Source organism: Pelodiscus sinensis, chromosome 3 (genome assembly GCF_052426305.1).
Source record: "Pelodiscus sinensis isolate ZL-2025 chromosome 3, ASM5242630v1, whole genome shotgun sequence".
Lineage (NCBI taxonomy): Eukaryota > Metazoa > Chordata > Testudines > Trionychidae > Pelodiscus > Pelodiscus sinensis.
In genome coordinates, this window is record NC_143054.1 from 91,130,511 (window position 1) to 91,418,868 (window position 288,358).

General features: G+C 42.3%; 3 protein-coding genes, 2 long non-coding RNA genes and 1 pseudogene across 16 annotated transcripts; 2 read left to right on the forward strand and 4 right to left on the reverse strand.

Moving 5' to 3' along the window:
• The first annotated feature begins 1,391 nt into the window (after nucleotides 1–1,391).
• LOC102454699 (uncharacterized) lies at nucleotides 1,392–43,099 on the forward strand. Of its 5 annotated transcripts, none has more exons than XM_014581731.4 (11): nucleotides 1,392–1,832; nucleotides 4,405–4,442; nucleotides 7,117–7,207; nucleotides 7,407–7,485; nucleotides 18,865–18,979; nucleotides 26,661–26,845; nucleotides 30,552–30,706; nucleotides 32,823–32,985; nucleotides 37,262–37,420; nucleotides 38,626–38,793; nucleotides 38,978–43,099. In XM_014581731.4, exons 2-11 carry the CDS (start codon nucleotides 4,433–4,435, stop codon nucleotides 39,179–39,181), a joined length of 1,329 nt encoding a protein of 442 aa, XP_014437217.3. In that variant the 5' UTR covers nucleotides 1,392–1,832; nucleotides 4,405–4,432; the 3' UTR covers nucleotides 39,182–43,099. The 5 variants fall into 5 exon arrangements, with proteins under 5 accessions (XP_014437217.3, XP_006139507.3, XP_089633373.1 ...); XM_089777247.1 differs by lacking the exon at nucleotides 1,392–1,832 and adding an exon at nucleotides 1,855–2,478; XM_006139445.5 differs by lacking the exon at nucleotides 4,405–4,442 and having other exon boundaries at nucleotides 1,393–1,832.
• An 8,024-nt stretch (nucleotides 43,100–51,123) lies between these two features.
• On the forward strand, nucleotides 51,124–133,415 carry TPD52L1 (TPD52 like 1). 4 transcript variants are annotated; one of them, XM_075924104.2, is made up of 7 exons: nucleotides 51,124–51,296; nucleotides 90,573–90,688; nucleotides 97,614–97,762; nucleotides 117,053–117,154; nucleotides 126,257–126,317; nucleotides 129,551–129,717; nucleotides 132,859–133,415. In XM_075924104.2, the coding sequence occupies exons 1-6, from the start codon at nucleotides 51,275–51,277 to the stop codon at nucleotides 129,680–129,682; spliced, it is 582 nt and encodes a 193-aa protein (XP_075780219.1). In that variant the 5' UTR covers nucleotides 51,124–51,274; the 3' UTR covers nucleotides 129,683–129,717; nucleotides 132,859–133,415. The 4 variants fall into 4 exon arrangements, with proteins under 4 accessions (XP_075780219.1, XP_075780218.1, XP_006139505.1 ...); XM_075924103.2 differs by lacking the exon at nucleotides 132,859–133,415 and adding an exon at nucleotides 132,325–132,754; XM_006139443.5 differs by lacking the exon at nucleotides 132,859–133,415 and having other exon boundaries at nucleotides 129,551–131,609.
• A 192-nt stretch (nucleotides 133,416–133,607) lies between these two features.
• Nucleotides 133,608–150,941, reverse strand: HDDC2 (HD domain containing 2). 3 transcript variants are annotated; one of them, XR_016349161.1, is made up of 7 exons: nucleotides 150,458–150,941; nucleotides 148,174–148,295; nucleotides 144,395–144,497; nucleotides 141,023–141,091; nucleotides 136,849–136,987; nucleotides 134,474–136,396; nucleotides 133,773–134,045 (listed from the first exon to the last, which is right to left on the reverse strand). XR_016349161.1 is itself a non-coding variant. In XM_075924107.2 (6 exons), exons 1-6 carry the CDS (start codon nucleotides 150,878–150,880, stop codon nucleotides 133,655–133,657), a joined length of 954 nt encoding a protein of 317 aa, XP_075780222.2. In that variant the 5' UTR covers nucleotides 150,881–150,924; the 3' UTR covers nucleotides 133,608–133,654. The 3 variants fall into 3 exon arrangements, 2 of the variants coding, with proteins under 2 accessions (XP_075780222.2, XP_075780221.2); XM_075924107.2 differs by lacking the exons at nucleotides 133,773–134,045; nucleotides 134,474–136,396 and adding an exon at nucleotides 133,608–133,752 and having other exon boundaries at nucleotides 150,458–150,924; XM_075924106.2 differs by having other exon boundaries at nucleotides 133,773–136,396.
• A 2,098-nt stretch (nucleotides 150,942–153,039) lies between these two features.
• Nucleotides 153,040–177,498, reverse strand: LOC142827875 (uncharacterized). The gene is made up of 3 exons (XR_012902662.2): nucleotides 177,070–177,498; nucleotides 155,692–155,752; nucleotides 153,040–153,152 (listed from the first exon to the last, which is right to left on the reverse strand). It is a non-coding gene; the product is annotated as an uncharacterized LOC142827875 (long non-coding RNA).
• Nucleotides 177,499–198,855: 21,357 nt separating this feature from the next.
• Nucleotides 198,856–199,613, reverse strand: LOC149524675 (protein CFDP2-like; annotated as a pseudogene).
• A 70,531-nt stretch (nucleotides 199,614–270,144) lies between these two features.
• Nucleotides 270,145–281,133, reverse strand: LOC142827874 (uncharacterized). Of its 3 annotated transcripts, none has more exons than XR_016349163.1 (4): nucleotides 280,892–281,133; nucleotides 280,600–280,717; nucleotides 272,257–272,360; nucleotides 270,145–270,478 (listed from the first exon to the last, which is right to left on the reverse strand). It is a non-coding gene; the product is annotated as an uncharacterized LOC142827874 (long non-coding RNA). The 3 variants fall into 3 exon arrangements; XR_016349162.1 differs by lacking the exon at nucleotides 270,145–270,478 and adding an exon at nucleotides 270,487–271,811 and having other exon boundaries at nucleotides 280,892–281,127; XR_012902659.2 differs by lacking the exon at nucleotides 272,257–272,360 and having other exon boundaries at nucleotides 270,147–270,478; nucleotides 280,892–281,109.
• Nucleotides 281,134–288,358: the final 7,225 nt, after the last annotated feature.

Below are 288,358 nucleotides of genomic sequence, written 5' to 3' on the forward strand. Positions count from 1 at the left end.
CATTAGAACGTCAGTGTTCTTGTGCAAGAACTCGCGGCCAGTGTAGACAGGCAGCAAATTTCTGTGTAAAAGTGGCCGCTTTTGCACAAAATCTTGCCAATGTAGACACCGCCAGAGAGTATATCTAGTAGCTGTCTCCTTATTTCTGGCCAGGTAATGAATCCTGCATTCTGCACATCAGTTGAGACACAATCATGCTGTTTTCAGCTAATTTTAAACTTCTGTCATGGCCTATCAGACTGTCTTCACACCATTGATGATAACAGCAATCATGGACTCCCTGTCATCGCAACAGGTTCCTTACACAGAGTAGTATTAAGTTAAAATTTCCTAGGAGCATCTAGTAAAGATAAGGTTTGGATTACATGTACTAATGAGCAAGTAGCGGCTAAAAGAAAAATCTCATCAGTTGTATTCTGCAGAGGGCAACTCCATGGGCCTAGGGGATCACAAGAGGACCTTTACTTGACTAGATCAGCTGTTTTGTCCAGCTCTCTTTCTCTCTCTGGCTCTGTGCTTCTCTGAACCTTGAGTGCATAACTCTATATTTTCTTAATTCTTGTGGCTGTCAGTCTTGTATATCTGAGTAAACATTACACGATGAAATCCTTCTCAAAGGCAAATTTCTACAACATAAAAAAGTGTTATTTCAGTCACTAGTAAGAATTTGGAAGCAGCTGGATGTTTTCAACCTTAAAAAAATCTGGCCTGTACTGAACGTTTGGGACACAAGTTCTACCCAAGTGGTGAAATGCACTGGAATGCTGGGTACAGATACAAAATAGCAGTTGCCAAGGGCCACTGGTAGATGAAAAAAAATCAGAGACTGGGGCACCAATCCAAGAAATGTCAGCCTTGAAATCATATGAGCCTAAGAATAGACTTTTGTTTAAAAAAGTGGGACAGGACTGGATGAATACTAGGAATAAAAATTAGTAGGATGACCAAAAAAAATCACAAGAAGAACACAGGGACTGTTACTAGGGAAACTGGTGTGCTGAAGCTACTGTCAATATTTTCGCTCGTTATTAACGTGTCAGCTAACCTGTTCATTTTTTAAAAATTGTCTCCTTTGGTATATATGGTTGTGACAATTTTCTTCCACTATTTGATCTGAGGAAGTGGGTCTGGCCCACGAAAGCTCATCACCTAATAAACCATCTTGTTAGTCTTTAAAGTGCTACATCGTCCTGTATTTTGCTTGAGATACACCGGACTAACAGGGCTACATTTCTATCACTCAGCTAATAGAGACATTCACCCTTCACAGGGGAGCCTCACTTAAAGGAGTGACAAGTCCAGGGCCGATGACACAAGCAGCAGCTCAGGCACGTGGGTGCAGCTTGGCAGTTGCTGCAGCCATTTACTGGTAAGAGGCTCCTAGCAGTAAAAAAAACCAAACAACTGTGGCAAGTGGGGTCCCGGGGCTAAGTCTGTAAAATCCTTCCCTAAATCCAATCTCCTCGGGCAACGCCCTAGCGCCTTGCAGGGACAGCGCCCAGCGTGGGGGCGCCGCGGACACCGCACCCGCTTCGTGCCCCGCGCCGCCCTTCTCCGCCCGCCAGCAGGCCCCGCCCCCAGGCGCGCGCCGGGCACCTCACGGCGGCGGGCTCGGGGCGGGGCCTCCCAGGCAGGCGGCAGCGCGCGCCCTCCCCGCCCACAGAGGGCGGCTCCGTAGGCCGGGCTGGTTGCCCTGGCAACCGACGCGCAGCGGAGGCGTCTCCATCTTGCCCAGTAGCGCCCGGGGCTGCCCAGCCGACGTCTTCCATTCCCCTCCCCCACCAACTCCGCGAGCGCGTGACCCGGCTGCGGGCGTTGCGCGGCGGAGTTAGGTGGGTGCTTCCGCTGTGACGTCAATGGGAGGAAGGGTTCCTAGCAGCGCGCGTGATCCAGGCCCGGCCGGAGCTGCTGCTGCTGGGCGGGGGGGCGCTGGGTCTGGGTGGCCATTGGCCCCGCGGGGCCCTCGCGCGCAAGCGGAATCCGAGGCGGGACCCTTCAGCGCCGCGCGCCATCGACCGGCTCCGGGGGCAGCGCTGGTTTTACGGAACTGCCGTGTCCCCGGCATGCACAGGCAGCCTCCTACAACAGCCTCTTGCTTCACTGCGGGAGGTGGTTGGTTGGTTGGTTGGTTGGTTTTTTTTTTTCCAAGCAGAAAAGGAATCTTACACTTTCCGCTGCATAATGGCTTCGTTTCTGTGCATTAAACCTAGTTTTTTAAAAAGCTGCCTTCATCATTGCATCTGGTTTTTATGAGGTGAGGCACCAGCCTGAGCTAGCAATAAATTGCTCAGGTGGCACCTCTTGGCCAAAGTAAACAAGCTTTAAATTCAGTACAGCTTTCCAATAAGGCCTTCAATTGTTTTGGATTTTCAAATAAATCTGCTGTTGCCTTTCCTTCAGATTCCTTACTAACCTTTATAAGTACATAGCATTGGCTATTGTGCTTCTAAAAATCACACATCAATCATAGAAGTTTAGGTAAGCTGTGCCTTTTTTAAACTCTTGCGTATTCTGAATTGACTCATAAAATTCAGCAGTTTCATGAGGAGTTTTATAAGTCCAGAATGTATGAATTAGATTAACATTTTTGTATAATTTGTTGGTGCCATCTTTAGATGTAAAAGGTATAAAGTGCTAAAGAAAAAAAATTTCCTTTTTCACACAATGGTCACGTCACCAAATGTATCCTTAAATTGAATTTTAGAAACACTTCTTCATACTATCACCCACTGATCTCTTGAAACCAGAGTGCTAAAGTTGTAATTCTATGCATAGCCAATTAGCTAATTGAGTAGGATTGGCAAAATGTTACTCCAAAAGTTTCTTTACTAAAAATAATGTTGCTATTTTCTTGTAGATAAAGCAATTTCATGTTATCATGCTATGAAACAACTATATTGAAATAATTTGGCAAAGGTTTTCTTATATCATGATACAACACTATGGTTGCTTTTTCTTTAATTGAAAATTTTAATGTCTAACCAGGCAGTGTTTCATCCTAAGGATGTTAAATATCTATTAATTTACTAGTTGAGTATTTGATGGAAATTCCATCAGCTACTCAACTAGATGATAGGCACGTCCTTATTCCTCCTTTGAAATGTACAAGAGCCTCAGCAGAGGCTCTTGTGCATTTCAAAGTTGGAACTCCATGTGCAGCCCTGGGCCAGCAGGAAGTCCCTCTCACTCCAGGCTTCATGCAGTGTTTCAAAGCAGCAGTGCCACATGGAGCCTGTACCATGACTCGACTATCCAATAAGCAAATGCGTATTGGATAGTCAACTAGTCCTTAACATTACTGGGAGTCATGGCAGATGTGCATTACAATCTGTGGAATCATTAAAAACAGTAGGAACATAAGAATTGCCAGATCAGCTCCATCTCTTCTGGTATGATGTTTCTAAGGCAGGGGTTCTTAATCAGGGAGGTGTGAAGGGGGTACAGGGGAGGTGTGAGGTACCGCCCAGAAAATTTATCACAATTGCCTTCTTACTGGATAAAATTCTAAAGTTTAGATTTCTTCATAATTAATATTAGGAATTAAAATTATAAACATTAGTTTAACTTCTAGATATCAGCACACTACAATAGCAGTGCAACTCCCAGACCAGGGAGACGGGGAGCAAAGCCTTGGAGCATGCCCGCAGCGGGACAGCCCAAGCGCGCCCGGGCTGTCCCGCTGCGGGCGTGCTCCAAGGCTTTGCTCCCGGACTCCCTGCAGACCAAGGAGACGGGGAGCGGCTTTTCTTGCCCCAGAGGCATCTGGGCATCCCGCCGCTCCCGTCCTCCCGGGGCGAGAAAAGCCCCGTTCGTAACTGCGGATCCGACATAAGTTGGATCCTCATAACTCGGGGACTGCCTGTAACTTTATGATTCTTGCTAAGTTATTGGTCTCTGTTTGATAGTATGACAGTCTAATTACACATAGTTGGGGAAAGTATTTATTTTTATAAGTATTGAATTTTCTATTGCCATTAAAGGTAAGGTTCTGTTGCATGGTTCCTGAATCTGTTTATACTGATGATCATCATTGCACTATAGGAAGGGTTAAAAATGGGAAAAATAAACTGACCACAAGTGGCTAAATATGCATCCAACAAAAGGCATCTGAGTTTTTTTAGTATAATTGCATATTCAGTTTTACACGCTGATTATTTGATCTAAATGCTAGAAGTTGAATATTGTATTAAATTTGACTAAACATGTGCCTATTTTGTCTGACCTTGTCTGAAAGTATGTTTGTACTTTCAAGAACATGCATAAGAACACCTCTATTTTCTTCTTGTTTTGGAATTAGATACTATGTGAGCATTTATTATTCATAAAATAATGTATATAATACGGTATGGTGCTTTTACAAACAGATTAAGGTATGGTCCAAGACTCAAGGTTCTTTGTCTTTAGGTAGGCAAGATGGACAGACAAATGTGGCATGATTTCAGGTAAGGGAGGCTATAAGGAGGAAGCATTCCTTTGGGTTTTATGAAGGAATATGGCAGAGAGTGAGTTATGGAATTTGAGAGGGAGAGAAAAGCATGGGAGAGCTGCCCCCAGGCCTGGAGATTTAGAGTGCCCTGGCCTGCCCTCCTCCCCCGCTGCTACTACTGCTGCAGTGGCTGAAGCCCTGAGCCCTTGAAATCCCTGTTGGAGCCCTGGGCAGTACTGAAGGGTTAGCTCAGGAAGGCTAACCCCACCCCTGACCATTCTGCCCAAGGCCCCACCTCTCCTAGAGGTGCAGGGCTGGGTCCTGCCCTTCACCTTGCCCACAAACCTGGCAATTCTGCTGGCAGCCCTGAATATGTATGAACGAAGAGGGAGGAAGAACTGGAAGGAACAATGATTTGGGGTAGGATAAATAAGGACAAAACGATAGGTATGGTTTGTAATGTATATAGTGCCTTTAAGTAAGGACAAGGAATTTTGAGAGGGTGTATGTGGTCGGTTGTTGGTTTGGGGTTTTTTCCAGGATGAAACAAGAAATAATGAGAGGACTGAAATGGGTTGCAAGTACTTTGGAGAACAGCATTAAAATTCAACATGATCTGGAAGAGCTGGAGAAATGGTCTGAAGGAAATAACATGAAATTAAATTAGAACAAATGAGAGAATCTCAGTTTAGGAAGGAACAATCAATTGCACACACATGATACTGACTACCTAGGAATAATTAGTGCAGAAAAGAATCTGTGGCTCAAACTAAATAAGAGTCAACAGTGTAACCACTTGTTTTAAAAAAGCCAGCAAACATCATTCTGGGATGTATTACCAGGAGATTGTAAACAAGACACAAGAAGTAATTTATCCATCTATTCTGTGCTGTTAAGAGATGGACCATGGAGCTGTCCAGTTCTGCATGTCACATTTCAGGAAAGATGTGGGCAAATTGGAAAAAGTCCAGAGGAGAGCAACAGAAATGATTAAAAGTCTAGAAAATATTACCTATGAGGAAAGATTGGAAAAAATGGGGTTATTTTATCTGGAGAAGAGAAGATTGGGAATGGGGAGGAGGAAAGCTATCCGGTTTCAAGTACATAAGGGCTGTGTCTACACTGGCATGAATTTCCGGAAATGCTTAAAACGGAATACTATTCCGTTTTCAGTTTTTCCGGAAAAGGAGCATCTACATTGGCAGGCTGCTTTTCCGGAAAAGCCCTTTTTCCGGAAAAGCCCCTGTGGCCAATGTAGACGCGCTTTTCCGGAAAAGAGCCCCAATCGCCATTTTCGCGATCGGGGCTTTTTTCCGGAAAAGACTACTGGGCTGTCTACACTGGCCCTTTTCCGGAACAGTGTTCCGGAATAAGGACTTATGCCCGAGCGGGAGCAGAATAGTTTTTCCGGAATAGCGGCTGATTTTGTACAATAGAGCATCTTTGCTTTTCCGGAAATTCAAGGGCCAGTGTAGACAGCTCGCAGCTTATTCCGGAAAAGTGGCTGATTTTCCGGAATAAGTGGCCCAGTGTAGACACAGCCAAGAAGTTAAAAGGAGGAAGGAGAAAAAAAATTTAACTTCTGAGGACAGAACAAGAAACAATCATAGTCTTAACTTACAGCAACAGAAGTTTAGGTTGGATGTTAGGAAAAAATTCAAATTGTCAGGGTAGTTAAACTGGAATAAATTGTCAAGGGAGATTTTGGAGTTACTGTCATTGGGGGATTTTAACAGCAGGTTAAACACACATCTCTCAGGATTGTGTAGATAATAAGTCCTGCCCTGAGTGTAAGGGACTTCTCTAAATGACCTTTTGTGAGCCCTATTATTTCTATGATCCCATGGCAAAAGAGAGCTGAAAATGTCAGTTCATTGGGAAAATACTTTAACTAATAGAAGGTTTGAGAAGGATGGAAAGAAGAGCCCATTGTCACTGGTACCCCTTGTAGGGAGCATGCACCTGTGTGTATGTTAAATATTGACCATATTAGGGGATGTGTTCATCTTTAAACCCTAGTTAATTGTTGAGAAGCAGAATCTTGTAATTCTGTGTGCATTAGAGATGTGAATGGATAACCAGTTAACTGGTAAGTCTCACCCTTAACAGGAGAGGCTTACTGTTCCAATTAACTAGTGGCGGTCAGAGCAGCTCCCCACCTGCTGTGGGTAGAGTGTTGCTCCAGCCCCTGCAGGCCCAGCCTGAGTGCACTGCAGGCAGGGGCACTCTAGTCAGCCAGAGCACACCCTATCCACGGTGAGCCTGGCCTGGGCTTGCTGCAGGCAGCCTGCTCCACCCAGTCGGAACAGCCCCTGTCTGGGGGGGAGGGGCTGGGCGCGGCGCACTGCAGCCCTTCTATGGCCAAACCAGGCTGGAGCATCCACTCCGCCTGCCCCTCTTTAATTGGTTAACCAATTACACAGGATTTTATATCCCTAGTTTGCATTGCTTATAAGTTCTACATAATAGGCATAAATTCTTCAGAAAAAAAGCAGGGCTTGGTCCTTGGATGTTTTCCTTATATAAGGTTTTTCCTGGTATTTGAATTGGAAGTCATCTTATTTTTAGAACTGTTACTACTACACAAAAATAGGAACTGAACCTCCTTTATAAAATGTGCATTACAGTGTGCTGTGCACTATTATCAGTAAATTAAAATGTACATATAGTTCTGAATTAATCTTTTCTAGCAATGGAGAATACAACTTCAAGTATAGAATCTGAATACATCAAGAATCTGCAGCAACAAATCTACTTCCTTGAACTAGAAGCCAATTTTCTATATCCTTTAATATACCTTGCTAAAAAAATGTGATAAATATCCCCAAGAAAAACTTCTCTTGGAAATACGTTAAGATCACACACTTTAAGTAAAACCATTTTAGCTGTTTAGTATTATGATTTTCATTGAAGAAAAAGTTTTCTGCGCTTTATGTAATTCATTTAAAATCATTTTTTGACCTTAATTTTCCATCATCACTCGTGGGCAGACTAAAAAAGCCACTTATATCCAGCCCCGCATTACTTCTGAAACCGAACACTTGCTTCAAAAGCTAAAGGTAATTTTTTCTAGTTATACTACTTCATTTTCATATGAATAACTCTACAGTCTATTATGTTTCTATTAAATATTTAGTTTTTTTGCATTTGGGATTTTTTAATGTATTTTGAAAATAAAGTGAAATATTGTCAACATGAAACATAGTTTCAAGGAATGAATTAAAATAGTTTCATCTACTGTACCTGTTCTAAGTTCTCCTGCCCAGTCTTATGATTTTACCATCACTTAAAAAATCCTTACTCCTGTTATCAAATGAAAAACTCAACAGAATGGCTAATTGAATGATTCAGACTCTCAGGCCAGGTCTACGTTAGACCTGGAAGGTCGGCTTAACGTATGCAACTCCAGCTATGTAAAAAACATAGTGGGAGTTGGTTTATCTTAAGCCGAGCTTGGCGCCATCTTTACAGGGGAAGGCCAATGGGAGCAAACACTCTCATCAGATTCCCTTACTCCTTGCAACTGTGAGAAATACAGGTGCTGGCTGAAGTTGCCCTCAGCATTTGATTTACGGGTCTTATCTAGACCCACAAAATTGAATGCCAGATGATTGATCTCCAGAGCGGAGAGTGAAGTTGTGCCCTCCTTCTACAAAGACATGTGCACATACTTTACTCAGACTACTAATAAGCTTAAAATTAAGCATGTGTATAAAGGCTTGCAGGATTGAGTCCTGACTACAGAAATGCTGTCAATATATATACACACACAAAATACAACACTTTCTTAAATGTTTTAATTATAATAAATGTGTTATTTGCAACAATAACTGAAGAATTTTCATTTTTTTTTTAAGTTGACAATGTTCCTTTTAAAAGCGTGTTGCCTAAACTGGTCATATCTGCTTTATATACAGTCCTGATGGTACAAAGAGAATAAAGCAGAAGTTAGTAACCAAGGGTATGTCTACACTACAAAGTTAATTCGAACTAACAGACGTTAGTTCGAATAAACTTTAATAGGCACTACACTAGCGCTCCGCTAGTTCGAATTTAAATCGAATTAGCGGAGCGCGTAGTTCGAACTAGGAAAACCTCATTTTACGAGGATTAAGCCTAGTTCGAACTAGCTAGTTCGAATTAAGGGGTGTGTAGCCCCTTAATTCGAACTAGTGGGAGGCTACCCCTCCCCAGGTTTCCCTGGTGGCCACTCTGGCCAACACCAGGGAAACTCGTCTGCCCCCCTCCCAGCCCCGGACTCCTTAAAGGGGCACGGGCTGGCTACAGTGCCCGTGCCAGGTGCAAGCCTGCCAGCACCCAGCCAGCAGACCCTGCACCTGGCACGGATCGAGCCACCCATCCGATGCCCCCCAGCTCTCCCCCTCTTCCTGGGACCAGGCTGGCGGCTCCCGGGAGCTTGCCCGGGACCGCAAGAGGCGGGAACCCGCCTGGGCTAGTGCAGACATCGTGGACCTCGTCCACGATCTGCGCACTAGGCACAGAAAAGTGGCCGGCTAGGGCAGGAGAGCTGCCAGCCTGGCCACCCAGGAGCAGGTGTGCAAGAGAATCAAGAGGGTCCACTGAGACCCCCGACCCTGAGCCCTGAGCTTACAATGGCCGTCCTGGGTCAGACCAAAGGTCCATCTAGCCCAGTAGCCTGTCTGCTGACAGTGGCCAACCCTAGGGACCCTGGAGGGGATGGACTGAAGACAGTGACCAAGCCATTTGTCTCGTGCCATCCCTCTCCAGCCTTCCACAAACCTTGGGCAGGGACACCACTCCTACCCCCTGGCTAATACCACTCCATGGACCCAACCTCCATGACTTGATCTCACTTCCCTTTAAACTCTGTTCTAGTTGTAGCCTTCACAGCCTCCTGCAGCAAGGAGTTCCACAGGTTGACTCTTTGCTTTGTGAAGAACAACTTTCTGTTACTAGTTTGAAGCCTGTTACCCATTCCTTTCCTTTGGTGTCCTCTAGTCCTTCTTTATGGGAACTAATGAAGAACTTTTCTGTATGCACCCTCTCCACCCAACTCCTGCTTTTAGAGACCTCTATCCTGTCCCCCCTCTGTCTCCTCTTTTCTAAGCTGAAAAGTCCCAGTCTCTTTAGCCTCTCTTCATATGGGACCTGTTCCCGGGACCTGTTCCCAACCCCTGATCATTGTAGTTGCCCTCCCCTCTCCCAGCCTCTCTCTTCCCCTCTCCCACCTCCTTTTCCCAGTCTCCCCCAGTTTTGTTCAATAAAGACAGATTCCATTTTGGAAGACACGTTATCTTTATTTTGTACATCAAGAAGAGGGGCTAGGGAAGGGTAAGTGGAAGGAGGTGAGGGAGGAATGGGGCACGAGCCCCCGATGGGGAGGACTGGGCTGGCTCTGCGGGCTTCTGGGGGTGGAAGCTCTCCTGCAGCCCCCCAATTGCCCTCTCTCCCCAGATGGCAGCCTGTGGCAAGTGCGCCAGTCTGATGGCCGAGTGGTGTGATGTGCCCAGTGTGGGTAGTCCGGGCAATGCAAGCCAGGACTGCTTTGCAAGCGGGGCACCCCTGAGAACTGTCTGTCCGGGGTGGGGGTCGGGACCCTTTAAGCACAGCCCTCGGCTAGCCTGAGACAGCATCTTCACGCTCTAAGTCCTCCTCTGATGTCCTGCCTGCACTGCTTCCGGCCATCCTTAACCCTAGTTCAGGGTCCACTTAATGTGGACATGCTAGTTCGAATTAGCAAAACGCTAATTCGAACTAGTTTTTTAGTCTGGATCTGTTAGTTCGAATTAGCTTAGTTCGAATTAACTAATTCAAACTAAGTTCGAATTAACGTTGTAGTGTAGACATACCCCAAGAGCTTATCTCTATGGGCAAATTGACTGGCATAGCTATAATGGAGCAATTATTCTGCTATAGTTATGCAAATATAATTTCTTTGTGAGTACACTGTGTTTAGGAGAAAATGTGACTGACTTCTAGAATAATTACTCCACAATAGATTTGTTTTTCAGAATAAAGTGTCCAAATAGGGAGCTGTATAAACATAGCAGAATAAAGAAGGTTTTGGTACAGAAAGGAGTTGTGCAGCCCACCTAAACCCAATAACTAATCTAGGTGAGGGAATATAGTGAGGAAAATGGAACATTTTTCAAAAGCTTCTATGTAAATAAATATGGAGAAAGTAGTTTTCACTTTGGTTATGCCAGGAAAAAGAGGCATTTTGTCTTCTGGGGCTTCACATCTCTGCTAAATCTTTTATGTCCATACATACATTTTTTATGGATAGCCCACCATGACAGAAAAAGGAAATGATCAAGTGGATTAAAGGAGTTGACATTTGATTTATTAGGTGTTGTTGGTTTACATAATGTTTAAGTAATTTTGTATGGCATGCTGGTTTGCTACCATGTTCTTAGTGAATTTGTGGAGGAGTTAACTAAAGTTAATAACAAATTAGTAAAGGAACAGCATATCAGATAGGTTGTTATAAATCAAACGGATTAATTCTTATGAAACAAATTCTGTGTACAATAAAGGGGAAAATGCAGCCATTTTACTGCACCAGGGATATTATGCTTTTTGCTTATGATTTGGAAAATAAAATCACTAGTAGACATAAGCTGCAGAGTTCAGTTTGGAAATACATTGAAGTGGAATATTGCCTCCATGGATCTGCAGTGGGAGCTACTAAGCATTTGCAGATCCATGAGTACTAAGCATGCAGTAATGAGTACTAAGCATTTCTGAAAACTTGACCACCTTTTTAGGAGCCTGATTTTTAGTCTCTCTCTCTCTCTCTCTTTAATGTTAGCCTAAAACCATATTTAAAAAAAGGTAAAATCTTCTGCTGACCACAAATTTACAACCTTATTAAGATTTTTCCACAAATGAGAACCATAAAGATTCGGGAATAGTATCTTTGAAGTTAGCTATACTATGCTTTGCTGTACATCAGCTGTGAGATTTTGGGGGCTGGGAATATCTCTGTTTTTGTATGTTGTGCAGCACCAAGCACATTGGTAATAAATAATAACACAATTATACATGCTGCAAGATATGTCAGTTTTTTTAAAATAGATCATACTAACTCAGAAGTCTTTTACATATGTTTTCCATCACTTTGAGGGTCTTTCCACTTGTGCTTTAGAGCCTAACGTAACTTGAAGCTCCATGTCATAGCCATAAGCAAAAAAGAAAATCTCCCTAAATTCTCCTGTCATATTTCATCTCAGAGTTGACATTTTCTGGTAAATTTGGGAGAAAAATTGGAAAAGGAGGTTGAGTGCGCTTGACATTTTTCTCTGCTGTAGACTATTTGAAAATGTTTCTTACTTTTTTTTTTCATCATAATGCTAAAATGTTCTGGAACTGCTGAGGAAAAGTGCCTTCTTGTATATTTGGGATGCAGGTTTGTGGTGGAGTTATAAAGACATAATAATGGAGGCATCAGTAATACTTCATAGTTAAAGATGCATTGAGACCTCACAAAGCAAGTCAAAACCAGGCAAACATATGATATGATCTGTCACATTTTCCACATCATGATTTTAATTAAATATTTGATAATATTGGCAGAGGAAATATTGTTTTTAAAAATATTTCCTCTTTTAAAGTTTGCTTTGTTATTCTTGCATTTTTTAGGGTTCCTAATTGTTCAACTAGTTCAATAATTGCCATATGCTCCAAACTTCACACCCACATATATTTTGGTAAAACCCTAGACACAGGCCATTTTTAAAACAAATTGCTATTCCTGTAATTCAAAATTAAAACTTTGGACTATGCCAAGATTAGCCAAAGAGACTGATCAGAGCTATGAGTTACTTCCATTTTCTGATTCCGCCAGCCATCTATGCATGCTCCTGGTGAGTAGGGAACCATTTCCACAGTCTTGGAGGCAGACATGGTGGGAAGGAAGACACAGTGAATGGGCCTTCAGTGAGAAGGGGTTTTTGCCAGTTAGTGGGGTGTTGTGATCATGTACACTGCTGGGGGCCTAGAGTGGCTGAATCCCATGTTTCTGTCACTAGATGTTAGCATGTCAAAGGCTCTCCATGACATTGAGCCAAGGTGACACTGCCATCCACAGTCCTTGATGTGCTGATGCCTCATCACAGAGGCACTGGACTTCTTCCTAACTCAAGCCATCCCAAACTCTGGCTCTGATATAGATCATGTCCCTTATGGCCTCCCATTTGAATCCGTTCCTTAGCAGGAGAGTTACAGTCCAAAATTTTCACTTTGAGAAGCTGTAAAAGGCGGAGCCTCCAGCCAAGTTCATGCTCATCTTTTACTGATTTGTCAGTGCTACACCCGCGCTCTGAGCCTTCGTCCCGCGCTTAGACGAGAGTCCTACATCAGCCGCTCGTGATTCAAGGCAGGTAGGGGGGCTCGGGCCCTCCCTCTCTCCGAGCCCTGATCCAGGGCCCAAGACCCTAAAGACTGGGGTCATGGACTCCATCCGGTTGGTGGGGATGCTTCCCACAACACACCAACCCACAGGCTACTCGCTAGCCGTGCCCTGGGTCGCTTCCTACCGTCTCATGTCCTTGCTGGTTGGCTCCTTCCCTCTGCTCGCTGTCCTGGGCAGGGAGGGGATCTGTCCCCTGGCTCCGGGCTGCCTCCGCTTCCAGCTCCTCATCCCCCTTTCTGGGTGTGGCAGTGGCCTTTAAATGCCCTGCTGCGTCTGTGCCGTAGCCGCCAGGGTCCACGTGCCCTCCGGGGCTGAACCTGACCCTGATGTCCAGCCACGCGCCCTGCTGTAGCTCTGCTGTGGCTGCCTCGCATGCCTCACAACAGCGCTGCTGCTGGAGGCTGTCCTGCCCAGCATGCCGGGGATGGCGCCGGATGAGTGCAGGGACCACTGGCACCCCGTCACACTCGCCCCCTCCTAAAGATCCTTTCTCTTCCCCTCAGTCTTCCTCTCCAATCTGCGAAAAAAAAAAATCGACATTACCATGTACTCTGCCAGGCCGATGGAACACCTCAAACTGGTATGGCTGTAACGAGAGGTACGATCTCATCACCCTCGAATTGACACTCTTCATTGAGTTTATCCACTTCAGTGGTGCATGGTCAGTTATGAGTTGGATAGGGTTGCCTAGGAGAGAATATCTTAGTGAGTCAATGGCCCACTTGGCCGCAAGCTCTTCCTTCTCAATTGTCGCATAGTTCTGTTCCCGAGGGCACAATTTCCTACTTACATAAAGGATGGGGTGCTCCCCTCCCCTTACCTCTTGGGACAGGACAGCACCCAATCCTACTTCTGACGCATATGTTTGTAAGATGAATGGGCGAGAGAAATCTGGCTGGATAAGCACTGGCAGTTGGGTTAAGTGCTCTTTTGATTTCTGTAACGCTGCCTCTCACTGCAGGTAGCACTGAACCTTGTTCGATTCACTATTTCTGGTCAAATCCATTAGGGGAGAGGCAATTTCCGGGACCCCGGCTACAAACCTTCAGTAATAACCAGCCAGGCTGAGGCATTATCTAACCTGTTTCTTTGTTACGGGGCGGGGGTAATCCCTGAGGGCCTTTCCCTTGTCTACCATGAGTCTCAGGGTCCCTTCTCCCACAGTATAGCCTAAGTACAAGACTTCCTTTTGCCCAAATTTATATTTCCCGGGATTGGCGACTAGCTCAGCCCCTAGCAAGGCTCGCAGGACGGCCTCCAGGTGTTTGAGGTGATCCTCCCATGACTGACTATATATTATTATATCGTCTATGTATGTGGCCGTGTAGTCGTAATGACCTTTTAGGATCTTATCCATGAGCCTTTGGAATGTGACCGCCACCCCATGGAGCCCAAAGAGCATGGTAACAAACTGGAACAACCCCCATGGTGTGGAAAAGGCCGTGTTTTTTTTTGAGGCTGGTGTCAAGGAGATTTGCCAGTACCCCTTCGATAAGTCCAGGGTAGACATGAATTGGGCTCGCCCTAAGCGATCGAGGAGTTCATCTATTTGGGGCATCGGGTAGGCATCGAAACGAGAGATTGCATTTACTCTCCGAAAGTCTATGCAAAATCTCACCGTCCCATCGCACTTGGGTACAAGCACAATTGGGCTCTGCCACTCACTATGGGACTCCTCAATCACCCCTAGTTGTAATATGGCCTGCACCTTCGCCCTTACCGTGTCCCACATCTTTCTAGGGAGGGGCTGCGTGGGGTCCTGTATTTTCTTACCCGATGGCGTCATGATGTGATGACTCGCTTGGGACGTTTGGCCTGGGCAGGTCGAGAATACTGAGGCATACCTCCGTTGCAGTGCTTGCAGGCCCGAGCATTGGTCGGCGCTTAGCTCGGTTCCCACTAGGGCCATTGTTGCTTGTTCCAGGTTTCCTGCCCAGGGCCCAGTTCTGGCTTCGGGGGGGCTTGTCACTATTAATAGTTGTTCCCAGGCGTTCCACCTTTTAATAGATTCACATGGTAAATATGTGTTGCTTTCCGTTTCCCTGTCAGTTGGACCTCATAATCTACCTCCCCTACCTGTACCTCATAATCTACCTCCCCTACCTGTACCTTGTACAGCCCTTGCCACTTGACAAGCAGTTTAGACTCTTTAAATGGAAGCAAGAATAAGCCTTGTTGCCTGGCTTAGAAGGGCGAAGCTCGGTGTCCCGATTATAGTACCGAGCCTGTCTTTCTCATGTCCTCATAAGATTCTCCTTGGTGTATTTGCCCACCGCCCAGAGCCCCTCTCTCAGAGTATATATTGTAGTGATCCAACCTGGCAAGGCCTCTGCTCTTCCTATGTCTCTTTCACCAGTTCTAATACTCCCCGGGGTTGATGCCCATACAACAGTTCAAATGGGGAGAATCCCGTAGATGACTGGGGTACCTCTCTTACGGCAAACAACAGCGCGGGAAGTAGCCTGTCCCATTCCCGGAGGTCATCCTCTGCCAGGCGACGGAGCATTGATTTCAGGGTCCTATTGAATCACTCCACTAAGCCATCTGTCTGGAGGTGGTACACGGACATTTTCAGAGTTTTAATCTGTAATAGCTGGCACAGTTCGGCCATCAATCAAGATGTCACATTCATGCCCTGGTTGGTTAAGATCTCTTTCAGAAGACCTACCCACAAAAATATTTTTATCATTTCTGTCGCAAGGCTCAGGGCAGTTGTGTTCTGAGGAGGCACAGCCTCCGGGTACCAGTCACATAGTCCATGACGACAATGAGTACATACTGGTTCCCCCCCTTTGACCGCTCCAAAGGCCCTATCAAGTCGAGGGCTATTCGCTCAAAGGGGGTGCCCACCACAGGGAGGGGGACCAAGGAGGCTTTAGGTACTGCCCCGACCCAGTACGCTGGCAGGTAGGGCAGGATTTACAGAAGTTCTTAATGTCCTGGTGCACCCCCGGCCAGTAGAACCTCTGTCATACTCATTGTAGCGTTTTCTCATGACCCAAATAGCCAGCCCAGGGGTTGTTATAGGCGAGTTTGAGTAGAGTCCGGTGGTACTGAGCGGGCACGAACAGCTGCCGTAACTCCCCTCCCTCGGGTTTCTCTATAACACGATAAAGTCAGCCAGCATGTACCTCAAATCGTGATCCTCTCGTTTGAAAGGTCTGGTCTGGCTCTCCGTCTGTCACATAGTCCCACGCTCGGTGGAGTGATGGGTCCGCTCTTTGTTCTTCCACGAAATTTTCTCATTATCCCCAGTCCATGCTGGTAGTATCCGGGTCAGGACCACCCTCTTGGTTGAGGAGTGTGGGGGCCGTCCTCGCATCTGTATTCACCGTTTCTGGGGTCTCTCCCTGGCTCTCTGTGGGCTGGTCCTGGTGGACAAGGGTATGGCTCCAGTCACGCCTGAGGATCATGGGGTAGGCCAACTGAGGGGCGACGGCCACTCAACACCGGGTCTCCTCGCCCCCTTCAGCTAGATGCCCCAGACCATAGGATAAAGTGCGAATCTCGCCGTGCACGCACTGCATGCGCACAGGGGGTCCTGCCTCTGGAAAGCCTTTTACTAGGTCCCTGTGTCTATGGGTACGTCTTCCAGCACCACCCTGGCCATAATCTTTAATAGCCCGCTATCCTGTTCCTTGGGGGTCAGCATGAACACCTGCCCGAAAGAACAGTCCAGGAAGGGGCAGTCCCTCTTGAAGTGCCCTTCTTGCCCGCACTCGAAATAAACATTTTTGGTGTCCCCTTTCCCACCACCTTCAGGGGCTCTGTCAGGTCACCAGTGGGGGTGTTGGGTTCTCCCTTTTGAGGGCTCCCGGCCAGATGGGGGCTAGCTGCCACCCGTTACCTCTCATCATGTGGCTCCGTGTTGGCTTCCCGGGCCCCTTCCCCTGGCTCTGGGGCAGGCTCGTCCCTCTGGCAGCAGACAATGCCTCCCTCGCCGTAGATTTTCGATCTTCCGCCCCTTCAGCAGCCATATATTCCTCCATGAGGGTTACAGCCTCAGTTAAGGTGGCTGGCTGGTGGTGGCAGACCCATCGTTGCCCCTCACCTGGCAGAATCTTCACGAATTGCTCTAGGATAATTACTCTGCGACCTGGGCCCCTGTCTTCTGGTTGGGCTCTAGCCACTGCCAACCCGCCTCTCAAAACTTCTAGGCCATGGCCCTCGGGCGGGCCCCCAGCAGATACTTCTCCCTCTGGAACCGCTGTCTGTCTGTCTCTGGCGTAACTCCCAGCTGGTCCAAAATTGCTTCTTTAACTTTAAAGTAATGCTTCGCGTCCCACGCGGAGAGGCTGAGGTATGCTAACTGGGCAGGGCCTGTGAGGTAGGGAGCCAGCAGCGTTGCCCAGTGGTCCTCTGGCCACTTTGCCACCAGCGCCACTCATTCGAATGTCACCAGGTATGTCTCGGGATCATCATTCACCCCCATCTTGGTCAGCCGTATTGGCAGCTGTGCTCCTCCCTCAGTGCCCATCTCGGGTCCTCTACGTAGGGTGGTCGTTGGGCGGCTCTGACTCGTCTGTTGCTGCACCCAGCATTCCTGCTGGGCTTGCTGGTGCTCTATTAGTTCACGCATCAGCAGCCTTTGCTGCTCCTGGTTTTGGGCCATCAGTTGTTGCAGCAGCTGGGCTTGCTGCTGCTGCTGCTGTCTATGGCTCTCAGCCATCCATTCAGGAAGTCTCCATCCTGGTCCCCTTCTCCCGCCCAGCGGGGGTCCCTTAAACACAATAACTACAGTTGCCTGGCTCCTCGCTCGCCTCACTATCCTTCCCTCTCTCTCCTCCTTCCCTCTCCCTTCCCCGCGTGGGCCCACTATGCCCACATTCTCCACCAAGTGTAAATGGCAGAGCCTCCAGCCAAGTTCGTGCTCACTTTTCATTGATTGGTCAGCGCTACACCTGTGCTCTGAGCCCTCGTCCTGCGCTTAGACGAGAGTCCTACATTGGCCGCTTGCGATTCGAGGCAAGTAGGGGGGCTCGGGCCCTCCCTCTCTCCGAGCTCTGACCCAGGGCTCTAGGACTCGGGTCACAGACCCCGTCCGGTTGGTGGGGATGCTTCCCACAACACACCAACCCACAGGCTACTCGCTAGCCGTGCCCTGGGTCGCTTCCTACTGCCTTGTGTTCTCGCTGGTTGGCTCCTTCCCGCTGCTTGATGTCCCTGGGAGGGAAGGGGTTCGTCCTCTGGCTCCGGCCTGCCTCCACTCCCAGCTCCTTGCCCTCCCTTACGGGTATGGTGTTGGCCTTTACATGCCCCACTGCACCTGCGCCATAGCCGCCGGGGTCAACGTGTCCTCCCGGGCTGACTCTGCTCCCGACATCTGGCTGCGTGCCTTGCCATGACTTTGCTGCAGCCACCGAGCACGCCTTGTAATGGCGCCGCTGCGCTGCCACCGGCGGCTGTCCTGCCCAGCACGCCGGGAATGGCGCCAGGTGAGTGTGGGGCCCGCGGGATGCTCTGTCACAGAAGCTTTCATTGCTTTGCTCCTGCTTGATACAGTGCATCAAAATTTTTTCTTTTAAAATACATTTTAATTTTAAGCCATGGTCAGTCACTTTTTTTAAAATAGAAGGAAAACACGTAGTGTTTGGTTGTTTACACTGTAAGCAATCAGTTGTTTCTCTAATACTAAAATTAAAAATGGTGGGTTTTTTATAACCTGATAAAACTGGTGAATGGACATGTATGTTTAACGTCAAAGCTTATTAATTTAAAAAGTTAAAGCTCCTTAAATTGAAACATTATTACAAGTACTATCGCAAATGAAATCATCATTTTACATTCATAATTCATAATTTTAACGTGTCTAAACTTAACTGCATTCAGTATGACAGACATTTGAAGTAGAAGGTGTGGAATGTTGATGCTGTGAATACGCAATTTGCGTCTGAATACATTTCTGTGTGTTTAGTTTCTTTTTGAAAGTTTATTGGTTTGAACTGAGATGCAGTAGGCCAGAACAGATGAGTATTTGGCACTTGTGAAAATATTTAGTAATAATTAAATATACTTTCACCACAAAAATATTTATTTTTTACAGGAATTACAGTCCCAAGCTGATGGTCTCCATTTGGAACTCAAGCGAAAGGAAGCAAGTTTAAAAATGATGAAAACAGACAGAGAAAGAATGAATAACCAGATCAATGCTGCAGATGGTAATTGTTTTTCGGGAATCAAATGTCGGCATCTGAATGTGTGTAGTCCTTTCTCTCCCTTCTCCCCTGCCCTCTGCTACTTTGAGTGGCACAAACTACAGAGTTTCAGAGAAAAGATGGGTGAGGATCTAGGAAAGCAGGGGGAGTACCGTGGCTCCAGTTTGTACAATGGCTGGGTCTTTGGTGTCAGGCAGAGCTGGGCCACTTGAGAGCAGGCGAGTTGGGGCGACTCTCTTGCTCTTTAGAAGTACTCTGTGTCCTGGTTGTCCGGTTCCTTTCTGCCTCTTAATGAATAATTAGGGAGAAAAGATGGATGAGGTAATATCTTTTATTGGACCAACTTCTGTTGGTGAGAGAGATTAGCCTTTGAGCTACACAGACTCTTTCTTCACTCCTGGAAAAGGTATTCAGTGTCACAGCTAAATATAGGATTGAACAGATACTATGTAGCAAATAATCTAAGGAGGAAGCTGAAGTGGCCTGTTAACACAAAGGGGGGAGGAATTAATAGGTTACAGATTTTTGTAATAAGCCATAAATCCAGTCTCTTTATTAAGACCATGATTTTCCCAGGCTCCGTTATTCAGTTCTTTGGGAGAAAGCTACTCTCTCCAACAATGGAAACTACAGGCTTTATGGCTTTCCTGACCAGAAGATACTGCTGACAACTTCTCCTTGGAGCTTACTGGGCCACTGCTATCCACTCCTCAGTCCACTCAGCCCAGGCAATGGATCTAAAGAAGAGCTCTATATAGCTTGAAAGCTTGTCTCTAAAACCAAACCAAGTGGCCCATTACCTCACCTGCCTTGTCTCTCATCTCCTAGAATCAACACAGCTACAGCAAAATTCTCACTGAATAATCTAGCAAATGCTTCATAATAAGAAATGATCTTTAGATTACAGTCTTAAGGAATCATAGCAGACAGCACAGACAGAACAAAATGCAAATAACCTCTCTGACTTGGGCAGGCCTGTCTGTTTCTCTGTCAGAGGCCTGATATGCCTGCAGTGTCCTGCCAAGCAGTGGCTCAGTGGGTTCCCTGTCCAGACAGCCACCAGTGACAGTGGACCAGAACTGGGTGACAGTGTTGCACTTCAAAGCTCAATTCAGATATGGGCAGGAGAATCAGGGCAGTGAACTGGTAGAAATAGTAGTTGGTTCGCTCTGATCTTTAATACAAGCTACTCCTCCCTCCTGCCCCTGAGGAAGAAGCAGAAACTCAGTTCACAGGGCAACATGTACATTGACAAAACCTTTCAGACATACATCTTTGACCTTATCCTAGTTCATCTAGGGTTAGACATTTTTGTAAAGATATATGGGGTGTATATACCCCATTACAATCTCCATTTATATTTTAGAGGGTGTCTGTGACTCCATCTGTCTGCCTACAATTCCGTTTGTTCAAGAACTGCTCCTGAACAGTAAGAGTTGGGATCACCAAAGTCGGTATGCAGCTTCTTATTCTAACTTAATGCAATTTCAGGGTTTGGTTGTGCCAGGAAAACAGGAGTGGCATGGAATCTGATTGTTTCCCATAACATGGAAAGGGAGGGGGCTGATCAGAGGACAGTAATACTACCAAGTGACCACTGAGAGCAGTGAGCTCAGGGGACAGCTATACTGCAGAGTGACCACTGGGGGGCAGCCACAACAGCAAGAAAGTGACCAAGAACCACCAGGAATGAGCAGCCCAGCCTCCACCCAGGAGATGCCAGGGCCAGGAACCAGACCAGCTGTGGGGGGGGGGGGGGGGGGGGGGGGGGGAGAGAAGCAGCTGGAGGCCAAGACTGGCCCCCAGATCCCCTCTCTGCCATGGAGAAGCTGCAGGCAGAGAGGGCATCTGGAGTCCAGGGCCAGCCTCTGGATCTCCTCCCCCAGACAACCTGCAGGCTGGAGAGGCAGCTGGCTGGGCGTTACAGTCTGGTGGGAGGGAAGGAAGGGACAAGCTGGAGGTTTGCATCCTTGGACCCCCAGGAGGAGTTGCCACCAGGCCTAGCTGGCCATGTTACACTTCAAAATGCCTTCACTAAATCCAGATATTGGCAGGAGGCTCAGGGAAGAGCTGCTGGCTGAGGACCATGGCCCTGCCCCCCAGAGCAGCACCACTGTCACCACCAGAGGTTGCCCCGGTAAACTCCCTCACTGTCTCCCCCTCCCTTACCCTGCACCCCAGCTAATTTTTTTTTCTTCTTTTGTCTGTAAAGATCCCTGGGTTTCCCCTGCCTACAGCCAGACTGCTAACCCCGTCCCTCTCTCCCGTACACTGGAAGGAGAGCCCCTGTCGGTTTTGGTACTCCAGGTGGGACCTCCTTGGTCTGGCACCCTTGGGACCTCAGTGGTCCCAAGCCACATAGTTTGCTGGACCAGGGGAGATCAGTGCTCCCCTCCCAGCTGTCAGCCCTGCCCACTGGTCTCTGCTTCTAGTCCTGTCTAGGCCTGTGCTCCCCACTGCCTTCACCGCTGCCAGGGCTGTGCTTCTTGACCTGGTCCAGGCTGTGCTCTTTGCCATGCCCGCCCTGCTGCATCTGGCTCTGGCCAGCGCGGTGCTCCCAGCCCTGATGTCTCCGGCCCCAGTTGGGGCTGCGACCCTGGCCACTGCACTGTACTCCCCACCACTCTGGCCCCACTGCACCTCCTGAACCTGGCCACTCAGGGCTCTCTTGTCTGGCAATGCCAGACCAGAGAGTGCCATACTGTAGGGATTCAACCTATGCTAGTCATCCCCATCATGAACATTGGGGACCTAAACCACAGCACAAGCATTTTTACCTAATAATTGGCATCAATGTAGATATCTATGTAGGAAGTCCCTCAGGCTAAAGCAAATGTTCTGGTTTGAAAGGGATGGTATCAGAATAATTACATAAGAGAGTATTTCTTGTATGATGTGGATGTGTATTTTTCCTATAAGATAGAATATACATCTACATCTATCTTGGTTAAATGTTTTATATTCCATTGGGGAAAATGCACGATACCTGCTATATACTAAATAATTAGAGGCACGATTGCTTAACTTACTCCATGGAATATTTATTTTCTTACTGAATCCTGTTAATTCTTGAACTATTTTGAGCTGTGTTTATCTGATTACACTAGGTTGACATTGAATTACACTTATTCTTAAGAATAAGTCAAGTTTTGAGCAATGCTGACAGTTACTGCATTCTACTTTGTATGTAATTATGATGGGCATACATACTCCAAATATATCAACAAAAAAGGCCATCCTTGGCAGACCCAGGAAGTGGTCAAATCCATTGAGCTGAGCAGGAAAACCTGAACCATAGAAACTTCTGGAGGTGCAGGCCAGGACAGAGGAGCTGACAGTTGTGTCCCTTTAAGATGCTAGAAGACTAGGCAGATGAACTGTCAACTTGCCAGGAAAGTTATAAAATCTCATGGTTTCCAGTGTAGAAAGTTGCTTTCTCCCAAACAGAAGATTAAATAGTGGAGCTTGGAAATAGGGTTGCCAGGTGTCCAGTATTGACCCGGACAGTCCGGTATTTTCGCCTCTTGTCCAGTAAAAAAAATTCAGAAAATACTGGGCACCTAAAATGTCCGGTATTTTCTGTTTTTTCCCTGCCAGGATTAAAAAATACCGGACACCTGGCAACCCTATGACACATTCAGCAACTGGGCCCAACTCCTGACCCCTCTGGGCCCCTACCTCCGGACCCCCTGCTTACCTGGTTCCGCAGGGAAGCTGCTTTCTGGCTTGACCAAGAAAACAAGATGGCCTCTGGCAAAAAACCTAAAGATCCTAAGCAAGGGGAAGCAATGCCTTCCCTGAGTCTTAGTGCTCACCCCCTCCCTCTCCCTAATTTGACTCTGCACACACTTAAAGGGGACATGCTGTTTTAATGCTGTTTTATTTTTTATGTATATATTTATTTATTTTTTTGCCTAATAACTCTCAGTTGTTTTTTTTTTGGCTCAATAACTTTGGTCTCCCCACCTTTTTTACCCCCCCTCAACAGAATTTTTTCCCCGGTGTTTGTTTGGGCTTTTTTTTGGGGGGGGAAGGCGGGGGTCAGTATTTTTGGTTAAACCATCTGGCAACCCTACCTGGAAAAGGAATTTTTTCTCAATTTTCAGCCCAAAGATTTGAAAGACTAGAGTTGATTAAGTACCTTGCTGATAGGGGAACTTCTCCAGACTATTCTCTGTCTTTTAGATAAGTCTCTGAGCCACCTGCTACTTAGGGAATATTGTTATTGCCACTTGCAACAGACCCAAATACAGGGAGTAAGAATGAAGCAGGGTGGTGGTTTGTTTTTTGTTTATGTTTTCAACACTTAAAGGAATGATGATTTCAAATGTAAAGAGATGAGCAGAGACCCTTGTCCAGTAGTGTTCTTAATGGCAAGTGAAGAATTTTAGACATGAAAAGGTAGTATATAATTGTGCAGGTTTCTAGGTTTGCACATGAACATTTGTAAGAATTGCAAAAGCTGTACAGGTTATTGTCACACTTCTGTTCGTGATCACTGGAATATAATTTTAATTTTCTATGCTATATGAAATATATACATTGGTTCTGTATCTCAAGTAGGGATGTGAAAGGTTAACCAGTAACCCATAGCCAGGGCCGGCCCACACATTTTGGCACTTGAAGTGGGGAGCTCAAATGACGCCCCCATGCCACCTTTTCTTCTGCCTGCCTGTTATGTCTCTTGTGCCCTCCTTCCTCCAGCACAGCACTTCACCATCTCTGTGCATCTAGAGCAGAGAGAATACATATGCACCAGCAGCAGACACAATTTTCTACACTCTGGGTCCTAGTGGTGCCCCCCAATAGTCTGGCACCTGAGGTGGCCGCCTCAGTTCGCCTCATGGTAAGGCCAGCCCTACCCATAGGGTTAGAGCAGCTTCCCACCTGCCACAGGCAGGGAGCTGCTTCAGGCCCACAGGGGTCCTGCTGTGGACGGGGGCTGCTCTCATCTGGAGTAGCCCCTGTCCATACCGGACCCGGGCGTCCTGCAGGCAGGGACTGCTACAACGTCTGCAGCAGCCTCTGTCCATGGGGAACCTGGGCCCACCACAGACAGAAGCTGTTCTGGCGGGGGCTAGGAGCTGGGAGTCAGCAGCAGGAAATGGCAGAGCCAGCCCCAGCGCAGGGACTGGGAGCTAGGAGCTGGCAGCAGCTACAGCCGCAGCCACAGCATGAGGGTGGGATCTGGCAGCCCACGGGGGGCTAGGAGCAGGAGCTCTATGGGCTGGGGGTTGCTTCAGCTGGGCTGGAGTGGTCCCCAGCTTGGATTCCACTTAGTCAGTTAACCAGTTTAGCCTAATGTTTAACCGATTAACTGAGTAATTGGGATTTTACATCCCTAATCTCAGGTGTTCCAAGAATATTGTTATTTAACATTTTAAAATTTAATAATTGAGAGGGTAATCAAATAACATATACACAGATACAGTATGTAATTTTTTGCTTGCTAAGATGATGTTGAAAAGATTTGCCTTTTCGTTTTTCTTTTAGTGAATATGGATGTTTTGCATAACAGCTTGGAATACTGTAGTTTTGACACATTCAGAGTTCCATCCAACTCTAGTCACATGAATAAGGAAAAAATGATCATAGAAATGTAAAGAAAAAGGGGGGTTGGTGAATTTCAAGCAAGTCTATTACCGTAAACTATAACCACAGAGGTTCACACTGGAGCTTAAGCAGCATGGCAAAATGTGATTTTTTTTTTAAAGTCTTTTAAAATATATTTGGCACCATCAAGTGGTAAAATTGTGTATTGCTATTGCAGATCAACAGTTCATTGTGGTAAGGAGGGAATAGTCAGATCAAATCTCATAGTCAAGGCCCTACCAAATTCACCACCGTGGAAAACACATCATGGATTGTGAAATCTGGTTTCCCCCTTTGAAATTAGGTCTTTTTGCATTTCTCAAACTGGGGGGTCCTCACCCAAAAGGAAGCTGCATAGAGGTCACAGTATTCCCACCCTTACTTCTACATTGCCTTCAGAGCTGGCTGGCTGCAGCGTGGCAGCTGTTGACCAGGTGCTTAGCTCTGCATGTAGCAATGCACAAATAAGGATGGTCATACCATACCATACTCTCCCTATATCTGCACTGCTGCTGGCAACTGATTTGTTTTCAGAGCTGGGATTCTGACCAGCAGCCACTTCTCTCCAGCTGCCCAGTTCTCAAGGCAAGGCTGTCCCCAGCATCAGCACAGAAGTAAGGGTGGCAGTACCCAAACCCCCACAATGACCTTGACCACCCCAGAACTCCTATTTGAGTCAGGATCGTTACAAGTTTGACACCATTGCATTTTGGATTTAAATAGCTGAAATTAACAACTTTATTATTATTTTTTAAATCCTATGACTATGAAATTGATGAAAATGGACCATGAATTTTGTAGGGCTCTACTCATAGTAACATGCAATATAAGTATACATACATGGAAGGCTTTTTGTTTTATTTTATTCATCTGTATTTTCTGGAGTTTCTTATTAAATCAAACAGAAGAAATGCCTGATGTAAAATGTATGTTTTAATCTTCTGACATTAAGGGTATGCCTATACTGCAATTTTAAATAAAACACCATAGCACCTAGTCTTAGTGCCCATGTCAGCTGACTTAAGGTCATGGGGCTATAAAATTTCAGTGTAGATCTCAAAAACTCAGTCCCCCAGACTACGCCCCCACAAAGATACTATTCCAGGTACATCTTATTTTTCTGGCTCATCTTGAGTCAGTCTTCAGCAGTTATGTCAATTTTGAGGACTGAACTTGATTTGCTGATTCTTTCTCTTTTCTGTTTTGTTTTATGAGAAGCAATTCCATTCCAGGCACATTACATTTTCCTGGCACAACTAAACCTTACGTTGCTTTAAGTTATGATAAGAGGAAGCTGTATACCAAATTTGGTAGTCCTAGCTTCTACAGTTGAGTAGGAGTTCTTAATCAAAAGACAAACTCTCTAAACTAGATAGTAGATGTGTTTGAATGGCTATAGTGCCCTGAATGCAGTAGGCACCATAGACAGACTTATGAAGATGCATTTTTCCCGTCTCAAAGAGCTTATGCACTAAACAGATAAAATAAATATACTGGGAGAAAGGGAAACATTACACATTTTTTCTCTGGTATCTCTCCTTTCCTCCCCAAGTTTTCTATGGTAATCCTAAAGTCAGATCTCATTTAGTCTCCTTGTAGCTTGTAACAATTCTTTGTTGTTGTTGTTCACAATAAAATTTAATGGCGGTAAGAATAATAAAATTTGCCTTTTGTTCATGACTGTTGGCACAGCAAAGAGGGAAGTTTCAGAGCCTTAAGATCTTTTGGCAGCCATTTTAACAAAAAATCGTATCGAATTTTGACATTTTGGCTTTCTTGGAAAACCCACAGATTTTATATTCTTGCAGAGCCCGCCAGAGTTTGTAGGGATGCAGATCCCACAGGGTTGCCGCAAAGTGCCAGGGGCAGTGGTGCCAGGTCTCTGGGAAGAGGAGCCCAGTGGGGAGGATGGTGCCCATCACTCCCAGATCTCCCATGGTCCGGCAAACTCCTTTGTCTGGGACTGGTCAAATCCCTAGAGTGTTGGAACAGGGAGGTCCAACCTCTACAATGTTTGCTTATCAGTAAAAATGTCAACCGGTTTATGCTGAAAAAACTCAAAACCATTAAAATTTCTCTTTCCTTCTTTTAGAACTTCATTCTAGAGAGAAGCAGGCCTTAGCAGAAGAGATCATACATTTGAAGCGCAGGAAGGAACAGACAGACAGACAGGCATCTAAAAAAGAAATGGAGCTATTGCATGCCAAGCAGGAATTAGAACAGCAACAAACCAATCTGAGAAATTGTGAACAGAAAATCCTTATGATACAATCAAAGGTATACAGCCTGCATTTATGGTATTTGATTTCTTGTGTGTTGTGACAGGGAAGAGATTTTAATAGGAACCTGTTATATATTTATTGCAGTTAATATATTAGATGGACTTCAGTTGGTCATGAAAAAAATAATCATTTTGCAATTTATAGTCTCATTTTTAAATATACAGCTATTATAATAAAATCCTTTTATAATACACTGAAAATTCATGCAGTGAGCTTTGTGTGGAATCATTATTAATCAGAATTAGTGATCTGATCCTGCATAGTGCTTCAAACTCCACTCATTAAACTGACTTTTTTTTGAAAATCGTACAGAGTCAATGAACAAGGGAATCTAGCTGAACCCCAGGGGAACAGATTTCTACCACCTTGCACATCACCTCTAAATTCAGCTCTCTCTTGCTCTTTTCTTCCCTTGTCTATCTCCTAGAACTGTAAGGGACTGGGTCATTGAGTCCAGTCCCCTGCCTTCATAGCAGGACCAAGTACCATTCCTGACAAATTTTTGCCCCAAATCCCTAAATGGCCTCCGCAAGGATTGAACTCACAACCCCGGGTTTAGCAGGCCAATGCTCAAACCACTGAGCTATTCTACTCCTTTGTCTTTATAGAGACAAAGTCACACCCAGGATGTACTTTTCATTTCATTAGCACTCATCCTACAATCAGTACAGAATCCAGCATCCCACACTTTTCCCCATCAACGTTTCCAGTACAATGTGGCTACGTCTACATTGGCACCCCTTTCTGGAAAAGGGATGCTAATGAGACCAGTCGGAATTGCAAATCCGCAGGGGATTTAAATATCCCCCGCGGCATTTGCATTTACATGGCTGCCGCTTTTTTCCGGATTGGGGATAAGCCGGAGAAAAGCACCAGTCTAGACGCGATTCTCCGGAAAATAAGCCCTTTTCCGGAGGATTTCTTATTCCTACTTTCAAGAGTCCTACTTTCAAGTAGGAATAAGAAATCCTCCAGAAAAGGGCTTATTTTCCGGAGAATCGCGTCTAGACTGGCGCTTTTCTCCGGCTTATCCCCAAGCCGGAAAAAAGCGGCATCCATGTAAATGCAAATGCCGCAGGGGATATTTAAATCCCCCGTGGATTTGCAATTCCGACTCGTCTCATTAGCATCCCTTTTCCGGAAAGGGGTGCCAATGTAGATGTAGCCTGTGTGTTTAGAGGCTTTTACAAGTAGATTTATACCACAATGTTCATAGTACAGTATTCCCTTTGAATACTAAGTACAGGGATACTGTGGCTATCACAGTAGCATGAATTACCAGCAGAAGTAACAGTTACTTGTGTATGGTTCAAATGAGTGGACTGAGTTTTAGTTCTTGATCCTGCAGTGCATCTGCCCAAGGCCTCAAAGGCCTAATCCTGCACTGCTGAAAATAGTTGTGCATTGACTTCAGCTGGCACAGGACTGAGCCTGTAACGTGTAAGGTTTTGACTATGCTTCTGAGTTTCAAGTGCTGCCTCAACAGAGATTTAACGGGACAAGGTAGTCACAGCACCTGTGCTGGGAAAAAGCTCTCCCAGCATTCTATGTAAACTACCTCCATGACGGGCATATCTCCCTGTGCTAGGAGCCTATTTAACTGGGGCTTTACAGCACTGTAACTTGCTGTGCTTGAGGGGTGGTTTTTTTCACACTCCTGAGCAAGAAGCTTGCTAATGTAGACAAGCCCTACATTGTTTGAAGTAGGATCTCTGACTTGTTTGTACATTTCTTAGCACAAAGTGGGACTAGTCTTGGTGTAGCTTCTGGGTGCTGCCACATTCTAAACATTATAAATGACAATATTTGGCCAGGTCTACATTTCATTAATTCAATCTGTGCATTTAAGGCTATACAAACAATTTAAATAGTTTAGGAGACGTTTGTGATGTTACATGAACAAGAACAAAGCACCAAAAATGCAAAGTAGTATTCGCAGAGTTTAAAATGTACTAATGCATTGTCGGAATTTTATTTCTCCAGCTAGATCAATAGGACTAATTGTGCATAAAATTGCTGGCATGTATAAGTATTTGCAGGATCCCAGTAACTCTACCTCATCTTCATTTCTCTTTTCTGTTTTTTCACTATTTTGGTAAATGGTTACATTAAATAAACACAAATTCATTGCTCAAATATTTGTATCTGTGGTGCAATTTAATGGAGACACTTATTTGAATTGAAAATGCTTGTTGATCAGGAAATGTTAAAATAATAGATATATAAAAATACATATTACAAGCTCTCATTATACATATATTTTCTCAAGAATCCATATAACAAACCCTAACACATATATGTAGATACCACATTCGGGAACTGGGACTGAAGTTAGTCCTTTCACTTCCAAAAGCACAAACCCCTGCCATTTGAGCTTATGTACCTGGTCAAAAGTCATCATCTAATTATGATAAGACAATAAAGGAATTAGACCAGGGGTTCCCAAACTTTTTGACACGGGGACCAGTAAATCCATGCATGAACTTTTGGAGGACTGGTACAATTCATTTGCATATTCATTAATCAAATGATGAATATTCAAATAAGTTGTTTCTGGTCCTCCCAAAAACCCCAGTGCCAGCTTTAGCAAAGTCACCTGCAATATTCTTGCCAGCAAGTTCAGGAATATGGATTGGATAAATGGACTGTAAGACAGACAGAAAGCTTGTTAGCCCAGGGTTTCCCAAACTTTTTACTTTAGTTGGAACCCTTTTTTTCAGTACTGTTTTTTGCAGCCCAAAAATTTAAACACATAGAAAACAAACTGAGAAAATACCAGACATATAACATGTCTAGTATTTTCTCACTAGGTAAGTGTTGTTATTACTAGATGTATCAGTTTGTAGTTTCTAACTGCCTGGCTGGCAAATGTGCTCAGGCTGCATGAGTGTGTTTACCAGCCAGCCAGTTCGCAACTGCTCAAGGGTGTGTGTGTGTGGGGGGAACAACAGAATCCCCAAGCCGGACTAACTCATGCTTTGCGGGGAGGGCGGGCAGCACCCTGAGATCTACATATGCCCAGGTCAGTCCCGCTCCCCGCCGGCCGATTAACTCCCCCCCTCCCTCCGCTGTGCCTCTGGCCAGCCCCACTTCCCTCAACTCCCTCCCAGACAGCCAGTTCTCCCCCACTTCTCCTCCCAATCTCCCTTGGCCAGCCCCGCTGCCCGCGTCCAGCCCTGCTTCCGGCGGCCACTTCTCCCCCCATCCCATCTTCCCTGGCCAGCTCCTATCCACGACCTCGTGCCACTGCCCCCCCCCATCTCCCCAGCCTGCCCCGCCCCGATTTCCCTCATCCAGTGCTGCTCTCCCCTCCTCTTCCTCCTCCCTCCACCCTCCCCTAGCTAGGACTCTTCCGGGAGTCAGAACATCCAGCTGCAGATTCCACCCAGGCCAGACGAGGGCTTGGGGGACCCGGCGCCACACGGGCACACCGGGAGTGCAGAACACCCTGGCAACCACGCTGAGGCCCGGTAGTTTTTTCCTGTGGCCCAGTAGCAGGCCACGGCCCATAGTTTGGGAAACGCTGAATTAGACTACTGGACAGTTTTGTAGTAGTCAAACCAGTTTTAACCTATTTATGGGAACTACTCAATGAATGACGTATGTTTTATAGTTATTTTAGAAAGAAATATTCAATAAGCCTGAATCTCAGTCTTCATTAACCTGTAACTTTATCTCCTTTCATATATGTGGACACCAAGCTGAAACAGCGGTCAGAGCAGCAGAAGGCAGTAGAGATGCAGCTTTCTGAAAAGAGAAGGGAACTTATGAAAGTGCAGTTTGCTATGCATGAAATGGAAGACAAAATATTTAAAAAAACAGCAATGATGCAAGACAAGATCACACATGACATCAGGTATTGGGCAGGTTTTGAAGGATGGTCCTGGTATTGATGACTTGGGATTTACTGACCCATTCAGTGTTAGGTTACTGGTTTTTGTCTTTATTGTGGATGGGGTCGCTTTCAGCTTGCACCCATTTTCTGACATATTACAGGGAATCATGATGTACTGCTTTCAGTTCATCCCCATTTACTAAAAAAATGATACACTATTTTAATAGAGTGAAAAATGAAGACACAAACAAATGGATAAGAGAGCTTGCAAAGTAGCTCCACTTGTAGTGTTGTAAGGAATAAATGGTTAGATTTAGTCCATGTAGTCAACAATTTAGCACCTTTCAGGAATTTGCTTAATTTAAAAATTACAGGGTTCCTTTTGGGAAAGAGCAGCCATTTGGAACTACTGTAGGAAGTTAGTGGAGTTTTCTTCCTCTCCCCTTAGGAGTGAACATGATTTTCACAGGAAGGGAGAAGGGAACAAGAAGAGCCCAGCAGCCTAGGGCAGCTGCAATCCATCCCCCCTCCACTTCTGTGAACAAACAGAAAGCTCTTCTCTGCATGTGCCTTCCTTCTAACACCAGGCTAGGGAGGGCAGAGGGGCTGAAGAACTCCTGTGCCTGCCTGTTCACCCAGTCTGGAAGGGGAAGAAGAGAACATTGCATCAGCCCTTTGCCTCTGGCTTAGGAGAGTGGGATGAAGAACTCCAGAAACAGGAGCAGAGATGAGGCTATAGCAGTTCTTGAATTTCTCTAAAAGACAGTATTTTTGATTCTCAGCTATGAAAAATAATGAAAAAAATGAACATTAATCATAAATAATCTTCTAAAAATAATCATTGCAGCTGATTGGCTCAGTAGAAACATAGTAAACTAAGGGGCTACGTCTACACTGGCCCCTTTTCCGGAAGGGGCATGTAAATTTCACCAGTCGTCGTAGGGAAATCCGCGGGGGATTTAAATATCTACACTGGCCCCAATCCTCCGGAAAAAGTGCCCTTTTCCGGAGGGTCTTATTCCTACTTTGAAGTGTAGGAAGACTCTGTGTAGACGCTCTTTTCCGGCTTTTTTAAAAGCCGGAAAAAAGTGGCGGACATTTTTATTTAAATGCCGCGGGGGATATTTAAATCCCCCGCGGATTTCCCTACGACGACTGGTGAAATTTACATGCCCCTTCCGGAAAAGGGGCCAGTGTAGACGTAGCCAGGGTGTGTATGTGAGGTGCAGAATATAAGGAACTGGATCATGTGAGAGATGTGGAAGGTGAGAATCACGAGAGAGAGGAATACTTATGTGTGAGTGGTAAAACAGGTACAGAAGGGAGACTGCCCCTCTGAGTGCATGTGAGAGGGAAACAAGGATATGTGTATTTGGGCAGGGGAAAGAGGAGCATATGTGGAAGGGGAAAATGAGAGTGTGTCCTCCAGCTATTTTGTGTTGTTCAGGCAATGCAAAACAGCTAGAAACCCAGCTGAACTGACCAGTCTGCTTTTGCTCCTATGGGTTGTTTGAGATGCTCCAAATCAGCCAGACCAAATCTGGCCTCAAAATAAAAATGATTTGTCATAGTACATACCTTCAGAGCTTTAGAAACGTCAAACAGTAGTATTTGTGTGGGAAGGGAATATCTTGTGAGTGTTCAATTATGACATTTAAATAATTTAACTGATTTTTTAAATTTTCACTTGAGTGTCTTGAGGGCTTTTAAACTGTGTAATATATTTTACTAGAATATTGCTAATGTCCTTGTTTTGAGAGAAAAAAAGACAGTACGTGAGTCTTGATTGTTACAACACTATGTCCTCCTACAAGTAAGATGTGCTTTACCGGTGATTCATCCTTATTTTTGGAAATAATTTTTAACAAACAGACCTAAGTAGATTGTATAATATAACTAACAATGTTCATGGAAAGAGCTTGTTTTAATGAGATAATTTAGAGTATTCAGAAAGCTGTATAAAATGTCCTAACACTAAGAACCTATTACACAATCCTTATAACTGGATCTTAATGTTAGGACATTTTATACAACTCTCTCAATGTCATATGTGTCTTTAAAAATATGGCTTGCTTGTCATTTTCAGGTGGAACATTTTTTAACAAATATCATTTTTCTCTGTGTTTTTTCTGATCAGAAGTAAGATGAGTTTTCTTCATCAGCAATTAAGAGAGAAAGATCTACTGGCAGAGCAAGATCGTTTCTTAAGAAGTAAAATGATGGATGATTATGCATCTCTGACCACAGAGAATGCTGTGCTGCGTTCCCAGCTCTTGGAACTTAACAAGCAACTGAACATAGTAAGAATGAGATAAAGATGACCAATTGGTCTTACGTATAAAAAGAAAGTTAATGCAATGAAGATGGCATAGATTAAAATGCTGTTCTTTTTCCACTGCCTTACATTAAAACATCTATGATTTTATATTTTTACACTTTAGTAATGTTCGGACTTAGTAATGTTCAATTTAGTAATGTTCAGACTATACTCATTTCACTTTTCTTAGTAAACTTCTAGCAGCTGTACCTAGCATGGCTCAGTTCTTGATCTTTAGTAATAGTGTGGCGGGAGGGTTGTTTTTTGGAAATTAAAAGGAAAATGTATGTGCTTTATTTAAATGATGGGGCTCAGAGCAAGGAGTGAGGGAGGGTGCAACAGGCAGAGTAGGAGTTTGAGTGTGGGGGGACTCAGAGCAAGGAGTCAGGCTGGGGGGATCAGGGCAGGGAGTGGAGGCTGCAGAAGTCAGGGTATGGGGTTGGAAAGTGTGGGAATGCTGAGGGCAGGGGGTGCAGGTGAAGGAGTCAGGACAGGGGTTGGCAGGTGGTGGGACTTGGAAGAGTCGGGGGGGGGGGGGGGGGCTCAGGGCAGGGGCCTGGGAGGCCAGGGAGGGGGGGAAGAGAGAGCTTACTGAGGCCGCCCACGATGGCTGCTCTGGAGGCAGCTCCTTCCAGTCCTGTGTCTGGCAACATGAAAAGCCCCATCCCCAACTGGCCACTCTACTGTTAGTGTGGCTGCCCCAAGTAGTCACTCTGAAGTATAGCTATCCCTCTGATCAGCTCCCTCTCTTTCCATGTGGTGGAAAACAATCCCATTCCAGGCACTTCCCATTTTCTTGGCACAACCAAATCCTGACCTTGCTTTAAGTTTGGATAAGAAGGATCTGCATGCCAAATTTGGTGGCCCTAGCTTTTACCATTTAGGAGGAGTTTTTGAATAAACAGACTTGCAGACGGATGAATGGACTCACAGACAGATGCACAAACTCTCTAAAATATATAGATAGATACAGTTGAGACTACAAAGAAAGCCTGATCCAAATTAGAGAACATTTTTAAATTTTTGAAGAAACATGATAAAAGTAGGCCAATTAAATTCTCTGCCTCCCTTTTTAGAGTGGTAAGCTATTCATGGTTCTTAACTATGAACACATCAGCATGTAATTCAAACTGAGAAATAAAAATACTAATTTAAACATGCATGTTCTTATTAAATAAGCAGTTTCCTTAAGCTTGCATTTGCTATTTCTTTCGGTAGTGCTTTGGCCTAATTTTCACCTGAGATATTGCTTAAGGACTTCTTGCTTCCTTTAAATTCCATTTGATAGTAGTGACTTCTGAACCCTAAGCAAAAAATGCTACAGCAGTCCTCCATGTGTGGAAAAGGTGTGAAAAAAAGATAGTTAAGAAGTGCTGGGTTCACCTGCCCTCAAATATAGAATGATTTTCAAGTCACTGAATAGAGATTGTAGAACATGACGGAAAGATTAAACCAGTTTGACAAATGCTGCATTGCATTCTTTTTTTAACTCATGAGATGTTTGAGCAGGATTCATCAACATTCCATGGATGCTTCTTTGAGCCTACTTTTCATTTCTTCTGCCTTTGCTCCATAGGTAAGTACCCCATACCTAGCAGCTTCTGGGCTTTTGTGGCTCTACCAGTATTGGCTAAGTATATTTGATCCTGCTGTAGGTGCACCTGTGCCCCATTCATTAGAGTTCAGAACCTACGAATAGCAGCACCTCAGCACTGCCATTAGAGGAAATCTATTCTTTCTTCCTTTCTCATGACTACATTTTCTTACTACACCCTATCCCATTCCGGTGGAAATCTTCACCTCCTTACTCAACAAAATCAGAAGCTTATTCATCCCTTTAGATCAAAACTACTCATTTCAGAGCCTTCACCCTACCCATTGTATGAATGGGAATGGCCCAGCGAACCATATCTTAACCAGCCTGGTCAATCTTATCCATAACAGCTTTTCACGATGGCCATTCTGGACTAACTGGGGCTGATGATACCCCAGAGCCTCCAGAAGTGAGTCTCTTTTCTAGTATCTCCCAAACAGAGAAGGTCTCATTCTCCTTGAAAAGCTTGTACGGATGGAAATGAAGAACTGAATAGTGAGAGAAAATCAGATTCCAAACTAGTGGACAACTGCCCTTCAGCTTCTCCCAAAAATTCATCATCATCATTATTTCCCAAGGGCCGTGTCCAGACTCAGGGTTTTTTTCGGGAAAAGTAGCCTTTTCCCGAAAAAACTTCCCCTGCGTCCAGACTCAAGCCGCGTTCTTTCGAAATTATTTCGAAAGAACGCGGCTTTTCTTTCGATGGCGGTAAACCTCAATTTACGAGGAAGAACGCCTTCTTTCGAAAGTTCCTCTTTCGAAAGAAGGCGTTCTTCAATGTAAAGAGGCCGTCTTCGAAAGAGAGCATCCAGACTCGCTGGGTGCTCTCTTTCGAAAAAGTGGATTTCTCTTTCGAAAGATCCGCCTGCAGTCTAGATGCGATCTTTCGAAAGAGGCTCTTTCGAAAGATGCTTTCGAAAGAGCCTCTTTCGAAAGAAGCCTGCAGTCTAGACATAGCCAAGGAGACAGTATCTTTGGCTCTGGTACCAGCTCCAGAGGATTTCAAGGTTTTTAAGAGCTGCTGCCTCAAATTACTATTGTTGAGGATTGAGACTCTGGTGATCAAGAAAAAGCTCCATAAATTACTGGTTATCATCCACAGGTTATCAGTTCCTATATATGTGGCTATGTATGAAAGCGTTTTAGAGCCAGCTAAATATCTCTGGCACACCCCTGCTATATTTGCCAAACTACAAAAGAAAAAAAATCCACAGAGGATCTTTGAACAATTCTATACACATCCAGTCCCTCAATCTCTGTTGAGCTGTGTGGTCTGCAAGAAAGCTTCTCAACCTAATAAAGGCTACTAGACCCCATATAACTATCTCTCTTTGGAAGGAAAGCTTCTTCCTCCATTTCATTCCAATGACATATAGAAAACTACCAGGCATTATTTGATAGGTACTTTTTGACCTGAAATGAATTACCTCCCTTTGTGAACTGGATTCCATTTGAAGGGTAAATAGAAACAAAAACTTCTTACAGCTCAGTCTATGACCATGGCACTTATAACAAGGAACAACTTGTAAGTTTTAAAAGTCATGCAAAAAGAGACAGAACACCACAGATGTCTTTCCCTTTGTTTAGCAGTTCAACGTAAGGGCTATGTCTACATTCACAGCTTCTTGTGCAAGAAATATGCAAATGAGGTTAAGCGTGGAATAACGGTGAGCCTCATTTGCATACCTAATGAACCGCCATTTTTACAGAAGGTGCTCTTATGCCAGAAGGAGCTGTCTACACTGCCCCTTCCTGTGCAAGAAAAACTCTTGCGCAATGCCGCTACACTGATTATTTTCAGGAATTACGGCATTGCACAAGACGGTTTTTCTTGCACATATCAGCAAGCCTCATTGGCATACCTAATGAGCCACCATTTTTACAGATTATTCTCTGAAGAAGAAACCCTGGTTCTCTCAAAGTCCACTAGTCTGCTTTAGATTTGATTTTGATAAATAGGGAAGGAGTGGTTGAGAATATTGAAAGTGGAAGGCAGCTTCATACTCACGAAATGGTAGAGTTCATGATTCTAAGGAATGGTAAGAGGAAGAACAGAAAAATAAAGACAATGGGTTTCAAAAAGGCAGATGTTAGAAAACTCAGAGTTGGTAGGAAAGCAAATCTAAGAGGAAAAAATAATTGAAAACCGTTGGCAGTTTTTCAGACACACATTATTAAGGGCACCTCCCTGGTTCAGCAAACTCCCTGGTTCGGGACAGGTCAGGTCCCAAGAGTGCTGGACCAGGGAGGTCCAACCTGTACTTATATTGAAGTGCTGTGTGTTAAGAGATGTTGTGATCTAAGGTATAACTTGTAAGCTGGCAGTACTGTTCCTTTTTAGAATAACAAATCTGTGAATTCTCTGAGTGTCTCTTGGATGAGAGGCTGGACAATCCAGGGAGATGCTCAGTGAGCTCAGGCTTTGGAGTGTGCCTGTCACTAACATGCAGAGATTACAAGGGAGCCTGCCTACACTGGAGAACAAGGGAGTGCTCATGTGTTACCCATGTCTAGTGGAGTCAGGGGACTGTCACATGGCAGGTACACACAAACTTCCTCATGCTAAAAACAGGTGATAGCAAATTCCCTCACAACCTGGGGGGCTCACAATCTTATTTCATTTTAATAAATTTTGATCCAGCTGTGCTTTTATAATGTATTTCAGGAGAGAGCCCTCAGGGAAGAGAATTGTACAGCTGAGTCCTCCAGCTTTACGCAGCTTCTCACAGTGAAAGACCACAAAGAGCAACTGAAACATGAGATCAAGATGCACCAAGAGCTCTTGCAGCAGGAAAAGAAAAACTTGCAAGACTTTATGGAAAAGGTTGTCTGTGACTACACTGACTTCCTAAAAGCACCTTATTTGTTCACCTAAAGAGAAGGAATCATTTTCCTTTCTATTAGATTCCTTTGTTAAGAAGAGTAGACTCCACTTTGTGCTTATAGGACCTGATCCAGCTTCCGCTGAAGTCAACAGGAGCTTTCTTTCATTTTTTTTCCAACAGGAGCTTTTTTCATGCATATCCATAGTGTTCTGCCCTGCTTATTGAATAAATGCTTATTGGTAAAATTTATTTTTTCCATTTTATTATATTGCTTATTCAGGCCCATGGGATCAAAAGCATACTGGTTCTTTCTGTTTGGAGCCATTTTATTTATTATTCAGAGGTCACAGCCTCCAGATCTCATGACACCAGAGTCTCTCATGATCTGCAGTTAGAATAATCTCTTCGTGACTAACTTTGCTATTCTGGAGTCACTGTGTTTTATCCCAGTTTTTCTGTGACTCCTACTGTAGGCAGCTACAATCACAACACCTTCCCGCTTGTCAGAAAGACAGAATATGCAGACATCTCCAAAGATGCTGTCAATGGCTTTTGTTCAGCCAGTTGGGAGTTTTGAATTAATAGCACCACTCCTCCCTTCCTTCAGAAATTGGCATGGGTGGTGGGTGAACCGCAGATTTGAGAAAGCTAGCCCCTGGTCAGCTCCCCCAACCCTCTCCCTTTCTTCTGCCAGCCCACCCCTCCATTCTCATGCCCCAGGTCAGCAGAATGCAGACTTGTCACAAAGATAATGGCTTTGTTTGGTAAGGAGGTTGTGAGCTGTAGTTAAACATTCTATTTAAGTTGTAGTTTACTATTCACAGTGCTCCTAGATGGAGGTCACAGACGGAAAGTAACATTTGCTGATCCTGGTTGCATGTGGTAGGTCATAATGAAAACATATCTTTAGGTCTCAGAACTAAGAAAACAAAACTGATTGCAGATGCCTGATCCTAGAGAGCGGTCCCAAGCTCAGAAATCAATCAGTATTGCTTTTTACTTACATTGGAAATTGGCTTTTTTTTAAAAATAAAACAGGGGAGTGATATAATCCCAGATGTTTTCTAAAGATTACATAACAGGAAATTTACTGTGTAAGTAGTCAATTGTATTTGACATTGAACAATACTACAGCTTGTGTGTGCTTGTGCATGTACATAGTTAGCATATAGATCTTGACCCTGGTTTGTTTTACTCCTCTCAGATTCATATTTTGGAACAAGGAAGCATATCTCTTGACTTAAATGTTGCAACATTAAACAGTCGAATAGCTGAAATGAAGGGTATGCTGGACAAAGAGGAACAGGAAAATATTGAACTGCAAAGAGATAAAGCTTTGTTGGTAGATCTTGTATCTAGTTCACAAAACCAGGTAAATTACTTAAAGGTCTCCAAAACTGAATCTTTGTCTTTGATTACTCTGGGTTTTAAAACCAGTGCAATATCATGTGTGTACATATCTGTCCAATAATTCACAAGATTTTAAAAATCTTAAATCACTTTGCTTTTGTTACACCTGACCTCCTTTTTAACTGACTACATTTTTCCCATTCCAGCTTGTTGGCAGGGACAATGAACTCTCGCAAACATCTACTAAGGTGCTGCAGCTTGATCAGGATATTTCAGTGCTAAAAACAAAGCATGTTTTACATCAGTCTCTTCAGTCGGAAAAATGGCAGGAAATCTCCAAAATGGAAAGCTCAATGAGGAAGCTTACCAAATCAATGACAGATGTAGCAGATCACATGGGCAAACATTAGGTTGGGTGGAACAATAAGAGGTGGTATGCTATAGATAGAAAATTAATCCTTTAAATACAACTTGACTTTAATTTCAGTGAGCCATTTGTCTTTATGATCACTTTTGTTTTTAATAAAATTGATTTAAGAGATTTAAATGCTATAAAATACTGCTAATGGAGCAGTTTCTTTTTCACTCTACCACGTAGACATGAGAATGTCTTCATGAAGCCAGTTAACAATATAGATTTGGTTCCCTGAAAGTACCTGAAATCCAATAAATGTAATTGCCAAATATTGTCATTTTGGTGAGTAAATGTCACAGTTTCTCTTTACATGGTAATGAATAAGATTCTATGCATGAAAAAATGAGTGCTAAGTGAGTGAAAAAGATTTCATCCACAATAGGACTTCATAAAATTGTGACTAAAATAACGTATTATTCAGCAGACTGAGTGGCAGCAAACTTGGATCTGTAATACATATCTAGCTAGGATTTTTAATTATGCTTCTTTACAAAAAGAATGACGAAGATTTTCCAAGATGCGTAATGGATTTAGATGCATAGTTCCCATTAAATTTAATCCAGATTTTTTAAACAGTTTTGAAAATCTCATCCTGTATTTTTAAAAAGGCAAATGTACTAATCATGTGTTCTGTTGAGTGAAACATTATATATATGAGAGAGAGAGAGAGATTACTCTGTTGTTTCATGATTTTTTGCCTATATCCTGCCATTAGTGTGTGTTAGAATTTTTAGTCCAAAATATCTGTTCACATAAATTAGAGAGATAAGGTAGGTGAGGTAATATCTTAGTTCCAAGATTTAAAAGCAGAATACTCTCAAGAGCTAAAAGACATGCTGCCACACAACCAAAGTTGACCATCCACCATTCTTACCAGCACAGCATTTTAGACCTCAAGAAGTCAAATTCTCATTCAGCTCCTGCAAGATACATCTCGCAGTGAAAACATCTTTCCACCACCAGGTAGACAGATCGTTGGTGTTTCCTCACTTGCTCACATGTAGATTCCTTAAAGACATTGTGGATCTCTTCATGCATGTGACAACACCCTCTCCATCCTGAAATCTTAACCTAGTTCTCAGGGCTTTGACTAGCCCTCCCTTTGAGTCCATGGCAACTTGCTCTCTCTTACACATGTCCATGAAGACAGCATTTCTTATTGCCATCACTTCAGCTAGGTACAGGAGAAATAGCAAGCCCCGATGACATACCCACCATTCATGGTCTTTTTTAAAGATCAAGTACTGTAAATTAGCAAATATAACACGTGTATAATACGCACTCATGTATCACCCGCAGTTCTTCTATCGTGTGTAAAAAATATATTAGAAAACTCGCGGACGTACATAACCCACATAGACTTCTGCCGCCTTCATAAAAGAATCTGGTGGTCTTGTAGGGATAACATATTAATGTATTAAAAATGTGATTCCCCCAAATGGAAGTGACTCCCCATAATTTGTTCCCCACAACTTAAAGTGTTTAGATTTATTAGGATTCTTCTTCTTATTATTATTATTTGTTAAGATTGTTAAATGTTTAGATTTATGATTATTATTGCCCCTTTAGAATATAATGTATTAGGTCATGTAACTTAGAACTGTTAAAAATATAATCCTATGTAACCAGAAACAGCCCCCCCCCCCTCTGTGCTCCAGGGCAAGCTCAAGTTTGTGCAAGGGGCTGCTTGAAATTGACATTGCAGAGATACATTGTAACAATGCATTGTCAAGCCACTAACTCTGCTATGGGAGCCAAGCCCTGTAATTGACTAAGGCCATTGTTACTTAATTGAGGCCTGTTCTCTTTAAAACATTGTAACTTTATTCAGCACTCAGAGAATGTTTTAAGCAATACCACCCAGAAACTTTCTGTAACTACAACTTTTATTATTATACAAAATACTGTATGAATGTATGTAAGAGAGAGAGAGTGCTTGGATGATGAGTGAATGGTTCTGAGAGGTGCCAGCCTGAGAATACAGCAACAAAGGGCTGAAGAAGGCGTCAGGTGCCAGTGCAACCAAAAGGTGTCAAGTGGAGAAACTGGAGGTCCACCCGATGAGATCACTGATGAGCACCTGGCAGCCACCCTGGAGACATCAGCATGATACAGCAATTTCCATAGACTGGCATAGGAAGAAATTCCTATAAGAACTGGACTAAAAAACTATGGAATCAGAGTCCAAGGTTCTGCTGCCAGCCTACCAGGAGCTTCAGATGCGCATCTGATCAGGACTTCGCTCCCCACTACCATCACTTGTGTACAGAGTACCTGGCCAGTATCCTGTCACAAGCAACTTCCAGGCTGGTAACTATACACAGAACTTGAATGAATGGATGTATGAATGAATGGTTTATATATATATATAAGTGTATAAGGGTTAAGTAGTGTTAGGAATAAGTAGTTAAACAACGTTGTTTGCTTCTATCTTTTCTTTATTTTTATTATTATCTTTACAATAAATGTGGCTTTTTGCCTTATCCCCCTCATAAGATCCTGCTTGCTTTTATTTGGTACAACATTTTGGTGGAGAATGCGAAAGGGGGAATATTGGTAAAAAAGCCTCAGGTATTGTGAACATTAGTGTGCACACAGCTGACTCTACAAAGAGCAGTTCTATTTTTTTTTCTTTTTCTTTCTTTTTATTTTGGTTAACCAAAGCCTGCTGACCTCCAGAGGGTAGAGGCTTCACAAAAGAGCTCATAGTAAAAAGAAGCTACAATTATTGAAATAATTTAGGCTGTAAATAGAAGCTATGGTTATTCATTGAAATAATCTAGGCTGTGTAAGAAGCTACGATTATTCATTGGAATAATCTAGGCTGTGTAACTAGAAGCTACAATTGTTGATATAATTTAGGCTGTAAATAGAAGCTACGACTATTGTTGGAATAATCTAGGCTGTGTAAGAAGCTACGATTATTCATTGGAATAATCTAGGCTGTGTAACTAGAAGCTACAATTATTAAAATAATTTAGGCTGTAAAAAGAAGCTACGATTATTAATTAATAGTCTAGGCTGTGTCACTCGCTGCAAGGGTTCAGGGGTGATAAAGGAAACTACACAAGTATTAAAGATGTTTAAGAAAAGTCCAGGGAAAGCGGTCTCAGAGGGAGGAATAAAGTTTGAAGGAGCTCTAACCTCACCTTTCATAAAGAAATAACACCCTTTAAACAAATCCTTCAGAGATATGGGTACAAGTCCTTGGACAAGCCCTTGAAGATGTTTGTAATATTTTGGACCTAGAGGATAGATTGGCACAGTATATCCTCATGTACAAACCTTCTAATGCTGCCAAAGAAGATGCAGCAGCAATTTGGCTATTATGGGAGGCATGTAATAACAGTTACCTCCACTTAGCTACCTGCAAAGAAGAAAAAAATATCTCTCTGCAGAAAAAGCTAAACCCAAAAGAAAAAGGAAAAAAAAAAACACAAATTCAGTTTAGCTCCTATGAAACCTGTAATGAGGTGTTCCTCAAATTAACTAATTATAAAAATTCAAATAGGAAACTGCAAAATGTAAAAGCCTCTGCTGCAAAAGCAAAAAGTTGGAAATGTCTGTCCCTCAGTACCCAGACACAGTTAGAGTCCCTTAAGGATGAGTACTGAGAGTTAAAGTAGCACTCTCAAAGTTTTCAGGGATATGCTTAAGGAAAAGGACCAGGAGGTGTGGGGTTTAGTGAACAAGGCCACCCTCCTTGCTAACCTGGTAATGGGACAAAGCCTGTGTCCATGGAAAAGGGCCATTCAGCAAGAAAAACAGGATCAGGCCCAAACAAGCAGGCAGGCAAAAGATAGATTAAAGGCCTTGTGGTAAAACTGGGAAAAAGCAGTAAGTACAGGCACTGAAAATCTAAATTCTTAAAACAATACTTACAAAAAGTAATATCTAAAGCAAGGCCAGTTTTCATTTTAAGAAATAAGAAAGTGTTTTTAAAAAAAAAAAAACACAAAAAAGTTAACTCTATAGAGTATGGAAGAAATTGAGCAGTTGTGAAAATGCTAAAATGTTATAGGAAAAGAATTCTTGGCTTCTTTGCAGCCATTCTAAAGGAAAAAGGGGCCCTTTTCCAAAAGAGTGTCTGTAAATAATCCAGGCAAATTTAACTAAAAAACTTCAAGAGGGTACTATTGGGAACTTAACTACCCCCAAATAAATAAAACTGAATGTAATCTTTGTACAGGTATGTAAAAATAGTGTTAAAAATATTCAGAGAATATATGCATGTATCTGTGTGTAAATAGTAGGTGAAGTTTTTAAAATCCAGAACTCCTGTTTTGTAGGTTAGTAAACGGTTTTGTATGCTTAAAACAAATTGGTTTGTTTTGTTTTTAGTAAAGCCATTTCATACCAAGTTGTTTAATAAAAGTATAGGAAAACTCAGTGAGCATAAAAGAAATAGTTACACCCGATGCAAAAATTAATATGGCTAAATAACATTATAAACAAAGAATGCACATTTTCCTGTGACATGCAATGTATATTGTAGAAGGAGGTAAAAACTGGAAACAAATCAAAATCCTGTGAAGGCTCCAGGAGCCACAACAGGTTGTAATTTCCTTTTCAGGTTGCTGTGTGAGAAAGCAGAACTTAAAGTAAAAACTCAAAACTGTAAATCTCTGGCAAAAGTTATTGTGTCCCTTTTTAAGACAAAGCTACAAACAGCTTTTAATCTAAAAGCAAGCCAGAAAGTGTCTGTGGTGCAAATGCCCTAGCTGGCAGCACACAAAAAAATGTTTGCAGGTAAATAAATAGTTTGATTAGCAAACTACCTGAGACCAGAACAAAAAGGGGTCTGCATATGGAAAAATTTCAAGATGGTTTTAAACACACTGGTCTCAAAGCTAAGTTGTCTAAATAAAAGGCATGCTATCACAGGATACTTAAACACCTATTGGTAAGATCCACAGGGCTACTTGTTATTTGAAACTAATGTTCATAAGTAACCCTGTAATAAGTACATGATTTTCTTTAAAAAAAGAAAAAAGAAAAACCTTTAAAACGTTAAAATAATCATTGGAAACACATCTCACACTTAAAACCCTCCCAGCATTATAGTAATAATGCTTCCTGGCTACTCTCTATTCATAACCCTAACACAGCAGAAACTTACTAACTTAGTCTGCTGTATAAGAGAAAAACTAAAGTACACCTCCTAAATTTAATAATTACACAGTGGGGTAATTCACCCACAAGAAGGGGTAAAAACTATTAAAACCTGTTTTGCCTACAAAACAAAAATATTTAACTATAGGAGTAATTGTAAGCAAAGAGACATGAAAGCATATTTGTAAAATAAAAAGAGAAAGTATGTAAATAATAATGCCACCCCCAAAGGGGTAGAAGTATGTTCTTGTTTTGTCTTTCAGAAAATCAGGACAAGCTGGTACCAGCTAAATACCCTACAACACCATGGATGTATTGTTGCAACAAAGATTGTTTTATGTTTTGTGTTTGTCTCATGTCTGTCTGTCTGTCTAACTAACTAGTATACTGTGTTAAAAATAATCTGCCCTAGGCAGGAAAGGTTCAATAAGCATTAAACATTTTAACTGCATTTAGAGAAACCCAGTGTGGATGACTGTGGAGAAATCTCAGAGGAACTGAGGGTTGTTTCAGATGAGGCAAAATCAGCCAGGGAATTTGAGCAGTCTGGCAACCAAGTGACTGGGTATGACCAGCTTGCTGGGAAGTCAGTGTGTTTGGGACAGGAGTGTTCCCAGGGGAGGCACACCCAGTCAGGCCTTTTGTGTTTGAAAGAGGGAGCTTTGCATTTAAAACAACAGGGCAATGGGGCAAGACCTATGTGGCCAAGGAAGGCTGCAGATTTTTCAACCTAAAAACCCAAAATTGTCAGCGTACACTTGGGATGAATTTGTTCCTGCTACTTATGCTAACTTTCATAACCACTGTACTGCAGTTACTAAGAATGTAACAATGTTCAATGTGCAGGATTTTGTACCAAAACCCTGGAAATGGTTAAAAAAATGTACCCAAGAGCACATTGTATGTTCAAAAGCCTTGTAACACTGGTATTTTACTGTTAGTACTTGTAATTAGTGTTGAAGCTTCTCACCTGAGAAAGGGGAATTCCAAAATTGGTGTGTGATGTGAAAAGGGAAACTGAGGCACACCACCAATTTTGTTTTCAGGGCTAAATGCAAGGATGCCTACACTATATGGGATGAGAGCACATAAATTCATGCACTGTTAATTGGGTTTCAAACTGTTGCCCAAGCTGCCCTGGATAAAATCACTATTTTTTCTCTCGCTCTGGGCAAAGTCACCTAACCTGGATAAAGAGAATATTTGTTACATTACAATCACAAACACATGTTGCCTCACAATACCTTCTCTTAAACAGATTAAATACAAAGTGACACTACGAGTATACCAGATATCGTAGTGTCAAAAGGGGGAGTATGTAGGGATAACATATTAATGTATTAAAAATGTGATTCCCCCAAATGGAAGTGACTCCCCATAATTTGTTCCCCACAACTTAAAGTGTTTAGATTTATTAGGATTCTTCTTCTTATTATTATTATTTGTTAAGATTGTTAAATGTTTAGATTTATGATTATTATTGCCCCTTTAGAATATAATGTATTAGGTCATGTAACTTAGAACTGTTAAAAATATAATCCTATGTAACCAGAAACAGCCCCCCCCCCTCTGTGCTCCAGGGCAAGCTCAAGTTTGTGCAAGGGGCTGCTTGAAATTGACATTGCAGAGATACATTGTAACAATGCATTGTCAAGCCACTAACTCTGCTATGGGAGCCAAGCCCTGTAATTGACTAAGGCCATTGTTACTTAATTGAGGCCTGTTCTCTTTAAAACATTGTAACTTTATTCAGCACTCAGAGAATGTTTTAAGCAATACCACCCAGAAACTTTCTGTAACTACAACTTTTATTATTATACAAAATACTGTATGAATGTATGTAAGAGAGAGAGAGTGCTTGGATGATGAGTGAATGGTTCTGAGAGGTGCCAGCCTGAGAATACAGCAACAAAGGGCTGAAGAAGGCGTCAGGTGCCAGTGCAACCAAAAGGTGTCAAGTGGAGAAACTGGAGGTCCACCCGATGAGATCACTGATGAGCACCTGGCAGCCACCCTGGAGACATCAGCATGATACAGCAATTTCCATAGACTGGCATAGGAAGAAATTCCTATAAGAACTGGACTAAAAAACTATGGAATCAGAGTCCAAGGTTCTGCTGCCAGCCTACCAGGAGCTTCAGATGCGCATCTGATCAGGACTTCGCTCCCCACTACCATCACTTGTGTACAGAGTACCTGGCCAGTATCCTGTCACAAGCAACTTCCAGGCTGGTAACTATACACAGAACTTGAATGAATGGATGTATGAATGAATGGTTTATATATATATATAAGTGTATAAGGGTTAAGTAGTGTTAGGAATAAGTAGTTAAACAACGTTGTTTGCTTCTATCTTTTCTTTATTTTTATTATTATCTTTACAATAAATGTGGCTTTTTGCCTTATCCCCCTCATAAGATCCTGCTTGCTTTTATTTGGTACAACAGTCTTTGATGTGGTTGCCACTTGCCAGCTATAAAGATTGAAGATTATGACGTCATGCAGCCCGATAATACTGGGTCTTGTTATTTTATTTTAGTAAACACAACAACATTGCCACTCTTTAAATTATTATTAAATCGAAGATGCTGGTTTTATTATGTTGATCTTGTCTTCCTGTAATATGAGTAAAATAAGAGTAAAAATCAAATTGCATAAGACGCGGACATATATACCCCGCAAGGAGGGGGGAGGGTGGTAGGTAAAAACACGGACAACCCGTGGGCTATATTTGCTAAATACGGTAACTCTAAGGCCATATCTCAAGTTTCTCCTTACTTTCTCTGCATTTTCCATATGGAACACATGTATCTCCCTATTTTCCCCCCCCCCAAAACCACTTTGTGACAACAGGGAGATGATTCTGCATATGCTAGATATATAGTATCTATAGTACTCTATGTAGTAATAGACTCCACTCTGAAATTCCAACCTCCAGTGGTAGGTACTACTTGGATTCACCTACAGTAAACCCATAGGGACATTACTTGAAGAAGAAGAGGAAGTTATCTTGTACAGTAACAATGTTTTTTTGAGATTTGTGTCCCCTTGGATGCTCCACAACTCTCCCTTCTCCCCTCTACTTCAGACTTCTCTATAAGGGCTCTGCAGTCTAGAAGGAAATGAGGTGGTTTTGCCCATGCAGTGCTAGATAGTTTGAGGCAGACCACTAGAGAAGGAGAGCCTATGCGTGGGCTCAACAGACACTGCTACCAAAAAGCTCCGATTAGAGACTCAAAAGTTCACGTATACCTACAGTGAGGTACCCATAGAGGGAACGCATCTCAAAGAACCACTGTGACTATACAAGGTGAGTAACTTCCTTTCTTTTGATATGCATAATGTATAATCATCTAAAGGTAGGATGAAGAGAATAGTGTTTCCAAACACTAGTTTACTAAACATCAAACAGAAATTGAAGACCTGGATAATCTAGGCCATCTCTTGCCACTAGAGGATTTTACCAACACTATCTTTGAATGCATTGTTCTGTCTTACTATTGAAGTGCACAAGTGATGGGACTTACATAATTTTCTATGAGGAATAAATTACATTACAAAACGATGTTTAAAATAGCTCACAAACATCTAGCATATGCAGAATCAAGTGGGGTGGGTGGGTGGAGGGAGCTGATCTAGATGGAGCCTAACAGTGTTCTCATCCTTGTGACTAATACATGACTCCTAATCTTAGTTTATTTTCTCTGAAAATTGTTTTGAACACAATTTGATCCTGTACACAAAAGCCACAAAGAATGTTCAAGATCATTATAGTGTGAATTATGTGTAACCCCATTTTATTAAAAAATTTTAAGCAGAACGCCTTCTGTTGTGCAAAAACACCTACATTGTTTCACTTCTACGAAATGTTTTCCTGGTATTCAGTCTAATTTTTCTTTTGCTTAATGTTATTGTAGATCTATTTTAAAAATTCATACAGTACATATATTCTTCCATGTTGGTGAACAGTACTAAAAATGAGGAGCTTTCCAGAGTCCCACTCCTGCAAAAACTTAAAACTTACTTTTATGTATAGGTTATATGGGACACCTTATGTGCATAAATATTTTCAGGAGTAGGGCCTAAATCTGTCATTGATGACTAACTTCTGTGTTCCAGCCTGGCTGACTATAGGTATATCATTTTATATGTTTAATTTGAATTCATTTGGTCTTATGCAGACACCAGCCATGTGAAAACAAACCAACTTTTTTTCTTACTATTTTTACTTGTAGTACGTAAAATGACTATAGCTAAAAGAAATTAGAAATAAATGTTCTTTTTTCATTTTAATATGTGCATTTAACAGTACTGCATATAACCACTTCCATTATTTTTATCACACTCATTTCCTAATGTGGTTTGTGTGAGTCTTTCACACAGCAACAAGGAAGAAAACATTTTTTAAAACTGTGACCGTAAAACCACCCAAGATGGCAGCAACCCTCAGTAAAATGTCATACATAAAATTACTTTTTAAGGAACTATATCACATTGAGATTTTGAAAATTTTGCCATCCACCACCTAAGACTTTGTCTATGCTACTAAAAGTTTAAAGCACAACCACAGTCACAGGGCACCAAAGCTGTGAGAGAACTCTTTAAGCACTCTTGGTAAATCCCGGACCGGCCCAACCATGTAAGTGAACTAGGCAGTTATCTAGAGTGTCAGGCTTTGAGGAGCACCAAATTAGACAGAAGTAATGTTTTCTCTATTTAAAAAAAATATATATATTAATATGTTATCTACAGGTAAGGGTGTGTGTGTGTGAGAGAGAGAGAGAGACAATCTGTTGGTTCAAGAATTCCTCCCAAATGGTAAGAGATAGGACTGCCAAATTTAGAATGCAGCTTCCTCTTATCATAACTTAAAGCAAGGTTGGTGGTGGTGATGGGGGGGGGGGAGGAGTTGCTGAAGCTCCCCCCCCCCCCAATTAATATGGGGACACATAAAAGCATACAGAAAAGAGAGCCAATCATTAGGCAGGTGAAAGGGGCTGGCTTGGGGCACCCCCTTCCACCATCCAGGATTGCCCCAGTCCCGACTTCCTACCTCTCAGATGCCCTTTAAAGGGGGGGGGGGGCTACAGCTCTCCTTCCCCGATTCATACAGGAACATTTCTGGCTGTTCCCCTTCCTCGTGGCAGGGAAAGTGCACAGTTTGCTTCATGCCTCACTCTGGCTGGGGAGAATGGGGCAGATGTCCCTTGATCAGCCCCACCTGGGGGAAATGCACCCTTCCCCCAGCTGTGCCCACAGGAACCGTAAAGCCATGGAGAGGTACTTCTCACCTTGCCCGAAGGTACTGCTGTGAGAGAGGGCTGGGGTTGTCCTCTCTCCTCAGGGCAGCCTGCATACTGAACCCCTCATCCCAGAGCAATGATTTAAATGAAGAAAACAAAAATTAATTGAGTTAAGGACCTGAGCAACACCACTTAAATCTTCTAGTCTCTTATAAACAAAAGTATCAAGTATTGTACTTGTAAAAGAGTACATCACACCCATGTCAGAAGATGAGTTATATTATTTATTTCATGTTTTGGAGCATGTCTGTTGCCTGTGCAATTTGTGAGGGTTGGGTCTGCCAGTTCAGTCTGTCTCCATAGCCTAGTTATGGCCAGTCATACAACTGAGTCACTGTTGCTTGCTGCTTAATGAAAGCCAGTCAGCAACCCACAACAGCTGTTCTGCCATGTTACAAGCTGTGATCCTGAAGTTGCTGTGCCCACAAAGAATTTGTATTGTGTTGGACTTGATTAAAATTGCATATTTATTGTAGACTATTATTGTTAAAATAGTAAAGACCTGATTTTCAAACACCTGACTGCTAATGTAAACACATACCACTTAAAATATACACTCATTTCCATTCTAATTGCAATAATTTTCAATAATAATAAACATTCTTGCCTTCTGATAAATTTTTAGTTTTACATGAACACCAAAATGATAAATTACCAGATTTATGTTATTATGATGTCATCACATGCACAATAATTCACCAGGAAAGGTTTCAGTAGGTATAGAGCTACATGCTCTATTGCCCCATGGCTTTGCAAATGAATAATTTTTCTTTTTCCATGTGTTATTTTCTTCATATTTAATCACTCTCACTGATCATTTTGATTCGCTTATCTTTTAGTTTAACCTAAATAATATTCTACATTATTATTGTTCTCTATTTTGGTAACTTAGTTTAAACAGTCACAACATTTTTCAGAAGATTAACACCATGGCAAATAAAAAGAAACCATATGTGGTATCCTAAAAGAAAAAAAAAATTCACTGTTGCTTAGTGTATGACTGGGAGATGAGGATGGGGGTCAGGGGGAGAAATAACAATGTACTTCTCTGCTATTTTTGGTGTTACTTGTAACAATAATACATTACAAATCCTACAGGAGTGTGATTTGTAAATGGATAGTATCTCTTTAACACATTCATTGCAAATTGTAGAATTCATGTTCAGCATGTCCCTAAACAAAGATAGATCCTTTACCTGGCTTGAAACAGATTGAGAGAGCAGGTGCAATGCCAACTCTCACACCCAGCACAGGTCCCTTCTCTGCAGGTTTGCTCTATTTCTGTCCAGTAACAGTCTTTTCATCACAAAAAAAAAAAAAATCCCCGCCTGGGGATCCTATGGCTTCGCAGCTGTTTCTACTCAAGGCCGGAGTGGAAGCCCTCGGGAGAGGGGGAAAGGGCCGCCCGCGCCTGGCCCAGGTGAGCAGCAATAGTGCAGTGCGCTGCTCGCCGTGTTCTGCGTGCGGGTCTGGCCGCTAGAGGGCGTGGGGTTGCGCTCCTGGACTCCAGGGGAGGAGGCGGGGGCAGCTGGAAAAGAGGTAACTAGAGGCCGGACCACTGGCGGCGGCTCCTGCAGCAGCTCTGAGCCCTTTCCCTGCACACCGCGCGGTGCGCTGGGCGCCAGGCAGCGGCTCCGTCTCACCCTCGGCTCGTCCTTCCAGTCCCCTGGAGAATGGAGGCGCAGCAGGCACAAGGTCAGTCCCTGGGAGGGCAGCAGAGACCGCAGGAGGCTGGAGCTTTGGGGTGGTACTTGGGAGTCACTTTGTTGTTGGCTCTCTTCACATTTCCCTTGTGGGGCGGCGTGTCCGGGCTCCCGAGGGAGGAATCTCACCCCCCTGGATCCAGGGACGTGCAGCTTTTGCTTTCTTCAGCCTTGGGAGCTCTGCCTGAGCAAGGGATGCTCCTCAGACCCACCCCTGCAAACAAACAGCCCCCTTCTCGCAAGTCAAACAGCGGGCACCTGGGGGTTAAGGGAGGCTACTGCTGCTGTGTTTATGCTTCTCCCGTATGGGAGAGGAGAGCACCTTCCTACCCCTTAGCAAAACAGCTACAGGTTGGATGTAGCATTAGGTTTGGGCTGGTTTACAACAAAGTTGAGGAGATCTGAGTTGCTTTATATGTGAGTAGGAACGAGACTGTTCTTAAACACTGGCAAATGCTTTTCGTTTTATTTTCTTTTTCCTTATAATTTGCTATGGTCCTCTGCATTATCCTATACTCTATATCAGGATAAACTTAAAAAAACAACAGTCTGGTAGCATTTATAGACTAACAAAACATGTAGATGGTATCATGAGCTTTTGTGGGCATAGCCCACTTCTTCAGATGACCAGTAACTGAACATGCTACCTGCCTGGCCCTGCGGCTTCCAAACCATTGTGAGGCTTTCTTTATTCCTTACGCCCAATCCATTTCACAGATAAATCATTTGTGCTTTAGTCCATCTTTTATTAACCTGTTCACTGGAACTTTAATGGTAAATCCAAGCCTGTTGGCCACAGCAGAAAGGTTTGGAGGATGGTGAAGGAAGCCCATTCTGCTGAATAACGGAAGACTTTATTTACCTCTTAGGGATTAAATAGTGCTCAAAATACATTCTGGGTTCTTATGTCACTAATGACATGCATGTCTGTCTTGTTTAAAAGCGGGAGGAGGGAGTGATTGCATTATCTCTCCAAGGCTTTGGAGGGATTGCTGTATAACTGGACCCAGAACGTAGTGTCCTGAGAGCTCCTTTGAAAAAAACCCTCTCCCTATCTTCATGTGTCCTGGTTCCAGATCTATTTCTTCTGGGATCACCATTGTACTGTCTCGCAACTCTGAATTCTGCTTCTCTTCATTATTTCTAGACACAGTAAATGTAGTACAGCAACATATTAAGTGACTTTTTAAAAAGCAAAGCACTATGTTTATTTAAAGCATTAGTTATACAAATAATCCTCTGTTTATACCAGAGCCTTCATATTCACAGGTCACTTCTTTCTGAGCTTTCTCGACATAGAGAAATTATAATCCTGGTCTTGTGACACTCCCAATGCCTGTATGAGTTGCACACAATAGGCCAGATCATGCCATCAGTTTTTAAACAGAGAGCTCAGCTGAAGTCAGTGGGGAGTTCTGTTTTAAAACTGATAGCTTAATCTGTCCCGAGATATTTGTGTTAAGTTTCTCTGTATACAGTTTTAGTTAAAAAAAAAAATAATTAAATACAGTATTACCAGTAGTGTTATCACAGGGTCAAGTTATATAAAGTATAACTTACACTGGGTAAAATTCATCACTGTGAGGAAAAGCCAGTTTATTTTGAAGGTTTATGCAGGATTTAAGAGGGGGGGGGGGCAAGATAAAGCCTCCTGCACAAAGATGAATTTCACTTTCTTTCTAACTCCCATTGGCTTTTTTGAGAGTTGAGGAATCTCAGCATGGGGACTTCTTAACCACAAGGGCAAGTACAATCATTTCACTGAGACTGGCATGTTTAGACAACATGATTTAATAGGTAAAGACAGAGAAACAGGAGGGTGAAATTTAATGCAGTAAATATAGGCTGCTTTGAAATTTAACGTAATTATATTAAACAGGTGTCCTGAAGGAAAGCAAATATTGATTGTGAACAGGATTGTATCTATGTCCTTGGAGTAAAACAAAGGGGAATTTGGCCTTTGTTTAGTTTTTAAGGAAAATGGTTACATGTCATTGTAGTTAGTGTTTGGTGTCTCCTGAAGAGCGGGAATTCTCAGGCAAAATCATGTTCTGTTTGCTATTATTACAGAAGCTGATCAACAAAGTTATTGGAGTGAAATAGCACAGCTCCTGGACTTTTGTAATGCTCTACATTGAGGTTGCAATGTAATATAGTTTATTTTGTATCTTTATTTCCTGAATATATCTTAACCAAACATGGTATTTGTAATCCCGTTTGTTGAAGAGCTTGATATGACAGCACACTTTATTCTTTTCCTGCTTTGTAGGGTCTGTGTAAATGGCCCGGTTTCAATTTGTCACTTTATGCTGTAAAATATTTACTTTCTACTATGGTAATGTTCATGGGACAATTTAAAAAGTGCAATAATGTATATTACTAAAATGTTTCAGCCAACAGCTTTTCATAATAAGGATGTAATAGTGTAATCGATTAACCAATAAGCAAATGCTTATAGGTTGTTAATGCTAATTGGTTAATGCTATGGAATACATACATTCTCTCCCCTCCCCCCACAAGTAAATTTTTTAGAAGGCTGGTTAGCAGCCCTGCTCAGTCCTGGCTTGTGTCGTACCTAAGACCTGCCCGTGCTACAGCTCTGCATTTAAAGTGTATTATGTGCCAGGCAGGCAGCTCGACTCAGTTCCAGCTCGCATCAGGTCTAGGAGCTCTCATACCCCTTTGAAGAGGGGCTGCTGCCACTTTGTGCTGCTGTTTCTGTATCAGAAGCAACAGTGCAGGGCAACAGGCAACCAGTCTGTGAGGAGAGCTGGTTTTTAAACTGGTTCCCCTTGCAGACCAGCTCCTGCCTGGCACCCCATGCCTCTGATGCAAAGGCAGCAGCATGGAGTGGCAGGGGGCTCCTCGACTGTGGGACCAGAGTGCACTGGCTGTTGGCCCTGCCCTTGGGGACTATAGAATACTCGAGTAACCGATAAGAATTCATGAGGTTAATCAACTATTCATTTAACCCATATTTAACATCCTTATTTCATAATAGTCCCCTTGCTGCTTGCTGCCATGAAAGAGATTGTCCTTGTCACGCTGGTCTTTTACTATGCCTGTTAGTGTTGAATGCATGTTGGGTAGAGAGATTAAATTAAGCCATTTCATGTTGCTTAGTTTTGTTCTGTTTGTGATTTATTTTTAGCCCTGAGTGTGGCTGGGTCTTAGTGCACAGATGCATTTTATGAAATGTACATGGTTATGAAAAAAAATTGCAATTTGTTAATAAGAAAACATACAGGTGTGAGATGCCCCAAGGTTTCAGTAACTTTTTTTTTAAGGTTATGCTTTTTTCCCCACTGTTGTGTGTCATTTTTGTCTCATTCTCCCCCAGGATAGAATCCAGGGTGTGTGTGGTTTTTACTTACACACACACACACACACACACACACACACACACACACACGAAAATATATAATATTTAATATGCAAATAGAGACCATGCTAAAGCTTCATAGCACTTGTATTCCTGGAAATCCTTTTATTCTGATATCTCCCTTCTCTTTTCAGACCTAACTTAACCCTCATTATTGCAGTTACAGACTTCAGCCTAATCATCAGCAGAGAACTGAACTTCCATGCTTTTAGCACAATGAGATTCAATTAGAGACACTTAAATACAGGCCAGAAAATTGAATATTTTGAGTCATGAAGATTCACAGAGCAATTTTTCAGGACGTTGCTACTATTTTGTTAGTTACTTGCTAAAGCTGTATACTGTGGAAAAACCCTAATGTATCTGATTAAGCATCAGGAAAAAATATGGACATGTTTTAATGAGTATGAAAGGACCTTTAGATGACCAAAGAAGTGAATTCTGACTAGTTGGTTTCAACATGCACTTCTGGGAGACTCTATTCTGACTTAAAAAAAAATATTCACAAATGCCCCATTATTTAACAGCTTTCAGGAAATTAAATGACGTTTCAAGTATTTCTTTCTACACAGTCTAGTTCTTTGTTCCATGTTATGTTGTCACTGTGTAGGGGTGACATAATTCAGTAAAATGTGCAATAAGTCAAATACAGGTATATGACCATAAAATGTAATAGGGCCAAGGGAGTTAGCCACCATCTTCTGCAAATCTGCATGTACTATATGCTGCATGTACTATAGGCAGACTATCTGAATTCAAGCTTTTAATGGGCTCTGTGAATCTTCATGAAACTGCAAAAGCTATAATAATAGTTATTATTATTATTATTATTATTATTGTATTATCAAAGTTTCTGGTGGTCTTGGCTAAGCTCAGCACTCCATTTTTAGGCACTATACAAACACATAAATCAATAAGAGACTACTTGTTCCCCAAAGATCTTACAAACCGAATTCCTAATCACATGCTTAACACTAAGCATTAGTGTAGTACCACTGACTTAACCTTAAGCACATCCTTAATCTCATTTAAGTGCACAGAAAAGCATTTGTAGGTTTGGGGCCAAGACAAGACCATAGGAGAGAGACTGAGAGAAATTATTAGGATCCTTCTTTTTAGTTTAAGCAAGTATTTATTAATAAAAGCCCACAAAGCTAGAAAGTAATGCAGATGTTCTAAATAATAAATATCATAAAATACGAATCTTTCTTCACCCAATCTTTAAACCCCTCTCTGCTTTTATTTTTCTTGACTTTCTCTCTATATAAGCACAGGTTTGATGCTGGGAACATCCCATTAAGTAATGGCATTAAGTGCTGAAAATACCTGGAGTTCTTAATACCTATTTTCCAAATAGTCTGGATTCAGAAATTGGGATATTTTCAGAGATTGAAGAGTCTGAGTAGACTAAGGACTTGTGTCTGGAGAGTCAGGCCTGCTTTTCCACCTCCAATTCCCTTCATGTAATAACAATCTTATTGTTTCTATCTAGTTCACTTTCCCATCCTAAATCTCCTGAAATTAGTGTCCCATGAATCCCTTCTGTCCCTCTCCCTAAACTGAGCAGTTTACTTTTCCTTCTCTTGTACCTTCTAACACAGCAGGTGTTTAACCTTTTACTCTCTGCAGTCCTCTTTTGATTTCTTCTCTGATTAAACTTTGTTTGTTGTTCAGCTGTGTGCACTTCGGCGCCATCTGGCGTTGCATATGCACGGAATACTTTTCAGGGGCCTTTGAGGCATCTTAGCAACTGACGCAAAAGATTTGAGGTACATGAAGGTACTAGATGGTAAACAAGAAAGTCCCTTCATAACAAACAATGGATGAGAGTGCCATTTTCCTTGCTCATTACAGTAAAGTGCTGCCAGAATTGTAAAGACTTCCTTTAATATTTGTCACTCAGCTGGTGATGTGTGACATCCACTGGGCAGAAGATTCCTCTATCTCAGTCCCTTGAAATACACAAATCAATGCCATTTTTTCCCCACCTGCATCCTGTCTTTTGGGCTATGTCTAGACTACATCCCTCTTTCGAAAGAGGGATGTAAATTAGACAGATCGAAATTGCAAATGAAGCTGGGATTTGAATTTCCCGCTGATGGAGAATTTTAATCCGAGGGTTCGGATGGGGGTCCAAGCCCCTGTCCCAATCTATTCCAGACACCCTTCTTAAACAACCAGCTTTGTTTAGGAGTGCATTCCAGGGAAAAATCTCCAGGATACACTCAGGAAAGTTTTGCAATTTCCCAAACAAAAGGCAATGTCTTTTGTACTATCTGAGATGGTAATCACTCCTTTCCCACTGACCACTTACAGTTGCACGCATAGACAGGTCATGCCTTTGGCACCAAATCACCTCCAATCATTACCTACCCTCTCACATTCCCTTCTCAGGCCTTACAACAGGCTCATACCAGTAAAACAGGTTTATACCAGTTTCACCTATCCCTCTCGTTGCAACCTGTGACCAAGCACATACCTCTTTGCAAAGACCAGGCTTTACATCCAGGTCATACTGACAACAAATTAATTTTATCCTTCACTGCGCTTCAGTTGCACAATGGCAGCAGCGCGTTCTTTCGAAAATTGGTATTTCGAAAGTGAAACCACCGTCTAGACATAGTTCTTTAAAAAAAACAACACTTTTTTTTTTTTTTGGAAAGATTCTGTAAACCTCTTTTTTGAGGAGTTCAGGCTCTTTTGAAAGGTTTTTTTTTTTTCAACTGTGTCTAGATGGCGGTTTCATTTTCGAAATACCCATTTTCGAATGAACGCGTGGCTGCCATTATGCAACTGAAGCACGGGAAATTCAAATCCCAGCTTCATTTGCAAGTTCGATCTGTCTAATTTACATCCCTTTTTTGAAAGAGGAATGTAGTTTAGACATGCCTTGGTTTCCTATTTTTTAATCAGTTATCAGTTCATGAGGATCCTCCCTCCTATCCCATTACTGCTTACTTTCTTAAGAGCCTTTAGTGAGGGACCTTATCAAAGTCTTCCTGAAAGTCTAAGTACACTGTATCCACTCGATCCTCATTGACCACATTTGTTGACCCTTTCAGAAGATTCTAATTGGTGAGGCACGATTTCACTTTATAAAAGCCATGTTGACACTCTCCCAACAAATTATCTTCATCTGTGTGTCTAATAATTCTATTGCCTATTATAATTTCAACCAACTTCCCTAGTTCTCCAGTTATGCTTTCCAATTTATAATTGCCAGAATTGCTTCTGAAGTCTTTGTTTGGTTTTTTTTAATTGGCATGACTGTAGCTATTCATTTATCTAGTACAGAAGCTGGTTTAAGTGAGGGGTCACATCCCACAGTTAATATTTTTGCAATTTTATATTTGAGTTCCTTCCTTCATAACACTTGGGTGAATACCAACTTGTCTTCCTGACTTATTTCTGTTAAATGTATCAGTTTGTTCCAAAACCTTTACTTTAGTCTGGGACAGTGCCTCAGATTTGTCATCTAAAAAGAATGACTCAGATGTGCAAATCTCCCTCATCCTCTGCAGTGAAGGCCAATGTAAAGAATTCATTTAGTTTTTCCACATTGGGCCTTATGTTTCTTGAAAGCTCCTTTAGCACCTCTATTGCCCAGTGGCCCACTGATTGTTGGGCAGGTTTCCTGTTCTGATGTGCTTACAAAAATAGCTGTTTAGCTTTTAGCTTTTGAGTCCTTGGCAACTTACTCTTCAAATTATTTTTTTTTCATCTTCTTAATTATTCCTTTACATTTGACTTACCAGAGTTTAGGCACCTTTTTGTTTTCATCAGTAGGATTTAACTCTTGCTTTTTACATGATGCCTTTTTGCCATTAATCACTTCATTTACTTTGTTTAGACCATGGCGGCATTTTTTTTTATTTTGGTCCCCTATGCTTTTTAATTTGGAGTATACAGTACTTGGCTCTCTCATTACAATAAGTAATTTCTTCTTCAGGTATTCTCACCTTCTCATTACTGTTAGAGGTGAGCCACATCCACCCTGATTTAGTTAGCGCTGATGTTGCACTCCCATTTTTGTATCCCTGCCTTCCTTTTGCTTCAGATATCTGAGGAAGTTGTATCTCATGAAAGTTTATTTCCTAATAATTTTGTTAGTCTTTAAGGTACCACTAGACTCCTTTCCTTTTCTTCTTTTTTTAAATTCCCAGACTGGCCCACAGGGATTGTTCTGTAACTATCACAGAGAAGTTATATAATTGTGAAATGAAAGGACAATGGTCTATGTGAATGGAAGAGGTCCACAAAACTGTTTATAAAGATATGGTCCATGCTATGAGAGTTTGATTTCCTCTATCCTGGAGCAGGTGTTTTCTCCACAAGGCAGGCCATAGTTTCAACCCACTATTGAAGAGAAGCAGTTTTCAAGGCCTTACAACATATCTTCCTGTCAGAAAAATCAGTACCAGAGGCTGGCCATGCATTTTCTCAGTGTAATTTATTGTATTTGCACATGTATGTTAATCTGTACACTTACATTTTCATGGTAGCACAAAATTATAGGTTTTAAGCATTTCTTTTGTTTTTATCAATTTAAATTTCTACAGTTGCAGGGAAGAGGTCAGACAGTAATTATTTAATGACAGTAGACTCAAGGCTCACAGTTAAAGCTTTTTAACGGTAAAAAGACACATTGTCAAAACATACAAATTATTCTTAAACTTGGATTTAACATTTGCAAACAGCATTTTTCTAACTTCCCCACCTTGTAATTTTCTGTTATTGCTGGAAACATAGTTTTGTTGGTTTGATTACATGAAATTGATGTTTATCAACATTTACCAATAACAGTATAGTCCTCCCAAGTCTACCTACACACTAGTCCTTGAACAGATTTGGCTTGCAAGTAAACCACTCTTTGAGCAATCTTATCAAGAACCTCAGTACTTGGCTCTTGAGAAGCAACTGTCCCCCAATAATTGACTCTAGGTAAAGACTGAAAGCAAAATATCCTGCTGCTTACAGTTTCCCTCTGGGATAGCAACACAAAACTAACAGCAATGCACCAGGTCTTCAAAGGCTGGATCATTCTTGCACAATAAGAAAAATAATTTGTAAAACCAACAGAGCCAGCTGGTGACATCTGCTATAAAACATGCCCTGTACAAGACAGCCTGCAATGACTTCAGAAGTTCAAAGTGACTATGGTGGTGATTCCCTACATCTACTGTAGTTGCTAGATACTGCTGCAGCTTGATTGCTACATATCTCCTTCAAGAGCTATCATTAATGTAGTTTGGATTAGGTTAGCTTGTGCTTTGATTTTAAATGTGGGACTTCTAATCATAAACTCACCTTTGTCCTCAAAACTTTTAGCTCCTGCACTGTCTGTGGGCCTTGCCTCAATCATTTGGCCCACTGAGATGAAGGAAGGCTACTCATGCAGCCCATTCATTAGTCTTGACTGTAAGCCATTTATGAGGGATTACTTTCTTAGGGACAGAGATAAATAGCTCATAGATAACTTACCAATTAATCTTTAAGTTCAGGTGTGGAGGTCACTCTGTTTCAATTTTGGAAGAAAAGCCAGCCTTAGGAATTTTATTAAAAATTCCTAAGACAAATTTAATATTAATCAGAATTCATCTGAAACTATTGTAAATCTTACTAAACAAATTAAAATTGGGATTGAGTTAACCAATAAAATGGCAACAGGGCATGAAACTGACAGATTAAATTATTGGATGAATGTAGTCAAGACATTAACAAACACATAATCAATTCTTATATGTTACTATCCCAGATTACTTTAAGGTTGCCATTTATTGAATGCATTCTATAGTTTACTCTCTTCATTAATCTAGTCTGATGGGTAGCCATTTTAGTCTGTATCTGTAAAAACAAACAGGAGTCCCATGTCACCTTAAAAGACTAACAGATTTATTTGGGCATAATATTATTAGTTAATCCTTAAAATGCCACAGGACTCCTTGTTGTTTTTGCTGATTAATCTAATCACTGTAATGAGTGCCTGGAAAAGTACAACAAACTCTGAGAATTTTAAGGAATAAGGATCATTAACTTTCTGTGGTCTTGATTCACATTTAGGATGTAATAGTATAGTGGATTAACTGATAAGCAAAAGCTTATCAGTTAATGCTATAGACTACACACATTTCCCTCCCTCCTACTCCACCCCACAAGTAAATGTTTTAGCAGACTGGACAGCAGCCTGGCTCAGTCCCAGCTTATGCTGGGTCCAAGACTTACCCCCTGCTGAGGCTCTTCATTCAAAGTACATTAGGAGCCAGGTGGGCAGGCAGCCTGGCTCAGTTCTGACTCATGACAGGTCCAGGAACTCAGACCCGTCCCTCTCCCAGACAGGGGTTGCTGCCACTCCATGCTGCTGCCTCTGTATCAACAGCAGCAACACAGGGCAACAGGCTTTTAAACTGGCTCCCCTCACAGACCAGCTCTCACCTGGCACCCTGCGCTGCTGCCTTTGATACAGAGGCTAGAGCGTGGAGTGGCAGGGGACTCCTTGGGAGGTGGGGGTAGAGTGCACTGGCTGCTGGCCCCACCCCCAGAGACTATAGAATAATCCAGTAACTGATAAGAATTCATGAGGTTAGACCATTCAGTTAACTGATATTTAACATTCCTAGCTCACATGCTTATTTTTCACATGCATCAATTTGAATCAGCTGAGAGTGTGGCCCAAAGTAACTGTCAATTTTGAGATAAGTTCCTCCCTCCCCCGATGTTTCCCTATTTTAGCTTCCCCTACATTAATATAATTCTAGTCTAATTTGATTCTTTTCTTCGTGTGTTTTATACAAATCATGCTGATCTGTTTCTTTTTTTAAAAACTTTTTTTAGATTTGAAATCTGTCTTGTAGAACAATGGCACTTACTTTTTTTCATCTCCGATCATTAAGCTACGATGCCAACTTTTCTCTGTTCCTGGTTATAGAAAAGGACAATAACCTTCTATCTGTGATATGATTTTTCTTTTTTCTTGATCCCAAAAGAAATTATGAAAAATAATCAATAAATAGCAGTGAATGATAAAATACTGTTATTACGTTCACTATTGATATTATGGAAAGAAGCCTATGCCATCTTTACTTTATTTCAACATTTTACAGTAATTGCTTTATAATATCATGCCTACAATTTAAAAAGCAAAGTCATCCTTATTCCTTCAGGCAGACAAGAGTACTATACCATGCAGAAAGCATTAGACATGATTGCATGAGATGTTGAAGTCCATGCATGATTAATACATACACTGGATATTTAAGAAAATGGCTTTGGTTGGAGGGTTAGATCTTGAGTTGCAGTCTGGTAATTGTTTTTCATAGGTATTGTATGCTCTTTACTACAGCTAGTTTTGGGTTGCTTTTATCCACTGAACTCCCAGTTGATTTATCTGTGGCAAGATGGGCAAACTCTTTCAGAATGTATACTGGGCATTCCCACTATAAGTCACCCTGGTATACTCCACACTAAAGTTGTTGATGCTTGTAGGAACGGATGTGCTATAAGTCCTCCCATTCCACACTCAAGTTGCATAAAACAAAAAACAATTTGCGCAAATGGAAATCAGCCATATGAAAAATTTTTTCCTGCTTTAAGTTGTTGTGCTATAAGTCCAAGTTTTTTGGAATGTATCTTGAACTTATGGTAAGGATGGCCTATATCAGATCTTATCACAGAGGCCACAGAGCATATCCTCTGTTTTATTGCACCTCCCATTAAGGATGGAATAACAGCCCGCTGGTAACTGCCGTGATTCCAGCTATAGGAAAACAAAATGTTAGAAAAGTATCAGAGTGGTAGCCATGTTTGTCTGAATAATCTGCATAAACACAGCTACCCCTCTGATACTTGTCACCATGCAAGGCACTGTAGTTATCCGTATGGAGTGGAAATCCATCAACCTCATGAAAAAACTTGCACAAGTACAGACAGATATCATCTTCCTTTCCAAATGCAAATGGATGGACATCATACCAAATGGACTGAAGGTAAAAAATCCATTGCAATCGACATACTGCAGAGACTATGATGAGAGATTGTGCCATAAACTGAGGAACCACCTGATCAGCATCCTGTACAGCAAACAGGAAAATATCAAAAAGAGCTCTCAAGTCTGGGGAGACTCATAAAAAACCAACCTTCCACACAACTTCTACATGACTGGACTTTACTAAAACAAGACAGGAGATTTACACTGCACACTTCACTTCTCTACCAAGGGGAAAAAAACTGTAAGCTGTCTAAACTCCTACTTGCCACATGAGGCCACAATAGTGGTACCCTTAACTTACCCAGCAATATTGTCAATCTATCCAACTACACACTCAGCCTGGCAGAAGAGTCTGTTGTATCTTGGGGACACTCCTTTTGCCCCATCACCCCCAACAAACATGATACAGTTCTGCAGTGATCTGGAAACCTACTTTTACCATCTCCGACTCAAGGAATACTTTCAACTGAACAGCGCACTGACATACAGATACCCTCCCACCAACAGTACAAGAAGAAGAATTCTGAATGGACTCCTCCTGACGGTCGAAACGACAGACTGGACCTATACATAGAATGCTTCCGCCGATGTGCACAGACAGAAATTGTGGAAAAGCAGCATTGCTTGCCCCATAACCTCAGCCGTGTGGAACGTAATGCCATCCACGGCCTCAAACAATTCTGACGTTATAATCAAAGATGCTGATAAAGTAGGTGCTGTTGTCATCATGAATAGGTCAGACTACCAAAAGGAGGCTTCTAGACAACTCTCCAATACCACATTCTACAGGTCACTTTCCTCAAATCCCGCTGAGGAGTACACAAAGAAACTGCACCATCTGCTCAAGACACTCCCTACACAAGCACAGGAACAAATCTACACAGACACACCTAGACCCCCAACCAATGTTATTCTATCTACTACTCATAAACCTGGAAATTCTGGACACACCATCTTGGGCATTGAACTCTCATTGCAGGACTTTCTGGATATGTGGACTCTACTCAGACCCTATGCCACCAGCACTCCCAGATCTCAAAGATAGACACCACTGACTTGCTGAGAAAACTACAATGCATTGGTGATCTTCCAGAAAACACCATCCAAGCCACCATGGATATAGAGGCTCTCAACACCAACATCCCACACGTAGATGGAATACAAGCTGTCAGGAACGGTATCCCTGATGATTCCATGGCAAAACTGGTGGCCGAGCTCTGTGATTTTATCTTCTCACACACAACTATTTCAGATTTGGGGATAGTCTATACCTTCAAACCAGTGGCACTGCTATGGGCACCCACATGGCCCCACAATATGCCAACATTTTTTTATGGCTGACCTAGAACAACGCTTCCTCACCTCTCATCCTCTAGCAGCCCTCCTGTATTTATGCTACATTGATGACATCTTCACCCATGGGAAGAACGCTCTGGAAGAATTCCACCGAGATTTCAACAGTTGCCAGCCCACCATCAATCTTAGCCTGGACCAGTCTACACGAGATCAGCTTCCTGGACACTACAGTGCAACTAAGTGGTCACCCTATACCAAAAAGCTACAGACAGCTATGCTTACCTACATGCTTCCATCCCGGACACCCCACATGATCTATTGTCTATATTTGCTCTAACCCCTCAGACAGAGACGAACGCCTACAAGATCTTCACCAAGAATTCTTGAAACTACAATACCTGCCCAAGGAAGTGAGGAAACAGATTGACAAAGCCAAATATATACCTAGAAGCTTCCTGCTACAAGACCAACCCAACAAAAAAAATAACAGAACACCACTGGTCATCACTTACAGTTCCCAGTTAAAACCTCTCCAATGCATCATCAGTGATCTACAACCCACCCTAGACAATGATCCCTCACTCTCACAGACCTTGGTAGGCAGGCCATTCCATGCCCACAGACAACCTGCCAACCTGAAGCAAATTCTCACCAGCAACTATACACTGCACCACAGTAACTAACTCAGGAATCAATCCCTGCAACAAACCTCGGTGCCAACTCTGCCTGCATATTTACACCAGCAACACCATCACAAGACCGTACCACATCAGCCACCCCATCACGGGCTCATTCACCTGCGCATCTACCAATGTAATATACGTCATCGTGTGCCAGCAATGCCCCTCTGCCATATACATCGGCCAAACTGGACAGTCCCTATGTAAGAATAAACGGACACAAATCAGATATCAGGAATGGTAACATACAAAAGACTGTAGGAGAACACTTCAATCTCCCTGGACACACGCTAGCAGATTTAAAAGCCATCCTGCAACCAAAAAAACCTTCAAAAACAGACTTCAAAGAGAAACTACAGAGCTACAATTCATTTGCAAATTTGACACTCTCATTTTAGGATTAAACAAAGACTGTGAATGGCTAGCCAACTACAAAAGCAGATTCTCCTCTCTTGGTGTTCACACCTCCACATCAGCTGCTAGAAGTGGGCCTCATGCTCCCTGACTGGATTGACCTCATTATCTCTAGCCTTACTCTTGATTGATACTCTTTTCATATGCCTGTATATTTATACCTGCCTCTGGAATTTCCACTACATGCATCTGACGAAGTGGGTCTTTGCCCATGAAAACTTATGCTCCAATAAATTTGTTAGTCTATAAGATGACACAGGACTTCTCAATATTAGAAAAGTATTGTATTTTTAGCTTCTTTTAATGTGATGTAGTATCTGAAAACAAAGGCCAGCACCTGCACACTGTGATCAGCAAGTTGGCCAGCGACTGCAACAAGTGTTCCCCAAACCATAATTTGAGAACCGCAAAGCTGTGATCTTTCTAAAGTGATTTCCAAATTAGATCCAGATAAGGAGCTGGAAGGAGTACTAGGAGGTATGATTTGCCTTGAAAACAGCATTGCGTACACAGAGGCTATACTCCAATACTAGGGAAGAATTTAAAGCATTGGTCCCACAACAGCCTCCCTCTTCTTTAAGGTAGGAAGCATCCCCAATGAAAAGGGGCAGACCAGTCCCTACTTACCTCAGAAGGCTGAGGCCACAGTTCTTCTTGGTCCTTCACGGAATGAAGGAAAGGCTTCTTGTCTACTTTCTCCAGTGTGCACCTATGTGCAGGAATTTAAAATGTTTGCAGAACAAATGTTTACAGTTCCCCCAGGAGTATTATAGGCAATGGAAGTGCGTATAAATGGAGACGCAGCTGAGAGTGAAAGAGTTCTTATTCAGACTTTTTTTGCTGGTAGAGCCTGTTCCAGGGGTGAATTAGGCTATACTGACAAAAGGACTTTTTTTGCTGGTGTATAACTATATCCACACTGGGACTTTTGCTGGCACAGCGATGTCTTAGAAGGGGCTGATTTTTTTTTTAATGTCTAGCCATAGCTTTTCTAGCAATACTTAATAAATGACACATGGCTTATCTGTACTTTTCATCCCCCCACACTTGCTTCCATCTCCGCTTTCTTTCTCACTTCTGTTCTATAGGTAGGTCTGGCCAAGCCACAAAGAAGCCTTGGCTTCATCCTGGAAGGAGGTGTGAGAAATAAAGCATTACCATCCCCAGGAGAAAGTAAAAGCTTTAGGATGCTTGCCAGATTCAAGCGTCCTAGGTCCATATGGTTAGGAACAAGCAAAGAAGGGAAATCTCTCCCTCAAAGTGTTGTCCGCATTGACTAGAATGGAAAAATTACACTTTTCCTGCTTGCTCTTAGTGTAATTTAAGGAAGGAGAAAATAAGAACAGTTGTAATTTGTGCAATTTGAACTGGATTTTCTGGTCACTTTAATTTCTACTGCAAGTATTTCAGCTGTCTTCTGGATTTGTGTGTTAATGAAGAAGAGATCAATGACACTAATGCAGTATTACAATCTGGACAGGTCCACTGTTTTAATTTAGCTTCTAAAATCTGAACACTTATATATTTCAACTGTAATTATGCTTTTTCTCTGCTTAGTTTCCTAACAAACAAAATATAAATGTTTGTCCTTTAGGCACTAATGGAAGATGTACATTAAACCCCACAGCCTACAATGTTCAGGGAAGCAGAAGATCTAACTAATCAATATTTAATGTTGTTGCCTCTTATCTTCAAAATGTGACTGAGGCTTAATAATTTGAAGGAAAAACTAGACTTGAAACATGTATTTTGGCTGATAATTCCAGCAAATATACTTACTGTTAGAACATTTAACCTGACAGTTTCCCATTAAGAGGAACAGATGGGTTTCAAAGGCCATCTACAGGGGAAAGAGTCAGTAAGTACTTACTCAGCTTTATCCCATGACTGCAGGAATGAGCTATCAATATTTTAGATGCAGCAGAAGTTGAAACTTTTCATAAAAACTGGGACACCTGCTAGGTAACACAATTGAATTCCAAGAGTAAGAGTGTAACGGAAAAGCCTTGTCTGCATTAGAAAGAGTTAACTGGGATAACCATACTACTCAGTCGGAATTCTGCACCACTGTGCATGTGCAGTACAGGCAGTCCCCGGGTTATGTACAAGATAGGGACTGTAGGTTTGTTCTTAAGTTGAATTTGTATGTAAGTCGGAACTGGTACATATTGTACCCCAGGTGTCCCGATTCAGCCGCTGCTGAAACTGACCAGCGGCGAGAAAAGCCTGGTCTGCTTGGGGGGGGGGGGGAGAAGCGCACTAGCTGCGTCCTCTTCCCCCAGCAGACCAAGCTTTTCTCGCCACGGAGGATGGGGGCGGCGGGACCCTGGCGCGTCTCAGCGGTCCCGCCGCCGGCGTCCTCCGTGGCGAGAAAAGCCTGGTCTGCTTGGAGGGGGGGGGCGCACTAGCTGCGCTCCCCCCAGCAGACCAGGGAGACACGGAGCGGCTTTTCTTGCTGCGGAGGACACGGGTGGCGGGACCGCCCAGCTATGCCGTAGTCCCGCCGCCCGCATCCTCCGCGGCGAGAAAAGCCGCTCCGCGTCTCCCTGGTCTGCTGGGGCGGGGGGGGGGGGCAGCAGACCAGGGAAACACAGAGCAAAGCCACAGAGAACGCAAGCGGCGGGACTGCGGCGCATCTGGGCGGTCTGCTGGGGGGGGGCGCAGCTAGTTCGGGGTTTCCTCACCCTGTTCTTAAGTAGGGATCCGACGTAAGTCGGATCCATGTAACCCGGGGACTGCCTGTATTCATGTCCCTGTGGATATCTTTGCTTCTTTGCATATAAATCATTTCTGATGAGGAAACAAAGTGAAGCCTCCACAGCAGTCATACACCCCTGTCATGGGGAGACGTCAGTCACTCCTGGCAGGGTGGGCAGAGGCTTGGCATGTGAGTAAATGAGACTTTGTTCCTATCACTTGCTATTGCGACATGCCTGGCGTAGATGGTCAGGACTTCAGGATGTTTCTGAGGAGGTAGTCATGGGGCAGGCTCTGTTTCCTCCGGCAGAGCAGAATGTAGCAGCGTGCTTTGTAAATAGTTCTTCTAGTTCTGAATGAATTTGCACAAGAGTATTAAACAGGTGCAATGGAGCTTTAAACCTTTTACATTGCCAGAATGATGTGAAGGCGATATATTACAAATGACAGTATGGCCTTATAAATGCTTTGGTTTTTTTTAATGATTAGAACTGGTTTAAATTTTTTTGGATGGGCAAATGTTCTTATCAAAATGTGCTCCATGAACTGTTGATTGCTGACCTTTCTGGAGATGGTCAGTATCCAGTATAAATTGTTTCATTCCCCAGTCCTCACTTATAATCAACTGAAGAGTAAGACCAAGCATATGGCTGCATATATTTGTTGAGAAATAATTAGAAATAAAAGGTCAAACCTAGCTACATTACTGTTAGCCAAAGAGAGTTTGGGGATTTCCTCTAGTGCTCCCCACTGCCATTTCCTAGCCATTGTACTGTAGTTTAAATTACTGTAGTATCATTGAAACTGGCATTGTATTGCATTATTTTGACAAATATGGAGATTTTTAAAATACTGCGTGTGGAACTTCTAATTTTATTTAGCATACAGTTCCCTCACATACTGGCACTTCCATTGCTTAATGCAGATGCAGCGGATAGTGGAAGAGTTCTTATTTGGACTTTTCTGCCAGGAGATATAGCTCCCAGAGTGAATTTGGCTATACTGACAAAAGGACTCTCTTGCTGGTATAACTACATCCACAGTTGGACTTTTGCTGGCACAGCTATGTCTGGGAGGGGGTGATTTTTTTTTAAATGCTTAGCCATAGCTCTGTCAGCAACACTTATTTATAGACCAGGCCTATGTTTCAAAATGAAAGTAGAAACTAAGGGATTTTAAAATATCTGTTTGTAGTGGATTGCATCATATCTCACACTCTGTGCTACACAATTCCCAAAGGCTGGTTCCATGACCCTGTTCGGTGGGGGTTGGCTGCCATGGAAGCCAAAAGATAACAAACACACAAGGGAAGTCACAAGTATAAATTGCATACAGGATTGCATTCTTACTCCATTTCCTGCTCCATTATAAAAATCCTACATAGAAGCTCCACTAATTTAAAGTCCAGATTAAGCGCTTTTCACACCAGTGGCCAATTCCTCATGTTCAGCTGAGAGATGTTGGTATAAGATCAGAGAAGGAAAGGTAGCAGAGTTATCTGTCCGCTGTTCCAGGCCAAGGGCTAGATGTGGTTCATTAGTGTTAGCCAATGGGAGCTGCAGAAGTGGTGTCCTGTATGCGACGCTTCCTGCAGCTCCTGTTGGCCAGGAATAGTGATGTGCAGCCAGTAGAAGCCAGAAGCACCCATGCTAGTGGTGGTGCAGGTAAATGCAGCAGCAGCGGCCTGCGAGGGGCTAACTCTCTGGAGAATCATCCCCATCTTAATGCCCACCCCTGATTTAGATGATTTCCTACAGACAGTTTCAGCGGCTGAGAAGAGCCAGAATGCAAAGCACCTACTTCCTCTTGCTGGTGGTTTGCTTCCAGTGTCCTCTAAAGCAGGAAGTTGGGGGGAGGGAAGTGTATAAAACAAGGCTAGAATGAATGCAGAGCTTTGCAAAACAGAGGCAGTGACTCCGGTGGAACTTCTTCTATCAGGCTGGAGCCTGCAGAGTCCTGACAAGCTTCTATTGTAAGCATGTGTTTGTGGAGTTAGGGCAGCTAAAAAAGGGATTGGCATCTATTTCTCTATTGCAAGCCATGAATACATAGCTTATCTTATCTTGCCATCCAAGTCAAAATCATATACACTGTGAATAGAAACATTCTTGCTTACCATCACCCAATATGCTTTAAATTCACACACATTCTTAAAAACAGTGAATAGTCTTGTTGCACCTTAGAGACTAACAAAAATACATAGAATCATGAGCTTTCATAGGTAAAAATCATTTCTTCAGATGAATTGGAGTGGAAATAATAGAAAACAAGATATATAAATAGCAGGAAAGTACCTGTCAGTACCGTGTTAATGAGGTTAATTAAGCCATTCATAGCTTTTAATGTAAAAATGTGCAAGTCAGAGGCAGGCGAAACTGGCTTTGTAATGAGCCAACCAGTTAATGTCTTTATTCAAGCCCAGGATTAGTGTCAAATATGAAGATGAATTCTTAGTCTGCAGCTCACTTGAACTGAGTAGTCGCATTGAAGTGATCATAACTATTCTCAGCTCCTGATCTGAATGCTGTAGTAGTAAAGTAATCTTTCAATTGACTTCTTTGGGATTTGGTTCAAGCCCACTGTGTTTTTAAAAAAAAAAAAAAAAAAAAAATCAAGCACATGCACAGATATTTGCAGATTTGGGGCTGAAATTTGTATAAATATTTGCTTTTAAGAGGAAATACTCTGTCAGGATTAAGTGTAGAGATTTTGTTTTTTGCTGGTGAAGTCACAGCACATTACAAATAAATAAATAAATCCACCCATCATAACTTGTACATCAGTAACTATTGTATAATGCAGCAGGTCCCAACCACTAATCATGGTGGCGGGCTGCGAACCTCTTCCTGCTGGGCCATGCCCCTAGCTGTTAATGAGCCCCACCCACTGGGGAATTCTGTTCCCTATAAAATGCATGCCTGCACATGCACTAAAAATTCTCCTTCTGCCTTCCCACAGTGAGTGGTGCTGCGGGCTGCCCCATGTGCCGCAGATGGAGCTGGGCCGCAGTGATGCTGCCCTGCTGGGGCAGCCTCATCACAGCCCTAGTTCCAGCTTTGGTGGCAACCACATGACCCGGCCAGTGGGGCTGCCCGGCCGGTGGCTGCCCGTGTCTTTTCCATTGCTGGCGGTGTTTCGGGACCAGGGAGCAGAGCCTTTATTGCCATGAGCGTCCCAGACTTTATCAATATTACCGAGGACGATCAGGTTAGAAGCCCCAGGAAGCCATGCTGGGTGTCCACGATTTCTACCCCTTCTCTGGCGGGGCCTGGCTTCCCCTGAGGGGTCTCCTCTGCCGTCTCTGGCCTGCACTGCATGTATGGCCACTTCCCAACGTCCCGGGGGCACCACAGCCAGCAGCATCGGTCGGAGTTATTCGAGGGGGTGCCAGGCTCCCTGACTCAAACCAGCGGGTTTCGGGGGGGGGGGGGCTAGTACTGCCCAGCTGTCAGGTGGGTGCCAGGACTATGAGAGATACATGAGCTGAGTGACCCTATGCCTCTACGCCCCAACTGTTAACGGCCTGAGGAGGAACTCTTGAGCCACCAGAAACGTGCGCCTGCCCCTGTCACTTGTGCCACAGACACCTCCAATCCCGAGCATGTGTCAGGGGCTGGGCTGTTGCCCGGCCTGTCCCGAGAGGAGGGTGGAATTTAAAAATGTTAATTAATCTTCATGTTAGTGTCTCCCTATGATCAGTTCCAGAGAGAGGAGGGCAGGAGAGTAAGGAGAGAATCTCTTTTTATGCTAGTTTTCTACTGGAAAAAGAAACAAAACCCGAAGAAGAACATGCCTCTTGCCAGATGCAGTTGGTCCAATAACATATATTCTCACCCATGCTGTCTCTAATATCCTGGACCAATAGGGCTATAACAACACAGCAAATGTGATCATTTTCAGGCCATCTCAGAATGGCCCTAACTCAGTGTACTCACTGAAAGACTTTGTAAGAGAAGAGTATCAGAGGGGTGGCCGTGTTAGTCTGGATCTGCAAAAGCGACAAGGAGTCCTGTGGCACCTTATAGGTTAACAGATGTATAGGAGCATAAGCTTTCGTGGGCAAAGACCCACTTCGTCAGATGCATGTAGTGGAAATTTCCAGAGGCAGGTATAAATATGCAGGCTGTGTCTGACTCAAAGAATACTTTCAACACAACACTGAACTTATACAGATACCCTCCCACCAACAGCACAAGAACAACTACTCCACGTGGACTCTTCCTGAGGGTTGACATGACAGTCTGGACCTATACATAGAATGCTTCCGCCGACGTGCACAGGCAGGAATTGTGGAAAAACAGCATCCGCTTGCCTCATAACCTCAGTCGTGCAGAACGCAATGCTATCTACTACCAACACACACGTAGAGCCCCGACCAGGGTTATTCTATCTACTACCAAAGATCCACTAACCTGGAAATCCTGGATGCCCCATCATCTCGGGCGTTGGCACTCTCACTGAAGGACTGTCTGGATATGTGGACTCTCTACTCAGACCCTACACCACCAGCACTCCCAGCTATCTCCGAGACACTACTGATTTCCTGAAAAAACTGCAATGCATTGGTGATCTTCCAGAAAACACCATCGAAGCCACCATGGATGTAGAGGCTCTCTACACAAACATCCCACACATCTACCAATATAATATACGCGATCATGTGTCAGCAATGCCCTTCTGCTATATACATCTGCCAAACTGGACAGTCCCTATGTAAGAGAATAAATGGACACAAATCAGATATTAGGAATGTCAATATACAAAAACCTGTAGGAGAACACTTCAATCTCCCTGGGGACACAGTAGCAGATTTAAAGGTAGCCATCCTGCAGCAAAAAACCTTCAAGACCAGACTTCAAAGAGAAACTGCTGAGCTACAGTTCATCTGCAAATTTGACACCATCAGTTTAGGATTAAACAAAGACTGTGAATGGCTAGCCAAATACAAAAGCAGTTTCTCCTCTCTTGGTGTTAACATCTCCACATCAGCTACTAGAAGTGGGCCTCATCCTCCCTGACTGAATTAACCTCGTTATCTCTAGCCTGCATATTTATACCTGCCTCTGGCAATTTCCACTACATGCATCTGACGAAGTGGGTCTTTGCCCATGAAAGCTTATGCTCCAATACATCTGTTAGTCTATAAGGTTCCACAGGACTCCTTGTTGCTTTTGTAGGAGAAATCCACTACACCTCAAAGTCAGAATTAATAATATACGAGAGTCATATAATTCTATCACCAATGATTCCAGAACACTTTATTGTATGTATCCGTCACCTGTTACCACCATTTTGTTTAAGCTAAGGGAAACCAGTTGATTAACAGTGTTCAGCAATATGAAACTCTTGAGGGCATGAAGCATAGAGATAATATTGAATGTGGAAAGTTCCATTTGATATTTCATTGACATTTAATCATTCTAAGACTAAATATTTGCAAAGCAAACATAAAATATTTCCTGAGAATAGAAAACAAATAACTGAAGCACTGGTGAACGAAAATGTTTAGGGAGTTCAAACACATGACCCATAAGGAGAGGCTGAGGGATTTGGGCTTGTTTAGTCTGCAGAATAGAAAAGTGAGGGGGGATTTGATAGAAGCCTTTAACTACCTGAATGGAGGTTCCAAAGAGAGGCTGTTCTCAGTGGTGACAGATGACAGAATGAGAAGCATTGGTCTCAAGTTGCAGTGGGGGAGGTCTAGCTTAGATATTAGGAAAAACTATTTCACTAGGAGGGTGGTGAAGTACTGGAATGGGTTACGTAGGGAGGTGGTAGAATCTCCATCCCAAGAAGTCTTTAAGTCCCAGCTTAACAAAGCCCTGTCTGGGTTGATTTAGTTGGGGTTGGTCCTGCTTTGGGCAGGGAGTTGGGCTTGATGACCTCCTGAGGTTTCCTCCAGCCTTACAAGTAGATGAGGCTGTCTTTGCTGGGTAGCCTCACCACAGCCCCAGTTCCTGCTCCACGGCCGAGCCGGCAGGCCCGCGTGGCAGGTGGCTGCTCTGGGGGGTGGGGCTGCTCCAGGGGTGGCCAACCTTCATGGTGGAGCAGGGCTGCTCTGGGGCAGGTAGGCTGCATAGCGGAGCAGGGTCGCCTGGCCACACTGAGCACTGGGGGCTGGCTCGGGAACCCCCTGGTGGAGCAGCTGGGGCTGAGCAGGGCCACCAGCTAGCCAGATGGCTGGGGTGTGGTGAGGGGAAAAGCCCTCCAAGTCAGTCAGCGCTCCACTGCTTTCAGCCCAGCCTCTCCCTAGCTTGATTCCCCTTTTCTTATCTTTCCCTCCCTTCTTGTTCTGGGCCACGGTGCCCCTTCTACCCTGCCTACTGTACTCCATTGCCTCTAAAAATTAGTGAAAACCAGAACTATTCTGCAAAGCATGCCATCTGTTTCACAATGTATGGTTTTGATCCACACATTGACATGTTGTGTGCATACAGCTCTCAATGTAAAATAACACACAACCGCTTAACAATATTCACCACAATGTATATGCAAATTAATTACCATAATGAATATGTAGATGTTTCAGTGCTGGTCCGCCAAAAAATTTTGAATGAGTTTGCCAGTCTGTGGTATAAAAAAGGCTTATTTCTCTGATGCATCTAATGTACAGAGAAAATAGTTTTGAACTATTAGGAATATAGGAAACTTGTCACTTTAACACTCTATTTGATTTTTAAAAAGTGTTTTAGACTAATACTCACTGAATCAGTACAGTAGGCAAGTCTCTGCGCAGGTTTGTATGCATGTATGATATTATTCTTGCTTTTTCTGACACCAGTGTCATCCTATTCTTTCTATATACCATGGCTGGGTGGTGGTAGATGTTTGGGGACAGTGTCTTGGGATAGTCTAAATGTAACCTAGTTTATTTACACACGTACTAATCTAAGCAGAAGTGATCAAACAGCATGCAGAGCAATACCTTCTTTCTAGATGCTCAGCCCAGTACCAATGCCTGGTTTCCAGAGAGCAATTAACCTTCAAGTATTGATGCTAATCGTAGAATAAGGCAGAGCAGAGAAAAGACTTGCTAGTCACTTACCACTATGCTACCGTTACATTAAACTTTGCAATAACCCAACACCAACAAAATCATGTTTCCAAGAGTCAAAACTAACTTACTTAAAGGCAAAAATACTTGGAAGACGTGTGTGGCGATGCCCCCCATAGCAGTATTACCAGCTGCATAGAACACAGAACACTCAATTCATGATTTAGCAGTCTGCTTTTCCAGGACATTTTCAGAAATGGATAGTTATCCTACCATTGTAGGGTTGGACTGATTTTCAGAAATTGAAGTCACTCAAATGTTTAGATGCCAGAACATTAATATGGTCGATTGTTTAATGGTTTTAATTTTGAGCACATGGCTGAAAGTTAGTTCCATTTTTCTACATGCAGAAACAATCAGTAATTTGGCAATGAGGTAAAATATGAATGTTCATTTAATATGTAAAACTAATTCAGTAATTCTGAAATGTCTAATTTGTAAACTTTGTCTGGGAAGTATTGGCAAACTTAATGAAATCATAAATATGTCCACAATCTATTACTTAAAAGGCATAATTTCAGTTTACAGTCTCTCATTCTTTCATTAAAATCTAGGGGAAATGCAGCTTATTGATTCATTCTAAAATGTCATCTGGTCTTAATAGAATTTTTCCTAAATAAAACACATTTTCACACTGAGTAGTTACATACTCTGCATGTACCTCAGCTGAAATCAAGGGAGGTACAGGTTGAATCTCTCTAGTCTCAGGCTCTGACCAGTTCCGAATCAGAGCATTTTCCAGACCACAGGAGGCTCATATAGTCTAGTGGCATTACCGACACTTTCACTGCTTACTGAGTTGTTAGAGAACATCTGGGGTAAATTAGAGCTAAGTAACAGTACAGAACACTGCGAGCCAGGACTGGTGGCCATAAACAAACTGCAGGAAACTTGGCTACACCCATGAAAAGTAGACCAGCGGTTCTAGACCAGCGGTTCCCAAACTTTTCGGCATCATGCCCCACATAGCAGCAGCAAAACTTCTTGAGCAAAAAAGAAATAATAATAAAAAAGGAACTGACTGGGGCCGAAAAACTAAAATAGCAGCAAAATTTACAGGGGGCTGGGTTGAGGTCCTAATAGTTTGTCTTGAGAGTATACTTTTTATAACAATTATATAAATTGTATAGACAGCCCACTGTGTAAAACAATATGGGTTGCCCTCAAAGGATATTTTAATAGCCAAGTAAGTTTTAAAGTAAACAAAAAAATTGAATCAATCAATAACTAAGCAAAAATATGTGTTGCCCTAGAAAATAAGATCTGGTAATAGCAAAGACCATCTACTTGAAAAGCTTAGTCTCAGGAAACAAAAGCAGTACCATCTTATTTTGTACGTATTCTGATGAGGTGTAACACAAGAAGTAGTTTCTCAGGGTTTCAAATACAAGGGCTGTATTTGTTTTTAAGGATGTTGGGAAACTAACACAGCAAGACACAGATTATCCAACAAGTTCTTGGACTGCATTGGAGGCAGTTTTTTATTTCAGAAGGTTGAGAGAGCTACTGGGAAGAAGCAGTTCTAGATTCGATTTTAATAAATGAGGAGGAACTGGCTGAAAATTTTGATGTGGAAGGCAGCTTGGGTGAAAGTGATCATGAAATCATAGAGTTCATGATTCTAAGGAATGGTAGAAAGGAGAACAGCAAAAGAGACAGATTTCAGGAAAGCAGATCTTAGTAAACTTGGAGAGCTGGTAAGTAAGGTCCTTAGGGGAAGCAAGACTAAGAGGAAAAATAACTGAAGAAAATTGACAGTGTTTCAAAGGGACATTATTAAGAGCCCAAAAGCAAACTATTCCACTGCATAGGAAAGATAGAAAGTATGGCAAGAGACCACTTTGGTTCAACCAGGAGATCTTACATGATCCAAAAACCAAAAAGAGTTGTATAAAAAGTGTAAACTAGGTAAAATTACAAAGGATGAATATAGGCAAATAACACAAGTATACAGAGGCAAGATTAGAAAAGCAAAAGGCACAGAACGAGCTCAGGCTAGCTAGAGACATAAAGCGTAACAAGACAATATTCTACAAATATTAAAAGCAAGAATATGACCAAGGACAAGGTAGGCACATTGCTCAGTGAAGATGGAGAAACAATGACAGGAAACTTGGAAGTGGAGGAGGTGCTTAATGATTTATTTTTGGTTTTCACCAAGAAGATTGATAGATGACTAGATGCCTAACATAGTGAATGCTAGTGGAAATGGTGTAGGTTTAAAAGTTAAAATAGAAACAAAAGTTAAAAATTTCTTAGAAAAGTTAGATATATCTTCAAATAACCAGGGCTTGATGAATGCATCCTAAAATACTTAAGGAGCTGATGAAGTTAGGATCTGAGCCTTTAGCTGTCATGTTTGAAAAGTCATGAAAGTAGGGAAAGATTCTAGAAGACTAGAACAACACAAATATAGTGCCTATCTATAAAAAGGGAAATAAGAACAACCCAGGAAACTACAGAGCAGTCAGTTTAACTTCTGTGCCAGGGAAGATAATGGCGCAAGTAACTGAGGAATTAATTTGCAAACATCTGGAAGATAAGGCAAGAGGTAACAGCCAGCATGGATTTGTAAAAACATATTATGTCAAATCAATCTGTTAACTTTCTTTGATCAGATAACAAGTCTTGTGGATAAAGGAGAAGTGGTGAATGTGGTATGCCTAGACTCCAGTAAAGCATTTGATATGGTCTCGCATAACATTCTTATCACTAATATAGGGAAAAATAACCTAGAGGGGGACACTGTAAGGTAGGTGCATAACTGGCTGAATAACCGTTCTCTGAGGATATGTCTACACTGAATTCCTCTTTCGAGAGAGGAATGCAAATGCAGCCAAGAGAAATTGCAAATGAAGCATGGATTTGAATTTCCCGTGCTTCATTTGCATAATCGTGTCCGGCCGCTATTTCGAAATACCCTATTTCAAGATAAAAATGCCATGTAGATGTGGTTATTTTGGAAAAAAAAAAAACCTTCTTTTAAAATAACCATTAAACCTCATTTTTTAAGGAGTAAGGATTATTTCGGAAGAAGGGGTTTCTTTCAAAATAAAAAATGCCATGTAGACAGTTACTTTGATGCAATTATGCAACTGAAGCACGGGAAATTCAAATCCGCGCTTCATTTGTAATTTCACTTGGCTGCATTTGCATTCCTCTCTCGAAAGAAGAATGCAGTGTAGACCTACTCGGAGAGTAGTTATTTAATGGCTCAGAGTCATGCTGTAAGGGCATAACAAGTGGGGTTATGCAGAGATCTATTTTGGGATTGGTTCTGTTCAATATCTTCAATTTAGATATTGGCATAGAGAGTACGCTTATTAAGTTTGCAGATGACACCAAGCTGGGAAGGATTGCAAGTGCATTGAAGGGTAGGGTCATAATTCAAAATGATCTGGACAAACTGGAGAAATGGTGTCAGGGAAATAGGATGAAGTTTAATAAGGACAAATGAAGTACTCCACTTAAAAAGGAACAGTCAGTTTCACAGATACAGAATGGGAAAGACTGCGCAGAAAGGAATACTGCAGAAAGGTAATATCCTGCAGAGTGGACCACAAGCTAAATATTAGTCAACAGTGTGATACTTGCAAAAAAGCAAACTTGATTATCAAATGCATTAACAGGTATTGTGAGCAAGACATAAGTCATTCTTTCACTCTACTCTGCTGATTAGGCCTCAGTTGTGCTGTATTGTGTCTAGTTCTGGGCACTACATTTCAAGAAAGATGTGGAGAAATTGGCGAAGGTCCAGAGAAGAGCAACAAGAATGATTAAAGGTCTAGAAAACATGACCTATGAGGGAAGACTGAAATAATTGGGCTTATATAGTTTAGTTTAAAAAACAGCAGACTGAGTGGGGATTTGACAGCTGTTTTCAAATATATAAAAGGGTGTTACAAGGAAGGAGAAAAAGTGTTCTCCTTAACCTCTGTGGACAGGACAAGAAGCAATGGGCTTGATTTGCAGCAAGGAAGGTTAAGGTTGGACATTGTGGAAAAAAACTTCCTGTCAGGGTAGTTAAACACTGGAATAAATTGCCTAGAGAGGTTGTGGAATCTTCACTACTGGTGTAGAGATCTATCAAGGATGATCTACATCATGGTTCCAACCTTTTTTATGTCAGGGACTGGCAAACCCATTTTTTGTGGACTGGTAACTTATTTGCATGTTTCCAGACAGCCAAAAGCTCCAGCCCCCAAAATCCCCTGCACCCAAGACCCCCAGTGCCAGTCCCCATCCCAAATGCTTCAGTACCAGCCCCCACCCCTTAAAGCATCGCACCACCAGACCCCACCCTATGCCAGCCTCCTGTTTCTAGAGCTCTATTGCCCCAACACTCTTAGTTCTCCCCAGTGCCATTCCCCAATATTAGTCCTGTCCCCAGAGCCTTCAAGTGCCAGCTCCCCACCCTGTGCACCCCATTCTCTTAGGGTATGTCTACACTACAACTTTAATTCGAACTAACTTAGTTCGAATTAGTTAATTCGAACTAAGCTAATTCGAACGAACGGATCCAGACTAAAAAACTAATTCGAATTAGCAAAAGGCTAATTCGAACTAGCATGTCCACATTAAGTGGACCCTGAACCAGGCTTAAGGATGGCCGAAAGCAGTGCCGGCAGGGCATCAGAGGAGGACTTAGAGCGTGGAGATGCTGTGTCAGGCTAGCCGAGGGCTGTGCTTAAAGGGTCCCGACCCCCACCCTGGACAGACAGTTCTCAGGGGTGCCCCGCTTGCAAAGCAGTCCTGGCTTGGATTGCCCGGAGTACCCACACTGGGCACATCACAGCACTCGGCCTCAGACCGGCTCCACTTGCCGCAGGCTGCCATCTGGGGAGAGGGGACAATTGGGGGGCTGCAGGAGAGCTTCCACCCCGAAAGCCCACAGAGCCAGCCCAGTCCTCTCCATCAGGGGTGTGTACCCCATTCCTCCCTCACCTCCTTCCACTTATCCTTCCCTAGCCCCTCTTCTTGATGTACAAAATAAAGGACAACTGTGTTCCAAAAAGGAATCTGTCTTTATTGAACAAAACTGGGGGAGATTGGGAAAAGGAGGTGGGAAAGGGGAAGAGAGAGGCTGGGAGAGGGGAGGGCAACTAAAATGATCAGAGGTTGGGAACAGGTCCCATATGAAGAGAGGCTAAAGAGACTGGGACTTTTCAGCTTAGAAAAGAGGAGACAGAGGGGGGACAGGATAGAGGTCTCTAAAAGAAGGAGTTGGGTGGAGAGGGTGCATACAGAAAAGTTCTTCATTAGTTCCCATAAAGAAGGACTAGAGGACACCAAAGGAAAGGAATGGGTAGCAGGCTTCAAACTAGTAACAGAAAGTTGTTCTTCACAAAGCAAAGAGTCAACCTGTGGAACTCCTTGCTGCAGGAGGCTGTGAAGGCTAGAACTAGAACAGAGTTTAAAGGGACGTGAGATCAATTCATGGAGGTTGGGTCCATGGAGTGCTATTAGCCAGGGAGTAGGAGTGGTGTCCTGCCCAAGGTTTGTGGAAGGCTGGAGAGGGATGGCACGAGACAAATGTCACTGTCTTCGGTCCATCCCCTCCAGGGTTCTAGGGTTGGCCGCTGTCGGCAGACAGGCTACTGGGCTAGATGGACCTTTGGTCTGACCCAGGACGGCCATTGTAAGCTCAGGGGTCAGGGTTGGGGGTCTCAGTGGACCACCTTGATTTTCATGCACACCTGCTCCTGGGTGGCCAGGCTGGCAGCTCTCCTGCCCTAGCCGGCCACTTTCCTGTGCTTAGTGTGGAGGTCATGGACGAGGTCCACAACGTCCACACTAGCCCAGGCGGATGCCCGCCTCTTGCGGTCCCGGGCAAGCTCCTGGGAGCAGCCAGCCTGGTCCTGGGAAGAGGGGGAGGGCTGGGGGGCATCGGGTGGGTGGCTCGAGCCGTGCCAGGTGCAGGGTCTGCTGGCTGGGTGCTGGCAGGCTTGCACCTGGCATGGGCACTGTAGCCAGCCCGTGCCCCTTTAAGGGGTCCAGGGCCGGGAGGGGGGCAGTAGAGTTTCCCTGGTGTTGGCCAGAGTGGCCACCAGGGAAACCTGGGGAGGGCTAGCCTCCCACTAGTTCGAATTAAGGGTCTACACAGCCCTTAATTCGGACTAGTAAATTCGAACTAGGCTTAATCCTCGTGGAATGAGGATTACCTAGTTCGAACTAAGTGCTCCGTTAGTTCGAATTAAATTCGAACTAACGGAGTGCTAGTGTAGCGCCTATGAAAGTTAGTTCGAACTAACTTTGTAGTGTAGACATACCCTTAGAGTCTTCCACCCCTAGAGTTCCCCAGCACCAATCCCAGTAGCCCTCAATGCCTGTCCCGCCTCCCTCACTTAGCCCTGCGCTGCCTGCTAGCCACCAGCTGAGCGTTGCTGCCTGGGTTGTGGCTGTTCTAAGGCTGCTGTACTGGGCTCTGCACAGATCATCTACTGCACAATGAACTGCTATTACACATCTGGGAAGAGACCCTGCCGCTGGCTGGCTGAGAGGCAGGGCCAGGTACATCTCTCCCAACCGCTGCGGTGGGAGGGGAGGCGAGGCACTGGGCAGTGTATCCCAGCCCCGACCCCCAGAGTTGCTGCTGCCTGGCAGGCAGAGGTCTGAGGCCTGGCAGTTGGAAACTACCAATCTAGATCGGGGTGGGGAACTGCTGACTCTCAGAAAAATCAGTTGGGGGTCTCACACAGGTGAGAAGAAAAACAACAAAAACCACCAAACAAACCCTAAAATCCTATTGACATGGCCCGCAACTGAGGAGAAAGACACTCCCCACATTTCGCTTTCACACCAGAGCTTAGGGGGAGCCATCTGAGTAGTTTGTGTGTCCTAGCCCTGCAGGACGACCAGGGCCAGATCCAGGCAGGCCCCTAAGCCTGATGTTCCTCACCCCTGATATAGATGGTGCTTGGTCCTGCTGAGAGAGGAGGGGACTGGCCTTGATGACCTCTCAAGTTCCCTTCGAGTTCTAGTATTCTATCATGAGGCTTAAATTCTACAGGGAAAAACTGTACATTTGGACACCTTCATTTGCCTGCTCCATTACAACGAGATGCATGCACAAACTCAGTCTTTGTGCTTGGATGTGGGTAAATGTCTGTCTACATATTTAATTTTGCAATTGGGGTACATGGTTTCAGTAATGCACACTTTAAAGTGCAAACACACACAACCATATTTTGTGCATTAAAGTTCTGGCTCTCAGCTCTCTAGATCCACTGATTTGGGCACAGTAGAACCTTCAACTTTTCATTCAACTTTCTTTGATTTTGGGGGCACTAAATTTATGCTACTTTTGTATCATGGAAGCAAGGTATTAACAAACTTCAATAGAACTTTATTTACCAAAAGTGAAACCTCTTTACAAAGCTGCTGCACCCCTCTGTAGCTCTTACTCAGCTCCTGCTAATCTTCCCCCCCCCTCCTTCCTGTTTCCTGTGCTTCCAGACTCCCAACAACCAATGCTCCCAGTTCTAATAATTACAAGCAGCATCTAAAACACCACATTTCCTCCTCTCTTAAGGCCTCTCAATTATAAAATAAACATAGTTGTTCTAACCACAGCAACAAATATGGAACAAGGCACTATACTATTGGCAGAAATATTACACTGTAAATACTACATACATAGTCTCGAGTCCAGACAGGTGGTCATCTGGGTCTGACAGACGGTCTCTCAGACCCTGTTTCTAGTGCAATGTCTTTGGTACTACAGTGAAGTCATCCAACACAAGCTGGGTGTTGGTATCATCTCCTCTTGGTGCATAAGCAGGTGCAAGATAAGAAGCATTCCATACACGCCCATCAGAAAGTCAATAGGTGCAAGGTTCTCTCTTCTCAATGATTTTGAGATGTAAATTTATGGTCCGCTTTGCGTAGAATTCCAGGTTTTCTTATTCTAATGAAGGAACCACACTCAAACTTTGGTTCCTTAGCACCCCACCGTTTCTCTGTGAAAGCCTTATACTTTTCTTGGTTCTGTTCAACTGTTTTTCTCACATCATCCTCTTTTGGTGCATCAGGTCTTGACTTTAACAATCCAGAGATTTTCAGTTTAGTAGTCCTCTGTTTTCCATGGAGTAACTCTGCAGGTGATCTTTGTGTTGTGGCACGTTCTGTAGCCTTGTATGATTGCAAGAAATCAGTAGTGAAGGTTATCCATGATCGCCCTTCCAGTTTAGCCATTTGCAAATTCTTTCAAGCTTCTGTTAAACGTTTGATTGGCTTGAGGGTAATAATACAGGGATGATCTTCTATGTAAAATGTTCCTCTCTGCTAGAAAAGTTTCAAATTCCAGGGAAGTAAATTGACTACCATTATCTGAAACCAGTTCTTTGGGTTTACCTTTCCTGCTAAAAACTGTAGAGAGGAACTTAATTACTGTAGCAGAAGAGATTTGTAATGTAAACACCACTTCAGGTCATTTACTGAGCCCCAAGTCCATAATAAGAAGCATCAGCAGTCACAATTGTGGGAAATACAGGACTGAATAGTGCAAGTACTGGACTATGTACAATCGAGTCTTTCACTGTTTCCAAACTAGCTTGTACTTCTGTTGTCCACACTAAGGTTGAACTTCTCTGTAGTAATTCTTGTAATGGTTTAATGACAGAAGCATAATTGGGAATAAATTTTGCATGTCAGGAGGTAAGGTTATTCTCATGCTCCTCGAAGTATTTCCTAACACAATAATATCATCCAGATAGCACAGAACTCCATGTTGATTCTTCAGAATCTATGACATTTTTTGAAAGGCACTTGGAGCAGATGCAAGACCATATGGAACATGTTTAAAATAAAATAGTCCCTCATATATAATAAATGCTGTGAGGTCTCTGCTGTCTCCATGCAACATAACCTGGTGGTATGCGCTCTGCCAATCAAGAGTAGAAAATGGCTTTGCTCCATGGAGTTCTGCAAATACTTCTTCTGTGTGAGGCAGTGGGTGGCTATCAATCACAATAGCTTTATTTGGCTTCCTTAAGTCCACACAAAGGCGAATGCCTCTATCCACCCATTCCAATGAGTCAGTCTCTTCAATAATGTCCTTTTGCACAAGTTTAAATTTCTCTGAAACAGCTTCCCTGACTGAAAATGGTAAGCGCTGTAACTTCTGTCATACAGGCATCACATTGTCTCATTTTAACTTTGTGCACAAACCCATAAGCATAGCCAAGTTTCTCCTCCACCTGGTCTTGGATCCCAGCTGAAACTGGTGTGTGTACTGCATGACTGCTTTGCTGAGGAAGCTCAATACGTCCATTAACTACCTTAAGGTTTAAAGCAGCCAATAAATCTCTACCAAGGATAGGAGTGCCTTTGTGGACAACGTAGAACTCAGCAGTTACACAGCAGTCACCAAAAGTCATGATTGCTGGCAGGGAGCCACGTACTGGAATTTGATTTTTCAAATAGCACACCAAGGCTATGTCTACACTCGTGGCTTCTTGTGCCAGAGAGATGCAAATGAGGCTAAGCGTGGAATATCACCAAGCCTCATTTACATACCTAATGAGCCACCATCTTTTTCAGAAGAGGCTCTTGCACAAGAAGGAGCATCTACACTACCCCTTCTTGCGCAAGAAAAATCCTCTTGCGCAATGCCGTTCTTCCTGAAAAGTAATAGGTGTAACGGCATTGCGCAAGAGTTTTTCTTGCGTAAGAAGGGGCAGTGTAGACACTCCTTCTTGCGCAAGAGCCTCTTCTGAAAAAAATGGTGGCTCATTAGGTATGCAAATAAGGCTCGGCGATATTCCACGCTTAGCCTCATTTGCATATCTCTGGTGCAAGATGCCGTGAGTGTAGACAGAGCCCAAGTGAAGTTTGGGTTCTGTAAGAGGCATATCCTTAAAGTAATGCAAATAGATGGAATCAGGTGGACTAGATACTGCTGAGCCAGTGTCCAACATTAGCTAAATAGGATGTGATTTGCCAGAAGATGTGGCAGAAACACTTACAATGCACCTTATCTGTCCTGGAATATGTGCAGTAGTGATTTTTGTCCACACTCAGCACAGTAACATCTGGTGTTGTAACTGCATGCACCTGTTGATTGGACTGTTTGGCATACTGTAGAACAGTGGTCCTCAACCTTTTGGGGCTGCCGGGCACCCGGGGACGGGGTCGCACATGCCCGGGGGCGGGGTCACCCATATGTTGCCTGCCCGGAGCTGGTGCCACCCATGCGCCACACTCCCGGGGCTGGCATCACAACTGTGCTGCATACCCCGGGGTGGGGCCGCCCATACTCCGCGTTCCCGGGGCCGGAACAGCCCATGTCCCATGCTCCTGGGGGCAGGGCTGCCACGGCCCATGCCAGGCACCGGCAGCGCCCGTGCACCTGGTGGCGGGGCCACCTGTACGCTGCGCGCCCGGGGCCAGCACAGCCGTCATGCCGCGCACCCGGAGGTAGGGCCGCCTAACCGCTGCGTGCCCGGGGCCGGCACTGACCATGTGCTGCACACCTGGGGCCGGCGCCGCTCATGCGCCAAGGGGTTGGCACCGCCCATGTGCCACGCACCCGGGCCCGGCAGGTGCCATGGCCCGGTGGGCGCCATGTTGGGGGCCACTGCTGTAGAAACATGCTCAATCTTTTCGCAGTGATTGCACTGAGCTACTTTTGCAAGACATTTTGTGTAGCTTGCGAGGTGTTGTGGGGATCCACAGCGGAAGCATGCTTTTGCTGTTCTTTGAATTTGTTGATTCTGTAGTTTTTCATTAGCTTTCTCCTTCTAATTGTTTGTCTGCAGTGATAGTGGACTTTTCTGCAAAGGAGTCATAGCCTGGATTGGGCCTCCTGTATCCATGCTCATTAGGCTTCTGCTATAGCTGACTCAATCTGGGTAGCAATGGTTATTGCTTTTTCCAGTGTGAGCTGTGGTCCTAGAAGCATGTGTTCTTCTTACACAAAGCATGGTTGTTTTCTCAATCAGCTGGTCTCTAATAATCTCGTCTGCCATATTCCCAAAGTCACAAATTACACTTAGACTCCTCAGAGAAGCAATATACTGCATTGTAGTCTCCCCTGGTTTCTGCTCATGCTGGCTAAATCTGTAGCAATTAGCTATTACATTCACTTTTGGCACAAAAAAGTTATTTAATGCAGTGAGTGCAGTCTCATATTTATCATCTGTAAGGGGGAAAGTGTAAAATATACGCTGCCCTTCTGCTCCAAGGCAGTGGATTAGCAGAGCACGCTTTCTTACTTCAGAAATCTCTGTAGCACTGATTGCAAGCAGATAAGTCTCAAACATATGAATCCAGGCAGTAAAAGCAATTGGAGGCTCACCTGGGCTTTGCAGAAAGGGTGCAGGTGGGTTCAGAGGCAGAAGATCTATCCTTGTCACCAGAATGTTGTATCATGCAAGCAAGGTACTAACAAACTTCAACAGGACTTTATTTACCAAAAGTGAAACCTCTTTACAAGGCTGCTGCTGCTCCCCTCTGTAGCTCTCAGTCCCAGCTAATCTTCTCCCCCCGCCTTCCTGTCTTCTGTGCTTCCAGACTACCAACAGCCAATGGTCCCAGTTCTATTAATTACAAGTAGCATCTAAAACATCACAACTACATTAATATAATCTGTGACATTCTGCCTCTAGAGCATGAGCCGGGAAAATCTTGCCCAACATTAAATGGAATTTCAAACACTAGGTCAGATCTCTCCATCCTTCTTTTACCTTCTTTTATCATTTGCCTCCTGATGCTGTATCTCAATCATTTACCAGGCGCTCGAGTTATTTTATCCTCCTTAAGCTGTGCTGAGTTCTGCTTCGCCATAACGCTTGTCTGTGTAGCAGCTGAGTGATGTACATTGTAAAGCATTTATTTAGGCTATAACTGACCCTGAGGTTGTGTGGTTTGTCTGTTTTGTTTTTTCTGGACAGAAGTTACACTGGATGCAGGTGATTGTGGATTACAAGGAAATCATATTTATTGAAGCATCAGTCTAATGTAGAAATTTACAGAAGTGGAGGTTTTGACATACAGGTGGATGATGGACTTTGGAAGGACAACACAATCCTTAACTTTTTTTTAAGCTGGAGTCTGTAATTTATTTCATTTTTGTAGCAGGGACTGGAACTATAAAAAAGTGGTTAACAAAATCTTAAACTCAAGAGTAGATTGGAAACAACAATTGGGTCTTCTGGCTAATAAGTACTTGAAAATTATTTACTTGTACAGTTTCTGTTAAATCGTTTGTTTGTTTTGGTCAATTTAAAACACCCACGTATCTAGCTTTTCTGAGAGAACTTGGTATGATGTGGTAGCTAAACTATCAATTTCTGCACAATTCAAGCTTTTTATTTTTTTTAAGTTTCTGACCCATGTGGCTGCCAAGTAAGCTTCCAAACATAAATCAACAGTGATTTGTTCTGGAGAGTGCCACCAGACAGTTCAGTGCCTCTGTTGCAACCCATTGCTTTCCCAAGCAGCATCAGAGTGAAGTTAGTAATATTATGGTCCAGTTCACTCTTAGTATTCAGAACCCTGTGGTCTGCAGTGTAAAATTGTAAGAATTGGATTTGTTAAACTTTTCTATACAGCACAACACCATGAGTCAGGCTCCCTAGTCAATCCACAGGGGAAGAAAAGAGGCCGGGGAGAGGAAGGGGGAGAAATACGGCTAAGTTCTGCTCTCTCCTTGCAACCAAGAATAGGAAGCATCCATCATTTATTTGACCCACCAGATTCCTCTTGACAGTCACTAGATGCTATTTCCTGTTTCCTTTCTGTCGGTGCTTTTCAAATAAAACATGATACTGATGATCTCCAGAGCATCCAAGCATAGAAGACCAATCATGACCCTGATCCTGAAAACAGTGAAGCATGTGCTTAAATACAAGTACTGTCATTAGTTTCAATGGGATTAAGCATTTGTAAGATCAGGGCCTAAGAGTGACAGCACAGTGAACTAAACTATCAAGAAAAGTCACAAGTACACTCCAAACTTCTGGACTGTTCCACTCCCTTACCTATTGCTTGTATTTTGGACTTACCAACTTTCTGAAACCTTCATATAGCATCACCTCTTAAAGTAGTGATGTTTACCTCAGATAATGCATGTGAGCTCTCTTGAGGTAATGACACAGCAAACACAAGGCACTTCAATTTCACCACCAGGTAAATCTCAGATAAGGATCTAGAAACATAGAAATATATGGCTAGAAGGAACAATTGCGTTTAGTATAGTCTGTATAATTCTCCTCTTCATGCACCCCTGGATATTAGCCTTTTTTGCAATTGCATCACATCATTAACTCATATTCAATTTGTGATCCACTATAATCACCAGATCCTTTTCAGTATTACTACCTTTTAGCCAATTATTCCCCTTTTCGGAGATGTGCATTTTATATTTTCATTTCCTAAGTTTAGAAGTTTTCTATTGAACGGTTAATTTCAGACCAATTTAATCAAGGTTGTCTAGAATTCTAATTGTGTCCTCCAAAGTACTGGCTATCCTTCCCAACTTGGTGTCGTGCATATTTTAGAAGCGCACACTTCAATCCATTTTATCCCAGTCATTAATGAAAATATTGAATCTGATCCCCTGTGAAACTCCACTTGAAAGGACACGTCAATGTGACTGAATCATTGATATCTGCTCTTTCAGTATGGCCTTTCAATAGGTTGTACAACTCTCCCTCCTCTTCCCACCCCCCATGTTAATTTCATCTAAACCATATTTCTCTAGGTTTTTTTGAAATATCATGTGAGACTTTCAAAAGCCTTATCTTTTAGTATCACATCTACTGCTTCACCCCCATCCCTAATAGCTTTTGGCTGATATAGGAGTAAGCGTAGTAATTTTACCTCCTAGTAAAAGTAAAATGCTTTGTTTTCACTTGTTTTTAAAAACAAACAAAAAAAAACAAAAACAAAAAAAACTTGGGATAGCGCATGTGCATAAGTCAGATGATTTAAAAAAATGCACCTTTTCAACAGTGAAGTTAAACCCTGGGGTACTCTTCTTCCATAGTAGCATTACTCAGTTAATCGGAGAGGCTCTGCTACATCTCTAAGGGTACGTCTACACTTGCACCCTCGTTCGAACTAGGGATGCAAATGTAGGCGACCGAAATTGCTAATGAAGTGGGGATTTAAATATCTCACACTTATTAGCATGATCTCGCTGGTGCGTTTCTCCACTCAACAGCAGTTTCGAAAGTGAAAGTGCGCGCCGGAACGCGTTAGTTCGAGCCAAACCCCTTGGTTCGAACTAATGTTACCCCTCAAAAATGAACGAGGGTGCAAGTGTAGACATACCCAACAACTTTTTTATATTTTCAAAGCATATTTGAACTACTGTAAAACATAGCACTATATTGACCAGCAGTGTTGTTGTCAACCACATGGATGACATCACACAGCAATGACCCATATTTTATTAACTGATTAATTGTTTTACGTTGAAGAAAAGGCTGGATTTTTCACTTTTTTTCCCCTACATTGTTCCATGATGCACTAGTGTTGTGTGTGGTGTCCAGCGATGTTTGATTTCTTGATCTTGTTGGTGCTTTCACATCCATATATTATTCAAAAACAATAAAACAAAATATTGTTGTTCTTCATGACCATCAAGGGCAGTGCAGGAAGTGATACGCTTAGTTTACATCAAGGGAGATCTAGGCTGGTGTGATGGGGTATGTGAATCTCACACTGGGACTGAAGATGTTAAAGAGCAATTTTGGACCTAGCTACATCTGCAGACCATATACCAGATGGGAATGAAGCTTAAAAGGAAGCCTGACAGCTCAGAATGATTCTGACAAAGCAGAGAGGTGAACGTGTCCTGGGTGATCCTGAGAAGGGATGCTGCAGAAGCTCCTCAGGGAAAAGAGGAACCTAGCACACAGACTAAAGACAGTCAGTACTCTTTTTGCCCACAGTTCTGCTACAGACTGAAAAACTAGAACTATAAGATGGAAAATGGGAAGTGTCCCAAAAATAACAGCTGTAAGGTGCTTAGGGTACTTGGCCTTTGAAGAGTCACCCAGAGTCTGGGGCCATTGTCCCGTGGAGTGGGAGAGCCTCGACTCCCCTACCCACTCTCCTCTCCATGGGGGAAAAAAATTACCGTAACCACTAGGTAATGCATCCATCCAGCTCCCGTCATCACAGTTAGATCTTAGGAAAAGCATTCTAGCTATAAGGATAGTTAAGCACCAGAGCAGCAGCAAAGAAATAGAATCCCCACCATTAAAGGTTTTTAAGAATATGATAGACAAACACCACTCCAGGATGTCCTATGTATACTTAATCTTGCCTGAGGCAGGGAGATGGACTGGATGATCCCTTGACGTCCTTTCCAGCCCTGCATTTCTATGATTATCTACCCTTTGCAATGGGTTTGCAAAAGTAAAAAGAAGAGGAATCCAAATGGGCTATATTAAAAAGACCTGGATAACTGTGATGCAGTGGTTTTCAAAGTTCGGTCATGGGCCCACTTGGGTAAGTCTCTGGCAGGCCTGCAACCCTTTGTTTATCGAAGTGTCCATAGCCACGGAGCCTTGCAGCTCCCTTAGGCTGTGGTTTGCTATATCCAACAAAGGGGAGCCGTGGGAAGTGGGCATGGCCTGGGCGGGCCTGCAATCCAACTTTGAAAACCACTGCTCTAATGCATGTAGCAAATACTAGACCATTATTTAGGTTTCATACAGATGTCTGCCTCTTCTCTCCCCCGCCCCTCCCCTTATTCGTGCTCAGTGAAATGTATTGTAAGAGTATTGATTATTACTTGCTTATTTTCAAAGGTCTATTGGAAACACAGCCATTGCACGAGACGGATGAAGAAACGGTTGTTGATGTTGATTTCACCAGCATTATTTCTGAAGAAGAGAAAGAAGAGTTAAAGATTGAGTTAGCCAAGGTAATGGTTTTTGATCCTCTGCATATTAATATTTCTACCTTCTCAATTTGGAAGTTGTTAGTAGCAGGATGAAGTGCAGATATCACAAGTACATTATATTTTCTTTATTTAATTATTCTAGACTAGAATAATGCAGGGTGATTGATTCTGTCAGATTATTTTTGGAAGGTAAATCGTCTATTACCTGTTGATGACAGAGGTAGAATTAATGGTTGTGCTGTTTTAACAAACAGGAGTCTTGTCATTAGTTTTAAATTTGCAGCACAGATGATGAATGAAAGCCCCCCGAAAAAAATTATAGCTTCATGTTCTTTGAAGAGTACGCATTTGTGCCATAACCTTTCGTAACAGCGTCAAATACTTCCTGAGAGCCTCCTTGTGGCTTGGGATTGGCTCTTGTGGCTTCCAACCTCAGTTTTCCCTCTTCCTGGCCCCTCAGTACACAATTCCTTATGCACAAAAGGCTTTCACAAGTCCAGTAACAACCACTCTTCTTGGGTTATGATGCGTTAAAACAAAATTCCAAAACAAACAATGACGGTCTTCCATCTACCTACACCTTTAAATCTAGACCCAAATCCTCCTTCCTGAGGTTTTGGCTCTTTAGTCACACAGAAAGACCTAAGGCCTGGCCTGGCCTTCCTCCTTTGTCACTCCCCAAATGGAAAGCAAAACTATCAGTTAGGTCTTTATACCTAGCTACTACTGCCAGAGAGTTGCTCTTCCTGCCACTCTACTCTACATTGCCCCACTTTGGCTGTTCACAGGCTTCTGTTTTTCTACCCCCACAGAGGCCTGGGTTAGTCAATGACTGCCTGTAAAAACTATCTGTCGTGTGACTTGATTCATTCTTTCCACTGTGGAGGCAAATCAGCAGTGTCACCAATGGGATGAGATCTGTCTTTGGAAAAACCATCCACCCTGTGGCATGCTTACTGAAAAGAACTGCTTACAGGATTCTTAGATTGCAATGTCCTGATAACAGAACTTCTTACAGTACAGTGAAGAGAATTCTCCTCCCTCCAGCCAAAAAAAAAAAAAATCTCCAAATGAGTGAAGGAAGTTGGGAAGAGACTGAACTAGATGAAATTACATGGCATTATTGATTTAGTTTTGGTGAAGTTAGGAAGAGAATCAACATCAAGCTTAAGTCCAGTCTGAGTGCAGCCTTTCACAATATCTGCTGTATGATACGGAAGAAATAGATGATATTCAGGGCCAAACCAATTAGAAATGTGGAAAACCTTTATATGGAGCAAGACTGAAATAATTGGGATTGTTTGCTTTAGAGAAGAGACAAATAAGAAGAGGGACTGAGAGAAGTATTCACAATAAGGAAGGGCAAAGAGAAAGTAGATTGGGAATTTCTGTTCACATTTTCACTAAAATCAGAAAACCGTAAGAAATGGATTCAGTGAAACTACAAGATGGGCAATTCAAAACTAATAAAAGTAACAGTTCTAAAGTTTTTAATAAGCCAAATGTTTTGGGAGGGACAAAATCCTTCAAAACTGTAGGGCATGAAAGGACACTAACAATTGTCAGTCATAGAAAGGTTCTTTTGTAATTGTACCATCCTCTGGAACATCTGGTACTGGTTGCTTTTGGAAAATGATGCAAGACTTGTTATCCTCTGGATTAGATCAATCCTCTGAATTAGAAGAGTTCTCTTTTTTTCCTTTTTTTTTCCCCCTCCACTATACAGTAAAAGTATTACAGTTATAAGAATAGCTATACAGGGTCAGCCCAGTGATTCCTTTAACCCAATATCCTGTCTTTTGAGAGTAGCCTGTGCCACATGCTTCAGAGGGAACAAACAATACAATACCTTGCCATCCTCCTGGCCCTGCTTCTGGCAGTCAGCAGTTTAGAAACACGCAGAGCATAGGGTTCCATTCCTTACCATTTTGGCTAATAGCCCTTGATTGCCATCTCTTCCATGACCTTATCTGGTTTTTGAACCGAGCTACTCAGACTTCTGTTTGATTCCTTCTATATGCTGGTACATGAATTTCAGGGAGAGTAAAAAGCCTGTTGATTGTTTCTGTCCCATTGGGTTTTTATGGATATGAAAAGACCTAATGTCTCTGAAATGCATGTGACATGTTGCTTCTTGAGTGAATTTGTACACCTGTGAATAATAGGAGGGATGCTTAAGTATGGCTACTAATTATATGTATATATCTGGCTCGGGCCATGCAGATGAGGTAGGAGTTATTTCATGTTTAAAGAAAATGTGTGCCAGTCCACATGATAGCTCTTGAATTCATTGCTTTTCTGGCAGACTAAAAGCAGGAGCGGGACAGAGTGGTGAATTCCGTAAAGGTCTCCTCCTGTGAGATTCTAAGCACCCTTCACTCTCATTGATGTCAGTGGAAATTTAGGGCACTCAGCACTCACCACATTGGATGAGACCATTAATTCAAATTTACAAAGACAAATTGAAAGTTCTGAACTCACTACAACTACAGTATCTAGGCCAGCTGGCCTTATAAGACTGCTTTAAATTGCTTATGGCATTCTAGTGGCATGTAATTATGTTCAAAGGGAAAACACTTGCATTTAGAAAAAAGTCAGGAAAATCTGAGAATTTGAGGAGATTAAGTCTATAATTCAATTAAAATTAAGTATTCTGGAATAGATTTTTTTTTTTTTAAAGCACCTTAGGGTAGGGAGCTTCCAGTGTGCTACTGTGGTTCTAAAACCCTAAAGCTCTTGGTGAGACAGTTGCAGGAATTAAATCAATGGAGCTCTGTCTGTTTGATAGGTGGCTGGCACAAACAGTATGCCATGAGTGCTTTTACTTGAAGCTCTACTTTATTTAGTCTCAAGCACTTATGTACATCTGCATCAGGTTAGTAAAATGTCGCCAAAATTCGTAATTACTGAAGTCTGGAGTAGTCTTGAATAGAACGATGATAGCCGTTCAATTGGCCCAACTTTCAGCGGCTGATGGGGACTCTATGATGTGTTCCTGAAGAGTCTAACTACCCCATATTTTCTTCCATTATTTATTTGATTTGGTGAAACTGTAACACAGAGTGTGGGGGCAGCCCTCACTGAAATTGCCAAAGCGAGGGCAGGCTGCAAAGAGGAGAGCAGATAGTCCTCGAACTGATGGGCAACATTGAAGCTAAACTTCCCAACCAGTCACAAACTGCTTCTGATTCCTCCCCCTTTCCTTCCAGTGGTGAAAAAAGAAGCAAAAGAGAAATTACAGGGCCCCCTTACTGCATTCCAGTTCTGTGGCTCCCAGTCTGCGTGTAGGTCCACGTATAGTGACATTATTTTAAAAACTCTGCTTACATATACAAAATGTTCTTCTGATTCCAAAGGGTCAGCCACATTACCAGGTAATTATAGGTTTGGTTCTTACACTAAATATCATACTTCTAGCCAATCCTTTAGTGTCTATAAAACTAAAGGTTTACTATAAAGAAAAAAGAACAAGAAAAATGTTAAATGATAAAGCCATCACACACATACAGAAGACTTCAAAGTCTATCATATTCCTAGCAATACTAGTGAGTTTGCTGGCTTAAAGATCTGTCTGAAATACATCTACAGCTTGGGTGGGTCATTCAGTCCCTTTTTCAGAGTTTTGAGTCACAAGATTTGAGATCGTCAAGCCTTCTTGGGCTCATTCTGAAATATGAGCTTTGGACTATAGCCTACGTGCTAATTTTGTAAGAGTTCTTTGCAACCACAAAGCTCACAATTTATACTGTGAATCTGATCTCACAGGTGTACTTGTGTCTGTATGTACCTTTTAACCAATACTCCTTTTTTTTCTATTAAAATACATTTTAATGTGTTTATAAGCATGGTTTTTTTTTGGTTTTTTTTGTTTTAAAGAACTGAAATATCCATGACCGAGGAGGTAATGTGTCTGGATTCTTCAGGATTGCAAGAACTTTCCTTTGTGATCCTCATTCTTTTGTGATCCTCATTCTATTTAAGTTGGGTATCTGAGTGGAGGCCTAAGGCTGGGTTGCTTTAAGAGAACTGAGGTGTTACCTTAGTAGCTACCCAGAAGCTATTATAGAAGCTGTGTTGTGCTGGCTTAGTAAGTATTGGAATATCCACCAGCTTTGGGGATTGTCTGCCCTATTCTTTTCAGTTTGGCCCCAATTAAGTGACCTCATTTGGCTCCCCTGGAACCCTAGTCGTCATCACCATAAAATATCAGTCAAGCTGGCTTGCTTAGTTATACTAAGCCATTGTAGTGGCTTACTAAGATCTATTGGTTTAGCTGGTTTGGCCATAAGTACGATATTCCAGTTTTCAGCAGCGGTCCAGGCATTTAACTAGTTCACCAAGATCTCCCTGTACAAGCAGGAATGGACCATTCCCCAAAGGGGAAGGAATGTGTGCTGCCCTGCCAGCTGGCGCTTCCCCTGGCTGCACGCTCCCTCTGGCTGCGCGCTCAGGCAGCTCTGGGGTAGAGAGGGCTCAGACAGGCAGGAAAGGGGACTGCTGGGCACACAGTGCAGAGGGGGCTGTAGTGCAGGAGGGCCACACCCTATCTTTCCAGGGGGCTGCCTGGCTGCTCCTATAGCACTCTTCTGATCTGCACTCCCAGGCAGCTTGCTGGAGCTGAGGGGCTGGCAAATCCCTTGGGGCTGCTCATTCTGGAGTTGAGGTGGGAGAACGGTGGGGTAGGCGGGAGAAGGGTGAATGGAGTATGGGGCTTGAGAGAAGAGGCAGAGCATGAGTTCAGCTTTGTGGGAAGAGGCAGGCAAGGGTTCAGTTTTCAGACATTGTAGGGTGGCCAGCTTTCCACTTGGACATCTATTTATTGGATATGCAGGGAAAAAAATAAAATCACTTTAATGGAAATTCTAATTGTGATGTCAAGAATGATAATTACATTCCCCCCTCCCCCCCCCCCCCAATGACTCCTGCAGATTCATTATTACAGGGGGCTACTTCTGCTTACTGTGAGGCTTGCCTGGTAGAGATTTTTAATCCTGATGCTGACTCTCAGCATAAGACTGAGTAAATGGTAAACTAGTGGCTGAAACTGTTTCTAGTTGTCCTCTCCTTAATCAAATGTCCTATTAATATGCTAGTGAACAGCATTATTTTTGTATAAAACAAGGACTGAAAAATTGAAAAGAAGTTTGTCAGAGTACAAAGAGTAGGTTAAAAGCCATCTCCCCAGGTGCACCAGCCTCCAGAGAGAGGAGCCTGCCACCCAGAGCTGCTACCAGCATTTCCATGGTTACTTAAATGCATATTAATGTCCCTAGTCCAGACAGGGGCCAGGTCCAATAACAGTCCTTGTATCTACACTATAACGGTGTGGTCTCTGTACTAGGCAACCCTTGGTAGCTTCTAGTGCTTTGTAAAAATCTGTTTTAATTATTTCACACCATGTGAAACAGCAACAGAGATTAAAAGTCACACAGAAAAGCACAGCAGTTCTTTTTAAATGGTGCCCTTTATTTGAAACCTACTGTGTGTGTGTCGGGAGGGAGGGGGACGGTAGGGTTGTCATCAGATAGATAACCTTACGATAACCTAGAGATGTAAGCGGGTAGTCAAATAGGAGCTTGACTAGTTGCTCTTCCCCCCACCTACCTTGCTACCTCTCTCTGATAGAGGCCGCAAAGGGGGGAGCACGAGCTGGTGCTGGGGGAGCAAGCTTAAAAGCCGGTTCTCTTTCCCCTCCCCCCAGCACTGGCTCCGCAGGGGGCAGCATGGAAAAGGCATGGTCTCATGCCGGTCCCACTGCTGCTCCTCTCCTTTTGGAAAGTATGAGAGCTGCCTGCAGCTCTCATACATTTCAAAGGAAGAGGCACAGAGGGGAACCCTTGCTGGTGAGGACTGCTTTGTTCCAGCTGCCTCTCGCCCTTTGAAATGCGTAAGAGCCACGGGTGGCTCTTACACATTTCAAAGGGCGAGAGGCAGCTGGAACAAAGCAGTCCTCACAGGCAAGGGTTCCCCTCTGTGCCTCTGCCTTTGAAATGTACAAGAGCCACAGGTGGCTCTTATGCGTTTCAAAGGAAGAGAGGCAGAGGGCACCCCGTGGGCGGCTCTTGTATATTTCAAAGGGAGAGGAACAGTGGGATAGTGAGTGCCCCCTTATCGATTAATCGAGTAGTCAATGGAATTGGACCCCACACGGACAGGTGCTGCTGCTACCCCATGCTGCTCCCTCAGTATCAGAAGCAGTAGCACAGGGCAGCAAGTAGCAGTCTGCATGGCGAGCTGGTTTTTCAACTGGCTCCCCTTGCAGACTGTCTCTGCATGCCATCCTGAGCTGCTGCCTCTGATACAGAAGCAGAAGTGTGAGGTAGCAGGGGGCTTCCCAGGAATGGGGCCAGGAGCACACTGAATGGTTGTGTAACCTCTAAGATTTCATGTGGTTACATGACTATTCAGTTATACTATATCCAACATCCCTAGTGGGGGCTGGGACAGGCTTGCTATGAATGTTTTTATATGATCCAAGGCAGGTGGGCTGTAACCTATGTTAAGCTGAAGCTGTAAATAGGAAATGTAAATCTCATGCATTCAAAGGAAGTTGTCTGTGTTACATGGTCTACTCCGGCTCTTACCACTCCCATTTTCTGTGTAAATCAAGTGACTTCATTGAAAGATTCCTGATGCCCCAAACAGTAGTTGCTGTGTGTTTTTTCCTGATGGTGAGAGAATTCCCCTCCTTGCTAGGTGTGTGTGGAGGGGGGAGAGGGGTCATATATTTAAAGAGACGTGAATTTTGAAAAGAATTCTACTAATGGATGTGGTGGTTTGAGCAGCTTCCCAAGGAATCTCTCCTCCCTCCACACAGACACACCCGACCCATACGCCTCTGTCAAATACAGATGCACATGAACCTTCGTACAGCTTCTAATTCTGAGCATGTGGTATTGATTTATACTTCCATGATGAGCTAACTTTTTTTTTTTTTTCTATTCAGCTAGAAGATGAAATTTCAACTTTACGGCAAGTGTTAGTAGCCAAAGAGAAGCACCTGGCAGAACTAAAACAAAAGCTTGGTATCAGCCTGATGAATGAGCTGAAACAGAATTTTAGCAAAAGCTGGCACGACATGCAGACTACTTCTGCGTGAGTATGAAACCCTTAACAATTCATTCTTCTCTGTGGCGTAGCATATTGTGTACTTCATCTTTTAGGCCTTTATCTGCTGAAATATGTGGCCAAACTTGAACAAGGTGCAGGAACTAGCATGGTAAGTTCCTCAAAACACTAAAGTGGTTTAAAAAAATTCCTGCAGAAGCAGCAACAACCTACAATTCTACTGTACCTCTCCAAATGTTACCCATATCTCACTAACCCCAGATTGGGGGTAGAATATCTCTGATCTGATGACATTGTTTGTTTTCCTACTTCTTGGGGAGGGGGAGTTCTTTGTACCAAAATAGCAGCAGCAACAAGAAACATATCTATGACTCCATATGGGAATTTTCTACCATTTTTCATAATCTACTTCAATAATTGAAAGCAGGAAATTGCAGAGTTGTTGACTTGAGTTCCACGACTTGAACTAGAGTCTGACTTAAGTCACCTAGGTGATTTGACTTGAGACTCGACTTCGGTTTATTGTTTGTGACTTGAAACTTGACTTGAGACTTGCTAATTTTGTTAAATCGACTTGGTGAAAAAATTGTCAGAAAATGCCGCTGTTCAGACGTGCCCAGAGTGGCGATAGCAGCCCTGCCTCCCAGCTGGGACTCCCAAGCGGGGAGGTGGAGCCACGATCGCCGCTCTAGGCGTGTCAGAAGCCTGGTGGGGACAAGGGGAGTGGCTGGGACTCCCAGCCGCTCCCCCCGCCCCCAACAGGCTTCTGCACAGTCACAGGGTCCTAGCGCTGATCGTGGTCCTGCCTTCCAGCCACTCCCCCTGCCCACGCCAGGCTTCTGTCCGGTGCGCAGCCAGAAAAATCAGAAAATACCATACTGTCTGGTAGAATACCGGACACCTGGCAACCCGAAGTACTTCAGCCAAGTAAACAATTATCATATGCATGAAGATGGGAGATTTCAGATTTGTAAAAAAATTGATAAAAATATCGTGTTTACTTGTCAACAATATGCTACATTGTTGAGGACTACTTTTCTTTCGAAACGATGCAATACATGGTGAATGTGTTTCATTGTTTTTTGTTTTGAACGCATCTAGGCGCAATTTCTGGTTTTACATGGATATATGACAATGTGAAAATCGTATTGATTGTATGTGTATGTCTATGAAATTTTACATTAATACGCCATTTTTGAAGTAGGAATAAGACCCTCCGGAAAAGGGCACTATTTCCGGAGGATCGGGGCCAGTGTAGAAACTCTTTTCCGGCTTTTTTAAAAGCCGGAAAAAAACGGCGGAAATTTTTATTTAAATGCCGCGGGGCATATTTAAATCCCCCGCGGATTTCACTACGACGACTGGTGAAATTTACATGCCCCCTCAGGAAAAGGGGCCAGTGTAGACGTAGCCAAGGTGTTTATGGAATAAATTATCCCAAACCAAGAAGAATAGTCAGTTCTTTAGTTAGGGACCTGATAATCGGTTGCTCACTACCACTTTCAACAGCAGAAAAACCGCAGTTCAGGCGACTTGGTCATGTGTTGGATCCCCAGTCACGAGAAATAAGTCTGTATTCGGTTATGACAGAACTGGACAACTTGTACCATAACGTGAAAGCACTTCTTTCTGAGGCAGACACAATTGCATTGATGCTCGACATCTGGTGAGATAGAAGAATGAGAGGCTTTTGGGAGTAACAGCCCATATGATGATAAGGCATGCACTCATGACAAAACTGTTGTCGTGTGAAAGGTTCCTTGGCCAGCATTCTGGTGAGAACATTGCAGAAGTGTTTGAGAACATATGTGATTCTTATAAAATCGAGGATAAAATTAGATCTGTTATAACAGACAATGCTGCGAACATGCATAAAGCATTCACCATAGCATTTAACAACCATGAATCAGAGCAGCAAATTGATATGCAAGGTGACACTTTGGAAAATGAAGAATTATGGGAAGACTTAAACCCTGAAGTCGTTACATCAGTCATCCATCATGTAAACTCAAGTGGACCTCTAATTAAGAGACTAAGTTGCTTTGCTCATATTCTGCAACTCGCTGTCGGGGATGGTTTCAAGGAGGCGAAGTTTATGGTGCCCAGGCAAAAGTGTCAAAAATCTGCAGCCTTCTTTACACAAGTACCCTATTCAAGGAAACCTTTGAAAGAAGGTTTGGTCTTCAAGCTAGTATTCCCCAAACCAATGCCACCAGGTGGAACAGTATTCTCAGACAAATGCATGCTTTTTTGTCCCTGGATGAAGAAAAGCTGAAACACATGCTTGAAGAACAAAACCAGTGTAATTTAAAACCCAGCCAGAGGGATTATTCCCAACTAAGAGAACTAGCGTTGCTACTCCAGCCATTTCTGGACGCCACAGAGAAAGTACAAGGTGAACAGCATGTTATGATTTCAGCAGTGGTGCCATCAATAATTGGACTATGCCACCACCTTTTGGAATTTATTCCAACATACTTGGGGAACATGGTTACAGCTTTAAGAAGCAGTAGTGAAAAAATTCATTGTCATTTGCATTAATACCATTTGATACCATTACCAAGTCCTTTGGATGACACAAAAAATCACTATTTGCTTTCAGTCATTTCATGTACTTTGTGGCGGCCGTGTTAGACCCTCGTTTTTGCTTCTGGTGGCTGGAAAAAATTAGTTCTGATGATGCTAAAACTAATGCTGTGAAAGCAGAAATTGTTTTATAACTTCAGCAGTTTTGTTCAAATCCTCACAGTTTGTCTGCCTCTAGCTGTACTGGCCATGATAATGTCTCAAACTCTGATGCTGATGGCCCACTAGTTAAATCAAAACCTGCATCCTCACTGTATGTTTATCGAAGGCCAGCTAACACCACCATACCACAGCCAGGAAATTTTGATGATGAGCTGAGGTGTTATCAAGAGCTAGCTGCTAAGATAGCAGATGATGGAATGGATGTGATGTCTTTCTGGAAAAGTCATGGAGAAAGCCTTCCATTGTTGCACAAGGCTGCTATGAGTGTGTTTATGGTTCCTGCCAGTAGTGCACCAGTTGAAAGGATGTTTAGCCAAGGAGGGATTGTAATGCACCCACATTGTGCCAGACTGGATGATGATGTGGTGGAAAAGATAATATTTCTCAATATAATACCGAATACTAACTTTGTTAATGAATGAAGACTTTTTTTTTTATTTCTAATTTCATTTTGTGCACCTAGTTTTACATAGCTGTAGCTCAAGGCTACTATGAATATGTTTGTATAAATACATAACGTGTGTAGTTTGTTACATTTTAGCCAAGTAGTCAAAAACTAAACAGGACTACTAGTAGTTAGCAAGTACTGCAAGTATGATTCGGATTTATGTTAAGTGAAAACAGTGAATATTGTTGTTTATCGATATTGATGGCTTGTACAAAAGTGACTTGACATTTTTAAAATTAAGCCTTGAGACTCAACTTGGGACTTGAACTGTAGTGACTTGAGACTCGACTTGGACTTGACGATGACTTGAAGACAACACTGGGAAATTGTCACAGGAGAAGTAGTGCTGTGTCTAGTGGTTAGACCAGGGGATACTTAACTTCATGATTCCTGAGTTTGTTCATATGAGTGCAGTTTGAATTTAGTTGAGTCTCACTCTGTGGCTCTGCCTTAGTTTACCTACGTGTAATATGGATATTAAGAAGACTTACTTAGTTTCCAAGAATGTGGAGAGGCTCAACTAGATGAGATCCATAAATTAAAGATACTATAGAAGTGCAAAGCATTGGTATACCACTTGCAATGTATAAATGATGGTAATTGACACTGAAGTGTTGTTAAATCAACTCAGGAAAAGTCTCTATCTGTAAATCTTTTAAAAATCAAACCAATGATACTGTGGATTTCTAATGGTCTAGCTCAGTTGCTGTCTGCCAAGAGGGTATTTTTGAAAAATGGGTTGCTTGTTTGTAGGTTGGAGAGATGGCTTTTTATTTGTGCTACTGAGTAAAACTAACATGGGCCTCTTTGTCTAGCATGGGGAAAGGAGTTAATGATGGAAACAGTGGTGAAACCTGTCTTCAGTCTACCACAAAATGAAGACCCAGGGCAGGTACAACACACTTAAGCTTTGGACTTAATAATTTTGACTGTATTGGAGTAGGACTCACTCACTTTGACCGGGCTGGGGTAGGGGTTGGGATCCAGGATGGGGGGGAGGGCTCTGGCTGGGGATGTGGACTCTGGGGTGGGAGTTTCAGAAACAAGGTTTTTGAGAGGGGTTTTGGAGTGTGGGATGTGGACTCCAGGAGGGAGTTTGGGTGAAGCAGAGAGCTCTGGGCTGGGTCAGGAGGTTAGGGTGTAGAATAAGGTCTCTGGTTGGGAATGTGGGCTCTAGAATCAGAACAGGAGTGAGGGGTCTGGAGTGTGAAAAGAGTTTGGGATGCAGGCTCTGGCTGCGTGGCGCTTATCTTAAGTGGCTCCTTAGTGGAAGGGTCAGGAGGATCTGTATGCTGACCCTGTATACAAGCTGTGCCATCACAGCTCCTGTTGGCTGTAGTTCCAGGCCAACTCCTATTTATTCCAGTGCAATTCAATATTTGCAACAATGCTGCAAAATGTCAGAGCTAAAGTAGCTTTTCTAATAGAAAAGTTGCAAGGCTGTTAAAACTTTCAGCCCTGAATGTAAAATACCTTCTGTTTGATCTAACTCCTTTACTTGTGTCCATTTCTGGGCACCACAGCTCAGGATAGGTGGACAAATTAGAGAGAGTCCAGAGGAGAGCAACAAAATGAATTAAAGGCCTAAAACATGAACTTTCAGGAAAGATTGAGAAAATGGGGGTTTATTTAGTCTGGAGAAGACTTGGGGTAGGTATAAGTCTTTAAGTACATAAAAGATTGTTATAAAGAGGGGGGTGATAAATTGTTCTCCTTAACCGCTGTTGACAGGACAAGAAGTAATGGACTTAAATTGCAGCAAGATCTAGGTTAGAGGAAAAGCTTCCTAACTGTAAATACTGGTTAAGTGCTGCAATAAATTACCTAGGGGACTTATGAAATCTGTCATTGAAAATTTTTAAGAACCAGTTAGACTAGAATGGCCTGTCAGGGACGATCTGGATAATACTTAGTGTAGGGGACTGAACTAGATGGACTATAAAGTTCCCTTCCAGTCCTACATTTCCAAGATTTCTATCATGGCCGGAACTATTTCAAACCTGTTGTGTTTTTTTAACTTATTGTCCATTCTTTTTCCTCTGGTGCTCTACAATGGGCTGATTTTAACATAACCTATGTGTCTGAAGAGGGGGGCTTTATTTTCACAAGCCTTCTTGCCTGTATAAAACATACCAATAGTTTCCTAAAGAATGAGTAATCAACTCCAATCATTCCATGTTGGTGGTAGTTGAGGAGGCGTTCAGATGGAATCATTTTTCCTGAGCTCAGGTTTGCAGTGAATAGAGACTGCCAGGCATTTCGGTAGCTTACAGTGCTATGTGCAATTTATTTTCAAGTATGAATAACTGCACTTTTTAATTAGATGCTGGAAGCAGGATAATGTTGGTGGGTTTTAAGAAAATGTAGTAATTTTGGGTTAAAGTATAATTGTATTTTATTTACAACATACAAAGGCAGTTGCACTGCTTTTTAAAATTTATTTTCTTAATTAACATTTTCTTACCAAGATAAGAGGCTTATATAACATTTTTTTTCTTCATTATAGGCCTTTGCTTATGATTGGCTGCACCTCTTTCTTTTATGTTTAAAATAAGTTTTGCAGTTCACAGTATAAGAAGAAGAAATGCGCCCTCTAATTCAGGGCTACTCGACACACGGCCTGCAGCCCATTTGTTGGTGCGGTTTGGATTTACGTGGTGCTCAACATGCAGCCACGGGTGGGAGCCAAAACAAAAAAGCAGTCAATATAATAGTATTCTGTTGATATGCGTTTTAGTAGTTAAATTCCTGGACTGTCATTGCTGATAGAAAGTGCTATCATATGCTTGAAAATTGGGTAAATATTGCATTTTATTAATATCAGCAGAACTAACTTAAATGGGGCCTGTGTGTTGTGTAGTCCTGCCTTAATCTTTGTATTCATACCCATCAGTGTGAAAGAAGCTATTTGCATATATATTTGCATGTATATTCAACCACACTTAAGTTGCGGCCCTTAGCATGTGCTGTGAGTATCATTGTGCCCCCGGGGGCTTCCAAAGTTGAGTAGCCCTGGACTAATATTTTCCATGTGACACAAGTCATGTGGTGAAATAGTCCTAATGGGTTCAGTGCTTTTCTGGCCCTGTTTTAGCCATTAAATTTTAAATAATCATCTGTAGCTGATGTCAGGTTAATGTATCCTGCAATGTCTATGATCATCGATCTCTCATATGAAGCACTGGAAATATATCTCAAAAAGACTAAGGCATCCTCACCATAGTCCTCCCATGAGAAGTAACTTTGTCTGCCATTTTGCCCATCAGTGTCCTTCTGGGTCTTTTTGGTAACAGCAGCAAATCACTCCAGAATTGTCTTGGGCAGCATCAGGAGTGGACTAGTAAATTTACAAAGGGGTAATTACTATAACCAAACTTTTCTTATTGATTATCTGGCAACAGCTCCTTTTATGTCAGTGTGGTCTGATGGCTCCCAAGACATACCTTAGTTTCTCTCTGTTTTATGATTAGGGCTCTCCCAAACTAATGGCCATGAAAAATGTATCATGAATGGTGAAATCTGTGTGTGTGTGTGTGTGTGTGTGTGTGTGTGTGCTTTTACCCGATATTATACAGATTTCACAAGGGGGAAACGAGCATTACTAAAATTGGGTGTGCAATTCTAAAGTGAGATGAAGGGAGATTGGGGTATTGTCACTCTCTCGATTTTGCACAGCCTTCAAAGTTGGGAGGGGCTATGGAATGGTAGTTGATGACTGAGGGCAGACAGCAGTACAGAAGTAAGGGTGTTAGTACCAAAACATGCCATCCTTCTGTGGTGCTGTGGGCGGTGGCTCTGCCTTCAGTGCTGGGCTCCGAGCAAGCAGCCATGGAGTTCAATAGCAACCTCTTGCTCCTATCCTCACATCCAGAGATGGAACACAGATACCTCCCCAGAACCCTAGTGAGGATTCATGTGTACAGGGGCGAGGAGTCCTGTGGCACCTTATACACTACCTGAAGTGTTGGAGCATAAGCTTTCGTGGGCAAAGACCCACTTCGTCAGGTGCATGTAGTGCATGTGTACAGGGTCATCTTTGCTCACAGTAACTTGAGGATAATCCTCCATTATAGAGTATATTGTGGCACAGCCAGACCTTGTTACTTTGTTGTGCAGATTTCCATCAGTCAGTGTGGAAACAGGAGAGCACAGTGCTCTGCTTGCATTGTACAATTTAACAGCGTAATATACGGAGGCTTTATTAGTATGACATTAAATATATAGCAATGTGTCCTAGAGGATCAGAAATTTCTCAGTCTGCCATAATATATGGGCAATTGTAATCCTGCTGTGGAATTTCGAGAATGCAGTATCCTGCATTCCCACACAGGATTAATAACAAGCAGTAGTAATGATTAGCATGGAAACGTGGGTGTTTTTGCTAGCTATGTGTCACTGTTTTTAGAAATGTTGTTGTTTAAATTTGCAAGTAAATGTGCTTTTAAGAATAATGGAATAATTGTGTTGATTCCATCAAGCATAGACCCAGCTCCAAAGCCCTGTAGAGTCATAGGAGTCCATCCTACCAACTTTGGTGGGCTCTGGATTGGGCTTGGATCCCACAGCGCAGACACATGCTAATCATATATTTCTGTAAGCTACTTTTTGCCCATTGTTATTCACAGCACAACAGTGCCTTACTTAAGAAGTAGTCCTGTGGAAATCAGCAGTCATGTGTTCAGCATGAGTGGGAGGGGGCAATATCTGGCCCTATATTTCTATTCCTATATAGCATCACCGCTGTCATGATTTGCCTCCCCCTTTTTATTCTTGTTAGTCTTGAACAGTATCTGACAGTTGTGCCAGATAGTGTGATGAAGCACAAACAGTGATGACTGAGATCACCAAACACATTTGAACTTATTTCAGGCGAAAATAAATTGTATGTAGAAATTCACTCTGACCCCCTTTTTAAAATTATGTTCACAGTGTGAACTACAGATCATGGATCAGATTCTGCTCTGTTACTTCTGTCCAGGCCTGTTGAAGTCTGCAAGACTGCATAGGGCTGACAGCAAGTCATGTCCTTTCTGTGATTTCTTTAACCAAACAAATCCAAAAAACTTAATTACAGCAGTGGGCTCTCAAGAATTCTGTGCATTACCCATATTCTCTTTCTGGTGTATGTCTCTGCTAGAATGACTGGATAGAAGTAGTTTGTGCCTTAGAGCCAATTATTTCCCCAAAACACAGTTTTAAGTACTACAGGCTACTGGGCGATGCTACATATAACTGTCAATATTAATTCCTCAAGGACCCCTTCTTGAGCCTGTGGATGCTCTCCCCCACCCACCTTCTTGCTCTGACTGAAGGTCCAGACAGACAACAGGTGAAATCTTGGCCATTGAAATCTATGGTAAAACTGTTTTGCCTTCAGTGAGGCCAAATTTTCATTCAGTGATTTTACTCAATTGTCATGGAGGGACCCCAATAAGCAAGGCAGAGTGCTGTTTGCATAGTACTACTGTGACCCCATCCCTATTGCATGTGGCACTCTCCCCCATGTGGTAGAACTTAGACCACTTACAGGGAGAGAGAATGAGTTGGCTCTTAGCTAAGGCTATAGAGCAAGCTGGCTTTTAGTTCAAGCTATAGAGGCTCATGCACTAAGCTCCAGAGGTCCCAGGTTCGGTTCTGCCTGTTGGCATTATTCCAGCCTCGGGCAGATCTCCCAGGATGTGTAGATTTTTGTGGTCAAGATCCCTCTGCTCATTTTTCAGAGGCAAAAGGGAGGCTGCACCAAAAGAACATTGCAAGGTATGTCTGTCCTGCTAGCTTTACTCTAGCTTGCTCAGAACGGTGACGCTGTGGCCCTACGCACTTCAGTTGTAGAAAGCTGGCTGAACAGTTATCCAGAGTTCTAAGTGGGCTTGTACAGCTAATAATGAAGCAAGCATTGCTTAAAGCTGCAACTTCTCACTACTCTGCATCCTATGCCAACAAGACAAAGTTAGCTTGGAGACATGTGCTGGAGCATCACTCTCACTCTGTGGTTTCTGTATACACATGCCATGCATAAAGTTTCCAGACCCTCTGGCTTCTCTTTTGATTTCTCCATCGCTAAGGTCAAATGGGAGCATAAATCCTTTGAATGAGTTGAGGGGTGTTCTCTCTAAGCAAAGTACCTATGTAATTTCCATCTTGTCTGTCTTTATTTGGGGACAGGAAACATTGTTAAAAATAAAAATTCTGCCAGGCATAAGTTGTGAGGGTTTTTTGGGTGGTATCTTCCCCCCCCCCCCAAAAAGTCAGTCAAAGGACTGTATTCTTACCTGTCATAAATGGATTAATTCCATTGATGCTCTGAGTTTGACTCTTGAGTGTTGATCCAAATGACACGCCCCCTGAAATTGAAGGTTTATCCTAAAAGCACAGATCTAACTTTAACTAGAGCAGTGCCAGTGAAAGCCAGTGAATGCCAAGAAAAGGGTTTCCCTTTTCTGTAGATACAGATTTTTTAAAAAATCAATTCCTGGTGAGACTCTTACAAGTATCAGTTTAGTGGGGTGACCATTACAGTGCTACATTAGGCAAAATAATTACAGTACATTTTTGCTTCACTTTCCACTATAAATGCTATTATAGGTTCCAGGTAGGCAGAGGAGAAAAAGCTGCAGCCTCTGTCGCTAGTTGCAGAATTAAAATTAAGTTCAGGTCACTGATAAACCTTTGTGCTTATCTGTAAGGGTGAGATGACAAGATACAAGCTCAGTCATTCTGACATTCTTAAGAACATGTTCTTAATTGTGGATTATTAGAATAGACTGTTCTTGTAACATGTCATTTAAATGCATTTCAAAGCTCAAATCAAATGTGTTAATAATACTGTAGTTAGCCCTCCGCTTTTCCATGGAATCCCTAGCAAAATATCTGTAAAGCCAAGAGTTTCTTATCTGCTTTACATTCATTCTAGAGCATTTCATTCTTAAGATGACTAATGCTTTAATCCTGAAAAAGAATCAAGCTCTGTAAGACGTGGCTTGTGCCACCAGGCTCCGCTCCTGTATGGTTTTGTTCTTGTTTGAGTCTTCTTAAATCTTGTGAAAGCTTTATCATTAAGGAAAGCTCCTAATAGATTAATCTTTGCCAGAAAAGACCAAAAGAGAACACTATTGAATGCCATTAGCAAAATGAAGGTACATTAATTTACAATATATGTTATCATATGTTTCACTGATGCTTTAAAATATTTATACCCAATTATTCATAGTTTCATAGAGTATATGCCAGAAGGGACCATTAGCTCATTAAGCCTTTATATGCCCAGCCATTAATTTCACTCAGTGAGCACAGTAAATTGGTTTAGACTAATCATTATAGTCCTGAGGTGAGCCAATAAGTTGTATGTCACACAAAGAGAATAGGAGAGACTAAGTTATCACCAATGCCTAGGGCATCTGCAGTGGGAAGGATTCCGTAACAGTCAGCTGTTCTTGTTATTTACAGTCTCACCAGTCTTTCTCACATGCAAACATTAGCAACAAAAATGTCATCTAGAAGATTGAAAAAAAATTGAATGGCATTGGACAAAGAACCAATCCTGGGGGACCCATTAGAAATCCCCACACTCACTGAGGTCAACTACATTTGAGGTGTCAGACACATCCTAATCCAACTAACGTGCTCTCTGAATTCCATATAATTTTTTAAATCAAAATGCCATATCTAATACATGATTTGCTATGAGTTGGGAATAATATATTGATATCTGCTTTTTACTGGCTTATTTGAGTCCTTGAAAGACGATCAAACTTCAGCTTCCTGGCCTGAGATCAGCTAGTACCTTGAAGCATGAGATTTGAATATCCAATTTTATTCTGTGTAACTATAAATATTAATCATTTACGTATCCAGTTACAGTATTTAACTCTATCTAATAAATATGTCCAGTCTGACTATATATTGTGTGAAGCAGTATATTGTACTAATTACATATTGAAACAAAATACAGGACTATGTAGCACTTTAAAGACTAACACGGCTACATTTCTATCACTAATTACATATTGTGTGAATCAATTTCCTTTTATTTGTTTGCATTAAATCTGCCATAAAAATCAGCAGTAGTGTCTTGTTCTCATTTCAGGACAATGCAAATAAGAGTGAAGAGTTATATAAGTCAGGCTTGGTAGGTGATATGATCAAAATATGCCGCAAGTCTACTTTATCTAATGGAGGATAACTTAGCTCCCTTGGAGGTCAGTTGTCCAACCCCACAGTGTCACAATAATTCATAAAAAAGTTTATTTTACTGTAAATAGTTGTGAAAAATATCTAACTGTAGGTGCATATCTAAGATTGCCTCCAATAATACCCTTGCTCCATACATCTGAAGAAGTAGGTTATGCCTACAAAAACTCATGATACAATGTACGTTTTTTGTTAGTGTCTAAGGTGCTTCTGGACATTCATTGTGTGTTTAAGTTTTTTCAGCTACAGACTACTCTGAGATGTTTTGTTCATCCCAAAAGTTATAGGAATCACTGGGTAGTATAATCTGCAGAGAAAAATGAACTGGGAATTTCAGAAAGCAACCAAGTAACAGAAGATAAATACTAGAAAAGTTCAGATTGAGGCAGGTCAGTTTAATTACAGATTAATCCTGGTAGTGATTCATGTACTATTTGCTGAGGTGTGGAAAATTTTTTATTTAATCCTTTTTTGGATAAAGCAGAATAAAACATGGACAAAATAATAATAAAAAAAATTTACCCTCCCTGATCTGCATCATCTTTCCTCTCCCCTGATACCAAGAAATAAATGTTGATTCCCTGTATATAGGAAGCCTGATTTTTATAATTTTACTATATATTTTAGAAATGTGTGTCTGTCTATCTGTGAGTTTGTTTGTTGAAGAACTCCTCCTAAAAAGTAAGAACTAGGACATCCAAATGTGGTATGCAGATTCCACTTATCCTAACTTAAAGCAAGGTGAGGGTTTGGTTGTGCCGAGATAATGGGATGTGCAAGGAATGCAATCTTTTCATATCAAATGGAAACAGAAGGGTATGAGAGCAGGGACAGTGAAACTCATGAATGAACACCCAGGCAGCAAGCACACCAATGACAAACCCCTGCTGTCCTAGGTCAGTCTCAGGGAGCGCCAGCAAGTGACGTCAGGGGCCACTGCTGTCTCCTACCCTGAAGGACTCAAGCAATGCTGGGTAAGTCTTCTAGTTTTAATATAATTTAGGAATAACTATGGAAATAGTGTCAGATTCTTTTCTTATGTGGGCTAGTATAAATGTGGAGTAACTGTTAGACTCAGTGGGTTTACAGCACTGTGAGCATGAAGAGAATCCGGCCTAATGAATTTACCATGCAAAACTAACAAGTGAGTTGGTGATCCATTGTTTCTTGAATATCTTTGCTCTAAATTTATTGAATCTTAAGTTAATTTCTGCAGAGGCTTCTCTGTCTGAAGGCTCAGGGTCATTTGTCTGTATTTTAGACTGCTTTTGACTAGCTATTGATCATCTTAAGAACTTGTCATTATCATTTACATCCACTGATCCCACACTGTCAGTACTTACCAAGTAATTATAAATAAAAATTATTTGAAGGCCAATAGTGAAAAGTTGTGTTAAACCACATATCTCAGTAGTTCTGAGCATTAAGCAGTCCAAGGAGGTAATTACTAAACACTGTCTATTCTATACTGTTTTCTCAGGGCAGATCTGAATTAACATGTATAGTTCTTAACCTGAATACTGCATTTCATTGCTACTCTTATTGGCTTCTAAAATTATTTAAAATGGTACATTAAAATACCAATAGTTAGTGAGTGGCTGTTACATGAGAATTTGAAACGAGTTAGCTAATGCTATTAACACTGAGAGATATCATAATGACTGTGGAAGTCAGAAACCCTGTTAAAGACCGGAAGGTTACTACAGTAAAACTCCATTGGTCTGGCATCCAATGCTCCGGCACTCCTGATGGTCCGGCACTATCAGGAATCTGGAAGTGCTTCGGCTGCCTGACAATTGGAGCTGCTCTTCACCCGGCTTCCCCGATTCAGCCACTGCTGAAACTGACCAGCAGCTGAATCAGGGAAGCCGGGGGCAGAGCAGCTGGGGTGCTGCCAGGTTGGTCCCGCAGTGCCGAGGAGCGGCGCTGCGAGACCAACCCGGTAGCACCAAGGGGTGGTGGCACGGGACCAACCCGGCAGCACCCCAGCTGCTCTTGGGGATGCCTGGGACAGAGCAGCTGGGGTGCTTCCAGGTTGGTCCCGCAGCACTGAGTGGGCGCTATGGGACCAACCCTGCAGCACTCCAGCTGCTCTGCCCCAGGCGTCCCTGATTCAGCCGCTGCTGAAACTGACCAGCAGCGGCTCAATCGGGGATGCCTGGGGCAGAGCTGGACTATCGGAAGGGGGAGCTATGAGGGGTCTGGGGTGGCATCCCCCCCACCCCACCCCAGACCCCTCATAGCTCCCCCTTCTGATAGTCTGGCATATCGAATAATCCGGCACCCCCTGGGTCCTAAAGGTGCCGGATTATCGGAAGTTTACTGTACTTACCAATATTTTTGACATGGTATAAAACAGCAAGATTTATACATAAAATCAGGCACCAAAAGCATCTTAATAAATACAGTGTTTAACACATACATGTTTAACACAATTCAGTAACCATATGAGGCAAAACCACTAAACCCTGTGGACTTGTCATTTGTGAAAAAGTGTACATCTATCCTAGTAATCTGAAAGGACGATAAAAATGTGAGAGGAGAGGGAAAAGTTTTCATTTCATCCCTGGCTTAGATTGACCCTCATGTAACTTTAGCAAAATGCAAGTTAAAGTTCTTATCTCCATAATGGCCGGAGTTGCCTGTAGTTCTGTTGATTTACTGTGCTTCATTATTATTCCCATCCGTGTTTGAGTTTCATAAAGTTTTCCAACTTCAGCACTGCCATTTTTTCTACATCCAGGCTTAGCTTTCCAGAGATGTTGGTGGTGTCATTAGCTCAAAGACTATTTGCATGACAGTTTTAATTGGACTTAGTGTTATGTAACATCTATAGTATTAGGAACACAAATGCTGTCTGCTTCCTATTAAGAAGGACAGAGTATTTGAGAGTTACAAAAAAGTAATATTAGTCAGACTAAGAAATTTGTCTTATTCTATTTGGTCCCTACAATGAATGTGTGCTCTACACAAAGTAGTACTCTTAAATACACAAGGATATGGACAGTTTGTCATCATCTATGTATTTGTTTATTAATCAAAAAGTACTCGTCTGGTGGACACAGCCATTTGGGGATTGTCCTTTAAGTTTCATTGCCATATGTAGAATTTGCTGTACATACAAAGATAAGGCATTTGGATGATTTATGGCAGAGAGCTGTTTATACTCACATTCGGGGGGGGGGGGGGAGGGAGTGAAAGGCGTGTATCAGTTATTTTATTCAAATATTCAACTCTATAATAGAGTGATTTTTTTTTAAAGTACTCCATCCTCTGTTAAAGAACACATTGTTATTTCCTAGGACCTAGAGTTTTCTTGTCTTGGCTTCCAGCTACATTAAATCCTTGTAATATGTTCCTTACACATAGCTATTGGGCCTATATGACCTGATTCATTCAAGCAGCCCTGTTTAGGAAAACATCATGCACGTAGTTAAACTTGAATCTGTGCTTAATTGCTTTCCTGAATAGGAGCAAATAGAAATGCAGGGATGAGGAAAGGAGCTTAGCATTGGAAGATCATTTGAGATCAAGATACAAGATGAGCTGGTGGCAGAGAGAATGGAATTTTATTTTACCTCTACTGAAGAGAGACATCAAATTGCACATTGTTTTTGGCTGGTTGGTTTGGAATAACTTCTAATCCCGACCAACGCATATCAGTTCATGTGCATGGCTTTCACAAATTTGTGTTGTAGCCTCTGAATTTGTCTCTAATCAGCAGCATATTTATAAAATGTTATGACTGCAGCATTTGATGGGCTTTTCTGAGGTGTATGTGATAAATGAGAAGTAGAGGTTAGAATGAATTCCATGTGGCAAGCAGGTGTGTTGTTTTTTTTGGAAGAAGGCAGGGAGAGTTTGATACATGGGATCCATTGCATTTAGTATTTATATAGCAGGAAAAAAAATTACAGGTCACTTATAGAATCAGCCTAAATGCACAATATCAGTACTTCGGAAAGGAAATATAAATGTCTGTTGAATTCAACCGAGCCAAGATTTCAACCACAATGTGCAAAAATACATTCTTTCTGGGTTTAGTTTGTTTCCATTGTGAAAGAACAAATCACATGATGCTAGAATGTTTATATCTGATTTAAGATCATCAGGATAGCCAAAAGGCTGTATGCCCATAGCTATAAAAAGCTTATGTTAAGGCCCAGTTCTTCTCTCTTGCACTAGGAAATATCCTCTGTCATTTGAAATACATAGGTATAAAGCCAGCATTTGTGATGGGAGAACCAACTTTAAAGAAGGAAATTAGAAAAGTTATTTTAATAAAATAACATCTCTCCATTTTGTTTAGTAGTACAGTACTTAGAAGCTATAGTCATGAGTCAGCACCCCATTAGGCTAAGCACTATACACACCAGAACAAAGAGATGCCGCTGCTCCCAGGGAGCTTACAAGCTCCTATGGTTTCCTTACTAGCGAGGCAGAACCCCTGGCTTCAGTACCACTTGGATAAAATAAGATGAGGATTCAGTCGTCATGGTTATTCAGCCCTGCTCTCATTGCTGAACCATCCTCTTGTGGAGTCAGTTTTGATGGTGTTTTGTGAGATGAGCATCTCTGTCTGCTGTGAATTTAATAAAACCTTCAACTTAGTTGGTGGCTGTTATCTATCAACTGTAAAATAAACCTTTTGTCACTGACTTGTAATAGATTTGAATTGATGATCTGGAGTTTAAAAGGTCAGGTATCCAGGTCCTCTTAGCAAACCTAATTCTTAAATGTGCCTTTTTAAAAGTGACCTGAAAATGAGGAAAAACAAATGGCTTTCTATCCTTTGGTTTTTTTTGTTTGTTTGTTTGTTTTAAAGCTTCTTCATGTTCCACCTTCACCCCGTGTTGTTTAAAACCTTCTTTACCTGTTTTTTCCTGAAAGACTTTCTAGATATCTGAGGCCCTATCTAAAACCCATTCAAGTTTCTTGGAAGGCTTCCTTTGACTTCTGTGGGCTTTGGAGCTGGTCTGTGGAGACGGGCTGGGAAGATTATGGTATTAGAGATGCTGTAGAGTTAAATGTGATAAAATGTGAGGGGAAAATAGTCCTTGTTAAAAATGTTTAAAGCTCTTTCACTATTTGTCTTTGGTAACACCCACTTCACTGAAATATCTAAATCTGCATCTGGGGAAAAAAAGATTGCTTTCTTAGAGTCAACATTCCCACCCCGCTCCTTTCAACACAGGAGCTGAGTGTGCTCACAATACGCATGTAGTGTTGCCAGGTGTATGGTTCTCAACTGGAACGCCTGGTCAGAAAGTGACCCTGTCAGCACTGCTGACTGGGCCATTGAAAGTTCTGTCAGCAATGCAGCAGGGCTCAGACAGCTCCCGGAAGCGGCCAGAATGTCCCTGTGGCCTCTAGGCACAGGGGCAATCAAGGAAGTTCTGTGTGCTACCTGAGTGCCTGCTCCTCAGCTCCCATTTGCCAGGAACTGTGGCCAGTGGGATCTGCAGGGGTTGGTGTTTGCAGACAACAGTCTGCAGACCACCTGGCCACCCTGTGCATACAGGCACAGGGACATGCTGGCTTCTTCCAGGAGCTGTGCAGAGCTACAGCAAGCAGGGAGCCTGCCTTAGTCCCTCTTGGCCACAGACCAGGAGCCACGAAGGTAAGCACCTCTCAGCTGAGTCTAAATCCCCCACCTCAATCCACTATCCCAGGTTAGAGTCCCCTCCTGCATCCTAACTCCCTCTGAGCCCACATCCCAACTAACTTTTGGGCCTTCTTTACATGTTTAGAAAAAAAACCCAAAACAGAAAACTACCACCAAGTATAATCACCGTTCTTTCCTTTGCAATTCTCTTTATGCTCTTTTATCCAACACTTGCAGTCGTCATAGCAATGCCACTTGGAGTTCTAGAACGGTCAACTGCTGAATCAGCTGGACACATTGGTTTTTAGGGGAAGAGAGTGTATGTATAACCAAAGTGTGTTCATTGGGAAACAATGCAGTACACAATTTTTGTAATCTTACCAGCATAAAAAGCAAGGTTTGTCTGGCAGCCTTAATTCTGTTTCTTTTATCATTGTTATAAAAGATGTAGCATGGAGGTAATGTGGGTAATATATATCCCATACTATATGGCAAATGTTAATAACATATCCTCTTCTCCCCCACCCCTCAATTCCTCTGCCTCCCAGTGCTATATTATTTACATATCTCCGATAAGTAAGAAAACAATGTTCTGCATAAAGAACTGGCAAATGAATAAAGTTTCCCAATTGGTCTCTGGTGTGTGTTTTATTATGTGTTTTTCTATTGCACATGCTGAGAGGATAAATAAGATTTATAATGCTTTCACGTTCATTTCATTGTTTCTTTTCTACCAATCTAGACATCAGGGTATAAGGTAATTTATTGCAAGTACTCTCATTTTGTTGTTAGGTCAGCGTTCCTAATTCTGGGATCATTTGCTTCACTGAAAACATCATGTTATACCTTAGAGAGAGTGGTTTTAATGTCATCAGAACTTGTCTGTTCAGCAAAAGAACTGTCAGTGCAGAAAAGTGGAATGATTAACCTATGAATTGTGAAACAGTTTAAGAGCATTGAGGGGGAATGAAAGCATGACAAGTCAAAGCATGTCCTATAAATCACCAGTGTGTAAATTAAGAAGATTGTGTCTGAACACACATGCTATACATTACTTGAGTGATTTAAGAAAGGATTCAGACCGTTTTGAATATGCATCTCTGCTGCTCATATTTCTTCTGGAGTCTTTTTTCATCTTATTAGCGTTTTTATTTCCTTCAGTATTTTAAGGAAGTGTAACAAAAGATTGGAATTACTTTGGCTAATTGCAAAGATAAGTAAGTAAATTATTTTAGGAAGTGTTTTGTGTGTGTGTAAGTCAAATATGAAGATGTTATTTTGACAGTCCAATAATGTAGAGTAGGACTCAGAATTAAGCTAATTTTCTTATGCAATATTCCTATGAGATATTGCTATTTAGTTCAGTGGAGTAGAATCAAGTAGTAAGTAAGCAACACTTAAAATAATAAAAATAAAATGCAATAATTAACTATCAGGTTACAATACATATTGTGGCAGAAACAAAAATAATTGCACAGACAATGATTGTGTATAGGAGCAAGTAATGATAGTGGCTTTTCTTGGCTCATGGTATCTCTCTCTCTCTGTCTCTCTGTCTCTCTGTCTCTCTCTCTGTCTCTCGCAAGGCCTTCGTGGATAGGGGCTAAATGTTCCTGTAACTCGTGCCAATGCACGTTTGGCTTCCATTGTAATATTAATATTTAACGTTAGCTGACATGTTTCAAATTTTGATTTTTCATGGAAACTTTGTATTTAGACCAGAAATACAAAAAAAATTGCTAAAGTTTCAAATCAATTGTTTTTGTTGATCAGATCTGATGCTGATGTGTCCACAAATGTGAGGAATTCCCAAGTTAAGAGTTACATTGTAGTAACATAATGTTTACAACAGCTTTTGAGATTTCTTGCTTTCCCATAGCTCTCTGTCCGACACTGTATCTTCAGACTGGAACTTTTGCTGGAATGTATATTACTACAATATCAGCTGCTACTGAGGGATAGTTCCCCCTTTCACTTTCCAATGATGGATTTAGTGACACAGGGAGGTGTTCACTCTGTTGTGGCCCTGGAGTGGGGTTGGTCCTGCTTTGGGCAGGGGACTGGACTTGATGACCTCCTGCGGTTTCTGTGAGCCCTATGATTCTATGAGTAATATGGTCATAGTAGGGCTAGCTGCATTTGGAAAGCTGCATAAGAAGCATGCATTGCACATCCTCACCTGACAAGCCATCCCATTTCTTAACCCTTAGTAAGAATGGGTTTCAAATTTAGAAATGTGGAGAAAGAAAACAAATTGCAGAACAGATGAGCATCTGTTGTCTCTCTTTATATGAACCACTTAGCACTGTTTTGTTTCTGTTTCTAGTTATAAGAAAACACATGAAACTCTGAGCCATGCAGGACAGAAGGCAACAGCAGCTATCAGCAATGTAGGAACAGCCATCAGCAAGAGATTTGGAGATATGAGGTGCAGCAATTCACTTCTGATTTTGTTTTGGGAGAAGGGGGAGAACTTGCCATGTGTTCTTCTCTTTTCTTTCTTTCTTTCTAAATTAAGGTTTAAAGAATTATTGCTGACACTGCTGGTTGTGGTGATTTTATATCCTAGCTTTTTGTGTGTTGTTTTGTATTTGTTATGAGTCCTGAAGATACCAGTTGCCTTTTTGTCAACCTGGACCCCACTTTAACCCTGCCTTGCTGAGTCAGTTACTAAAGCCTCCTCCTCCTGCAGCTGAATATGGCAGGGCCATATTCAGCTGCAGAACAATAGACACTGAGATCAGCTCTGGAAAGATTCAGCTTAAGGGACTTGCCCAGCACCCAGGTGTACACCCCCACTTTTAGGGTACAAACCTGAAGTTTTATATGAAATTCAACTTCTCCCTTAGTGTGGAGGAAGGGATTCACAGCCCAGTTCGAAATTACAAAAACTGGGTTATTTTATAAACCAGAAATAAGTTTATTAACTATGAAAAGTATTTTATGTGGTGAAAGAGGTAGCAAACAGAACAAAGCAGATGACCAAGAAAATAATATAAAGCATACAAACTAAGCTAGACTGACTGAAGAAACTGGCTAAAAATAAGAATTCATCACCCTAGGTATTGTGGAGTCCTCCACAAGTCAGAGGTGTCTTTTCTAGCCTGGGTACATCAGTCCACATCTCTGCCCCCTCTCCCCCCCCCCCCCCGTTTTATTTCTTTTCATTTCCAGGTGTGTTCCCGTAACTCTTTGGGGTGGAGAGGCAGAGGTGATGCAAGCTGAAGACCATCACTGTTTTCTTCCCCCAAATTTATATACATTTCAATAAGGTGGGAATCCTTTGATTCCTTCATCCCTCTATGGAAAAGTACATCAGACCAAAGAGTCGGTTAGTAATGCAAACAATGAATATGCAGATAAAAGGTTACCGGACTGCCAAAAACCCTGGCCCCCAGAGTTGCCGTGAACAGATGGCTACAGCTCCACCAGCCCTCCGCCCCTTAGGCTATGTCCAGACTACATTCCTCTTTCGAAAGAGGAATGTAAATGAGGCAAATCAGAAGTGCAGATTTAAATATCCTGTGCTTCATTTGCATATTTGCATCCGATCCTGTTTCGAAAAAGGGTATTTTGAAAGTGAAACTGCAGTCTAGACATGGTTCTTTCGGTGGGGGAAAAAAACCCTTTTTCGAAAGAACTTGTACTCCTCAGAGTAAAGTCTAGATGGCAGTTTCACTTTCAAAATACTGTAAAGAGATGAAAGAAGATGTGTATATTACCTTGTATTTAGATGTATGAACTGTATATGCTAAAAGCTACAAGTACAGCAGATCAAATCATTTGTTTAATAGGATTTTTGTACAAAAATAGGGTGTCATTGAAAATAAAAGATTTTGGAAAATTAAAAATTTCACAAATGAAATGCATTGGGGGGGAAAAGATTTTTTTTCTGGGAAAACCCTGTTATTTTGAAACAATCTTATTCCTGTTTTCCAACTTGTGCCAGTAAGAAACGAGTCAGAAACTGGCGGAAATTCACCGTTTTATTAGTAAGAACATAAGTACATAAGAATGGCCATATTGGGTCAAACCAAAGGTTTGGTACTAGTCCAATATCCTGTCTTCTGACAGTGGTCAGTGCCAGGTGGCCCAGAGGAAATGAACAGAACAGGTAGCTTTCAAGAGATCCCTCCTGTGTCACCCATTCCCAGACTCTTACGAGCAGAGGGTAGGGACACCATTCCTACCTATCCAGGCTAATAAGCATTCATGGACCTATCCTCCACGAATTTATATAGTTCTTTTTTGAACCCTGAAAATCCTGGTCTTCACAACATCCTCTGGCAAGGAGTTCCGCAGGTTGATTGTGTGTTGCATGAAATACTTCATTTTGTTTGTTTAAAAATAGGTTTAAAACATTTCTCCTAAGTTTTGCCAGTTGGAAAGGAGTAACGAAGTGCTGACAATGCTACTTTAGAAAGTTTTTTTTCTTTTAAAAGCAAAACCTGTTATTCCCCCTAATTTCCCTATTGTTTTACTGCTTCTGAGTTATTTCCAGTTGATAAACTGTAACAAAATACAACATGTATAATGGTTATTTCCCTATGTTCTCATGTTTTCTTACTGTTTCCCAAATGAAAAACCTTGGGAAATAATAAGGAAGTCCCAGGAAAGTGGGAACTAAAACAGTTTTCCATATTTTTCAAAATTTCCTACAGGGAAACTTTTGTAAGGGAGGTGTGTTTCATCATTTTTTTTTTTTTTTTTTTTTAAAGAAGCTGCTGCTCTTTTCATCAGCTCTTGCTACAATTGAAACCTTCAGACATGGATCCTCAAAGTGAGGCACCTACATCCATATTTAGGCTCTTAAATGAGAAATAGAAAGAATTCGATACATCAAAATCTTGATACCAGGAGAATGTGGATCAGTTGAAACTCCTTCAAATATACCTTCTTTAAAACAAACATCACCTACTCTCTTGTTACATAATCAACACACACTTGGCACACACCAGTGACTTGAGTATTAGTCCACTTAACCTTGTGCTGGCTCACATTGGTTCAGCTTCATTAAGTCCCAGTTCAAACAGACATTCTTGGGTTCAGTGAGACAGCACAGTATCTCACACTTACAGTCAACAAGACTGGGCAATTGGAAAATAATACTAAAGTAATTATAATGATGAGTGTTAATTTTAACACGCTTCAGCTTTCAGAACTGCCAGCCACAACAGTGCTGAGTACACGTCTGGGTACAGTCTAAGAGCCATTATGCCTCCGAGACACCCTTCTCCAGACTTTACACTTACTTTGGAGGGGGGTGGGTATGAATACATTGCTCATCTGTATTCATTGCAGATTATTGTCAGATGATAGGCTGAGCACACTGTTCCCACAGAAGTCAGCTGATCAGTACTTCTGAAAAAAAAAAATCAGGACCCTCATTTAAGAGCCTAAATATGGATGTAGGTGCCTCACTTTGAGGACCCATGTCTGAAGGTTTCAATGTGAGCCAGCACAAGGTTAAGTGGACTAATACTCAAGTCACTGGTGTGTGCCAAGTGTGTGTTGACTATGTAACACAGCAGTAGGTGATGTTTGTTTTAAAGAAGGTATATTTGAAGGAGTTTCAACTGATCCACATTCTCCTGGTATCAAGATTTTGATGTATCTAATTCTTTCTATTTCTCCCAAGAGCCGTTTGACATTTTAATGGGAGATTGTTTGGATTTAATTTTTTTTTAATCCATGTTTTGCATCATAAAATGCCAACTGTTAACTTTTGCTGTTCTTTCCTTATGCTGCCCTCCCAGATCACATTCGATTGGGTAAGCTGCATATTACGCTTCATAAATATTGCCATTGTCCTTGGTGTATTTTATTTTATGGAACAGAGCACAATGCCTTCTTCATGTTCAACATTATTATCCCAAATAAAAAACACATTCCAGATCAGCCACAATATCTTGTGTTTTACAGTGTGATGTATCTAGCATGGTTATGGCTTGGATATGTGGAAAGACCCTGAGATTGGATTCAGAATATTGTTTACCACATTCTTGACCAGGTTAACTTTAGCCTACGTGTGGGCAAATTTTGGCCCGCAGGTTAGATCCGGTCCACGGGGTTAGTCCTTGTCAGACCTTCACCTCTCTTTACCTGCGCCTCTGCAGGTATCTAGCGAACACCGCTCTCATTGGCCTCGGATCGCTATTCGCAGCCAATGGGAGCAGCGGGAAGCAGTGTCCAGGTCCGCACCGCTTCCTGCCTAACACCTGCAGAGTGGCAGGTAAATATAGCGGCAATGGCCCACCAGGGATTAATCCTGTGGGCCACTTTTTATATTATTATTATTATTATTATTATTATTATTTCCCATCCCTGGATTAGCTTCAAATTCACATAATACAGCGATGAGCAACCAAGACTAGTTGGCAGATTACATGAGTGACCCGCTTCGTCTCAGTGGGCTGCAAGACTGAAAGTGGTGGGCAACCTGAAGCCAATTGGGCTTCCCCCTGCAGCCCATCCACTCCCCACCTTCCCTTTTTCTCAAGCTTCTCACACACTGGGGTATTGGAGCCCTCACTTACTTCTCCTACTTTTCCCTCCCAGCCATTTCGGAGTGCCACAAATCAGCTGATTTGTGCTCATTCCCCTCCCGCCCAGGGCTTGAATGCTGTGAATCAGCCAATTCATGGCACTCCAAAAGGGCTAGGTAGGAGGGAGTAGGTAAGTGAGGGGCTCCAGTGTGCAAGGCACGTGGCGGAAGGGGCAAAAGGGGGTGCGCAGGCCACAGGTGGAACCCCAACGGGCTGCATGTCGCTCACCACTGACATAATGAATGTGTTGAATAGATGTGTGTCTTGGCCAAATCCACTTACTTACTGCCCCTGGTGATTTTTTGAGTTGGAGTATAAATGTCAAAAGCGCAGTACGAAGTATGGTTGGACAGCAGTTTTGTAACTTCACATCACTGATTAACTACCACCTTTTAAATAAAGCAAGAATGCCCAAGCCCTGCCCTGAAGTATACTGAGCAACTTTGCCTTCAGCAGACACAACCCAGGTTATAGAGTGGCCCTAACTAATAAAGCAGCCAGGTGCTGAGCCTGCAAAGCACATAAAATTGTTTTTAAGTTCAGAATGTTCAAAGGGCTCCCAATAAAGTCAGGTTCCCTTTCAGAGCAAATAGAGAGGGTGGGGTGGTTTCTGAATCAGACTGGAACCAAATACTGAAATTCTCCATGAGACAGAATTACTGTTCTCTACCGATCTCTGCTCAGCACCCAACCGGGCTGAAGCTCCCACAGCCTTGCAGGCCTCTTCTTCATAAACTTCCTAGAGTTTTAGGTGTTTAATATTTATAGACACCCCCAGTTGTCTGTCTTCTAGGCCAGAATGTCTGTCTATAATTTTAATAATTATGAGTGGCAAGAATACTCTTATTTCTTTTAAAGAAAATAACATTTCAGGGGTATGAGGAACTCAGCAAACTTTCTCTCTACTCATTGTATCCATCATATCGCCCCTCCTACTGAATCCTGTTTTATTGCGATTTTGGACTAAATCATCTTTTTGCTTGAGCTTATATTTTGGCATGTGTCTGTGACAGTAGATGAGCAGCCTGCTCTGAATTATTCAAATAGCTCCAGTTTTCTGCTTCTTTCCTATGCAACTCAAGAACAAAGTGGAACATACATTTGTTTCATTTAATGTGGCTCATCAACTATTGCAAGTATTAGTAGGGAGCTGAGAGAGAGCATGTGATCCACTGCATTTGTGGAATGCTTGGGCTGTAGGATTTAACAGCAGTGTGAAATAGTTGAACTATAAAAACCTTGTTTTGCATTCATAACTGAATGATTATGGGTGTACAGCAGTATATTAGGGTTTTTTAATTATTTTGTCTTAGCTGATTACTAAAAAATATACAGTAGAGAATATAGCTGCCTTGGCAGGAAGATGAAGTGTTATGACCAAACAGATGTTTCAATGTGTATTTTTGTTTTATGTCCATGTGTGAGAATGATTTTTCGTTCTATTAACAGCAGTTTCAAAGACTATGTTGAGTGCATGTCCAGTATATGAGAGACATTGTAATGTATGATTTATGTGAATGATGACATTGTTATAATCAGTTTGATAGGAATTAAATCCTGGTGGCACTTAATGCAAAGTACCTATTGTCTTCAGTAAGACCAGAATCTGTCAGTCAATAATTAAATAGCAGTGAATGGATTTTTGGCACTCCAGTATAAGAAATACTCCTAGCCTGCATACTGAAAGGTAGTTGAGAGAGATTCTTAAATTCCAAAGAAAGCAAAGCTTTATGTTCATATGAAACCCTAGAATTTCATTTATTCACCTACTACAGAGCTCTTTACAGGGTTTACCCTTCTCTGAGGGAATACAAAGGCACTTCCAAACCCCTCTGCATGATATTAGCATGCGCATGCCATGCTTTTTTGGTCTGAAAATATTTGATTCCATTATTGTAGTCTTAGCAGGAGATATTTTGTACAGTTCTTCGGAGCCCTATTCAGCCTCTTAATCAGCTGCAGAGGTGGCAGTACACAGATGTTCTGTGATCAAAGTGAAGAGGAGAGTCCTTTGCAGTAAGAACAGAAGTGTCAGTGCTTCTGAATCAAAAATAAATAAATTGCTATGTAGACATGTTGCAAACTATTGCTTATAGTGCTTTTTTTTTTTTTCTTTCCTTCCTTCTTGCTTTCACATGGCAGTTACTCTATTCGCCATTCCATAAGTATGCCTGCTATGAGGTAACGTGCCAACACCTGTTTGTATACTCTATGCTGAAGTCAAACCATTCATTCTTTATTTGGGGATTTGCTTTTCTTGGTCCTCACCTTTCAGCTTTTACTTGCTTTAAGTAGGTTGGTTTAAAATCAATGTGTTTACTTATCTGAGTAAGAGTTGCAAGACTGAGCCATGTGTTTGGCTTATTTATTCACTGTTAAAATACTATACATGCCATTACACGAGAGGGAGCTGAGAAGAATTGGAGGGAGTGGATGTTTATAGTTCCATATTATCAAATGTGAAATTTAAATATTTTCACTGCATCTCAGAACTGTGCTACCATGTCAGTGGGAGCAGTGTCTGGCTCTTTGATTTCTAAGTATCTTTTAGACAAACTTCAATAAACGGAAATTGGGGGGGGAAACAACTTGAGAAGTAAAGATTGCATATCTGCTTCAATATTATTTGGACTTACAGGGATCAGTAGACCACGTCTCTTCTTCACCTGTTACAGTAAATGAAGAAGGACAATATGTACCCAGAGGAAAGTAGTGATGCCAGAGGAGTCTGTTAAACAGTGGGTTACGACAAGTAAATTGGAACACTGTAAATTGATGGGCAAGTTGTGGAGTTAGAAACTGACAATGAGGGCACTAGACTGTTCCACCCTATTACTTTGGCTTGTCCTGAATCAGATGTGCTGGCCAATGTGTGTTTCCGCTCCCCCTCCTCCCTAGTCATGCTTGCCTAATCCTCACCTATCTGCATGGGATTGGGTAATAGCTCCAGGGATGTTGCTGTAGCCACATTGGGAGTAGCCAAATTACAAGTTCAAGGAAGCTCCTTAATTCCCCTACCAGGGAGGAGGAGGAGAGAATGCGATTCATGATCTCACCTTAACACAGAGCATGTGCATATCACATCTTTTACACTCCCAACATCAGTGTGATCAATGTGTGATTGCTTGTCAGCTGGCAATATTAAAAATCAAAAGTATTTAAAATGATAAAAAGAAGCTGTATATATATTTTTGAATAAAATAGATTGCAGCTGGCAAGATGATTGTCACTTGCGCGGAAGAAAAAATCAAGCCCGATACACATTTTATTTTTTCTGAGGTATTTTCACACCCATGACATTGACACAAATGAAGGGCTCATTTCTACTCTTTTTGGAGTCTGAGGCAGAATGTCAGTTGTGAGCTGAATGGGGTGCAGATAGCTGCATAAAAAGGGTTTACTGACGCTTTAGGTGCTTCAGTCCCAGAATCGGGCCCCAGAATCTCCCTAATCAGTTCCCTTCAAACCCATCATGCTGTCAGCTCCTACCTGTTTGTTAAAGATCCATGCATACCTATGTCTGTCTGAGCACATGTGTGCTGCAGCTCTACACCAGGTGTCTGGACACTCTAGCTAGAGTAGGCACTGGGAGAAAGAGGCATTCCTCTGCTATCGTGCCTGTGGGGCCTGATCTGGTGAGGGGGCTCCATGCTCATCTACTGGATCAGGCCCCCCTGAATGAATTTACACACATTTTGAAGGAGGCTCTCCTCTTTTTCCATCCAGCTTCTTACCAACAGGTGGTTACTGCTGCAAATCACAAGCAGAAGGAGGCCTGTTTCTTCAGTGGCAACTTAGATGCCTCTTTCCTAGTGGGGTGGGGATTGCTACACACCTCAGTTTGGCATCTCTCACTTGTTAGCTTTGGCAAGGAACTGCCTAGCATGCTGGCTTTTGTGAACCCCATTCCGAGGTAGGGATGTTAAATAGTGTTTACTGACTAATTATGTCGTCAATACAAGTTGTATTGACAACATGATTAGTCCATAAGGACTGCTTGGCAGAGCTGCAGCAGGGGCTCCACCAGGCTTTTACTACATTTAAAATGCAGAGGCGCAGCATCCCAGACCAGCTCGGTCCTGGCTGCCGGAGCAGCCCGTGCATGCAGCCAGCCCAGGCCACTGCAAACGGGCTGTTTGGCAGCAGCAGCCTGTCTGTGGGGGAGTCCAGCTCCTCCCTGGGACCCCCGCAGATGGGCTGCTGCAGAAGCAGCCTCCCCTGTCCCTCCACCCCCTGACTCTGATAGGCAGGGGGCAGGTGGCACTGCAGAGATGGCCACTGGAGGGCAGGGGGGAGCGAGTAGTCTGTACTCCAGTCAACCACTTGCTAAGATCTGTATTCTGAGGTGCCTGTTTGTCCCCTTTCTTTGTATAGGAAGTCAAGGAGACTAACCCAGGCCACGTGAATCCCAATGATTTTCTAGATGGCTAAAAGTTAGGTGTGGCAATGCTCTGTGCTTCCAGGCCTCAGCTTCTTTGTGTCTCTAGCCCTGATCCTGGTAAAGGCTGAGCATCTCGTTTCCATCTGAAAGCAATGGGAATTGATGGCACTACATTTCCATGATTTAAAAAAATTTACTATTATTCATGGATACAAAGTGTTAATTTGAGTGAGGGGCTAAAATTAAGAAAATGCAGAATTAAGGCTAGCAGTCACTTAACTCTTACATGGATACTATAAATGCATCCCAGCATAGCGTAGCTGTCAAACAATAGTAAATATTTAGTTCAAATTATTAGATTCTGCTCTTGCCTGTTTGTAACTATAAAAACCCTAATCAGAGTGGTGTAATTGGATTTGAATGAGAGCAGCACAAGGGTCTGCTGTTGTACACTACTGATATGTAGTTGCACGCTGACAACTACTCTTCATTTGTTAGAGATCATTGTCTAGCAGAAATCGGACAAATAAACCGTACTGTTACTCTACACAATTAAATGCAGAACTGATTCTCTCTCTTCTTGTGTGTGTGTTTTTCTGCCTAGGAATTCTCCAACTTTCAAATCATTTGAGGAGAAGGTTGAGACCACTGTCACAAGCCTGAAGGTAATGATTAGAAGCTGTGTTATATGGCTGTACTTGTTAAAATGTGACAGCTTAGACACCACTGTCATTTGTACCAAAGGCAGATTGGGTTTCATCCTTCCATGAAGGATTCCCGTAGTGCCATGAAAGAAAATGAAGACAATACGAAGAGAAATATTATTTCTCTGCTTCCTGAATGCCAAGTGGCAAACTGTTGTCTGACAGCTTAAAATAACCAATCTTAACCAATACTCCATTGAAGCATTACACGTCAGGTGCTTAGCTGATATGACCCAATGGCTGGATCTCTGACAGTTTACACCAGTGGAGGTGCTAGCCAAGAGTTTGGAATTGCTTAAAATGTCATGTGCTAAATTCCCAACTATGTCAATCTTTCCTCTGGATTGCCTCAAAACTGTGTAAAAGGATAGCTCAAGGTTAAGAGCTGATAGCAGACACAGAGCAGTTACAGGTCGAACCTCTTTAGTCTGGCACTCCCTGGTCTGGCAACATCCGTGGTCCAGCATGATTTTAGATGCTGGATGTCCACTTATCATAGGTGGTGTCAAGTTTCTCGTGGCCTGTACGGTTTGTTTACAGCCACCAATCCTGGCACTATGCTGTTATTTAGCTCTAATGTTTTCTAAGAGCCCAGTAAGTACTGTAGACTTCCGATAATCCGGCACCTTTGGGACCTAAATGCTGCTGGATTATTGGATATGCTGGAGTACCAGGAGGTACTATACGGGGGCATACGCCCAACCCAATCCCCCTCCATCCCACCTTATGCTTGGGTCCTGGAGCTGCTGGTACAGCCATGCGTCTCCCTCCAGGCCCTGGGGCACGTGCGCCGAGCAGCCGGCTTTTCAATGAGCTTGCCGGGATGCCGTGCACAACCCAATCCCCTTCCTCTCCCCTCCCTTTTCCTTCCCCAGAGCCAAACACCTCCCCTCCCTGCTGTCACCCAATTCCCCTTCTCCCCCAACCTTATGTCCAGGTCCCAAAGCAGCTGCCTGTGCTCAGCGGCCGGCTGCTAGCACGTGCAGGCTGGACACTGTGGCTGTGTCTAGACTACATGCCTCTGTCGTCAGAGGCATGTAGATTAGACACATAGGCAAAGGCAAATGAGGCCGCGATTTACATGGCTGCCGCTCTGAGCCGACAAACAGCTGATCAGCGCGCTAGTCTGGATGCTCCCCTGCCGACATCAAAGCCCTTTGTCGGCAGCCCCGTTATTCCTTGTGGGATGATCAGCTGTTTGTCGGCTCAGGGCGGCAGCCATGTAAATGTAAATGAAGCCGCGATCATTTAAATAGCGGCTTCATTTGCCTTTGCCAAAACAACAAATCTACATGGCTCCGTCGACGGAGCCATGTAGTTTAGACGTACCCTGTGTGCACTGGAGACTGTGAGCAGAGGGCCATGAGCACACGTGGCTCACAGTGGCCCGGCCGTGAGAACGGCTGACCTGAGCAGTTCTGGGTTCCAGTTGATGCCGGACTATCAGGAGTGCTGAACAGCTGGATGCCGGATTATTGGAGTTTTACTGTAGTTGGTAATGTTGCTAGACAATATCGACCTCCCGTGGTCCAGCAAATTTTCTGGTTCAGTGCCAGGCTAGAGTGGTGCACCTTTTGGTGCTACTGTATTAACAAAGCAGAGCATGCATGACACATTTGAAAGGAGCTAGCCTTTGCACCACATGGAGGGGGAGTTGAGAGGTCATCTTCCAAGCCATCTTGTTCTCCTCAGGTTGGTAGAAGTATACAGACACCACCATAAAGGCATCACCACAGGGGGCACCAGTACTGATCCAATTGTTACCACTAGGGAAATTCTTCCAATAATAGTGCATGCAGTGTGTGTACACATGTATTGGAATGCATGTGAGCAATCATTTGAATATGTATTGCCATTTGCAAATATCAATAAAGAGGGAATATTCTGTAAACATCAGTAAACTGTCCTATTCCTAAATTCATACAGATTTTCCATCAGTGGCCTGCGTTCAGGGCAAGGTATTTACGATCCTATTACTTGCAAGCTGCTCCTGCTCTCCATCATATACTAGCAAATGAAACCAAGGATTAGTGGGATTAACCCTTTGGAGGCAAAGGACACAGAGTACATTCAATTATAATAATTTTCCTAAGCATTCACTCAGCTGAGAGTCTAGAAAAGACCTGCATTTTGGAAGTGCTGTTTCAGCTGCAGGATGAGATAAAAATATCCTTTTCTATCCATAGACATGAATCAACTTGCAGAAGTGATGCCCAGGCCTCATCAGAGAACTACGGGATACTCTCTTGTTAATTCAAAGCAGCTCTTATTAAAGCCCTTGTTTAATTAAGTGTAAATCTGCTGTTTGTCCCATGGAGGAGTGATTAAAAAGGCAAATGCTTGGGTGAGATGAAGGGACAAATGCGCTAACGTTTGCCAAAGCTTTATTTACAAATTAAACATACTACCCTTTGCTAAAATCTTGTCAGATAAAACTGCTTTGATGCAGTGTTTTACATATTTATTTTTAATTCCTCCAGCCTCTAGTTCTTCATAATCTATGTCTCCGGAAACTGGTTGATGCTGAACACTACTCTCAGGAGCCTCATGAATGGGATTTATGTTAGGTTTTTTTTAATCTGCTTTGTGTAAAATACTAACTCCTCCTTTATATTCTCCAGTTATCGTATTGATTCTGTTGACTTCAATGGGTAACATCATTTACTCACTGCTGCCCAGTTCTTCCACTGTTATCTACGTTGCATGGTACCTTATTCTGCAAACTGAGCCATTGCTATAAATATGTAGTGAGGTGCAATTCAATATACACAAGGGAGAATCTAGTACTATAGAGAAATACAATAATAAACACGCTCATTAAAACAACACATACTAAGGCTGCAGTTTTCAAAGCCACCTAAACGACTTGAATATTCAGTTCACATTTAATATATGGTTACTTAATTTCCAAATAGCCTACACTATTTTGACAATCTCAGCCTTGATATTAAAAATGTTGTGGGGTTTTTGTTTTTAGCTCAGAACATAAGCCCTCTGTGTGCTTGGCACTGCTGCTTATTTCTCAGGGTATGAGCACATATACTTTCTCTCTCCCTCTCTCTCTCCAATGAAAAGTCAATTTCTTTTTAAAACAAAACATTGAGTATCTGGTGGAACAGGAATTAAGCAAATTGGAACCACTGCAAAATGTAATGAGAAACATCACTGTTTTCTTTACTTATTTGCCATTTCAGACAAAGGTTGGAGGGACAAACCACAGCGGAGGGAGTTTTGAAGATGTTCTTAGTTCTGCTGCCCATGCCAGTGCTCAGAGCTCTATCGCAAGCCCCCAACTTCCTGAGAACAAGGAGGAGCTTCAGTGTTAGACCGTGGCGCCTACTGGACATCTGTATCCTACCTGGTGAGACTTATCCCAGTCTTTTCTGTGCTTCCCTTCCACATCCAGCTTGACACACAAGTCTTTGTAACCTCTAGAAAATGGCCTCACGCATGTTATCTTATTCTTCCCAGTGTATTTGTATTTTTACTAGGCCATTTTACCAGTACACATTTTTGTACGCCATAGAAATTGCACATGCCTCATCATCAGTTCTTAATATTCCAATTTCTATAAATGTGAGTAACCAAAGAGTTCTTGCTTTATGGTATTTTCCCTCCGACTCTCTCCTAAGCTCTGGTCCGGTTGTTAGTTCTTCATTTGTTGTTTATTTAAAGGACTGAACATGCATTTGTTTTTAGTATGCTTGTTTCTGTTGGTTATGTAACCCCTCTGAGTGCCACAGCAGACAGATGGGTCCAGGACTCTGCAAGGATTTCTGTTGCCAGCAATAGCCCATACACCAGCTGTCCAAGCAAATTATACTAGTGCCCTTTACTCAGAAGCATAGAGATGGTCTGAGCTGCTTAAAGAGTCAAACAGAATCATCTGTTGTTACACTGAAGTTTCTATTCCTTTTTCACTTCCACAGTCTCTTTGAATTTCCTCTCCTAAAGAGGAACCCAATTATTCAGATGCATACTAAGTTGATCGGTTACTGTGCCACAGCAGGAAAAATACGTTGTTACTTGCTGTTTGATAAGACTTGATTCTGGGAACCAATTATAGTATTACAAATAAAAATTAACTGTTTGCCTCTATACCATCTGCTTAGACTGTAAGATAAATGCCTGAATAATGTGAGCCTCATCAAAGTTAGAGCCGTGAGAGAGGCTATGTACAACTTAATAAAGATGTGCCGTAGGCTAGAGAGCCCAGGCCTTTAATCTACACTCCAAAGCTGGTACTCAGTATAAACCTTACAGTTTATGGTACACTGGAAGAGTATGAGCTTCAGACTGGACCTAACTGTCCTGCTTTAGTGCACTTCAGGGCATGATTCAGTCAGTTGAATGTTTAACTGCTTTATCTCCAAGAGGACAGAATCATCTTTTGGCTTAGATACAGCATGATGGTTCCATTATTTTATGTCATTTTTAAGGAAAAGGAATCTGTAACGTTTTTTATAGTAATGTTGGTCAGCTAGCAGTGGCAGCAAAAGAAAACGTGATCTAATCTGCAACTGGGTTTCCCAGACTGAGATGAGCACAAACCTATCAAGTATGAACAAGAATGAGGGGTCGGGGTGAAACTTAGCCTGCTTTTACAATAGGCCTCTTTAATGTTATCCTATTGCAAAGTTACAAATCAACTTTAGCCATTCTGTATCATAGGCTTTGCTAAAAGCTTGTCAGGGAAATCCTGTGTCAAAGTGGTTTCGTAGGAGGGTTGGGCGAGGGCTGTTCTGTTTTTTGGGTGTGGTCTGTGTGGATGGGGTTTTTTTCCTTTAATTCTCCTGTGACTGGACACATCTAAAATGCCTCCTTAATGTGATTTTTTTTTTTAAATGTTACCAAGAAAGCAAATTAGTTTTTCAAATAGTTTTCTTGTGACAATTGGTAAGTTTCTCAGCACTGTTGTGCATAAACATTCATTTTATTTTTAAAACTGTGTGTTCAAATGAAGTTAGTAAAATTCTTATTTAAAAGAGTTTTTAAAATGAGTATCTTTTTTTACTCTGCCTTGTGTTCTTAATTGCAAGGAGCCACTTGTAATTCAATCTTGTAAGATGTTACCATACCAAAGTTATATAGACTGATGGTTTGGGCCAGCATATACTTTTTCTTATCTTTCTGAACTTAGGTTTAGAAGTATCAATGATGGGAATACTACTATTAACCCTATAGCCATTTAAAATTAGACTCTTCCTGCTGACTGCACAATGTGCAAAAGTTCTTCTAGAACTGCATTTTTTTTTTATCCAAAGCTTGTGTATAAACATAGTGTTGAAAATCCACATCTTTCCAGCCTTTCTTCCTAACTCTTAAAGGAATGGTGACATCTATATGAATATTGTCAATGCCAAGCATTCCAGATGTTAACAACAAATAAATAATCCACCAGATTTTTAAAAAGGAAGTCTAAGATTTGCAGTGCAACACAAGTACACACAGACATGGTCATACTAATATGGGCCTTCTGCCTGGAGTGAAGTTGCATTATTCCTTTAAGTGCAATGCATTTATCATAGCGATGTGCCTTTAGGAAGCTAAGGGTATTTTATATACCTGTGCTTCCTGTTTTACTGCAGTCTCAATTGGATATTTTTCCTTCTTTCCCAGTCATTGAGAGGCTTGTCTGGTGGGAGAGAAACAGTTTCAATGAGACACGCCTCTTTTTCTGATGCAATCTAATGCAATGAGCTGCTTCAGAATTGGCTTTAGTACTTCGGCTGTAATGACATAATTCCTTCTGATTCACTCTGGATAGAGGCTAAATTGTTTTTTGGGAAGGGTGGGGGGAGGGAGAATTGTTGCTGCTGACTGGCTACAAAGTGTGCATCCACTTTATCTAATCTAAAACTGGTGGAGTTCCCTTGGCACTCACAAACTATAAGAGGCTTCTCTCAAACCTACATAATCAAAAATATGTAGCACGCTGAATATACTTTGCCTAAAATTGTCCGTCCAGGATCCCTGACCACTGGAGGCGAATATAGAAGAGAGAACAAATATTTTTTCCAGCTATTAAAAAAAACCTGTAACATCCCAACAATCAAAAATACCATCGTGTTGTTGAAAGGTGATCTGAAAATGACTGACACAGAAATGTTACATGGCCATATTCCATAGTAAATAGTTTACTAATAAATGAGTTATTTGAAAATTATGCTTCTGACCATTTTTTTTTTTTTTGGCTAAGTTCATTAAGGTCACACCAACGAGGTTGGTCTATGAATGCTGCTATTAGTTTTATACTATTCCCCTGCACTTTTTAATAGTGTCAACACAGACACTGCAGCAGTGGGGGCAAAAGCACCAGCCCACCTTGGAAGGTATTTGGTGGCTGTTACTTGTAAAAAGTTACCTTATTCCCAGCAGAATTGATGCCACTGGCTCTCTATATATGGGGGGGAGGGGAGGGGGTGTGTCTGTTCAAGAATTCCTCCTGAGCAGTAAGAACTAGGACCACCAAATTTGATATGTAGCTGCCTCTTCTCCTAAGGTCAGGGTTTGATTGTGCCAGGACAACTGGAAGCCCTGGGAAAGAGACTGCTGTTTGGAGGGACAGGATACTGGAAGTGGCCACTGAAGGCAGAGTGCTTGTAGAGGACGGCTATCTTGCAGTGTGTCCACTGGGGGAAGCTGCCATCTTGCCTGACAGCACATGGGGTAAGTACCCCACCCAGCCCTTGGCTACAGCACTGGGGAAGGGGGAGAGAGGCCCCTCGTGGCTGGGAGGAGAGAAGTCCTGGCTGGATGGGACACCCCCCCCCCCACCCTCACTCATGCTCCTGCACTGCCTCTCCCCCACCCCCTGCCTGAAGGACCTGGGCAATGCCAAATAAGTTTATTAATACCAAAAGAGCTTCCAGGAAAGCTACTGGAACCCCAATTCTGTTCCCGGTCCAGCTGCTTTGGGATGGCAGTGGTGGTTCATATCTTCGCCTGCAAATCTCAGCATCTTCAATATCTAGCTAGAAGTGGGTAACCTGACTGTGGGGGTGGGGATGGGTAGCCCAGATGTGCCTGTGCCTACACCTACCTAACTGGCTACTTTCATGGTCAGTCCATAACTCTATTATATCTTTGAAGTTCTACTGTATTTCATAATGAACTAAAATTGGTCAGGCAAGTGACTATGAAAATTAAATAGTATACAGGTAGACAAAGCCCTATGTATGCTGTTTGATCTCTAGTATCCCATAGATAAGGGACCGCTGATATATTTTTCCATGGATTCTCAGCACTTGATGGGAGGAGAAAAGTTAGTGATTTTATTTGAGTTATAAAGAAATGCCTTAAGAGTGTGGTTCACTTGTTGTGGCAGCTATTTTTCTATTTCTCTCTGTGTTAATGGAAGACACAAGCTGGACTACTTCTGGGTGATTAAATTTTCCTGTAAAATGAAAAAAAAAGTCATTACCATGCTTTTATTTCAATTTGTGTAACAAATTAGTACAATACAAACTATTATGTATTAATAGTTTTTTGTGATATATTCTCCCTTTAATGGTGAACACTAAATGAGATTTCTGGCCTATACCTATAGTTTTGAAAAGAGTAATTGAATAAATGCTTGGGTGCATTGTTGAATAGAGTACACCCTGTTCAATATACTATTTGGAGGAAGGTCCTGAATACAAAATTCATGCTATGAACCCTGATTCAGGATGTTACTTAAACTTGAAGCTCATGTTTGCAGGGAGATGTACTCAATTCCATCTCAACCTCTAGAGCTGGCACTGGTGCTACTGGACAAGTGTATCCAGTTCTGGTGCTCGCTGTACAAGAACAGCTGATAAACTCCACAGATTAAGTTCACTGAGTGTCACTAGGAGGAGGCATGTTTTCCAAGCCATTAATCACACTTTTTAGCTTAAGAGATGGTTAAATATTTATTCTTACAGGTGACCAGGTCTTCCCTTAAGGGCCAGCAGCAAATGGTGTATATATACACCACGATCCAGATTAGACGTTTAAGGCAGACAAACTCATATTTAGCACTAAGATACACAGGGTAATCAACCATTGTAACAATTTACTAGGGCTATTACCCTTCTTGCCCTGGAATCTATGAATTGTGATGGGCATAAGCACCTGGATATTTTTTCCTGAACTGGAGACATAATGGGGTGCAAAAGTTAACAAGCATGATACATGATATGTTGCCAAGAAAACATTGTGTACAGGAAGTTTTCTGAAGCTTTCCTGGCAGGAGAAAAAAAACCTAAGTCACTGGGTAGAAACTTGGCAACAAAGGATTAAATTAAATCTTGTGCAAAATCTGTGTCTATAAGAATCTTATTTCTGAAAAGAAACACCAGATCAACCTGCTGCTTCCACTGGTGAGGGTTAGCATCTCTAGATTCACGCAATTTGGAAGCAGGAACATGAGCAAGATGACAGCTAGGGATACAGTTATCACAAACTTTCAACTATTTATTTCTGATGTTCACCTCTTCAGGGGGCACTGAATCACTCCTATAGTCAATTGGGGAAGAAGGGAGCTTTCCACTGACACTATGGCTACATCTACACTGCACACTTTTTGCACAAGAACAGTTCTTGCGCAAAAAGTTTGCAGAGCATTTACACTGCACACGCATTCTTGCGCAAGTAAATTTACAGTAAAGTGTTGGAAAACAGGGCTTCTTCTGGAAAAGTTATTCTTCTCCCCACGAGGAATAAGCCCTCTTGCACAAGAAATTCATGTTGCTTGTCTACACTGCCTTCTTGTGCAAGAAAGCCCTACGGCTAAAATAGCCGCAAGAGCTTTCTTGCGCAAGAGAGCGTCCACACTGCCATGGACACTCTTGCAGAAGACCTTTTGCACAAGAACTCTTGCACAAGAAGCCTGCAGTGTAGATGTAGCCTGTGTGTAGAAGATGGAACTTGTCTTGGAAAACAAGAACTGGCACTATTTTGTCTCTGAACATAGCCCTTCAGTCATGTTAAACTGTATTTAATATTGTTAATTTTACTTAATCTTTGCATATTAGGGGAAACTAGAGAAGGGAATTTAACACAATACAACCACATCTGAAGCAACTTGTTCAATGGGCTTGGTTCTCATTCACAAAGACTTTCATAGTGCTCTTACAAAGGAAAGAAACTTTAGAACAGCCACACTGGGTCAGATCAAAGGTTCATCTAACCCAGTATCCTGTCTTCTGACAGTGGCTAATGCAAGATGCCACAGAGGGAGTGAACAGAACAGGGAATCTTAAAGCAATCTCTCTCATCACCCATCCTGGCTAATAACCATTGACAGTCCTAACCACCTCTTGCAAGGCATTCCAGAGGTTGACACTGCACTGTGAGAAGAAAAACTTCCTTTTGTTTTAAACCTGCTGCCTATTGATTTCATTGGGTGACTCCTCATTCATACATTATGGGAATAAGTAAATAACTTTTCCTTTTCACTTTTTCCGCATCAGTCATGATTTTATATACCTCTATCATACCCACCTCCCCTAGTCTCCTCTTTTCTAAGCTAAAAAGTTGCAATCTTTTTAATCTCTCTTCATATGGGACCAATTCCAAACCCCTAATCATTTTTGTTGCTCTCTTCTGAACTTTTTCCAATGCCAATATATCTCTTTTGATGAGGCGACCACATTTGTATGTAGTATTCAAGACGCGGGAGTACCATGGTTTTATATAGAGGCAATAAGATATTCTCTGTCCCTTTTTAAATTATTCCTAACAGTGTTTGCATGTTTTCAGAGAACTAACCATCATGACTCCTGAACTCTGAGTAGTTGTAGCCAAATTAGTCTCCATCATATTGTATGTATATTTGGGACTATTTTTTCCTAACGTGCATTACTTTATCAACATTAAATTTCATTTGTCATTTTGTTGCCCAATCATTTATTCCTACTTTCACATCCCCTTTACACAGTTTCATAAAGGGGACTCAAGGTTAGATTCACAAAAATGAAAGTAGCAGTTAGGTGCCTAAGTAAATCCAAGAATCAGACCCCACTGGAATTCACAGAATCTTCTCTCTGTTGCTGCTTAACGCTGAAGACAACTGCCTAAAGAAAAAAAAAATCACTTGGCACCAATTTTTTTTTTCAATAAAAGTATCCTGGGTTGCTGTGTCTGCTTCTACTATTCACATAGGAATCAGCATAAAACAGAGAGAGTATCCAATAAATTAATTACTTTTCTAATTGTGGTTTTGTACCTAGTAACTACAGTTGAGGATGAAAATGTTATAGCCTTGTTCCTATGAACAGTAATGCATGTGCTTAATTTTAAATCTGAGCGTATACCCATTAAAATCACTGAAGCTAACTCTTGGGCTTAAATTTAAGCATATGAATAAGTATTCTAGACCCCAGTTCTATAAATGTTAACTGTTTTCAACAATTCTCTTTAATTGATGAGATCTGGCTTTAGAAGTCTCATCTATAAACTATCTTGTGATTCAGAAGTGAATAGTATCTAACCACAAGGGTTTGTTTACAAAAATCAAATGTCATACCTGCAGTTGAATCATAAAAGTCTTGCAGTCGTCCAGGCATTTTTCCCAACTCTTCATATTCCGATGCTTGAAGTATCATCTCACACTGATCCAGCTCTTTTACAAATCTGGCTTCTGCTGTAGACTGGTGTTCATATTCCTGAACAGATGTGCAGTGAGAGGGATTTGATGTGGTATGCTAACACACATATGCTAAAATACAGTGCCAAAAGTAAAAGCTTTTTCTTACACAGACTTTCTTCATCTGTAAAGGAGCTATTCAAGAGAGTACAGTAGACCCTGTACCTTTGTCTGAGATTCAGCAAAACATTTTGGCACATTAAGTTCCATTGAAACTGAAACAAGTATATGTGCTTTACTAAGCAGGGATAATTATTATGCACACGCTGAATCTGAGCGCTCTCAAAGAAACCCAGGGTTTACAGATACAGTAAAATCCTTGATATTGGTCTTGCAATTTCATGTACCTATTCCTTCAATATTTTTGGATGAAAATTATCTGGGCCCGAAATGTGATCCCATTAATATTTGGGATCTGCACAGGGCGGCTATTTTGAGATATACGGACCATGTGCCTGCACAAGCCGCCTGCTATTTCAGTGAACTCTGAAGAGGGAGAAAAAATAACAGGGTCATGAACTCTGATTTCATGACCCTGTCACCCAACTGGCCTTCAACTTTCAATCAGTTCCTCTCTATTTGTTAAAAGCAAATCTAGAACAGCTTCTCTCCCCCTCCCCCCAGTAGCTTTCTCAACCTTCTGAAATAAAAAATGGTCTCCAATGCAGTGAAAACTTATCGGGTGATCTGTGCTCTGCAGTGTGAGTTTCCCAACATATGTCTGGATAGTTGAAGTCCCCCATTACCACCAAATTCTGTGCTTCAAATGACTGTTGCTTTAAAAAAAAAAAAAAAAAAAAAAACTCTCATCCACCTTTTCTGCCTGGATAGGTAGCCTGTAGTAGACCACTAACATGACATCACCCTTGCTTTTTTTCCCTTTTGACTTAACCCAGCAACTCTCAACAAGTCCGTCTCCGATGTCCATCTCAACCTCCGTCCAATGTATTCATTTTTAATATAAGGCAATACCTTCTCCCTTTCCCCCTTCCCGTTCCTCCTGAGCAAGCTGTACCCTTCTATACCAATATTCCAATCGTGCATTATCCTAGCAGTTCTCTGTGAAACCAACTATGTCATAGTTGTGTGTGTGTGTTAGCACGTCAAGATCTTCCTGCTTATTTCCCATACTTCTTGCATTTGTATACAGGCATCTAAGGGTGTGTCTAGACTACCCAGTTTTGTCGACAAAAGTGGACTTTTGTTGACAAAACAATACCAGCGTCTACACTACCGCAGAGTTCTGTCGACATAACGTCGACAGAACTCCGCGGTTTTGTCGACGCTGGTATACCTCATTTTACAAGGCATAACACTTTCTGTCGACAGAAGGTGTTATTGCCTGTAACATTGCGTCCAGACTACGGAGTTCTGTCGACAAAGCGGCTTGCTTTGTCAACAGAACTCCATGTGTCTGGACGCAAATTGTCGACGGAAGTTTTGTCGACAGTATCTGTCGACAAAACTTCCGTCGACAAAACGCGGTAGTCTAGACGTACCCTAACATACTGATTTGATTTTGTCTCTCTCCTTCCCCCCTCCCGCCCCTGTTCTGCCTGTCTGTTGCCATGCAACAACTGCCACTGATTTTGATAAGAGCTGTGCAAAAGCGAAGGCAGAATTTTGTCTACTGAGCACAGAAATTTGCCTATTTGGCAGAGCCTTGAAACAGAGGAAACTCGGCTACTGTTGAAACTCAACTCCTAGAACAGGACTTTTAGTTCCCATGATGTGGGAAGCATTAACATTGATTAATATACATGACCTTCTGCCTTTTTATAAGATAATAGTGGATCTGTCATGCCTGGCAAAATCCTAATTTGTAGTTCCAGCACAGTTGTGTTCAGATAATGAATTTGTCATACTTACCTGGATGTGTGACACATTACTAAAAATCTATTAATTTATTATGGTCTTTGCTCTAGGTTTGAAATTCAGGGATCTGGATTTTGATAGCAATTAAATTCGAATTTAAATTGTATTTTGAAATTTCAATTAAGCTTTAATTATTAGTTAATTTGAAGATGTCACCAAGTTTAGGGTTTTTCTTCAATTTGCATTTTAATTTAAAATGCTGTTCAACACTGCCTCTTATTTTCATGAATATTTAATTCTACTGTTTTCATGTTCTGCATTTTAACCATTCTGTTTGTTGGTAAAGTTCACATTTTATTTGGCAGCATTATAAATGAAAACTTTATCATGACATTGTCTTGCTCAGAAACGTCTGCTTCAGTACAATACATTAAGCATGGGTAGCAGATTGATCTATTGAGAATTTTACACTTGCCTTCTCATGCACATAGCACAACAGGGACAGCTCATATTCCACATTGGTTTATTTTAATGAAACATTGTACCAGACTGTAAATGTAATTCTTCACATTTAGCTGAGATTCTGCACAATTTCCCCATCCTGCTTAGAGCCAGTAACTGGTTTCTTAAAACAAATTGGAGATATTGACTTAAGATTACTGTAGTTGTACACACACAAAATTAAAGCTAATGCAGAGAGGGGGGAAATGTGCTAATGTCCCCATTTACCTCTTATACCTTTCTTCACACTTCAAAACCATCCATCCACTTGAAACAAGTGACAGTCAGCTCAAGGACATCAAAGTCAGGAGCCAGCTGTATTGTCAGTGTGAGAATCTACAGACTCTGTCCTTCCTATCCCCAGCACAAATCTGTGCTAATTCGTTCTCACTTTCTATAGGGAATGCTAAAATCAATGGTATAATTTTTACGTAACAGAGCAGAATTCTGATTGAATATTTCAGCAATTTTAATAGAACTAGCTGCTTAGCAGCAGTGAAAGCTGGGTTTGTGTATACTTTTAGTGTGATACACTGCCACTCCTGTGCAGGAAACCCTGAAGATGTTTATTTTTGTTTCTGATACACACTCTTTTTAGTTCCTAGTGGTGTATCTATGATGGTATTTAATGAGAAAGGTAAAAAGCTAATGTGTACTGTAATAGGGCTGTAGGCAATGGGAAATCCACTCCTGTCCCAGCTTTTACAGGAGCTAAGGAAAAATAAAATACACAAGGAATCCTGTGATACAGTTCAACTCTTACCTGTAATAACCTCCTGCCTCTCTGCTAGACAGGGAATAGACATTATAGTTTTCTCTGATTTGCTGTTTTAAACTTGGTTTAATTGACAGCAGACCTGGATTTTTAAAGTTACGTTCCAACACAACAATCCATTAAAGCCAAGGAAGACATAACTGAGGGCAGAATTTGTCTACAACTATCCCGCAACTTATTTAAATACAATGCCAGTGGAACAGATAAGAATGTCAGTATCAGAGGTGAGGGACTGCACAGCCACCTATTTACAGTAAAATATACAACAGTTTGCAAATAACTGGTGAGGGAAAGTTACTATACAATGGAAAGACATGTTGGAGAAAATAATTTGTTTTTTATAGCACCACGAACTTTTGGGGAAAGCAGGGTTTTTGTTGTTGTTTTTTTAATTTGCAGTTAATACAAGATCTTATCCAAAAAGCAAGAGGTCTCTTTGCAAGATCACAATAACCTATCAGATCAATATCCTAACAGATCCCCCCCAGTCTAAAGAGAAGATATTTTCAGGTCCATGTCATTATTTTTCATTTTTATGTATATGTTAATTTGAACTACCATCTATTATTTTCATTTAGTTGAAATTCTCATTCAAGAAACTGTCAAAGTTAAAGCCACAGTCCTTTTCAAGGTTATGCTGTGTATAGAATAGCACTGACCAGGTAAATATACAAGCAAAATCCCTCCCTCAGCTGAGTAAATCAATCCTTCAAATGCAGTGGGGATACATAGGTATAACGAGCACAATGAGGGTCATTATACCTAATTATTTTGTTTCCTTTATGAAAGTTCAGAAAGTTGCTGCCATATAAACAAACATTACTCCCTCCCAAAATTCCAAACCCATCTCACTGTAAAGTTTTTAGAACAAAGATTATGAACTTCAGTAAGCAACATGAAAATAAGACAATAGATTGATCCTATTATCAGTAATAATGTATGCATCAAGTGCTTTATGCTTACCTCCCAAAGTTCATAGATTTCTTTTCTCAGGTCCTCTGACAGTAGCTGGGTCAAATGTTTCATAGCTGCCTGAAAGACAGATGCCTGCTTTCAGTTGGCCATCTAAGTACGTACAATACCTGTTCCTTTGTTTTTCTGGGAAATAAAATCTGACCTTTGCATAAACAACATTGAATTATTTTTCTCCACAGCTGCATACATACAGTACTAACTCTGCTGATGGAAAAATAAAAGTAATGGGTACAAAATAGCTTCTGCACCCAGAAACTGTTCAATAAACTGCTTCAGATTATTTTCTTTTGCTTGGTGCTAGTCCTCTGTACCATCCAACAACCAGCTCCTGCAATCTAGACATGAGCTCAGAACAAAATGAACAAACTAAGGTGCCAGAGCACTGACCCCCAGTTACCAGCTCTGCCCTCCTGACTTAACAAATATGTCCAGTAACATAATGGCAGCACTTCTGGTGCTACCAGCACATTCCACAGAAATAACACCAAATACAGCACCCGTCCCTGACAAAGTTGTTACTTGTCTGAATAACAGTGCAACATAGCTCTACTCACTCAGGAAAATGAGAAGAAAAGTAATGAGCTTCTGCAGTCAGGCAACAATGTACCCTTAAGATAATGCATTCTGGGATAAATGAACTTTTTAAATAGGGTGCTTAATCAGACACTGCTCCCAAACTAAGATGCTGTTTAACTCTGTTTTGATGGAATAACAAAACTGATTGCATGTTTATCTAACTAATCAATTTCATTCCCATTATACTCTATTTCCCAAGCAATACTTAGGACCGAGTGTGGAAACAAACAACAATAAAAGCAAGACAAGTTTTATGCCAATATACAATTGTATCTAAACTTGCCACTCAAGGGCTACGTCTAGACTACATCCCTATTTCGTAAAAGGGATGTAAATTAGACATATCGCACTTGCTAATGAAGCAGGGATTTAAATCTCCCCCGCTTCATTAGCATAAAAATGGCTGCCGCTTTTTTTCAGCACAGAGCTTTGCCAGAAAAAAGCACCAGTCTAGACGCTGATCTGGCGGAAAATAAAGCCTTCTCCGAAAGATCCCTTATCCCTCTATGAAATAAGGGATCTTTCGAAAAAGGCTTCGTTTTCCGCAAGATCAGCTTCTAGACTGGCGCTTTTTTCCGGCAAAGATCCGTGCCGAAAAAAAGCGGCAGCCATTTTTATGCTAATGAAGCGGGGGAGATTTAAATCCCTGCTTCATTAGCAATTGCGATACGTCTAATTTACATCCCTTTTACGAAAAAGAGATGTAGTCTAGACGTAGTCAAGATGTTATATTAAACAAACATAGCACTTCAGAAGTATTAATATTTGGGGCTCAATCTTGCTCCCCTATAAAGCAATGTCTATCTTCCTTTTTGTTTTAATGGGACCAGGAGAAGCAACAGACCCCTAGAGCCAGATCTGTAGAGGTAATTAGTGTCCTAAAGATGCAGACAGCTTCCTAGCTCCTTTGAAACTAGTATCAGGAATCTACCTATATTTTTAAGCACCTAAATGTCATTAAGAAATCTGGCCCTTAGTGGAAAAACATTCCTAGCAGGTATTAGGGCAGGGGTGGCCAAAGGGGCCTATGCAGGCCAGATTCAGCCTGTCAACCAGGTGGGTCCAGCCCACAGGTGCTCTGCCACTCCCCCACCCCAAACCAATCAAGGGCCATGGGGCAGGAGGATCACACAAAGTCTTTCGCTCCTTCCCCCTGCCCTGCAAGTGCCGCACACCCCTTGCAGGGCGGGGGCAAGGGCCTTCATGCACTCCTCCGGCCCCCAGACCCTGATTGGCCTGGGGGAAGGGGGCACACGCCAACTCTCCTCGTGCCTTCCATGGTGGCGGATGCCTAGAGGGAACCACCAGCTGTTTAGAACAGTTAGCAGTTCTCTCTAGGAAGGGGGAGGGCAGAGGCAAAGACTTCATGTGCTCCCCCAGGCCAATCAGGGTCTGTGGGATGGGGAAAACAGAAGTATCTTGCCCCTGCCCCAGCCAGGGTGGTTTGGGGCCACTTCACTAATTTTTGAAGTGGCCCCTTGTCTAAAATTATTGCCCACCCCTGCATTAGGGAAACAATTTTCTTTTAAAACAGCACACTCCAAACAGGTGAACAGAGAACAGAACAGTCAATGTTACAGTGAATAGTCCTCTAATCTTTATGACCTACTTTCCACCAGCAACATATTGCTAGAATTAATGCTTTTAAATCAAAACAAAAAAGTAAGCATAAGAATGACAGAGAAATCGCTGTATCCCTTGGAAAAAGATTATCAAGAAAGTTGGTGCCCTCCAGCGGTGACTGTAGGAAAACTTTGCCTTTTTCCTTCAAATAATACAGCCAGAATGACATTAATGGAGATTAATGATGTATTTGTAGCCATTATTTAAGCCAAAAACGATGTACTTAAGGGGTGGGGAAATTCAGGCCCAGCTTGCTTGAATCCAGCCCCTGAGACTCAGGGCACCCTCCTCCCCCCACTGCTGGGCCATAGAGGTTATGCGCATACAATCTACTAGGCTGGGACGCCTAGGCTCTGGTGTGTGAGGGGAATGTGGAGAATAGCTTTCTGCTTCCAAGTCTGGGGTCATGTCAGTGAGGTGTGTTGGAGTTTTTTGCTTTTGTTTGTTTGTTTGTTTTTGGTGGGGTTTTTTATTTTTATGCTTCCCATTTGTATGCAGCCTCCAACTGATTTTTCTGTGGGTCAGTGGCCCTCAACGCAAAAGAGGTTCCCCAATGCAAAAGAGGTTCCCCACCCCTGATATTGTACTCAGTTACATTGGTTTGTCAGCTCACTGATTACCTGCCACACAGGGGTTACTGTAAGAATAAACAAATAATCAGACAAAGTTTGCATGTACTTTGGAAGGTCTAGTGCAGGAATACTCAAGCTGGGGATCATGACCTCTCAAGGGGTCACAAGGTGGTTAAATGTGGGTCATAAACTGCCAGCTACATGAGGCTTACAGCCTCAAGCCCCCATTACATTAATGTAACATCCTTTGTTTTTAACATAAAGGGGAGTCGCATTAAGAGGTTTGCTATGTGAAAGCAAATACAAAAAGTTTGAAAGCCACAGGTCTAGTATTAACTATCTGTCCCTCTCCTGACTTGTGGCCCAGAAAATAAGCATGGACAAACACAAGCAGATTCATTAATCTCTCAGACTACTGAAAGTCAACTCTTTGGCAGGTGGTTGATGTTTGGGTTCTTTCAAAATATTTTCTCTTATTATTGTGCACTTTGGTGTTATGTAAATAACTAATTGTTCACTTCTACAAATAAAGTGCAATGCCTTTACAAAGTTCTACAGAGCAACAGACTGAATCTGCAACCATACGAACCTCCTCTCGCTGATGTTTCTCCGCTTTGGAGATGTTATCTGCAGGTGCTATGTCTCCAACAATGCATTCCGCCATATCGTGAACCAGGGCTAGTCGTACACATCTGATAAGGAAAGAAACACTGCATGATTATAGTCACATTACTAAGCAATATTAACTCTTCCTCCTTTATATTTTAACAGATCTGTATTAGTGACAAATTTTCCATTCCATATTATATTTGGATCCCAATTTCTAGTTACTGTTATGTATGAAAAGATATTTGGATAGACACAAAAAAGCTAGATTCTCTCAAAAAAAAGCAAAAAATAATAAGTCACAGCAGTGTAGTTACCTAGCATATCATTTACCAACCCCATCATATAAATGCTAAGGACATTATACACTACACACGACAACAACGTTTGCATTTACTAAGTATAAAGAAGCATGGAGCCCTGCTACATTCAAAATGCCATCTGACAAAACACACATGTATTACGTAGCTAAGTTAGCCACGACCCATTAAAAAGCACTAAAAGCAATTAGCAAATAGGGATATGAATGTGTTATTGAGTGATGCTTACTGGGAACCTGTTAATTAGTATCTGGGATCAGCCCCCGGCCTGTGGCCTACTGTGGTAGAGGGTTGCTCCAGGACCTAAAAACCATCATAATCTCCACCACCCGATCTACAAGAAAGGCATGTCTCTCCACTCCCTCCTTCCCCCTCCCACACACATTGCCTTCTCTAGCATACCCCAGGGCTACATCTACACTGGCATGATTTTCCGAAAATGCTTTTAACTAAAAAGTTTTCCGTTAAAAGCATTTTCGGAAAAGCACGTCTAGATTGGCAGGACGCTTTTCTAGAAAAGCACTTTTTGCGGAAAAGCGTCCGTGGCCAATCTAGACGCGCTTTTCCGCAAAAAAGCCCCGATCGCCATTTTCGCGATCAGGACTTTTTTGTGGAAAACACTACCTTGCTGTCTACACTGGCCCTTTCGGGCAAAAGTCTTTCGGAAAAAGACTTTTGCCCGAATGGGAGCAGCATAGTTTTTCCGGAAAAGCACTGATGATTTTACATGAGACCATCAGTGCTTTTCCGGAAATTCAAGCGGCCAGTGTAGACAGCTAGCAAGTTTTCCCGGAAAATCAGATGATTTTCCGGAAAAACCTTGCCAGTGTAGACACAGCCCTATAGTGAGAGGAAGGGGGAAAATGTGTATTTTATTTTTTTAAAACTCAAAACACACTGCTGCAAGCACTGCACTCCCCTCTCCCTCTGGGGAAAGAATGAAAAAAGTGACAGATGTTGTTTAATGCACTACCAGAAGGCACTGTTTTAAACCTCCTGCCTATTAATTTCATTGGGTCACCCCCAGTTCTTGTGTTATGTGAAAGAGTAAATAAACCTTCCTTATTCGTTTTCTCCACACCACTCATGATTTTATAGACCTCTATCACTTTTCTCCTTACTTTTCAGTTTTTCCTGTCACTGAAATTAGGCTTGCCAGCTTTTAAATGCTAGGATCACCTTTGGAACCTTTTATAGAAAATTAGCAGTTATAGTAGGTATTCTCCAATCATTTGTTAAAGAAGCTATTTAAATGATAGCTTGCATAACACTGCTAGGGGTTCTGCAATTTTATATTGGAGTTTTTTCCCCTGTAACCTGTGCACTTGGGCAGCCCAGCAGAGCCCTCACAGCTGGCAGCATATGTCCAGGTGTCCCTTCCTACATGTGTTCTGTTTTAGTGTTCTGACTGCCCTCTGCATTTCATAATTGTATTATTATTACACTTACATTTAATTCTTTGCTTAGTGAGTTCTAAAATGCCTAGCCTGTTCTAGCAGAAGTAATTGTCCAAAAGGATAATTTAAAAAAAATATTATCTAGCAGCATTACCAACACTTCTACTGCTTCCTTCTCTCTTAGAAGACATTTGGGGTAAATTAGAAATACATGATAGCACGGAACACAGAGCCAGGACTGGTGGCTGTAAAACTTTATGGCACAACAGAAAACTTGGTCGTACCCATGATAAGCGGACATCCCACTAACTAAAATCATACTGGACCACAGATGTTGCTGGACCAATCCTCATCTAATATCAAGCATTCAGGTTCATACATCTTAGTATTTAGATTTCTAGAATTTGTATAAAAATTATAAAATGTGTCAATATTTAGTTGTCTACCTCCACGTGATGTAATTGTACATGACCTTTTTCCTTTATTTCTCTTAATTTCCTATCAGTCTTTTTTTTCCAGCTTCTATCCTCTCGTCCCCTCGTCCCGCTGCCCTTAAGGGATGCTTCTGTTCAAATCATGTGTTTTCCTCCTGCCCATAGAAGGGCATCAGCAATCTACTCCATCTCTGTCACAAAGTGGTTACGGAACTTCTCTCATGTCATTCAGCTCTCTAGGCCTTATTATATAGTGGCTTGCACCTAAAAGTTAGAGACTCATACAGAGCGAGTTTAAAATGCTACTATTTTGATTATATTGTTTTACAACGTTTGTAGACTCACCTCTCACTAATGTCAATAATTAAACAGGGTATAAAGCCATAGAAACACAGAGTATGATTGTCTGAGTTATCAATTGAAAAAGGAGCCATATATGTCCACTGCTAGGCCATTAAGAGCATTCTTGTGGACAGTATAGGAGAAGTCAGCATCAGAAACATGATTTTACGTGGTTTATACTTCCTGAAGGTTAATAAGAAAAACTGAGTTCCAAGTTAAAGTAGTCTAACATTATCACTTCAGAAAGCTGACAAAGTAAATATGATACTGTACCATTCTTAACAAGTGTTCCAACTGTAATTATGTTTTCCTTCATACACTAAATTAATTTCATGGTTCTTTATTTCTCTCAAGTGTTAATAGAATCTCGGTCACAAGCTACACAAGATACAGATTTTGCTTCACCATGCACTTCAAACTCCTCTTTGAATGGGATTCTTCAGCCTTCTTAAGTACATCTCTGAGAGAAAGCATGGTCTAAAGCCAGTGTTTTTCAACCAGTGGGACGAGTACCCATAAGGGTACTCGAGAGAAGTCTGGGGGTTATGTCAACTCAACTGAAATTTGGAGAAAATTGAATTTTTAAGTTTTACAATGCTTTATTATTTTTGTACTTTTTACACCCAAAAATTTCATCGCCCGCCCGACAACAATTAAGTTGTTTAAACAAATTGTTGCAACAGTAGAAAAAAAAAATTGTGTGGGTCTGAAAACTGTAGGTACTGGGGGTACTTTTTTTTAAGGGATACTTTATAAAAAAAAGTTGAGAAACACTGCTGTAAGCTATTCTGTGTTAGCAGTCTATAGAGTTATTAAAAGAGTTTACCGGTTAAACACTATCGCTTAACCGATTAACTATTTTAACTTAGGGCCTACTGCTCAGCCAACCACCCAGTTTTACTATGGACAAGAGGTCCTGCCTCCCAGCTCCTCCATGACTGGGGATGCACCAATCCAGCGTGGCTGGCCAGCACGGGAGTTCACCTGAAAGACTGAACTAATAAGCATACTGGTACGCCTCATACTTAATGGTGAATCATTTAACATCCCTGGCAGCCTGTCCACGCCTCCACTTTTAGTTAATAAAATAATTCCTCAACCCTCAACTCCAGAAGACACATAGCAACTTGTTCAAGAGTGGAAAAAAACCAGGAATTTGGATTCCTCCTCTGCATTCTAAAATGCCTCAGAAGAGTGTGATGTTGTGATGAACAATTCTCAGTTCCCAAATCTTGAGATAGGTTTAATCACCACCATTAGTATTCTTACCTGTCTTTATTAAGCTGTTTATCTTCAGTTATCAGAGCCATGACTGCCATCCTGTACATGTGATCGGATACACTCTCTGGTTTCTCTACATTCCTGTACACCCAGCCTGTTCGCGGTACTCTCTGTTTGGAGACAATTTTAACAATAATAAATAACATTCTGAAGAATTTAGCTTAAAAGATACCAAATGAAAAATGTGTCCCTTTAAAGGTAACATTTCCTTCTCATGCATGAATAAGACCTCAGTAACATTACTGAAAAATAACTGTTACAGAGTTAGTTTAATCCTGTGATAAGCTCTATTGCAATAAAGTATAAAACACAGCAATAGCACATACCACCAGAAAATCTGTCCTTTTCAGTTTTCAGAGACCATTTCAGCTTAATATCCCATACAACATTCCATGTGACTAAAGAATATTCAGTGTTTCAATAGTACTATACCTCTTCAAAACATTGGTCACAAAAGTACTGTAATTAATCTTCACTCCATCTCTGCAATATTAGTGAAGTTAGGAACTATAATTAAACTGAAGAGTTTCTAATATAAGCCCTATGCTCAGTCAGTGACACTACTCTGATTTGTGAAATCATCTGCCTTCATTTTGTTTGGTGGTGGTTTGTCTCTCACATGACTTCTGTAGGTTGTACAAATTGAACCTCTCTAGTCCTGCACCCTTTGGCCCTGACCAGTGTCAAACTAGAGAATTTGCTGAACCACCAGAGGTTAATATAGTCTAGCAGCATTACCAACACTTCCACTGCTTACTGGGCCCTTTGAAGACATTTAAGGGTAAATTAGAGCTAAATAACAGCACAGAACACTGAAAGCCAGGACTCGTGTCTATAAACAAACTTTACAGGACCATGGGAAACTTGGCCACGTCCATGAAAAATGGACAACCAGCTAACTAAAATCATGTTGGACCACGGAGTGCTGGACTAGAGAGGTTCAGCCTGTACTGAGCATAGGCCTTCACTATTTGAATGGATTTTGTATTTGTTTTGCCAGTTGCAGCCTCCCACCCATCTACATGCCAACCTGCACCACTAGTAGGCTATGTCTACACTGGCATGAATTTCCGAAAATACTTTTAACAGAAAAGTTTTCAGTTAAAAGCATTTTTGGAAAAGCGCATCTAGATTGGCAGGATGCTTTTCCACAAAAAGTGCTTTTTCCGGAAGAGCGTCCGTGGCCAATCTAGACGCGGTTTTCCGCAAAAAAGCTCCGATCGTCTTTTTCGCGATCGGGGCTTTTTTGCGGAAAACAGTACTATGCTGTCTACACTGGCCCTTTTGCCCGAACAGGAGCAGCATAGTTTTTCCGGAAAAGCACCGATGATTTTACATGAGATCATCAGTGCTTTTCCGGAAAGTCAAGCGGCCAGTGTAGACAGCTGGCAAGTTTTTCCGGAAAAGCAGATGATTTTCCAGAAAAACTTGCCAATTTAGACACAGCCGTAGTGTTTCTGCTTGGAATTGTTTTTGCCAAGGCCACTCTGTTCTGCACTGGGAGGAAATACTTTTTGGGTTTCGGGATTTAAAGAATTTTTGGGGTTTCGGGATTAAAGAATTTTTTTAAGAGCTCATATTTTAATACATCCACTGCAGTTAAAGCTACGTCCAGAGAAACACATTGTTTGTGTGTGTAGCTATCTATAAGGATTTGGATCCAGTCCAAAATCCCCAACAGGTGACAAGGTCAGTAGGGTAGAACATAAGGCACACAACGAAAATGAGGCAAGGAACACACACACACAACATATACTTCAGGCAGCCTCAAGTACAAAACTCCCACTAGAAAACAGAAGCTGGGGCACTCAGCTTCACTGTTGTGTGTAATGGTGAAGGTTAACCATTTAATCATGTACACGGACAGGGCCTTAATTTTTAGCCATAGATCTGCATCTGACTCCCATTTGCAGCCTTAGCAGGTTGCCATTTAGCCTGGATGTATTCCTGGAGGTTTCAGCACAGGACATAATCTGTTCTTAAAGATTGATTCGTGAGTCCTAGAGATTCCAGTACAATCCTAGGACAAACTAGGCCTTGGGCCAAATCAGCTCATCTCCCCCTGCACACTCGCCCCCCAGGTATGTGGGGAGGCCCGGCGAAGACCCACTCACAGGCAGCGAGTCACTGCAGCCTGGCCGGATTTGGTTTCCAACCTGAGCGCGGGTGGCTGAATTAACCTGCCCCCAGGCAGCCCCTGGACGCCCCGCCATGTGGCCAGAGCCAGTCCCCATCCCCCCCCGCACGCACGCCCGCCCGCCCGGCCCCGCACCTTGAGCTGCCCCACCAGCCTCAGGAACTGCAGCAGGCTCCCGGCGCCCAGCGGGGCCGCGGCCATGGGGCTGCCGGCCGAGAAAGAAGCCGCGGCCCGCGCAGAGCCCGCCTCCCACGCTGCCCCGAGGGGTGGTGGAAAACGAGCCCCGCCCTCCCTGGCGAGCTCCCGCCGCAGAAGGGCGCTTGGCCCGGCCGCCCCCCGAGCCGCTGCTGCCCGGCCGAGGCTGCGACTCGCCGGCAAAGGGCCCCGCCGCTTGACTGGCCGCCTGCCCGAGTCGGACCCCGCTTCAGAGCCGCTGGGCTCGCTGCGCTCCCCCGGGCTCGCAGCGTCCGCGTGCTGCGTTCGGCTCAGTGACCGCACAAATGCGCCTTTGGGGGGGGATAAAAGGCCCCGGGCACGCTCGGAGCACGCGCGCTCCATAGTCTTTGCGGCCGGCTAGGGAAGCGCCGCTGCGGGCTTGTGTTTCGCTCGGCCCGCGGGCACAGCGCGCACGGATGCGGGGAGCAAGCGCAGAGCGTTACGCGGGCGAGTGAGCCGCTGGCTCGGCTCAGCGGCAGGGCTGTGACGTGACCTTTCACGCTGCATTTAACCCGGGAGCCCTGGCGTGACTCACCTCCCGCCCCAGCAGCAGCGCGACGGGCCACTGGCAGGAAGCCGCTGCGGCCCAGCTACTCCAGCCCTGGCCCTGCCGTGGCCAGGTGGCGCTGCTCCAGTCCCAGCCGCGAGCCTTGGGAGCGTTGGTCCTACTGAGAGGCGCTGTGGCCGCAGGCAGGGTCCGGCCTAGGCCAGTTAATCAGTTACCTTGTAAGCAGGCCGATAAGCTGCCTGTTTACGGCGTAGCGGGTTAACCAGTCAACCCCTTCCATCCCTACTGAGTGAAACCTCTCACACGCTTGAAGTTAAGCACGTATACTTAAGTCTTGGCAGCATCAGGGCCTGTACTTGTATTCAAAGAAAGGCAATGCCGAGTCACTGTCAGTAATACTATCTTTTTCAAAAGCACCAGCTTCTTTCCTTTTTTAAGTGACCCTGCTTTAGTTCTACTGGCCCTGAATTTGCCATGAAAAATACCGACCTATGCTAATGCCAGGGCTGCATTTCAGAAGGGCTTGTGTTTCAGGAGATGGGGCTACCCTAGACATTTTTCTTTAAAGACTTCTCCCTTGCTATCCCTACACCAATGGCAGTGATGATGAGAGCATTAGAGTAAACGGTCCACCAACACTTCAATTACTGTGTCATTTGAACCTGCTCACTCAGGATGACATCATAGTTAAAATTTCAGTGGTTATTAGCATCTTGACTAAACTAGCCCTCTGAAGATTGGTACTGGCAATTGGGAAATATTAAGAAAGATATCCAAGGTAAAGAAGGCTAGGGGGACACAACCCCTTTCCAAACCCCACAGTACATAGGAAGAGTGTCCATGCTTCATTATCTGCTGAGCGCCGCATGCTCCCCTATTTATTGAATCCAAGTTTTTGAGCTGGGTAACCTAGCAATAGAAACACCATGGCTACGTCTAGACTGGCATGATTTTCCACAAATGCTTTTAACGGAAAAGTTTTTCTGTTAAAAGCATTTGCGGAAAAGAGCGTCTAGATTGGCACAGACGCTTTTCCTCAAAAGCAATTTTTGCAGAAAAGCATCCGTGCCAATCTAGACATGCTTTCCCGCAAAAAAAGCCCTGATCGACATTTTCACGATCAGGGCTTTTTTGCGCAAAACAAATCTGAGCTGTCTACACTGGCCCTTTTGCGCAAAAGCTTTGCGCAAAAGGAATTTTGCCCGAACGGGAGCAGCATAGTATTTCCGCAAGAAGCACTGATTTTAGACAGTAGGAAGTCAGTGTTCTTGCGGCAATTCAAGCGGCCAGTGTAGACACAGCCCATTGGTATTTCTCGTTTCTTGTGCTACCTAATGCAGAAACCTTGGCTGTGGCTTTAAAGCCTTCCCTACAAGCAAAAGTAACTGAAAAGTAGGACCTGTGCTTGTTTCTTTAGGCCCAGATTATTTATCTCTTTTGCTTTTTCTTGAGTAAAGAGAACATCACATAAAGAAATAGCCAAATGCAATATTCAGTTTTTTAAATCGCTTTGCCAGCTGCAGATGGCGCTCTTTGCCAACCTCAGACACCTACTAGCTGTCACCAGACAAAGCACTTTTTAATCCTGCTAACAAAATAGCTTTGGTGTGTGCCTTACCCTTTTCACCCAATACTATGAAAGCCCCCACAGCAAAAATCAGAGGGTAAATACAAATACTGCAAATACACAGCATCTACCCGTTCCCTGATGAGATTCACGAAAAAAAGACATTCAGAATCATTTGTTGCCATCTGACACAAGGGGAGGTTATCTAGTTCATTATACATCTTGCTATGATGACATTTTATAGGTGTTAATAACCAGGGGCAATAACCTCTCATCCTGAATTAAAAAAGCATTGAAGATGTTCACTGCTATCTTATTTCTCACAGTAGTGCTATGTCATCCCTTTCATGAGGCAAACTCAGCAGCAGAACATAATACCAAATCTATTTGTTCATAATCCCTATTTACAGACCGGCCAAATAATATGGATATCAGGTCTTACATATATAAGTGATATGGCTCTGGTCATCCCCTGTTCATGCTGTACTGCTTGTAGTATGGCTGGCTTTGCATCTGTGGTGCTTCATGTATTGTCTCCCCTAATGGAGGAGTAAGAGATTTTTAGAGGAGACAGACAAATTTAATGTTACTTAGATCAGTATTTACTGTGTAGTAAACAACCTGCCACATAGATCAGCTGTAGAGAAATAATGTAACACCTTCTGCAGACACCAGGCCAAGTTTAGTTTTGATATAAGGGTGCAACTTCATTGACTTCTGTGGAATTATGCCAATTAAAACTAGGTCTGAAGTTACTCAAAGGTCTTCTGTAGTGCTGCAGTATACTCACGTAGCGTAAAGGCTATATGCTCCATTTAGACCTGTGTAATGTGTTAGATGTGTAGTATTTGTGGAGAAAATCAATGTATTAGGGCTTATTTAGTCCCCTATGAACAAAGTACTTAACAGTTTTCAGATTTAGAAGTACATTTCCTGAGCATCATGCAAGGATTTAGCCATGTAAATTTTAGCAATGCATAGCTAAACATCCACAAAAACAGTGCTGCTACTGTCAGTCCCTGCAGAAACCTGGTCTATACTACAGCGGAAGGTCAAAATAAGATACTTTAATAACGTAAGCTGGAGTCGACAATCTTCACTCATGTTTCCATGCCATCCAGACAGCTCTTTGTTTCCTATCTTTAAACTAGTTACCTATTTATGAGAGGAGGAGCTTCCATCTTATCCCATGATAGCTTACTTTGCTTAAGAGTCTTTGGTGAGGAAGTTTTTTGGAAATATAAGTATACTCTATACTTTGGATCCCTATAGTCCACATGTTTGTTGACGTCCTCAAAGAAATCTAGTAGATTGGTCAGATATGATTTCTTTTTACAAAAATCATGTTGACTCTTCCCCAACAAATTACATTCAGCTATGTGTCTAACAATTCTGTTCTAGGCTGACCTCCTATATACACAGGCCCTAGAACTTACCCAAAACAATTCCTAGACCAGAGCATATGTTTTTAGAAAAATGGTCAGTGATCCACTGCCATTCTTGATGAGTTTTCCAATGCTTTATTACTCTCACTTTATTTTAAAATATACGCTTTATTTCTGGTCTTTGTCTAGCTTCAGCTTCCTGTATCGGTTGTGTTATGCCTTTCTTTGCTAGACTGAAGACTCCACTAATAAATATTTGTCTTCCAGGTAGTCCTTGTATACCATAATAAGGATGCATCTTATCAAAGACAGGCCAAGAGAAGTAAATTGAGTTTCCTGAGTCTATCACCATAAGGCATGTTTTCTAACCTTTTAATCATTTTCATGGCTCTTCTCTGAACCCTCTCAAATGTTAACAATATCCTTGAAATGTGGAAACTAGAACTGAACACAGTATTCCAGCAGTTATTGCACCATTGCAAATTACAGAAGAAAAATAACCTCTCCACTCCTATTCAAGACTCCCTTGTTAATGCATCCAAAGATCACTTTAGCTATTTTGGCAGAGTATCACACTGGGAGCTCACATTCAGCTTATGATCACCACAATTCCCAAATCTCCTACTGCTTCCCAGTCTCCAAACACATATGTATGTATATGCGTATGCCTATGTATGTATATGCGTATGTCCACATTTTGCTATATTAAAAGGCATACTGTTTGCCTGTGCCTGTCATATCAAGTAATGCAGATCAGGAGACATTCAAACACCACCCAGCTGATTAGCAGAACTCCCACAGCTACGTTTTTAGTTTCTACTGGTGGTGCATATTCACACGTCTCGGTGCACATAAAATTATTCTGCACATGCATAGAGAAAATCTGCCCCTGAATGGAAAAAATTACAGGGAACATTGATGCAGATTGCTCTTTATCAGTGTCCCACTGTCTCATTATTTACCACACCCTCAATTTTTGTGTCATCTACAAAATGTATCAGCCCTGATTTTATATTTTCCCCGAGGTTATTAATAAAAATGATAAATAGCATCGGCCCAAGAACTGATCCTGGCAAGACTGCACTTGGGGTGATTCCCCATTTACAATTACATTTTGAGGACCCATCAGCCAGTTTTAAATCCATTTCACGTGCTTTTCTATCTTTTCTAGTTTTTAAATCAAAATGAGTTAAATGTTTCAAAAGCCATAGTATGTTTTATCTGTGCTAATATCTTTATCAATGAAATGTATAATCTCATCAAAAATATAAAGTGTGTTTGACAAGATCTATCTTCCATAAATCCATGTTGATTGGCATTAATTATATTGGCCTTCTTTAATTCCACATCAAGTCCCATATCAGCTTCTTCATTATCTTGCTCTGGATTGATGTCAGACTAACATGTCTATAATTACCTGGGTCATCCCATTTACTCTTTTAAAATTTTGACACAACATCAGCTTTCTTCCAGTCTTCTGGAACTTACCTAAACTTCCTGAAAATCAACATTAATGATACAAGAAGCTCTTCAGCCAGCTTTCCAAACTTTTGGATGCAAGTTGTCTGGATCTGCTGATTTTAAAAAAAATGCCTCACTGCTGTTTAACATCTTCCTGAGGTACTTGTCTGTACATCAGACTTCCCGCATCCAGTGTTACTGTAGCCAACAATCACTTAGTGAACTTCATTACCTTTCATGCTGGATAATTTGCATGGAGCAAAGTGTCCTTCTTATCACTGCCATATGGGAATCTGGTGAGAAAGGGGAGAGTAAGTTGGAGTTTCTATCCTTCTGAATTTGTCAAGACAGTTAAGTAATTGGTTGCCATGACCTATAAAAGAAAAAAAAGTTGTCATTTCCTATTTATAAAGAGGAATAGCAGTGAAGCGCATAAAAGATGAGGTTACCAGAAGAACTCCAGAGAATCAGAATCTCCAGTTAAGAGCAAATCAGTCCTACATGTGCAGAAAGTTACTAATGTAAAAAGACAGTTGAATTAAAGGATCAGGTCACAGTGCCTGATCAACATCATTTGATCTGCTATTGAAAGTCTCATGCCTTTCTAAGCCACAAAGAATCTCAGAGGATGGAAGCACTATAGCACTGTAAATGAAACTACAAGTCTGGCACAGAGGAAAACTGCTAAACTGGAAACAACTTTCCTGGATTCAGTAATTATCAGCATCTGCATTTTGATATGCTAAATTGGAGGTTACAAACCTGAATTGAAACATCTTGAAATTCAATCTCTGAGAGGTTCATAGTCTATGAAGATTTCATAAGCTCTCTGTTGTATTTTATTTTGAAGGTGACTTGAAAAGGAAGCAAAGTGTTTGCTTGCATATGATTTTTTATGTGTTTCCTTTTTTATGATACAGAGGTGGCCCTGATGTGTTCACATGTTTTAAGTGAATTAACATCAATATGCCATATTATTTTCGTAGTCTCTCTCATACGGATAAACCAAGCAAAATATGGGGTCTGATCTACTCTTGGTCTTTGAGCACAACTCCCACATATGACAACAGGAATGCTACATGTATTATTATTTCATTTTAATACAAACATTACTATAGTGTGGACAGGCTTTAGTCAGGATCAGGATCCCTTCATGCTTGGTATTATACAAATATAAGACCACCAGGTTCGTGCCCCCAAAGAGTTTACAATCTAAGAAGACTAATGACTTGAGATGACATGACTAGAGGGAAAGGGATACCAAATATATGAAGAAAGCTAAGTATCAGTAGTACGCTTTGGACACAGCTATAGTTTAACAGACAGCTAACCTATTCATAGTGAAATTCTGAATACTGAACGTAGTAGCATTTTTTTCCTGTTTAAAAATCTTTATAAACGGGCATATTCAATTATTTGCAATTGCTCAATGAAGTTTGTCCAGGTAAGTTCCTAGGTTATTTGAAAACCTGTTCCTTTTGACTATTCACTGTTCTATATTTGTAATATATACTTAAATCAGATAATAATGTTTCTAGTCCACATCTATTGTATAACTGACTTTTATATAGAAAAAGAGCAAACACCCTTGTTCTCATGCAAAAAATGTGTGTTTGTGTGTAAACATCAATATTCACATGAACTGCTGTTCTCCAAACATTTCTATGTACAGACATCCATTCACAGGAATGTTCTTAAATAGCCCAAGAACAGCCCCCAGCCCACCTCAGGACAGGTGGAGAGTCTGGGCTCCCTAGACCACTCTTACCTGGGACAGGCTCAAGCTTTCAGCCTGGCTAGGGGGGGTGAGGTTTGTGGAAAGAGGTGGGGCAAGGGACAGGACAGGCCTGTCCTTTTCCAAAGATGGGAGGGCCATAGCTTTTTGGTCCCCCCATTCCAGAATACCTTTGTGTCGCTCCCAGGGCCATAGTGTAGACATAGTCTGAAACATTGAATTAATCTTTTGTCTATTGGAGGGGATGACTTTTGGTTTTCTTTTAATATTTCAGAGTGTAAAATAACTGTTTAACTCCTCCATTATTTTCAAAATTTAGTGCTCAGAGAGGAAAACGCTAAGGAAAACCCAGGAACTTCAGTAAGTAACTTTAAAGGAGACCTCCATGGTTTTTCAGTAGGGTGGTTTTGAGGACTTAGGACAGGTCTACACTATAGAAGCACTACACTGATACAGCTGCACCACTCTAGTGCATCTGGTGGAGATGCTCAATACTGACAGGAGAGCGCCCTCTCCTCAGCATCATTACTTTACATCTACAAGAGGCTGAAGCTATGTCAGTTGTGGAACATCTGCTGCCAACATAGCATAGGTATAGGCAGCACTTAAGTCACTGTAACTTGCACTGGTTGGTGTGTGTGTGTATTGTTCACACTCCTGAGCCACATAATCTAGATTGACTTAAACAGTAATGTAGCCCTCTCCAAAATCTGTCACAGTAGCAGTTTTAGATACCTTGCTAGGTATACCTTGCTACTTTCAACTTCATCTTTCACCTTGAAAAAATTCTCTTCTGCTCAATTATGGTGACCAATCTGTTGGTAATTAATGTCAATAATCAGCAGATGACAGCATTTCCAAAGCTGGCATTTGATTAAAAGTATTAGTGCTGTATTAGAGCTGTAAAGGGTCTGTATTAAAGAAACAATGCAATCAGCTTTGAACCTGAGAGAGAATAAAGCAAAACTGACAACTTGTCATACTTATTTGTCCCAGTGAAACTGCTCATTGCACTAACTTCAATTGAGTTGCACCCACTTAAATCAGGAGCCATTTGCACAGTCATATTTCAGTCTCAGTTATTTTACCACACATCTATTGGTCAGACTCTACTCTCATATCTGAAGTCATTCCACTGATGTCAATGGAGTTACACAAGTACAAGAATTAGACCATATATCTCTACCTTTAGCAATATATGTCATAGAATCATAGAACTGGAGGAGACCTCAGAAGGTCATCAAGTCCAGCCCTCTGCTCTAGGCAGGACCAATTCCAACTAAATCAACCCGGCCAGGGCTTTGTCAAGCCGAGACTTAAACACCTCTAGGGATGGAGACTCCACTACTTCCCTAGGTAACCCATTCCAGTGCTTCACCACCCTCCTAGTGAAATAGTTTTTCCTAATATCCAACCTGGACCTCTCCCACCACAACTTGAGACCATTGCTCCTTGTTCTGCCATCTGTCACTACTGAGAACAGCCTCTCTCCATCCTCTTTGGAACCTCCCTTCAGGAAGTTGAAGGCTGCTATCAAATCCCCCCTCACTCTTCACTTCTGCAGACTAAACAGACCCAAGTCCCTCAGCCTCTCCTCATAAGTCATATGCTCCAGCCCCTAATCATTTTGGTTGCCCTCCGCTGGACCCTCTCCAATGCGTCCACATCCTTTTTGTAGTGGGGGGCCCAGAACTGGACACAATACTCCAGATGCAGCCTCACCAAAGCCGAATAAAGGGGAATGATGACATCTCTGGATCTGCTGGCAATGCTCCTCTTAATGCAACCTAATATGCCATTAGCCTTCTTGGCTACAAGGGCACACTGTTGACTCAGATCTAGCTTCTCATCCACTGTAACCCCCATGTCCTAATTTCTCTCTCTCACACACACAGGGAGACCAGAGTATGGAGTTCATTGACACTGAAAGTGGAAAGGAACACAGAAGTGATGGATTTGCATTTGTAGAAGGAGAACTATAGCACTGATGAACTGAAGAAGGGGGTCCTGCCCATGAAAGCTCATCATACTATGTATTTGTTAATCTGCAAGGTGCCACAGGACTACTCGTTTTTAAAGTTACAGACTAACAGCTACCCCTCTGAGAATTTTTATTGAGGGTAGTCTAGAGTAGGATTGGCTGGGGCAGGCAGAAGAGTATGTTATTCAAGAAACATTACATGTATTGCTGACTAGGCCAGTGCCAATTTTTGAAAGGCGTCTTCAAATTTTGGCAGCACATCACCTACTTACATCTTGACCATTTGCATGAGTATTTGGGGATATTTGGATGCAGGTTGCATACCGTATTCCAGGTATAGTTTTGTACATATCTTTTGCCCTCACAACATTTTTATCACTTAGGCCATGTCTGCACTAGGAGATTATTTCAAATTTACTAAATTCAACTTTTAGGCACCCGATTTTACAAATTTGAAGTTCCATGTCCCCGCTACAGGGAAGAATCGAATGTAGTCCGAGGGAGGCTCCGTTAATGTGGACACACTACCTCAGATTCAGAAGCCCTCTGGGGAACTGCGGGAGGCCTCCCAGAGGCCAGTAAATTCCAATTAGCAGCACTAGTGCATCCACACTAACGCTGTTTCGGACTTACAAGTTCAGGAATAGCGTTATCCCTCATGAAAAGCAGGAATACATAATTTGAATTCCATGGCCCCTTATTCCAGAATAATAGGCTTGGTAGTGTGAATGCATCACTTACAAATTTGACTTTGGGGGGCTAACTTTGGACTAAGGTCCTAGTGTAGACCAGGCCTTAGAGGTTTCTAATTCTTCCATACCAGCATCTCTTGTATACAATCCCTATATACATAAAGTTATACTTACAATTTATGTTTTTTAGTAATAGAACACTGGGCTTTCATCTCACTCTTTCCCTGTTTAAGGGCATCAAGCCTTATACAATTTGTTCGTTTCATCCATTTCCAATGAATTTTTGCATAACTTACTTTGTTTGAAGGTAGTTATAAAACTTCTTATTAATCTGATTCAATATTACTCACCTGAAACTAGACCAAAAAAGGTGGTGGGGTGGGGAGAAATAAGCTTTTAGTTAACTTTCACTCAAATATATATTTCTTAATTTGATCTTTGGTGTTGCTTTTTGTACTGGGAACTGGGAGATTTTGAAGGTGCTATATGAAAATATGAATGATTGACTGACTGGTTGAAAGCCCTATGAAGATGTGACTCTCCTTACCAAGCATGGAAACAGTCCTGACGACTGCTTCACTGAGGCTGCTGACCCTACTTGTAAATCTACTTGTAAGGTCATTTCCTTTCCTGATTAGATCAAAATAGTGGCACGAATGTGAATATGTCAACATGGAGATTTCCTACTGGGCTCATTTTCCTTTCAGTGATAAATGGATATGTGAGCCTTTTTTTTCCAGTTGAGAAACAATTTTACTCATATCTTCAGGCTGCCATTAGGGTATTCAGAATTATTTAACTGAACAGTTACTAACCATGTTAACTATTGCATGGTCTTATATTAATACACATCATAGAGCAGTAAGAATCTTTCTGATAAAGGCTTGATGCCTTCCTGAAAGTTATGTTTTAACCAAACAAACACGTTATTGGGCTCAATGCACAGGTAACTGGGTGAAATTGAATGGCTTGTAGTATTCGTTAGATGATCTAATGTTTTTTTCTGGCTTTCCTTCATTTAGCATTTGACTTTGCAACCGATTTGTAGTACAGGTTGAACCTCTCTTGTCTGGCACCCTCAGAATCTGAGTGGTCCCGAACCACAGAGTTTGCTGGACAAGAGGGGGTCAAGGCTCTGCTCCCGACTGGGGCTACGATCCCTGTCACCTGCCGCTACCTCCAGCCCCCGCATCCTGCCAGCCCAGGTCGGGGCTGCGTCCCCCACTGTGCCAGCCCCGGACAGGGGCTGGCCCCGCTGCCTCCAACTGTGGCTAGGTCTGCACCCCCTCTGGCGCTGGCCCAGGCTGCGCACCTAGCTGGCCCAGGCTGCGCATCATACCAGCCCCAACCGAGGCTGTTAGCTAATGGAAAAAACAACATTTGGAAAGATCATTAAGTGGTCCATTGAGATCCTCAGTAATTTTATTGTGGTCCATGAAAAAAAGTTTGAGAACCCCTACTCTACACAAAAAGATCTTCTGATGCAGTAAATGCGCCACATAAATACAACCCTAACCATTTTTATACTTAATCTTAAGCCATGTCTTCACTCGATGCTGCCATGATCAATCTTCTGGAATTAGATTTAGCGGGTTGTCATGTTATTGGATTTTAAAGTGAGCAGGCAGATCACTGTTGCACCCATGGGTGTTGTTTTCCCCAAATTCTGTACAAAGTCGGCTATGTGAGATGTCAAATGGAAGCTTATACTCTACTGATTCTATGTATGCTACTCATGTACTTGTATGATTTTTGTATGTGAAATTATGAATATGGGCTCTGTTCTTGTATTTTAAATGTTCTCTGTCTGGGACAGAGCAATGGACCTGGACTGCGTATTGTAAGGAAGGATTGTTCAGTGAATGGCTGTGCTAACTAGCACTGCTCCATGGACAACGGCTGTCAGAGTGGCCAATATATACCTGAAGAATGCATCTGGAAGCTGCAGACTAGCCTGTGCATAATGGCTACTTGCATGTGAAACGGAGATAGGTCACTTGATCATGTGACCAACTCCAGTTTGGGAGACACCAGGAATATAAAAATTCCATGAGGCTGTCTCCATCTGGTCTTCAGTCTTGCAACTGATTCCAGATGCATCCTTGCTGGGGACAGAGCCAGGAAGGACTGCTGACCTATCCTAATACAGGATGTACACCAGAGACTTCTAAGCTAGCAGTTTGTAACATCTCTGCTAAGAGCCTGCATCAAGAATTTGGTGACTGATTTTTGTAATGTATTCTCCTTAACAATCGGACTCTCAACCTTTTCTTTCTTTCATTAATAAACCTTTAGATTTTAGATTCTAAAGGATTGGCTCAGCGTGCTCTTGTGGGTAAAATCTAAAGTGTAAATTGACTGGGGACTGTGGCTGGTTCTTTGGGACTGGGAGGATCTGTTTGGAGTTGGTGAAATTGGGTTTTATAACCTCTCACCTTTGTGTCAGGCCCGGGGCTGATTGGGGCACTGGGAGAGCTGGAGTGTCTGAGGGGTTTTGCTCGTGAGGCTTCCTGCTGGCCAGATTGGCAGCTGAAGTGCTCGGTGTGACTGGTTTGTGGCCTATTTGGGAAAGGTCTCCAGTCGAGGGCTGTAAGTAGCCCTAGTTTTGAGCAATTCGCCCTGAGCTGACGCCCTCAGCAGTGCCCAGACCTGGCCCGGTCTGTTACATGGCTCTAGTTAAGACCTGATGAATTGAACACAGAGGGTGCCCCTGTCAATAGTTGGTACTCCTGCTCCTACAAGGAGTAAAGGAAGCTGATGGGAGCATTTGCTCCTGCCGGCCTCCTGTTGTAGGGATGCAGAAAAACTCAAATCAAGGTATATTGACTCCATCTACATACAGCCTGCTAGCGAGTCTGTGCAAAAGCTTTGCATGAAAATCTGCATGTTTGTTTTGTACAATTCTACTTGTTAAATACACAGTCAGACAGAGACACTAGAAAGGAAGATAGACTTTAAAAAAGTGATTTCAGGACAGTTATATTAGATCCCTATGTAAGTGGACAGAAGTAACTTAATCAATCATGTCTAGTTAACTTTAAGTCATTTGCTATTGATTGAAATGCTTGGCAACTGCAGTTCTGATTTCATATACTCTTAAGAGTGATATCTGATTGCCATATCAGGTCATGAATTATATCTCTCTGATAATGTTACGGTCTTTTGTCTCAGCTGTGTAAGGGTACGTCTAGACTACATGCCTCTGTCAGCAGAGGCATGTAGATTAGGCTACCAGACATAGTAAAATGAAGCGGCGATTTAAATCATCGCCACTTCATTTAAATTTACATGGCTGCCGCGCTGAGCCGACAAACAGCTGATCAGCTGTTTGTCGGCTCAGCGCAGTAGTCTGGACATGCGGGTGTCGACATCAAAGGTATTTGTCGACCACCCAGGTAAACCCCATCCCAGGAAATTGCAGGGAATCAAAAGCAGGGAAATTGACTTTGTAGTGCTCAAATCTGTTAAGATCTTTAGTCAAGCCTAAGTTGATAGTGTTGAACTTGTAAATGAACTCCAGTGCTGCTGTCTCCTTCTGTAACTGAGTGATAAAATTCTTTTGTAGAATAATGGCTACTTTTAAATCCATTACTCAATGTCCAGGTATATTAAAATGTTCCCCTACAGGTTTGTGTGTTACCATTCCTGATTTGTGTCCATTTATCCTTTGTTGTAGAGACTGTCCAGTTTGGCCAATATACTTGACAGAGAGGCATTTCTGGCATTTGATGGCATATATCACGTGTGGGGGTATGTAGGCATATGAGCCTTTGATCTTGTGGCTTATGTGGTTAGGTCCTGTGATGGAGTCACTTGTATAGTTATGTGGAGAGAGTTGGCAACAGGGTTTGTTGCAGGGATAAGTTCCTAGGTAAGTGTATCTAAGGTGTGGTATATGGCTGCTAGCAAATATTTACTTCAGGTTGGGTGACTATATAGGCGAAGACGGGCCTGTCTTCCAAGGTCTGCGAGAGCAAGGGATCATTTTCCAGGAATACATTGTAGCTTGTCAATGATGTGCTGAAGGGGTTTAAACTGGAAGGTATAGGCAATGATTAGTGGTTTTCTATTATTTTCCTTGTTGGGCATGTCTTGAAGTGACTTCTGGGTACTTGTCTAGCTCTGTCAGTCTGTTTCCACACTTTCCCTAGGCAGGTTTTTAAGTTTTAAGAATGCTTAATAAAGAGCTTGTAGGTGTTTGTCTCTGAGGGACAGGTGCAGATCTAGTTGTATTTCAGGTCTTAGCTACAGACCATGAATCGTGTGATGTGTCCTGGATGGAAGCAAGAGGCATGTCAGTAAGAATAGCAGTCAATAGGTTTCTGGTATATGATGGTGTTTATTGGATCATCATTTATTTGTACACTAATGTCCAGGAAGTGGATCTCTTGTGTGAACTGCTCCACGCTGAGGTTGAGAGCAAGGGGGGAAATTGTTGAAACCCCTGTAAAATTCATCAAGGGTCTCCTTCTCATGGGTCTTTTGTTACTATCTGCCAGTCAGACTTTTTGTTACATATACATTTCATGGCCAGGATGTCATCAGAGGGCTGTAATTTTCATACCAACACTACAGCCATGAAATAAATATATGTATTTAGAAGAGTCAGAAAAATCCAAGACAGCTTTCATAGCAAATAAGCTTACAAAAAAAATCAGACAGCCAGGGGAGAATTTTGTATAAGTTCAGACTAAAATTAGAAAAGTTCTTTAAGGGCTCTCTCTAGGAGACTCTGCTGTCCAGACAGACACCATTGGGAATAGCTGCCAACTGTCTAATCACACAAACCCTAACACCCTTGCCTGACCCCTATTTTGCCTTTTCTCCAGAGCCCTGCCCCTGCTTACTCCATCCCCTCTCCTTCTGTCACTCGCTTTCCCCCACCCTCATTCTCTTTCACTGTATGGAGTTGGAGGTTGAGTGTGGTAGGGAGTATGGGCTCTGAGCTGGGGCTGGAGGGTTTGGAGTGTGAGAAGGGGGCTCTGGGCTCAGCCTGGGGCAGGAGGTTAGGAAGTTTGGAGGTAGAAGGGGGCTCAGGGTTGGGTTTCAGGAGAAGTTCACGTGTGGATTCTGGAAGGGAGCGCAGGGCTGACACAGAGGGTTGGGGGACAGGGGTGGGGCACAGGCTCCGGCAGAGCAGTGCTCATCTCAGGAGTCTCCAAGTCCCTGTTGGCAGTGTAGTACGGCTAAGGCAGGCTGCCTGCACCACTGCTGGAAGTGGCCAGCATGTCCCTGGCGCCCCTAGATGTAGTGGGGGTTGCAGGTGGCTCCACACAGTTCCCCTGCTTGCAAGCTTCAACTCTGTAGCTCCCATTAGCTGTGGTTCTTAGCCAATGGGAGATGTGGACTCATTGCTCAGGGTGAGGGCAGCACACACAGACCTGCACTCCTCCCCCCGCCTCTCCTACCTAGGCGATCAATTCCGGGATACTCTTGGTGAAACCAGGAGGGTTCACAACCCTAAACCAGTTTCTCTGAAGGGTCTTTCTCTTCTTAAGCCTTTATTAGGCCCAGATTCCTTACCCATAATTGCCTGTAGCTGAATGGCAGTTAACTATCACAGTGGAACTGGTTTGGCTCATTCTTATTGGAGCTTGTGACATGCAGGCTGGGTGCATGACTCCCTTAGAGGCCAGCTGCGCAGGATTATCATCACTTATAACTCAATTTCAGTTGAGTACAGAGATGAGTAAGAAGGGTGGAGAACATACCCAGACTGGGTGCACACTAATGTTTATTTAGAAGTTTAGTGTTTTATCAGATATTTATGTTAATACATTTTAAACTCCAGTCTAATGGTTGTGATGGGTAAAATGAACAAGATTTATTTCACAAATTGTCTGGAAAAGGAAAAAAACCCAAAACCTATAACCACTTACCCCTCTTCCCCTCATCCTTCTAGGCCCTACTCCTGCAAACGCACATGTAGTCAATGAGACTATGCTCATGCTTAATTAAAACACGTGTATAAAAATAGCAGAAAGAACAACAAGGAAGCTGGTGGCACTTCAAAGACTAACACATTTATCAGGTTATTAGGGCATAAGCTTTTGTCAGGTACAACTCTCTTCCTCAGATGAAGAAGAGGGGGAAAAAAGGGGGGGGGGAGGAGGATACAGAGATGGGAGTGTGACAGCAGTAGTAATTCCTACTGTATTCCTTACAAAAGCAGAGGCTCCAGTACATCTCCACTCAGAAAAAAAAATATTCAGGATCAAATGAGATACAAAAAGATTTCAAATATTTTGATTTTTGTTTTTCTGATTCCATGTTGTGGGTATTTTAGGAAGTGTTTCCTTATACCCATCTTCTTTATTGTTTCTTTGCAAGTGGATCATACATTCTAGTTTGTTTTTAAACCTAAAACATGCAGCTATGTAAAATAGAAATTCCCAGGGACATTCCAGAATATTGATCGTCTTTTGTAGCAATTTTATGGGGTAATTATTTCATGTAGAAAATTAACTACAGTAATATCAAACAAAAATGCCTGCTGAACAGAAAGCAATTGATTTCCATAGATTCCATGTGATCATCTAATCTGACCTCCCAGTATAACACAAGCTATAAAATGTCCCCAAAATAATTTCTAGAGCAGATCTTTCAGGAGAATACACCAAGAAACCTCGGCAAAATTTTCCAACGATTAATGGCTCATGCCATTAAAAATGTACACCTACCTTTAAAACAAAGGTCCTTTACATGGGACAAATATGCAGAGACCAAAAGAGACTATTTCAAAATAATTTGAGCTCTTTATTACATTGATTACCTTCCATTTCCCAGCATTTGTTTGGAATTGTATATTTAAATGTAAAGTTTTAAATCATTGTAAAGATTATGTAGGCATATATACAATGAAGGGTGTGTGCTTTCTTGATCACAAGTATTAGAGTAGTGCACATGCACGTTGGTGTGTTCCAGTTGCATTTTATTTCAAAATGGTTTGTGGTTTGGATGTCAGCGTGTTTTGCAAAGGAATAAGAATGCTGCACCTCATCCGTAAGAACCAGGATTACAGTGTTGGCACCTTTGACTGTGCTAAATTGCATTGCAAATATACAAAGACACAAGAAAGCATTTCAAGACTGCTGGTATTCCATTGGAAGGCACTCCTTGATAAACTGCCATGAAACATGTTTCATTACAATGTACTGACAGGTCACTGTGGTGACATTAGGAAGATGATAGTAATGCTTGAAGAATGATCCAACATGAAAAATATTCATTGCTTGGTGGTTACTTGCAAGCAATTCCAAATAGTGTTACACAAGGGTCAAATTATAAAGCTTTTTCAGTGACATTCGTAATTGTTTAAGATAATAGAATTGGCTGACCTTTTGTCAACTAGTTAATCCAAGATGTGATAAAACCCACCACATCTGACTTTCCGTAAACTAGCTTTGTTATGTTACACTTTTCCAATAGGATAGACTTTTACAAATCATTTCAGTAAGATTCCTGCTGCCTTAAAACATAATATGCTCTAACTTTGTACAAGTGAAAATTTCTACCAAACCAAATACAACAACTGAAACAATTGCAGATGGTCAGGGGGATGGATAGTTCTGGTAGTCTAAATTAATTAACAGACAAAATCATCTTCTGGTAGCTGACACCAGCTCAGACTTGCTAACTGAGGGTTGGATTTTATTTTTTTTTAAACTGCATCAGGGAGACAGAATTCATGGCTTAGAATTTTGGGCCCTCCCTGGACTGAATTCTGGATCTACTTCTGGTAAGCATTTCGTTTTACTCATTTTTTAAAGAAGATTTTTATTGGAGAGCTATAAATCAAAAACTGGTTTTCCAAAGCAAGCACACAACGCCATGACGCTACTTGTTTGTTTTACGTTTTCTATTCTTTTGAGTCGCTTATGGAACAAGTACTACCTCAGAGATGACTTAAATGATCATGCTAATTACACTTTGGTAAAACAGTCTAATCTATATGTGAATAAGGCATAAGAACGGGTCTATAGCAGGGAATATAGCAGGGAAAGAAATTAACAGGAAGTGTAGGAAATTTCAAACACTACTGCTCCCATCCACAAAACCACTATTTTACATCCTCCCATTAGTTGCCCTTTTATCACCATTTTATATCCCTTCTGAATTTAGCCCCAAATATTTATGCTATGAATTAAGGTGACTTGCTGATTGAGATGGAAATATAGAAGGAATCTTATGAAAAGCTACAGAATCGCAGATCCAGTTAATCCGGCTTTAAGCGTCATATTTATAGCATGTCACATATGAGCAGTGCAGTCTGTCTAAACACAACTTTTATATGGTCATATTCATTGTAAATCATTCATTCCGATACGGCAAATTGTTAACCCAGCCCTCTTAAGCCTTGATGCTGTGATGCAGGAGCTCTTAGCCACGTTACCATTTGCTACCACATTGAAAAGAAGGTTTGGATGACTTTTCTGCCTGAGATGAACTGACCTCTCTCTGCCGACTGCTAAATAAAATCAAGTGAACACTAGCAAGTATTTGCAGACAGTTGGAATTTTACTCTGCTCGTCACTTTTTTTGTTTGCTTTGGCAAATTATTCTACCGAACCATTAGACTGTTTGAGATATTCACAAAAACAGTCATTAATGAAAAATAAAGGTGGAAAGGGAAATTTGAATTCATCATTGCTAGTATTGTAAGTGGTATGCTTGTCCAGTCAGGGAACTGAAAAGTACTCTGTGATGTGTGTCAAATCATCTGTTCACATTTACAATATCTTATTCTCACAATTGCCTTTGAACAATCTACAAAGAAAAGTTATTTGTAGAAATGAGTTTGAATAATTTCAACTAATGAATATATTTGAGAAAATTGCAAACTATTTGTGGACAATCCACAAATACCAAAAAAAAAAAAAAAAAGCAACAAATAAATTATTTGTTGAAAATAATTTTCACTGCTCTCTTACTCAGACTCACCAGAAGTTATTTATCCTTTTGACTCAAATACTTCAGAGGAGCATTTTTTTCAGCCATTAGAATAAATCACATTGCTCTCAATATCACATTTTAAAAAATGTAACAAAGGAAGATTTTATGCCAGGCGTCTGCAAACCCACTAGAATTTCACAAGCTGAACTCAGTACTATTAATATACTCCACGTACTTTTAAGAAATAAACATTTCCAGTAAAATGCTATGGAATATGTTTGTTTTCCCAATGGCACTGCCTACTATTTTTCTTATGAATATATGAAAATGTTCAAATGGGAAAAATAAATGAACAGATTCTCCAGATTCTACTTCCTCTTCTGCAAAAGCATACAGTCCTGCGATCAGGGGTCTCTGACATGCTGAAGGGGATGAAAATTGTCGGAGCACATCATTGCTTATGTTTGCATATTAGAAATGTATCATGTGCTTGTCCTATCTACAAGAGTTTGTCAATTTGAATTTTTTAAGATAGAATTGTGCATTTCATTTTTGTAATAGATGGGTAGATTTTATTGAAATAACGTTTTAACGTTCATTTTTACAATATCCAGAAATTCTCTCTTGGGGCTGTTTGACAACTTTTAGTGACAGAGTGGGATCCTAGTTGCTAAGAGTAATTAATTGCCACAAATAATTCTATAGTATTGCCCATAACTTATGAGTGCCTTTGTAAAGCCTGCAATGTGTCCAGATAAACAAACAACATTTTTATACAAGTGGAATTGATTTCCATTCCTCCCTGCTTATCAGGAAATTTGGGAATTATAAATGCCTCATTGGTTATCCAAATCTAATACCCTTGATTTTCATTTGCCATTCAGAAGTCGCTTAATCAAAGTCAGACTGATGACTGTACTGTTTTTGTACACTATACTTGTGAGAACTTGGGAGCCAAAGCACTATATAAAAGACCAAATATGTTACAGTATTAGAGTATCTGTAGTAAGGGTGGAGTCCACAGAAATGATCTCAGGTCACTAAACAAGTGAAGAAAAAAAATGTGAGTACAAGTGTTCTGTATATGGATCCAAACTTGGAAATACAATGGAATCTGTAACATGATGTATTACAAGTAGCAAATAGGTGCAAACTTATCCTGTGACCTGGTTATCTACAGAAAGTCAGGACTCAATCCAACAACTTTGATCTTCCTAGAAACAAGGGAATGCAGCATCACACACAGCTAATTTAGTAGAGTTCACCTAGAGTACAACTCAAGTCCTAACGTGGGCTTGACTGTGTAACCCCAACTGCTGAATGCAGAAAACTGTCTGCTTTCCTAAGCTAGGCTCCTTTATTCAATCCCTGAATTCTTTTTCTCAAGATGCAATTCTGTCCCTAGCAAAGGTCCGTAAAAAATAAAAGCATTGTACTTTTCTATCAAAAGAAAGACCCCACCTCCTTAACACAGTAGTTCTCTGTTTCAACAGATGTATTTGGAAATCTTTATTGCATTCCACTGGAACCAATGTAACTTTGACGCTTTATTTCTCTGAGGCCCAGCAAGTATGGAACATATTATCTTACTAGGGAAAATCCTGATTTGTATTATTGCTTTGGCACTTTCCAATTGGTCTTCTTGCAGTGTATCCTAAAGTGTATTACAGAGTAATAATTATATTACCCATACCCATTATGACCTCAGAAAGATCTACATATGGCCCAAAACAGCTACATATTACTATCAGTTAATTAGTAGTGGTATTCATTAAAAGAGGCAGTATGAGCCAGGAATACATCCTTTACTGTTTGTGAACAGTGTCATGGGATGGCATAAACCAGCCAACTACTGGCAGCAGGCAGAAAGGAAGTTGAATATCTCAAATAATTTGTTATTCTGGCACATGCTTATAGTACATGCTATACGTATATGCACCTACACACACTTATACCCTCACTCACACACAGAGCTTGATTAGCTACTGCCTTGCACCCTGTAATTTATACTGGCACATGTTTAGTATAATCCGCCCATTGAAAGTGTTAGTGTTCCTCCCCAGCACACACCCTTTTCACAAGTATAAATAACTGGACAAGATAAAAGGTACAAGAGAATTAGATCCATGTCCTTTTCCAAGAGGAAAAGGCATTGACTTCTATTATGTACTAAACCAGGAGTGGGCAAAAGAGCCTCTGTGGGCCAGATCCGGCTCGTGACTGCCTGGCTGCTCCCCTGCCGTCAGGCCAATCAAGAGCTGGGAACAGGGGAGCACGCAATGTCTCCTCTCCCCACCAAGGGTGTGTGGTGCCTAGCGTGACTCACCAGCTGTACTAAACCCTTAAGGAGTACATAGTCCTCAGCATGCATACAGAGTTCTGAGGTTCTCTCCTTGTACCATACTGGCCATGAGTAATAGTATCGGAGCCTTCATGTTAGAGATGCTCCAGTCCTGAAGACAGAGCTGTAACTGAATGTAGTAAAATGGGTTTGGTTCTATATTGAGTTTTCACTGCAGTCTATGAGCCATGTTCAGTTTGAGAACCCTAATATTACACATATTCAGATAAGTCATTTTCAGGATTTCTCAGCCTGTCCCATTTGGGCTGATCCTTCAGCTCTCTCCTAATCACCTACCTTATACTTCTATCTGGATCCTAGAATCCCTCCTTATCACCATTCAAAGTTCATACCCCTTATCCCACAGGCTTAGGCAGTGTGGCCTAGTGGTCACAGGTAGGTTTGGGCCCACCAGTCAAGCACAGCCATAAGGTGACAGTCAGTCAGCAGGGATCAGAGTAGGCACTAGGGCTGGGATCAATAGGCAGGAATCAGGCTGGGGTCAGAGATCAGAGATACTTTCCAGAGAATCAGAAGGGAAGAGGTGAGGCAAGGTCAGAGTCAGACTGGGGTCAGAGACTAGAGATCAGAAAGCTAGGCAAGGACTGGGCAGCAGGCCAGAAACCTGCATGATTGTCCAGATAACTTCCTGGGTCACACTCTAAGGTTAAATAGTAAATATGGGCCAATTAGAAAGCTGCAGGAAGCTGTCACTCTAGCCCCTTGGAGCAGTGCCTCCTGCAGTGTCTAATCGCCACAGTAATCTTAGATATAGCTCTGCATGACCTCCTGGTGGTAATGTGAAAATGTCAGCTGTCTCTGGCTCTGCAAACCTGGACTCTAGTCCCAGAGTCTAAATAATTACAACTATCCCCTCAGCTGTGAGAAACTGTCATCCTCAAATAGAGAACACCTATCTAATTCATTCCCACTGTACTTAAAAGTTTAATAAATGTCTCTAATGCATTTCCTCTTTTCTAGCAGTCTGCTCTCTTTTGAGTATTTTGGAAGTCACCTTCAAACTAGCACTGAGTGTTATCACTATAGCACAGTACTGGGATCCTGTTACAGCCTTCCTCTTCTCAGACATGTGTTCAGATCTGAACTTCTCCAAAGTTCAGGGATGTTTGGCATCTGAGCTTTTGGCTTGAGCCCCCCCCCCCCCCCCCCTCTCTCTCACATCAGAGCCCAGAAGGTGACAGGCTGTTCACAGCCCGGAATGCCAGGCCCTTCGGATGTAAATGACAAACAGTAAAAGAAAAATCTTGATACTTAATTGTTTTAGCTGGCTTGAGGGGGGGGGGGGAGGAGGGAAAGGTGGTGAGGAGGGGAATAGCATCACTTTTTCATTTGTACTCGAGCCACAAATCAAATGGTGCTCACTTGGCTTTTGAAAATCTACATGAGCAAAAAAAACCAAATAATCTAGTAGCATCTTAAAGGCTAACAACAAAACACGTAGATGGGATCATGAGCTTTCGTGGGCACAACCCAGTTCTTGAGATGACCGGACATCTGAAGTGGGTTTGCCCACGAAAGCTCATGATACCATCTATGTATTTTGTTAGCCTTTAAGGTGCTACTAGACTATTTGGTGTTTTAAGTTTTTCCTGTTACAGACTAACTCGGCTACTCCTCTGAAGCTATATGAGAAAAGTCACTCCCAGAGGCCAAGATTAAACAACCCACTCTCATGGCAAACACTGACAAGTTTTTTGTCACCATTAAGAACCAAACCTAGTGTAAGGTGGTGGAGGAAACATGCCGAGCCATAACATGGAATTTTGCTGTTTTCCCTGGGCAGTGGCTATAAGGAAGATCACTGTCAAAACTGGAAGTCACATTGGGCTGTTGGGCACTGAAGAGGTGAACAGAATAAACATTCTTGTTTCACCAAAGACAGACTGGAGAGATCTGGTTTATTTTCAGGTCAAGATTCAACTTGCCCACTTCAGGCAGATGAGACTTGTTTCAAAGCATTCATCAAAGCACAGGCTGCATTCCATTTTGGTAACATGGCATCAGATTGCTCAGGGTTACATTTTATAGAATGAGACACCTAATGCAAAGTCATCAAGGCTTTCAACTCTTCTCAGTGTCCCTTCCCATCCTATCAACATAGAAGATATTTCTCTAGCGGGCCAGCAGCTCAGACTTAGTGTCGATCAGGAATGAATTGCTGGGCAAACCTCAGGGAGCCCTTCCGTTGTCAAAACAATAATAGCTATAATTCTCTATCTCTCTGTTTACAGGAAACAAGCTCTTCCTTCCTGTCCTCTGCCTATAATAGAAGATCGGGCTATGTCTTGGTTTTTCTGACAGCAGATGGGTAACAAAGGCTCCTTGCTGCAGCTTTCTATGGAACTGTTTTGGTGACAGATTATTTTTAGTCCATTTTATTGCCCCCTGACAGTCACATCCCTTGCTTTCTCCCCTCTGTTTCTCTGTGCGCCTTTGTAACTCCTTCCTGCTACTGTCAGATGTGTGAACTATATATGGCCTGGGAAATCTGTGACAGATGCAGTATTTTTAAACTGTCCTGGCCTCGGGTTTGCACACTGCTGTGACGCAGAGAAGTTAACATTGCAGAGTTTCTCATGGGTATCAAGAGTGCCCGGCAGTAGTTCACAATGGTTGGGTTGTGTGTATTTTTTGCCCTTGACAATGCAATCCTTTGGGCCTGTTTTGACATCTTTCATCTTGGGAAGCAGCAAATCTTTCCATGCACAGGTTTGTGTTTAAGGCAGGCTGTCATCATGGTAGTGCTTCTGGATGTCAGCTGTAGACCTGTGAAAAGCTGCAACTTTTCCATCTGTCCAGATGTTATGAACTTACCTGGCAAGCTGGTTATGGGAAAGATGTTCATGGACAGCTGTCATCCATCCTACTGCACAAGCTATATTTCAGATATAATCCACTGCTTGCTCCTCCTCAGGAGACCATATTACTTTGTCCTACTGCAGGGGATTAGAAGTCAGAACTGGGTTTTGTTCTTCATTCGCTCACTGACTTACTGTTTTACTTTAGGCACATCTTGTAACCTCCCATGCACCACAGTAAGATGGATGAGACCTACATACAACACAATTACCCCTCTTGAAAGAGTTAAAACAGCATCATCATGTAGCATGGAAAAAACTTAGGTTTGTTTCAACCATACCCTTGTATTGCACTACAGCCTGGTTTGGCCTAAGGCTGTAGCACAAACTGTACACATAGTTAAAACACTTGAGTTCTATCTGCTGCCCACCCCAAGAGAGAATTCTTATTTTAACTATACCAGGGAACAACCCGTCTTGTAATCAGAGCAATGTGAATAATTTATTTTTTTGGTTCAAAGTCTAATTCAGGGAAAAAAAGTTTTATGTCTACCAAAGCTAAACTTCTAAAAGTTTTTGGCAAACCAAAAAAGGGGGGAAAAAATGTTCCATGTCAAACAAAACATTTCATTTGAAACAAAGTGTTTCATTTTTGAAATTAAACTTTAATAAAATAGAACCAGATTTTGAATAAATCAGAACATTTCATTTAAAATGTCAACATATTTATTTTTTTCAGTCTGTTGTTGTTGTCTTTGACCAAAATAACTTTGTGAAATCAAACAAACTCACAGCATGGTTTGGATGAATCAAACCTACATTCGTTTTATTTTATTGGGAAGAGAAGCTGAAAAAAAAGTTCTGCCAAAAGCTTCACCCAGACCTAGCTGTCACCAAATCCCCAACACGACTGGCCCTTGATATGGACTGACTCTTCTTGTGCCTCTCTACCTGATTAGCCAGAATGACCTGACTTCCAAGGGGGAAACAAAAAAGAAGCCAGAAGATCCAGAAGATAGATATTGTTATTAAAAGGTGTATCAGCATTTAATTTATCATCATCATCTACAGTACACCAAAAAGTCTTTAGTCCCATTTCCCCCATAGCACTTGTACAGACAGCACAGGCATAATAAGCCTACCATTTCCTGGGGAGGGAAGCCCCAGTCTGTACTCAATTCTCCTTAAATTCAATACCCTTTTTGCCAGCAAGTGTTTGTCTCTTCTCCTGCCCCTTGTCTAGCTCCTTTCCTCCTTAGGTACTATTTCAACCTCCAGTTTTCTGGAGTGTTACCTCATCCTTCTCTTTCTTCCCTTTCAAAACTCCTCCCATTCCCAATAGCCTTTGAGGTAACAGATTATTTGGAGTCAGATGATTTGATTTTTGTCAGTTTTCTCCCTTTCCTATGTTCACTGGTCATATTCACTCCACAGAGTGTTGGCCTTTGAAGATAGTGCTGCTATGGAGTGAAGACTTTTTTATGAATTTTGTTTTCTATTGAACACATACACAAAAAATGCTGTTTTGAGAAACCTGCTGGAAACTTGCTGACCAAGAGCATTCCTGAAGCCTTCCCTCCCCCCCCCCCCCCCCCCCCAAAAAAAAATGCTGTGAGAAAAGGCAGGAGCCTTTTACATTGGTTTCAGTTGCAGCATCATGAAAACCCATTTTCTCATGGTATTTTGCCTAAGAGAGCTTTCCAAAGGTCAAGTATATGTCTAAGTCAATCATATCCCTATACGGTAAAAATTTCAGTGTATCAGATTGTCCTGTGTGTGGGCACAACTTCTCTTCTTGTGTTACTTTTAGATTCTTTCTCTTTTAATACTGAAGATGCATTTAAAATCAAATTAAATAACTCATTGGCTTAAGTGCACCGTGGAATGTTGATTATACCATAGCAGAGGCATATGCTTTCCTTTCAGCATATGTGACAGACTTTAAAAAAAAAAGCGGTAACTGCTATTGCTTCTCAGGCTTCACCTCATTAGTACGAGAGTAACTACAGTACTGAAAAAGCAATTTGGACGCGGATCCAAAATGCACTAAAGTGAAGTCAAAGGCCTGTTTTAGTTAAGATGTCTGGTGCTAGCAGCATACAAGCGCTTTTGTCACAGTCATGCCTACAAGACTATATAGTTTTATACTCCCCTTCCTAGTCTTTAGAGCCCAAGCTCTATCTCAAAGCCACAATGGTGGGAGGAAGACAATCAATGGGACAGTTATACCAGGGTACAAAATATACTGGAAGAACAGAACAGGTGCTGGTGGGAGAGTGGGACTATAAGTGAAAGAAAACAGAATCAAATGAAGTAAAAATCTTAAATGAAGCTAAATGTTCCATACAGTCTCTATGGGTAGTAATTCCATGTTCTAAGAAGAATATAATAGTAGGGATATATTACCGACCACCTGACCAGGATAGCGATAGTGACTATGAAATGCTAAGGGAGATTAGAGAGAGGCTATTAAAATAATAAACTCAATAAAAGTGGGGGATTTCAACTATCCCCATATTGACTGGGTACCCATCACTTCAGGATGGGGTGCACAGATAAAGTTTCTTGACACCTTAAATGACTGCTACTTGGAGCAGCTGGTTCTGGAATATACAAGGGGAGAGGCTATTCCTGATTTAGTCCTGAGTGGAGCACAGGATCTGGTCCAAGAGGTAAAATATTACCTGACCGCTTGGAAATAATGACCATAACATAATAAAATTTAGCATCCCTGTGGTGGGAAAAACATCTCAGCAGCCCAACACCATGGCATTTAATTTCATAAAGGGGAACCTCACAAAAATGAAGAGGTTAGTTAAACAGAAATTAAAAGGTAGTGTCAAAATGTAAAATTCCTGCAAGCTGTATAGATACTTTTCAAAGACACCATATTAGAGGCCTAACTTAAATGTATACTCCAAATTAAAAAAGCACAATAAGAGAACAAAAGGGTGCCCCCATGGCTTAACTAAGTAAAAGGAGCAGTGAGAGATAAAAAGGCATCATTTAAAAAGTGGATGTTAAGTCCTAGTGAGGAAAATAAAAAGGAACATAAAACTCTGTCAAATTACATATACTCAAACATAAGCTTGTTTGTTTATAAGCTGACCCCCACAAACTTAGAGAAAAAAATGGTAAAAAGTCACTGACCCGTCTATTAGCCATCTCCAGAGTACAGACTTCCAGTCCCAGCTCGTTAGCGTTAGCACACTGTTCACTGTTTCCAGCCAATGGGAGCTGAGAGGCTCCGTGTCTGCAGCCTGTGCATCCCTCAGCCCAAGCTGCTTCTTACTATCTGCAGTAGGCAAAGGCTGGCGTTTGTAAAACAGCAAATGTCAAATCGTTTCCTTTCCAAATGTGTGTTGTTGTAAAGTCAAACAAGTTTCCACTCACAAAAGTTTAACAGTGGAAAATATTTGCAGTGGGAAGCAATGCGGGCTAAAAGATGTGCAGGCTGCCAACAAGGAGCTTCTCAGCTAAGCTCAGCTGAGCGGACCTCCACCCGCGCTGCTTCCTGAGCTGCAGAAAGCAATGCAGGCTGAACGACATGGTAGCTGCTAGCACAGAGAGGCTCCATGCTGGCAGCCAGCACATCCTTCATCCTCGTTGCTTCCCAAAGCTCGGGAAGAACCCGTTCGTACGCCATTCTCACTCTTCACGGTGGTATTTTTTTCCCAAAAAAGTCAGCTTATGAACGAGTATATACGGTAAGTGTAAAAATATAAGAAGAAAAGCCAAAAAGGAATTTGAAGAATAGCTAGCCAAAGACTCAAAGAGTAATAGCAAAATGTTTAAGTACATCAGAAGCAGAAAGCCTGCTACACATCCAGAGGAGCCACTGGATGATCGAGATGCTAAAGGAGCAAAGACAAAAAGGTCATTGCAGAGAAACTAAATGAGTTCTTTGCTTCAGTATTCATGGCTGAGAATGTTAGGGAGTTTCCTTAATCCTAGCTATTCTTTTTAGATGACAAATCTGAGGCACTGTCCCAGACTGAGGTGTCAGAGGAAGTTTTGGAACAAATTGATAAATTTAACAGTAACAAGTGACCGGGACCAGATGGCATTCACCCAAGAGCTCTAAAAGAACTCAAATGGGAAACTGAAGAACTATTAACTGTGGTTTGTAACCTATCCTTTAAATCCATCTTCAGCATCTTCGAATCATTTTTGGAAGATAGCTAATGTGATGTCAACATTTTAAAAGGGCTCTAGAGGTGATCCTGGAAATTACAGACTGGTAAGTTTAATGTCAGTACTGGGCAAATTAGTCGAAACTATAGTTAAGAATTGAATTGTCATCACATAGATGAACATAATTTGTTGAGGAAAGTCAACATGGATTCTGTAAAGGAAAACCATGCCTTACTAATTTATTAGAGTTCTTTGAGGGGGTCACAAGCATGTGGACAAGGGGGATCCAGTAGATATAGTATACTTAGATTTCCAGAAAGCCTTTAACAAGGTCCCTCACCAAAGGCTTTTAAGTAAAGTAAGTTGTCATGGAAGAAGAGGGAAGGTCCTTCCATGATTGATAACCAGTTATAACACAGGAAACGAAGGATAGGGGTAAATGGTCAGTTTTCAAAATGGAAAGAGGTAACTAGTGGTGTCTCCTAAAGGTCCATGCTGAGATCAATCCTATTCAACCTATTGATAAATGATCTAGAGAAAGGGATAAACAGTGAGATGGCGAAATTTGCAGATTATACTAAACTACTCAAGATAGTTAACACCAAAGCAGACTGATGAGCTTAAAAAGGATCTAACCAAACAAGGTGATGGGCAACAAAATGGCAAATGAATTTTAATGTTGATAAATGCAAGTAATGCACATTGGAAAAAATAATCCCAACTACATATGCAAAGTGATGGGGACTGAGTTAGCTATAACTACTCGAGAGAGAAATCTTGGAGTCATTGTGGATAGTTCTCTGAAAACATCCACTCAGTGTGCAGCGGTAGTTAAAAAAAACAACACAATGTTTGGAATCATTTTTAAAGGGATAGAGAATAAGACAGAATATTTTATTGTCTCTATATAAAACCATGTACATCTTGAGTACTATGTACAGATGTGGTTGCCTCACCTCAAGAAAGATATATTGGCATTGGAAAAGGGTCAGATAAGAGCAACAAAAATGATTAAGGGTTTGGAATGGGTTCCAGATGAAGAAAGATTTATAACACTGGGATTTTCAGATTAGAAAAGAAGAGACTAAGGGGATATGATAGAGGTCTATAAAATCATGACAAGTATAGAGAAAGTGAATAAGGAAAAGTTATTTACTCGTTCCCATAACAAGAAATAGGGCAATCACCAAATTAAATTAATAGGTAGCAGGTTTGAAACAAAAAAGAAAGTTTTTCTTCACATAGCGCACAGTCAACCTATGGAACTCGTTGCCAGAGGATGTTGTGAAGACCAGGACTTTAACAGGGTTCAAAAAAGAACTAGATACATTCATGGAGGTTAGGTCCATCAATACTTATTAGCCAGAATGGGTAGGTATGGTATCCCTAGCCTCTGTTTGTCAGGGGCTGGAAGTGGGTGACAGGAGCAGGATCACTTGATTTCCTATTTCTGTTCACTTCTTCTGGGGCATCTAGCATTGATCACTGTTGGAAGACAGGACACTGGGCTAGATGGATCTTTGGTCTGACCCATATATGGCCATTCTTATGTTTATGTTCTTAATTTTAGAGTGCTAGTACAAGCCCTCACTAACTCGAGTATGTTGAGCTGGGGTGAGAGGCTCACTTATGCAGGCTGTGTAGCTATATCCTTAGATGCCACCAAGCCTGACTTCATACACCTCAGAAGGAAAATAATGAACCCTGACTACATTATCTCGCTTCTATTATAGAACTTACACATAAAAACAAAAGAAACCGACTTTACTGTATGCAGTGTAGCCATGTTGGTCCCAGGATATTAGTGAGGTAATATCTTTTATTGGACCAACTCTTTTGCTGGTGAGGGACAAAATTAGAGCTCTTTGAAAAGTCAAAGACTTGTCTCTTTCACCAGCAGAAGTTGACCCAGTAAAAAAATATCACCTCACCCACCATGTTTCTTTATGCATTCACTGGGCACTCTACAAATGGGTGTGCCAGCACTAGTAGCCAAAGAAATCTCAATGCCATCCAACATTCTAAAGCCATTTGATACTGATTTTTTGTGACTCAGTCTCCAATGTTGTGATGAGTGGGCCTACAGTTTTACTCTAATTGTGAGCTCAACCATAAAACTATGTGAACATTCATGAGATGTCACAATAAGGTAGAACAACAAATGTTGAAGGGGAAAGATACAAAAATGAGACAGACTGAATTAGTCTAAACAATGGCCTACTGACATGATTCAAGGATGATATCAAAATTGGACTTCAAACAAGATATGGCTCTGGAAATTAATTAGACCTAATTAGTGGACAAAATAATGAGGGGATGAATTATGCCACCCACTTTTTCCTTTGGGAGGGGGCTCTTAAGCATAAACTTTGTGGGGGGAAGCTCATCCTTACACATCTCAGTGCATCCAGGTGCTCGTGTCATCCCAACTCATCTTCCCCACGAGAGAGGGAGCAAAACAAACTGAAGGTCACCAGGGGCCATTGTGATCATGTAGTCTGAGCTCCTGGGTAATACAGGCCATAGAACTCTTTCCGCTTCCCTCCCCCCCCCACCCCCCCCCATCCCTATAGCAGATTTTAGAAAAACATCTAATCTGTCAGATGATGGAGAACCCACCCATTAAGTTGTTCCAATGGTTAATTAATTACTCACAACTAAAAACTTACACACTTGCGAGCCTGATTTTGTGTAGTTTCAACTTCCATCCATTGGACCACATTATGCCTTTCTCTGCTCCATTGTTGAACATTTGTTCCTCTGTCCCCTGTCTGTAATCAGTCCACCCCTTAACCTTCTCTTTGTTCTTGCTCAAGCAAAAGAAAAACAAACATTGCCCAGTACCAGCATTTGGATTCCCTGTGTATTTTCAGCGTAACCCAGGTGTCACAGAGAAAACTGTTCTGACTGTAGCAATCATGACTTAATATTTGGTTTCATATTTGCTTGCAGAGAGCATTTGTTTCCTGGAATTTGATTACCTAACTTGTGGTGATTTAAAAAAAAATACTTCCTCCCAAGCTTCAGAAAAGATTTGGCACACACTCTATGAATAAATAAAGCATACATCCCTTTGTTTGTTTCTAAGGCAACAGGTAATAGATCCAGAGCATTGGCAGCCTCCCAGCTGCTTGCACTCAGTGTCAGAGCTTGCTGGTTGCATGAGGGGGGGCTGGTAGGAGATTGTCTGTCAGCACTGAGGTTGTGGAAATGGTGTCAAACAAATAAGCCTGATTCTTGCTCCCATGTCAGCCCATTGTGTGAGAGTTGCCATTCAGACTTCGGAGTCCCCTGTTCCTGTGTGAATGGAGGAAGGTTAGCACCAGGGCAGGTGAAAGATGAGGCAAAGGCAGGATTAGGAGGGGGAACTCAAGGGCTAAGGCCACTTCTAAACAGGAGAACTGAAATAAATAGCTTCCTTCTCACAGAACTAGAACTGTGTCATACAGGAAGAAGGACAAAATTATCATCTCAGGAAAGAGGAAACATTTTTAGCAGTTGCAAGTTTTACTAAAATAGATGAAAGGAAAGGCTTTTCTCATTAACTTCTACAGCCTCTGAATTTCCTCAGTCATTATGCATAATTCTTGAAGTGAGATGGAAATGGAACTTTGAAGCTTAACCAGAATTGACTTATCAATAACCCTTTGCAGCATCCCTTTCAATATACCTTTTATTTGTTAGCACATCTATAAACAAACAGGCAGTTTTGCCCCCATTTGACTCACAAGACACTCCGCTGTTTCCTACTGGATAGTTTTTACAAGTTCCAGAATATTCAGCCATCATGGCTGAGATCCCCCTTTTGTAAGATAAAATCACCATTAGCATCATATCTTCAATCAAGTAAATCTGAGATGCAAAGATCTGTGAACTTTTGATGTTCACCTGAAAAAATAGGGTCCCACGAATCTATCTTCTTGTTAATTTTCTTCTGGAATCTTCACAAATTCTTTAACAACATGTATTTCAGTATGCTAAATAGACTCATTTTAAATTCCACAATCTCACAGTGGTTAGCTAGGGAGATAAATATCTCCCACCTCCCATCTGGAGAAGAGGCATATTTCCTTTGAGTGACCTACCTTTACTGAGAGAAACATGATTTTCAGCATGCATACTGAAGTCACATTTTCTGTACCTATATGTTGCGATGGTTATGACCACCAATATGACAGGTCTTCAGTAGAAAACTTACATAGCATTCTATTGGTGAACCCACAGAATTTGTGTGTCCCAATGTACATCTGTACCCTTTGGTATCTGGAGGTCATTCATGGCAAGTGATCCTCACGCACCCATTGCAAAGGTAGGTGGAAAAATCTCCAAGGTTACTGCCAATCTGAGTTGGGGGAAGTTCCTTCTCAACCACATGTATGGCGATAGGCCCTGAATGTGTGAGTGTGAATCAACCACGCACCTGAGAGAGAATTCTTGGTGCCACCTCAGAGCCCTGGCCCTCCCTGTCTAGTGTCCCTTCTCCAGACACGGTCATCATTGATGCTTCAGAGAAAGGAGATTAAACAAACAAATCCACCCCAGAATACACCGGAGGAAGGGAAATCCCTTCCTGGCCTCTTCAGGTGGTCAGCTGAAATATCTGATGCATGAACTTTAAGGAACTTCAGACATAAACTAAAGGGAATTGCAGAGTTGCTACATCCTTCCCACACCATTACAAGCAGCCCCATCACACAATTCACATGAGAATTGTCCAGTTGTCTCTTAATTAGTTTTAAGTTTCGGAACCTTACCCCTTTGATGGTTAGACAATATTCTAAGTTCCAGCCGGAATTTCTTCATGCATTTGGTCTTATGCAAACACTATCCTTTATCTTAAATAGATCTCCACCCTCCTTTACAGCACTTGGGACTTTTGAGTTTTAGAACCGATCCCCATCTTCCCTAATTTAAGTAATAATTTCCCATGTGGTACTATGTCAAATGCTTTATTGAAATCTACGTTAATTAAATCTAGTGCACTTCCTTTAACTAAAAATCAGTTATTTTCTCAAAGAAGGAAATCAGGTTACTCTGGCATGCTCTGCTGTTGGTAAACCAAAGTTTCAGTACATTTCCTTTGCCATTTACCTCCACCAGATGGCTGTTAGTTACACTGACCACCAAAAGGATAAAGGGACCAAAGAAAGAAGGGAAAACTTTATCCACGCTCCCTTTTCCATCTTCAAACTCCCTGCATTGGTGGCAGGGGTGAGTGAATCATTGGTTATGTCCCCACTTCAATGAAAGTCCAGCGTTACTGGGATTTGAATGAGCTGACTAGCATTAGGGAACCCTGGGCCTGAGCATTTACATTGTATTTTAACTCTGTTAAGATTTGTCCAACTCATGCTCTAACACAGGACTTTCGCATCCATGCTGCAGTACACAGACCCAAGTCAAAGCAACAACATCTCAGAGTTCCTAGCACCCCTCCCACCAAAATGTGGCTGCTCTGGCTGCAGGGCCATGGCACACTGCAAGATCATTTTATTGCCCACCCTGTACATTATCAGGAAGCAGCTTGCTCTTCAAAAAAGTGTTCCAGTCACACTCCCTGGGAAACCCAGAAGGCCGTCTGACAGTATGTTTGCAGATCAGTGACCAGAAGAAATTGGGTTAAAACCAAACAAAGGGCAGGTGCGTGGGGGGGGGGGGGGGGGGGGGGAGCTGGGAGGGAAGGGTTTCCATGTCCATAGAATGAACTGCAAAGTTTTGGGATAGAGAAGACTAAGGAAGTTGTCCTATTGTGGGACACTTGTGGAATAATTCCAGGTGACTTCTAGGATTTAAGTCAAGCAGGGCTGCACTTACACTGTAAAGTTATAGGGCTCTGACCCTAGCTTAATGCGAGCTAAAATCCCCCAGCTCTGCAAAGTCCTGGGATTCTGGGTCTGAGCTCCAGGTTAGCTTAATTGCAGTGTAGAAACAAGGAGGGTCAAACCCGGGCATATGCTGCAAAGAAGAGATACCCATTAGAGCCACTACATCTCCACACCACCACAGAATTCCTATAACTGCAGTGATGCTGTCACAACCCACGAGTGCCTAAAAGTCCCTTTGCCTCTGGCCTAGTGGCAGGGTGTTCCTGTCAAGTCTCCTAAAGTGATGCTGCTTCAATAGGTTGTAGAAGATTCATCTCCTTATATCAGTATTTATTAAGAACCACCAGTTTGCTCAGCTTTCTCCAAGGCACAGTGAAAATACACATAATACCCCCAAAGGATGTACAATCTATTTGGGAAATGTAAAGTCTGGGAAAGTATCCAGGATTGAGATGCACTGTAAACAACTGCATTAATAAAATGATTTTTCAAGACACCATCTGGGTTTTCCCTCAACTTAAAGTTTTTTAAATTATTTAAAATAAAGCATGATAAAAGCAGCTGAAAAGATTTGTTACAGACATTAACAACATGAAATTATCAATATGCAAAAAAAAAAAAAAGTTGAGGAGATCTTGGTCCCATCCATGTCAGACTTCCATTCACAGCCGGATTTTGCTTAAAAAGTGTTACATAGATGAGCCAATCTATCCTTTAGCTGCAAATAAACTCCCAGCCCTGAGAACACTTATGCTGAACTTTGACTTCACTTGATTTCAGTGAAACCACTTCTGCATAAATTGAACACATAAGTTTGTGCAGGATCAGGGCCATAAGGCCCAGGCTTGCAAACCTTTATCATCAGCATAATAAGTATTATGCCTATATAAGTAATTGCAGAATCCAGCTCATGCTTGTATAGTACCTTTATATCCATGATTTGGGGGTCGGGGGGGGGGGGGTGGGATCCGCGTTACTCGGGGACTACCTGTACTACAAATGTAATAAATGCAGTTGATGTAAGAGATTCATGTCATCCCCCTCTACAGCCCCAGCATAAGAGGTCCCTGATCCGCAGCTATGTGTACCCTAAACCTCTCCTCTCTGTATCTTCAAGTTTATAAAATGGCCCAGTTGGCCAGAAAGATAAAAGGAAAATTTAAACTTTCAAACACAATACTGCTTGTCAGAGGGGAATATTAGCTTTTATTCTTTACACAGACTTATTACCACACAGAACAATTTTGTTTTCTAGCACTGCGTTCCAACACTAAGTTTTCCCGCATTGTTATTACTGTCTCTCGCTCTTGAGACTGCTTTCCAATTTCCCACTTTAACAAATCTACATAATAATAAACACAAAATCCTCACTACATAGTATTTTGTTCCTTTTCACTACAGGGCACATTAGAGTGGTACTGATTCAAGTATAATGAACAGTTGTTATGCTGAAGAGATGATGGCGTATCACAGCACAGTTTAATGTCTTTCTTGGAAGGAAGGATGCAGAAAACAGACTGAGGCAGAACATAATATCTATGGATAACACTTAAGGAAAGAGACTGTGCTGCACCTCACTCAGAGTCCAGGCAGAGAAGAGACCATGATGGCTTTACAACCACTTTTCACTATCCCCATCCTAAGAGGGCAGCTTAACCTAGACTGCCCTGGCCTTGTATATTTGGGGTTTCTAATAAATAAAATATGCTGTTGAAATTCACAGAACTACACATTTTTTACTGAGCCCCTGATTCAGAAAGGTACTTAAGCTCAGGCCTAACTTTAAGCATATGAATAAGCACATTAAAATTAAGCACATACTTAAGTGCAGTGCTGGGTTTAGCACTAGCTAACACTACCTAACAAAGAAATAGAAGCAAACTTGCATCTACTAAGAGTTCCCTTCATTAGCACTTCAGGATCTTCTCTCTCTCAATCTACAAGTGTTTTGGTCTCAGATATCCACTAGGATCCAGACTAAAATGTAAAACCACTCCTTCCTGATCTAACTAGCTTCAGAGTTGATAGCTTGTGGAGATTCCTGCACAATTTCACTGATGAGATTTTTCTCTCTCCAGTGGACTAGTTGAGATAGCGGTGAAAATCTCACTCCTATGTACAGAAATATAAGTGCAAATTAATTGCTGGTGCAACATTGAACTTGCAAAATGAGACGGTCTTGAAAAAGTCAGGCTCCTTGCAGTAACTTGAGAAGGGTACCATTTCTCACAAAAGCTTGTTTTGCCAATAACTGAAGATTTGAATTGGCCAAAACATTCTGCGAATTTGCCAAACACTTGTCATTGAACAAAATGTATTGATAAAAATAAATAAAAAATACATTTTCTAAATAAAATATTTTTTATACAAAAGGACTTTTCATTTTGACATTTACTTGATTTTATTTTTAGAAAGGAACAAAAACTCAAACAACATGTTACTCAAAATGTTTTTTTTTATTTTTATTTTTTTTTTGGTTCAATCATTGAACTTAAAAAAAAATCAGCTATTTGCACAACTCTAATAGCAACCAGAGACAGCAGAAGTTTCTGGCATTGCTTCTCAGAATCATCAGAATTGTGTTCTATTATAGGAGTGAATCTTCTATTGTTGCTTGCTGCAAACACTTGGAGAAACTTAAAGGTTTTCCTCTATAAAACAACCCATTTTACATGCTGTTGCCACCCAGTAAATTAAAGATGCATTTTACTTTTGTTTCACAGTCTAAAATGGACTACATTCTGCTTATTGCAATACAGACAGAAAAATAGAGAACAGCACAATAAACTTCTCTCTACAGCCTGTTCTCACATTTTTGGGATTTCTTCCCTGTTGGAACTTTAAAGTGGGGTGTATTCTTGCTCAACTGACTAAAGTTCTGAACTCAACCCAATAAGTAAAAAATAGTCTCCTATGCTATTCAAAGAGTTTGTCCAGCTGGGCTGTTTCTATATATCCTGTCAGGCAGAGAAAGATGTTCATCAATTGCCGCCTCCACGTTTGGCACATAAGGTGGCTTTGCATAATTCACTGAGTGTGTATTGATGTTCTTGGAAGGCCCAGCAGGGCAGTCACCAAAGAGGAAAGCAGGCAGAATCAAAGCACAATCAAAAGTAAAGCATGTGTATACACACACACACACACACACACACACACACACACACACACACACACACACACACACACGAAACATAAGACAACTGGGCTTGGAGGGTGTGATGGGCAGCAGAGGTTTGATTGTTGTGTTTTCTTTACAGCTAACATAGCATTAAATTCACATAATCTCTAGTACTCTTGAAATTTCTAAGCACAGAGTTCTAGTTCTATTTGAGTCAATGTTCCCAGCACAAACTTCGGTTCTCTATGGGACAATATACTTCATGCTAAAAGCTTGCCATTTTAGATCTCAACTGGAATAATAATTTATTCTCTATTAAGAAACATCCATCTGTTTTCAAATTAAAAGCAACACATAAAAGGGGCCAATATAGTAATCAGTGTGACATTTTTAACAACACAGTGCTCTTTTTTCCTGTAATTCAAGAACATACCTTGTACACCCCAAAATGACCAAATTCAATTTATTTAGAAAAAGATGTTTTGCAGAATGAAACAATTTCAGAAGGATTATCAGCAATGAGAGCAAGGGCTGAATCCTTTCTTTATTGAAGTCAATTGCAAAACTCCAACTGACTTCTATGGGAGCAGGATTAGTCACCTACTTTACCCATAGGCTGCCACCAGGTGCTGTGATCATGTCAGATTCCGCATATTTTGTAAAGTTGGGGGCTTAGACAATACTTGGCTGGGAGATTTCCAGAACACCAGAGCAGTGCAAGATCTGGTACTATCTCCTTCTAGGATTAGTAAAATAATGCCCCAGCATAAATTGTGTGGATACCATGCTGATGGAAGTGATATCTTGCTTGGGGTGCAGATTATTAATATTTTTTATCTAGGTGAAGGTGATACCTTGGAAGCTCCAGTCAGGATCCAAACCACTTTTCTGCTAGATACTGTAAACACACATAGACTATGGACATCTGTGGCCTGAAGGGCTTACAGATGAATGCTCTAGCCCTGCAAGTCGTTCTGTGTGTGCAAGCTATCGCACCTGCTTATAGCTTAATTGATGCAAAGAGAACAACTTGCTGGATCAGGGCCTAATTTAACACCAGACAATGCTTGGGTTTATCAATGAGTCAGAGAGAATGGGGAAAGCAAGACGAGGGTAATGACGACAAACTCACTACGGACTTCCCTGCACTAAAGTGTAGTGAGACATGCGGGTACATACAGTCCATAACTGGCCTATGTGGACTCTGCTGGCACATACCAAAAGTTCTCTAGTAAACATTAATGTAGTGCTCTTTGAAACAGTACTACATTAATGTACACTATAGAATTTTGAGTGTGTGCCACCAAGGTCCACACAGACCAGTTAGTGCAACCCACTAGTGCAGAATGGCATTTACACACCTAGGCTGTGTCTAGACTGGCATGATTTTGCAGAAATACTTTTAACGGAAAAGTTTTTCTATTAAAAGTATTTCCGCAAAAGTGCGACTAGATTAGCAAGGATGCTTTTGCGCAAAAAGTGCTTTTGCGCAAAAGCATCCATGGCCAGTCTAGATGCGATTTTGCGGAAGAAAGCCCTGATCGCCATTTTAGCCATCAGGGCTTTTTTGCGCAAAACAATTCTTCCCTGTCTACACTGGCCCGCTTGAGCAAGTATTCTTGCGCAAGAGGGCTTTTTCCCGAGCGGGAGCGTGAAAGTATTTGCGCAAGAAGCACTGATTTTGTACATTACAAAGTCAGTGCTCTTGCACAAATTCAAGCGGCCAGTGTTGCTTTTACGCAATATTTTGCCAGTCTAGATGCACCTCCTAGTGTGAACAAACACACTGTAGACAAGCCCTCTGTATACAGCATATACTTCTCAGTACATTTTTAAAAGATCTATAAACAGAGAAATGAAATAAACATCAGTAATCCCTATTGACCAACTCCCTAGCTGAAATTCTGACCATATACATGACTATTACTGTTCCCATGACAGTGCTTATTTAGTCCTGGTCAAGTTTCATGTTAGGTACTCAGATTCTGCCCACTTCAATTCCCTACTGCAATTACAGTCGGAAACACATTTTTATATAAATAAATAAATAAATAGCAATAAGACTAATACACTAGCCAATAATGTCTCTATTTGGCCAACAATCTGCAAATGTAAAGAGCAGCTATTGAAACATGGTAGACATGTGTATTATACGGTAAGTCCTTGTATTAAAAAATACGTCATTCAAATGCTAAACTGCAACAGTTCTATACTGTTAAATGTATTACTCTAAATAAATTTATTACTCCGTAGCCAACATTTTTTCCACATATTTACTGGGAAAGTCATATTTTTGTGTTACTATGTGAAAGGGATTTAAAACCATTTGGAAAAGAAACCCAACTTGGAAACATAGTGAGTTTAGAAAATAAATTGGGAGTCTAAAATCATTACTCCTTCCTCCCAGATGTGGATTCTGCTGGCCTGTTCAAACACTGAAAGCTTTGGTTTGGTAAGCCATGATGTGTCTGAAGGCTCAATAAAACAATGTGCACACTTACAATATGTGTATCTAAATATTTGGGGCAAGGTGTCCCTTGTGAGTTTGGTTTCACATATGAAGTATGAAAAAGGATCACCTTTATGACTGTATCCCAGCTGAAACAAATGCACATGTTGTTCTTATTTGTATGAATGGCAAATCCATTTTAATGTGCTCTTCTTTTGAGGCACACACAGACTTTTGCAAGTTAACAGAGGTGACTCAGCTATCACTCTTACCCTTTTGTGCTTTCTTCTCCATGTTAGCTAAAATTACACACAGGAAATTTTATCTTTGTGCCCGTGTCAACAGAGGAATTATTCAAGAGATTCTGTGGACCGGCCATATATCTTGATGGTCACCTATCTTGCACTGTTTCTGCACTTGCCTTATGCAGAATCACTGGGGCATAAGAATCCCTTAGGGGGGCATAAGAATCCCCTTTCCATCTCCAGCCTACCCAATGTGCCCCCTTTGCTGGGACTGGTTGTGGGCAGAGAGCCCTTGCACTAAGGGTGTGTCTACACTGGGCCACTTATTCCGGAGAATCAGCCGCTTTTCCGGAATAAGCCGTGAGCTGTCTACACTGGCCCTTGAATTTCCGGAAAAGCAACGATGCTGTACTGTACAAAATCAGCTGCTATTCCGGAAACCGTACGATGCTCCCGCTCGGGCATAAGTCCTTTTTCCGGAAAAGCTTTTCCGGAAAAGGGCCAGTGTAGACAGCTTTTCCGGAAAAGCAGAAGAAACGTAAAAAAGCGGTTTGGACGGCGGGAGACCCCGTAGAAGCCACGGACTTCCGCATTACCCGAGGGCTTAAAGAGCACGCACACTACTGGCCGCACGTGGCAGGAGGCCCCCAGAGACCTCCCTTCCCAGCTCTGCGACGTGGCAAGTGTGCTGCCCAGCCACCTCAGCGGAGGCATGGCAGCTCGAGGTGGTCAGCCACCGTCACCCGGGGCAGAGGAGGAAGCCCCCAGGGGCCGGAAGCGCAGGGCCCCATCCTGGACCCCCAGGGAGCTGGAGGCCCTCCTGGACCTGTGGGAGGAGGAGGAGGGTCTCCATGACCTCCAGTCCCGCCGCCGGAATGCTGAGCTGTACACCCGGATGGCCCGGAACCTCGCCCAGCAAGGGCACCCCAGCCGCAACTGCGAGCAGGTCCGCTCGAAGGTTAAGGAGTTGCGGCTGGGGTACGTGCGGGCCACGGAGGGGAGGGGAGCAGGGCCTGATGCCTGCCCCTATTTTGAGCGGCTGAACTCATTTTTGGGCGAGCCAGCCCCGCAAGGCCCAGCTGTCCCCGTTGACACCTGCCAGCACCCCCCGATCATTCGTCCCACCGAACCGGAGGAGGAAGACGAGAGCGGCGGCGCTTCGGGAGAGGAGGCCAGCGTTGCCACCCAGCAGGCCCCCTCCAGCAGCTCCTCTGTGGCCGGGGAGGAACCCACTGGTGAGTCTTTGAAGGTTACACTCCCAAAGGGCGGGGGGCGGAGGGCGGGGGGGAGCGAGACCCAAGTGTCCGGAGGGGGGAAGGGGAGAGCATGTCACTCAGGCCACGTGAGCTGCACGCTGCATAGCATGCGGCAGTTAGCAGCACGTGCAACCACGTGCAGCCTGGTGACTGAGCGGCAGGTGGCCGTGGCAGGCAGCTGCGGGCACGGCTGGGACCGTGCTTCTCACAACACATTTCAGCGGGATCAGGGGGAAGGGTGGATGCCGGCTGGAACCGGCCAGGGCCCGAGGGACTCAGCCCAGAGCCTGCTGCTCCACCAAGGGGTGCAGCACAGGGAATGGCACACTGTCCCAGGCCTGGCTGTGAGGCACAGCCAGCTGCTCCTGGGATAAGTGCAGCGTCACAGTCCTGTGACCGTGGACCGCCACCGAGCCGCTCACCTGCTCCCAGTGCCTTGGCAGGTTCCCCGAGGGAAGTCCCCACTGCGGCCACACCTGTCCCTGGGCTACCAGGCTTGCGGGAGGGATAGTGGGAGGGAGATGGGCCCCTGAGTTTTGCTGCAAGGATGGGACATCCCCCCACCCAGTCACCCTTTCTGGTTCTGACCAGGAGATATCGCACGCAATGGGATCTGAGAGCCCAGACCGCCACTGACAGGTGTGCTCCCAGGCACTGCGTGGGGATGCATCTCGCTCCCTGTCAAACACCACTGATTAGCCCTAAGCTTTTCACAGTGTCCACCGGCAGGGAGTTCCACAGGTGAACGCAGCACAAGCACCCTCCTGCCCTGCACGGAGCCAGGATACAGACCGGTGCTTACAATACTGCAGGGAGGACCCTACTCCCAGGGGTGGTCCTTCTTGCCAACATACAACACCCCCCGGGAGCAGGAGGGGAACTGAGTGGGCCCAAGCCACAACTGTGCGGTCACCTGGGGCTCTGGGGTGGAGGGCATGGAGGTGTGGGGACAGTGGATGGCCTGCCTGACTGACCCGTCCTTTCTTCTCTTCCCTGCAGCGGGACCCAGCACCAGACCAGCGACTCCAGCAGCAGCGGCACCCCCAGCTGCCCAAGCCCGGAGGACCAGGCTCCGACACCGGGACCAGCTGCTTCGGCGTCATGTCACCGCGGTGGAGGGGATCCAGACCTCCATTGCGGAGCGTGTGCAGGGGGACCAGGAGTGGCGGCAGGAGGGATGGGCTGCGTTCCTGGAGGAATGCCGCGAGATGCGTGCCACAATGGGCACCCTGACGGCACATTTAATACATGCCATCCACTATGGCATGGCCGGACCGCATGCCCCCGCCATCCCTCCGGGAGCACAGCCCATGCCCCCTCCTATCCCTGCTCCTCTCCCAGCTCCTGCTCCTCTCCCTGCTCCTGCTCATGCTCCTGCCCCTGACCCTGACCGTGCTCCTGCTCCTGACCCTGCTCATGCTCCTGCTCCTGACCCTGACCGTGCTCATGCTCCTGACCCTGCTCATGCTCCTGACCCTGAAGACCATGCTCCTACTCGTGCTCCTACTCGTGCTCCTACTCGTGGGCACCTCAGCGTGCAGGCTGCCCCAACGCGGTCTGCCCAGCGTGGGCAGGTCCGCCCCCAGAGGGGCGCTCGCAGGGGCCACCCGTCCCAGTAACTGCCCCCCCCCTCCTTCTCGCAGTTAAAGGTCCCCCCCGTCCTTCTCGCAGTTAAAGCTCCCCCCCGTCCTTCTCGCAGTTAAAGGTCCCCCCCGTCCTTCTCGCAGTTAAAGGTCCCCCCCCCCTCCTTTGTAAATAAAAAGTTCTGTTTTCATTTCAATCTTGTGTGGTTATTGTGTTCCTCTAGTAACTGTACAGAAATTATGTGAGATGCCAATTAGCCACTTCAATTTAAGAGGGTTACAACTGTGGACAACAAATTCATGACTCTATCACCGGGGGGGGGGGGGGCTTTTTCAGTGGTCATTGGTTCGCGGCGCATAAAGAAATACTGAGACTTTTCAGTAAAGATGTAAACCAGAAACTATATTTACATAGCAACAAACAAGCAGAAAAAATGGTTACAATATGCAGTACAGTACAGATTCAAAAACATAAGTTAGGCGCAGGGAGGACGATTGTGGTGTTGCTGGCCACCTCGATCCTTTGGTCCTTCCGGGCCTCAGGAGAGGAACAGCCAGGAGATCCCTCGACGGATGACTGTGGTGTTGCTGGCCATGTCAGTCCTTTGGGCCTTCCGGGCCTCAGGAGAGGAACAGCCAGGAGATCCATTGAAGATGGCACTGATGTAAGCCTTCCACACAAGTCCCAAATCCTGTTGGCTGTTCCTCAGGACGGCGATGGTGGCCTAAACCCTAGCCTAACTTAAAAGAAAAACCCTAACTACACCCGACGCACCCGACGAACAGACTCGATGACGGCCGCGATGTGCTGTGACCCGACGCTTTACTATACTATGGGGAGGGGGGAGGTAAGGGGAGGAGGTGGGGAAGGGTAGGAGCTGGGACAGAGTACTCTGGGGTGACCCAAGCGACCCTGCTACGGGGCTTGGGCAAACATGTCCACCAGGGCCTCTCTAATGCGCACCGCCTCCTGGCGCGCCTGGCAGATGGCAGCTGTGTCGGGCTGGTCCAAGGTCTGTGCCTCAGCTGCCACCCATGCAGGGAGGAAGGCCTCCCCACTGCGCTCCACAATATTGTGGAGCACACAGCACGCGGCCAGCACTTCCGTTGCATTCTGCTCACCCATGTCGAGACGGGTGAGCAAACAACGGAAGCGGGCTTTTAACCGTCCAAACGCCAGCTCCACTGGGTTTCGGGCCCGGTTGAGGCGGTCGTTGAACCGGGCCCGGTTCTGGTCCGGCTGCCCCGTGTAGGGCCGCATGAGCCAGGGCATCAGGGGGTAGGCCGCATCCCCGACGATGCAGATGGGCATCGGCACATTCCCGACAGTCAAGTCCCGCCGGGGGAAGTAGGTGCCCGCCTCCAACCTCTGAAACAGTCCTGAGTTCCGGAGGATGCGGGCGTCGTGTGCCCGGCCAGACCAGCCGCCGTAGATGTCCAGGAAGCGACCCCGGTGATCCACGAGGGCTTGCAGGACGATGGAGCAGTACCCCTTTCTGTTCATAAAGTGGGCTGCTCGATGCTCCGGGGCCCGGATGGCAATGTGGGTGGCGTCCAGGGCTCCCCCGCAGTTGGGGAACCCGAGGGCAGCGAAGCCGGCCATGGTCTCATCGACGTCGCGCAGGCGGATGATTCTTGGCAGCAGGACGTCGTTGATGGCGTGGACGACCTGCAGAAGGGTGCAGAGAAACACAAGGGAACACATTACATACAGCCAGGGGTGAGTGTGCGCTCCCTTGGGTCCCCCCCTTGATTCCCTCTGTACACACACACACACACACACACACACACACACAGGGCCCCCCTCGCCCCCGCCCCCCCCCACCAGTGGGCCGGTGCAAGGGAGGGACGGTCGAAACCCCTGAGCGACCCAGCCTGGAGTCTTGGGTGTCCCTGGGCCTGGAGTGGAGCACCCTCCCCCCATCTCACTCCCCCTGGGACTTACCTGGATGACGATAACACCAACGGTGGATCTTCCCACCCCGAACTGGTGTGCCACCGAGCGGTAGCTGTCCGGTGTGGCAAGCTTCCACAGCGCGATGGCAACCCTCTTGTTGACGGGAATGGGTGCCCGCAGCCGGGTGGCGGTTCTCTGCAGCGCGGGGGTCAGCCAGGTGCACAGCATCAAAAAGGTCCGCTTTCTCATTCGGAAATTCCGGATCCACTGGTAGTCGTCCCATCGTCCGAGGACCACACGGTCCCACCAGTCGGTGCTCGTTTCCAAAGTCCAAATGGGCCGGTCTATCGTTGGGTGCTGATGCCACGCGGTTGCCAGGACCTCCCTGGTGAGGGAGTCCAAGGCAATCTCTGCCTCCTGGTATGTGTACAGCAGGGCACCAGCCTGCAGCATGAGCTCCAGGCACCTGTACAGGTCTAACAGGGGCCCGAGCAGGTACATGGCCACCCACGGCTCCATAGCAGACAGTGCAGAGCAGAAAAAATAAAATGCCAGGAAAAGCTGGTGGGGGGCCAAAGGGTGGTGTCCCCAAAACTCACAGGGCAACCACCGACCCTGTGAAGGGTGCCAGTCTCTGGCAGAGGTCACAAGGCACGGGAGCACGAGACAAACGGCTGCCCGGCGAGACCCCTTTAACCACGCGTCTGGACGGAGCTCCGGCCCCGCCCCCGGAAAGGTCTGGTGGCCTTTGCCCTTTTCAAAATGGTTCCGGGCTTTTTGCTTTTCCGGAAAAGCGCGCCGCCAATGTAGACGTGCTTTTCCGGAAAAGCGCATCGTTATCGCGGAAACTCCGTGGCCAATGTAGACGCTCCTTTTCCGGAAAAGCTGAAAACGGAATGTATTCCGTTTTAAGCATTTCCGGAAATTCATGCCAGTGTAGACGTAGCCTAAGAGTATTACACTGGTGCAAAGGGACCAGGGAGAAATGAGGAGCTGGGCACAACATTACAGTCATAACTTTGAGTCTCCTGGCTCAGTTATTTGCATCACATCTTCAATATATTGTCTCTCTGAATAGGAGCAGTTTGTTCTCTCTGCCATTCCGTACAATCTAAAACGAGACAGAAAATTTACTAAATGTCATATGACTGCTACAGTACTATTATCTATTAGTCCTTTGGGCTTGTGATGGGGCACCGCAGCCCTGCAGCCCAAGCCGCTCTGCGCCCGCCTTGTATGCGGCTCATGGAGTCCGGCATGCCGTGTGTTCCGGCTGTTCGCAGGTCACGGGTCAGCTGCGTCACCCCGCAGCCTCGGAAGCTAGGAGCGATGGCCACACCACGCACACGCCGGATGTGACGCAAAGGCAAGGGGCGGGGTTAAGAGGACGCAGGGAGGTGACATCAGGAGGATGCCGAACAGAAGGTGGAGGGCACAGAGTTTAAAATGGGGGCAGAACAACATTGCAGGGAAGGAAAAGAGGGGAACAGCATGGGGGACAGAGGAGACCCAGGAGGTATTGGATGGTTGGGGAGAAGAGAGGTGTAGTGATGGCCCTTGCGCTACCGGGGAAAAGATGGCAGACGAGCAAGGCAGCAGTCAGAGGAAAGAGGGGAGGAAGTAGCCCAGGGCAGGGTGTATTGTTAATGCCCGTGGGCTGGCGCGTTTTGGGGGGAAGCCCCACCAGTCGGACAGGAACGGGAATAGTCTCTGTCTTTAGGGCTCTGGGCTGGGGCCCGTGAGTAAGGGCAGGTCTGGGCCCCTCTCTCCCATCTGCCAGGAGCGAAAACGCTGAACAAACAGTACGTTAATGAAGGCTTATACAGGCTGCCACAGGAGCCGGTGGGACCTTAAAAACTATGTGTAAGGTGAACTCCGAGACTTGGACCAGGGAGAAAAAGAGGGGGGAAATGAACTTGAGTAAATAAACCCCCTTGTGAACAAGAGGGAAAACGGGCGAATAAACATGTCCGTTAACAGGGCTCCTAATGGAGCATAGGGACTCCACAGTCATTCCCCATCTCTTGCGATCCTTAGTGATAGGCTTGATTTGATCGAATGTTAAGCCAACTGCTTTTACTTCGTCCAGGCAGCTTCGTCGCCATGTTTGTTTGAGATGTCCCCATTTCCTCTTTCCCTTTGGATTCCATTCCATTGTCTCACGATACATTCCTTGTAGTCCTTCTGCAGAATGTGGCCTGCCCATCACCATTTTTTTTTCTTAATCTGGACCTCCATTGGTTTCTGATTTGTTTTGGTCCACAAGGTTTCATTTGGCACTCTATTGTACCACTTTAGCTGGAGAATGTGTCTAAGGCATTTATTGACAAACGTCTGAATTCTCGTAGGTGTTGCTCTGGACAATGTGCCAAGCCTCCAAGCCATACAGCCACACTGATTTCACATTGGAAGTGAAAATACGTAGTTTGGTTATTGTTGAAATGGCTTTTGTACCCCAGACTAGTCGTAGTATGATAAAGGCTTGTTGCGCCTTTCGTATTCTTGCACTGATGTCCTCTTCAATTCCCCCATTCTTGCTGATCGCACTCCCCAAGTATACACACTGATCTACCTCTTGCACTGCTTTTCCTTCAATTGTAATTCCACCTTTCTGTATGTTAAAGCAGATCAACTTGATCTTCTCTTGACTAATCTTGAGGCCCATTTGCCCACCCTGTAGGGCATCTGTCTTCTCTTGCATATGCTCTAAGTCGTCTGCAAACTCTAGATCTTCAAGTTTCCTAGTTTGAGTCCATTGGAGTCCCCTTCCTAAATCAGCATATGCTGTTTTTGTGACCTAATCTAGGACAATCAAGAAGAGTAATGGAGAAAGAAGGCAGCCTTAGTGTACACCTGTTATGACCTGGAATTTTTCTGACAATTTCCATCATGGATGACCTGGCAAGAGTATTCTTCATACAGTTTCTTGATAATGGTAATCAGTTTGCCTAGAACTCCATAATGTCACATGATGGTCCAGATGGACTGCCTGTCCACACTATCGAAGGCTTTCATAAAGTCTATTAAGTTGATATAAAGTGGTGTTTGCCATTGAATGCATTGTTCTACGATGATCCAAAGTGTTACTATCTGGTCTGTGCAAGATCATCCTCTCCTAAAACTTGCCTGTTCTTGTAGTTTGTGGTCTATAGCATCTTCCATTTGTTCCAGGATGACTCTGGTTAATACTTTGCTTGGGATGTACAGGAGAGTAATTCCCCTCCACTTTTCACGGTGACAGATCACCGGATTTAGGGAATTTCACTAGCAGCCCCTTTCTCCAATTCTTTGGAATCTCTTCTGTTGTCCACATCAGATTTAGTAAACTGTGTAGCTGGTCCACTATAGCAGCTCCTCCTCCTTTTAGTACTTCAGGTGGAATATTATCAGGTCCTGCTGCCTTGCCATTCTTTAGGTTCCTTATTGCCTTGCAGACTTCCTCTTTTGTAATTGCCCCAGTGTTGATGTCTAGGGGTTCTCCTGCTTCTAGATGTGGTGGATTTGTTGGTGGGTGTTCTGTTTAACACTTCTTCAAAATGCTGCTTCCATCTGGCTAGCTGCTCATCCAGGCTATGTCTAGACTGCAAGCCTCTTTCGAAAGATACTTTCGAAAGAGCCTCTTTCGAAAGAGAGCGTCTAGACTGCACGTTGAACTTTCAAAAAAGCGGCTTGCTTTTTCGAAAGAAAGCATCCAGTGAGTCTGGATGCTCTCTTTCGAAGAAGCCCTATTTACATTGAAGAACGCCTTCTTTCGAAAGAGGAACTTTCGAAAGAAGGCGTTCTTCCTCATGAAATGAGGTTTACCGCCATCGAAAGAAAAGCCGCGTTCTTTCGATTTAATTTCAAAAGAATGCGGCTTGAGTCTGGACGCAGGTGAGTAACCTTTTTTCGAAAAAACCCCTGAGTCTGGACACAGCTCCACTGAGGTAAGTAGCTGACCATCTTTGTTTTTGACTGGTCTGTTTGGGTTTCTCTTCCTTCCACTCAAGACTCAAGTTGCATTCTACGGGGTTTTCAGGTCCCCTTGTTTAGATGCTGCCTCTGCAATCTCATTTATGAAATCTCTCTTATTCCTACCGAGACTTCTTTACTTCCCCAGTGATTTTGTGGTATCTGGATGATGCAGCTTGTTCCTGGCCTCTTGTTTTTGCTTGGTTGACTTGTTGTTTAAGTGCCTTCCATTCTTCAATCATTCTCCATGTCTGATTTGTGATCCATTCCTTCCGGTTAATGGAAGGTCACCCTAATACCACATCACAGGTTTCCACTACTGCTTCCTTCATTAAGCTCCAGACTCCCTCTGCAGTTTGTTCTGCTCCTTCCTTGCTTTGGAGTGCCTCAAAGTGGTTGCTCAAGGTAATCTGGAAGGCTTCTTTCATTTCTTGTAGCCTCAGCTTCTCCACATCGAATCTGGTTCTTGTGCTGGGCTGTCATTTTCTTGCCACAAGTTTCATTTTAAGGTTAGCAACTACTAAATGGTGGTCTGATCTGATGTCTGCTCTGCGCCTGGCACGTACATCTTCCAGAGATCTTCATAATCTCCTTTGGACTGCAAAGTGTTCGATTTGGTTTTGTGTATGACTGTCAGGTGATACCCAGGTTACTTTATGGCAATTTTTGTGTGGAAAGTGTGCCTCCAAATTCTTTAAAGGCACACATGTCCGCAAGGAGTTCACCATTTTCATTCATCTGGCCTAAACCGTGTGTTCCCATTTCTTTTTCCCTACAGGTGTTGTCACTGCCTACCTTGGCATTCATGTCTCCCATCAGGATCAGCATATTGCATCTAGGTATCTTGTCAAGCACCAGTTGCAGTTGTATATAAAACTCTTATTTCTCTTCTTCCACTGCATTAGTTGGGGCATAGCACATTATGATGGTAACCTTCTGAAACTGGGATTCAAATCTGGCTCTGATCAGATGCTCTGATACTGGCTCCCACTCTATCAGACTTCTGGCAGCATCTTTGGACAACAGAAGAGCTACTCCTGCTTCATGGATGTCATCTTACTTCTCTTTTCCTGAATATAGTAAGGTCTTTCCTGACTTCAGCCTAGTCTCTCCAAAGGTATTCCATCTGACCTCACAAATGCCTAGGATGGAGAGTTTGTACACTTGCATTTCTTCTGCCACTTGTGCACAACTCCCTTGTTCTCTCAGCGTTCTTACATTCCAGATGCCAATCATCATGCATTTCTTATGTGAAAGCAGCTTACTCCCCAGGGGCATCTGGGGTCGGCTACAGTACAGTGACGTGAAATTTATAAGTAGTAAGCTTTAAAAAACCCTGTTTTTGAGTAACTGCTTTAAAGAGATGACATGACTTCAGCCTTCCAGAAGGTGAAATGGATCCCCTAAAATGGACCCAAGAAATTTACTTGGGCCACTCAGATGAAAACTGAGAGTATGTCTACACTACAAAATTAGTTCAAACTAACGGACGTTATTTCGAACTAACTTTCATAGGTGCTACACTAGCGCTCCGTTAGTTCGAATTTAATTCGAACTAACGGAGAGCTTAGTTCGAACTAGGTAATCCTCATTCCACAAGGATTAAGCCTAGTTCGAATTTACTAGTTCGAATTAAGGGCTGTGTAGACCCTTAATTCGAACTAGTGGGAGGCTAGCCCTCCCCAGGTTTCCCTGGTGGCCACTCCGGCCAACACCAGGGAAACTCGTCTGCCCCCCTCCCGGCCCCGGACCCCTTAAAGGGGCACGGGCTGGCTACGGTGCCTGTGCCAGGTGCAAGCCTGCCAGCACCCAGCCAGCAGACCCTGCACCTGGCACGGATCGAGCCACCCACCCGATGTGCCCCAGCCCTCCCCCTCTTCCCGGGGCCAGGCTGGCGGGCACCCACCTGGGCTAGTGCGGACATCGTGGACCTCGACCACGATCTCCACACTAGGCACAGGAAAGTGGCCGGCTAGGGCAGGAGAGCTGCCAGCCTGGCCACCCAGGAGCAGGTGTGCATGAAAATCAAGCTTACAATGGCCGTACTAGGTCAGACCAAAGGTCCATCTAGCCCAGTAGCCTGTCTGCCGACAGCGACCAACCCTAGGGACCCTGGAGGGGATGGACCGAAGACAGTGACCAAGCCATTTGTCTCGTGCCATCTCTCTCCAGCCTTCCACAAACCTTGGGCAGGGACACCACTCCTACCCCCTGGCTAATACCACTCCCTGGACCCAACCTCCATGACTTGATCTCACGTCCCTTTAAACTCTGTTCTAGTTCTAGCCTTCACAGCCTCCTGCAGCAAGGAGTTCCACAGGTTGACTCTTTGCTTTGTGAAGAACAACTTTCTGTTACTAGTTTGAAGCCTGCTACCCATTCCTTTCCTTTGGTGTCCTCTAGTCCTTCTTTATGGGGGTTGGGACCCTTTAAGCGCAGCCCTCGGCTAGCCTCAGACAGCATCTCCACGCTCTAAGTCCTCCTCTGATGCCCTGCCGGCACTGCTTCCAGCCATCCTTAAGCCCAGTTCAGGGTCCACTTAATGTGGACATGCTCGTTCGAATTAGCAAAACGCTAATTCGAACTAGTTTTTAGTTTTAGATGCGTTAGTTCGAATTAGCTTAGTTCGAATTAACTAATTCGAACTAAATTAGTTCGAATTAACGCTGTAGTGTAGACATACCCTACGTACTTAAACATTTCCAAAATCACCACATGTATACTCGAGATTGTCTTCAACAACAGCCAGTAACAACTCTTCATACATTTTAATTATATGTGGGTGTTCTGGGATATCAGTGACACTGTGGCTTCAGAGCAAGAGAGTTGGTGAAAAATCTGAAGATAGCAGTCAACCTATAAGGTTTGGGAAACGGTTACTGATGGAAATTTAGCATTTTGTTCATCACGGATTATTTATATATGCCCTCTATCCTGGGCACCCACCATGGATTATAACCAACCAATGTGTCAGGGTGACCAATTTTCCAAAACTACTTAGCTGAAATTATGTTGTAACTAACTTATATTTAACAATTATTTTGTAGCAGTGCAGGATTAGCCAAATCCCTTTTGCAGTATTTATATGAATAAGTATTGTTAGGGCAAGTATAACAGGATGGCTCCCTTACATATAATCTTCTAAGGTATATTTCTTAGGGTATGTCTAGACTGCATCCCTCTGTTGGCAGAGGGATGCAGATTAGGCTGGTCGACACTGCAAATGAAGCAGAGATTTAAATATCCCATGCTTAATTTGCATAAAAATGGCTGCTGTTTTTGCCAACTCAGCACATTGTCAGCAAAAAGCAGCAGTCTAGAAGGGGATCTGTCGAGAAAGAAAGCCTTTTTCGACAGATCCCTTATGCCTCCTGCAGGGAGGTTTACAGGATCTGTCAAAAAAGGCTTTTTTTCCTCGACAGAGCCTCCTCTAGACTGCTGCTTTTTGCTGACAAAGTGCTGAGTCGGCAAAATGCGACTGCCATTTTTATGCAAATTAGGTATGTGGGATATTTAAATCCCTGCCTCATTTGCAATGTCAACCTACCTAATCTGCATCCCTCTGTTGGCAGAGGGATGCAGTCTAGACATACCCTTAGTGTGCAAGCAAAGGCTCAGTCTTGGAAAGACATGCTGCATAGTAGTGTTATTTTTGTTATGCAAGGCTCTGGAAAGAAGCAATTGTGCAAATGGCAGGAAGGTTCTGTCTTGGTTTCTCATTGGAATTAGTCTTGAATAGCTTGGGGCTATAGTTTCTGGAAGAAGGGATTTCCTTGCTTACTCTTTCACCATTTCTCTTCCTGTGTAAAGGAACAAGTAACACCTATCATATACTCAAACTTTGTGACACAGATTTCTCCTCCTTGGCAAGTCAACCTGCAAGGCCACAATACAGCAAGGCAATATTACTACATATTGCAAACTCTATAGTCATGTGCTATATGTTGTTGTCACTGGGGCAGATGAATTACTGCTAGAAAAGGCAGCTGCTGTTTTCTCTCTGTACCGTGGAGGATATTTACTCTGAAGCGGTCAGGCAATGTTTCCAGCACTACTCGCCTTTCATATTCCACTGGGCCAAAACAATTTAGTTTCTGCCAAGGGTTCCATAGAAACCTCCCCACCAAAGGCTGCAGCAGGCTACACAGAATCAATGCATCCTCAGAGTAGACCTATGCAAAGTGTTTGTTGCAAGTTGTTGAGCGACCCCAAACAGCAAAAGATCCTGGTCTGGATTTACAGATCTGTGGGGACAGCAGACAAGATTCACTGTTTCCTATGGTTTGACTGAGTTTTACATTGAAGTTGAGAGTTTGTTTAAATCTAGTCTAACCTCAAAATGAAACTCAGGAGTGAGAGCCCACAAAGGCTGAAATGAAAGAAAATGGCCTAAATGTACAACAGGTATAAACCGATCCTAGTATCAGCTTCAAAGTTTACTAAAATGTAAGGACAGACAAAATATGCAAATATATATTTAAATAAAGTTGGGATGGATTAAGTGGAGTCTAGTAAGTCTCAGGATTGGGATAGAAAGTCTCAGTCTAACTTTAGTTATTTCTTAATTTTAACTTGGTCAAAGTTTCTATTGATTTCCATCAGAATTTGCAAGATTAAGGACTATATAAAGGACTGCAGGATTTGATTCTTAAGCTTTCAGTGAATTTCAGTTTTGCTTCATTCTTCCCACACACTTTTTAGTTTGATACAATATAAAACCAAGAATTTAAATGCAAGTACTTTTTTGATTGAATGATCTCAGTAGTTATATTTGTGGGCAAAAACAATGAGGAGTCAGCCCAATGGCACCTTAAATATTAACAGATTTATTTGGGCATAAGCTTTCATGGTTAAAAACCCACTCGGCCAGATGTACTGGAGTGGAAATTACTACTCTGCCCTAGGTCAGTTGGTATTCTAGACCTTACAAGACAATGCTGGCAACTAATTCTATAGTAAACTATCTAAAGACAGCTAGACAAAAGTATGAGACTTATTCAGAGGATAAAGGATGAAAAATATATGTACAGGTGAATCACAGTTTGTAACTCCAGTTATAAAAGCTTTTCAGGGTATCCAGCTTGACTCTGGGGATCTTAGCTTTTCATCTACTATACTTCCCTGAAAAGCTACATCTACACTGCGGATACCAGAGGTATACCGAAATAGCTTTCCGTGTCTTAAGAGCAAGCCCATTATATCAAAATATAACAGGCTTGCTATTCTGACATCCCTGTAAACCTCATTGCATGAGGGATAAGGGATGTTTCTGAATAGCGCAAATTGTGTACTTATTTCAAGGGAAGGGTGCTGTGTAGACACACCCTAAGAGTCCCAAGCAGTTCAGAGATGAAGGTTCTTTCTTTGGAGTCATTCTTAGTTACAAGCATATTTGGTCCAAACACTGGCACCTCCTTGAGTATGTTATAAATCAGAGCCCACAATTACACCAGTGTCTGTATAACATGAGCCATCAGAGGTACAGATTCCTATGGGCAGATCATCAATTAGTAAGGTCAGTCATGAACCTGCAACTTACTTCACCACACCACAAACATCCAAAGACTAAGCAAAAGTGGCACAGTGTCAAGGCAATTCAAGACCAAGCCAGCTGCAAGATGTACTAGCAACACCTGTCTGAGAAGCTCCACCTTCCTCAAGGACAACACAGCCATTAAACAATGCTGGAAGGAACACTGAGAGCCTACTATACCATTAATCCAGTGACTCTGAATAAATCAAATTGATTCCACAGCACTCAGCAGTGGAACACCTTGCTGATCCCCCATCTTCTGCAGAAGCTCGGCATGCCATCACCCAAATAAAAACAAAATCGCAAGGCACCAGACACAGACAGCATCTCAGCTGAAGTTTCTAAAGCTGATAGAACAATGTTGCAGCACAAACTTTGCCAACTCCACAAAATTCTGCAACTGGAGCAATATCTTGTTCCTCTGGGTTACTCCCTACCTCAGCTTCCAGTGCCAAAGTCCAAGGTTCTCTGGGTCATTGGCTGGTGAAGCTCCCTACGACTTATTGCCCTTGTGGGCAGCTGGGTATCAGCCTGGGTTTCAGCACACCTGGCCTCCATGATCCAGGCACCAGCAGCTCCTGGGAGGGAGCCTGTAACACATCCTCTCCCCTCAGCATCAGCACAGACTGAGCTGAGCTGCTCCCTTTATACTGTGGTTCCAGGTGGAGCATGCCCAGCAGGGACAAAGAAATGGCTTGTGCAGCTCACAATAGGAGTTAACCTCTTCCTGTTCAGTGAGGGCCAGGTATATCCTATCACAGTCTCTTAAGGACAGGCATGAGGAAAGGTTTAGATATCTATTTTCAAAACATCCTGGGCTAAACTTGTCCTGGATGTTGTGGCATGTCACATAAACTAAGCCATATTTATCGGTGACAAATGTTGTCATGTTTTTTTAGAATATGCACTAGCAGTTTTAAATATATTTTGAATAACTGTAGCACCTTTTGTCCAAGAATGTGTATTTATTTGTTAGTTACATATTTAGTCATTCTTTGTTTTACACAAAATTTCCTAGTTATTTTTTGAAACCTGAACAGATGAGACAGATGCTCTTTATTCCTCATCCCTATTTTCTTTTAACTATGAAATTATCCACAGGGTGGGATGGTGGTGGTAGTGGTGGTGGTTCTTGTTTAAACCAGATAAATATAGCATTTAGATATTCTGAGCTGCAATCCCAAATGCTGAGAAGCAGATTGTTCATATCTGAAACAAGGTCTCATAAACCCTATTTTTACCATTAGGGCAAAGTGAAGAAAGTTATCTCAGGCACATACATGCCAAAGCTTGAAGCTCTTTGGATCTAGAGTTTTGGTTGGGTCCATTATAAAAATAGAAACCTGAATTTTGTTGTTGACCTAGATTCAGACTTCTACAAAATGTGGGTTTGAGCCTGTTTCTATATACTGTATTCCAAAATGTGTGTTCTGGAATCTGTTTCTAAAATATAATCCCTCAGTTTGACTCTCTAATAGGACTCAAGTGAATATTTTTGCCCTTTGCAAGCTAAAAACTAATTCTGAAATCTGCATATTTATTACGTTTTATTTCTATATTTTAGGGTGTTATTGTTATTGTTCTATATTTTAGGGTGTAATGTTATTGTATTACATTAGTAGGTGGAAATGCTAACAGCCTAACTGCGGTTCATTTCTGTATCACTTTGTGACTATTTGCCATTCTCACAAGAGAAAAATCACATTGAAAATATGACCTCTATATTCCATTCCTAAACACAAACAAAACATAGGATAAACTCATGTTATGTACAATTTATTATTACTGAAAAATAAACATCTGACCACAATGAGAAAAGGAGTTGCATATGTTGGGATCCTATAAGGAAACTGAACTCTACCCACTGCTGGAAAAATGTTTCAAAAGAGAAAACTCACCAAGTGGTAAAAATGTCCTTGGTATCATTACTATGGACTGTCAGAAATTTAAATGAGAAATACTATTTTTGGTTTGTTATTTAATAAAAGCTTAGAAATTAGATAGACAGACAGATGACTCTTTACTACAATATACTTCACACAGTGGTTGATACAGCATGTCTTGTTGGATGCCTTAAAATTAGGTTGCAAAACAAGATTTAAATTTGGTACAAAATCTTTAAGATCATTTATAGTATATATAAAAGTCACAGGATCTTTATAAAGTTTTGCATATTCTCTAAGAGCCTGATCAAGTTTGAGCCTACTGAAGTCAATGAAAGATTCACATTAACTTAAGTTGAATGAGTCCCAAGAAGTGAATTGATTTCTGAACTTAAAGCTCTGGCTTTTCCAGAACGCCAGCTACATAAACACATACAAAGATGCGAGAACAAATATCTCTGCTGTCTGTAAAGGGATATAAGAAGTTAATATATAGAAAACATACATGAAAATCTTTGTACGGTGAAGTATTATTGAACCGAACATTGAACCATGTTTGCTGAATAAGAGTAATACAATAGACATTTAGTCGCAAATTGACATGGAATGGATTTGAATGGTGCCTCTAGGAGAAAAGCCTACTGCTGATTTCCTGAGCAATCAAGCTCCACTATGGGTAACTCGGGGGGAAAAAAAATGGGTCTCTATTTCTGAAGTTACCCTTTGGAAATCCTCCCTTTGAAGCTACTAAGAAAACTTTGAAAATCCCTTTGTCTAAACCGTTTCCATAAGAACTTTGTGTAAGACAGGCGAACTTTTCCTTCCTTAACTTTTAAGACTCTAGTACATATTAACATGTCTTCTTTCATTGTAGTTCTCAAAGCCTTTTACTGTAGTCTGTGGCATGGCACTCTGCCACTAAGCATTCCAATGTCAGACACCAGTTTGGCACACAGACCCCGGCTGTCATCTTGTCTATTGGGAGAGACAGATAATGTACTACATGCTCCCAGTGCAGGCTTCTGTTCAAAATGGGTTTCTAAGCCCCAGGTACCCATATGTTAAAAGATATGAAAAGCTTCATACTACAGTGAATTTTAAGAAGAGAGAAACTCGTGAAGCGTAAAACAACTCCAGATTCAATCTATTACTGAGGATAGATAAGCAAGCTATTTAATCTACTATGTATTTTAGAGAGTTTCTCTGTTTGTTCATTAATTCTTCCTTAACAGTAATAGTTAGGACCACCAAATTCAGTAGACAGCTTCCTCTTCTCAGAGCTTAAAGCAACAAAGATTAATTAAGTTGTACCAGGGAAATGAGATTGCTTCTCATAAAACCAAGCAGAAAATGGATAGAATCACCAAATTAAAGTAAAATTGACAGAACCGAGTGAACATTGATAGCAACTGAACCAAGATGAGCCAGAAAAATAAGATAGAACCTGGAATAGGATTACTTTTCAATAAACCTTACAGAAAAGAAATAAAATGGAGAAAATAAAACGGAGTGCTCTGTTTTGGCACAGCTAAATCAATGCTTACCGTTTGAAAATTAGAATAAAATGTTATTGGAAACCAAATGGACTGTAGCCCTTTTTTGTTAAAAGCAAGTGTAACTGTCACCAGGTGGCTTCAAACCTGGGAGCTCTGGAGCTTAGTCTAGGAGGCGCTACAGCTTGCACTATAAAGCCAGCTGGAACTTAGCTTAGGCTGTAGAGCTCACCCATTCTTATCTCTTACTGTAAGTGGTCTAAGTGCCACTACATGGGTCAGTGAACTAAACCCACTAGAAGCATGTGTTACAATAGCCAATGATAAGAGTTTATAGGGTTGAAGGGAAAAAAACCCACACTTGATAGTAAATTCTTTTAAAATGGGAATTCCAACAAAATTAAATGGAAAAATAATAATAATCCCTTTCTAAGAAATACAAAATGAACTTCATAAACATAACACTGTATTTTTGAAAAATATTGTCATTTAAATAAAGCATGGACATTTTCCTTTTATTTAAAAAAATTGAGTTAAGGAGCCAAACAACTTTGGTAAATCTGCTAATAAAGAATAATGATAGTAAAATCTGCTGCCTCTCACCCAACATGTTGTAGAGGTATGAAAATATCCACAGCGACCTAGGAAACCATACCTGGCATTCATGCTTAATATTCCCAGAAGGCAACACTTTATATGCCACTGTTCCAGATTTCTGAGAGTTGCTTGACTTCATTCAAAGCTCTAGGTGTCTCTTTGTAGAATTATCTTGTAACAACAATTGGTCCTGGTCTGGACTTCTTACTCTGACACAACCTTCAGTGAAAGCAGTTAATGAAGTTTTTGTCTATGTAAGCAATTTGGGTTTGGGCATAATAATTAACATTATTAACAGAATTTAGTGTTCAGAATCGAAGTCCTGCTCTCCTATTATCTTCCGGTTTTATTAACTGCTATGCAGAGATCAACATGGTACATTCAAACATTACACTGTTATCTCTGGCAACATATATATTAATATTTCAGCATATAAAAAGTTAGTTACTTCATTCTCCCTTTATATTTTTACTATGTGATGTCCTAAATCCAATGGGCAGAATTATTTTAACTAATTTCAGCCTAAAACTTTGAGGCTGCGTCTAGACTGGCAAGTATTTCCACAAAAGCAGGCGCTTTTGCACAAAAACTTGCCAGCTGTCTACACTGGCCACTTGATTTTGCACAAAAGCACTGACATTCTACTGTCCGAAATCAGTGCTTTTTGAGCAAATGCTTTGACGTTCCCGTTTGGGCAAAAGCCCTTTTCCGGAAATGTTTTTGCACAAGAGGGCCAGTGTAGACAGCTAAAAACTGTTTTGTGCAAAAAAGCCCCGATGGCGAAAATGGTGATCGGGGCTTTCTTGTGTAAAACCGCGTCTAGATTTTGTGTAAAAGCGTCCGTGCCAATCTAGATTCTCTTTTCTGCAAATGCTTTTAATGAAAAACTTGTCCGATAAAAGCATTTGCGGAAAATCATGCCAGTCTAGATGTAGCCTGAGAGTTCTAAATGTCAATTTGAACTGTATTGAGTTTCCATTGTGCTATGGAAGGATTGAGATGAAAGGGAAAGAGGAAAATTCTAATGAAAAGGGCCTGTGTATGTGTCTATGTAATGTACATATAATACATACATTTTATATGGGGCACCCACTCATGTTTTCCCCTCCTAATACAGTGATCTATGTGTTTTTCACATCAGACTGGAATATTGTAACACTATTTCTGCAACTGAAGGTGGCAGCAATGCAGAGGCTCCACATTATGTAGAATCTAGAAACATACCTCTTGAGTTGGACAGGCCTCCATGAGCACATCCTCACAATGCTGCAGTCTGTTTCTGTTGCAAGCTCAAGGCCTTTCTCCGAAAACCTCATGAGCTCAGTACACAGGGACATTAATGATCACTTCTCCATTCACAATAAACCAACACATCTATGCTCCCCTGGGATTATGCAGCTCATAAAACCCCAGGTTGAGGCACATGAGAACTAGAGACCACTCTCACTTGATGGCATTTGGCGGTTGTAGGAAATGCCAAAAGAATGAGGTTAATCCAGTGTTCACCAATAGCAGGGCACACCACAAAACCTTCATCTTCATGACGTTTTCCTGCCATGGCCAGAATATTAAAAATGCAAAATAAGTGAGAGAGAGAGAAATATTCCAAGCACAGCTTCCTACAATAGGGAAGGGAGAACATAACAGGCTACAAAGTGCACAAAGTACCTGATCCATAGCCCATTGAAATCATAACAGTGCTTTCCTTTGTCTTCAGCAGCTTCTGTCTCAGGCCCTAAGCACCTTATTATGAGATCTAATTTATGTGAAGAATAATTACAAAGCCTCACACTCCACGAGGATCAATCCTCCTTCACAATAAATAACTAACAAAGGGCAAGGAGCTGTTTGCAATTCATGACCAACTGTGTTAAGGAACGGAGGTCATTTATTGCCTGACCCTGCAACACTGAAGTGGGTGGAGGTTTTGCCATTGACTCCACTGATAACAAGATCAGGCCTTTACTTCCAGGATATGCCCTATCCATCAGTCGTGACTGACTAAATAATATTGTACTAGGGAAAAAACATGTTAAATTAAATCCTTTGGACAGGAGGGAAGGACACTGCATAAAGCTGGGATAATGGAGTTCCATTTTAGCCACAGCACATTTGCTTTTTAGTGGAAGAACATTCCTGCAGCATGAGCACTCACAGCCCAAGAAGCACATACAAAAGTCTATATTTAAAAAGACGTGGGAGACTAAAATCAGGAAATACAAAATGAGGATGTATTGATCTGCGCTTAACATACGTTGCTCTGAGAAAACAAGATTCATGTGCTGTTACAATTTGCTGCATTTGTCTGCTGGCAGCTCGGCATTAACCCTACATAAATGCCATTTTTTCATATTCAATTTCCTTATTTTACTAAATGCCAAAGAAAATGAAGTTTTGCAGAAAAAACCCCCAGGATAGCAGACAAGCAAGCAACAATCATCACTCAAACGCTTATTACTAGAATATAAGAAACTATTCTGTCTTTTGGTTATTCAGGTATTTTTTTTGTATATCAAAATCAAAATTTCAGCTGAGTTTCCATTATAAACTTAGATCTTCCCCAGCTATTTAAAAATCTGCAAAGGAATATTGTCCTTAAAAATGACAGGTTAGGAAGAGTGTGTCTTAGACACAGACCTATCAAACATACAATAGAAGTTGTAGTATAGTTTTAGCGTTGTGTATTTTTAGTGACACTGGTGTATGCTATGTGCTGCCCATAGTGATATGTAATGTCATAAGATAGCCTGCTGTCTAGAAAACTTTACCCATGTACACCTAAAAAAACTTAAATGATGAATGGTCCTTCAGCACATTAGAGAATAACAAATATGTAGATAGTATCATGAGCTATCATGGGCACAATCCACTTCTTCAGAAACTTAAGTTTTTTTCATTTACAGACTAACACGGCTATCCCTCAGATTTATTGTACACTTAAGTACTTCAAGAAACCAACCACTCTGCAGCACAGTATTACTACTGGATTGGATACTATTTTATACTTGATATTTTATACTGGAATACCATTTGATATTTTATTCATTTTATCATATTCTTAGAAAATTGGTATTCCATTGAGATATAGAACTCTTAGTTAATTAGAATATTTGATTAACTGGCATCCCTCCATTCCCCCAACATGCTGGATAACAAAGCTTTTACTGTCTCAAGATTTAAAAACCAGACTTAGAGAGGGATTGTAACACCAACTGGGAGAGGGGTCCTGCCACCTAGAGCCTGAGGCCGTGTGGTCACTGCCAGAGCAAGCATGTCCAACCTGCAGCCCCCCCTGCAGCACAGCCAGGGCCTGAGAAAGAGCCCTGGGACTTATAACAGACTTAACTGTCCTTACACTCTACAGACTGCTGCTTGTGATGTCCCCGTGCTACAGAGAAGGACTATGTGTTCTCTTTTAACCTTTTTCATTTTTTTCCTTATTCTTTTCTTTTTAATCAATTATTTAATAAATTGTATTTGCTTTGAACTGTATGAAATGATCACTGGGTCAAGAAAGCATCCAGTGTGCAGAGAGCACCCCGGAGTGGGGACACTAACCCCTACCCCAAGTGACTACAAGGTCGGGGATTAAGCCCCAGAAAACCTGGGCCCAGCCTTGTTGGGATTTCGAGGACTCTGCTACTCAGGAGAGTGGAAGGGGAGCCCTCAGGGGCAGGGAGGCCTTTGGGTAAAAGAAGAGGGAGCAGGGACTCAGATCGTTTTGCTGGTCCATTTTACCAGGGTAGTATAGAAGCCAGGAAAGTTCCCCACAATAACGGGACCATTCCCTCGCTTACAATAGCTTCTGTGGACTCCTTATAGTGCACACTTCAGATGTCGGCAGGAGATGTGTGGGAATGACATGAGGTTATAGGCTAAGGAGATCTGTGGAGAAGGAAGGCATAGAAGGTGCCAGAAGAAAACGGGCCCATGGAGAAGGGGGTCAATAGGATGGGTCTAAGTAGATTTGATGACTCCCTTGCTGCCCTTGTCTCCCATTCATGCACACACTCACTAACTATAGAAGCTCATGGAGGTTCGTAAACAGCTTCACCCAATAGGAGCCTTATTAGGTTTACCACTCTCCCCCAAATGCACAGCTTTTAAAATATATAAAATCAGAGGAATTTCTATTTTTAATTCATTATCCAGAGTGTGGCTGGGAAAATACCTCCAGGCATTTAAAATATATACTTAAAATATAGCTTCTGTATACAAGAAAGCACTCTAGTGGCACTGCAAAATAAGACAAGGGGAAAATTCTAAGCCAAAAACCTCTGCCTCTTCTTTCCCCATCCTCTATCTTGCTACCGGTTCTCTGTGTGTTGCCCCAAGCCCATATGCAGGGGCGTACCAAGGGTGCAAAAGTCCCACCCCCACCCCCCATTGGACTGATTCTGGCTGGCTGGGGGAAGGCAAGAGCAGTGCATTGCCATAGCCTCCCTCCCCTGTGCTCCAACCAGCTGGGGGAAGGCTAGGGCATTGCACTCCCGAGCCTTCCCCACCCCAACAAAACCCTGGGCCAGTCCAGGGAAGGCTGGGGCTGATTTCCCACCCCTCTCCCCCAGGAGAGAGTCCAGGGGCAGGGCTGGGCCTTGCTCCTGGGAGGGTGGTGCAAGATCAGCGCCAGCCTTCCCCTGGCTGGCTGGAATACACTTAATTTGGGGGACCATTGGAGAGTGCGTTCACACTCTTGCAGCCCACATTTACAAAAAAGCACGCGTGCACGCGCACGCACACACACAGAGAAATTTATGCATACAGGCCTGTGCCACCTCCAGTTTTCTGCTTCTCCAGTTGTGTGTTCTTTTTTTTCCCCTAATTCCCCTGTGTGTACTTTCACCTCTTCTTCCCTGCAAATTACCTCTCTCCTCCTCCCCCATATACCTCAGCCTCTACTTTTTCTGGAAGGATGTCATTTTGAAGATGACTTTGATGGGAGCAGACTCCAGACCTGGCAAGCGATTTCTGAGCTGAGTGACAATGTCTGTATGTGGAGTTATAAACATGTACTCTGTATGCATGCTGGAAATGTCTCTGTCTATGGTTGAGCAATGGGCAAGGAATGCTCAGCCAATGGATACACTAATAAGCGAGGCTCCACGGACAATAGATCTAAGTGCCAGACATACACCTGAAGGAATGCCTGGCCACTGACCATGTGACTCTCTCCAGCTTGGAAGAGACCAGGGATGGGTATAAAATGACATGTGGCAGCCTCCATTTTGGTCTTCAGCTCAGCTCTTGATACCAGAGGCAGCATTGCAGGGAACTACGAGCCAGAAAGAACTGTGGACCCATCCTGCCATAGGATGTAAACCAGACACTTTGAAGATAGTAGTTATAACATCTCTGCTAAGAGCCCGCATCAAGAACTGCGAGATTCAATGCATGTAATGTATTATCCTTTAACAACCTTACTCTCATGCTTTTCTTTCTTTTAGTAATAAACCTTTAGATTCTAAAGGATTGGCTCAGCGTGATCTTGGAGGCACAGTTATTCATTCTGGGACAGGGATGGATAAGAAGGTAGCAGTTGTCAGTTCTGTCACAGGGACACTATTAATTCTATTCCAACTGCCTAGTTGTCCAGTTTCTGTCTGTGGCACAGATCTTGAATTCCGCCCTTGTACATCATTGAGAAAGCGTCCAGCCACTTTCCCACCAAATGTCCATAGTCTGATAACATCTTGGAATTCCCTTATGGTCTGCATCACCACAAATATTTCATGATGATTGTGGCAATGAAAGGCCATTGTGCTAGCTAATGCTGCCAATGAAAGCTTACAAGTTGTTAGCGGAAGTCAATAGGAATCTTGCCCGTGGAGTAGCTTCAGATTATATATGTCAGACTGTACAAGCATCATGAAGGAAAGGATTTTCACTTGCGTCTGTTAATGCACTTGGATTTTTCATCCGTGTTGGACCTGTGTTCTCCGCCCTACATGAAATAAACTTTTTTTTTTTTTGGATGGTGTTATCTTTACCCCTTCCCCTCTACTTAGTATCATACACGCAAAATTCAATGGGAAAGGACATACTGAGACTGACAGCGATGATGCTTTCTTCAGAACTCACATGGTTTATGTGGAACACGTGTTTACCCAAGTGAGCGGTTTCTCAGGGACATCCAGAGCAGGGGAAAATACAACCGAGCCTCCTTCCTGATAGCAATGTCTAAGTGATTCAACAAAGTAGGTTTAAGAGTCTGTTATCCTTTATAAAGGATAATGGGTGTTTGATACATCTGGGGCAGGCAGGGCTCCAGTCCCACTTATAGCCCAGACCCATCCCCTCTGCTGAGGCCCGCCCTGGGGAGGGAGGGAATCAGGGCAGCACATCCAACATACACTCCCGCTCACATGCACTCCCGAAGCGCTGGGGGAGGGGCAGGTGCACCCATCACCGGAGAGGGAGGAGTCCATGGGGCTCCAGCCTCCCCAGCCGGGAGCACAAGGAGGGCAGGCACGGGGGGGCAACAACACTCCATCCAAGAATGGCTACTGCAGGCAGTCTGGGGGCAGAGTATGGGTAGGACCATGCCAGGCGGTTTGGGAAGGCAAAGCCTTCCCCTGCCTAAGCTACTGGACATCTATGGTAAGGAGAATATTATGGTATCATCTGGTTTAAAGATACAGAGGTGTTGCTCTTTTCCATCTATGATCAGACGTGGGCAACACGAGGGTTTTTTGTTAAAAAAAAATAAAAACCCTGCCTGCTCTAGCAAGGAAAGCAAGGAAGCTTTCGTTGTGAAGGAAAACTGACTGCAATGTCTTAAAGAAACTATTGTAAACAAAAGAAGCAGACAGAAGAACATTTAACAGGAAAATAGCATCCTGACCCTCTGCGGGTGAAATGCTATCAATCAAGTCCAAATTTAGCTCCGACACAGTCCCAAATGAGAAAGCAGCAGCCTGGGCAAGGAAAGCTTAACGCCTGAGAATATTTTTACTGCAGGGTAAGGAAAACAAGCCTAAAGTCAACAAAGGGCGGCCTGTAAAAACAAATAGTGCTGATGAGAACAGTGCTGCCACCAGAAAGCTCATTAGCAGCCAGATGCCGCCACCAGAGCTTTCGGTCTTCTGTTTGCTTGCTGACTACCCCAACTGATACCACAGCCCCTTGGATTCAGCTGCTGCTTCTCTGCCTGTGTTACTAATGAGCACTTACCAATACCCACACAATGCATGCCCTCAATGATGTACAAAATGTTCCCCTGGGCTAGACTGGGCTTTGGTGAGGGGTTAGGTGTGCAATTGGATATATATTGTGTGTGTTTATAGGTAAGTGTGTATAAACACAGATACTCCAGTATATTTTGTGTTGTGTGAGAGAAAGAAGATAAGGATAATTACTATATTTAACATAGATATTGTCCTTACTTTCCTTTGAGATAAAGCATAGGGCAGGGGAAGTCTGGACGTACAATGATTATACCAAACACTGCAGTGACTACCTCAGCTCCCACCAAACATGTACATTTTCAGAAATCATGTGCATTCCAAAGCAAAAGGCTACTACCACCTTTTCATTGACTAATAAGTTCTGTGAAAGCACTCCATTGTGTCCAGACAGTAACTAAACCTTCCATTTCCATCTGTGGTTCTGCATGGTATTCCCCTCCCTCACATACACACATCCCATAATAAGGGAGAAACATGGCCATATTCTGGGGTGGAGCTGGGGTGTCTGATGAATCAGTCAAGAACTATTTTCAGACTTGAGACACAAAAATATAAATACCTAAATCTGATTTTTTTGGTATCACAATGTGGGTATTTAGACACTCAAGTGTCCATTTACACATTTAATTTTGAAATAGGAGCTCTGTGACTGTCATACCAAGTCACAAAGATTTCCTTTTTTGAGACAAGCATACAATGTAGTTTGGCATCTTAAACTGTGATGAAGTGTCAGGTCCTACACAAGAGGTTACAATGTTTCCTTGCTGGCTCACCACCCAATCAGGCCCACAAACAAACAACAACGAGATAAGATATCCTAGGGCCCTGGCATCTTGGAACCCATACACCCATTCCCAGCCATCCTCAATAATCATTCATCTCCACCCACTCATAAAGCATTGCATGGATAAAAAGACGCCATCTGTGTCCACACAATGCAAACATGGCCTGAGGATATCCGCAGATTTGCAAGGCTCTGCCCCTTGGCTTGGTCTAGATTAGCAAACATGTATTAGCTAACCTTGACTTTACTATTACATTTCTCCTAGTGGAGATTCAAAAGGTATTAACTTGTCTTTGAGTTATTCAATGACAATCTTAGACATGTTAGATAAAAACAGAGTTCAATTTTGTGCTGTTTTTTAAATCCCACTGCCTTTAGTAGAGTAGGCTCTACTACTAAATTTATCCTTGATTTTCAGGAAATCTAAGATGGAGAAAAGATGTCTTCACACAAATACACTTGCTGTATCTCTATATATAATATATATATGGGTTCATGCTTTATATGGGGTCATAGTCTGATCTTAGTTATATTGGTTGAAATCCAGAGTCCTACCATGAAAATCAAAGGGGTTATTCTGGATTCAAATACACTTGTTTATTTGTTTAGAATTATGCAATAATAAAAGGGGCACCTATCCAAGAACCTGGACAATACTGCCACAAGTTTAAAAAAAAATCAATACAATTAAATAGGTAAGAGAACAAAAATATAAATGAGATCAGAAGAATTTAACTTGCATCTTTTCAATACACTTGAGGTGAAGTACAGCATATTGAAAGAAGATCACTATGTGCACCAGTTGTTTACTTTTTAGGAAAGAAGTTTATTGTAGCAGACACTATAGCTTAAGAAATACAGGTAAAACTAACTGTCATCAAATACTCAAGCATCTCCATCTATACTTGAGGCAGCACCTTAGATTTTTTTATTATTATTATTCCTGCCTACAACCTGATTTTTTCATTGGTATCAGTTTGATAGATGTTAACATTCTGCAATTAGCAGTAGATTAAAATTAAGAGTCTGATTCCGACCTTATGGAAACTCCTATTTTAATTTTACTATTGACTCCAAGGGGAACAAGAGCAATTTCAAAATGGTATTTCCATACTGGTTCCTTAACTCCACTGCTTGCTTATTTTGTTATTGCAATTGGAACACTGCTAATGTTTGCTGCAGGGACTATTAGGACATCAGAAATGGAGAACGGATAGGGCAATAAAGAGCAAGACCAATTTGTAGGTTTAAAAAGTTCCCATTGTTTTGCATGTATTTTTATAGCATACGAGAGAAAATCCACAAAACCACAGACTTATCAATAAATTTGTTCTGGTACAGAATGTTTTTCCAATTTTCCACAAGACAGTAGAATCACCTGAATATTCATCTTGCTCCTATAGTTTAGCTAGTCTCCAGTCAAACTACCATCAGTCTCTCTCTTTTTTTTCTGAAAGCAACCTCAGCTACTGAAAAACCATCCAAAGTTGACAAAGAGAAACTTCTCCACATTATTACTGAGAAGAATTTGGGGAAACCATAGACCGCATCAGATTGAATGTTTAGTGTAAGGGGCATTTTAAAAAGAATCACAGTTGAAATTACACACGAAATGGCTTTGTCTTGGTTGGTATACCTACAGAGTTTTTTCAGAAAAATGACATTTTCCCAAAAACTTCACTTACATCCACACTGCAATTGCGTTCTTTCACAAGAAAAGAATAGAAAGAACAGAGGGGTTTTTCCAACATTGGTAAACCTCTTTCTACAAGGAAGAAGCCTTTTTCCGAAAGCTCTTTCGGAAAAAGGCATGTGTAGACGGGGAAGAGGGAGTTCTTTTGCAAGAAGAGGAAAAAGCACAGGTGTCCTAGTGGCCACTCCGTCCATAGCAATCACAGCTTACATGAGAGATAGAATGTCCACACTGCCATAGCACATCGAAACAGTGATCTGCTTTTCTGAATGGACGCTATCTTTCGAAAAAGCAGATCACTGTTTCGATGCGCTTTGGCAGTGTGGACATTCTTTCGGAAGAAGTTTCTTCAGAAGCTCTTCCAGAAAAGCTTCTTCCGAAAGAAGCCTGCAGTCTAGACATAGATGGTATGTCTAGTGGAAACAATGCCAGCAAAAAGCCTTCCAAAGGTCACAGCTATTTGGCGCTGGTTAAGTGCCTACAGGTAGACATACATCAGGCAGCACTGCATTCCCCCTTTACTTTTACACCTTAACACAGTAGGATAATAAACACGCATAGACTCATCAGAAAAAAGGTCTCTTCCCCCTGCTCCCTTTGGCATATATGGAGATCTGGAAGGAAGATACACAAAAGTATAGAATGGGGTAGTTCAGTTTCCAGGCCTACCAGTGCTTGACTAACTTTTGATACGCTCAACAGGAGTGAATATTGACACTAGCTGTGGTGGTGATTTTATATCTTTAGACACCTACACCTATGCCATGTGGGTGTCAACCTCAGTCGGCCATTCTGATTATCTGGTAGTACAGTGGTAACGGCAAATGACAAACGCTTGGTCCAGGGTAGCAGAGAATCAGGACCAATGAATTTGCTCACTTTACACTGGAGTCCTCTCTCCAAAGATGCCAGATTTTTTAGGTGCTCAGCCAGCCCATCACCTTTCTCTGGAAAACTTCTATCATTTCAGTTCCAACGCAATATTTTGGAAAAAGCATCATTAGAACCTTTCAAATCTCATAGTATTTGGCATACGTTAACTAAACCTCAGAACAGCCCCACATAGGAACAGTTGACACATCTGTAAAATGGATATTGTAACAGAGCCTTAGAAAGTTTAAGTAGCTTACCCAGAGACAAGCCAGGAATAGAACCTATAAGCCCTGGCACCCTGCTTTAGCCACTAGAGGAAACTCCACATGTGGAACCTGAACTATGCAACCGAAGGGTGTGGATGTGTGAAGGGCATTACTTGTATTCAACTCCTGTTACAGGTCAATTATTTCCCCATGTTGTACATCTCCTAAAAATATCCAAACCTTGTGGGCTTTTATAGTTATGTAACTTCATGTCTCTGTTACGCCTTCCCGAGAGGAATGAGGTATGTTGAATTGTTGGCAGTTAAATTGTATTTAAAGACATTTTTATTTTCTGAATCATATTCAGTGTGATGCTTGTTTTAATTATATTTTATGTGAAGTGCCTTAGGATGCATGCATGAAAGCCGGTCCATAAATAAACATGATGTTAAAAATCCACATTTATTTTTCTTGAGTTAATTCCTGCTGCTTTCTTGAAGTGCACAAAAGCGAAGATATATAGTCTCCAGAACACAACCACAAAATGCAGACACCATGCTATTTAAAACAATCCCCTCGCCTAGTCAGTTGTCTGCTGCTGTCTTGATTGTGACATCTTGCCTTTCTGGCATGGAAGGAAAAGATCCACTACTTTATCCTCTAGTATAACTGAAAGGAGCAAGATCTATCTTCTCTACAGAGCCAAGTGAAATAGTGCAAATGGCTGAACTTGTCACACAGACAAGCACTCTCAGAAGGGCTGTAGACACTCCTGATTGTAACTCTAAGTAAACTGACAGCTAGTGAAGAACAGGTGGGTAAATTCAAAATAACCGATCAACTCCTATTCACCATATTCCTAAATGGCTACAGTAGAACTTCTTCTGCAAGGAGATGGTGTTTTACATACTGCTTTGCTTAAGAGGCAAGCATTACCTTATAACACACTTCTGTAACCAGTACAGCAAAAAGGCAATTCTGGTAGCATTTCGGTTGGTGGTAGAGACTGAAAGCCCATTTGTCTTTAGGTTGTCTGAGGTTCACTTGAAGCACGAGGGAGGGGAGCAGATGTAAAAGGCTTACACTTGCTGGGAATGTCACCTGTTGCCTAGCTGAGGGCAAGCACCGCAAGCTGCAGAGGTCAGCTTCTCAAGTGGGATCAAATAAAAATGACAAGCGTAGGCCTGCCCATAAAAGGGCTTCTTTGAGGTCAATAAAAAAGGAATTCATTTTTTCTTCCAAGTTAGACCCCTTGGAACAGGCAAGTATGAGAAAAGGCCTGTGAACAGTTCTTGTTGGAGGGTCGCCAACAGAGGCCGCCCAGCCTTTTTTCACAGGACCTCTAGCTGCCACTGCTAACCCAGAGGCAGCTTCAATTGCAGCTAGCGCTGTGCTGCCTTCAAGGGTTTCATCGTCCCACCCCATGCCCTATACCCCCCAGAGCTGTCTGCTGAGCAGCACATGGCTCTGCCAAACCAGCTGTCTGCTGACTGGATAAAATAATCTAGGATCAAGGACAGGAAACTAGATTCACACAGACAGACACGATGAGAAACTGATGTTTTGTAACAGCCACCCCATTGACTTGCTCTTTTCAGTTCTCCCTTCCTCCCTTCCTGACAAATGAATAAAAACATAGAACATTTTCACCCAGGCCAGATTTACCTTAATAGAGAGAAATTAGCTGCATTTTTTTCTGACAAAAGTGGCATTGTGTTCTCATGTTTGGTTCCCACGAAAACCTGCTCTCTCAGAAAACGCATGGCTGTCCAAATAAACAAACGGGCGTGCTGAAAAGTGTATAACATGAAAAATAATCAGCAAAGGTCAAAGAGTGGGCAGCAGTCATTTGTGTCTCTGGGAAGCAGCAGTGATTTGTTTCATATTCCTTCCCATATGCATCTGTGCTTCAACATTCCTGCTGCCTCTGAATGACTCTTTATACTATTGTTGTATCCCTTGCAAATGGAAATATTATGAGCGACACTTACATCCACTATTGCTTTAAAAATCACCTTTTGTTATATTTCATTAATAGGAACCAAACCTGTAGCTCTTTTGGAGGCTGCTAGCCCAAGTAAAGGCTTCTATGGTATGGTTCATTATGAATTGCAAAGAATGACTAGATCTATTTCAAGCAGAGGTGTCTTGGGTGGTTTAAAGTTATTTTCCTGACAAATATTTAAATGATTTTGCTAACACATGACCAACATGTGGCATCTAAACATTTTGGATTGACTGTATGATTATTATTCTTAGAAGAAGCCTGATTTGACACTGAAAATTAGCCTGAATGGGAAGCTGGGAGAGACACTTCTCTGTTAATTAAAAAATCAAATTTTTCTTTTCGTTACCCAGGTGCCACTTAGTTTATCTGGGCTCCATGGATTCTCAGAGGAACAGCTAAAAAGAATTAAACATGTTTTAAAAGTATATTTGCTATGTGCAAGTGATAGAGGTGGGGGAGGATTTGAAGCCAGCATTCCTTGTTACCCGATTATGCCTGTTGAGATGTTGAGATGCACTTTTAGCTTTCACTGCATTAGGAATAAGGGTGCTCACTCACTCTCTCTTTGTCAACTGTTCTGTGCAAATCAGGAGTCCATGCTACCTGTTGTAAGGAAGACCAGGTGTGGGCTGCAGTTGTAAATTGACAAATTTATTGTCACCATAATCTGCATCACCAGTGGATTCACCCCTAAGCTTTCCCCTTCATGCTGTTTCTGCTAAACATGCATTTCATAAAACCATTGCTAATCCCAAAGTGGATGTTTTCCCCCCTCTCCCCTCATTCTCACCCTGCAGTAGATTTTCAACAGCTAAAAAGCCACCTAGGGAAGGGCAACATTGGGCATTTTAAATTTTCATCTCAACATTTCAGCTGACATGAAGATCTGTGGTAAAATTACATAAAAATAAAGTGGTGAAATTTGACACTTGAAGCCACAGAAAACTTGCACAAGGGATGGGATCTAGGTCACTGACCTGAAAACTTTTTTAAAACTTATGAGGGACCATGCATAGCCCAGTCTTACCTTGTTCAATATGTAACTAATGAACTTGATGGTGGCCTAGCGGAACATCCAGTGGCATCCTTAAGCATCTAGCTTCTTTCTAGCATGCTGTGAGCTCCATGGAGAATGGAGAAAAGCTGCATACAGTTCCCTGCAGAGGATCTTAACAGTATTCTTTGGTGGTTAGTAGAGCAGTTGACAGTGAGATACTCCCCTACACTTCTTATGGTTTCAAGAGGTTTTCTCCATTCTTAGAGCTGATCAACGGAGGGAGGAATCACATGAAAGTTATGATGAAAACAAAATAATTGCCATGACAAATTTCAGATTTTTTTTTAAACTTTTTGACAAAGAAAGAAAACCATGTCACCCAATTCTTGGATTGATGAATTCCCCCCCCCCCCACATCAGGAACCTGAAAACTGAAATGTGTCTGGCCAAAAATTGGGGGGGGATGTCACGTTGGAGAAATTTGCACTTTATTTTAAATGCTTTGAGGATGGCAAGCACTTCCCATCAAAAAAAAGCTGACAAAACTTTCAGTCAGTCCTACTCAGTATATCTGAGCTACTAGTAAATGAGGGTTAAAGTCTTTCTTAAGCTATGCTCGCTGCATGAGCTTTTCAAACTATTAATATGAGCATAACAAAAAGCATGTTAGAGACACAGAACAGTTACTCCCTGACAAAGCCTATAAATATTACTTTCTGATAATTTAAAAGTTTATCTTTTTTTTAAAATGAGTCCATGGTACGTAAAGCCTTTCCTAGAATGAAAAAGGTTCCCGAGAAGCATCAGTCAAACCAGGAAAGGTATATGCTGGCACCATGCTCAAGATACTCGGTTAATGAACAGTTTATGTAGGATCGGGCCCCTCTGATCCCTTTATATTCTACTCTTCTATGCCAAATCATTGGCCTCTGTCTATACCACATTTTTTCTCTTATTCAATGATTCAAAGTCTAAATTCCTCTTCCTGGGTAATTCCCCATCTCTGATATTATTGCTCTCTTTAGCGTAGATCTTCACATTGTTCCCAAACCCAGAAATCTGTGGATCATCCGTAAACCCAAACTAACTTTCGTCCTGTATCTCTCATCTGAAATGCTATTGCTTCCTCTGGAATGTTACAAGAAGGGGGTTTTGTACTGGCCTTTCCTCCACTGAAAGTCTTAGAATCATATAGAATCATAGAATACTAGGACTGGAAGGGACCTCGAGAGGTCATCGAGTCCAGTCCCCTGCCCTCATGGCAGGACCGAATACTGTCTAGACCATCCCTGATAGACATTTATCTAACCTACTCTTAACTATCTCCACAGATGGAGATTCCACAACCTCCCTGGGCAATTTATTCCAGTGTTTGACTACCCTGACAGTTAGGAACATTTTCCTAATGTCCAACCTAAATCTCCCTTGCTGCAGTTTAAGCCCATTGCTTCTTGTTCTATCCTCAGAGACCAAGATGAACAAGTTTTCTCCCTCCTCCTTATGACACCCTTTTAGATATCTGAAAACTGCTATCATGTCCCCCCTCAATCTTCTCTTTTCTAAGCTAAACAAACCTAATTCCTTCAGCCTTCCCTCATAGGTCATGTTCTCTAGACCTTTAATCATTCTCGTTGCTCTTCTCTGGACCCTCTCCAATTTCTCCACATATTTCTTGAAATGCGGTGCCCAGAACTGAACACAATACTCCAATTGAGACCTTAATCATACCTGAATTATCTCCTGTCTTGATTGCTGTAATTCCCTCTTCTGTGGTCTTAAAACCATACTGGCTAGACTTCTGAATGGCCAGAACGCTGCAGTCAGACTACTACCTTGTTCCCGGAAAAAAAGTGATCATGTCCCCTCTATCTTCAGTCAGATTGACTTGCTTCCTGTCCATCTCCCAGTGAGTTCAAATGATCTATTAGTTTTCTAAACTCTCCATTGACTTGCTTCACATTTAATCTAAGTTATTATAATATTAATAGGTGTTCTTTATAGCTCCATCTCTGTACATTGACTTTATTCCATTTATATAAGGATTGCTGTCCCCACTGTCATAGGGTATGTCTACACAGCAGCATTATTTAAGAACAACAAAGAGCATATCTACACTACAAGCCTTCATTTCAAAATAATGTCAAACTGGAGGTCTTCTTACTTCAAATCCTGGTAACCCCCATTTCATGAGGAGTAAGAGAAGTAAAAAGAAGAGTGCTCTTCCTTCAACTTCCTGCTGTTTAGACAGCGCCTAAAGCCAAGTTAAACTATTTCTACTTCAGCTATGCAATTGACGTAGCTGAAGTTACGTAGCTTAAAAATCGACCTGCTGTGTAGACATGCCCATAGTGAGCTGTAAAGGATGCTATATAAAATTAAATACTATTCTTTTTATATTAAATGGCCATGTACAGGAGATAAGAGATATGGATTGATCAATAATTCTAACAATAGACTCTTATTTCCTAACATGCATGAGATCATGGTGATAAATTCTTATTTGTTTTCAGCACTTGAACAGTCCTAAGCACATCAACCACATGTGCTGGGAAAACTTTTAAATTAAATTAAATATCAAAGGAGAGGAGGGGAATTCTTAGTTTCTCAGGAAAATGCATTGTTTAATTCATATGAGGAATCATCTGACCCAATAAGCCAATAGTAGCTTGTGTTTGTTTGTTCAAAAAGCAAAAAAGAGAAGAAAAAAAGCATTGCCCAATTAACTTATTTCCTTGCCTTTTGGTTACAGTATGAATGAATCGCTTTCAAAAGAAATGTTAAAATAATATTTTCAGACTCCCTAGACAATATAGGATCAGACAACAGTCTTAAAGTATTTCTGCGTCTTATGATAGCTTGCCTCTGCAAGTATTAAGAAATACTTGGATCAAATCAATTGTTTCCTTTGAATGCAACTAAAAATGAATTAAACGCTTAAGCATGCAATTCACTGGTATTATTTTAATTTGAGAGGAACATTTTTATCTGAATATTTTTAGAGTTTAAACTCAAAGTACAAATTCTAATTATTACTCTGTTTTGAGTATCGGTTGGGTTAAGATGGGTATGGAATTCATGTAAAAAAAATATTTTTGGGTTTCATGTAGGTGATGAGAATTTCCCCAAGTGTCTAAACAAGGTGAAAGAACATTTCAGACTTCATTATTCTGGCTTGTTCCATCACCAAGTGCATTTTCCATCCCATTTCTCATCTCAGGGTCAATGCTAATTTTGACAGAGAGAGTGAGAGTATGAGTGGGACGCATTTCGTTGGTTATTGTCATGGGAAGCAAAAGAGGCTCAAACCAGCAAAAAGTCTTCTGTTTGTTTTAATTCATTTCTAGCAGTATTAAAGTTCAGTATCATCTATATTCATAAATATTTTATTTTTATTATATATATTATATATCTTTGCATGTCTGATCCATTTGTTCAAGAACTCCTAAACAGTAAGAGCAAGGACTACCAAATTTGGTATGCACCTTCCTCTTATCTTTTCTTAAAAGCAAGATCAAACTTTGGTTATGCCAGGAAAATGGGATGTGCCTGGAATTCAATTGTTTTCCATGACATGGAAAGGGAAGGGGATGGGGATGAGCAGAGGGACACTATACTCACAGTCACCACTGGGGGCAGTGAGCACAGGGAACAGCCATACTTCAGAGTGACCACTGGGAGCAGCTGCATCATCAGGGAAGTGGCCAGCTAAGGAGCCACTGACCATCAACAGTGCTCCTGGGGGGGCCCACAACTGTGGAGCCAGTGTGGTTTCCTCCTCTGCCCTCAGTCCAGCACTGGGGCTGAGGACCAGGGGTTAGGGGCTTCGGGCAAGGGCTTACCTGGGTCAGTGGCAGGCAAAATGGCAAGTCTAATCTCCAGCTGGCCAAGAATTCAGTGAAATTTTTAGTAAGGGAATAACTGCACTTTTCTCCTCCCTGCAAGACAACCTCCTTCAGTTTTCGCTAGGAGAGGGCGTTTGAAATGAGCAGGAGCATTGCTGACTAGAATCCCCCTCTCTCAAGTTTCAAACAAAAAACAAAAAACCACCAACCTCTGTTCATGCTTCAGGGAAAAGAGAGAAGAAGGGCTAACTGCATCCTGATGTGATTGGCTGCTCTTCTCTAAGAGTTAGGAAAGAAAGGAGGCTGCCTAATGATGGAGGCTTTCCCCTGGCAGTCTGAAAATCATGTGAGATCCAGAGCTTTTCAGGTGATCCCTGAGGCTGCCTGCAGCAGAGGCCAAAAGCTCTGTTATTTGTGATTAAATGATAAGAGATGGCAATACTGAGCTGTGTTGGCAGAAATCCTGTATGGAGCAATAGATACACTTCACCTGACTTGCACTATGCCTAACGGGTCTCGTGCGACCCATTTCCAGTTTTCATTAGGACCAAGTGTATTATATTTTTTATTAAAGGAATGAAGGGGATTTAAAAGAAGTCAGGGTTTTGCTGAGGTTTTCTACTCTCCAGTTTACTGAATACATCTTTGTAGGTGAGATTTCTCCCTCTAAGAACATTTGTCCTTTCTGCTTGTTCAAACAGCTGAGATTATGGCAGGAGTCTGATGTCACAATCTGTAGCTATGAGAATGGGTACATGATTTAAAAAAAAACTAAGAGAATAATTATTACTGATCAGTTTAAACAGGGAGAAGGTGCCTTCTAGGGCTATTCTATGTCCGGTAAATTCATGAATGGCTTCGAAGACGACACATCAATTGGATGTACACATGTGCAACTGGGAAGATTGTAAACACTTCAGAGGATGGGAATAAAATACAGCACAACTTTCATAAACTGAAGAAAGAATATCCAGATGGATTCTATGTTCAAAGAGTTACCTTAGGCTAGTCAGTGAATACTTAGCAACACATCTACAGAAATCGGGACAAAAATAAGAACGAGTCACCATCAGATGAAAGGGCTAAATTAATGAGATTATTTGTTCTTGATAAATAATTGGACTAGCTCTGTTGACACCATGAGGAAACTGAAGTGTTTTTAGTTCCTATGTTCATAGGAGGGTGATATGCAGGGCTGGCTTTAGGAAGTGCAGGGCCCAATTTGAACCGTTTTGGCGGGCCCCCTCCCCCGGGATTTTTTGTTGAGAAAACACACACACACCTACACAACAAACCACAACCACACACAAATATCACATCAGAAGTAGATCTGATCAAAATGTATATCAATATAGTTGAACATTTTCAAAAAAATGCCATCCTTTATTATGCAAAATTTTACACAAAATTAAATCAGTTGCCTTAAGTGTAGGTCAAATATTTTAAATTGCAAACTATCCAATTTTTTCAATAAAGTTTGATTTTTAAAAAGTTACCAGAGAGCGTTGCAGTTTTCTGTTACATTGATTTACTTTTTAAATAGCAAGAATGGAGTCTTTGTTAAGAAAGTGTCAGTTCTGTGGTCAAATTCCAAGCCTGCTTCTGGGTGGTGTCTCAATGTTGCCACATTCACCTTCAAAGAGGGGGCTTCCCAAAGCAGGACGTTGTTGCAGACCCCCAAGGCATCCACAGATCCCGTCTCCTTTCAATGGGCCCACTGATCTTGGATCTGACTTCCATCCCCTCTCCAACCTTTGCAACTGCCCAGAGGTGCTCACCTTCCACCTTATCCATTCCCACCTCATTCACCCCACAGGGACAGTCTCTGCCACACAGGGACAGTGTCTGCCTCACTTGTCCTAGGAACTATTCTACCAAGACGTAATACAAAGTTTCCATGTAAAAGGACTCACTACAAAGCTAAAAACTTCAATGAGAGAATGATTAATACCGAGACATGTCTACATCTGCTGCAGGAAGACACCTTTGCCTGCCTCCACCCCTCTCCCCCAGAGTCTACAGCCCCATTGCAAAGCAGGGGAGTGGAAGGAAAGAGGCTGAGGCCCCTCAACAGGACTAAAGCAGTCATGAGTAAGCCATGCCTGACAGCCAGTTCCCTGTCCATTGCTGGTGCAGTGCTGCTTTAGGCACGCTGAGATGCAGTCACCTCTAGGGTGGGCTGGACAACTGTTTAACACCTGCACAAGGTTTCAGGAAGGGGACAATGTGGGCTGCCTTCCTGCAGAGCCCTCATCAGAACTACCGTGCCCTCCTGGCTTAGGAAAAGAACAAACAGGAGGATTGGAAATTAACCCACCCAGTATCATGTCCCCTAGGCAGGGAATGAGCCATCTACATTAGGCCCCAGCTGGAGTCTCATGTCCAGTTCTGGGCACCACATTTCAGGAAATGTGGAGAAACTGGAGAAAGTCCAGAGAAGATCAACATAAATGATGAAAGATCTAGAGAACATGAGATATGAGGCAAGGCTGAAGACATTGGCTTCGTTTACCTTGGAAAAGAGAAAACCGAAAAGGGACATGAGAGCAGCTTTCAAGTATATAAGGGTATGTCTACACTACCACCCTAGTTTGAACTAGGGTGGTAATGTAGGCAACCGGAGTTGCAAATGAAGCCCGGGATTTGAGTTTCCCGGGCTTCATTCGCATCTTGCCGGGCGGTGCCATTTTTAAATGTCCGCTAGTGCGGACTCCATGCCGCGCGGCTACACGCGGCACGGACTAGGTAGTTCGGACTAGGCTTCCTATTCCAAACTACTGTTACTCCTTGTAACTGCGTGGCACAGAGTCCGCACTAGCGGACATTTAAAAATGGCACCGCCCAGCAAGATGTAAATGAAGCCCGGGAAATTCAAATCCTGGGCTTCATTTGCAACTCCGGTTGCCCACATTACCACCCTAGTTCAAACTAGGGTGGTAGTGTAGACATACCCTAAAAGAGTATCATAAGGAGGAGGAAGAAAAGTTGTTCTGCTTGGCCTCAGAGGTTAGGATGAGAAGCAATGGGCTTAAATTGCAGCAAGGCAGGTTAGGTTGGACATTAGGAAAAGCTTCCTGCCTGTCAGGGTGGTTAAACACTGGAATAAATTGCCTAGGGAGATTGCAGAATATCCATCATTGGAGATATTTAAGACCAGGTTAGATAGACACCTGTCAGGGATGAGCAAGGGCACCTCAACTTTGGGAGCACCAGGAGCCACACTGACACTTACAGAACATTCTGAGGGCCTCCACTTAAGTGTGGTTGCACATGCAAGGAAATATACACAAATAGCTTCTCTCACACTGACAGGCATGAATACAAAGATTAAGGCAAGACTACACAACACACAGGCCCCATTTAAGTCAGTTCTGCTGATATTAATAAAATGCAATATTTACCCGTTTTCTACCCAGGTGACAGCACTTTTCATGAGCAATGACAGTCCAAGAATTTAACTACTAAAACACATATCAACAGAAGATCATTACACTGACTTTTTTGTTTCAGCTCCCACTCGCCAGCCACATGTTGATCCATCCCCACATAAACCCAAACCACACCATGGGGCACAAACAAACTGGCCGTCGGCAGCATACCAAGTTATTAATAAATATTTTAAAAACCTTTACCTTTTCTCTCTGCTGCCATGTCTCCTCTCCTTGCGCCATCATCTCCCCTGGTGCCTGCTGCCCCCCAACTCCTCACCCTCCTCTGCTGTCCTGACTCCAGCCCTTCTCACTGCCCTCAGCCCTCCTGTGACCTGCCCCCCTCCACCAGCCCTTCTCTCCCCACCTGTGCCCACTCCTCCAGTAGCCCCACTCTGATCATGTGAGCTACTCCTCTTCTAACACCTCCCTCTGCACACTTGCCCTGCCTCTCTCCTCTGATGCTGGTCCCTCCCCTACAGGTGTCTGCCCTTCTGTTTCACCCCAGAATCCCCTAGCACCTATACCTTCCCTTAGCCCTGGACCCTCCTGGTGCCTCCCCCCTCCCTTACTGCCCCTGCCCCCTTTTTCCCTGATATCCACCCCCTCACCACTCTCTGCCCTATTCCCCTTCTGCCCATCTGTGCCCTCACACATGCCTTGCTCCATCCCCACCTCTCTCATGCCCAGCCCTCCTTTCAAGCCTTCTCCCAGCACCTCCCTCTCTAGCCTCCAATGACCTTCCCCTCCTCTTCCAGCATCACCCTGTGCCCCCTTCCACTGACACCTCCCCTCCTACCCTTTCCTTCATTGTTTGCACTTGGCTGCCTGCCATTTGTCTCTCCTGAACCCTGTCCCTTTGTGCCTTCTCCTCCCCTCACCCAAGTCCCTTCTCCTTCTACCCCTCCCATCCCCTCCACCCAAGGCCCCCCGCTGCCGCCTCCTCCTCCCCCTCCAACCCCTCCCCACCCCGCAAGCCCGTTCCCTACCTTCTGCCTTCCACATTGCAGGGCCGGAGTCTGCGCTCAGGCCCCGGAGGCTGAACCCGGAGGCAGACACGCAACATGCCTCCGAAGAATTTTAAAATCCTGAGCTGTGACATCACGTCATGCCTGGACGTCCTCCCCTCCCACGTGCAACACCACACATGGGCAGCCTCAGGTGGCGAGGAGAAGTCACACATGGCAGGGACGGTCCGGGGCCAAGAAGGACGCTCTGGGGGTGGGGTGGGAGGAAACGTGGAGAGTCCAGTGGGGGGGTGGGTCCAGGGCCCATTCCAGGCAGAGCCGGGGGAAGAGACCCAGCCCCACATATTGGTGGATCAAGGCCCCAGCTCTGTAACTCACCGGCACTTCCAGGTTCAGGGGCGCGGGGTCCCCTTAGGTGTGGGGCCCAATTCAACTGAATTGGTCGAATCGGTCTAAGGCCGGCCCTAGTGATATGAATTTAGTGTTGTTCTGCTATGTGGTTATTTTAGCCAAGTATAAGACAGCAATATTTACAGATTAACATGGTTCACACAGTGTCTTATTCTTGATACTCTTAGGGTGCATCTACATAGAGTTATTTTGAAATAACAGAGGTTATTTTGAACTAGGAATGCAAGTGTCTACACAAATCATTTCAAAATAACGTATGGTTTATTTCAAAATCTGCAAACCCCATTTCATGAGGAATAATGTTTGTTCTGAAATAGCTATTTCGGAATAGCAGTGGTGTGGATGCTTCATTGCCACTATTTCAAAATAGCTCCTCCCCAGGGCCATCCCAACTAATTTCTCACCAGTGCCTCCTGGGGCTCTAATTTGAGGTATATAACCTATTATATATAAAACTATTTTAAACACCATAATGGAGGTTCAAACTGCATGGAGAGCCCAAATATTTAAAAAAATACAGGAAGAAGAGGACCAAATAAATGCCGTCATGGCTCAAGAGGCAGTTACAGACAAAAAGACATCTTTTAAAAATTGGAAGTCAAATTCTACAGAGGAAAATAGAAAGGAATCTAAAGTCTGGCAAGCAAGATGTAAAAGTATAATTAGCCAAGCCAAAAAATAAATTGAAGAGTGAGTATCGTAAGACAAAAAAAAATATGCTGTTCATTTTTGAAAGAACATCAGAAGCAGGAGTCCTGCCAAACAATCTGTGGAGCCAATGGATGATAAAGGTGCTTACTGACACTCAAAGACAACAAGGCCATTCAGGAGAAGCTAAATTAATTCTTTGCATTGGTCCTCAATGCAGAAGGCATGGGGGAAATTGCCATACCTGCTCTTCTGTTTTTATGTAAAGCTAAGGAACTGTCCCAAACTCAGGTGTCAATAGAGGAAGTTTTAGAACCAATTAATAAATTAAATTAAACAATCAAATTACCAGAACCAGATTGCATTCATCCAAGCATTCTGAAGAAACTCAAATATGAGACTGCAGCACTACAAACTGTGATATATAAACTACTGCTTAAATCAGCCCCTACACCAGATGACTGGAGGATAGCTAATGCAATTCTTCTCTTTTAAAAAAGGCTTCAAAGGCTATTTGACAATTACATGCTTCACATTAGTCCCAGGCAAAGAACAAAATCGATGGACAAGATATGTTGGGGAAGAGTCAACAGCTTCTGTAAACAGAAATCATTTCTCAATCTATTGGAATTCTTTCATGGGCTCAACAAGTAAATAAGGAGAATTCAGTGGATATAGTGTATTTGAATGTTCAGAAAGCCTTTTACAAAGTCTCACACGAAAGGCTCTTCAGCAAAGTAAGCAGCCCTTGCATAAGATGGATCAGAAACTGGATAAAAGGTAGGAAACAGAAGCTAGGAATAAATGGTCAGTTGACAGAGTGAAGAGAGGTAAATAGCAGGGTCACCCAAGGATCTGAACTGTTCAAACATTCATATATGATCTGGAAAAGGGGGTAAACAGGTGGCAAAGTTTGAATGCGATATAAAATTACTCAAGATGATTAAGTCCAAAGAGGACAGTGAAAAGTTACAAAAGAATCTCAAAAAAGGAGATGGAGTAGGCCACAAAAATGGCAGATAAAATTCAATGTTGATAAATGCAAAGTAATGCACATTGGAAGACATAATTCCAACTATCCATACAAAATAAGGCAACCAAACTAGCTGTTACCAATCAAGGAAGACTTTGGAGTCTTAGGGGACAGTTCCCTGAAAACATCTGCTGAATGTTCAGTGACAATCAAAAAAGCTAACAATGTTAGGAACCATTAAGAAAGGAATAGATAAAACGAAAAATACCATAATGCCACTATATAAATTCATGGCACACCCCACATCTTGTATATCATGTGCTGTTCTGATTATGCCGTCTCAAATTTTAGACTTTGGAATACTTCAGAAAAACAGCAACAAAAAGGATTAGAGGAATGAAACAGCTTCCATACGCGGGGATGTTAAAAAAATGCTCCTGTTCCTCTTAGGAAAAAAATGATTAAGGGGGGGGATATATGATGGAAGTCTGGTCTATAATATCATGAATGATGTGGAGAAAAGTAATGGGGAAGTGCTACCTCTTCACATAAACACAAGAACCACAGATTACCCAGTGAAATTAACAATCAGTAGGTTTAACACAAACATAAGAAAAATACTTTTTCCACAAATGCTGAGTTAATCTTTGGAACTTGTTGTCGGGGGATGTTGTGAATTCAAAAAATATAGTTGGGTTATAAAAGGAATTAGATAAAATCATGGAATATAGATCAATGGCTATTAGCTAACAGTTAGGGATGCAATTCCAAGCTTCGAGTGTTCTTAAATCTCTCATGGCCAGAGCATGGGACTGGATGACAGCAGACGGATCACTTAATAAATTGCTCGGTTCTATAATGCCTTGTGAAACCTGTGGCATTGGACAGTGCCTGAAATCAGAGTACTGGGCTAGATGAACCATTGGTTTGACCCAGTATGGATGTTCTTATGGTTGTACGATTCATTAGTTAGTGTCTATACTGTGCTTTGAATTCAAAATACAATATGAATATAAATTATTGATCAATCTTTAACAATCTCTCTTGTCCTTTCACTTCTCTTTATCTAAATTCCCTCTAAATTAAATTTCTGATGCTGAGATGCCCAGAAGTAAGTTTGATATTGTAGCTGCAGACTCAGTAGATGCAAAAAGTGAAGGATGATCATGTACTGGGACCACATTATCTTTTTTCTTTCTATACAACCCAGATCATATTGGCTTTTATTTTTATAACCACATGAACATTTTTAGTGACACTGTCACCATTTTCCCTCCTACTCCCTGCATTGTCTCAATTACTTACTCTGCTCTCGGCATTTGATTGGTTTATTTTTTCTGTTCATTGGTTCATGTGAAACTATACACTGGGAAATCATAGCACTGAAGTTAGCAGGAAAGAGTACAACTACTGCTGCTTGTTAGAAGGTATGCACAAGTACAAGCTTTGTATTCTTTGTGTCTTAGGTATTTCACTTGTGACTTCATTAAGCTAAACCAAGAAAACCTGCCTAACTGAAGAAAGATGGAATGTTCTGTATTCTAATGGATTTTATTTAAAATTAGCTTACTGGTAAATGTTGCTGGTTTCTCCACTGCCTGCTCAAAACAAAGAAGGCACAAACAGTGTGAATAATTTCTTCAGCTTTAAACTCATTGGCTTAACCTTTGTGCATCAAAAAAGGGAGAATCACTTTTTGGGAACCCAAATATTATTGCAAAATAGGAAAAAAAAGACTAAAGGAAAAAATATAGTCTATGCATGGCTGCTTTTAATGGAAACGGCATGCTGTTGATTCTCCTTCTCTTCATGGTTTGCGAGTCTGTGATCCCTGGAGAGAAAAGTCTGAAGCTGTAATGAAAAGGGATCATTTCAAAATGTGTAACATTCAAGTTCTCTCCCCTTTTATGTTCTAGAAAGGGAAAATATTTCCACTGTATGTGGGTTTTTGATAAATGGCTTTGAAAAGAATATTCAATCCTTCCATGAAAAGGCTGAATATTCTGCTCTTTGCTGAGCAAAGGGAGTTTCCGTTCCTGAATTACATTGAAATCCCACTCCCTGGTTATTCATAACGTGTAGCAGCTTCCTGGGAGACTTAAATATGTGGCATTTCCAAAGTATCAGCCTACAGTTAATGCTGTACTGCAGAACCAGCAACATTTGGTGGAATGGGGTAAGGATCTTTTTTCCTTGGAGGGGAGTGTGATTATTTAAGGCAGTAAAAAGGTTTATTTATGTGAAAAAGGTAGTTGGAGCAACACTTTTCAGACTGAAGAAATACCCAGAGAACAATTGCATACAAAAGGCTGGGAAAGATTAGTTCACACGACACTGCTAAAATGAATACCAGCAATCAAACTTTAGCTCAATCACTTCTTAGCAGATTACTCTTTGGTTAAGCCTCCCTAGTTAGAAACACACTTCAGTAACTACAGCAGTTGCTGCATAGCCTTCATCAGTTACCCTGCTGCCTTTTCAATGAGATGTTTAGTTGACCAAGAAAACAGAATTTATAAGGAAAAATAAAGATAAAATTAAAATTGGCCCTCAGATAAAGGAGAAAGGATTACATGACGGAATATAAATATTTATGAAAGCTGGACAAATACTGCCAAAACTGTTACAATCTACTCTTTAGCCTGCTCACAGTCCAGCTTTTTTCTGGTTGCAGATCAGATGGCTTCCTCTTCTGTACTGCCTAAGCACTGGGACTTCTGAAGAATCTCAACTGAGCACGTACAAAGTGGAACTTTTCAAAGTTGTATAACTTAGGTAGATTTTCACAGAAACAGCACATACCTGATACCCTCTAGCCAAATTTCAAGTCCCTGCTGTAAATCATGGCCATGTTACAGCTTCCCAAAGAAAAAAAAAATCAGATGCCCTTTAAGTGCAGAACAGTATCTTTTTCCCAAGTCTCATTCTCAGAAAGGGCAACCTGTTTTGAGTGATATTTCTAAAAGTTTCAGTCTGAGGCAGACATCCAGCATGGAAAATTTCAGTCCAAATGGTTAAAGTTTGGTGGAATTTTGAACAACTGAAAGCAGAGGTGTTGAGCAACCGCGTGTGTGTATGCACGTGCGTTTGCGCGTGCATGTGCGAGAAAGAAGTAAGTCTTGAATAAGGAGCTCTTTTTCCTTTTGTTGGTGAACAGGGAGGAAACTGTCAGGGCACGTCTATACGTCAGGGCTAAAGCTGAAATAAGCAATGCAACTTGAGCTATGTCAGTTGCGTAGCTTAAGTCAAAATAGCTTATTTTGGCACTGTCTTCTCAGCAAGAAGTCTGAGGTAAAGCACTCTTCGTCAGACTTCCCTTACTCCTCATAAAATGAGGGTTAAAGGAGTCATAGTAGGAAGTCCTCCAGCTCAATATTTTGACATGTCAAAATAACTGCTTGCGGTGTAGATGTGGGTTATATTATTTCAGAATAACGTTAGCCATTCCAAAATAACGCTGCTGTGTAGACATAGCCGCACAGAGCTACTTCGTCTACACAAGCTATTTACCCGGCTCTCCGGGTGGACATCAGCTTCTGAGGGAAAGATGTTCTCTGCTGCCAATTAATGGGGAACTACCACCAAAAGAGCTTTTGGGGGTTGGGGCAGGGAAAGGAGAAACACTTTTTCCATGCAAAATTCCTTCAATGACATTTTGGGAGCTACCCAAAGGTGGCTCATCCACTTCCAGTGTTGGTCCACATAAAGAACGAGAACTTGTTACTGCAAACAGCTACTTCTTTAGCTCAAATTGCAAAAAGCTACTGTGTGATGAAATAATGGTTCCAACCTTGCTTTAGATCCATGTGGGTGTCAGTGTGCCATATAAGGAAATGTGGGGGGGGGGAGGGGAGAGAAGAGAGAAGGTGTCAGGAAAAAAGCTACATTTAAAGATCATTAAGCTTGCATAGCCAAGCATTCAAAAGCTAAGAATTAGCAGAATTAAGCCTACCTGTGGATCCTTAATTCAGCCCTCTTGTGTATATACACATGATAAAAGCCTTTAATTACACGAACACATACTATATTTCCATAGGGCCACTGCATCATTAGTGAATGGGACAGACTTGCTCTAGAATGAATCACAGTTGTGTGAAGGCGGCGGTCATCTGTAGAATTTCTGTTCCATGTGTCTCAGAAATTGGGAAAGGTACAATGAATGGGACAGGGGATTGTTGGAAGAGAAGGGATAGTGTCATGGTTTAGGCAGCTAAATTTGGCCCCGATAAACAGGATTCTATTCCTGTCTCTGCCACAGAGTTCCTAATGATGCTAGTCAAGTCACCAAAAAGCAAACTTTTCACTGGTTGTCACTAATTCCGTGTTTATTATGTTTTGGGTCATCTGATGAAGTTCTAGGCCCTCATTGCTGCAACAATCAGGTCCCTCCCGAGTATCTCAAAATTGGGCACCCAAATTTAGAGGAAATTTTTTACCTTAATGTTTAGGCTGTATCATAATGCACACACACAAGGGGGTTAACTTAAGGTCCATAGCTAACCTGACAGCTAATTCTGACATTTCCTAATTAGAGTGCTTGACTTTGCAAGCTTAATAATTATATTGTTGTAATTTGTAATACTTTATAGTTACTGATGGTCTGTAAGATCACTTGGTTTATCACAATTCTATAAAAACTCATTGAGGTCATTTACTTATTCACTGAGAAATTTATTAATCTCCTTGCATGCACGGACTAGTGCAACGGTCAGTCTACTGGAAGAGGAATTTGTGAAGAGCTGGATGTTCTGCCACTCAGACTGGGTGCCTGTGGTTACAGCAGCAATGGTAAACAGATGTACAGGGCTTTGATTTCACTACCACCTTAGTGAAGTTTTTAAAAGCCAAGACTGTGAAATCACAAGCAGATACGGGTTTTTTTTTTTTTTGTCTGCACATGCCATCATGTCACTACCCTCAAATCTCAGCTGGAAGAATCAAGCTATTTCTAACTAAAGGTCACTTAACCTTGCTGGTTGAGAAAAATAATAATTCTGACTATTCCCATTTATTCATTTGAATGGAGGATATATTAGTCACTTAGAATATTTACTATAGGCAGGTGAGACCCATTGTTGACTTGGCAAAGTCATTTTGTGTTGATTACACTTCTAGGAAAGTTCAAGAAATTAAATATATGTAATAGAACTTTATTAATCTGCTTGCTAAAGGGAAGTAAAGAACAGTTTTAAATATGTAGGATTTCAACTTCAAACATTACTCATTTTATTGAATAATTGCCATCCACAGTAAATTTAGATCAGAAACTCATAAAGCTTCCATTACTCTTTCTGTAATTAAATTTGAATTTTGTGATTTAACAGTACAAATTTTGCACTAAAATGACAGTTGAATAGGGTATTTGATTTTAATTTTGTTAGCAAATATTTTTATGAACTCTAATCATAGTCATGACTTTTTCTGATGAAAAATAAAAATTATTTAAGCCTTTCACCCACCATATTCTGGTGTAAAAAGTAGTGCATTCAGCAAATTTAAGTGGCAGGATTGTTAATGATTACCTACAGATACCAAATTTACACAAAGTATTCCCTTATTTTGTACAAACTCACCCTTCAAAATATATAATAGATGCAAGTGAGGTGTTTCATACCATTAGACATTGAGAAGAAGGCTCCAATAAACTATTAATGGCTATCAATGGCCAACAGGGAAAGTATCCTTCCCACACTTTTTGGGGCATCTACAGATACCAAGGTTTTGTCCCAAGGCTCTCTGAGAAAATCCACTTTGTTTATCTCTATTTTTAATCAAAGTAGAAGAGATGAGACCTGCTTGTTTTTCTATGCTACTTCTCCAGTGTGTCTGCATAAATAAGCTGAATTCTGTTTCATGTATGAACACCCCTCTTCCTTTGAGCATAGCTGTACACAAAACATGAAGCAGATGTAGCATATTGCATCCCTATGTGCTACACCCTTTATAAGGAATACAAGAGATGATCCAGGAGTTTTGTAAATGTTGGGCTCCTTGACAGTCTCCAAGAGCTTTGCAAAATGTAAAGGGGATAGAGGAAGCAACTACACAGTTTGTGAGGCGCACAAGAATTAAGGCTTTCTGCTATAATTTCAGGAATAAGGCAATCTGATCTCTTCAGAGCAAGCTGTCAAGTAAATATCTGAACTTCATAAAAGGCCAATCTGCAAATACTATTGAAAGATCATGCCAGAGGCTTCATTCAGTCCTGCTTTTTCCTCCAAATAGAGGAGCTTATATCACCTTGCACTTTGTAAAAATTGCAAATTAAGTTAGCATACCACATGGGAGAGAGAGAATACTATAGGTCTTTTCCAACTCTGCTTTTATACTAGGCAGCTGCTGCAGAGATTGCCAAATGTGTCAAGTGTGCAGTGGCTTTATGGTACTGATCTTTACAAGTATTTACTGGCAATTTGGATGATATTATTTGTGACTTAATCAGGGCTAGTACTCAGGGTTCCACATGAGAGAGTCTGTGAAACTGTCTACAGAAGCTATTTAGTATAACTTAAGGCACTTTCAAAGTACATCTTTCTTACTGATAACCCCATGAATTGCATAGATCTAGCCTCGTATCTATTACAAATCGCCCTTATAACAACATCTTTGAGGCTCCAGGTTTGGGGCATTTCATAAAAATACCGAGGAAATTTAAATAATTGACATAGCATTATACTATTCAGGAGCAGCGGGTACAGTAATTCAGACCCAGAGATGATCAGAAGAGGATTACAAGTAAAGACTTTAGTCCACAAAACTGGGATACAAAAGTAAACTAATTCAAGGTCATGAGATGTAAGCAAAGCTGAATTTGGGTCCCGTTATAGCAGTCCGGTGCTGTTATATCAGTCTCAGGTTTCATTCTTCTATAAATCTTAACACTAGTCAAATTATTTTTACATTAAAAAATTTAGCGTAAGAATAGACACGCAGGCGAACAAGTGAATGAGCAGATGGCTGAATGAATGGGTAGACCATCATGCAAACTCTGAAGTGGGGATTTCAGATTTTTACCACAGCGTTGCTGGATGTAAGAAATATTTCTAAATGATTTTACTATCATCCTGATTCCTTTCTATGGATGTCAAGGAAAATGACACAAGCCTGGCATAGGAGTAGAAAAACAAAGAGGGAATTAGGCTTCAAAACACCCCTGTCCATTTTTCAGCATTTCCTCCAAAAGGTCTCAAAGTGGATCCAGGGGACGTACTGAGTCCCAAGTCAATGGGCTAGATGTTCACCTCAGCTATACTAGTGTAAAGCAGGAGTAATTCTATTGACTTCAGTCACAATTTACAATGATATAAATGAGAACAGAATCTCATTTTTGTTTAATGAAAAACTAGCTTAAAAAAAAAAGATTAGCAAGAACTAGTGCAAAAATAAATGCAAACCACTTATACAAATTGCATGTACCACTAAACAATATCTGATGAGTTTCAGATATTTTCTGTAGTTCACTGTAATGAAGTCTCAGCACAAAAGGTTTCTTTTCAGTGTTATATTAAATCAAAAGTATAATTTCTATCATTTAAAAAATTCCATAGGACTATTCCCAAATCCTACTACTCTAGCTATTATTAGTTAGCAATTTATTGCTGTCATAGTAGATCTGGATCTCCAGAAGGGATCTGAAGAAAGAGAAAGTAGTCAGTCACTTCACACATTAATTCAAGGAAGGTATTCCAGATCTAATGAGTAGCATGCCAAAAAGCAGGATGACTGTTATGAGAGAAATAGCTAAAGTTGAGCTACTTGAAGTGCAACCACATATTTTTGAAGTGCAACCTTGGAAGGGGTGCGGCCTTCAGTGGAAGAGGCAAGGCCAGGACACTTGCCATGCTCCCCTGCCCAAACACCCAGATCGACCTGGGGGTGGGGGAGAGCAGGAAGTCTTTGCTTTCCACCCTTCGGCACTCAGAGAGAATTGCTGGCTGTTCTGAACTGCTGGCAATTCCCTATAGGCACCATGCGCCCCTGGCACTGGGAGAAGATTTTGCACGCAACCCTGTTCCCAGGTTTCAATTGGCCTGAGCACAGGTGAGCAGCAGGGCAGCTGTGGGCTACATCAACCAGCTTGGCAGGCTGGATGCAGCCTGCAGAATTTCTCCTGCCTACCACTGAACTAGCCTATCCCAACACCAGTGATGCTACAACTAACTATGCTTATAGCTTTAGCACACGAGCATAATCAAAGCTTAGGGTTGCTAGGTGTCTGATATTGACCCGGACAGTCCAGTATTTTTGCCTCCTGACTGGTAAAAAAATTCAGAAAATACCAGACACCTAAAATGTCTAGTATTTTCTGATCCCCCCCCCACCCACCCACCCAGGAGGCAAAAAATACCGGATACCTGGCAACCCTACAACACACGATCTTGTGGCCGGAGCAGAAAAACAAGACGGCTACCAGGAAAAAAGCCTCTTAAAGGGGTCATGCTGATATATATTTTTTTAATTTTTTGCTTAACTGCTGTTGGGGTCCTTTTTTAGTTAACAACATTGGTCTCCCCTTTTTTTCCTCCCCTCAACAGAATTTTCCCGGGAAAATGTTTGGTATTTTGGGTTAAACCATCTGGCAACCCTATCAAAGCTACTACATATATACCGGAGGTGGAAATTAAGACTCCAGCTTAAAGACATGTAGGCTACGTCTACACTGGCCCCTTTTCCGGAAGGGGCATGTAAATTTCAGCAGTCGTCGTAGGGAAATCCGCGGGGGATTTAAATATCCCCCGCGGCATTTAAATAAAAATGTCCGCCGCTTTTTTCCGGCTTTTAAAAAAGCCGGAAAAGAGCGTCTAGACTGGCCCCGATCCTCCGGAAAAAGTGCCCTTTTCCGGAGGCTCTTATTCTTACTTTGAAGTAAGAATAAGAGCCTCCGGAAAAGGGCACTTTTTCCGGAGGATCGGGGCCAGTCTAGACGCTCTTTTCCGGCTTTTTTAAAAGCCGGAAAAAAGCGGCGGACATTTTTATTTAAATGCCGCGGGGGATATTTAAATCCCCCGCGGATTTCCCTACGACGACTGCTGAAATTTACATGTCCCTTCCGGAAAAGGGGCCAGTGTAGACGTAGCCATTTAGTCTCTAGCAAGTGAAGACTACACAAATAAAGAAAAATATGAAAGAAAAATAGTTATTATATTCCCTTGTCTATCAGTCTTTCTGGTGTGCAAGCTTTCATTCATAAGTGCCAAAGAGAACACAAACACACACACACACACAGAATTTAGAACTGAAAATGAACTTCCATCATCTAGAGCAGCTCTGCCATCCCAATCAGTACTAAGATTGTTTTGACAGTGCATCCTTAAGAGTCCTGTCCAAATTTAAATGACTCAAGTCATAGAATCGTAGGGCTGGAAGGGACCTCAAGAGGTCATCGAGTCCAGCCCCCCGCCCTCAAGGCAGGACCAAGCTCTGTCTACACCATCCCTGACAGATGTCTATCTAACCTGTTCTTAAATATCTCCAGAGAGGGAGATTCCACCACCTCCCTTGGCAATTTATTCCAATATTTGACCACCCTGACAGTTAGGAATTTTTTCCTAATGTCCAATCTAAACCTCCCTTGCTGCACTTTAAGCCCATTACTCCTTGTCCTGTCCTCAGAAACCAAGAGGAACAAATTTTCTCCTTCCTCCTTGTGACACCCTTTTAGATATTTGAAAACCACTATCATGTCCCCCCCCCTAATCTTCTTTTTTCCAAACTAAACAAGCCCAGTTCATGAAGCCTGGCTTCATAGGTCATGTTCTCTAGACCTTTAATCATTCTTGTCGCTCTTCTCTGTACCCTTTCCAATTTCTCCACATCTTTCTTGAAATGTGGCGCCCAGAACTGGACACAGTACTCCAGCTGAGGCCTAACTAGTGCAGAGTAGAGCAGCAGAATGACTTCACGAGTTTTGCTTACAACACACCTGTTGATACAACCTAGAATCATATTTGCTTTTTTTGCAACAGCATCACACTGTTGACTCATATTCAACTTGTGGTCCACTATGACCCCTAGATCCCTTTCCACCATGCTCCTTCCTAGACAGTCGCTTCCCATCTTGTATGTATGGAAGCGATCGTTCCTTCCTAAGTGGAGCACTTTGCATTTCTCTTTATTAAACTTCATCCTGTTTACCTCTGACCATTTCTCTAACTTGCTAAGGTTATTTTGAATTATGTCCCTATCCTCCAAAGAAGTTGCAACCCCACCCAGTTTGGTATCATCTGCAAACTTAATAAGCGTACTCTCTATCCCAATATCTACATCATTGATGAAGATATTGAACAGTACGGGTCCCAAAACAGACCCTTGCGGAACTCTACTTGTTATCCCTTTCCAGCAGGATTTAGCACCGTTAACAACAACTCTCTGACTACAGTTATCCAGCCAATTATGCACCCACCTTATCGTGGCCCTATCTAAGTTATATTTGCCTAGTTTATCAATAAGAATATCATGCGAGACCATATCAAATGCCTTACTAAAGTCTAGGTATATGACATCCACCGCTTCTCCCTTATCCACAAGGCTCGTTATCCTATCAAAGAAAGCTATCAGATTAGTTTGGCATGACTTGTTCTTCACAAACCCATGCTGGCTATTCCCTATCACTTTATTACCTTCCAAGTGTTTGCATATGATTTCCTTAATTACCTGCTCCATTATCTTCCCTGGGACAGACGTTAAACTGACCGGTCTGTAGTTTCCTGGGTTGTTCTTATTCCCCTTTTTATAGATGGGCACAATATTTGCCCTTTTCCAGTCTTCTGGAATCTCCCCTGTCTTCCATGATTTTTCAAAGATCATAGCTAAAGTGATGGGTCTCCTGCAATCCCTCCCAGCAGGTTACTCGACAGTAAATGACTATGCTGTTAGAGTGATACAGTGATTTTCTTATGCATAATACCTTAGGGTTTCTGTAATCATAATGGCTCCAGGCTGCATCTATGGAGGACAGCATGAAAATTTCTGGTGATTCAGTAGGAAATGTTCCTGTTCAGTTGCCGTCAAACCATATGGGCTAGCGCCACAGCAAGCCTGTGCACAGATGAGCCAAAATTACAAAATGGAATAGATCTCATTCTATAATGAGACCCTCAAGTGAGTAGCTCCCTGTAGCTCTATGTGGGTTTGACTGCTTTCTTTAAAGTCAATAGGTGCAGGAGCAACTCCATATGTTGTAAGTCTGAGCCCTTAGTTACTTGTCTCCATGACATGCTGCAGCCAACTTCCACTGGCACAGCCATTGCTGCTAATATATTGGCCATTTTCAAACCCTTCTACTCCCTTCAACTGTACAAGAGATCTATAAATAAATTCAAGCATTTTGGTTTCAATAAGCTCCATTCATAATGGCCCTATCCTTAAATGGCCTGAATTCTCTATAGTTACATAATGAATTCTTTTCTGTGAATTGTTTGCAAGTCAATTGTGATCACAGTGGCTCTGTTCAGTATTCTTCCACTGTGGAATACATTAAAACACACACACAAAACACTATCATCCGTGAAATACTTCATAAAATATCCAACTTACGAAAGACAGTCAACAATCTGTGCAAATCACGTTCCAAACTTTTGTTTGACTGACTTTCCCAGAAAATTGGCAGAGTGTTAATGGAAGCTGTATGTGGAATAGAAAAGCAACAGAATCAGCTGATGCATGGGAGCCCTGAACATGCAGTTCTTCCCACAACCTACTATATCACAAAGTTTGCTAAATCTAACATTAAGCACCTTTGAATAGCGGATAATATCTCAGGCCGTGACTATTCACCACTAAGTAATTTATTGTCCCTTAAAATAAGTTGAGAGAGATATCTGAGTTGTACAAATGGCATGATTTTGTATATAGCCACTAAGCATTCAGAATTTTTCAGTGCAATATTCTATTTGTGCCAGGCATTTAGTACACTATGGGCAGGATGTAGCACTACCAAGCTAAGGACAAGAGACACTTTGATTATCCATTCTTTTTGTGCTGTCATTTTTAATACTCGGTCTTCTTTTCACTGTCCTCAACAACAATAGGTGTGTCATTTCAGTCAGAGTTCCTCTGAATTTAGTTATTGATTCATAACATGTCAGGCTCTGTTAACTTTCATTTATTAACATATAGAGGTGGATTAGATTTATGCAGTGCTGGGCACAAAGAACATTTGGGTTCCCCACACTCATTCCCCATCCCCCTCTGGAGCAAAGAAGAGAAATGCCAAGCTTTGCCAAAACAAGCTTGGGGAGAGTGAGTGGCAAGGCTTGGGCCTGGAGAAGAGGGGAGCTCAGGTGAACGGCTTGGGCTAGTTCTCTGGGAAGGAGTGGCACTTAGGCCAAATACAGATGGGTGGAGGTGAGAAAGAGGGAAAAAGAGGGACATAGGCCAGCTCCACCACATAGGGGAAGGAGGGAGAAGAAATATGGTCACCCTACCACAGCGAGGCTTCATTTTCTGATGTGGGCAGAGACTCAGGGGAAAGGAGGACCAGGCAGTGAGGTCCTAAGGGTAGGAGAGGACAAGTAGGAGGTGGGACCAGAGTTCTGGCACTCCTGGTGTTCCCAAACTGGTTATGGGCCCATGCATTAATCCACTACTGGTTACAGAACTCCCCTGAGAGGTATGGGAGACCCCTGTTCAAATACTTTCTTCCTCTCAGTTGCTGGGATTGGTGGGAGAATAAAGCAGGGGTCTCATATGCCCTGTGAGTGATATAGCCATTGGGTTAATAGATAGAACACTGATAGTAGCTCCTACTTCTCCTCCTCCTGACAGTCCTTGAAAGGGATCTGGTCTGGTAGGCAGCTTCTGAGTATGCCTAGGTGAGACAAGTGGAGGAATGCTTGTCTACCTCCAGGTTTGAGGATCAGTCTGGGGCATAAGCAGGAGATAGGCAGCATCGTGTGCCTCAGTTTTCTTCAGCTTTGTGTAGAAATTTAATTTCAGTGGAAAGTTGGTGAGCAGCTGTAGGACTGGGCATGGGATTCAGCAACTCCCACACCTCCATTTCGTATGTCCATGCCCGTTTTATTTGCAGTGCACCTAAAAAAAAAAAAAAAAAAAAAGGATGTGTACTACATAATGCACTGAACTCTCCTTTTACTAAGAAATGGAAGCACTGGGGAGGCTATATTTTGCCATTATTTATTTTAGAGGAATGGATACAACTTGCTCAGTGTTTGTCAAATGTGCCTGTGCCCCAGATCAGAGAAACAGTTCTCTATGAATTTATTTGTTTAATAGAATTTGGGGTCAGCTTGTTTACCTCAAGTGCCAGCAATAATGACCATGCAGATTAGGAAATTGAAGGAGTAGGTGAAGAGGAGTTCAGACAAATGAAGATGAATGGGAAAACATCCAAGCAATAGGCAGCAGCAAAAGATTTAATAATTTAATTAAGTGATGAAAAGAGTAATGGGTCAACTGATGAAAATAGTCTTCCAAGGCGACAGGGAGTCCAGAAACCATCGTTCAGCTCAGAAAAAAAAAATCAGTCTTTAACAATTTCTCTACTGTTAGCAGAATGATGCCTGTTGATTAAATTGGTATGAAACAGGACATAAGACGTGCTCTAAGATTTGTAATTGCAATATATTTTAGCAACTATGGAGCAAGTTTGAAGATGAATGCTCAAATGTTTTTATGCCCATCGGATGTTTATGGAGCACCAGTGTTGGACTGAGTCCGCTGAACGAAAAACTACACGAAGGGAATGTCAAGGTTGTAACATTTAAGCACAGATAAAACAGGAAATATCAAAGGCTGCCTCAGCAAGCTTACAAATGGGAAGAGTTATGTATAAATTATCTCACAGGCTGTCAAATTTAGTATACAGATCAGAGTTGTATAGATATTGCAGTATCAAAGCTTGCATGGATTTCTGATGATCTCTCTTCAACTGAGTTACCATGGCCCATCCCTTCCCTTACTGTGTTCCAAATAAAAATGGTAGGTCCACAGTTACCCAACTGGGCACTTTAAGCTTTTCCCTTAAAGAGGCAGCCATATTAGGTTGTGTGATTTTGTAGTTTTAATTGGGCCTGTTTCCTTTTACAGGTAATTTGGCATGATATGGCTCAGAAGTTGTCTGGTTTTAATTTATATAGGTGTTTAATTCCTTTATACTCAAAGAGCTCTGGGGTACAGATCACAGCTAGAGGATTCTCTGCATCTTGGGGTCTTCAAAGTATTTGAAGGCTTCAATATCTGAGATATAGGTGAGAGGATTATTCTAGGAGGGGTGGGTGAGATTGTGGCCTGCACTGTGCAGGGGGTCAGACTAGATGATCATAATGGTCCCTTCTGACCTTAAGGTCTATGAGTCTATGAGCTCTAAAGAGTAAAGCCTCCAATAGAGTACTTGTAGCTTTAAAAATAGATTCGAGTTCTCCCTCTTTCTGAAGTTTGTTCTTAAAAAAGATGGCTAACAAAAAAAGTGTTGTTAGAAGGGACCGCAGGGTCATCTAGCCTAACTTCCTACAAAGGTGCATGATCTGTTTTATCATCCAAGACACATGACAATCTAGCCTCCTTCTGAAAGCCTCCAGTGAAGGAGCATCCACAACCTCCCCAAACAGTCTGTACTATTGTCCTGCTATTCTTACAGTTAGAAAGCTTTTCCTGAGATGAAGTCTAAAACCAGCTGTGCTTTAGTTTGAACCCACTGCCTCTTGTCCTGTCCTCTGTGTCAGAAGAGAACAAATATTCTCCATCTTTGTTATGGCAGCCTATGATGGGGTTTATTCTCCACACTGGCCCTGACAGGGTAAATTAAGGCTATTTAATTGCCTAGGCTAGACCTGGAGAAGAAATCAGGGAACAGGGGTTGATTAAACCAGACTCAGTTCAAGAAAGGGAGGGGCCTGTATAAAACCCAGGAGCAGCAAGCAGAAGGGGGATACAGGAAGGTAGGCTCAGGGCCAGATTAAGGCATGGGCTAGCCGGGCAGCTGCCTGGGGTGCCAATCTATGGGGGGCGCCTGATGGCAGCTGTAAGGGGCGCACAGCTCCCTTTATAGCTGCCATCAGGCGCCACACGCCCAGCTCCCGGATTGCGAGCTGCAGCAGCTCCCAGCGGCTACCCTGCAGTGGCCGCCCACATTAACCCCCGCAGCACCGGCCAACAGCACCCTTTCCCCCACGGCCGTGGGGCCCTGCATGGCCAGGCTCGGCCCGCCCTGGGCTGTGCGCCAGCGGTGGTAGCTGGGCTGGGCACGTGCGTCCTGGCACCGCCACCTCCACGCACCCTCCCCCACACGCTGGCGGGACCGCGCATGCACCCTTCCCCACGTGCCAGCGGGGCGATGCATGTGCCCTCCCCCAACCTGGGGTGCAATTAAACTGTCTGTTCGGGGTGCTGGAATGACTCGGTCCGGCCCTGGCTAGGCTGCAGTCACTCCCAGAGGTGGGAGGCTGGCAGACCCAGACAAGGAGGAAACCAGGAAGGCAGGAAAGGCTCACAGGCAAAGCAGCAAGGTAGGACAGTGCAGGCCTTGGTTGCTGACTGGCAGGCCTGAGTCAGTACCAGGTGTAATGGACAGGCCTATGTTTCCCTACCAGCCACTGAACAAGCAGGAGAAAATGGACTGCCTGGTGTGTTCTGGAAAGGATTGGTTAGATAGCTCCCCAGGTGAGGAAACTAGGTAGTGACCTGGCCAGAAGGCTGAATCTGCAACAGACGCTGAAATTCCTGGAGCAAAAGTGGTCCACAGAATGAGAGGAGGGTGCAAGACAGCAACGGCTAGAGCTACGTTTCCAGAGCAGCCAGGAGAGGCATCACTAGCACCGCGTGAACCTCACTGCAGTCTTTCAATTATTTGAAGATTATTATGTTGCCCCTTAATATCCTCTTTTTCCAAGCTAAACTTACATTTCTTCAGTCTTTGCTTATATGGTTGACATCTGATCTATGTGATCCTCTGTGGGGGGAACACTAACAGCAACAAGACACAGGTCTTCTATCAGAGGCAAATGACATGAGGCTGTTAACAGAAAACTCCACTTGCTACATTACTTAAACCACTTGCATGAATCTGTAGTTAACTGGTATCTCATCAAATTGAATGAAACAAACAAAGCACCTTCTTCTATAGCACTAACTGAACTGGGTCGACTTGTCAACTGGTCCAATGAGTTAGAGCCTCTAGGAGAAAGCACCATGTTGAGGTTCTGGAACACAAATTTCGTTAAGGCAGGGGGGAGGAGCTCTATCCTTAATGATTGCAAAGATACCCTTAAATAAGCTAGTACAGTAATGTCTGCTTGAAAGAAGAGTTTGAATTGCTTCTATATATCGCTAGAGGGGATAGCTCTGATACCTAATGATGTTAATCAAAACAAATATCGTTGACTATTTCACCATTGGTCCAAAAGAACAACAACAACAACTTTGAGAATCCCTATGATCAAAACAAACAATTATGCAAAGATAATGAAGTACTTTGAGCAGGTGCAGTAATCTTTTACTGGCCCAACTTCTGTTGGTGAGAGACAACTTTTGAGCTTACACAGAGCTTTTCTTTAGAAAGCTAGTCTCTCACCGTGTAAGCTCAAAAATTGTCTCACACCAACAGAAATTGGGCCAGTAAAAGACATTACCTCATCTGCCTTGTCTCTCTAATATCCTGGGACCAACATGGCTACACCACTACACACAACGAATATTTGACTATTGTACAACACTGTCATCTTAGTCTCCCTCACATTTTTTCCTACATGAAAAGTACATTGGTCTTGTATTTTTACATCTACAATACAAGCGGATAAGATACAGGAATGAGACGTACGTAAAAGCGAAGATGAACAGCAAGCAGCACTGTGTTTAGTGCACAAATGAGCTACAATTACTGAACAGATAAAGGAAAGCTTCTTATCTTTTAGTTTGGAAGCCTGAATATACTATGAAACTCAAGAGTTCAAGTACCATACCAGGCACAGTCTAGAGAAAAAGAAACATTCCCACAGTGTCAGACTAATCATTCTATCACAAACTTAACTTGGATTGGGTCTCAGACAGAAGACAACAAGCCTGGGATTGCTAGATATGCAATCACAATACTTTTGACTTCAGGCAGTTTCAAATAAAAACATTAAAATTTTTAACAAATATTGAAATTACAAACTGTCATTCCCTTAGAGCTGGATGACTTTTTGGAACAAAAAGTGTTTATGAAAAAATCTTTTCTAGACAAAGACCAATAATGGAAAAAGTGACATTCCAATGTTTCCACTCATGAAATGTTTGATTAATCTGACTTTTTTTAAAATGTCAATTTTGATAAACATTTTGATAAGTTTTCAATTAAAAATGGTCACTTGAAAATAGCAGATGTAAGAAGCAGTATTTTCTGCTGTCCAACAAGAACTCAACTATCCTCACATTAAAAACAACAATAGGAGAGTCCTGAAGTCAGGGAGCCAGATTCATACTGTTGTAATCAATATAGTTCCAGTCAAGTCAGTAAAAGTCTGCCTGTTTACACCAATTGATCTCTACCTGCCATGAATTGTGTAGCAAGTGTCCTTCCTTTCTCTGCTCAATCCAAAAATCATCATTTGCAACTATTGGTCAACTGTGGAACTACTTACGCAAATATTCTTGTCCCATCTAACACAATGTTTAACACTGAAGAATTTTAGAGTTTGATTATAATTGCTTATAAGCGAGTAATAAAAATGTAGACAGCCTTAGTGTTTCCAAACAATCTAGGTGGGCATGGAACCTACAATCACAGCCTTGGTCCACATGCTTATCCATATGCTCAATTTTATTCACATAGCTTACCCCGGGCAAGTCAGTGGAACCCTGGGCAAGTCAGTGGAACTACTTATGTGCCTAAATTTTTGTTAGATTGGGTCTAAGACTCCAATGTTACAACTTTTATTCACAGATGTAGTCCCTTCTTATATTCCAATTTAAAAGTATGCAAAGCCATCTCAAACAGAAACTGAATTCATTTTTTAAAGGGAGAGAGAACATCCACAATCAGATTGAAAGCCAAAAATGTCATATACAGTCCACTAAAAAGAAAAATAGATTTCTTCAATAGGTCTAATGGTAAATGCCTAATCTTTTCAGAATCCCTTAGTTGAAGGCTAATTTCATGTTTTAGTTAAATATATAAATGTCATCTTGGAGTCTTCACCTTGTATCAGAAATAAACAAACACATCAAGGCGAGAATACACTTTTAAAGTGAGGGACACTGCACTTTGACATTTGCTCTTGAAGACCAACAGGAAGAGCACTAAATTACTAGCAGAAGAGCAAACTCTAGTTTACTGCTTTGTAATTTAAGTTGTATATCTATGCTTGTAACGTTAGTAACTGGCAGTTTTAAAATGCAGGGATGACACCAGACCTCTGTGGGAAGGAGTAAGAGTAGCCTCCAAATTAGATTGTTTGGCTAAATAAGACAGCTGAAAAGTAAAGTGTACCCACACTCATTTTGTATGAATGCAGGTAATTTAATCCTATCATCTATAGATGAAGCTCGCTAGGCTTCCTGTTGAACTTGGCACCCAGAGTCATTATTGTGCATAAATCCACAGGAGAAGCAAACTCCATGGAGGCAGCAAGCAGCCCTTGCTTGTTGTTTTGAGCATATACCTTAAAAACCTCTGATTAGTGATTCCCCCCAGTGCAATATATTGACATGTTTTTCTCTGCTGATACTTAGGACGACAGTCTTATAGCTTAGAGTGCAACATTTCCTAATTAAACTACCACAAGTTGAAAGCCATTTGCTGTAAAGGATCAGTGTCGACTATATTCATTTGATCCAAAGTAGCCATCCTGACAAGAGTTTGCTATTTTCTCCACTAGCACTACTGCTGCTATCAGTCCCATTAGGACAAGGACTGAAAGACCTGTCAGAGAGAGTCGACAGAGGGAAACACTAGAGATTACTTCCATCATCAGTCTAGTTGGTCTCACTATCATCTGGAATTTTTTAAAAACATGATTGATACTTTAACTTCAAAAAGTGCATTGCAGTTGTGTCTCAGGTATGTAAAGATGGCAGGGCAAGAGTCCTCGGGCTCGTCTACACTGGCCCCTTTTCCGGAAGGGGCATGTAAATTTCACCAGTCGTCGTAGGGAAATCCGCGGGGGATTTAAATATCCCCCGCGGCATTTAAATAAAAATGTCCGCCGCTTTTTTCCGGCTTTTAAAAAAGCTGGAAAAGAGCGTCTACACTGGCCCCGATCCTCCGGAAAAAGTGCCCTTTTCCGGAGGGTCTTATTCCTACTTTGAAGTGTGTATGTATAATGATTGTTCAAAGAAGAAAACCATACAGAGTGGGTTTTTTCCTATTGTCGAGGTGGGAAAATTCACTAAACAAGTCTCCTGTTTCTGGATGATGTTTCCTTTGAAGTAGGAATAAGACCCTCCGGAAAAGGGCACTTTTTCTGGAGGATCGGGGCCAGTGTAGACGCTCTTTTCCGGCTTTTTTAAAAGCCGGAAAAAAGCGGCGGACATTTTTATTTAAATGCCGCGGGGGATATTTAAATCCCCCGCGGATTTCCCTACGACGACTCGTGAAATTTACATGCCCCTTCCGGAAAAGGGGCCAGTGTAGACGTAGCCCTCATGTTTCTGCTTTGGGAATTGTCAAATCATCATCCAGAAACAGGAGACTTGTTTAGTGAATTTTCCCACCTTGACAATAGGAAAAAACCCACTCTGTATGGTTTTCTTCTTTGAACAATCATTATACATACACACATTCCAAAGAGATTTTTCACTCTTAATGGACAACATACATGTTTGGAAATTTATGCAATGCCATTCAGATTGGTGGTCTTGATTCTAACTTAGTATGAATGGCTTCTTCCTTTATATTTCAGGACTTTGAGCCCCAGAAGAGAAAAGTGTGCCCAGGGATGGATTACTGTGACTTCCAAGAAGGCAAATAAGGAAGTGCTATTTTTCCATCTCATAACACAAGAACTGAGGGTCACCAAATGAAATAGGAAGCAGGTTTAAAAAAAACAAACAAAAAGGAAGTATTTCTTCACACAATGCACAATCAACCTGTGGAACTCCTTGCCAGAAGACATTGTGAAAACCAGGGCTTTAACAGGGCTCAAAAAAGAATTAGATAAATTCATGGAGGATAGGTCCATCAATGGTTATTAGCCAGGATGGGCAGGGATGTAAATAAGGATAATGATCAGTTCTATTCACTCCCTCTGACACACCTGGCATTGGCCAGAGTCAGGAGACAAGATACTGGGCTAGATGGACCGTTGGTCTGACCCAGTATGGCTGTTATATTTTAAGATGCCACCCAGCTGTGCTGATTGTCTCTAAATGTGGGTTGGTGCTGCTTAAGGTAAAAGCATTGCCAAGGCAGATGGAGGATGAGCTGATTCAGCACACTTCATGGCAGCCTCCATTCTTCAGGACTCCTACAGAGCATTGAACAGGATTTCTAAGCTGCCCTAGTGTTCTGAAAATCATAGGCAGGACAGCAGTCTAATCATGTTTTTGCCATCTTTCAGCAGTGAAGTTGCCTACACTAGTGAATAAGATGCACTTTGCAACCTGCTGCACTGGGAAAGTGAGTCAAGTCCAGTGATTTCAATGGAATCTGGTTTTATGGCTTAATACGTTCATGACTCAGAGTAGTCATAGTTGCAGGAGGGACTTTGATTGAGCTTCTTAAATTGATAAACTGCTCAGCGATCTTTCTGTAATAAAATCTCTGCATAGTCAAGCAACAAAAGTTGAGATTCAGAACCCAAGATCCTTTGACTAATTGTGAGAGGAGTGTGGTGTGCATGTGTATTAAATGGAAAAGATGTTTGCACTCATGTTTTTAATGTAAATACACCCATTGGAACAGTAGGTGTGCACTCCTACTACCATTATCAATAGGATGTTCTCAACCCTCATGCATTTTTAGGTCTGTGGTATCAGTGGAGGAAGTGTCATTTATTATCATTTTACCATTCCCAAAAGTATAGTAGACACTTTGCAGTACCAATAAAAAGGCACAGGGTAAACTCCTGGCTCAGCCAAAGTTGATGGCAAAACTCCTATGGACTTCAAGTGGGTTAGCCTTATAGGCTACAAACACCATTGCTTGCATATAAATACATTTTCTTAGTCAAGCCATAAGAAATCTCTATGTGTTTAATATAAAGCTATTATAATTTATTATACGTAGTTTGGATATAATGCAAGGGACCTACAGGCCACATGCTGTATGTTGAACTAAGGCAAGTTGGCTCACATATTTGGGACCTTTCACCTAGATTGATAGTGGTAAGATACATCATCCTGTAATGGAATAGGGGACTTCCAAGAATACCCTTAAACACAATAGGTACACCAGAACTTGGAAAAATCCAAAATAGTCTATTAAGACCAGATCAGAATAGGACAGAAATAAGTGTGATATAGAACCACAAAAGGGGCCATGATCATGAATTGATGTATATGATAATAGGCTGAGATCTAGAATATACTGACCTATAGAAAAAAAAGACACTTTATGAGTAAAGGGAGGAAATACAAATTAGGAGAAAAGGAAACATTGTCTACTGAATATGCATCAAATATCTGTGAAACATATTATAAAAATGGCATCCTAGCCCAAGGATAGTAAGGGTATGTCTACAGTGTGGCCGTCTATGTCTATTCTGCATCTATTGAAGCAACCTGTTATTTCAAAGTAGATTTTTGAAATAACGAGCAGCTTATTCTGACATTCAGGTAGCCCTCATGTTACAAGGGGAAAGGGTTATTTCAGAACAGTGAGTTTTGAAACTTGGTGCTGTGTAGACAGCACCAAATTACAAAAGAAGATATTTTGAAACACTTGAAATATGCTATGCAATTTGCGAAAGCACAAATTGAAGAGCTTATTTTGAGCTAAGGGTGCTGTGTAGATGTACCCTAACAGAAGGAGTTGTAATCTTTGGGAGGTGTAAGAATGATGGCCTCTGGTAAAGATGAAGGTGATGAGGAAGATGATGGATAACATTTCAGGTTGTTATAGAAGGAATTATGAGCATATGGAAATACAGATGTACATTTCTATCTATCTCGTTAAGTTGGGATGTTTGTGACTGTGGTAAGTGTATTAATAAACAATATTTGTAAACATACAGAAGTTCCTACAGTGTGAGTGTTGCAACTGTGCATATCAGGGTTCCCAACCATAGAATAAATTTAAAAACTGGGCCTGATTTTTGGACAAGTACCTGTCAACCCTCAAAGTGGTAATTGGAAATTCATAAGTAATCTATGTAATTATACACAATTTAAAGCACAGGCAATAGGCTGATATTTCATTCGTTATCCCCATTCCTAAGCACATATAATCTAATTTTAGATGGACTTGATAAGTGGGAGTAACAAATAGGAGGCAGAAGGTGGGAAAAAGAAATGATGAGGGTCACAGCAATAAGATCACGATTATTCGATTTAGGCAAATGCATATATTGCAATATTTATCATTTGTATTAAGTACCACCTACAGACCCTAATCAAAATCACCCCCCGTGCGCTATGCCCTGTAAAGACATGTAGTATAAAAAAAAGTCATTACCTCAAAGTGTTTGCAACAAACTTAAAACTGACAAGAAAGGAAGTATGATTATCCCCATTTTACCTAGGTGGTACAGCAAGACTCAGAAATTTGCCCAAATCCTCTGGCAAAACTAGCATTTAATTCAGCTCTTCAGCATGTTAGGCCAATAGCTTAACCCCAAGAGCATCCTTCATCTCTAGACCATTACTGATGGTTCAAGAATCAAGACCGCTCTCCACAGCTTGATTGATAATTCCCCAATTTACCACTGCTTTGTGCCAATGCTATGCTTCCACAACCAAAATAAAAGGAATAATTAAAAAAAAAAAGTAGACTTCAGTCTTATTGACAGCTATTGGGAGTGGCGTCAAGATCTATTGTGATTCAGGGAGATGTACTGCTGTAAAAAGCTACCAGATGTGAGTGGTATCACACACAGAGGCCCTTAAAAAAGCTTCAGTGAAACTAAGCAACGTTTTTTTATTTGTCTGTTTATGAGTAGTTATACTGCCTTTGTAAAAGGCAGATAAGACAAGAAATGTCAAGGAAATCCAGTCAGTAATGCAGAGCAATGTAATGAAAGAAAAGCATTGAAAACTAGTGTTAGATCCACTGGCTATTACCAACCTTTGTTCCACTATGCAAGAACTTGGGTTAAAGAGCTAAGTAATAATGCATTTTATTTTCCTGTTTTTAAAAAGCATCTTATTGAACAGCACAATACAAAGCTATAAGAGATTGGAATAGTCAAGTAGTGCCTGCCTCAAAAGATTAAAGTCACAATACGAACATTGTACATTTGCAGAGTGAAGGTGAAAAGAAAATGAAAAGGCAGCTCAGAAACTCTGTAAAAAGCAATTTGGGATTGACAAAATAATTCAGAGAAATGCATAGGTCTCTGTGATAGATGCAAACACAGCTTTATATATATATATATATTTTAGATGGCTACATTTCTTAAACTGGCTTCCATCTTTTACCTTTTTATAATTTTAATTCTATCAGATCCAGAAAGACTAAAATACAGTAGGGGCATTTATTATAAGGAAACTTTCCACTGACCTCACCGGGAACAGGATACTGAAGAGGGCAAAGATAGCACAGGATCTTCTCCCAGGAGACTGAAAGTATCTTGTCTGTCTCTCCTTCAGAGTTCTGGAGTATATTTAAAAGCTCTTAAATTAAAATCCCCTTATACATCAGTGTGCTATTTCCTGCTACTATAGGTAGCTACAGACATAGGACCAGTCTTCAGCTCTGTTGGAGCTTAGCCAGGTTACATCAATTGAAGGCCTAGCCCACAATGCAGGGGTATAAATTTATACACAGGTATAAATTTCACTGCACTTCTCAATCAACCACCACCATCTCAAAAACACATACACTCTAAAATCAGAAAATAGAATAATTTGGGGCAGGAACTGTTTTTCATTAGGTGTGTTTATTCTGCCTAACATAATGGGGCTCAAATGCATGATGAAGGACTGTATGAATTAAATAAATCTATTTATTGATGCCTGAATATTGGTGACCTTAAAAGCAGAATTTCAGGAAGTCTTCCTGGTCCATTGCTAACTGAATGCTCAGTAGCTGACCTGCCAATGATCTGCTGTCCACCATGCATCTTTCTCCTCACTGGGTTGTCTGCTACTATAGCGACCCTCCACCATTCCTTCTACAATAACTTGCTCAAAGACTTTTCCATCTCTGTGCCTAATGTGACCAAAGTACATAAGTTTGCATCTGTTGATGCAGGGCCTGCTTCTCTCCAATAATATTTCTAACATAGAAAAAATGATGAATGCGTATCTAGGAGATACACAAGAATCTTATTTCAAAAGCTTCATGTTTCTTCTCATCAAAAGCATTAATTTCCCATGATTCACATCTATAAGTTACTATGGAAAAAAATCAATTTTTCATAATACAAACTTTTGTACATTTAAAAAAAAATCCACAGTATGCCTGTCCTTTCTGGGAGGCCACAGTTAGGCATTACCACAATACAAATAATAAATAATTGTATATAATCAAAGCAAATTCCTCCATATGTTATGAGATGATTAACCATGGGAATTATTTAAACTCTGAATGATGCAATAAATACACTCTAGTTGTCATCTCCTTAGATAGACTAGTTTGAAGATTAGAAGGAGACTCCTAGTGGGTCATTCACTGTCCATTCCACTACTTTAAGAAACCAAATAAAAATCTGATCTCCCTCTGGGGTACACTAAGCAGTACTCTTTTGAAACCAGGGATAGTTTTTTTATTACATTGTAGAGCTTTACACTAATATTTTTTCATAGCTTTGAGTTGAGTATCTTGAACATCTAGGCTACGTCTAGACTGGCATGATTTTCCGCAAATGCTTTTAACGGAAAAGTTTTTCTGTTAAAAGCATTTGCGGAAAAGAGCATCTAGATTGTCACGGACGCTTTTCTGCAAAAGCATTTTTTGCGGAAAAGCGTCCGTGCCAATCTAGATGCGCTTTTGCACAAAAAAGCCCCGATCGCCATTTTTGCGATCGGGGCTTTTTTGCGCAAAACAAATCTGAGCTGTCTACACTGGCCCTTTTGTGCAAAAGCTTTTGTGCAAAAGGACTTTTGCCCGAACGGGAGCAGCATAGTATTTCCTCAAGAAGCACTGATTTCTTACAGTAGGAAGTCCGTGCTTTTGCGGAAATTCAAGTGGCCAGTGTAGACAGCTGGAAAGTTTTTCCAGAAAAGCGGCTGATTTTCCAGAAAAACTGGCCAGTCTTGACATAGCCCTAGTGATATTATCATGTACTGAATGCAATCAATGTGCTCTACAGTATATACTCATAAAGGCATGATCTTTGTCTCCAGGAGCTTACAATCTAATTTAGACACAGGCAATACTTTTTTTAAAAAAGTAATTGCTTTTTTTAGACTCTTAGAAAGCTGGCAAACTAGCTAAACACTTGCTACTGCATCCACTTAAAAACCCAGGGCAAATATCAGTTGTACACAGCTTTATATTGTCTGACCCTTAATATCTGTATTTATGCAACTGTGAGGATTTTATTTTTTAAACAAAACCACTGCCTTCCTATTTTGTCTAGGAGATGGGGATTGTAAGTCTTGAGCATGACTCTTTCCCTTATCTAAAGCTCTCAGTGATGGGCATGTGAGAACAGATGGGCAATGCCATGGTGGTTTCCAGAGGAAAAGAGCAAGCAGGTTTCTGCTTAAATGGATAGGACAGCTTTGCTTAGCGAAAGATGTTTATCCCTGTTTATGTACATGTCATTTTTTCCCTTTATAATTCTCATGGTCAGTGCTTTTTTTTTTTTTTTTTTTTTAAAGAAAACAATGTCTGTCTGGAAAGGGAGCACATTGGTCACATCCTTTTGAAAGCAATGGTGAGGGCTGAAAAATAATTTCATTAAAGCTGCTCATTTGCAAAAGGTGTGATTCCTTTCTATAACATTTCTATTACCCTAGCTCCCACTGGAAACATGGGGAGCTTTTCCAGTGACTACAGAGGGATCCAGATTAAGTCTTAATGTTTTTGTATGAAACTGGAAGACTAAAAATGCTACACAGACTACATCACCCTCAATTTCTCCAACATGCGAATACAAATTTTAGATAATTGTTATTTACTATCCTGCTCCTCCAGATTATCTTTGTTTGTTTTGTCTCCTTGTCATATGATGTGGCCATTATCGAGTAAAAAAACCCATTATGGATTTTTAGCTTTTCAGTATTTACATTTGTAACGTCTGATGGAGAGAATGAACTTTAATTTTAAAAAGGATATGCAGCAGCGTTTATGAAGATTTTCTTAATCAGTTGGATTTATCATGACTTAAATCTAGATAAGATGGGAGATCTGTTTTCATGAGGATTTACTGTGTGGTGCAGTTGTGTCAACCAATATTTTGGTTATTAAAGTTAGCTATAATTGCCAATAAATGTATTTCCTGTATAAAATGAGATTTCCACAAACACTGAAAGGCAAGAGATGTTAAATGTGGGGCATGCCTTTGGAAATATTAAAGTAGTGCATCTTTTCAAAGGCTTGAGTATCTGGGTGAATTGAGTAAAACGTGTGCAAGCATTATATGTAATGCCTGACAATAATAATAATTCAGGACAGTGGACCCTGAATGAAGAGAAAGGCATCTGCAGGGTCAAAAGGAAGATCTCACAGATGCTGTTTAGTTCACCTTCAATCCAGCAAGAGACATTGAGAGTTTCTTCCACCAGGCAAGTGAGAGGCAGCAGATGTGGGTGAAATTGTTCAGCCCTGTGCAGGGACCTCAGGATTTGTCCCATAACTAACTAAGCTGGGCTCACTTTGCAAAACTTGGATCTGCTTCTGATTTTGCATAAAGCCAAATCAACAGATGGTTTTTGATCTATGGCTTTGGTTTAGGCCCAATCTCTAACATTAAGGAAACTCTGAAAACATTAAAAATCAGAAGCAGAGCAGGCCTCATAATTGGGAACAACCCCCTGGGCCATAACACAACCATTTATTGTACAGACCAAACCTAAGTGGCACTCCAACCCATGCACCAGGTCACTACACCACCCAGTCAAATTAGGTCCAACTCACAGTTACTGAATTGAATGGAGTGCAGTTGGAGTGGCGTTGCAGCCTGGCCGGTGGGATCATAAAGTCTTCTTGCTTTTATTATAATGTGGGGTATACATTTCATTTGAGCCTATATTGTGGTGTTAAATAGTCTTCATAAAGTTTACAGTCATTTCACCCTTATGATTATTCATTTTAATGTCTTTAACATGTCATTGTGTAGTTCCCCTCATTGAACTTAAAGAGTGATACAGTGAGTTTTTGGCACTTTTCTTATAAAGCTGTTAAAATTAATTACATTACAAGTTAGAGGTTTCACGTCACCAGGGCCAATAAAACATGCCCTGGAATATTCAAGAAGCTAACTGAGGAAACAGCTGAACTATTATTTTTGAAAAGTCATAGAATCATAGGACTGGAAGGGACCTCGAGAGGTCATCGAGTCCAGCCCCCCGCCCTCAAGTCATGGAAGACAGAAATGAATCCAGAAGACTGGAAAAGGGAATGTATTGTATGCATCCAGAAAAAGGGAAATACAGGCAACCCAGGAAATTACAGTCCAGTCAATTTAACTTCTGTACCAGGAAAGATTATATGCTTCATTATCTGGAAGATAATAAAGGTGATAAGTAACCGTCAGCATGGATTTAATCAAGAACAAGTCACGTCAAGCCAACCTGACAGGGTAACAAACCTTGTGAATGGGGGAAGCCAGTAGATGTGGTATACCTATACTTTAGTAAGGCTTTGGAGTCAGTCTCACATAACCTTCTCAATAACAAACTAGGGAAATTCCTCATGAGCATCTACCACTACCATTATCTCTACCATGAAGCTGATCAAACTTTGATTGGATTTATTAGAAAGATTTGCATTGACAGGAAAGGTCCCCTGGGCTGAAACTTCAGTGGATTCCTCTTCAGGCTGTGTTTCTGGTCTCCTGCAGTTTGGAATTCCCAATTCATTTCTAAACGTAAGCGCCTCAGGCAAGGGAGTGCAATGTGCCTCAGCTATACCAGTGTGCCAACCAGAATCATTGGGGGTGAGAGATAATTATATATTAAATGTAGGTGCTCTGCTTTAAAAGATTCAGCTAAAAAGACAAGCAAGAGAAAATGAGTGTAGGAAGTTTTACGTGAGCAAGAGGGAGACCTGAGATTATGCCAGGATAGGAGAAGTCAGGGATTGGCTAGAAATAGTTAGATGACCTAAAAAAGGCTGCAAGGACTTGCTACAACCTTTGAAAAATGGTTTGGTTGTGTTGCTCCTGGATTTAATGAACAGTATGCCCAGCAAGGAGCTATGTGTAACACAAACAACTCCCCCCTCTAACAGCATATTTATCTCAGGGCACAGAATGCCATATGCCCACAGATCAAAGACTGTGGGAACAGATGCTGTTAGCAGAGCAGCAGCTGTACTCAGATCCTGTCCACACCCTTCCTGTTTGCAGTGGCCTAGCCTGGGGCTATTATGTTCCCAACAGGGTGATGATTATCCCCCCCCCCCTCCGTCCCCTCCTTCCTGGCGGCTGCTACCATTCTTTAGGGAGGGTGTACCAGCACTTGCCTTGCCGCCTGCTTTCAATTGCTCATTGTTTCTTTCCTAAGGTGCAGATAGTGGGCTAGACACTCCTTGGCTGCTGTTCTGATAAGGCTCTAGAAATTGTTCTCCTTTATTAGAAGCTTGTTGGGAAGAATGGCAAAGGGCTAACAAAATAGAGTTGGTGTTTACACATTTAAAGAAAGGAGCTCTTGTCTTTCCCAACTTGAAAGCCACACGTCAGCGGGCCAGATTCTGATTTCCACATCACTGATGTAAATCTAAAGTAACACCATTACAATCTGTTAAGTTACTGCACATGTGCCCTAACAGAACAAAGATCAGCTTCTGGCCCACTGAGCAAAAAAACCCACCACCCTCTGCCTCAATACCACAATTCCAGAGGTTTCCTAAATTATCCTTTTAAATCACAACACCTACACAAGCAGTTTTCCTTTCTAATCATAATTGGTGCATGCAAGCAGTAGCTAGGTAAGAAAGAAGAGGAAGGCATGTCTGTGTGTTGCACAAGCAAGTCAGTATGTCGTCACTATCACATTCTGAAACTATGTACTGGAAATAGTCATTTTCAGTGTAAAAATAAAGGCGACTTTAGTTACAGCACGAAGTCAATGTTGTTCCTATGAATTATTGCTTTTCTTGTAAACCAAAAGATTTTAAGTCCAGGTGAACCATGATCATCTAATGTGTCTGTCTGCATTGCAAAGGCCATAGAACTTCACCTATATCAAGCCTATAACATCTGGTTGAGGTAGAACAAAGCAAAACTTTTTGTGCCCAGTTTAAAATATTAGATCACTACTTTCTCAGTGCTAAGTGGATTGGAGAAAAATGGATATAACTGCTATCGGGTCTGAAATTTAAGAGGGTAATCATGGTAATTCATATGTCCTATAATGCTTACATCTCCACTATGTGAAGACTGGAAAAAATAATCTCTTCATGTTTAAAACAGAGTTTGAGCACAAGCTTTCCTAAATAGCCTTGTCCAAGTAATTCTACATCTGACTTTCCCTCTGCCTCATCACAGTCCTGATTGGCAATAATTTCAATTTTAAGTATCTACTTCACAAGGGTAGTGAAGGATTTACCATGAAAATCAACAAGCAGCTAGCATATTGTGGTTACTAGCAGAATAGATATGACATTGTTTTCTCTCTCTGTTCATGCAGCATAACAGCCTTTGAAAGAATTATTGCATCAACCATATTGTGTCACAATAGCATGGCTTTCAGTTATTCATTTATATGCATTTTTATAGACTCAGCCAGCAGATTTCTGTAAAACTCCAGACTTGGAAGATCCCATATGTGGCCCAGTATATTATAGCATGGTTGTTTGAGAAAATGGTAGTTTAAAGAAATGTGTCTTTGCAGGATACGCTGAAGACTGAAATCAGATTCAATGTGAGCTCCTGAACAAATGAATTCCTGGGCTCCGTGCACTGCTAACTATGAAAGCTCAGATTTCAAGTGAAGTACCATTGTTGAGTTCAGCAAATGTTATGGGGCACACATATTGAGGAGCCAGTCACTGAAATACAGAGGCTCTAATCCATCTTAGCCTCTAAAGTGGGGGACAAGAATCTTGAAACAGACCTGGAATTTGTTTGGTAACTATCACTGAGGGCAGAGATCAGGTGATGGGTCCATGTTATTCATCTCGGTTTAATTCTTGGTGACAAACGCATAAATCACTGTCACTAGGTCTACATCGGAGAGCAACGAGTGCAATCATTTGACTTCACAGAGGAACTCCACAGTGACCTCACGGAAGACTAAGAAGAGTGACATTTAGAGACCTCAGATAGTGACAAAGGAACACATGGTGCCTGCATGAAGTGACTCAGGTATTCTAGGCAGGAAAGCAATACCTTAGGGTCTGTGATATGGCAAAAATGTCACAGCATGTGCATGAGATCAGGCTATTGTGCCTACTACACCAGGCTAAAAGCAGGCAGGGATTCAAATATGTCACAACACTTCAATTAGACAATTCCCAAATATTTTAAATGACTGAGTTAGAAAAAAGGTACAAATTATTTCTTTACCATATAATTGTAAGTTACCAAGGCTTACAAATATAGCCAAACAAGTGCCCCAAAACTCCACACTATGATTCTATTTTACGGGGGTTAAATTCTGCGTGACCATTAAGTAAACTCCTTCAATTATGTATTTTAAGAAATTTCCCTTTGAAATTACAGGGGGCTTAAGATCACAAGGAAATATTAAGATTCCAATTGTTTTATAGATATAGTGTCTGCATTTCCAGAAACTAAGATTCAATGCAGTAATTTATATCAATTCTCATTTAAACTCATGTTAGAGCAGGAAATTCAAGGCACCTCTGTTGCTGTGAAGTGAAATAAAGAGGATTACAAGTTAGCCTTTGAGGACATAATAGGACTCGCCCAGAACACTCATTCTACTTATCTAGAATCTTGACCTCCTTCTGCACCTTTTGATCAGCATACCCGGCACTGCTGGAGACTTATCTGTTACAGCAGGAATTTGCCCTGTACCTCATGCACCCATTTTATTGGCCACTTGCACACTGGACTATGGGACTAACACTTCAACACTCAAGTGGAAACCTGAGAGCTGTTCATGGTCTCCATCACAAGCAAGGTGTAACAGAGTCAAGTGAGAGGTCAAGCAGAACTAACTGGATGAGACATAGCAGACTTTCTGACTCTTCGCAGCTTAATGGAAGCCGACTGTTGTCGGTGTTTAAAAAAAAAAACCACACACCATCCTCAGGCCATTGAAAAGATGAAAAGTGATTATATTAAATAATCAGTCCTAATCCCCACATGGGCCTTCAAGAAAACACAGTGTACTCAATATTTGCTGTCAGTTGACTGTATACACCTCAGATTTGTAGTGCTGAGCAAGAGCTGGCAGGTCAAAATTCTCTGTAGGTCCCAGCATGATCTTTGTTGAAATGACAGCCCAAAACTCAAGAGATGTTAGACTGGATAGTCTGTGGACCTAATCCCTAGCGGGGACTGTCCTGCAATGTTGATCATTGCTACACTGAACATTTAGGCATCTGGAAAAAAGAGACTAAGTCCCTTTGTGGAACTAGGTCCACAGGCTATACCCTTGTGCTGTGATTGCAGAAAAAAAGTGGCCTCTGGTAACAATCTGAGGAGGATGAAGCAAAGACTGATGAGGAAAGTCTTTTCAGTTTGTTGCTGTTTTCTTTAATAAATGCTCGGTGTTTCTGAAGGTCCCTCTATTATAGAATCCTCAGAGGGATTTACACTGAATAGAAGTAAATGTTTAATTACAGAGATGCTTAGAATCCATGCAAGAGGAGATAGAGAATAACCAGTTCAAGAATATCAGTCCTTTATTGATTAGTGCTCTATAAATATGCTATGTACTGGTGAAGAAGGTGGCAGCCTCAGAAAGGCCAACTGACTGGATTGGATTACTGATTATATACAGACCTATAGAAGGGTATGACTACACTACCCCGCTAGTTCGAACTAGCAGGGTAATGTAGGCATACCGCACTTGCAAATGAAGCCCGCGATTTGAATTTCCCGGGCTTCATTTGCATAAGCGGGGCTCTGCCATTTTTAAAACCCCACTCGTTCGAACCCCGTGCCACGCAGCTACACGGGGCACGAATTAGTGGAATGAGGAGTAACGGTAGTTCAAACTAGGAAGCCTAGTTCGAACTACCTAGTTCGTGCCCCGTGTAGCTGTGCGGCACGGGGTTCGAACAAGCAGGGTTTTAAAAATGGCAGAGCCCCGCTTATGCAAATGAAGCCCGGGAAATTCAAATCCCGGGCTTCATTTGCAAGTGCGGTATGCCTACATTACCCTCCTAGTTCGAACTAGGAGGGTAGTGTAGACATACCCGAAGACACCAACAGACGAAGTGCCAGACCTGATCTAAACTTGAGCAAATGCCGAAGAGGAAGAAACAGTTAAAATCCAAGCAGGTGCCCAAGGAGACTGTGTGAAAGTTTCTTTATACTCTCTCCCCTGGGAAAGGCAAGTATTGAGGAGCCTAAGGAATGAGAAAGAGACATTTTAATTGGATTGAACACTCATGGGCCCTCTCCCCCCTCCATTGTATAAGCATAGTACCCACTTCTCTTCAACTGCTACTCCTCTCACACACCTTAAGCTGAGACTTGAAAAAAAAAAATTCTAAATTTCAATTGCAGTTTGTGTCACTATTTTTACTTGCAATGCCCCACTAGTGAGCATGGCACTTTTCAGCCCTTTATGAAAGTACACTCTAGCTGTGGAGTATTATGCTCTAAAATCCATTTCCCCTGCATTCACACATCATGTAAAGTATAGCAAAGGAGCTGTTTAAGGAATTGTAGCCGTTCCTGAATGAAAAAAAGTTCTAGGTCATCAGCATGTTGGTTCTCACAAATCCACAACGGTCACCTTTCTTCATGAGGCTTTTCTTTTCCCACATTAGGAAAGAGTAAGTTTGGGAAATCAGAGGAAAGTGGTGGTTAGTTCCGGTGAGGATTTCACCACAGTTCCTGTTCAAACTGAGTGCTGTTTTCCATAGTCTAATTCAAAGGTTTGACTTTCCCTACTACAGCATTATTCTCCACACAGGTTTGGTTTATGTACACCCCATGGAGCAATCTTTTTTCAATCCATAATTTACCTGCTTCCAAAAAAATCTGGAACTCAGATTCCACCCCCTTTCCCCCAGTTCAGCTGGGGTAGTTCACTCTTCCAACAGTCCTGTCAGGCTTGCCTTTTAGGCGAACTAATGGCATCTTGAATACATTACTTAATATTGGTGGGGGACCTTTCTAGCATTTAATACTCTTGCCTGATCAAACAATTCTTTAAATCCTCTAAGTCTTAATCATTGTAAAGGAGAGGGGAGGGCAGAGGCAGAAGGCTGTGTCTCAGATCTCTATCATTAAGCATTTGGTTAGGCTGGTAATTGACACATGGCTTTCTAAATTATAGGGCTTTGAATAAAATAAAGGGATTAAAGCCATGTGTCTGCTTGTGGGTACCACATGCTTTAGGATCATAGTTTCTGTCCTTATGCACGGAAGTCACAGATCTGTTCCATTTCATACCCTTTGAAAGATGTGGCAAAACTGTGAAACATTGGGGGGGGAGGGGTTAGTGAGCAGACCTTTAAGACCACAGATACTGGAACCAGGTGGAGCTGTCACATCCCCAGGCTTGAAGCAGTTTCCATTTTGGTTCAATGGGTCTCAGCATTCCCATGTTACAAATTCTTCCAGAACTTCCGCTTAAGATGGCAGAACCAAAGAGGGACTCCTAGAGACCCTAGACCCTAAACTTCACAGAATATGAAGTATAGTCACCTTAAGTCTGATGATGCATAGAACCTTGGAAACAGTCCACAGAAATCATAAAAACTCCCTTCTTTTTGATTCATACAAGCAAGTCTTAGTAGCCATTTTAAAGTGTTTGAGTAAGGATAGCAAGTACAGGCTATGCTGGAATGTGTATCCCAAGCTGCTCTTTCCTCACTCCAATTCAGATATTGCCTTTACATAAATGTGCTTTGAAATGGAAGCAAAAATGTTTTTTCGATGACTTCCAGGACTAAGAGTGAATTGAAAGTGCAGTTAGACTCTCGCCCCCCTCCCCCCATGACCTCTTCAAAGACTCATTCGATGAGGGCTGGAATATCCCAGAACTGGTGATGACACACAATCCTCTTCATCTCTGGGTTCAAATTCAGTCCATTACAAGAGTCAGTTTCTCATTCCCACTTCTAAGTCAGTCAGTCCCAGGAAACTAATAAATGGATTACCACCATCTGATGGACATGTGGCAACATATTTGAAACAGATTAGTCATTTTCACTCTGATCCTAATGGATAGACAGCCAAGTTACCGCATTTTCAGCCTTAGTGATTGTTTCATCATCTGATGAGACAGATTAACAAAAAAATAAAGGTTACTCAAACCATAATGCACTACTCACATCACTGTACAAAAGCTACTGTAGATAATTTCTTAACAACCTCCAAAAATTAGTCTCTCCAGGAGACTGTTCCATGAGTAGAGTAATGTGGAAAGACGCAATAGCTAGCATTTTCTTAACATCCATTTATATTCCCCCTCAGTTCAGCAGATTGAAAGTGTTAGTTACATTTGTTATTTCCCTCCTTAAAGTGTATAATTAATATTGTCCAAATTAATATAATGTAAGATATCAAATGCCAGCATATCCAGTTTTTTTACAAAAAATTAGTTATACTGATAACTGAATCCCCACTAGGATTTTTACCATTATAAAAATGACCTATATGGTTATAGCTTGTTTAATGTCCCAGTGTGCAATATGCACATCTGCTCTAATGCAGAAGAGACTCCACACTTAGAAAGGGGTGTACATAGGATACAAAGCAGGATCACAGTTAAAAGGGGGGAAAAGCATGTTAATTACTTTTGTTGCTGACATTACATTGGGAGGAGTTGTAAACACCAGGAAACATGAGACAAGACAAAGATGGAAGCAAACAGAAAAACAGAAATTTAGATGGAAAAAAGCCACCCCACAAAAACACACACACAACCTTAATGCATTTGAGCTATCCTAGAGAGACATAAGGATCTTGTGCAAAAAGGTTTTGAGCAAAATGGACATGGCCACACTGCTTGTTTTTACACAAAAATGGCTTGGAATAGATTATGCAAATGAAGCGTGACAAAATACTTCATTTGAATTGCCACTTCCAGCAAAAACTTATAGTGTAGACAAAGCCTTGGAGGATAATAGGTAAATGTATCACTACACGACTACTCTACACAGATTGTCTTTAGTTCCAAGACAAGGCAGATATTGACAAATCCAAAAGGAAACAAATAAGTAGAGGTCTAGAAAGACAGATTTGGAAAGTTAATTATATGCAATTTTCCTAAGTGATGCTAAATCCTATCTCAAAATACAAGGATAGAGCAGATGACCTCTTGAGGTCCCTTCAAGTCCTAGGATCAAATAAAACTTATAAGGAGCAAACACTAGAAGGGAGATGAATTACTCCTATATATAAAACCATTATTATTACAGAAAATTAAGACTGGATAGCGCTGATGACAGGATAATAGTTTTCCAAAGGAAACAGCCAAGTGATAACCCATTGCTTGGGGCACTGAAGACTAGATTAAAAAAATATATTAGTAAGTGATCAGTAGGAAACCACCTCAGACTGGCAGAGAGATTCAGATGATCTAATTATCCCAGAGAGGTGGAAAGGATGATTCAGTAATCAGTGTACAGGCTGAACCTCTCTGCTCTGGCACTCTCTGGTCCAGCAACAGCTGTGGTATGATTTTAGTTGCCAGATGACCACTTATCACAGGTGTGGCCAAGTTTCCTGTGGTCTAAAAGTTTTACAGCCATCAGTCCTGACTGTCAGTGGTGTCTTCTGTTATTGATCTCTAAAGTTAGCCCTAACTATCTTCCAAGAGCCCAGTAAGCAATGGAAGTGTTGCTAATGCTGCTAGACAATATTAACCCCTTTTGGTCCAGCAAAATCTGGTTTGGTACCAGTCAAGTCCTGAGAGGGGCCAGACTAGAGAGGTTCAACCTGTACTAACCTAGGCTTGGTTGCTTGCTCTGTTATAGGACTTCAGTGAATGACCTCAAGCAGTAACTTAAAACCAGATTCAGAAAGTACTCATAGTCCTAATTCCCACTGAAGTCAATGAGAATGAGACAACAATCAATGAGAATGAGACAACTTTAAGTATCTGGCCCTGTCTGCTACACCTCAGTTCCCCATCTCTAAGACCAGGCTAATCATAACATCCTTGTGAGGTGCAGATGTGTGAGGTATTGAGATACAATGTTCATGGGCTAAATACCATAAACAGCTCTTTTTGGATTTGATTCTGTACTTTTTTAAAAAAAGTGTCTTAAAAAACATTTTGTAGAACAGCTCTTTCATCACTCAGGACACAAGGGGGATGCTGGCCACATGTCCACCCCTGAATAGGACTCCTCCCACACCACACCTACCCCTGGGGAAGGCACTCCTTAGGAGTGTTCAGGGCCTGTGACAACCCCACTCTCCCCTCCTCTTCCACCTCAACCTACTTTTATACCCAATGTCAGGCTTCAGTCCAGGGCCTAGTTACCTGCCTCAGTGACAAACTGTAGTCCATACTCCATCCACTCCCCACAGTGCCAACTGTGGCTATGCTCCCCACACCCAGCGCATGGTTGCCTATTACAGTCACCTCCAACTGGACAGTTTCTATGACAAAGGATAAATGCACGTCAGACATCAGAAATGGTAACACATAAGTCTGTAGATTTTAACCTGTCTGGTCACTTCGTCATGGATTTAAAAAGTAGCCAATTCCTCTAGGAAGGAATTTCACCAGCCAATTCGAAAGACTGCAGAACTGGAATTCATCTACAATTTTGGCACTTGTCTTGCACTTAAACAGAAACATTAACTGGTTGGCGCATTACAAAGTAAATTTCTCCTGCCTTTCACATCAAAAGCCATGAATGGGGCGCAGCCAACCCCTTAGCTTCATTAACATGGGCCCTACAATTGACAGACTTCTGCTGTTCTGTCTTTTGGTTTCTGCTATTTCCATTCCAATTAATCTGATTAAGTGGATTTTACCCACAAGAGTTCATGATCCTGTCTGTTAGTCTCCAAAGTACCACAGGACTGCTTGTTTCTAAAATTACAGACTAACACAGCTACCCCAGAGACTTTTTAACACCCATTGAGGTCTGCAGGCCAAGTTGTGATCCTATCTGTGCTGCCATGCAAGAGAGTACAATTACTTTCCCTTACTTCATTAAGTCCTGGTTTACATTATGGAGTTACTTTGAAACGGCAACACGTGGCACATCCATGCTACCAAGGCTGCTATTTCAAATAACTCCTGCCTTCCACAAGGAATAACACTATTTCAAAAATAGTTATTTCAAAATATTGGTAGTGTAGTTGCTCCAGGGTCACTATTTTGAAATAACTACTCCCCAGAGTAATTCAAACGAATTACTTGCCAGTGCTTCCTGGGACTCTAAGTCGAGTAATACATCTACATTAAAGGAGCATGCCTTGGACTAATTTCAAGGCTTCCCCATAGTGTAGGCACGCTATTTTGAAAGTTATTTTGGAACTTATTTTGAAATAAGTTATTTAGAAATAGTTTCCTACTGTAGACATGCTCTAAGCCAGCTATTTGGACCATTGGTAGTGCAGGAGAGTAGATGCAGACTTTGCAGATATTGACCCATGCTACCTAGTGGGGATTAAGCAGAGACCTAGCTAGTGCAACTATGCCAGCAGCTGGGGGCTAAAAACATGGCATACTTGACAGAACTGGCATATAGTACTTCCCACAAAAAGCGAGGTGGAGCCCAGAAGACAGAAGGAGTCTTACTGACTCAGTCTGCCTCCCAGGAGCAGTTGAACAAATTCACTGCCCCTTGCTCCTGGCACTGATACTCTTATATCCTGCATAGTTTGTACTTTTAAACTAAAAGAAATATTTCAAGTAGAACACATTCTACATGGAAAGTATTTCCCCTGTATGTTGTGTCAGTGGGGAAAAAACCCAAATCCCTTCTTGAATAAAGAAACACAATAGAACTTACCATTTTAGTTCTAAAAATTTTAGTCATTTATAAATCATTAGCTTAATCAACTATAATAATCAGAGCCCCCTTAAAGTGAACTGCCACTCTTCAGTTTTGTATTGTGAAGAACCTGACAGCATGTTACAGTTTTTAAATAAGTGGGGGCAAACCAGTGCCAGTAGACTGAAATTCCTTTAACATATATAAAGATCTTGATGACAGTTATTTTCCAGGTCTGCAGCTCAGCAATTGTGCCTCTGAATGGTTTCCCACATGAAGTGTTTGAAGAAGCGGTCGACGTGTCACTGATCTGAAGTCCATTGCCTGGTCTTCTTTAAGGAAAAGACAGAGAGAGGAGGAAAGGTGATGCTGATAAGGAAATCCAAATCAAATGTTGACACGTTCTAACAATGATCAAATGCCTTTGCCATGACTTACCATACAATCTGGGGGTGGAAAGAAACAACATTGAGTGAAGGAGAGAGTCACAAGCAGGAAAGTTGTACGGAAGAGTAAAGGTTTAAAAGTGTCATTTTACTACACCTGATTTTAGTAATATCAGTTTAGTATCAAATAGATCATTGAAGAGTGTATGTGGGATGATGGAGTGGTTTTCTTCCTTGGATATATATTTCTTCCTATTTGTGCTCACAGAAGCCTTGGTTTAATCATGAGAAAGGAATGGGCCTCAAGAACACACATTAAAAGACATGACCTATAATCCCAGGCTATAATACATTTTCTTTTTTCTTTTGTACTGGTCAGTAAATAAAGCACAAACATGAGGACTGAAAAACATAAGGCTGAATATTGAAGCCTCTTCTAAATTGTAAGCTCAGTTGTCAAATTGTGTATGTGCATTTCACCTATGACTGAAGAACTGCACAACTACTCCTTTAAGCCGACATTCCTAGTGACTGGTCTTTTGGGGGACGGGGGAGGAGAGGCGGTCAGATTTCTATCCTTAGTATTATTCCTTTGTCTGCTTATCATGGATGGAATATGGCCCTAGGGAGTCCAACATAGTTGAAAAGATAGAGCAATTTTAGAATTCTGAAGGAATTCAGTGGTAAATACTTAACAGTTCATGCAAGTGCATTATCACAATTATACCCTCCCTTCCTAAAACTGATAGCTCAGGATATGTGCTGTTTAGTAAGACCTTTTACTATTCCAGATTGCTATTAATTGCCTCGTTCAGGCATACATGTCTAGCTAGTGTGCAGTTCATCATAAATAATCATTGTAAAGCCCCTTAATTTACACTGTACCTTTCATAGTTACTTCTGAAGAAAATTACAACCTACTCTACTAGCTAAGGCCACACAACCCGATAGATTTGGCTACCACTGAAATTCAGTGCAAGCTATGCCATGATTTGAGCAGGAGCAGCTCATAGTGCCCTCTGCCACTTGTGGGACCAACTGGCAATGGCGGTACCCTCTACCAATTGTTCATTCTCGAGATGCTACAAGGTTCGTGTGCCTTCCAGTCTGGAGAGGAGGGTTGTTAATGCTTATTAGTCATCCTGCAAGTTCTCTGGTTGACAGGGGTGTCAAGTTCAGAAGCTCCCACGTAGGTGTCTTCCAGTGAAAGCTGCTAAATAACGGGCCAAATCCTAAAGCCATATATGTGCGGTTGACATCTTAGCTACCTCACACAGGACTGTGAGAGAAAGCAGAAAAAAAAAGTCACAATAAATATGCCGCAAACCAGCCACCACAAAAGCAAATTTTTAACAGTAGCCCTTGTGCCATTGCAAGCACCAACTAGTTTATGCTTTTAGAGGGTGAAAAAGTAGTCTATAAAAGACACTCTGGTGGTTATAGCACCAGACTGGGCCTCAAAACTGAGTTCAAGGCTTTGCTCAGCTACAGCCCAAGGTAACACAGGAAGGAAAGTCACCTAATTTATCCTGCACTTTCATTGCTAAGGTGTGAACTTCTACTAAATTTCCTTCTCACACAGGTGTGCAAGGCTAAAAACCTTTGATGATTGTGAGATGTTCAGACTATTGTGGGGAGAACCACAATGGTACTTATTTAGAAAAATGTATCCCACATGAAAGTCTAATGCCTGTTTAGTCAGCTGAATGCAGCACCTTGCTCACCTCTGAAGAAAGCAGTCAGAAGTAGAAGTGTGGCTATACTGCTGCCCACTGCCAGCCTGGGAGCAAGACATGGGACTCATTTTGCCCTGTAGAGATAGGAGACACTGCAAAGAGAACAGTCATTTTAGTGTGTGTCAGGCTTTGTAAAAACCTGCGATTCCCTAAATTACGATCACCCAGACTAGAGGTCATGATGAATGGAATTAGATCCACGCTCGGGAGAGGATCAAAGCATGGGCTTTCCTCATTCCGTCACTTTTCAGATTAACTTTATGGCCCAAGAGAAGGTTTAGCAAATCAGAGGTTTTACTACAATGTAAATCACAGCTTGAGGCGTACAAGAAATGCCTTCTTCAAATGTCAGCACTGCAGCCAGGTGGTTAAGGCTGCTGCTACTTTCGGCTGCACAAACAACCGAGAAGAATGTTGTGTGGAGCTGAGGTGACTGAGATCAGCAGGAATTTGGGCCTGGAGTGTGGATGTGATAGAGACTCTTAAGTTAGAAGTTTCCTATTCCTCCACCATGGGATCCTGACTGGCCAGTTATACCCATGTCAAGGAAGAGTGCCACAATGGGCCAGAGGGAGAAAAAGCAAGCAAGCAATTTAATTTACACCTGTGTTTGCATTCCCAGGGTCTGCAGCATCTTAAAGTGTATCCGGTAGCTACCATTCAAACTTCACTGTAGACTCATTTTCCTCCACCACAGACACGCTCCCCAAAACATCCAAACACTTCATATTCCTAATGCTAGATCAAGCAGACAATGGACTTCATCCAAACCTTCCCACCCTGGGAGCTAGTTAGTGTGATCACTGGCAGTCTCAAAAGAAGCCAAGGTGAATGAAAGTGAATGCTCCTAGAGGGGAGTCCTGCACATCAGAACTGACGCACATTAGCATGTAAGTAAAAGGAATCTGGTACTTCTCTGCTTATCCACAAAACAGACATAATGTGGAAAGCAGGACTTCATACCTCTAGGCTTTCAGTACACCACTAACCAGATTGACAATAAGCTTTTTATTCTCTCCCCGCCCCCATCTACTGCCTCATACAGCACGGTCCTGGTCCAGGCTTGCAGCCCCTACATGCCACTGCAATACAAACTGTTTTAAGATGTTCATATGATTTCAACATGCTGAAACAAATACTCCCATCATTGTGATATTTGTCTCAGCCAAATAAATTATACCGATTCCCAGACAAGTAGTTTTCTAATATATTTGGGGATCTTTATGTCACATTTGGTCTTGGGAGAAGGAGAGGATTACACTTTCATATGGACAGTGCACAGCTAGGACATGTGAGGACAGTCCTAAGGGACTGGCAGCGAACTAAGTTCTGCTCTTTTCCATCCATCCATATTTGTCTGAGTGCTTCACTTTTTTGTGCCAGAAATAGCAGATTCCTGCTCTATTTCTTCCTCACATGCAAATGCAGACTCAACGTTCACATAGATTGTGACATGCATTTCTATAATCCTCATCTCCCCCATTAATGATGGAGGTACACAGATACTTTTAAAAACGTGGATGGGAGGCACAAGCTAGGTTAGTGACTTCAGTCACATGACATCTGTGTCTGAGCCTGGAACTGAACCCAGTGCTTCTCAGTCCCAGTACAGTGCTCCACTTCCTCCCTATTAAGCATTAAAAGGAGGAGACCCCATTTCAGAGTCTGAGGGCAAGGAAAATGGAAGTCTTGAACCTGCTGTCTGAATGCTAAAAAATAGGCATACCATTTAGCACTTTGAGCACAGTCAAGGAAAATGAAGGCAGCTGGAAAGACAGTACTAGCAAGCAAAGGACACAAAACTATGGAACAAAACATTGTCAGAAGAGCTACTGAATAAATTCTCAGATCTTTGTGCAGTACATTGAATATTTCATATAATTTGTTCGGTACATTACAAGCCAGTGATGCTCCACCAGGGGCCTGTGTACCCCTGAGGATAGGCAGAGGTCTTCTAGTGGGGTACATGAACTCATCCAGATACTTGCAGGCTATAGAAGAGCTCTAGATAAGTCAATACAAACCAATTGTATATAGTGATTTATATATACAGGCAGTCCCCGGGTTACATGGATCCGACTTACATCGGATCCCTACTTACAAACGGGGTGAGGCAACCCCGCATTAGCTGCTTCCCCCCAGCAGACCAGGGAGACGTGAAGCTAGCGCCCCCCTCCCCGCCAGCAGACCAGGGAGCGGCTTTTCTCAGCAGACACCTCAGCTTGAGAATAAAGGACTGAGGGAAGTGAGATGTGGGAGAATAAAACTGAGCTCTGGAGAAATGTTTGGCTAGAGTTTCCCCTACAATATGTACCAGTTCCGACTTACATACAATACAAATTCAACTTAAGAACAAACCTACAGTCCCTATCTTGTACGTAACCCGGGGACTGCCTGTACACTAATCTTATATATACTCAATATACTAATCCCTGAACGTAGAGTACACTTATAGTCCAATAGGTTTGTTTTATAATTATATGATCCGAATGAGAAAGCAAGCCCTTTTTCAAAGCCAGTGTGATGTGGCACTTAGTAATTTAAGTGAGGTGAAACTCGGGGGTATATATGACAAGTCAGACTCTTGAGAGGCACACAGTAGTCTCAGAAGGTTAAGGGCCACTGCTATAAACAATCAGTGGTGCTGATGATACAACAATGATTCTCTTGAACCGTTTGACCAGGATTTAAAAAAAAAAAAAAAAAATCAGGGGAGAGAATGCTTGCCTGGTAGCATTACCCCTTTCTTCCTCTCCCTTCACTGTCTGTTCCAGGTCCTTGATATGCAGTTTGGTCTTGGTGAGTCCTTATCTTGCTATCGAAGATATTCTGCAGCTCACTCACACTTTACTTTATGGATGCACGTTACAGTCTCCCTGTCCAAAACAGACTGATCTCTAACTGCAGGTCTGACTCGAAGAGACAAGAGGGATGGGTGCTAGGCCATGGTTTGCGATCGCTACATACAGAGCAAAATGGTTGTCAGCTCCTGACAGTGTCTGGAAAAGATGAAACTGAGCCAGTGTGCTCCAGCACATCTTTAGGTGAGACAGTATCTCTCCCTAAAGAAAAAAATGGAAGGGAATATTTGCTGTATCCAATGGTGAGTAAGCCACTAGGCTAATGAAGCCCATGCCCAGAGGTCCTGGGCAATTGGAGGGCCCCCAGAAAAAATGAGTTCCCTGCACCCTGCTCTTCCCAGCACTCCTGCTGGGGAGCAGGATATGGGGACTTCCCCCACTCCATCCGGCACTCATGGGTAACCCTGACAGCCCCAACCCCACATCCCAGAAGCACTAGGAGTCTCCTACTTGCTCTGGCCCAGGGCCCCATAAAACAGGAATCTGCCTCTGACTGTATCTTATGCAAACTAAGACTTTGCTCCAAATCCCATTTCTGCCTCCCTGACCCCCAGCTGATCTGCTGACCTCTTTTCAAGCCTGACTCTAGCCAGGATGTTTCTCCCAAAGGAGAGAGCCAAGACTTGACTCCTGTTCTTTGCTTGACAACATGCTCCGCAACATTCCTTTAGGCAGATTAAAAAAAAAAAAAAGCCGCACCACCAGCGGGATCTGGTACACACAACACCAAAAATCAGGTCCCCTCCCAATCTTCAAGACAACTCATGCTCAATTTTTTAATCTTTGGTAAGTCAGGTTTTAGCCTGACTTGAAGGGTACATCTGCATTTGAATTGGGAGATGGCCAATTTCCAGCTTGGGTAGATGGATGTGCACTTGCTTTAAATCCAGCTAGAGTGCCAAAACCAGAAAAGTAGCAATGATGGTACAGAACACTGAGGGCCCAGAGAAACACAGCAACATATGCTTAAGGTATTTTTAAAGCACTCACTGATCATTAAAAATCCTAACTGCACCTTTGTTTTTAACATATGCATAACACGTTATCACGCTGTGGCTCTATCTAGCAAAGGAACATGTATGGCAGTTTTGAGTCTTATGATGTTTGTTGGCTGTGCCCTTTAGCACTACAGTAGATGTTCAAACGTGTGTGTGTGTGTGTGTGTGTGTGTGTAAAAAGGACACAGATTCAGTCCTTGAAAGCAAAGCATATGACTGGGTCATTTAATGACAACACTGCAAGTTCTTGACAGGCATAGGCAGAATAAAACTTTAGTTTACCCAGAAATTCCCACACAAAACTCAAGCATGTAATCAAGACTGCAGTCGGATAATTGGATTTAAAAATCACAGTGCCATCTAATGACAAAGTAGTTGGCTGCATTTATCATTCAACTATTACTAATTTGTATTGATAGCACCTAGGAGCCCATCATGGATCAGGACTCTGTAGTGCTGTACAATCAGAACAGAAATCCAGTCTGATTTAGCAGTAGCCTACTGATATTCACACAGCTCATTAACATCAAAAGTATTCTAGTTAGTGACTGTTATGATTTCATGTATATATTGTATAACCTTCATTTTATAAAAAAAGCTATAAAATGAAACATTCCTTAAGAACTCATCTGCTCCTGTGGCTCATTCATCACTTGGAGCTATACTCCTACTTGTGACAGAATTGGTTGTTAGAGGACTGATGTAAGCCAGAGTTGTAACAAAGCAACACTAGTGATGAACTCTAAAAGATAATGTCATTGTGTCCTGCCCCTCCAAAGTCACAAGTAACAAAAAGAGAAGGTTTAAAAGGAAAGCCACCCTAGGGCTATGTCTACACTCGCGGCTTCTTGCGCAAGTAATATGCAAATGAGGCTAAGCGTGGAATATCGCTGAGCCTCATTTTCATACCTAATGAGCCACCATTTTTTTCAGAAGAGGCTCTTGCACAAGGAGCGTCTACACTGCCCCTTCTTGCGCAAGAAAAACCCTCTTGCGCAATGCCGTTCTTCCTGAAAAGTAATAGGTGTAATGGTGTTGCGCAAGAGGGTTTTTCTTGCGCAAGAAGGGGCAGTGTAGACGCTCCTTGTGCAAGAGCCTCTTCTGAAAAAAAATGGTGGCTCATTAGGTATGCAAATGAGGCTCAGCGATATTCCACGCTTAGCCTCATTTGCATATTACTTGCACAAAAAGCCACGAGTGTAGACAGCCTAGGAGTGACATGCAGCCAGAACTATTCCCAAACAAGGTTTTCAGAGCTTCTTGTAAAGATTTGCATGAGCCTTAATTCAAAGCTATTGCTGATTTAGTGAGAATAGAGAGACCACACACACAGATGTTTAGGGAAAGCACTTCCAGATGATTCAGAGAGATGATGCATTCACTTTAAGGGCAGAACGCCAACAAAATACATCTCCCACCTAGTACCCCCCAGAGTTCCCAGGGAGCTGGCCTGTGCCTAACAGAGAAAGGGCCTAGTGGCTTGAGATAAACTCCAGTGTACTTCAGCTCTTCACACCCCTTTTCTGAAGTCACCTATGTCATATGCTCCTCCCTCATCTCATATCCAGATGATCCTACTTTAAAAAAAAAAAAAAAACAGAAGAGCCACATGCACACCATTACTGTCACAAATAGCTATTGAGGAACTGCCTTCATATAGCCTTTATGGAGGACACCACTCAAATACTTTGATTTGAAAAGCCATGTCCCTCATTGTGTTCAAGAGCACATAACCACACTAATATCCAGCCACAACCTGGGACAAAGTAAATGTAATCACTTGCTTAATGCCTATACCCCCACATCCTTGCAACTGATAAATAGGAAAGTTCCTCCCTAGCTTAAAGTGGAGTCCATCGTGTGCAGGGTTTACAGTTTTGTTCAATGGCTTTCAGCACTACCGCCACACAAATTGTTCAAGCCAATGTCAGCCTACATAGCTTTAACAGACCCCAGATACTTCTCAAGCAGAGAGTAATTTCACGGTAATAATTTGTTTAATGTGTTTCTGATTACCTAGGGAAAAATAGGAAGCAATGACATTTACACCTTTGCATTTATATGAGCTGCTATAGCATTTACCCTGCAGGAGGTTGTTTAGACAACACAGACCCTTTCATCTGACTGCTAAAGCCCCACAAGACAAACTAGCATGAAAATATCCTTCTCATTCCCCACTTCCCTTTCCTTACAAAATATGGTTAGAAAATTGTTATCCAAGAGGTGTGGCAATTCTTGCAGGGGACATATTGGAGCAGTTTCAACAAAGGCAATTTACTGTTCATAAAAATTTTCCTATTGGTTTGAATCAAATACATAAGATTATGTTGGTGCTAAAACTGCCACAATCTTTTCTTTTGAAGAATCTTTTCAAGATATTGCCAAATAGCATTCCTTTAAAAAAAAAAAAAAAAAAAAAAAAAAACCACCCACCAAACTTCTATATTTCACCAGCAAATGTAGCTTTTACAAAGGAAGATTTTAGCATCCATAAATCTGGACATACATGGGAAGATCTCTACATAGATTAGGAGTGTCTTTTCTGCTTTCCATCCTTTTGTTCTCTAGCACCAAACGTCAGTCTCAACTATTTGTTTTTCCTATCTACCGTACGGATGGGACTGACCCAGGATATTCAGATACGGATACAAATAGCCCCAAATTTGTGAAAGCTCAGGAGACTTTTGGTTTGGCCAATTACAAACAGCTGCCATGTTTCTGTCTATAGCCAGCTTCCTTCAAAGATGCTTTCTAGATCTTACATGACCTCTCCTCCTATGCTGAACACCTGCAGGTCTTTAATCCAGTGGCACTGATTCAATGAAGAATAGGAGAGGTAAAATCAACAGCAATCAACTAAGAAACACAAAAAGCAATCCTGTAGGGATCCTTGTGGCTACTCGAGCTAAAAAACACACAAGTTTCCATTATATTCTTGCATTTTCAGTCACTCATTACTTCAGATATATTAATCTAGAATTTATCTAGATGACAAATGAATAAAGGTGGTTCCCAATCTCCATATAGAACCATTTGGAGAATGTTCTTTTTCTACCAAATTGTAGAATATAATTTGAATGTGAGATTTTTCTTCAAATATCTTGTTGATTCCACTGAAAATGCAAGTGGGGAAAAAAAAACACACACACACACACAAAGAAATCATAATAGGGCAATATAGGGAAAGAAAAATCTACAGTCCATCATACATGCTAAGCAGCTTCCTATTTTTACCTAGTCAGTAGTAGAGTCTCATTTGACAGCTTCCAATTCTATATTTACTGTAGGCAAAGATAGATAGATATTATAATTATATAAATGATGGGAGTTCTCAAAAAAAAAGTCTAACATTCCTTGCTATCCTGAGCCAGGAACAAAAAAAAAAAAAAAAAAAAAAAATATTATGAGGGTGGCATTTGAGATACCCATTTTGTATTTTCAGATGTCTAGAATTATCAAAAATGTTATTAAATTTCAGGTAATATCTGTCTTTTAGAGTATCTGGTGTCATAGCATTTCCACCACTGCTCATCTTCCATCAGTGTAACAAATGGCAAAACGCTGTAGTTTGTCCAAGTGACAGAGTGTACCAGACCCTCATAGTCCTACCACACTACAGCCCAGGAAAAGGCTAGTGAAAGTAGATTGTCCAGCCACCGGACATAGCCCTGAGCAGGCAACATAGTTTGTTTAGAGGCCTGAATGAAAGGCTGAATTTACAGGATCCAAAGATGGGGCTGGAAAACCTGATAAGGGCAAACAGTTTGCTGAACTCTCTGCTTCTCTAGAAGGAATCCAGAGATTGTGAGATTTATCTGGAGGGCTGAGCCAGTGAAGAGGCTTTGGGGCAAAGGACACAATGAAAATAAATATGACAGGTACCTACATGCCTAGGTTACTTCAGAAACTGAGACGTATACTCCTAAATCACTCAAAACTACGCCTAAAAATCCATTTTTATCATATGGTACACTCTCTATAACCAGTCATTACAATTCAGAGGGGGGAAAAATCCAGTGGTCCTGTAGCATCTTAGAGACTAACCAAAAATACTTATATATTTGTATTATATACAGGACCATTGGTTTTTTTAGGGGTTTTTTTTTGGGGGGGGGGGGGGGGGGGGAGGTTGGTTCCAGATTAACATGGAAGCCTGAGTCTTTTAATTCATAGAAGTCTCAGAGGGGTAGCCAAGCTTTTACTGTAGTTTGTGTCCCTGATAAATTTTTTGAAACAAATGAGTGTGCGCTTGCATTCACTATCTCTGTCTCAGTCTCATACACTAACCAAAAACAACTTTGGATGTGGAAAACTTAATATTTCACATTCCAGTGATTTTTGGTGAGGTCTATGACTTTTTGCTAATATTCTATACGTCGGTGTTACTGCAAATTGTAAAGTTTCCTGTCTCACTGCAATTTATCCAATGTTACTTGTGAGAATTTTATACCCCTCCAATGGGGTTGACTCACCACTTCTGTAGCTCCTTGTGGTTGCTCACACCATGTCCCTCCTCATACCACAGGACTCTCGGTGTTCTCTCTGTGGGACTCAATTCTCCATCCATCCAGATCAGGGTATAGTCCTCCCCTGACATAAAATCAAAAGCCTACTGAACAAATGCCTCATGCCACTCTAGAGAGTCTTCGAGTTGAAGGTCAGGTCCCATTTAGCTTTACCAGTATCTGGTAGGGGACTCTGGGTCCACCAATCATTCTGCTTTCCAGCCCATGAGCCTACATCTAGCTGCTACAGGCTACTCACTTTCAGATCTTGTTGCTGTTTCCCAGGATGCCTTCCTAGTGCCCTTCTCTGTCTTCTGGCCCCATCTTCTGGATTTACCAGCCCACATGCTCTCCTCCCAGTAAATAATTGTAAACTGCTCTTTTCTCTGGTTTCTTGCCAGACTCTATAGCCTCAAAAAGTGACTACCGACTATTTCCTCAGCAACCCTGTTCAGGTCTCAACAGGCAGGCTTTGTACAAGCTTAGCCTGCCTCTGCCCAGCTGGATTTCATCATCAATCAGCCCTTCAGTCCCTGGCTCTTCCCAAGCACAGCCTTTTAGATTAATTATCCTACCAACCTGCTCTGACTTTTGTTGTGTGGACACTACAACATAGGCCCATAGTCTTGTAAGGTATAGAATCTCTGTAACATATTGAACATCTATCCGGCTACAGGTGAAGGTCTGTTTTTCCATGTACACTACTATCTTATTATGCCTCTTTCATTTTGAAATCAGAAGTCTTGGTCCATTTGTCCTGATTGTTATTTTTATTCAAACTATGGGAGCTCTTATATATCTACTTATCACTTTTCACCAACAATCCAGAAATAAAATAGCCTGAATCAGCCATTCCAGGATCTATCTGCCTTTTTATCCCCCTCTAGACAAACTATGTAACAGACAATTACTAAGTTCCTTCTTGGTAATATTCATTGTATTAAATCCTCCATTCTAAAAGAAGCTACTCTAATATTTAATACTGCTTTCTACTAATCTTTCCCCCCTATTTAAAACCTCAAACAAAAAAAATGTTAAATTTAGTAATCAGAATAATAGGAATTTTAGTCTATGTAAATCTTTTTTTCTATGTTGAAGTCTGTATCATGTGTATTACTATAATTAAGGGGCATTATTTAAATCTGTATCTCTTACCCTGGAAGGAGTTGGTGTGAATTAACTTAACACTAGTGAATTCTGGTGCTGATCAGAAAACCTGTTACCCCGCTATTATTTTGGGTCACCTCACCTTTTATTTAATCAACGTTTCAATACTCAGTCCAGACATCATTTACCTTATCTGAAATGTTTCTCTTGTACCCACTTGTAAAAATTGGTCTTAGTAGAGTGAAAAAGCATCCAATAACTCTACAATCACTAAAAATTTCAATGCAATGATGCAATCACAGGCTTTCAAACAGGACCTCCCACATAAGCGAGGTACTTGTTGCACACATAGATGACAATGTTTTTATGGTTTGTACAGACACACCTCCTTTGTAGGGAATGGCTCCTTGGTCTGATTTATGTTTGCCAGGGACTGTCAGCAGCTAAAAAGACTGGATTCTGTTTTCCAGAGGTACTTTCTGAAAACTCCGATATCAGCAGCTCAAGCTCCCGCCTAGGAAACCAGGCTGAAAAACTGCATACACCACCCAAAGCATCCTTGAGAGGCAATGCTTCCCTGCACACAAGCAGCGTTCAGGGGAATTTAAACAAAAAAAACTTTACTGGCCAGAGAAAGAAGGGAGGGAAGGAAAATAACAAAAGATATTTGGGAAAGCCAGCCATTAATGAAGCTGCAAGGTCTCGTGCCTCCTATGATGTCTTAGCAATAATCTTAGTCTGTCCTCCTCTCACAGCTGTGAGTGACCAGTGTATTCTAACCACTTCCCTCTTCTCTACTCACAGTTTGTTGTCTATGGTTGGAGGAGTCCAAAAATCCAGGCAGATTCATTTCTTACCTGTGCAATTTGGGGCTCTACTACCTGACCTAGCTGAAGTGGTTTAAGCTTTGATTGTTAGGTAGGGTGATGGCACCAGAGCCCCTCAGTTTCACTGCTTCTGTCTGCAACATTTGCACCTGAGAAACCTCAACTGTCACCTGTCTTACCTCGGGTTTGTGCGGAGTCTTCAGAGAGGAGTCACAGGCATTGGTGACCTGCAATGTAATAATTAATACCAGGAAGGTATTCCCATTACAAAGCAAAAATCCTTTTTTCCTCTGACCCCACCCCCTCCTCCTTTTGGCTCATTTTTGCTTTGACCAGACATGGCTACTCAACTGGGCCTGACCACAGTTTGGTTGGGATGACACCTCAAACCAGATACACATTGTGCAGTGTTCTTCTCCTTTCCTTCCTTGACTGGCACAGTAGCATTTTATCTCCCTCAAATTAAACTATGTTTAAACCAAAATGTCTCAAGTGGTCACATAACTGAAATACAAATGGGGCCTGGCCCACTTATTCTCCCTTGATTACCAATAAATGCCATCCAAAAGCTCCTTCCTCCATGGAGCATCTGTGCCTTTGGCATTCTCAAGCAGCTCTGGGCCACTCTTCTCCTTGTTCACCAACAGATATCAAACATGAGCTCCTTACTTATTAGGCCTTCAGACCACAGGGCTTATATAAGAAAAAAGGAAGCAGCTAACTCTCCAATACACAAATCACTCAATATCAATGCATGATCCATGCCCGTACACCACTGAAGAATCTTTCTGAACTAACTCACAATATTGCATCAGGTAAGGCTCTTATGATGTCTTAGCAATAATCTTAAACTCTGTCCTCCTCCCACAGCTGTGAGTGGCCAGCCAGAGTGTTCTAGCCACTTTAAAAAATATGGAGGTCTGTCCAGTTAGAAGACTAAAGCCAGGGCTTATTGGTAACACAGTGGTAACACAAGTGCTTGCCATTTTAGAAACTGGTTTCTCTTTCCCAGATGTGAATTGTGTAAGGGTCAGCAAACATGATGGTATACTTGTCAGCCAACAATATCTCACTGAGTTGTTTTTCTACCTCTTCAAAATGTGAATGTATTTCAGCAGAGGATCAAAAACCATGTATGCTTTAGTCACTGCCAGTATTTTCATATACCTAAGCAAATACTTAACTTTAAATGCTGCTTCTCAGACCAATGTTCAGGTGATAATAAAAAACTACCAGTTACTTTGGATGCAATCCTGCTGCCATTAAAGACCATATTCCCCTTGAGTCCCATGTTGCAGGGTCAGGTCCCTAGTAAGTCGAAGTAGAGACACTGACCAAGAGTCAGGGTTATGTGTCAGAGAGATACAGTGGGCACTTCAGACAGTCAGCTGAGGATTCCGCTGGATCAAATAATTCAAACTTCAGTTGACATAAAACTAGCAAAGGTGACTTTATGCCTGTTGGCAGCAGGGCACGTGCTGGTTGCTTGGAGAGGTAGGAAATGGCATGCCAGGCAAAAAGCAGAGAGTTCTGGCCAATCCTCAACAACAGAACAGTTCTTATGGGATTGCTCCAGACAATATTACTCAAAACAACTCTTAGGAAACTCTGTTACACCAGGGAAAAACAGCTCTGAGCAGCCCCAAGCAGAACGTTTTCACAGAGCCTCCTTTCTTCCCACCCTCTCCTCTTTCACAATAACACTCTAACCCAATATATATAAATTTCTGCATGTCCCTACAGTGCCTTTGATCTATAGAAACAAGGGAAGATAAGCATCACACCAGCATGGGTGACTGTCCAGATCAAATCCTTGGTCACATGCCCCAATAATTACATCACAGACTCATCTGCTCGTGTTTCATTTGGTAACCAGCACATTCAAATCCACAGACATATCATATGCCTCGCATATGCTGTAGCAATTCTGGCAACAGTTCCTCTGAGACAATCCACATTGCTGGACCCAGAGCTTCAACTCAGTGTTCTGTTGCTGTTCCAATTCCTTCTTCAGCTTTTCCTTCAGCATCTCGCATCATGGGCACTATGTCAGTGACACATTCGATAAAACTACAGTCAGAGGACGTTTGTGCAGCTAACTAAGTGCCCTCCTCTTACCCTGATTGAAAGAGAGGCATGTATGGTTAGCCACACAATTTCAAGTACTCTAGTGTATCCTCGTGCAATTTTGGAGGATTAAAAAGCCACGGTTTAGTCTTAGCCACTGGACAGACCTCCATGTTCTTTAAAGTGCCATTTTACTGAGCCTTCAGAGACATCTCACTATTAATAGGATAATTCAGTTATTTCACAGAAACAAACACTTTCCAAAATATCGTGTTAGAACAGAAAATATCAAATGGGTAAGTAAAAAGTCAGTACTATATAGGACCTGCACCTCAGACTTTTCTGTGTCTTTGGTTTTACAGTTCAATTGTTGTTCACATTTGCATACCTAATGCCAATGATTCACCATACAACTTAGTTCCGGAAAGCCTGTCAGCATCCTTATATGTGCCACACACTGTATGAGTGTGATACTGCTCTAGTGGGAGCTGCATAGGAATGGGCTTCCTTGGGTTCTTGAGGTGGATGAATTTTCATTGCTTCTGGTGACCTGCCCTGTCTAGTATGAGGGATCATGTGGAAGACTGAGTCTTCTTTGGAAAGAGTGGAAAATGTGTGGGTGAGGAGTGGGTCATTTCTCAATGATGGGAGAGGTTGGGCAATGGAAAAAAGGCCTCATACTCCTTCACAGTACAGGCCAGAGGTCCCCAAAATGAGAGGTGTGCCCTCCCCCAAGCACAGAGGAATGGTTTGGGGGGGCACAGTGAGTTCCAGACAGCTCCAGATTGGAGACAGGCACCACCCAGTTCCACCCTGCTCCCAGCTCTATTCTTGCCCACCTACCAGTTGTTGCCTGGCTCCAGGGCCCATCTCTCGCCTCAGTGCAGCTTCCAGCCCCACCCCTAGCCTCAGCCCCTAGTTGCAGTTCTGTTTCTGGCTCAGGGCTGAGGATGGAGATGCAGGTGGATCCCAGAGCAGAGTTTTACCCGCACACTGGCCCAGCCGTAGCTTCCACCACAACCCAGTTGTGACTCCTTTCCCACACCCAGCCTCAGTCCCCGGCTCAGTCCCCAGGTCTCCTCTTACTTCCCAGCCAAGATCCAACCCTTGCTATGGCTGCAGCCTTGTCACCCTTACTCCTCTCCACCTTCTCCACGCCCCTGAGCTGGGTCCCACTCCCAGCCTCCTAGGCCATGGAGAGAGGTAAGGGGGACATGACTCTCAGAAGTTTGGGGACCATTGGTACAGGTTGGGCAGACAGACAGCAGTGGCAAGACAGCTTGATTGCAGACACTGTGGGCCTCCCACTCAGTTCAGCACCAGTTTCACTGTCTCCTCTCTCATTCTGCTCCTCACGCTCTGCTGGAGTATTCAGATGCTGGGTTTGCAGGAACAGATTTGTGTACACCCAATGAGCTTCTATGTAGCACTGGTGGATGCAGAAGAGGAGTTCTCCCTTCAGTAGCTCCCACAGCAATGGCAAGTACACATGCATCACAGCAGGTATCTTAGCAAGCAGCAGCTAGAATAATGATTCTTTGGTTTGCACATCAAACATAACTGATTCCTTCTCATGAAAAAGTGAGAAAGTGCATACTCATCTTTTGCTCCCTCTGTTTCACATACCACATAGCAGGTGAAAACATGAAATGAAACTGTTTCTAAAACTAAACTGGCTCTTTATTAAGAGAATAATTGAGGGTATGTCTACACTACAAAGTTAATTCGAACTAACGGATGTTAGTTCGAATTAACTTTGATAGGCGCTACACTAGCGCTCCGCTAGTTCGAACTTAATTCGAACTAGCGGAGTGCTTAGTTCGAACTAGGTAATCCTCATTCCACGAGGACTAAGCTTAGTTCGAATTTACTAGTTCGAATTAAGGGGTGTGTAGCCTCTTAATTCGAACTAGTGGGAGGCTAGCCCTTCCCAGCTTGCCCTGGTGGCCACTCTGGCCAACACCAGAGAAACTCTATTGCCCCCCTCCCGGCCCCATACCCCTTAAAGGGACACGGGCTGGCTACGATGCCCGTGCCAGGTGCAAGCCTGCCAGCACCCAGCCAGCAGACCCTGCACCTGGCACGGCTCGAGCCAGCCACCCGATGCCCCCCAGTCCTCCCCCTCTTCCCAGGATCAGGCTGGCGGCTCCCGGGAGCTTGCCCAGGACCGCAAGAGGCGGGCACCCGCCTGGTCTAGTGCAGACATCGTGGACCTCGTCCACGACCTCCGCACTAGGCACAGGAAAGTGGCCGTCTAGGGCAGGAGAGCTGCCAGCCTGGCCACCCAGGAGCAGGTTTGCATGAAAATCAAGGTGGTCCACTGAGACCCAAGACCCTGAGCCCTGAGCTTAGAATGGCCGTATTGGGTCAGAGCAAAGGTCCATCTAGCCCAGTAGCCTGTCTGCCGACAGCGGCCAACCCTAGGGACCCTGGAGGGGATGGACCGAAGACAATGACCAAGCCATTTGTCTCGTGCCATCCCTCTACAGCCTGCCACAAACTTCGGGCAGGGACACCACTCCTACCCCCTGGCTAATACCACTCCATGGACCCAACCTCCATGAATTGATCTCACTTCTCTTTAAACTCTGTTCTAGTTCTAGCCTTCAGAGCCTCCTGCAGCAAGGAGTTCCACAGGTTGACTCTTTGCTTTGTGAAGAACAACTTTCTGTTACTAGTTTGAAGCCTGCTACCCATTCCTTTCCTTTGGTGTCCTCTAGTCCTTCTATTATGGGAACTAATGAAGAACTTTTCTTTATGCACCCTCTCCACACCACTCGTGCTTTTATAGACCTCTATCATATCCCCCCTCCATCTCCTCTTTTCTAAGCTGAAAAGTCCCAGTCTCTTTAGCCTCTCTTCATATGGGACCTGTTCCCAACCCCTCATCATTGTAGTTGCCCTCCCCTCTCCCACCCTCTCTCTTCCCCTCTCCCACCTCCTTTTCCCAGTCTCCCCCAGTTTTGTTCAATAAAGAGAGATTCTATTTTTTAACACAATTGTCCTTTATTTTGTACATCAGGAAGGGGGGCTAGGGAGGGGTAAGTGGAAGGAGGTGAGGGAGGAATGGGGTACGAGCCCCCGATGGGGAGGACTGGGCTGGCTCTGTGGGCTTCTGGGGGAGGAAGCTCTCCTGCAGCCCCCCAATTGCCCCCTCTCCCCAGATGGCAGCCTGTGGCAAGTGCAGCCGGTCTGATGGCCGAGTGCTGTGATGTGTCCAGTGTGGGTACTCCGGGCAATCCAAGCCAGGACTGCTTTGCAAACGGGGCACCCCTGAGAACTGTCTGTCCGGGGTGGGGGTCGGGTCCCTTTAAGCACAGCCCTCGGCTAACCTGAGACAGCAGCTCCACGCTCTAAGTCCTCATCTGATGCCCTGCCGGCACTGCTTCCGGCCATCCTTAACCCCGGTTCAGGGTCCACTCTGTGTGGACATGCTAGTTCCAATTAGCAAAACGCTAATTCAAACTAGTTTTTTAGTCTGGATGCGTTAGTTCGAATTAGCTTAGTTCGAATTAACTAATTCGAACTAAGTTAGTTCGAATTAGCGCTGTAGTGTAGACATACCCTTACAGAGGTGCTACAACTCCAGTTCGTATTCTAGCCATGTACACATAGAGGGTACATCTACACTGTGAGCTAAAGTCTAATTAAGATGTGCAACTTCAGCTGATAAGTTAATTGCGTAGCTGAAGTTGAAGTACCTTAACTCGGCTTTTGGCACTGTC

Bases quoted from the DNA above. Each gene is read 5' to 3' on its own strand.
- LOC102454699 (XM_014581731.4), top strand. The intron at 7,208-7,406 runs ATATCCTTTAAT...TTCCATCATCAC, and splicing joins GAACTAGAAGCCAATTTTCT to TCGTGGGCAGACTAAAAAAG. The intron at 30,707-32,822 runs GTATTGGGCAGG...TTTTCTGATCAG, and splicing joins AAGATCACACATGACATCAG to AAGTAAGATGAGTTTTCTTC.
- HDDC2 (XM_075924107.2), bottom strand. From the start codon at position 150,880: ATGGAGCGCGCGTGCTCCGAGCGTGCCCGGGGCCTTTTATCCCCCCCC. The intron at 148,296-150,457 runs GTGCGGGGCCGG...GTCTCCAAACAG, and splicing joins GGCTGGTGGGGCAGCTCAAG to AGAGTACCGCGAACAGGCTG. The intron at 144,498-148,173 runs GTAAGAATACTA...TTTCCTTATCAG, and splicing joins AAACAGCTTAATAAAGACAG to ATGTGTACGACTAGCCCTGG.
- TPD52L1 (XM_075924104.2), top strand. From the start codon at position 51,275: ATGGAGGCGCAGCAGGCACAAG. The intron at 97,763-117,052 runs GTGAGTATGAAA...TTCTGTTTCTAG, and splicing joins GACATGCAGACTACTTCTGC to TTATAAGAAAACACATGAAA. The intron at 117,155-126,256 runs GTGCAGCAATTC...TTTTCTGCCTAG, and splicing joins AAGAGATTTGGAGATATGAG to GAATTCTCCAACTTTCAAAT.